This window comes from Eptesicus fuscus, chromosome 20 (genome assembly GCF_027574615.1).
Source record: "Eptesicus fuscus isolate TK198812 chromosome 20, DD_ASM_mEF_20220401, whole genome shotgun sequence".
Classification (NCBI taxonomy): Eukaryota; Metazoa; Chordata; class Mammalia; order Chiroptera; family Vespertilionidae; genus Eptesicus; species Eptesicus fuscus.
In genome coordinates, this window is record NC_072492.1 from 18,092,510 (window position 1) to 18,334,452 (window position 241,943).

General features: G+C 40.3%; 1 protein-coding gene and 1 non-coding gene across 4 annotated transcripts; both read left to right on the forward strand.

The window, feature by feature from the left end:
• The first annotated feature begins 13,275 nt into the window (after positions 1-13,275).
• On the forward strand, positions 13,276-234,904 carry SSH2 (slingshot protein phosphatase 2). Of its 3 annotated transcripts, XM_008147847.2 has the most exons (16): positions 13,276-13,608; positions 63,002-63,082; positions 108,601-108,644; positions 176,284-176,387; positions 179,748-179,812; positions 188,469-188,590; positions 193,537-193,605; positions 194,362-194,427; positions 198,106-198,300; positions 201,889-201,982; positions 202,115-202,243; positions 208,883-208,929; positions 213,371-213,517; positions 218,735-218,935; positions 228,599-229,433; positions 231,593-234,904. In XM_008147847.2, exons 1-16 carry the CDS (start codon positions 13,546-13,548, stop codon positions 233,675-233,677), a joined length of 4,347 nt encoding a protein of 1,448 aa, XP_008146069.2. In that variant the 5' UTR covers positions 13,276-13,545; the 3' UTR covers positions 233,678-234,904. The 3 variants fall into 3 exon arrangements, with proteins under 3 accessions (XP_008146069.2, XP_008146071.2, XP_054564934.1); XM_008147849.2 differs by lacking the exon at positions 63,002-63,082; XM_054708959.1 differs by lacking the exons at positions 13,276-13,608; positions 63,002-63,082; positions 108,601-108,644 and adding an exon at positions 133,532-133,863.
• Positions 183,248-183,324, forward strand: LOC114233884 (small nucleolar RNA U2-19). Its single transcript, XR_003620073.2, has one exon. It is a non-coding gene; the product is annotated as a small nucleolar RNA U2-19 (small nucleolar RNA).
• Positions 234,905-241,943: the final 7,039 nt, after the last annotated feature.

Here is a 241,943-nt window from a genome sequence, read left to right on the forward strand (position 1 = left end):
TAGGGTAATAGTTCTGATTTTAGAAAGCAATCTTTATTTATGTACAATTCATAATAGCTCTTCACAAATAATTTATCTATGGAAGCATCCTGCAACTGATTCAAAGGAGTCAGCTTAATTTTACATTTGCCATTTTATTTATCTGTTTATATACCCACATCTTTTCTTTTCCTTCTTTTGTAAGAAAATTAATTTGTCCAAGTTACTCTCCAGCATTAATATCTGACTTTTTAAAAATATATATATATTTTTTATTGATTTTTTTTTTTTTTTTTTTTACAGAGAGGAAGGGAGAGGGATAGAGAGTTAGAAACATCGATGATAGAGAAACATCTATTAGCCGCCTCCTGCACACCCCCTACTGGGGATGTGCCCGCAACCAAGGTACATGCCCTTGACCAGAATCGAACCCAGGACCCCTCAGTCTGCAGGCAGACACTCTATCCACTGAGCCAAACCGGTTAGGGCTAATATCTGACTTTTTATGAAAATTCTACCTCAGTAGGCTCATTCGTGTTAGTTGCTTCCTGTTTCCTTTCTTTGTTTTCTTCTCCATTTTCCTAAAATGGAAACAGTGTTAATAAGTGTTATCCAGAAGGAACTGTAGATAAACTAATACTTTATACTCTAGTATAGCAAGCTTTTTATGTTAAAAATTTTCACATAATAAGTAAACATCATATCAAATAAAATCACACCAAGGTAGTGTATTAACAAATCCAAACAGTAACAGGCTCATTAATATACTAGAGGCCCAGTGCACAAAATTCGTGCATAGGTAGGGTCCCCAGCCCCGGCCAGCGATCAGGGCCGATCGGGGCTTTCTGGCTGCTGGCCGGGGCCTTCCCTCCCCAAGCTGCCGGCTGCGGGCCAGAGCCTTTCTTCCCCAGCTGCCAGCTGCTGGGGCCTCTCTTCATTCTGCGCCACCCCCTGCTGATCAGCACATGTCATAGCTAGCAGTCGAACTCCCAAGGGGGCAATTTGCATATTAGCCTTTTATTATATAGATAAGGTATCTCAACCAACTAGAAGCAGGCCACTGCTTTTTAGTTGATCCCTTTTTTGCATTTTTGTCAAAATCTGATGCAGAATACTTCAACTAAAAAGAATTAATTAAATGATAGAGTATGATATTTCATCTCAATTCTCCCAAGAAAACTGAGTCTCAAATCCTCTCATGGTTAAATGGTTAGGCATCTGTTTAGGCCAGGTACCTGAGCAGGTTTGGGTTCCTCTTGAGATGGTGACTCACTCATCTGGACCAGTAAAAAATATCACCAAATGGTAGGGGAAAGTATTACCAGACAATTATTAATAACAAAAAGAGAGAAAGACAATATTAATAAACAACAAAAGGTACTCTGAAAAATCAAAATCCCCCCTGACCCCCACCACATCCCACCATTCTATTGAATGGTAATGAGTTCTCAACTGTTAAATTTTTCAAACTGTAATACTGTTATTTCTGTTATTACTGACCAAAGCTAGATTAATGCTAGGCTAGTGCTCAGGGAGACAGGAAAACTCACCCCAGTAATCATCACTATTATCATTAAGAAAAAACACCAGCAACAGTAATGCAATTGAATTTTTAAAAACATTGTCACCCTCATTAATTTTTGAAATAACAAACAAGATGAGGTAAAGTAAAACTTTGATGGCTACCTAATTCATGTGAGAAAGGCTGACAGACATTAGAATAATAATCTCACTAAAAAGCATTTTTTTTGGAAGGGGAATTCTGAGAGGAATGTGATTTATCTGTTTTATTTATTCATATTAAGGAATTAAATTGGATAATTACCAATGAAGTCCCCACTTCATTGCAAATGACTATAGATTCAACCACAGATTATCAAAATCACTTCTGTGCCAAAATTCATTTAAGAGTTTATGTATGTTTAGTCTAGTTTGTGCTATGTAAAAAGTAAATGTTATATTCATGGCCTCTGTCTCTAGGGCAGTTACAATCTAGGGACTCTTTAATCTGAAATATTATGCTTATAATGTACTAGAGTATTCACCTTTTTATCAACATAACACATGTTCTAGTTGAATAAACCAAAAGTACTGCCTTTGGAAACAACAGATTCCAACACTTAAAAATAGTTGCCTTGAAGCCTTTTTGAAGCAGTTCATATATAAACTAAATTTATTTGATAGGTCCCAATTGTACATTCTCACAGACTGCTTTCTTTGCTTATAGTTTCCCATCTCCTGAAATTGCTAAGAAGCATCCTTCCATTTCTGTAAAAATCAGTTTTGTTTGGAAACACCCAGATAAATTCAACTCAAGAAACCTTATTTGGGTGCTTTCTATATGCAGGTAGACACTGGGGTTAAAAATCTGAATCAGGCCTGCCTTTAAGGAGTTCCCAGGTTAGTGAGGGAAAAAATGAATAAACAGATACAACTCAATTTGCAAAGTGCAAAAGTACAGGTACATACAAAATGTTCAGGAACACGGAGGAATAAGTAATATATTTTTCCAGAGAGATCAGGGAATTTTTCACAGAAAAATAGATTTTCAAGCTGTATTCAGGGACTAGTAAGACCTTTTTGTATAAAGGTGTGGGAAAGATTATTTGAGGCAGAAGGAACAATACACACACAAGAGGATATGAAAGTTCAAAAAGTGTTTGAAGCATTCATGTAATAGAGCATCTATATATATAAAAGCCTAAGCGACCATTTGACCATTCAACCATTCGACTGGTAGCTATGACACACATTGACCACCAGGGGACAGATGCTCAGTGCACAGGCATGGAAACATGGAACAGGCTGATGAATCTCAGAAGAAAGGGGGGAGGGGGGAGGGCAGGAAGAGATTAACCAAAGATCTTATATGCATTCTAGAGGCTCCCAGTGCATGGATTCATACACCAGTGGGGTCCCTCAGCCTGGCCTGTGGGGATCGGGCTGAAACTGGCAGTCCAACATTCCCTGAGGGGTCCTGGATTGTGAGAGGGTGCAGGCCAGAGTGAGGGACCCCACTCTAGTCCTATATAATCCTATATAATAAAAGCCTAATATGCTAAGTGTCCAGTCTGCCAGTTGGCTATTCAACCAATCAAAACATAATGTGCTAATGACTAGAGGCCCAGTGCATGAAATTTGGGCACTGGGGGGGTTGGAGGTGTCCTTCAGCCCAGCCTGCACCCTCTCCAATCTGGGACCCCTATGGGATTGGGCCTAAACTGGCAGTTGGACATCCCTCTCACAATCTAGGACTGCTGGCTCCCAACCACTCTCCTGCCTGCCTACCTGATTGCCCCTAACTGCTTCTTCCTGCCAGCTTGATCACTCCCTAACCACTTCCCTGCCAGCCTGATCGACACCTGACTGCTCCCCTGCCAGCCCGATCACCCCCAACTGCCCTCCCCTGCAGGCCCAGTCGCCCCCAACTGCCCTCCCCTGCCAGCCCAGTTGCCCCTAACTGCCCTCCCCTCCAGTCCTGGTCCCCCCCAACTGCCCTCACTTCTCTGCAGGCCCAGTCACCCCTAACTGCCCTCCCCTGCCAGCCTGGTCACCCCTAACTGCCCTCCCCTGCAGGCCTGGTCTCCCCCAACTGCCCTCACTTCTCTGCAGGCCCAGTCACCCCCAACTGCCCTCCCCTGCTGGCCTGGTCACCCCTAACTGCCTTCCCCTGCTGGCCTGATCACCCACAACTGCACTCCCCTGCTGGCCATCTTGTGGCAGCCATCTTGTGACCACATGGGGGTGGCCATCTTGTGTGAGGGTGTGATGGTCACTTTGCATATTACCTCTTTATTATATTGGATTATATAGGATATGCTAAGGCTGCTCAACTGCTTGCTATGACATGCACTGACCACCCAGGGGCAGACAGTTGACCAGTCGCTATGACATGCACTGACCACCAGGAGGCAGATACTCCAGGTTAGCTTGCTGCTGGGGTCCGGCTAATTGGGACTGAGCAAGATGGGCCAGACACACCCTGGAGCCCTTCTGTGGTCCCTCCCCAGCTGGCCAACCTCCTGCGTCCCTCCCTGGCCCTGATCATGCATAAATTCATGCACCGGGCCTCTAGTAGTTATATAAAAGAAAGTGGCAGAAAATGAAAGTAAAAAATGTCAATCAATAGTCGTTGGTGCCAATTCAGTGCCAACAGGAAGCTTTAATTTGGGGTGCATTAAAAAAGGAAACTTTATTCAGTGCAAAACAGCTCAATTGTGATACAGTACAGCTGTGAAAACAGCACTGACAAACAGCTCAATAGTGTTATAGCTCAAGTATGAAGCAGCACAGTTGTGAAACAACATGGCTAAGAAGAGGCCCTGGACAAGGGCGACCTGGGGCAAGGCAGCTCTGCTCTGCTCAGGTCAGCTCCATCTGCACTGGTCCACACTGCTCGGCCTTGCTCTGCTCCAGTCTGTTCTGCTCCCGCAGGATGTCTTCCATGTTTTAGCACAAGAAGGGGAAATAGTCTTCAGTCTTTGGTGAAAAGGGAAAGTGCCCCCAGAGCCAGAGGGGAGCTAATTTATATAGAAGGTCCCTGATTGGTCTGTCTGCATGCAAATGAGGACTCCAAATCTTCACAGTTTGATTGGTCCAAAAAACATTGTCCTGGTTGGTCAGAATGAAGCTGATCTGATTCAGTGGTGAAGATGTTGATGGGGATATAGCTGCACAACCAACTGAGGGGGGAGGAAGAGGAAGCCTCAGTTCCCTTGGTTGAAATAGGATTTCAGAAAATCCTCTATCAGGGCTGGTTCAGATGGCAGAAACACAGTGCAGGAAGGCAGTTTAGTGCAGGCTGCAGGCAACTTAGTGCAGGCTTCTCCCTAAAGTGCAGTTTGCATGAGAGGCCTCTGGTTAGAAATGGCTGCTAGGCTCCGTATTTTTGCGTTTTGTTTTTTGGTGTGTGTGTGTGTGTGTGTGTGTGTGTGTGTGTGTGTGTGTGTTTGGTTTTTTTTAAAGCCCAGTTAAGCCACTAGGAGCCCTTCTTAGTAGGTATCTCTTTCTCAGGGTCCACAAAAGGTAAATTTTCAATCTGCAAAGAGTTACTCATGCTAAAGCAAGGAGTTTAGACTTTATTCTGTGTGTTTTTTAAACAGTACAGTTGTGATCAAGTTGATGGTTCCAGCGAAGACTGGAAGTGTGAGGAAATGGGGTGGGGAAAAGAGAATCAAGGTAAATTTTGCACCTTAAATGTTGCACCTGAGATGAATGCCTCACTGCCCCTCACTCTACTCTAGTTTAGGCTCTGCCAGACATTGTCAGTGCCCTAACCATGTTCCTTCAGCTTCACCTTTACAGAACATGCAGATGGCTTCTGGTGACAAGCATCTGCAATTCTCTCAGAGGACTTCCTGACAGTCTAAATGTGGGACAGGCCAGAAGAACTTGGAAGTTAATATCTGATAGGAGAAGCCCTCAGCCATTGAGGAATAGGAAGTTCCATAGTCTCACAGGTGGAGCATTTCTGAGGCATGTTCTATTCTGACTCCCAGAGTTACCCAATGGCATTGAACTTCAGTTGCCTAATATTGCATTTGATACTCAATAATACAGGCTTCCTTCATTTCCTATATTTCTTCCCTACACCCTTACCGTTGTTTTTTGGAACCACCTCCCAATGAACTTGTACTCAACATTTTAGATCAGGGTCTGTTCTGAGAGAACCCAAACAAAAACAGCTACAATGATCAGGACTGGGGCATAATTGGATCTAAGGAGTGAAAGAAGAGGTTAGTTAAGGCTCACTGAGTGTTTTCTTTTTTCCATGTTTAGAAAGGTGAATGGATGGTGATGCCATTTGTTGAAATAAGGGAAGGAAAGAATAACAGGTTTGAGGAATGACACAAATTTAAGTTTGGAGGCATTACATTTAAGCTACCTGCTTGATAGCCTGACAGAAGTGTCCAGTAAGAATCTGAATGCCACTGAAATATATTATGATGCATTTGTAGGAAGTTATGCAGAATCAAGTCCACTGGAAAATGATGGAAGCATTGTCCAGTCTAAACAGCATTACTTTGCACTTGAATTACTCAAAGTGTATAGCATTCTGCACACCTCACACTCCCACCCATAAGATTCTAGAGTCACTCCACTTAGGTTGTTGGCTGTGAGCTAGCTTTTGTAAATTTAGTTTAGGACTCTCCACACACACTCCCAATAGATTTGCAAATTGGTGAATTGCAGCATTTGGCATCTTGGTTGGCAAGACTGTCAGTCATATATGAAAGAGCAGCCAATTATCCTTGAGGAAGGCGTTTCCCAGTATAAACAAGAAATCATACATTATTCTGATTACTCAGACACTAAAAGATATATGATTTAATTAGATTTGTTATGAATCTTGATCCTCTGGGTATTGATAGAAAATGTCTTTGTAGGAGGTTGCTAGTGTAGCTCACCCAGGAACAATAGCTAGAGAAGAAGAAAAAAGGCTGAACGTAAACCTTTCTTTATGAACACTTAAAAGTAAAGCTAAGACCCTAACCGATTTAGCTCACTGGATAAAGCATTAGCCAATGGACTGAAGGGTCTCAGGTTTGATTCTGGTCAAGGGCATGTATCTCAGTTGCAGGCTTGATCACTAGTCCTGGTTGGGGCATGTGCGGGAGGCAAGCAACTAATATGTCTACCTCACATCATGTTTCTCTCTCTGTCTCTCCTCCTCCTCCCTTCCACTTTGTCTAAAAAAATCAATGGAAAAATATCCTCTGATAAGGATTAACAACAACAACAAAATAGCCACTATAATTTGCTAATATATATGCAATATAAAAAGAAGTAAATTGTGGCAGCAAAAATATAAAATATGTGTGTATGGAGGGGAGTAAAAGGGTAGAGTTTTTGTGTGTGATTGAAGTTATCAGCTTAAAATAAATTTTGCATCTATTAGATGTTTAATGTTTCATGTTAACCACAAAGCAAAAATCCATAGGAGATACACAAAAAATAAAGAGAAGGGAATCAAAACATACCACTATGGAAAATTATCTGTTCACAAAGGAAGGCAAAAAGAGAAGGAGAAAGGAACTATAAAACATTCAGAAAACAGTAAGATGACATTAGTAAGTCCTTACCTATTAACAAATACTCTAAATGTAAAGGAATTAAATTCTCCATCAAAATGCATAGAGTTGCTCAGTGGATTACACAAACAAGACCCAATTATCACATATGACCTTCACATCTGCTACCTCAAGTACATCTCCCTAGAGGACTTTGGGGACATTACTAAGGCACTGAAAAATACATTAGAGAGTGGGAGTGCTTGCATCCCTGGAAAGCTCTGTGGTGGCTTTCATCTGTAGGCTAGGCATGATGGGATGATCCATTTCAAAGTATCAGAGGTCAATCAATGTCAGTGTTTAACCACCAAAGACAAGGTGGGTACATTTACCATAAAGAGAAGTATAGATATAGTGGTAATCAGGTATTTTGATCCTTAGTGATCTTTATGGCTAAATGATTATGGTGGTCTTAGGAATAAAATAGATGGCCAGTTTACTAAAATGTTGATCATCTACACATAATATTAAAAATCCACATATGGTGGAAAAAATATTACTTCAGTCACCACAGTGGAAAATTCAGACCTTTTACCCAGTTTCCAAACCTAAGCCTCTTAATTGAAAGGAAGGCTGGATCCCCTTAAAGGAGAATTCTGCAGCACTGCCATTAAATACACTGAAAATCTTCCTCCATGTTTTCTCTACAGGGACGTCTGGCCATTTTGTAAAATGATTGTGTGCTAGGGAATATGAAATATCCAGGTTTTTAGAGATTTCTAAAAATTGGAACTAAATTGATGTTAATTCCTGGGGCCCAACATACCACTGCAGTCTACCAGTTTAAGTGGGGGCTTGTGGTGGACAGGTGAGAGACAGAGTCTTTTTTAAAAAAATCTTTATTGTTGAAAGTATTACATATGTCCCTCTTATTCCCCCATCGACCCCTGAGAGATAGAGTCTTAATTCAAGTTTGAATCACAGGGGGCTGAGTGGGTCCATAGAACCACTATGTAGTGATTTAATCAGTTCCTGGATGTATAATTAAAATAGATACCTGATAACTGGCAGCATTTCCATATTGGCTCTCTGATCCTGGAATAAGGGCCATTATAGTCTAAAGGGTCAAGTTAAAGACTTTAGAAATCCCCCTCCCCCACATACACACATACCAGGAGAGTAAACAAAAATTATTGCTTTCTTGGGAGAGCAGAATGTGGGATTGTAGAGATTAATGACACCAATAAAGATCTGAAAGAAACAGAGGTGATGAAACCTATCTCATGCCAATTTAACTTTCCTGTTTGGCCTGTGAAGAAGGTGGAAGGATCTTGGAGAATGACTGTAAATTATTATAAATTTAATCAGGTGATGCCTTCGGTAAGAGCGGCTCTTCTATAGGTAGTATCTTTACTGGAATAAATCAACATAGCCCCTACCATTTGGTATGCAGTGATTGAACTGGAAAATGCTTACTTCTCCATACAATTGGCAAGGAACACCAGAAGCAATTTGCTTTTACTAGGCATGGCTGACAATATAACTTCACAGTGTTGCCCTACAATTACATCAGTTCTCCTACTCTCTGCCATATTATAGCCCAGAAAGATATTGAGCATCTCAGCCTTCCAATCAGCATTGAATTGCTCCAGTACATTGAAGACATTATACTAATTGGAAAAAAGAACTAACAGAGTCAAATATAATTTATACCTGTAAATTTTGAATCATTGTGAAAGTGTTTTAAATTTCTCAGCTATTTATATAAAATAAATGCTCATCAATAATGACTACCTGTATCTCAATTGATGTTTCAATCTCTCACTCCCTCTCCCTTCCTCTCTCTCTCTAAAATAAATAAATAAATAAAATATCAATAAAAACATAAAATAATAATAATGACTACCAAGTGGTCATTGTTAAACTCTCTTTTTGAGGAATTACATAGTTATTTCAATCACAAAACCTTATATTAAAAAGTTATGTTTATAGCCCTTGCCGGTTTGGCTCAGTGGATAGAGTGTCAGCCTGCGGATTAAAGGGTCCTAGGTTTGATTCTGGTAGAGGACATATGCCCAGGTTGTGGGCTTAATCCCCAGTCGGGGGCATGCAGAAGGCAACCAATCAGTGGTTCTTTCTCATCATTGATGTTTCTGTTTCTATCTCCCTCTCCCTTCTTCTCTGAAATCAATAAAAAAATTTTTTTGAAGTTATGTTTACAGATATAATCTCAGGTTTTTTATTAATTTTTTAGAATACTTTATTTAGAAGCATATATAAAATTAATATTTATCATCCTTAATATGTTTATCTTATTTTTTCTCATTATATAATATAAAGAAAACAACTTTTTCCATCCAGCCCATACAGTTGCCTTCAAATCCCCTTTAATTTACCCCAGTGTGCTACACATCATTTCTATGGATGCTAGGATATGAAAAAAGATTGAGAAGCACTTCTTTAACTTCAGATCAGGATTCTTAACCTCAATTAATTTTAGCGAATGTATGAAATATGGAAGTGTATCTTTCTGGAAAGATGATTAATAGTTTTCATCAGGTTTCAAAGCTTAAGAACCAGCTGGTCTCAGGAATTTCAGAACTTCCCCTATAATTTCACCCCCAAAGAAGAAATGATACAAATTAAGGATTAATTGAACTCCAACAGCAGAAACAGGTCATTATCACGGGTGAGAAGAATAAAGGTGCTATTAATGGAAGTAGGAGGACTTTTATCTTTTTGGCACACTCTTGTGGGAATATTGCTCTTGGTCTCTCTTCTCGAATTCAACCAGTATAGTAAGAGGATTCTAGGATTTTCTCTCTATTTGAAGTAGAGATCTTCTCTCTCAGATTACCTGAAGACCAAGTAGGAACCAGGGTGGAACCCAAGGAAAAGTAGGTATAAATGGGGCAGAGAGCATAGATTTCAAATGCTCACATGTGATCCAGCTCAGTTCACAAAGCAACTATATTGGGATCTGCAGCCAAAGCTTTAAATCCAATATCATAAAGCCCACATTTGCCTAGACCTTCTCCTCTGCGTATCTAAAACACTTTGTACATATCTACATTTCATACACACACACACATATATATACACATACACACACACACACACTAGAGGCCCGGTGCATGAAAATTCATGCACTGGAGGGGGTCCCTCAGCCTGGCCTGCCCCCTCTCACAGTTCAGGAGCCCTCAGGGGCAGGAAGCGACCCCGGTGATCAGGGGAAGGCAATGCCCCATCACACCTCTGCTGCTGCCACTGCCGGCAGCACAAGCCTTGGCCAGCCCTGGTTACCTGAGCCTCAGGCAGCCCTGGGCGGCTGGGCAGCCACTATCCGAGGCTTGCCTGCACCTTGGGCTGGCCCTGGGCAGCTGGGGGGCTGAGGGGACCCGGGGACTCCGGAGGCAGGTGCACGGAGTGGCCAGGACCACCTTGGGGCAGGCCCGGCCTTGCTGTGCCTGCCGCCCCAGTGGGGCTGAGGGGACTGGGCGCCACCATCTTGTGGCTGTGGGTGCCACCATCTTTGAGAGCGGGGCAGACAATTAGCATATTCCCTCCTTATTGGCTGTGGGTGCCACCATCTTTGAGGGTGGGACAGTCAATTAGCATATTCCCTCTTTGTTAGATAGGATATCTCCCTTGGGGACTAGCAGTGGGGACAAGCTATACCACCACTAAACCCTACTTTCATTATTTGATGTGGTTTCCCCAGCTAACAGGCTATAAGGTTGTTAAGAGAGGTAGATAGACTCTTATTTTGTTCTTAAAAGTGTCTACATATAATACACATTCAATAATTTCTCAATTAAAGGTGAATAAATGCCCTGACTGGTTTGGCTCAGTGGATAGAGCGTCGGCCTACAGACTTAAAGGTCCCAGGTTCGATTCCAGTCAAGGGCATGTACCTTGGTTGGGGGCACATCCCCAGTAGGGGGTGTGCAGGAGGCAGCTGATCGATGTTTCTCTCTCATTGATGTTTCTAATTATCCCTCTTCCTTTCTCTCTGTAAAAAAATCAGTAAAATATATATTTTTTTAATTAAGGTGAATAAGCTAAAGAATATGCACCAATAATTTTTACATCTTCGTTTTCTTAAAAACTCATATACCAGGAAGAGATACTTCCCCTGTAAATTAACAAATTAAGTGTCTGATACAAACTTAATGTGAATTTATAATCCCAATTTTGACCAGGGTTGTATCACCTCAGATATGTTGTATAAAAATATTCTATGCCTACCTACAGATGAGACATCTTAACCACGAATCTACTTCTCCTACTATTAAGGCATGAATCATCTTTACAGTTATTTTTGTTCCCTTTTTGCTAGATGCTATTTTCTACACGAAGGGTACACTCAGCAAAAGCTAACTGAACTTGGAACAAACTTTAGAGACTAATGATCTTAATTACATACAAGGCTTTGCAGTTTATACTGCACTTTACCATACACCATTCTCACTTGATCACAAGAATCCTGTGAGTTAGAGCTTTACTGTAGAGATGAAGAAACGAAAGCTCAAAAAGTTTAAGCCATTTGCTTAAGGTTTTAGAGCTGGGATTAGAAGCCTATGGCAGTGAGTGCTCTTTCCCACTGTAAGATTAATGAAATTGTCTCTCTCGTCTTGCAAAAGAATCCCTTAAGATTATATTGCTACACAAAAGTAGTGTTGCTGTCTCTGAGTCAGTAAGAAAGTCAACATATAAGTACATTTCTAAGAACTATTGATTTGAATAACTTTTTCTAGAATGATTCTTTGGTTTATAAGCCACATGTGTTTCATTTCAGTTCATTCAGCTTCCAGCTATGTATATCTCTTGGCTCCGCATACAGCTAGCTGCCTGTTTGGTCTTCTAAGCACTGATTCAGAGTTCTTACTTCTGAACTTTTATCTACTCTTTTCCTGTCTACCAGGTAGCTCTGGGAAAAACACAGTCAAGGTGGTGTAATCTGTGAATCATACATCTTTAATTTTGTCTCGCAGGCATTCTTGACCACCACCAGGGGGCAAAAGCCGACCAGCTGGCCTCTCTGTGATACGCTTCCTCTCCGTAGGACAGTACAGTACGGGGACCCTCGGTGTCTGATTCTCCATGGAACCGCCCTGCTAATTATGTCAAGCCCAGGGCCCCCGGGAGAGAACAAAGGCTCGGCGCAGAGGGCTCCAGTGGCACTTCCCCTACAGAAGCCAGAAAGCGCTCAGCAGCCCCGTCAGTGTAAACGCAGCACCGGGATCCCAGAGTTTGGGTGACAAACAGGAGGCGGTGGGCTTCAGGAACTGCAAACTCCGGAGTGTGTTTTCTGCAGCTTGGCTCTGTATGCTGGTATTTACCAGAGCGTCCATTCAAACCGAGAAATAGCCTTGTCCGTGCTCTCTGTGTAACCCACGGTATTTGCGCGGTGCCTTCTTTTTCATCTTGATGCCCCATGATCTCCTTGGCTTCATGTGCTGCGGCCGGCTTGTCTTTTAGAAACGGGCTCCTTTAAAATAGTTCATCTGCATTTCACACGTGTCTACGAAATAATGAAATCTAGAAACAGGGTGAAGAAACCTCTAGAAGCAAACCCTGTTTAGTGCCTTCCCAGGAGGAAGCAAGAGGCAGGCACGTGGCAGGTTGGACCCTCAGCACTCTGAGCCCAGCCTTCCGGGCCTCGCCGGCTCCCCCAGCCTCTCTCCACCTCGGGAATAATGAATGAGTCCTTAGACAGGGGCCAGGGGAATAGAGGACACGGGGGGGCGGGGGGGGTGTCCCGTGAAGCGTCCCAGGGAATACAATGAAAAATCTTTCAAAAAAGACTCGTCATAAAACATGCATGGGCTCTGAGACCGCAGGGTGGGAAAGATGAGAAAAAGCCCGCGAGTCCGGGTCAAAGGAAGATGACAAACTCGAGTCCTGCTCACGCCAGGTGGCCTTCTAGCTCGTAGGTCCCACCCCCGCCCAGAAAGGGGGTCCGGATCCCGCGGAGCCCTTTCCCACCAGAAAACGCGTTGGCGTCAGGTTTTCACGTCAGTCTCTCGGCCCTGAGGTTGGTTAAGCTGTGCGCCCACCTCATAAGATGGTTATCTGTGGGGAGCCGGGGCTCCAGCGGCCCCCGCCCCGGCCCGGTCACCCCCACCCGACTCCATCACCCGCCGCGGACTGACGACGCGAGCCCCAGCGCCGGGGAGGAAACCGGGAGGGGGCGGCGGCCGGCGGCGCACACTCCCGGCGGCTTCCGGCAACTCAAGGGTTAGCGCGCGGCAGCGGCGCGCGCCGAGGGGAGAGGCGGTTGCTGACAGGTGGCGCCTGCGCACTGGGAACGCTCATTGTGCCCCGCAGCTGCCGAACCGCCCGGCAGTCCGCCCGCCAGCCACCCGTTCGGTGCGTGGGTCTGCGAGAGGCCGGTGGTGGGTGCGGAGCCTGCGGCCGTTCCCGCGGCCTCCTCCTCCTCCCCGTTCCCTTCTCCCCGACCCCGCACTCCTTTCCCCGTTCCGGCTCCGTCACCCTCCCGCCCCTCACTCCCAGGACGAGAATGCCCTGCCCGGAACAACCCAGCAGCGCCTAGATGGCTTTGGTCACGGTCCAGCGATCGCCGACCCCCAGCACCACCTCCAGCCCCTGCGCCTCGGTGAGTCTCTCCCCGCGGCTGCTCCGCTCGCTTCTGTCACTGCGGCTCCGCTTTGCCTCAACGGGTCCCGCCGAGCGCCACTGCGCACGCGCCGCGCCGCTTCCCAGGCCTTGGCACTCGGCTGCCGCGAACCCCCCACACCCACCCCATCTTAAAGACGAGCTGCAGGAACGACGGAACGTTGATTTTATGGCCCCATCGCTCTGGGCACCGAGCTCTAACAGCCCTCGCCCGAACCCCCCTGTGGCATGCTTTCCTATGGCTTGAGCACTTCCTTTTGGGAATGAGTCATTCTGGTTCTTCACCCTCCCCCTTCCTTTTCCCTCTGTTGCTTTGCTGCAGGGAGAGGACCACGGGACTCCGGCGTTGCCCCTTACATCCATCCACGTCCGCTTACCCACACCCATCCCATGGACCCCTATGCGAGCCCTGCACACCCTTCTTCGGGCTCGCTCTCTGCCTTCCCCGAGTCCCTTGCTGTCTTTCCTGTGTTCTGTACTGTTCGGGCTTCCCTGGACTGCTGAACGGTAGTTACTCCTTGGTCTTTTCCCTCCTTCCCTCCCCCAAAGTGTGGCTGTGGTCTCTGCTTCTTGAACTTATCTTTTCCTCTGTGGAGATTCCCCAAAGCATCTGGTGCTGCAAGATGACCAATGCCAGTTCATTTACATCTTACAGACACGTATGTCTTACACTGACTGCTCATGATCGTTCTTATTCTTGGGTCACGTTTGTATGGCTCGTTAGTTCAGATGCCTATGCCAGTGAGGCATGCTTCCAGCAGGAGCATACCCAGTAGCCAGCCTTTTCCTGCTGGGCCCTTCTTTGCCTTCTTTCCTCATCCCACCCCCACTCTTGTACACACTATTCTTTTAGGCTCTATTTTTGAAAATACTCATTTTTCAAAATAAAATATTGCACCAGCCGGGCGAAATGGGATCTTTCATTGAAAAGTAATCCAGATGTTTTAGAGGGAAGCCGACTGAATGAAACTATGGGCAATTGGGAAAACCGTCTTGAACTTCCTACTGAACTGTAATTTTTAAAACTGTGCTGGTGGATTTAGTAGTTTCAAGTTGCAAAAAGATATTCAATAAACACTGTGCCACCTTCCACTGTAAAAAAAATCGGCTTACTCTTCTGTTTATATGTTAACTGGCTTGTAATTTTAACAGTTTCCTGAATTGCAAAATTTTGTATACAGTGGTGGTTTCTTTCTTTCCCCCCTTAAGCTTTCTTTTGCATTTTGTGTTATCAAATTGACAAATATATCCTAATTCTAGAAGTGATTATATTTCCTAGGTTAATTTACCTTGTGTTATTCCAGAGAGCAGAACTAGGATCCTTGGGTAGAAGTTCAGGGAGGCAGATTTCCAATGATTGTAAGCAAGAATTTTGTAACAATGGAGTGGAGTGCCTTGCAAAATAGTGAGTGCCCATTGCTGAAAGTATTCAAGCAAAGTCTGGAGGCCTTTTGCCTAGGAGGTAATAGAAAGTATTCCTGAAATGGGGAGACTTCTAAGGCTTTTTCAAAGCTTCTGTGATTTGAAAATAATTGCCCTTCAAAGGTAGAAAACAGTTTAAGGTCCTCTGGAGACAAGTATCATAGGGATAGAAATTTAATATACAATACTTCATTCTTATATGTAGTACTTTATGCCAGTTTTTGGAAAGTCACTAACATACTATCAGACCATCTTAATTTACTCCACTAGTGAACTCTTTGAGGATAGTGGTTGCCAGGATTGATTTTGTTTAAAAAGCAACTGAAGATTAGTAGAATCATGCAAATAAACTAGAACCCAGTATTATAGTGACATAATTTTTCTTGGTCACTGTTGAAAACATGTATGCTGTCATAATATATGAACATCAAGTTATCATACTATTTTTCTTGAGGTGATGATTAGTATACATTAAGACCACATCTATGATTAAATTCATGCCACTTGATATGACTTAATTAGCCAAACTTGGGTTATTTTAGAGTCTTTAGGTATGTTAATAGTCACTTTTGACATCAGTAATTAAATTAGTCATGTGGTTAGCTCAGTTGCTGAGCTAAATGACTGATATTTCTACATCTACTTGCTATACTAGCCTGGTTATTTCAGTTGTTTATATGTGGCCCAGGGTGTAAAGGAATCCTGGGATTGATGTGTGTGTGTGTGAAACTAAACATTAATAACATGACTGATGAGCCAATTACCTTTCCCTTTAAATTGTCTTCCCATTTCAGTTCATCCAAAGCTGTGTTCAGCTGAGTCGGCTCCTGGTCCTTGTAGTCCAGCCTGTGTTTCAGGATGCTGTCTGAATTGCATATATTTGCTGTTGCATCTTTTGCTGTATGAATAGGTTGAGTTGTTGATTTTTAATTTATTTTTATTTTTAAAATATATTTTATTGATTTTTTTACAGAGAGGAAGGGAGAGGGATAGAGAGTTAGAAACATCAATCAGCTGCCTCCTGCACACCCCCTACTGGGGATGTACCCGCAATCAAAGTATATGCCCTTGACCGGAATCGAACCTGGGACCCTTCAGTCCGCAGGCTGATGCTCTATCCACTGAGCCAAACTGGTTAGGGTGAGTTGTTGATTTTTTAAAAATGAGCAAAAAGAATCTAGAGGGTCATGAAAGGAGAAACTTAATTTTATAAGGCTGGAAATTTATATTTTTAATTAATCATAGTAAGCATTTTATTATATGTTTTTAGTATAGAAATTTTAAAATTTTAGTAGTGTCAGTTTTTCAGTATTCTTTCATTAGGGATTAAACAAATCTATTGATCATCTACTGGATGTGAATGATTATTATAGATACTAATATGTATAAGAGATATACTCTATCAGGATCATGTAATCAGGGATAGGATGAAGAAAAAATATGAGGGGAGAGGATAGAGAAGGAGAGTGAGGGAAATGATACTGTATGTACATGAATAGTTTGTAATGATAAGTATTGTCTGAATTCAGATTAAGATAAATTCACTAATGGCAAAAGTAATATCAATCTCTAAATCTCTTGGGTCTTTCTCTATGCCAGACATCATTCTAAGTGCTTGACATGGATTGAGTGACTCATTTACTCCTCACAATATGCCCAAGGGAAATTGCTGTTATCCCCATCTTACAGATGGAAGAAACTAAGGCAAAGAGCAAATAAAGAATATGCTCAGTGACACTCAACGGCTGAAGCTGTAGTTTAAACCCAGATGTGTCTAACTAGAATCTGCCATCTTTTTCCTTTCTGGTAATCAAAGGGAGGTATACAAAATATGTGGCTCTTGAACTAGTCCTTGAAGGATGGGCTGAATTTCTATAGGTTGAGCTGGAAGCTGGAAAGTAGAGAATATTCTAGGTGGAGGAAAGCTCTATACACCAAGACTTAGAGGCAGAAAAGTACAAGGCATATCTGAAGGACTTAGGCCAATTTGAGGAAGAATTTGGAAAGAATAATAGGCAATAAAGGTGAAGAGGCAGCTAGAGCTGACAGGGACTGCTGGGCTTAGGAGTGTGAAGTTGATAGAGAAGATAATGCAACGTCCTCAGAGGTTTTTGAACAGATGTGATCACTGGTGTTTTAAGAAAATTAATCTGGAAGCTGTGGGCTAGAAGGATTTGACAGAGGGAGAAGCCATGAGTGGATCCAGTTAGAGGATGTTACAGTAGCCCAGGTGTGAGATAATAAAGGCTTGAATTGGGAATGTGAGTGATAATGGAAAGAAAGGGGTGATTTGAGGGATTGTGAAGAAGACACAAAGGACTTGGGGTATAGGGAAGGAGGAGTCAGAGATGCCAGCCCTAGGAATATATTGTTATTCCTAGATAATACGTGTGTCCTAATTAATTGGCAATTTAAGAATTATCTTTTTCCCTCTGTTCTTTCTGCTATGAATTTTCAGAATGGATACCCATATTGATCCAGGGTCATACAGGACAGTGAACTGCTACAAAAATATTTTAGTCTTCTATATTTCTCAGAATGTTTTTGTGATCTTGACCTAAAACTTTCTAGAGTAGCTTTGTAAGTTATGCAAGACAGGTTACCGAGGTTAAAAGACTTGCTGAGGGTTATAAAACTGGTTGGTGTAAGAACCTGAACTAGCTCTTGGTTACATCTCTTTCCATGGTGTGATAAGAGAAACAGCATTAGTTTCTGATCCCGAGAATTTGACTGCCAGTATAGTAAAGAAACCAAGACTTGAGATACAATCAGGAACTCACACTCTCTTTGGAGTTCATTTATATTGTAATCTTGAATACCTAGAACAGAATTATCCAACTCCGTGCAGATCATGTTTAGGTAATATCCTTATTTAAAGCCTTGGGCATTTAATTTCCTTACTCTCAGAAGATTATAAAATAGGAATGAAAAGTGGCACTGCTGCTAAAGACAGGCTCCTTATAGTTCTGGGAAATGATAACTGTGATGGTTTTACAGCAAGGGAGGAGGAAGAAAACCTGTAGATGGCTGTCCTAAGGAAAAACATAGCACTACGGACTACTTAATGTAAGAACAAATACCCACCTAAGATTCAGTACTCCCTCAGAGCTAATATTATATGATCATATTGATGATCCTGAATATCATAAAAAGGCTTAATCTTGTTTTGTCTTGATTTAAGCAGTCAGGATTGAGTAAAGTATATTTTTAGATAGATGTTCATCCAAGTTTCACCAAAATTTTGATGTTTAAAATACACATTTTAATTAATTGGGAAATTTATTTACATATATATCTTATTTCCTGATAATGATGGATAAGTAAGATATTGTTGAATTATATATATTCAAATATGACCCACATCTCTCTCCCTAAGCAGAGGAAATAAAATCATAGCAAATATGAAATCCTCCTATATAATAAAAGGCTAATATGCAAATTGACCAAACAGCAGAATGACTGGTTGCTGTGATGCGTACTGACCACCAGGGGGCAGACACTCAATGCAGGAGCTGCCCCCTGGTGGTCAGTGCGCTCCCACAGGGGGAGTGCCGCTCAGCCAGAAGCCAGGCTCACAGCTGGCGAGCGCAGCAGCGGTGGCAGGAGCCTCTCCAGCCTCCGCAGCAGCGCTAAGGGCCCCTTGGGGGATGTCCGACTGTCGGGGAAGCGGGCCTAAGCCAGCAGGCGGAAATCCCCTGAGGGGTCCTGGACTGTGAGAGGGTGCAGGCTGGGCTGAGGGACCGCCCCCCCAAAGTGAAAAAATGCCGTGCACTGGGCCTCTAGTTGATTTATATGAAGCATAAATACTTAAAAGTGATGCTTTTTAATTTTTTGAAGACAGCTTTAGATACTCAAACTGTAAAAATAATACATGGCCATTATAGAAATTTGGAAAATACAGAAAAGCACAATAAAGAGAATAAAATATATGTGCCATAAAGCTGTGTTATATATTTTACATATTTGAAATGCTGATGTATATATAATTTTACATTTTTAAGTCTGATATATATCATAGATGTATTGCCATATCACCTAAATGGCTGCATTGAGTTATAACTCGTTCTAACCATTCCATTATTGATGAACATCTTGGTGTTTCCAACTTTTTTGTTTTACCATTGTAAATTCAATTACATGAATATCATTGGGCATAAATATTCAACTGCATTTTAGAACTTTTTTCTTTTTTTAAATTTAAATTCTTTCTTTTAAAGTATTACATATAGTATTACATATGTCTCCTTTTTCCCCCCCATTGGCCACCCCCACCCCCCCCCCCATGCACTCCCCCCCCCCCCCCCCCGTCTGTGTCCATTGGCTATGCTCATATGCATGCATACAAGTCCTTTGGTAGATCTCTTACCCCCTTACCCTCTGCCTTCCCTCATAGGTTGGACAGTCTGTTCGATCCTTCTGTGACTCTGGTTCTATTTTTGTTCATCAGTTTATGTTGTTCATTATATTCCACAAATGAGTGAGATCATGTGATATTTATCTTTCTCTTCTCTGACTAGCTTATTTCACTTAGCATATTGCTCTCCAGTTCCATCCATGCTGTTGCATATGGTAAGAATTCCTTTTTTTTTTTTTTTTTTTTACAGCAGCATAGTATTGCATTGTGTAGATGTACCACAGTTTCCTAATCCATTCATCTGCTGATGGGCACTTAGGCTGTTTCCAAATCTTAGCTATTGTAAATTGTGCCACTGTGAACATAGGGGTGCATATATCCTTTCTGACTGGTGTTTCTGTTTTTTTTCGGATATATTCCTAGAAGTGGGATTACTGGGTCAAATGGAAGTTCTATTTTTAATTTTTTGAGGAAACGCCATACTGTTTTCCACAGTGGCTGCACCAGTCTGCATTCCCACCAGCAGTGCAAGAGGGTCCCTTTTTCTCCACATCCTCTCCAGCACTTGTCATGTGTTGATTTGTTGATGATAGCCATTCTGACAAGTGTGAGATGGTACCTCATTGTTGTTTTGATTTGCATCTCCCGGATGATTAGTGACTTTGAGCATGTTTTCATATGTCTCTTTGCCTTCTGTATGCCTTCTTTCAAAAAGTGTCTATTTAGGTCCTTTGCCCATTTTTTTATTGGATTGTTTATCTTCCTTTTGTTAAGTTGTATGAGTTCCCTATAAATTTTGGAGATTAAACCCTTATCGGGGATAACATTGGCAAATATGTTCTCCCATGCAGTGGGCTTTCTTGTTGTTTTGTTGATGGTTTCTTTTGCTGTGCAGAAGCTTTTTACTTTGATGTAGTCCCATTTGTTTATTTTCTCCTTAATTTTCATTGCCCTAGGACAGTGGTCGGCAAACTGCGGCTCGCGAGCCACATGCGGCTCTTTGGCCCCTTGAGTGTGGCTCTTCCACAAAATACCACGTGCGGGTGCGCACGTACAGTGCGATTGAAACTTCGTGGCCGATGCGCAGAAGTCGGTCTTCAGCCTCGGTGAATCTATTTTGAAGAAGTGGCGTTAGAACACTCAAGGGGCCAAAGAGCCGCATGTGGCTCGCGAGCCGCGGTTTGCCGACCACTGCCCTAGGAAATGTATCGGTAAATATACTGCTACAACTAATGTCTGCTATTTTGCTGCCTATGGCTTCTTCTAGGATTTTTATGGTTTCCCATCTTAACGTCTAAATCCTTTATCCATTTTGAGTTTATTTTTGTGTGTGGTGTAAAAGTTGGTCGTGTAGTTTCATTTTTTTTGCATGTATCTGTCCAATTTTCCTAACACCATTTATTGAAGAGACTGTCTTAACTCTGATGTATGCTCTTGCCTCCTTTGTCAAATATTAATTGAGCATAATGGCTTGGGTCGATCTCTGGGTTCTCTGTTCTGTTCCATTGGTCTATATGTCTGTTCTTGTGCCAGTACCAGGCAGTTTTGAGAACAGTGGCTTTGTAGTATAGCTTGATATCTGATATTGTGATCCCTCCAACTTTATTCTTCTTTCTCAAGTTTGCTGCAGCTCTTCGGGGTCTTTTTTTTACTCCAGATGAATTTTTGGGGAGTTTGTAGAACTTTTTTCTTTCAATCCTCACCTGAGGACATGCTTAGTTGGGGGTGGGGGGAGGGGAGAGAGATCAATTGGTTGCCTTCCATAGGCTCCAAGACTGGGAATCAAACCCGCAACCCAGGTATGTGCCCTGACTGAGAATCAAACCCGCAACCTTTCAGTGCACTGGACAATGCTCAACCAACTGAGCCATTCCGGTTCAGTGCATTTTGGAGCATTTATTAAGATTCCAAGAAATAAAATTACTGGATCACAGAGTACAAACAATTTAAACACTTCTATTACATATTTATATCTTACAGAAAGGCTGTTCCAATTAACATTTATTCTAACCAGCATAGTATAAAAATGTTCATTTCTCCTAGCCATATTAACACTGGATATTCTCATTTCGTTTTTAATCATTAGTAATTTTTGAGGATAAAGATAGTTGGTTTGATGTATTTTATTATAGATGGAGTGTTTTTCAGATGTTTATTAGCCATTTCTATTAAAAATTTTAGAAGATAGTTTTATTGAATATAACCTACAAACCCTAAAAAAACTGCTTTAATGTATACAATTCAGGTGATTTTTAGTAAATTTACAGAGTTTACTAAACTTAGAGTTTACAGACTGCAATCTTCACTGCAATCCTGTATTTCCGTTTTATGCATTTATTCTTTTCAATCTACATACCCTCTTTTCTTTTTTTAAGAGAAAGGGAGAGGGAGAGAGAGAAAAATTGATGAGAGAGAAATATCCACATCAATTGGCTGCCTCCTATACGCCCCCCACTGGGGATTGAGCTGGAAACCTAGTGTGCACTGACCTGGAATGAAACTGGTGACCTCTTGGTGCATGGGTCTATGCTCAACCACTGAGCTACACATACGCCGGGCGTAATCTATATACCCTCTTGATATATTATGAATATTAGTCTTTTATTGTATTTGCTAAAACTATTTGCTTTTTAATTGTTTGTATTACCCTTACACTAAAGTCTATGCTACAGAGTTTTGCTAGCAAAACTTTTAATGAGCCAACCTTACTTATCTCTTTAGCCTTGTCTCTTCCCAAGTCCCTGCCTTGCACACTGCTTAGTCAAGCTGACATGCCATGCTCCCCTTTATCTCTAGGCTTTGTACACGCTGTTTCCTTTACCTGGAACACTTTTTCCTCTTCTCTTTACATGACTAATTCCTACTCATCCTTCAGGTCCCAGCTTAAATGTCACTTCTTCTGGGAAGCTTCCCTGACTCCACTCCCAGACCATGGTAGGTGCTCCTTCTATGCACACCATAGCACCCTTACTTACCCATTGTGCCTCCTACCTCTTTATTGTACTTGGTTGTGTGACTGCTTATCGCCCCAGCCAACCTTTAAGCCAGGGACTTGGTTTATTGATGCATATTTTTGTAACACCTGGGTCAAAAGTATTGGACACATGGATCAATGGATGGATATAGCCATATTTAGCAATCTTTTCCATTTTGAGTTCTTCCATTGCCTTTAAGCATTGTTCTGTTTCCAGAAGCCCAAAAATATGACCACCTTTAAGACTTTAAAATTTATTTGAGAGAGAGAGAGAGGAAGGGGGGAAGATGAGAGAGAGAGAGAGAGAGAGAGAGAGAGAGAGAGAGAGAGAGAATTTGAACCATCAATTTGTATTCCACCTATTTGGGCATTCATTAGTTCATGCTTATATGTGCCCTGACCAAGGATTGGACCCGCAACCTTGGCATATTGGGAGGATGATCTAACCAACTGAGTTGCCTGGCCAGGGCCCCTTTAAGACTTTTGATACATATTGCTAAATTGTTCTCCAGAAAAGTTGAATCAATTTTTGTTGACAAGCTATATATAAAAATGTCTGCTTCACTGTACCCTCACCAGCCATGAGTATCATCATCATCATCACCCACTTTCTTTCTCATAAGAGCCATTGTTTATTGAACATTTACTGTGCACCAGACACTGTGCTGAGTACCTTACATGCATTATATTAATTTTTACATCACTCCTATGATGTAGATATTATTATTATCTCTATTTTACAAAGAAAATTGAGACTCAGAGAAGTAAAATTAATTGCCTAAGATTATAGGAATAGTATCTGACCCTAGAATCCTTTCTTTTAACCACTAGTATTTTTTTTTTAATATTTGATAAGAGTAGATTTTTTTAAAATATATTTTTATTGATTTTTTTACAGAGAGGAAGGAAGAGGGATAGATAGCTAGAAACATAGATGAGAGAGAAACATCGATCAGCTGCCTCCTGCACACCCCCTGCTGGGGATGCGCCCGCAACCAAGGTACATGCCCTTGACCAGAATCGAACCTGGGACCCTTCAGTCCGTAGGCCGACGCTCTATCCACTGAGCCAAACCGGCTTCGGCTAACCACTAGTATTTTTAAAAAACATATATATATATATATATATATATATATACATAATTGATTTTTCACAGAGAGGAAGGGAGAGGGACAGGGAACCAGAAACATCGATGAGAGAGAAACATCTATCAGCTGCCTCCTGCACACCCCTCAACTGGGGATGTGCCCGCAACCAAGGTACATGCTCCCGACTGGAATCGAACCCGGGACCCTCCAGTCCGCAGGCTGACGCTCTATCCATTGAGCCAAACCAGTCAGGGCTACCACTAGTATTTTATTGCTGTTTTAATTTATATTTTTTAAATCAGAGGTTAAACATTTTCCAAATATTTATTATATATGTTTTATATTTCCTGTTTTGTAAGTCGTTGATGTGAGTAGCCCAACTTTCTCCATGGATAGTTATTTTTGCCATATTGACTTGTAAATATTCCTTTTTTAAAATATATTTTTATTTATTTCAGCGAGAAGGAAGAGGGAGAGAGAGATAGAAACATCCATGATGAGAGAGAATCATGGATCGGCTGCCTCCTGCAAGTTCTCCACTGGGGATCGAGCCCACAACCCGGGCATGTGCCCTTGACTGGAATTGAACCTGGGACCTTTCAGTTTGTAGGCCGATGCTCTATCCACTGAGCCAAACCAGCTAGGGCTATAAATATTCTTTATATACTAAGAATATTAACCTTTTTCTGTTTTGTTGCACGTTTTGCCTCAGTTTTTCATTTGCCATTTTTGTTTGCTTTTGTCATATTTATTTTGATGTACAGATATTTAAAAAAATTTAATGCCATCACTCCAAAGTCTTTTTTGTGTGTTTGATTTTCACATTGTTTTCTTAGTTCAATTTTCCATCAATAGGGTAGAGAAATATTCACCTGTATTTTCTGAAGTTGTCTTATAGTTTATTTTTATATTTAACTTTAATCACCCAAAATTAATTTTACTACATGGTATGAGGTAAATATTAAATTAATTTCGTTCTAAATAGTTAACCACTTGCCCCAGTTCATTTTATGAAATAGTCACTCCTTTTTCTAATGGTGTACAATTCCACCTCTGGGAAATACTAAATTGCGGTATAAGCCAGAGTGTGTTCTATTTGAGTTCCATTACTATTTCCACAGGAGTTTAGTTAGTTTAGCAGGTATTACTTAGTATTAATTAAGTGACATGGACAGAAAATATACCTAAACTAGCTTAGATGTTAAAATATGACTCAAGTGCCTGGGAAGTACAGAGGAAGAGCAGGCCTTTGGTGTTCAAAAGATATCTTCAGGTCTCTCCTCCTTTCTATTTGGCTTTCAGTGAAAGGGAGCAGATTCTAGATTATGCCCAGTCTGAAAAAAGGCACTGTGCAGAGCCCATACTTCCTAACTATTATAGCACCATAAAATATTATTCCTGGTTCCAGCAGCTTAGGGCTTTACTGTTTTTCTATTAAATGCCTGCTGGCATTGGCTACACAGGTCCATGTTTCTTCTTTATTTATTTATTCATTCATTCAAGAAACCTAGCTGTGGTAGGGAAAGTATTTTATTTTTTTTTTTAGGACAAAACCAAACAAAATGATTATTGACAAAACTCTTTACCTAATTCGAAATATGCCAGAAGCCGGGTACACATGGGAGAGATCTAAGCATTCTTGTTAATCTTTAATGAGTGCTATTTTGTGCAGTAATCTCATCCATTCTCTTCCTCTGGTTCTCAGCACTGAGTCCTTTTCAAATACTTTAACAAACTGCCCTGCATTTTCTTGCCCAGCTGAGCAACACAGCTGCTGTTCACGGTGCCCCTTATTTTCCTGTTTGTCCAGAGAATGTCTGATGAGGTGATCTTGGCTCTGAAATCTATTGAAAGGTCTCCTGGTTCCCTAGATTTCCTGAGAGACGGGAAATATTTCACTTACTGAGTGGGAGAGGCTATGCTTAGAAATAATTGGTGATAAGTAGTGTACTGTGTTCTAGCCTAGATTTTATGGAGCTGTGTGATTCAATTAGAAAAATAAAAATTTAGTATCTTTTTGTATCCCATGCTATACTTGACTCTGAAGATATTTATTTATTTAATTCATACCAGGATTGATGATCAAGCAGTCAGTTAGACCCTGGTTTCAGAAAGCTTAGCATATAAGAAGAAAGATTAGTATTAAATAAGTAGTTAGAATACACTGTAGTAATCACAAATTATATAAGCCTTGTGGAAGAGAAAGAAGGTCAACAAGGATTTCTGAGTTGAGCCTTAAAGATTGAGTGGTATTGGTTTGAAAATAGAGCAGCCTGAAGCATGAGCTTAAGGCACAGGGCTACACATGATGTATGCTGGGAGCCACAAACAGTACAGTGCTGATGCCATGTAAAGTGCAGAAAAGGGGGCTGGAGAAATAAAAATATTTTTTCCTGAATTGTAAAACTAAGTACTTCTTTTACCTTAAATACAGTATATGTGTTCTCTTGGCTTTCCTTTAAAGTGAATTTGTTAAAATTTGTGATTATGGGCATGTATAACTGTCCTAGTAGCTACAATGTTTCGCATGTTTGCTATGCTGTAGACACTGGGTTTGGCGTTAAACAGGCATCACTACTATTTGAAGGAGTACTATTATTGTTCCCATTTTACAGATGAAGAAATTGATTTTCACAGAGGCATTTAGACTCCCCCAGCTAGGAGTATCAGAGCTGGGATTTAAGCTTTGGTTGCCACACCCAAGGACTAAATTACCTTCCAGCTTAGAATTAGTCTCTATGTCTAGGTGCTGTTTGAGTTGCTTCCATTTCTTTTAACCATGTTGCTTCATGTTTGTCCTGCTTTAGTTTGAAATTACTGCAATTTGAGTCATGTTGCTGCTTTTGTCTTAGTGCTTGATAAACTCAGTTCAACGGAAGCTTGTTGAGAGCCTCTCCAGCACTGTGGGATTATATAAAGCATTATCTTTGCCTTGGAATTTACAGGCCTAGTGCGGGAAGGCAGCCATAAACTAAGTATGTATATTCAAAAAACCTAAAATGTGAGTGCAATAGAGAATAACGGACAGGGAATGTGGAACAGACTAATTGGGAAAGATGGAGAAGCAAAAGATCTTACTTCTAAATAGTAATCCCTTTCATTTTCATTTACAGTCAGAAGCCAACTCTATCTATGGTGTGATTGTTGTAAGATAGTGTTGTCTAAGGTATGGTAGCCAGATACTGAAGCTTCTATCTTTGGAAAGTGTGTGTTTGTAGGTATTACCTTGCCCCTCACCTCTTCCACCTCCGTACCTTTCTCTGCTTAAAGGGAAAAAAAACACAAACAAAAACGCCCAACAACCTCATTTTTACTGATTCAGACAGATAGGGGAATGCATGAAATTATGTTTCTAGAAGTTTAAGGGAAGACATCTCTGTGCAACTTCCTCACTGGAGTAGTGATTCTCTACTTGTTGCTTCAGACACTTTTATAGAAACAACAACAATTTGAGAGAGCCTTTTCTTCACAATTACAGTATTTAGCATGTCTCAGACAAGAATTAAACCACATGTTAGCTTCTCATAACATATTATCTTAATCTGTTAAGGAAGCTCATTTATTCTTTAGAGGTTGAGAAAGCAATTGTGGTTTAGAATAAAAATAGTATTCGCCAATGATTTTAATATAGTCCACATGAGGGTTGAAGCCCTGAAAGTATTTTCATTTCTTTCTTCTTAGGCCTTCAAAAATACCTATAGCAACGTGAAGCAGTCTAACATAGTGGTGGTTTGGGAACTCTGGCCTGAATCTGAATACTGCCTTTACAATTTACTAGACTCAGACAACTCAATTACTCCATGCTTCAGTTTGCCCATCTGTGAAATAGAAGTAATAAATAGTACTTTTTTAGAAGTGAGCATTAAATGAGAGAGTGCCTTAATACCATGCCTGACACTAAATAAACATGCACTTATGAGGTATTAATCATTTTCATAATGATGGTTATTTAGGGTTTCTATTTGGTTATTAAGCAATTTTTCATTATAATACAAATTTGGTGAGGAAGATGCTTGCTTTATGACAATATAATTCAAATGAATAGCTTATTTCGGGGCTTTCAGGTTTTTTTTTTAATTTTGTACTCAATAATACCTTCATTTTTTAAAATTAGAGACTTTCTGCTCTAGTTGTTAATCTCTATGCCAAGTATGTTTGTTGTGTATAATTTTGTAATGACCCTGGAGCACTATACAGAATGATTAATGCAACTGTAATCTTTAAAAATCCCCTTTCCTTGAGAGCTTATCAATTTACTAGGTCATGCTTAGCAGCATATTAATCTATTGGATGTTTTGCTATGGTAGGCCAGATCATTGCAAGTGGTCACCTTAGTTTTTTAGTCAAATCAGACTGAATATGTTGACATTTTTAATGAGCAAGACTATAAATCATGTGGCAAAATAGAAATCGACAGATATTTTTTAAAGAGAGAATCTGAGGACACTGAGTGTATTCATGGGTTTAAATATATCTTTGTACAAAGAAACAATAGGTGAGAAGAATGATTTGTGTAATCCAGCTATACCAAGCATTTGGAAATTGAAATTGAATGCAGCTTTGAAAAGATGCATTTCCAAAGATACTGAATGAACTCACATGTAACAAGAGGCCTTTGGTTCAGACTTTGGTTGCATTTTGATTACAGTTTTTACTATTGAATGCTGTCATAAAATAGAGACAACCCATTTCTTTTTAAAGAGAGTACTGAAAAAAATACACCAAGCTTTCTATGAGTACAATATTTTAATTCATCTTCTAGATCTGTTTTATACAAGCTGCAACTTTCTCAACTCTGAGCATTTTAATGTTGATTCTGTAGTTTTCAATTAAACTTCAAAGGAACTGCAGACTATAAAGGAAGTCTGGTTAGGCAAGGTGTGGCTGAAAAATCCAGGAATTCCTCCACTTGCCTACAAAACATGCTTGCAGGATATGGCATCTTGATAATTAAACACAGGGCTTTTAGTAGAAAGAAAATAGTCTTTGGAAATTTCCACTTAAGCACCATTTTGTAGGATTTTAATCTATAAGACTTTTAAAAATTAGAGAATTTTATTAAACAAACTAATAATGAAAAGTCTTACGTTCTTGAAATTGTCTTATAGAAGATTATAGTGTGTTGTAAAATGAAAAATTTTAAAGACACAAGGATGATCTGGACCTCTGTGTTGCATGAGCCTGCTCAGAGCCAGCCTGTTGGAAGTTAGAAATAGAGATGTTGCTCACTGTTTGTTTCCATCGGTTCTTTCAGGTGATTCAAGACACCTAGAGGAAGACTGTGTTTTAACAGGTCCAGGGCTTATACTTGCTTTTTTCATAGATTCTCCCCCAATCTCCTATCCCCACCTCTACTTAATTGGATTGCATTCATTTTGCAAACATTTATTAAATCCCTACTCTGCACAAGACTTTATATCATTTAAGCTGCTAGTACAGTCTACTCTTTTTAAAACAAGTTGCCTTATCTGAGCACGTGATTTAGAAAACTGAATGATTGAGGTTCGGTGTTTTATTCTTTCTTCATTCTAAAGTAACCATAATAGTGATTCTTAGGAAAAAACTTTTCTGTAATAGTTGTGTGAACTCCAAAATGGAACCTTATAGTATAGGATTAGATCATATATGGTCCTAAATTCAATGATGAAAGAAAAAATGTTGAAATGGACATTTGTCTTTGGAAAAACTTCAATGCACAAAAATGTATTTTGAAAATGTATGGGTCAGTAGTTGAGAAAATGCCTTATCAGATTTATTTTCATTGATGAGAGAGAGAGAGAGAGAGAGAGAGAGAACCTTCCATTTGTTGTTACACTTATGTATGCATTCATTGGTTGATTCTTGTATGTGCCCCTGACTGGGGATTGAACCTACAACCTTGGTGTACTGGGGCAATGCTCTAACCAACTGAGCTACCCAGCCAGGGCCTCAGATAGTTATTTCTTAACCCCCCCTTAAATTAGAAAGTTATTTTTCCTCATTTTACTTTTTGCCTACTTCACTTGATTTATTACTGACTTTCCAAAATACCATTTTGGAAGTTGAAAGCACAATTTCTTTAAGATCAGCAAGCAATGTGACAGTGATATTGAAATAATGAATTTTTCATTATTTAAAATCCTAAGCCTTACATTCGTCTAGAGAAAAAGTATTTTCTACACGGCCTTAGTGTACTTTTCTCCCTTGCCAAATCCAGACCCAAAAGGACAGTTTCCCTCTCTGGATAATTTAATAATGACTTTATGACTTAAGTACTTGTTGTCAAGAAAATAGGCTACATCATAGCATAGTGGTTAAATTGACTTTAGGCTCTGGAGCTAGATTCTGGAGTTAAAATCCCAGCTCTGCCACTTACTAGGTGTAGATTTTGGGAAATCACCTATCTAAGCTTCATTTTTCTTATCTCACAGTATTATTGTTAGCTTTTTTCATGAAATAATTAAATGAATGCTTAATATAGTGTCTAGCACTCTAGCATAGTGAGTGTTCCTTCATTATCTGCTAATAATTACTAATGTTAAGTGGATTTAATTCTTTGATTCTTGCACAGTATTATATACTTAATTTTAAAAAATTATGACAATTGGCTTCCAAAGCATATTTATTATAGGTGACATATTGAGTCTTTACTGAATTGTATCAATATGTATCATGCTTAGCTGTGTTATTTATGAGTAGTTGTACACCCTGGATTGAAATGGGCATAACCATCTTTGAATGGTAATGAAATAATGTGAGATGAAGTGCATTTGAAGATAGTGAAAACTGTAGTTTGTGGTTATCTACAGGGCCGTTAAAGCTATTAAAGTTTTTTTTAGGTAAAGATGCAGTGAACTTTAGCATTGAGCATATGACTCTAAATTTAATGCTCAGTGGGCACAAATGAGTGATATTTTAAATAATTTAGTTCTTCATTAGTTGTTATGATAGACAAAGGTTGATAACAGTCATTCCAAACATCGTTTTTGCTATTGCCACTCAGTGATTAAGATGGAAAGTCATATACTTGCTTTCCCAGGCTCTCTTGCACCTACCAGAGGTAACCATGTAACCTAGTTCTGGCCAGAGACCCATAAAGAACAATATGCATGGTTGTGGGCATACAGCTCTGTAACTGAGACTGAAGCAAGCATGTCAAACTCAAAGGCTAACACAGGCCAACTAAACAAGGTTTACGTTTATGTGGGCCGCAGAAAAAACAAAAGTTTCAATTTTCATAGGCTTATTTTGATAGAGACATGCTGAATACAAAGGGCAGAAATAAATGAGTAACCGTTAACATAAAATAGAATATTTTAATAAAAATTAATATTTTTTCTTGAACATTTAACTTACCAGACACCGAATAACTGCACAAATTAATAAGAGTAATGCAAATCTATTTTTCTTGTTCTCTGAAAGCAAAATATTTCCTGTTGTGCACACCAAACAAGTCAGTATAAGACTAATGACGTGGCGATCGGCTGATAAAATACTCGCTGCTAGTATTAGTAGAGAGAAATGGTGCGCCTGCAGGTAAGGTGCGTAAGGGAAATGAATGCAACACGATTATAGTAATCAGTCATTAGTGAACATTGTAGTTAGTTATTAATAATCCTATATAATAAAACTCTAATATGCAAATTGACCGAACAGTGGAACGACCAGTCATTATGATGCAAACTGACCACCAGGGGGTAGACACTTCCTGAGAAGAAGGCTACTGGTGGCGGTGATCAGGGATGGGGGGGAGACCAGCTGGCAAGTGCCCTGCCGGTCACCTCCCGCAAACCGACAGTCGGACATCCCCCGAGGGATGAGACAGCCGGGCTGAGACACCCCCCTCCCCAATGCACGAATTCCATGCACCAGGCCTCTAGTTATGTATAACAGGATATTGTAAAAATTAAGTAACAACATTTTTATTAAAACATTTCTTACCGTTATATTGGCTGGGCCACAAAAATATTCATTGTGGGCTGCATGCGGCTGCCGCGAGTTTGACATGCTTGGTCTGAAGGGACATAGTTTCTCCCATCTCATGCTCACTTTGTTGCATGCACTTGTTGCATGTAATGGTATGTAAAATCATGTTCACTATAACATAACTTACATTTCCATTCATATTTACTTATTGTCTTCAGAGCAAATATTATCAAATTAATGCAAGTTAAATGCACGTTAGATGCAACTCCAGAGTTATTATTTATGAGATGCTTAGCATAGAACCTGGCCTTCAGAAAATGGTAGCAGTTGTTACTGTAAGTACAGCATATAATGTTTGAGGATGAAGAAATGGAGATTGTCCAGGGTTCATCTTGGCTTCTGAGTGCAACATAGAACAATGATGGGGATTTTTCCCTGCCACACCAGCCAAAATTTGTAACAGATGAATGTGGCCAAGGGAATAATGTCACTATTTTAAGGATTAGGTTAGATTATCAATTGTATTTCAAGAGAAAAACTCCAACATAACTGCCTCACAATTATAGGCCAAAATGAACATGACTCCCCGCCCCCCCCCCAAATAATACACTAATTAAATTTTTTATTGTTTGAATGGTAAAGTACTTTATTTACACAAGGAGTATTTTGATTATTTTTAATGCAAACATTTTTTGCTTTCTTTCAAATGTATGACGTAAAGGTTTTCAAAGGACAAAGTGATATTAAATGGAATGCAAAATGTCAGAAAACCCTAATGATAAAATTCATCTGGGAGTCATTCATCAAGGATGTTAACCATTTTCAACTAAAGTCAACCTGAGCCAGAAATAGTTACAGGTGATCTGTTTTACAGTGTTGACACATATGTCTAACAAGATCTTATACCACTGACAAAAAGTACTATGACAAATACAGTAATATGATAATCTTTGTACACTTACTCTGTAAATAACATGCATTTGTAGCTCAAAATACTTTGATACTTTAGTTGCTCCAGTCAGATTGTGGTGCTCAAATATAATGAGTCATACATAAGAAGAGTATGACATAAATATAGCGTAAGAAATTACCCATAGAGGAAGACATAGTGACCCCCTTTTCTTAGAGGAAGTATTTATTTTTCAGATTACAGTGGGCAGGGATATACCTCTGAAAGTTTCCTGAGGATTCAAAATTTAAAAGTAAGAATAACAGTGATAGACAGTAAAACTCTAAGAGCAGTAATATACTTTTGTTCAAGTGCTGTCATGTATTTTCTACTGAAAGCAAAGTTGTCTAAACTTGTACCTTATCACTTGTTGCTTGGTATAGGATTGTCTTGTTTTTAAACCAGGAGGAAAATCTTGTTTTAAGGTGACTCATAGTGACGTAATATATTAGTAACGGGGTGGTGCTCAATATGAGCACTGGTAATAACAGATACTGGCGATTTTCCCATAAAATTTAACTCATCTTGGGAATTCTTAGGAATCTGTGTTTAGAGGTACCTGGTTGCTAGAAGTCTTAATAGTAAAAATGGTTAAATAACACTGCTATATGGCCATGAGAATTTAAAGTGTGGCACTTAGATGAGTTATAATTAGCTTATACTTCGTGTGTGTGTGTGTGTGTGTTGTTTTATTTTATTTTATTGCTTATACTTCTAAGACTTTAAACATCTAGCAGTCTCTCTTATCTGTTATTGTTTTTCTCTTCCTGTCTTTCGAGACCCATTTATCTATGATTGGATGATTTATCCATTTAAAGTTAATTAAATTCAGCTACTGAACCCTATTTCATTTTGTTTGGTTTTTAAAATTTTACTGTGGTTATGGAACTAGGTCTAATGGTAAATTGATTTTGGTATCATTATAGCTATACAAATATTGCCATGACACCTGGGAATATGGTTTGCTAGTAAAAAGAGGACAGGTATGAATAACTAGAAAGATACATCGACATTTATTCTCCTAATTAGAGATTTTTATAATTTCCTATAAAAAAAGGTTCTATCAAAACTTCAACTTAAGCCCTTTTTACAGTAAGAAAGATTACCATCTATATATATATAAAAGCCTAAGCAATCATTATGACTGGTCAACTGAACACTCAATGCAGGAGCTGCTCCCTGGTGGTCAGTGTGCTCTCACAGCCAACCTCCCACGGTCCTTCCCCCACACCAGCCCCAATTGGCCCCAATTGGGACTGGGCAAAACTGCCCCAATTGGCCCAATCACCAGCCAGGCTGAGGGACCCCACCTGTGCACCAGGTCTCTAGTTTTTAATAATAAATCTTCTAAAGCTAAAAGAGGTTTGGAAAAACTGTTAATGAAAAACTTAGGGAAAATTACATGATTGATTGGCAGTCTTGGAGAGGATTAGAGTTTTTTAAAGTAAGAAAATGTGTAAGATGTTGATGAAGAGTAGTCTATTTGGTTCTAGTTCTTAGTTTTTTTGTTTGTTTGTTTTTAATTTGGAAGATTTCAGTTAGTTAAGGAGTTCCAGGATATAGGGTAATAAGAATAGTTCTTGTCTTACCTAATAATAGACAAACATGTAAATTGACCGTACCTCCGCTACGCCCACAGCCAATCAGAGTGAGTATGCAAATTAGAAGGCCAAAGATGGCGGCTGCCCAGCTGCTCCAGGCACAGAGTGGCCAGGTGGGGCAGGATGCCTGCTATGAGAAGGAGGGTGGGGGGCGAAGGGATCTACAGGAGTGGAGTGCCACAGCGAAGACAAGACTGGAGACTCCGGAGTCTGCAGCAAAGACGAAGATGGCAGACTCCGGCCAGAGTGAAGTCCTGAGTCCCAGGTGCCGGAGGAAAACCGGTGCTGGAAGCCAAGGGAAGGAAGGCCTATTGCACAAATCTCTTCATGCAACGGGCCTCTAGTAATAAATATAAAAGAGCTTACTGGTATATATTTGAAAGACTATTGGCTAGTTCCTAAGGAAAGTAGACAGTGAGTGTACTTGTGCAAATGATGCAACATTAACTTAGTATCTTTGGAGCTCCTTTTTGACATTGCCTTCAGTTCTTTTAAATATCTCCAATTCTTCCTTTGAAGGTGAATTTGTTTTTTGGAAAAGCCAAGAATAATTTGCATCCATATCTGATGAAAATTAAACAATCCAAAACATCTTGTCTTTTAATAATCAGTCCCCACCCTCAAAGCTGCGGGACAGTGGTTGGTGCATAACCATGGAGCAGATGGTACATCAGAATACTGTCTTAGGGATTTGGCAGGGAGATGCAGAACAGGGAAGGGAGCTCTAAGCCATGGAGCCGTAGTCACAAAATTAATAACTTTAGTGAAAGAAATAAAGAAAGGGAAAATATGCTTGTCTATAAATTAGTGAGATAAATGTTTGTGTGTCATGAAATATCCAAGCAGATAGTCCAAAAATGTTTCAAGTAGTTGGATATTATAGAACCTCTCAAAATGATTATTTGAGGAGAATACTCATTTCATTTTTATTTTTATTTTTTAAAGATAACATTCATTTAAAAATAAATATCTATTGTGTTGGCTAGATAAAGAAATTCATTAGTTTACTATTTTATAGGCTTAAATTGAATTCTTTATTTTTACTTTGAGAGATATTCTCAAAAAAGTATTCACCATGTAAAATTAACATAGATTTTGTCTATTGTTTCCTACCTTTCCTAGATGCCTCTACCACTTTTTTTTTTTTTAAATTTAGAGGCTGAAGAAGACAGTCTCCTTTCACAGCAAATATGAGGGGAGAGAGGGAAAGAAAGATAGTAAAACTGAAGAATATTTTGAGTTGATCCATCTCAAAGACAGAGTAGTTAAAATTAGATACTTTAGCCCTGGCCGGTTTGGCTCAGTGGATAGAGTGTCGGCCTGTGAACTGAAAGGTCCCAGGTTCGATTCCGGTCAAGGGCACATGCCTGGGTTGTGGGCTCGATCCCCAGTGGGGGACTTGCAGGAGGCAGCCAATCTATGATTCTCTCTCATCATGAATATTTCTCTCTCTCTCTCCCTCTTTCTTCCTCTCTGAAATCAATAAAAATATATTAAAAAACACACAAATGTACTTAAAAAATTAGACACTTTACCACCTGAAGATATTAAATGATGGGAAAAAAACACTTCAGATGAAATGAATAAATTATTGAGATTGTTTTTAGTGGAACAGATTGTTTTTAGTGGGTGATAAATAAGGTGTCCTTATAATTTATTATCCAAACCAGGATAATAATGAGAATGAAAGGGAATGCTAGTAATTCTTTCACTTGCAACAGTTGTTAACTAGGGTGTACAAACCTGGGATATGTGGCTATCCTAGTAATAGAACTCAAATTTATCTTGATATTTATTAGAGAAGTTTTGATTGAGGGAGAAAAAATTTTATTTGGAATTTTTTATTGTAATATTTGTTTGAAACCACCTTACATAAGTTAGTTATTTCTTCCTTTGTCTTCTCAGAAATTTTATACATATACATATCTTTATAATATTATATTGGAGTTACCTGTTTAAGGGTAAGACTCCCCCATTAGACTGAGGTCAGAAACTTTTCTTGTTCACTATTTGTAACCTCCTTAGTGTCCAGAATATAATAAATATAGGGTGTCCCCAAAAATTGTATATATTTTAACAGCTGATAACTCACTTAATTTTTACTCCTTTTCAGGTTTAACTGATTTGAAATAATGGGTGAAGCCAGACTAAACTTTGAACAAAGAAAATGTATCCTAAAGTGCCACTAGATTTTTTATGGGGATACATAAAAGATAAAGTTTATGGTACAAAACTGGCAACAGTAGATGAATTGAAGGTGCACAAATACTGAAGGAAATGATTCTTGATGTTTTCTATTCCATTGCTCCACGTTATCAGCAGTGCCTGGACCAGAATGGTCATCAGTTTGAAAACAGGCATTGACAAAAAAAAAAAAAAAAAAAAAGTTCATTTCTACAGATGTTTTTAAAAATTTGAAAATGTATTTTATTAATTATATGTTAATAATTATTAAATTTATAGTCACTCAAAGTGTGTAGACATTTTGGGGGGATACCCTGTATATGTTGATGAAGGAATGTTAATCTCATATAATTATTATCTTCCTCATTACTAAAATAAGACAATTCTGGTGCTGACAATTTTACCTAAGTATACTGGATATTTGCTTGTATTTTATAGTATTAAATAGATTGAGAATGAATAGTTAAATTTATAGGCTGTGTTACACATTTGTTAAAGTTAAAATTTAAAGAATAGGAATGAAACAACATATAATTAAATTCATGAAAAGGACCATTTGAAATTAACCAGAAATAAAGTGGGTGGGAGTGGGGTTGAATTGACTTTATGGACAGAAGAATAGAATGTGTAAAGTCGTGACAATGTGTAGACATACACATGATTTGATTTGACTGGAGTGGACAGTGTAAGGGCATGGAGGGAAATGACACTTAAGAGGCCAGATCATAAGGAGCCGTATATGATACATTAGGAGGTTGAATTTTATCCTGAAAACTATGAGGAAATGAAGAATTTTAAGCAGAAGAGTGATGTGATCAGATTTTGTACTTCAGAAAGATATCCATCTGAAAATGCACTGGAGAAAAGCCAGATACACTTGGTTACTAAGTTGGTGAACAGAGGGAAGGACAGTAATTGAAAAAGAAGAGTCTAGAGTATGGCTTCGTTGTTTCAGGCTTGGGCGAAGAGTACATACTGAGCTAGAGTGTGCAGGGGTCAGGTGGTAGAGTGGGAAGTGAGCATCTTGAGTTTGAGGTATATTTGCAACAACCAAGGGGAAGTCCCAAGTTAGATCAATACATTTTTACTGCTCAGCAAGGAGATCTAGGCTTGAGACAGAGTAAATGATTGTAACTATTTATTAAGCTTTTGCTTAAATGTGTAAATATGTTGTATTTATACTTTTATATACATCACATATTTTAGTCCTTATGAATTTGTTATTATTGTTCCTAATTTACAGTGTCAGTCAGTCAGAGTCACTCTAAAGCTGGGTTGAAACCATGAAAATATGAATGAGATCACTTACGATGAATGCATATGGTGAGACCTGCGAGGAGTGAAATTCTAAAGTGGACTTTTGGGGAACTTAGACATTTGAGAGGCTAGAGGAGGAAGAAGATTCTGCAGATAAGGCTGAAAGAGAACATCAAAACTGATGTTACCCAAAATATGTTCCTCAATTAATTTATCATATAAGATAGTTCTTTATAAGGGGGAGAAAGGTTCTAGAGCCAGGCAAGTTTGGGAAACACTGCAGAACTCCATCCTGTAGATTCACAATGCACATCAGTATTTATGTGAGAAATTTGAGAAATCCCTAGTAAAGAAACCCATTTAACTTTAATAGAATATTTCCCAAACCTATTTGATCATGAACCCTCCTCCCCTTTTTTTTGCATACATTTCATTGACATCCCAGGACTGAAGAAGCAAAGTGAGTGTGGCACCAAAGACTAAACAAAGAGGGAGTTTTCAAGAGGAAGTTGGATCAAGTTGTCTTGGAGAGGTCAACAGAGGTAAGAGTAGAAAGTCAGTAGATGGGCAGTTGTGAGGGCAATAGTGACTTACGTGAGAGCAGCTACAGTGGAGTGGGTGGTTAGAAGACCATTGTGTTGCAGTAGCTTAGAAGATAAATGAGTGGTGAGGAAGGGGAGCTAGCAGGTAGATACTATTTCCAAAACCTTGTCTCTGAAAGAAAGGAGAAGAAAGTAACTAGAGGAGAGTGTTGGTGTGAAAGAAGGCCTCTTTTTGTGTTACTTGTAAGAGATTTGAGAATTTTTTCTGAAGGGAAGGAGTCCATAGGCAAGAAAAGGGTCAAGATATGGCAGAGAAGAGAGGATGATTCATGGAGCAAGATTCTGAGGAAATGGGAGGAGAGATGTTACAGAGGACAGTTGAAGAGATTAGATGTGGAGGGGTGTGAAGTATTACACTGAAATCAATACAGTGATGCCCTTAGGAGCTTCTTTTCCAAGTAAGAGTGTGCTTTTGGTGCTTGTGTTTGGGCTACCGGGTATAGATTTATGTACTGAATCTTCCTCCTCATTGTCACTTCCTACTGTCATTGTATCTTGCTCTAGTAGCTCTTTACTTCTGCTGCTATGCTGCTTCATATTTGCTTCTAACTAGAAAACCAGGAAACCGAGCTTTTCAGAGTTTAATAGAAAGTAAGAGTAAATAACCTGAAGGTCTAAAAGACACTGGTCCCTTGCCCCCAAGGGATGGGAAATTTCTTTTTTTTTAGGTGAGGTGGGAAAGGAGTTGCTTTGGAATTTCTACATTTTCCCAATAGATAAAAATACCACTAAAGGAATATAGAATTTTTAAAATTTATATATGTACCATTGAAAATATCTACTATTTTATTTCTTTACTTTAAAAAATACTAAATGCAATTTTCATCATTAGAAAACCTTCCTTGGTGATAGATATCTTCACACTGTGTAGTGTTCATATAAAATTTCAGTTTAAAGGTGGTATTTAACAAGAATCTAGTCAAGTAATGAGATGGACAGGAGATAAGATTCTGAATTATAACTATTACAATGTGCAAGGGTAAATATTCTGTAATTGGTAGTACCAGGCATTTGTGGTGTGGTCTATACTAAAGGCTTTTGATTTAAGTGAGTCACTATATAATGATACAGTACTGCTCTGTGTTTTGTTGTTGTTGTTTTTAAAATCTTTATTGTTGAAAGTATTGCATTGTTTGCAATTGTTTTTCCTCCCAGGCAGTTGCTCTGTCTTACCTTTGTTGTCAGCTCAATAAAGTTAGCTGACAGCCCTGGCTGGTGTGGCTCAGTTGGTTGGGCATCTTCCCATGCTCTGAAAGGTTTCTGGTTGATTACCAGTCAGGGCACAGGCGTAATCCCTTGTAGAGGGTGTGCAGGAGGCAGCTAATTGATGATTCTCTCTCTCCCTCTCCCATCTTTCTCTCTCAAAATCAATGGAAAATTAAAAAAAAAAAAAAAAGATTAGGCCCTAACCAGTTTGGCTCAGTGGATAGAGCATCGGCCTGTGGACTGAAGGGTCCCAGGTTCAGTTTCGGTCAGTGGTTCAATTTGGTTGTGGGCACATCCCCAGTGTAGGGTGTGCAGGAGGCAGCCAATTCTCTCTCATCATTGATGTTTCTATATCTCCCTCCCTCTCCCTTCCTCTCTGAAATCAATAAAAAAAAGAAAGAAAGAAAAAGAGAGAGAGAGAGAGAGAGAGAGAGAGAGAGAGAAAGAAAGAAAGAAAGAAAGAAAGAAAGAAAGAAAGAAAGAAAGAAAGAAAGAAAGAAAGGGAGAATTCTCCATCTCCATGTTCTCTTTTCTCACCCCCATAAAGGCAATAAATAAAACAAACCCAACTGTTAATTTTTTTTAAATTTAAAAGTGTTAATCTGAAAACCGCTTTTAATTAAATATCTTTTTTCTTAGTATATTCATAAACTTTCCTGGAAATCTGCCATTATTTTGAACGCTTATATTTTAAGGGAGTGCAGATGTAGAAAGGAGAAGAAACTGGGCCAAATATAAAATCTCTGATGAACTTTTCCTAGAGGATTGTTTATAAATCAGTCAATTTGTGTTGTTGTCAATAATCTCTCTAAAAACAATGTAAAGGGTAGGGGTGGAAGAGAACCTTCCCTTGGATTAGAATTTACAATTTTTTTAAATTTTCTGTATTCAGGTCACATGTCCTATACTAATAGAAGTTGATTGATGTTTGACTTGGTATGTAATGATGATAAAGTTCAACTTTTCTTCTAGATATGTGGCCTTTGTTTTGTTTTTATATTTCTTGTGTTCATGTGTTTGTTTCACATGTTTCTTTAGAGGTTTTTTAGCCAGTTATACATTTTAAAGCCTCTTTATTATAAAAATTACTAGAGGCCCGGTGCATGAAATTCGTGCACAGGTAGGGTCCCTAGGCTTGGCCAGTGATCAGGGCTGATCTGTGGGGTGACCAGTGGGGCAATTTGGGAGCCCCACTGGCACCACCTTGGCTGGTCTGATGCCACCCGCTCCCCAGCCCCACCCCCCACTGTTGCTGCTGATTGCCTCCCTCTGGAGGCAATTGGGGGGGCCCCCTGCTGGCATCCGCCTTGGCTGATCTGGGGCCTGTGGGCTGGAGGCAGCTCCTGCATTGAGCATCTGCCCCCTGGTGGTCAGTGTGCATCATAGCGACCAGTCGTTCTGCCGTTCAGTCAATTTGCATATCAGGCTTTTATTATATAGGATTATCTATAATAATAAAAGCATAATATGCTAATTAGACCGGACAGCCGAATGTCCTTCCAGACAAAGCCATGATGGCTGCAAGGGCCGAGGGCAGGCAGCCGCAGCAGCCGGCAGTGGCAGCAGCAGTGGGGTGATGGAGGCGGCACCTTCCCCTGATCGGTGGGTTGCCTCCCACAGAGGGAGGCCAGACTGCAGTTTAGGCCCGCTTCCTGCAGGGAGCGGGCCTAAGCTATCAGTAGGATATCCCCTGAGGGCTCACGGACTATGAGAGGGAGCAGGCCAGGCTGAGGGACCCCTCCCCTCCAGTGCACAAATTTGACCCATCCAATGCATGAATTTTTGGGCCTCTAGTATAGGATATTAAAAGCCATTCTATCCAATTCTACTTTTCTTGTGGTTTGTTTTAGGTAACCCAATAGTAAATACGGATATTTTGTTTTGCTTGCATGTTGTTTTGCTTACTTGTTTTTAATCCTGAAGCTCTAAAACTCATTATTTAAATTATTCCTTCAAACATGGAGTATTTCAGAATCTTACTACTTGTACCTTAGTATGCCAAAAGTTACCTTTTAGGCTAGCAAAAGTTTTCATCTACCACTATAAGCTCTCTGTGCTCCATATCACCATGTTAAGGGAGCACTATCCCCTCTACCTTCATTAGTTGTTCCTGTACCCACCTAACCTTATGTAACTATCATTAAACTTTTTTGGGAGATGGGCGTGGATTGTCCTGTCTTTTTTTTTTTTTCTCCAATTTTTTTTTTTTTTATATTGAGGGAGAGAGGGAAGGAGGAAGGGAGATAGAGATAGAGATGAGAGAGAGAGAGAGAGAGAGAGAGAGAGAGAGAGAGAGAGAGAGAGAGAAACATTGACGTAAGAATGATAAATTAATTCACTGCCTCCTGCATGTCCCTACTGGGGATTGAGCCAGAAACCTGGGCACGTGCCCAGATCAGGAATCAAACCGGCAACCTTTCAGTGCATGGGACAACATCCAACCAACTGAGCCACACTGGCCTGGGCTTGTCCTTTCTTTTTTAATGTAGGCTCTAGGCATAGGAGTACACACTAATTTTTATTGTTGCTATTGTATTGTTTCTTGGATAGGAGTGAAGATTTCATGCTAATGTTGTACTGTGCAGTTATCCAGTGTGTTCTAATAGTCACCAATTCCTATTATGAGATACTAAAGCAAACTTAAAGCTGTAAGCTCTCAGTTTCCAAGACTGAGAGCTAGAATTTGCCTAAAACCAGCATGTACATAATTAAAAAGAAATCATTTTACCCTTCATAAGTTTGAAAACCAAAAAGCAAGCATATTTAACACTGTTTTTCTGTTTTTAAAAATTAATCAGGATTATTGAAGAACTTAGCTAAAATAAATGTTCCCCTGTTTTACTAAGATACTCATCTCAATGTGCTATAATTTACCTATTGTTGAACATTTGGGTTGCAATATAAATTCTATAGGGAATTTTTGTACATACATCTTTATATACATCTCTGATTATTTTTTAAAATAAATTGTGGAATTTACTGAGCCCAAGATGTGAACATTTTCATAGTTTTTGATACAATGTTATATTACTATTCAGGAAATTTTCATAATTTTACACTCCCAGCCATTGGTGTGTGAGAGTTCCTCTTTCTCCTTTCCTTAGAAGCTTTGGAAGCATTTATAGTCTCTTATCTTCGCTATTCTGAAGGATAAAAATTGTATCTTATTTTATTTTTCAGTTTCAATTAAATAATTAAGTAGGACATGTTTATTTTCTGATTTCTTTTTAAAAACTAGTCAGAAAACACTAATCCTATATAATAAAAGGCTAATATGCAAATCAACCAAACAGTGGAACAACCAGTCGCTATGATGCACACTGATCACCAGGGGCAGACGCTCAATGCAAGAGCTGCCTCCTGGTGGTCAGTGAGCTCCCACAGGGGGAGTGCTGCTCAGCCAGAATCCCTGAGCTGGGCTCATGGCTGGCAAGCGCAGCAGCAGTGGCGGGAGCCTCTCCCGCCTCCGTAGCAGAGCCAAGGATATCTGACTGCTGGCTTAGGCTTGCTCCCCCGAGGACATCCCCCGAGGGCTCTCGGACTGTGAGAGGGCATAGGCCAGGGTGAGGGACCCCAGCCATATGCACCAGGCTGGCAGGGGAGGGCCTTAGGGGCGACCAGGCAGGCAGGCAGAGGTGGTTAGGGGCGATCAGGCAGGCAGGGGAGCAGTTAGGGGCATTAGGCAGGCAGGCAGGTGAGTGGTTAGGAGCCAGTGGTCCTGGATTGCGAGAGGGATGTCCAACTGCCGGTTTAGGACATCCCCTGAGGGGTCCCGTATTGGAGAGGGTGCAGGCCGGGCTGAGGGATCCCCCCCGCCCTGTGCACAAACTTTGTGCACCGGGCCTTTAGTGTAAATAGAATAATGTATCTCTATTCCACACTGACATGAAAAGGATTTGCTTACTGCAAGAGAGTATATTTTCAATTTTTGAGAGACTAGAGGTAAATTTTCAGTTGCTCTAGGAATATCTCAAGCTTTAACCAGTGTTTAGTAGGATAGTAACATTCTGAATCCAGTGCTCCAGAAGATAAATTTGCCAGTTCTCTAAAAACACTAGATAAATGGAAAATTCAACAGCCCTACTTCAGTGACTTGCTTATGATCCACCAAAGGGCAAAATGCAAGAAAGACTGCCAGCTGCTCTGAATCTGCAAGCATTTGTGCAGAACTAATTTTAATAGCAGATGTTGGAATTTTTTTTTTTAACGCAGCCTTCCCTTTGAGAGACCTATCCCGTGACTTCTAGATGCCCCATAACCCTGTTAGCCAGAGTTTCATTCCTAAAATTCCATATTTTACTTCTCTTCCTTGTCATGTGGGAAGTTTCAGAAATGCCTAAGGGATCTCACAATTTCAGAAAGCCTTGATACTACAGAAGAAAACTGTTATTTTTGTTGATCAAATGAATAATGAAAGCCTGGGAATTCTACTGGGAATTTGCTGAATCAATGTCTAAATGATGACACATACAGATTTTGGGTTAATGATATCAATACTTCAGGTCTCCAAAGGAGCTCACACAGGCCCAGATAGGTGCCTCTGTGACAGCTGTCATTATTGTCACTCACATGTCAGAGTTTAATCCAATATGGTTTTTTCCCCCTCTGGGGCTTGCCTACTGCTAAAAGGCTAAGTAAATTCTTTCATTGTTATTATTAGTTTTTAAGTTTGTTTTTTAACTTCATAAAATTCAAAATTCAAAACGTTATATTAAAGGGTGTACATATAGTGAAAGGTCTTCTTACTTCTGTCCCCTGGACACCCAGTTTTTCTCTTCACATACCACTAATGTTATTATTTTTCTGTGTCTGTTTCTGGAAGTGCTCTATGCATAGACAAGCAAGTGTGTGTGTGTGTGTGTGTGTGTGTGTGTGTGTGTGTGTGTGTGTGTTTATATTTCTTTTCCCTCTTTTACACTAATGGCATCACAATATACACAACATTCTGTACCTTGCCTTTTTTTTCCACTTAGTCAAACTTAGAAATATTTCATATTAGTACATAAAAAGCTCCCTAGATAAGATTCCATTGCATAGATGTGTGCCATAATTAATTAACTAACCAAATCCAGGCATTTGTTATTATAATAAATACTGCAATGAATAACAGAAAAATGTCATTTTATAAAATTACAATGTTTTTAGAAATAGAGTTGCTGGGCCAAAGGAAAGGTATAGTTTTATTTTTAATAGACATAAAGGTTTCAACCTTAAAAACTAAACCTGGGAAGAAATAGGGGTCATAATTAGCTGACCAGAGATTCTAATCTATGTCACTAAATGAGATATTTTTCTTTATGTAAGTAAATATGGCAATGAAAATGCTAAATTATTACTTTTAGTAATAGTTACTTTTCAATGATCACTAATCACTCTTACTTAGCAATTTAAATTATTTTCTTATTGCCATAGGCCAGTGATTTTCAACCTTTCTTATCTCATGGCACTCATAAACTAATTACTAAAATTCTGCGGCACATCAAAAATACATTTTTTGCCAACTTGACCAAAATATAGGTATAATTTTGATTATACCTATATTATTATTGTTATATTTTTTATTTGACAGTCAAGGGAAAAGAGGTCAATGTCCCTGACTAAATTAGTTAGGTATTGTATGTTTTAAAAATTCTTGTGGCATACCAGTTGAAAAATGCTGCTATAGATAGTTCAAATCATTTACGTAATTCTAAGGAAGTTCATTTATTCAACTTGCTATCATCCTAAATACTGCTCTGCAGTTGTAAAAAAAATTAGTTAAATAGCATCATGATTTTAAACTCATTTGCAATGAACTAGGTTTAAACATTTATTAGGTTCCTCTTATATGAAGTTATTGTACTTTCCCTTAAAGAGTTCGCTATATTAGTAATTTACAATCTGGGCAAAAACCCAGAAAGTATTCTTTTCATCTTTTAGTGTCATATTATGATCTGTACTTTATCCATTTTTTTAATCTTCCCATCAATAAATGGTACCTGGCTAGCATCCTTTCATGTGCTTATTTGCTCTGTCTTTTCTTGGTGAAGGGTCTGTTGAAATCTTTTGTCTATTTTTTATTAAGATGCTTATCTTATTTAGTTGTAAGAATTCTTTATATATTCTGTATACAAGTACTTTGTCAGGTATATTTTGCAATATTTCTCCTAGTCTGTAGCTTACTTTTTGTTTTCTTAAGTGTGTCTTTCAAAGAGCAAAAGTTGTTTCTTTTTATTTGAAGATTTTTCATTGATTTTTTTTTTCAGAGAGAGAGGAAGGGAGAGGCAGAGAGAGAAACATTGATGTGAGAGTGAAACATCTATCAGCAGCCACCTGCACATCTGCTACTTTGGGCCCGAAACCCTGGCATGTGCCCTGACCGAACCTGCAAACTTTTGGTGCATGGGACGATGCCCCAACCCATTGAGCCACACCAGCCAGGGCTCAAAGTGCAAACGTTTTTTAATTTTGTTGAAATCCATTTTATAAATTTTTTTTATGGTTTGTGTTTTTGTGTCATTAAGAACCCTTTGCCTAACCCAGTGCCACAAAGATTTTCTCCTATATTTTATTCTAGAAGTACACCTATTTTATTTGGTTTGGTAATCATTTATATGTTTGTCACAACTGGTCTTCCCAATTGAGGAAATAGACTCGGAGAGGTTAAAGCAATTTGCCAGTATCGTTTAGCCATTGGTTGTTACTATGTTTTCTGATCCCCAATTCTGTGTTTTTCCTACTGTACAAGTTTGTGCATATTAGATCAGATTATGTACATAGTAAGATCATATCAGATATCCTGGGGGTGATCATTTAGTTTTTCAGTTCCCAAGGCTTTGCCTTCTGTCATTTCCTGCTAGGATCTGCCATTTGTTTAAACACATCAGAGGGCAAGCAAGGGAGGAATCGTTAAACTTACTGAGAGTACTTTTCAGTATTCTCATAAAATATATTTTGTAAGTACTTGGATTCAATCTAAATTTTGATTTATGGAGCATAGTATTAATAATATAAGAATGCATAGTGGGTAACTAACAAATATTTATTGAGTGCCTGTTCTAATTGCTAGGTACTGTGTTTAGTTGCTGGGTATATACAGTAATGAGTGAGTTAGGTATACTTGATCTCTTTCCTCATGAAACTTGTAGTCTAGAGCAGTGGTCGGCAAACTCATTAGTCAACAGAGCCAAATATCAACAGTACAACGATTGAAATTTCTTTTGAAAGCCAAATTTTTTAAACTTAAACTTCTTCTAATGCCACTTTTTCAAAATAGACTCGCCCAGGCAGTGGTATTTTGTGGAAGAGCCACACTCAAGGGACCAAAGAGCCGCATGTGGCTCGCGAGCCGCAGTTTGCCGACCACGGGTCTAGAGGAGTAGCCTCCAAATTCTTGTGACTGAGATCCACAATAAGATGTACATTTTACATTATGACCTGATATGCTTGAGTATGCATATACCTACATGTCAAAAACAGAAGTTTCATGAAATAATTCTTCCTTTTCCTTCATGCAGTGTACTCTAATATTTCCTATTTGGTTAAAAAAAAAAAAAAACACGCCATGTTGCTGCAAGCCACTAACTTGATTTCACAAGCAATCATTAATGGTTCTCAGCCTGAAGTTTGAAAAAAAATTAGTAGAAGCTGGTTGATTACTGAATTTTGGGGGGACTTTTAAAAATTGGTTTGCTGAGCCCGGCCAGCATGACTCAGTGGTTGAGCATCGACAGTTCAATTTACAGTCAGGGCACATGCCCAGGTTGTGGGCTCAATCCCCAGTGTGGGGCATGCAGGAGGCAGCCGATGGATGATTCTCTCTCTTCATTGATGTTTCTATATCTCTCTTTCCCTCTCCCTTCCTCTCTGAAATCAATAAACATATATTAAATAAATAAATAAGGTTTGCTGGGAGAGCATGAATACGTTGTCTACCTCTTGAGATTCCCATCTGCCCACTGATCAAGTAGGATGAAGAGTCTAACTACATGTTCCCCCCAAACATACCACAACTTTCAAAATTTCAAAGGAAGTGATAACTTCCTTTGTAAGATTCTGTAGTGCTGGAAATGACAATGCTTCTTTTCTTGTTCTCAAAATTACCAGACTCATTATAGACTTAGGAGTACGTAGGAAATAACTATTTAAGAAAATTTGTCTCTCAAACATGAATGTTAAAATATACACAAAAACCTGAAAAACTGTTATGAAGATTAAAAAGTATCTTCATTTGATTGTTTGGAATTGAGGAAACGGGGGGTATTGCTTAGCTAGATGTAAATTATGAACAGTCCTTGGAGAAGGGAGTTTTATAAATCCTAACCACAAGTGACCTTTTTGTCAAAATATGAAACTGTTTCTTATGCTTTAAGCAGACAACTCAGAACTTCAAACCACAAGAGGGATTTATCCACTCATCTCAGTTTGCAGTTATTTGAGGATTAGAGAAGGAAGGACATTGCTTCACAAATTTGAAATTAGAGACTTTTAATCAGAGGAAGCTTTATTCTGTGACACTGTGTAGTCTAATTCCTACCCAAATTGGACCTAAAAATTGGGGTTTGATAGTGAAGGTTTTTGATTTTTAATTTCCAATGAGAGTGTAACTACTCTAGTACGGTGATTTTCACTTTGAACCTTTCTAACCACCTTCCTTTGACAAATCCACATAACCTAATAACATTGAGCTGAGGATTTAGAGAAAATATGGTCCAGAGTTAAAGTTTCTGGAGGGTATAGGGTTCCACTGCATTGCCAGATGGGCTGGTTTTCTTTCTAATAGAATTATTTTATTGTGGCAAAGGTTGAGAGTAAATTATGGTATTTTAAACAATAATTTTCTAAGATTCACATGGTTTAGTTATCAACCAAGAATACCAATATTGTTCTCATACTAGTATTTGTTCTCCATCGAAATCAGTGGTTCTCAACCTTTCTAATGCCGTGACCCTTTAATACAGTTCCTCATGTTGTGGTGACCGCCAACCATAAAATTATTTTCGTTGCTACTTCATAATTGTAATTTTCCTACTGTTATGAATCGTAATGTAAATATCTGTATTTTCCGATGGTCTTAGGCGACCCACAGTTTGAGAACCGCTGCTGTAGAGCCTAAGACCAGCATCGCGGCATTAGAAAGGTTGAGAACCACTGATCTAGAGAGTGGGGATAGTGAAAATAGCAAAATGGGCTTAGGATAACTCCCACGTCACAGGCTTCTCTGGTTCGTTGTTGTTATTTCCCCAGTTAGAAAATAATATGTTTGGAAATAACTTCCTTGGTTATGAAAAACAGAGATCCTCCCTTTTAGAGGATATGTTAACATCAGAACTAAGATTTTTCTGTTCATGGAATGAACATTTTCTTTTAGAGAAATTATCTTCCTGGGAGGGGATTTTCTGCTGGAATATCCTGGTTTCTGGCAATCCTGATCAGGCTCAGACAGTTCTGGCTCTCAGAACCTGACCGATGTCTATACAACATTGCACTTGTCACTTTGCTTTACTTAGGGGTGCTGCCTGGTCCTGGAGTTCTTCCTTGTGCCGAGTAATGTCCCATGCAAGAAGTCTATGCATCAACTCCAGGATTTTCTCTAGAATCAGGACAATCACTATCATAACTTTTATGCTTAGTATGTATCCCTGCTGCTCATGAAAAGAGCTCTGGTTTTACTAGGCCTAGCTCTGTGCAGAGGCTAATCTGGACTTTGATTTCTGCAAGGGACCCTCATGCACTAAGTCTCTGTTCTTAAGAAACAGCCACTGTCAAAGGCTACTCATTCTTTTCTATAAGTTGCTTTTCAGATGAACTCCTTTCTATGACAGTAATCAGAGGGTATTGTTCACAAGGGTCTCTGCGAAGCCCTTGGCCTGGGCAGGGTGATCTTCCCTTCCGAGTTCCCTGATCCTGCATCCCTCCTTGTCACTCTCCTCTTTCGGATCTCTGGTCTAGTATCTTTGCTCTTGTCAGTTGGGGCTAAATCCTTGTTCTGGCTCTTTCCTTTGGCCTGAAGCGTAGGGACCCAAGGTGTTTCCTGTTGGCCTCCATAGGACCCACAGTCCCTGGAAAGCTGCCATAGATCTAGTGAAAAAAACTCTGGAGCTGTGACTATGAGACCTTATAAGCCAACCTGAGTCAAGGAGCATTGCAAGGAGACACACTTGTGGCTGGCCCTGGAGCCTGACCTCAAATTTGACTCCCAGCAAGCTCATCTTTAAGGCATGGTTGGCTTGGATTTGGGGCAACCAACATTTTCTTGGTTGTAGGAGGCATTTCTTTGTCACTAGAACCACTACACTACTTCTTAGCTTTTGGGAGTTTCTCACCACAATGGTTTTTATGATACTTTCCAATTGTGGTTTAAGACGTAAGAGCCCCCTTGGTATTGACCATCTCCTTGGAATCTCTGACCCTTGAAGCAATTTCTGAACCCATCTCCAAAATCTTTTTCCTAAAATGGATACTAAACTTAGAGAAATGCCCCCTTTCTTTGATCAGTTCTTCTCTTTAGACTCTTGCTCCTCTGTTCTCTGGCTCTGGGGCATTGCTATTTTATGACTGGAATCTCTTCAGACACTTTCACTCTCATCCTTTTGCTCATTTCCTTACATTGCTCAACGTATAGTCAGCTTTAAAGTCCCACTTTTCTAGGTTATTTTCTCTGATACTAGATGAGAGGAGCTGAAAAGTCTGTCTGTTTCTTCTCCTTGAGAGGAGTGGGAAGGACTCCACAGGCCCATGACTAATATTTGTTAGGGACCCTTTGTAGAATGCTTTAGTGGAAACTGAATTTTATGGGATCACTTTGTCTCCTATCTGCACGAGGGTTTCCCCCAAGGAGTTTGGCTGTCTCACTATGGTATCGTCCCTGAAATGTGTGTGATTAGGGAGACAAAGGCAAAGGGCTGATTTTGTAATAGGGCTTCTCTCACTTTCAACAGTTTTATGAATGCAAGGACCCTGAGGGAAGGCCCTACCTCTATCACACCCAAAACTGATTGAGATTTTTAGCACATGCTGAGAGTGGATCAGGGAAGGAGAGCTCTAGAGAGATATTCAGGTGCTGTTTCCTCAGGTAGTTTTAATGATTGATGTAACTGTTTCTTCAGAGAATAGGGAGTGAATTTCTTTGAAAGATTATACCTGAGGTTTACAACCTTTTAGTTCCTTCTGGGCAGCTTCTTTCATCATAGTCCAGTTAATAAGTAAAATACAAAAATGATCTTTCTGCATTGTGAGATCTTGTGGTCAGAATGCTATGTTAGTCTTTAATTTTAAGTATCGCTTGCCTTCCTTGTTAACCTAGATTCCTCCTCTCATACTAGAGGTAAATCTTTCAGTTCTTAATATATTGAAGAAGGAATCGAGCTCTTTATATGCTGGGAAATAGGACTAATCCTTGGTTCTAAGAAAAACTGTTCTTTTCACAATCATCTGAAACCTGACTTGGTAACGTCTCAGGATTCTATCTCAGTTACAGCAATCTTGTGCACTTGTCTTTCTTTCCTGGCACACATCCCCAGACAGTTGTCCAGGACAGGCTTTTCTCTTTCTTGCTCAGTGTCTTCTTGTCTTCAAATTCCTCTTGTTTTCTGAATTCCCCTAGTTTCTCTAAAATAGCCTTCTTTTTGCTCTTCAAACATGCATTCCCCAAAGGATTAACAGAGCCTCATCTCTCTGCACACTGTACAGAAGCATACAGTGGTCATATTACATGGTATACACATTAGCATCTGAAAAACCCAATTCACTTTTTTCCTTCCCAATTCACTTTCATAGCCTAGGTTCCAAATCTAGCTACACGAAAAATTTTCAAAGGTGTTTCTGTGGCAGGGGTTGGGGATAATTGATGGTTGTGTTTAAACCACATACAGCTCTCATACATCGGTCTGAGCAGGGAAATAATTAGAATTCTAAGGTTTTAAAGACCATGAAGATAATATGTAGGATGACTTACCAAATAAATGGGGGTCAACAAGAATTGTATGCTTTCAAAATACATGGAATTAAGCTTTCTGCACTTTCTTGTTTGGCTAACCTGCTGTCATTCATGAAGTTAACAGAACTAATTTTTTTTAAAAAAACTCCTACACAGAACAGGAGGAAAGGTAAGCAGCTGATTCATTAATAGCAGAGGCCTAACCAAAAAATGGAAAATAATATGAGTATTTGGTGTGCCTAAATTGAGACAAACTAGTTTCTTTATGGATTGTATATCAACTTTGAGCCACTTAATTAACAGCTAGAGACATAAATCCAAAGATTTCTTTTGTATCTTGTGATTCCAGATCTAGAAGTTCTGAGTTGCTGCTATTTTATTCTTATTCTTTTTGTGCGCTTTCAGTGAGGGCTGACCATCCACCATCGGCTTCTTTGCCTTTCCATGTGTTTACTGTATAAACTTGTTCATTACTTGTTTATCAATTTGTTCTTCTGTGGATGATTACTTTTTAGAATCCTGTATAAGCATTTATTAAATGCATAAATGTCAATTTATGTATATTGAATAGCCTGTGCATATGGATGACCACTTTTACTAGTACATTTCATTGACAATGTACCAATTTCCTATTGTTAGTTTTGCTATCAAGAACTAGTGTTAGCCTGGCTGGTGTGGCTCAGGATGGTTGAGCATCAACCCAGGAACAAAGAGGTTGCCGGTTCGATTCCCAGTCAAGGCACATGCCTGGGTTGTGGGCTCGATCCCCGGTGGGTGCTGTGCAGGAGGCAGCCAATCGATGACTTCCTCTCTCTCGATGTTTCTATCTCCCTATCCCCCTCCCTTCCTCTCTCTCTAAAAATCAATAAAAATATATATTTTTAAAAAGAACTACTTTTAGAATGATTCCATCATTTTGGTTCTAAAGCAATGATTTAAGTGCTATCTACAGATGCAAATAGCTCTCAAACTTGAATATCTATCAGAATTCCCTGAGGACTTGTTAGAGGCACATTTCTAGGCCCTATCCCCAGATTTTCTGATATGGGAGATACAAAGGTAGAGCCTAAGAATTTGCATTTGTGACATATTGCCAGGTGATGCTGCTGGTGATCTGAAGAATCTCACACTTGAGAATCACTGCTTAGGGATTTTTCTCCTATTTCAGAAATATGCCCTTCAAGGACAGATGTTTATATCAGAAAAAGAGAAGGGGGTAGAAAAGAAACTTCAAGGAGATGGCAGGGTTTGGTGAACTTTTAAATATATATATATATATATATATATATATATATATATATTTAAATTATCTCTGTGTGAGGGTGTGAATTTGTTATTACAAGTAATGTAGCTTTTGTAGAGGACCTGATACTATCATAAGTGAACATTCAAAGAATTAAAAGCAGAACCTCTAACTCCACAAAATATTCATATATTAAATCATTATGTTGTATACTTTAAACAAATACAAATATGTCAATTATACCTCAATAAAATGGGGCAGGGAAACCCTCTAAACCTTCTCTCTGTTAACTATAATTAAAAACTTAGAAGAGGAGGGATAGGCATAGTGGAAGAGTGTGAATGTTGTTATCTAAGAGACTTAAAAATTCTTGCTCTATCACATTTAATGAATAATTTTGGAGTGTGTAACTTCACTGAGTTTTTTTTTTTTTATTAATAAGGTAACAAATGTTAAATGCTCTGATTATGGTAACTGTCCATTTGTTATTTTCATAAAAGCTGACCTCCTCAGTTGCTTTTGTACACTCAGGAATCTTTTCAGACTCAATGGGTGATAAGTTTTATCCAGAGTCATTACTCAAACATTAATCAGATCTTATCATTTGCAGCCCTGCTCTCCATGTACATAAAATCTGCTTAGGGAGTTAGATACCAAAATACCATATTAGAAGTAGGGTGAACTAAAAAAAAGGCGGGGGGGGGGTAGGGTAAACTGTGACATTTCTAACATAAGAAGCCCAGAGGAAAGGCTGTGCCTCAATAGTTCTGGATTCTTTCATCTTTTCTGCATTGTCATCCTTAGCATGTTGCCTTGTATCCTTGGGCCTCTCCTTTCAAGGTTACAAAATGGCTGTCACAGCTGTAGACAGCTCTTTGCACCACTGCATCCAAAGCTAGAGAAAGAGCAGTTTTTCTCAATTCTCTTTTATCAAGGTGGAAAATATTTCCCACTAGCCCCTGGTATACTTGCCCTCTAGTTTTGTTGACCAGGATTAGGATATATAACTTCATTGGCCTTCACGGAGGCTGAAAAGACAGGTATATGACATTTTTCAGCTTCATTGGTAGAACTGGTAGGTGAGAGAGGTGAGAAATGACTGTTGATAAACAACAGAGAGAATCTACTATAGGGAGATAGACTATAATCTATACAAAAATTAGAGATAGTTCTAAGCAATTTATCATTAATCTGTATAAACTATCTAGGCCAGGGATCAGCAAACTTTTTCTGCTAAAGCCTGACAGTAAATATTTTAGGTGTTGAGGCCACAAATGGACTCTGTTGCATATTCTTTGTCTTTTTTGTTTTTTTCTTCTAACAACCCTTTAAAAAATGTGAAAACCGCCCTGGTCAGTGTGAACATTGTCCCATACACTGAAAGGTTGCAGGTTGATTCCAGGTCAGGACACATGCCTGGGTTGCGGGCTCAATCCCTGGTAGGGGGCGTGCAGAAGGGACCCAGTTGATGTTTCTTTCTCTCATCTATGTTTCTCTTTCTCCCTCTCTCTTCCTCTCTCTCTAAAATCAATAAAAACATTTTTTGAAAGTGAAAACCATTTTTAGCTTACTAGCCATATAAAAACAGGCTGTCGTTTGCCAACCCCTACCCTGAAGGCTCAAGGAGAGGGAAATTGGTGAGACTGAAGTTATCATTTTGAAGCTTTCTGAAATTCTGGGATTTGATTGGTGCTTTCAAGGATGGATAAGATTTATATTTAAAAGGACACTTAGGTTATTTTCATATCTTGGCTATTGTGAATAATGCTGTAGTGAACATAGAGGTATATATATCTTTATGAATAAGTGTTTTCAAATTTTGGAAATTTGAAAAAGAATTACTGGGTTATATGTTAGCTCAACTCCTAATTTTGGGGGGGAATGTCTGTAATGTTTTCCATAGAGGCTGCACCAACTTACATTTCCACCAGCAGTGTACAGGGTTTTCTTTTCTACACACCCTCTCAATAACCTAGACTTGTTATTTTTTGTCTTATTGATAGTAGCCATATAGTAGAATAATAATCAACCATAAAAATGATGAAATATTGCCATTTGTGACAACATGGATGGATCTTGAGAATATCACGCTAACTGAAATAAGTCAGATGGAAAAGGACAAGAATCATATTATTTCACTCTTATATGAAATATAAAACAGAAAGCAACAAATGAACAAACAAATTCATAGACACAGAGAACAGTATGGTGGTTATCAGAGGGGAAGGAAGTGGAGGGGAGCATGAAGGGGGTCAAATATATGGTATTGGAAGAAGACTAAACTTTGGGTGGTGAGCTCATAATGTAATATACAGATGATGTATTATGGACTTGTATACCTGAAACTTATATAATGTTATTAACCAATGTAAACCCAATCAATTTAATTTTAAAAAATGATTTAGATTGAGAGATTATGTTATTTCTGAAGGGAGTAATGAGTAGAGAAACAAACCTGTGATACCATAAAAAGAGCTGCGTGTTACATGCAAAGAGTGGAGAGCAGCAATACTTTAGCAAATAAAATGGGATAATTGCACGTCAGAGTTAAGGAGTTCTGTGGCATGAATACCTACACTGCCTCAGCCACTGACAAGCCGACTTGCTAAGTAGATCTAAGAAATAAAGATGCTCTTTTGGCATATAGCCTCCACGGTGACTGGGGCCCAAGGAAGGCAGTGTCTCATGTAACAATTGGCTCTTCAGGAGCTGTTGCTACTATGACTAATTAAAGGACAAACATCATGTGTTTAGGATAATGAAGACTGTTGGTCTCTTAACCATACCTATTCACAAAGATAATAACTTATCTTCAATATGCGTTATTGTTATTGGCAACGAGGAAGAATTGAAACAACTAATGCTAAGTCACTTACTCATTGAACATTTGTTGGATGTATTCTGTGTGCCAGGCCCTAGAGATACAGTTGAAAAGCTCACATTCTAGAGGGAGAGAAACAATATATAGAGACATAATTACAACAAAGTGAGATAAGGGTTAGAAAATATGTGCAAGGAACTGTGGATGCCCAGAAGAAGGGATCACCAATTCGTTTTGCTTTAAACTTTCAAGTTGACTCAGTCTAATTATTGCTGTCCTTCAGTGCCATAGATTATATTCTTAATACTAGCCAATGATCTTACATATCTGTGCCATTGATTACAAAGAGGCTTGTGTGAAATACTGTAGTTGGATCCAATCCAATTCCTCAGTCTCTCCAGAAAAAGCAATTTCAAACATTCTGCTGCTACTACTAAGTTTTTAGGATCCTCTTTATGTGCAAGTACATGGGTATAGTATTGTTTTAGTATTAATTTTGAGCTTCCCACTCGGCTGGTGTGAATATTGGGTTCTAAAAAACAATCGTTTTCCTCAGTAAAAGTTACAGAAAAGAAGATTCTATGGTAGGCAGAATAATGGTCCCCCAAAAGAGACCTTATCTTAGTCCCCTATGAACCTGTGAATATATTGTTACATTATGTAAAGGGCGAGGGGAGATTAAAGTTGCAGATGGAATTAAGGTAGCTAATCAGATGACTTTAAAATAGGAAGATTAGCCGAAACCGGTTTGGCTCAGTGGATAGAGCGTCGGCCTTCGGACTGAAAGGTCCCAGGTTCGATTCCGGTCAAGGGCATGTACCTTGGTTGCGGGCACATCCCCAGTAGGGGGTGTGCAAGAGGCAGCTGATCGATGTTTCTCTCTCATTGATGTTTCTAACTCTCTATCCCTCTCTCTTCCTCTCTGTAAAAAATCAATAAAATATATTTTAAAAAATAAAAAATAAATAAATAAAGTAGGAAAATTATCCTGTATTATCCCAGTAGGGCCAGTGTAATCACAAGTACCTTTAAACGTGGAAGAGGGAGACAGCGAGGAGGTTGGATTGATATGATATGAGAAAGACTCAACCCATTTTTGCTGACTTTAAAGATGGAGGAAGGGAGCCACAAGCCAAGAACACAGGTAGCCTCTACATTCTGGAAAAGGCAAGGAAATTATTCTCCCTGTTTTAGTTTGTTAGGGTTACCATAACAAGTACCATAGACTGGGGCTTAAATCACAGAAATTTATTTTCTTATATTCTGGAGGCTAGAAGTCAGAGGACAAGGTGTTCGCAGGGTTGATTTTTTTTTTTCCTCAGGCCTCTCTCCTTGACTTGTACATGTCTGTCTTCTCCCTCTGTCTTTACATTGTCTTTCCTCTGCATGTGTGTGTCCTGTTCTCTTCCTCTTATAAGGGCACCAGTCATATTGGATTAGGGCCCACCCTAATAACCTCATTTTAACCTAACGACCTCTTTAAATACCGTATCTCCAGGTACAGCCACATTATGTAGTACTAGGAATTAGAACTTCAACATAAAATTTTGGCTGGAGGGACATATTTCAGCCCATAATACTCCCCTGAAGCTTCCAGAAGAAACATGGGTCTGCCACCACTTTGATATTAGGACTCCTGACTTCAGAACTACAATAAATTTGTGTTGTTTAAGCCATCAAGTTTGTGGTAATTAGTTATACAGCCAATTATAAAACAAATACAATTACAAGTAACTTAATGAAGGACTGATTAACTGAATTGTGGAACTTATATAAAATAGAATATTATGCAGTTTCATAGCCTAAGGATGACCTACCTGATCAAAAATAGTGAAATAAATGTCCATTGACTGGTAAATAGATGAACAAAATATAATACTAGTATATACATACAGTGGGATACTATTCAGTCTTAAAAGGGAAGGAAATTTTGACACATGCTACAACAGGGATGAACCTTGAGGACATTATGTAAAGTGAAAAAAGCCAGTCACAAAAATACAAATACTATGTGATTCCACTTATGAGGTACCTAGAGTAATCAAACCCATAGAAACATAAAGTAGAATAATGGTGCCCAGGACTGTGGGAGAAGGAAACAAGGAGATTTTTTATTTTTTTTGTTTTTAATGGGTTTTATATTTTTAGTTTTGCAAAATGAAAAAGTTCTGGAGATTGGTTGAACAACTATGAATATAACACTAATAAACACTACACTTGAAAATGATAAAGATGGTACATTTTATGTTATGTTATTTTACCACAGTTTTAAAATTTTTAAATAGTTAAACAAAGATATTGTTAAAAGGCAATGACAGAAAAATAGGTATAGTGTGAAGTGCTTCCATTATATATTTTAGAGAAAGGATATACTAGTATACATATGCAATGCTTTATGCACACAGAATATTTCTGAAAAGGTATTCAAGAAACTGACAGAGTGATTACTTCTGGGAATGGGGTTGTAGAGAACTAGGAAGTAGGGAACAGGGTTGGGAAGAAAAATTAAATACTTTTTGACACCTTCTGAATCTTATTTACCGTGTGCATATATTACATATTGAAATAATGTTTTTTACTAAGCTCATAGACACAGAGACAGATTAATGGTTGTCTGGGTGAAAGGAGTTAAAAGGTATAAACTTTGAGTTATAAAAATTATGTTATGGGGACGTAATAATTTTAAAGATAAATTTTTTTTTTAAATGTGTCACTTGGAGTTAGGGACTGCAGAGAGATTTTTCTCAGGTAGGTCATCCTTAGGCTATGAAATTGCTTTGTCAATCCAGTTACACTTAAGTGTCAGAATAAATAAGACCTACTTCTTGTCTTTGCCTTGAAGGGTTAAAAGATCTTAGTCCCACAGTGGTGATCAGGCTTTAGGGTACACATGCATTTATTGTTTGAGGTCTGTCAGTACATTTTCAAAATCGCTTGTTTCTTTCAGAACAACTACAAGGTACTCAGTTAGAACTTCCCAAAAAAGGTTGTAGACAGAAAAGAAGGAGGAAAAAGGAAAGACAAAAGAAATGCAACACTCAATGTTTTCTGTTTCTTAAAAGCACATAACCTAAAACAAGAATATAATAAGAGAGACTTAACAGTTACAACAGGTTTTGACTCTTGTGGGATTATTTCTTAAGACTTCTGCTTGCAAGTTGTTAGGTAACTGCACAAGTTAGATTTTAACACTTTTCAAAACATCCTTCTTAGTACATGAGTCCTTGCACCATATATTCCATATAAAGATTGCAATGTTTTATTACTGTAATTCTTGTTTAGAAGCTGTTCTTGGAACTTCTTGTTATACATGGATGTTTTTCTTACCAACAACCTTAGCCTATATTTTTCTCCAAACAATACTTGGCCAAAGGGGTATACTAGTACTTGGCCACAGAGCCATATCCTTATATTTGTGGGTTTTGGATATCCATAAAAAGCAAAAACAAAACACTATTTTTGGAATCTGTTTAGTTATCTTTCCCTTTGGTTTGGTGTTTTACTGTAACTAATTCAGCACCCAGAAAAGTGCTTAGTACATAGTGGGGGTACAATAAATGCTAATGAATGAGTCCCTGTGAGCTCAATACTCCAGGGTTATATAGGGAATACAAATTAATTTTTATTTGGAAGTGAAAAACTTATAATTTTATAGAAGCAAAATTTTCCTAGATGGCAAATGTTACTTTGAAAGAGAATGTAATCCAAGTGTGTAATTCTTTTACATGTAGGAAGGAGATTATTATTACTATAATAATATTTATTGTTGTTATTAGGAACAACAGTAGTAGTAGTTAAGTCATGCTAAGTGCTTTTCTTTCTTGCCTTTTTTATTTATTTTTTTATTGGCAACTACAAAAACTCACGGGAACTAAGGGCTTTTCTTACATTATCATTCATACAGTCTTCCCAACGACTCTATTGGATAGATGTTATTGTTGTGCCCATTTTCATAGATGAGGAAATTGAGCTCAGAGAGATTAGGTAATAGGTTCAAAATCACATGGCTAGTAAGTGGCAGGGCCAGAATATGAACTCAATTTAGTTTAATTAAGATTTGGACTTGGTACTTCCAATACAAGAATATGAGTTTAACTTAATTCTCTTCAAAATTTCTACTTCAGTGGCTGAAGGGACATGATAAAAGAAAGGGAGGGAGGGTAGGAAAGAAGGGAGAGAAAGAAAAGGAAATTGATATCTGTCCTGCAAACTGGGTATGATCACCATCATCATGCTAGAACAAACATTGGAGGAGTTTCCACAATATGAATTTCAATGTTGAGGTAAGGGTCCACCAACCTGAGAAGTACTGTATATATTCTTAGCTTACTAAAAATGTTTGAAACCAAAAATTGACTGTTTATTTTTATCTGTTGACCATAAAACAAAGTCAAGTAGGTGTTCCTTCACCAAAAGGTGTTTTTTTTCAGGAGTAAAAGAAAGGATTGCATTCCTGTAGGTGCAGACATGGCAAGTCCTGTGCACACACTCCACAAGAAGTGGGGAAAAACCCTTTACAAAGGGGAAAGGGAGGTTAAGGAGAGGGGCTGTTATAGCCATAGAGCTCTGTTGTAAACATAGAGTTCTTTCTGTAGGGTTTACTGAGGGCATGGGGTTTGAGAGCTCCTCCCACAGGTCTTCCTGATTCCTGTCTAGGTAAAATCTTTGTCATAAATTTTGACATATCAAATACCTTTTAGCATCTATTTAGATAATCATGATTTTTTTCAAGAATATGCTGACTTGATAATATGCTAAATTATATTAATAATATAATTCCTAAATATTAATTCTTGGAATAAGCCCATTATAGTCATAAGCAAGACAGTTTATTCTGTAGAACCCAGGAACAATTCAGGAATTGGAATTACCCAGGACCTCAGAAGGCATAGGAAAGATCTTGAAATATCATTTGTCTTCCATTAGGATGTTTAGAATTTAATTTAGAACGAAATATTAGTTGCAAGTAAATACTTGTCCCCTGAAGCAATTATTTTGATCATTTTATTTTTAAATTTTTAAAAAATTTCTAGAGTCCTCTGAACATTAACATCAAATGATCCAGTTAAGTGAGACCAGCTATAACTCTTAAACAGCATGGATCAGAAAGAATACAGCAACTAGTGTAGGTAAAACCAACAAATGGCAGATGGTGGCCAGAGGAGCAATTATATTTAATGCAACCAGCACACTTAACTTGATATCTTGTATATTAATTAATTGAATTGCAATTAATAAGTATGCAGTAAAGTCTTAAAATAACTGTAAGAATGCAAGTGTCATTACAGGACCTCTTTCTTGAAAGATCATTTTCAAAAAGCTAGTGTAAATATGAAATATTTATAAGAACAAAAACTTTAAAATCTTAACTAGAGTAATTTGGATTAATTACCTTGTATTTTTCTCTCTTTTCAGTTTGTATATGCTGTGGCAGTGACATTTCACTTTTGATCTGCTTAGTATTATCTGTTATCTTTTGTTATATAAGAATTTGGGAGAATTGAAAGCAGCTTTGATTTCTACCTTATAATTCCTTTGAATATTTTATTTGTTATTTATTGAGCCTTTAGCTTTTATAATGTGACTTTTAGAAGTCTTCAAGTATTTTTTAGACTGACTAAAAGTAAAAGGACAAATGAGTGTAAAATTTTTCCCCTCCAAAATGCAAGGGAGTAAGGAATAAAGAGACAATGCATTTGCAGGATTTAGAAAGTGATTTTAAATGCTTGTGTTTTGTTTGTTTTTTCTAAAAGAGGAAGAGGGGAGGGGTAATGAAAGATGAGGTGTGGTTGTAAGAAGAAAAAACAAAGATAGGCAAAGAATAGCAGTCGGAAAAAAGTAAGAAGGAAATAAACCAATAGAAGGCAATTCCCAGGAATAGTAATTCTGAGCTTTACTTTCTTTCATTTAAGTTTATTTGCACTCTCAAACTCTGAACATCTACAGGTGTTCTGCAGGTTGAAACAGCCCCAGCTTTGAAAAATCAAAGTAGGAGTCAACTAGCATAGCCATAGAGTAGTTATAGATGATTCAGTTTCCGCCACTGTTAGTGAAGTTTTTGTTTTAACAGCTTATTGAGATATAAATGATATACAAAAAAACTGCACATGGTTAATGTATTTAATTTGATAAATTTGGACATATGCATACACCTGTGAAGCCATCACTATAATCGAGGTAACAACATTTTATCACTTCCAAAAGTTTCCTTGTGCCCTTTAGGGTTTGTTTTTGTTGATTTGTGGTAAGAATATTTAACATGAGATCTATCTTCTTAACAAAAATTTTTCATGTACAATAGAGTATTGTAGGGACTAAGCTGTACAACAGATCTCTAGAACTTACTCATTTTGCATAACTGAAACTTTATTCCCATTAAACAACAACCCCCATTTCCTCCTCTCCCTCAACCCCTGCAACCACCATTCTAGTCTGCTACTATGAGTTTGATTATTTTGAATACCTTAAAGCAGTGATGGCGAACCTATGACACGCGTGTCAGCACTGACACGCGTAGCCATTTCTGATGACACGCGGCCGCATGCCGAGGATGAAACATTTGCTGCTCCTGAGGATGAAACATTTGCGACTAGAGTCTTGGAGTTAGTGTTTTCCTCAAAGTGACACACTACCCGAGTTATGCTCAGTTTTTTGGCGAAGTTTGACACACCAAGCTCAAAAGGTTGCCCATCACTGCCTTAAAGAATAGAATCATGCAGTATTTGTCCTGTGGCTTACTTAATAATTTTACTTAGTATAATTTCCTCCAGGATCATCCATGTTCTCATATATGGCAGGATTTCCTTCTTCTTCTTCTTCTTTTTTTTTTTTTAGGCTGAATAATATTTCATGGTATGCAGATACCACATTTTATTTATCCATTTGTCTGTCAATAGGCATTTGGGTTGTTTCCATATCTTGGCATTTGTGAAAAATGCTGCAATGAATATGGGAGGGCAGATATCTCTTTGAGATCCTGATTTCAATGCTTTTGGATTTATACCCAGAAGTGGGATTACTAGATCATGTGGTAGTGAGAAATTTTGATGACATAAGCATATATATCTCCATGTAGGGATAGCTGGGTTTCTAGCAGCTGTTTCCTAAACAGCAAGCATTTGAATAGAACTTATTGGGTCACAGTTGGAGCTTTTTCTCTTTCTTTGTGTTTGTGTGTGTGTGTGTGTGTGTTGTGTGTGTGTGTGTGTGTGTGTGGTATTACTAGTCATAAGGGGAAAATACTCTTGTGTTACCAGCTAATTGTTTCACTGTATTGTTCTGCTTTCCTTATCACTCTTCCAGATAGATTTTGAAAAAGAGATTGGAGAGTGGAAGAAAGGTTTTAAATTGTTTTGTTTTTTTTAATCTGTCAGAGAGACTTGAATAGGGCATGTCTTTTGGCTCATCTTATAAACACTTGCTAGCAGAGGGCTAATGAAGCTAGTGGTTAGATCATGTACTATGTTATATTTTAAAGCCTGTCTCTAAATAGTCATATCAAATATGTACCTTTGAATATGAGGATAAATGAACACAATCCTACCATTCTGAGAAGAGTCCAGAGTACACTCTACGAAGAATTAGTAGCATCATCTTTACAGAAGAACATCCCATTGCCTATAAATTGGAAACCACAGAAATGCTTCAGCCAGCTAATCAAACATAATCAACTTTTCAATCACCTAAACAATCACCTGTTGGCTTTTTCTTTCCAAAAAAGTGATTGCTAATCAGAATTGCAGCTTCTCACCTATGAGCTAACACTGAATCAGTGATTTCTGCTGGCTTTTTCCATCATGCTTGTTGCCCCATTCGTCTGGATCTCTGAAACAGTCTTATTTGTATTACAGAGCTCTCATTTGGAAGACAGTGAATCAGCAGCATTACTTTGCTGTGAATGTGAAGAATCAGAAATCTTTAGTGATTCCAATGTACGTAGGTATATGATTTTATACAGTCTTTGGTGATTAAGTAAAAGCTTTTTGGCTTTTAAAAGCAACTGGGATAGTGCCTATTATTTCATCTATTTGGCCTCACTCAGCAAAATATCTGGGAAGGCAAATAAGTGACTTAGAATGAATGTATATACAATAGTATGGTATATTTGAATGCATAAGAATCTCCCCTCAAAGCATATCTATAAAAAAATAGAAAAGTGCTGTATCCTGGAAGCTTGAGTAAGCCTCCCTCAAAAGAGAATATGATTGTTTTTGCCAGGGATAGGAATGGGAATTCTTTTTCTTCTTCTGGCCAGTAGTATCCTTTTTCCTGTGACAACTGCTTAGCATTGGCCCTGCTACTGTACCTTTATTCCCCCATATACATAGACCTAATACGTACTAGCTGTTGATAATGTTAAGCCAAATAGTATAATTACTTGGCTGGAGAATCAGCTAGATCATCTTAACTACATTTCATGAGATGTTAATAATTTTATTTATCTCATCTGACCTCCAGCATAGTTGCCGAATTATTGCAAATTACCCATGGAATCAGGCTAAAGTTGCAGAATGACTTAAATTTACTTTTTAAAAAATTAAATATATCTTCCATAAGAATAACTGCCTTTGCTAGCTATGGCTAACCTAGGTTCTGCAAACCTTGATGAGAAAATCTTGTTTCTGTCAACTTCAGGATGTTGACTGCATAATAGGCACTCCATAAATTTTGTTGAAGTTTCACCAATGGAAGCTCTCTCTTCAAGTAACCTGTGCCTCTCAATTATATATCACCATAGCTCCTTAACTGTCTTCTTTACTTTGCTTTCATGGTACAAGGAGGGTGATCACTATTTTAGAATCTCATTTGACTATTATATTAATTTATCTAGTTGCACTTCATTCAGCATTGATGAGAAGTCTGGAATGGCATGAAGTCATTATTGTGACTCACTAATAGCTGAAGTGGTGCTCATTGCTCTAGTTCTTGAAAACATTAACTGATGAATTCACATGAACACTCATTTATTGTCAACATTTGCAGATGACAGACTTAGGGTAGAAAGGTTATATTCTCTGTCTAGTGTGTGATAAGCAGGGGCAGCACTGACATCAGATCTCAGCTGACAATCATCAGTGAGCTCATTATCAGCAGGCAGCATCATCATTGACAGAATATGTGCCAGCTCCTTGGATAGTATTCTACAAGATTTTGTTCAGTCAGCGGTGCAGTCCTCTGGACTTGGACGGACTTATTGTTTTGACTGATTTTGTCTTAAAGAGACCAGTGAGTGGCAATCCACATGAAGAATATCTTTATGAAGTTGAACACGTGGTGAAATGTGATTCTAATTTTAATGGTTTTCTTTCTTAGAAACAATTCGTTGGGTATATGTATTTGCAGATTACCTGGATTGCTTTTTATTGCCAGAGCTTTCATTCATTTAAGTCAGATTTGTTTTGCTTTTTCTCTTCAAGAGGCAAAAGTAGTTATATATACTTGGCTGGTTTTTTAAAGGTATTAGATCCTCCTCCCGTTTTGTTTGTTCAGGGAGTATTTCCCACACTTTTTTCTCTTTTCTCATCTCCCCATTCTCACCCTCAAATCAAAGGAGATTGAAGAGCTCCTTCCCAATTTGAAGGCTTAAACTTGAGAAAGAAATTATTTGTAGAGCAAACAAATTGAAATCCCCACTTTGACTTTTCTTCAAAGGAAGTGGTATGGCATCTGGACAACTGTTTGAAATAGAAGTTAACCTGATGTAAAGAAGAGTAGAAGATAAAGTCAATCACTGAAGAACTTTCTCTTTAATCTTGGGATAACAGAAATATGAAATTTGGTTAGCTATATTCACTCATTCCTTTATGTATGCATTCATTCATTCACCAAGCATTGATTGACTGTCATGTACAAATCATCGGGCCCAGGGCTATGGGGGTTAGGCATAAAATATAGATTCTACTCTAAGAACAAACATTCAGCAATAAAAAATACTGTCTGATGATCTAATGTAAAATATGGTGACGATAGTTGATAAACTATCCTATATAATAAAAGCCTAATATGCTAAGTGCCCAGTCGTCCGGTCATCCGTTCAACTAATCAAAGCATAGTATGCTAATGATATGCTAAGGCCACTCAACCACTCGCTATGATGTGCACTGACCACCAGGGGGAAGACAGTTGACTGGTTGACCAGTCACTATGACGTGCACTGACCACTAGAGGACAGACACTCCAACCGGTAGGTTAGCTTGCTGCTGGGGTCCGGCTGATCAGGACTGAGCGAAATGGGCTGGACATGCCCTAGAGCTCTCCCGCGGTCCCTCCCCAGCTGGCCAATCTCCTGCATCCCTCCCTGGCCCTGATTGTGCACTGGTGGGGTCCCTCGGCCTGGCCTGTGCCCTCTCTCAATCCGGGACCCCTCAGGGGATGTTGGAGAGCCAGTTTCAGCCCAATCCTGCAGGTCAGGCCGAGGGACCCCACTGGTGCACAAATTTGTGCACCGGGCCTCTAGTGTGTTGTATAATTGCTAAAAGAGCAAATCTTAAATGTTCTCATCAGAAAAAAAAAAAAAAAAAGAATAAATATGTGAAGTGATGGATTAATTAACCAGATGGGGAGAATCTTTTTACAATGTATATGTATATCACATCACCACAATGGTGCACTTTAAATATTTTACACTTTTGTCAATTATACCTCAGTAAAGCTGAAATTTTTTTTAAAAAATCTATCCTAGGAGAATTATAATCTATTTTTCAACAAATTAGTTTTATGGGTATTCATGGGAAGCCATGAAATGGAGAAAATCATTCATATGCAGTACATGGGGAGAAGAGCAGAAGTCTGTGAATAAATGGAAGGAAGTTTGGCTGGAGGCAAAGGGATGGCTCTCTCTGGAAGAGGGTTGGCTGCTTTCGATCTTCTGGGGCTTTTCCAGAAGAGAGGAGAGGAGTGTATCGAGGTCACTGTTCCCACTCAGCCTCTAGGGAACCATATGAAGGATAGAAGCAGCTACTTGTTCCTTCTGCTGTACGCATGGTGGTTGGAGGCCCCAGAGCAGGATGATGGTGTGACTGGAAAAGATCACAGAGGAGGAAGATACTAGCCCTAGCTTCAGGAATTTCACTTTGGCTCTAGATAAGAAAGAATATAGACAGTGACTAGGGCAAGTTGGAATACTAGTGGTTGTAGCAACCACTGAGACTCCTGAGTGTCCTCTCCACTCCCCACCCCCATAACTACTGCTATCCTGCCTTAAAGGAGAAAAAAAGCTCTGCATGAGCTGAGATTCCAATTATTGTGCTTGCGAGGGTTCAGCTAGAAACAAATGAATTCATCACTGTTGTAGGGTTGTTTCTTTTCCAGTGTGGAGATCAGGAAAATGCTTGTTATATTAGTTTATTTCCTAAGAATACAACTAATTTTTTTGTCTCCTTTCCATGCTCTTCTGACCCCACTCTCACCTTCTACAGAAAGAGGGACGAATATAGGTGATTATGCATTTTTTATGGTCTATTCAATTCTTTGCTTGGATATTATATCCTTGTAGGGAATGCACTTTTCCTCTGTGCAATTAAAACAGCTTTTATGTTTAAACTAGAGGCCTGGTGCCTGAAATTCGTGCACTCGGGGGGATCCCTCAGCCTGGCCTGCATCCTCTTGCAGTCTGGGACCCTCGGGGGATGTCCGACTGGACAGCTTAGGCCAATGGTCGGCAAACTCATTAGTCAACAGAGCAGCAAACCGCGGCTCGCGAGCCTCAGTTTGCTGACCACTGGCTTAGGCAGTCGGACATCCTTAGCACTGTAGCGGAGGCGGGAGAGGCTCCTGCCACCACCGTTGTGTTTGCCAGCCATGAGCCCAGCTTCTGGCTGAGTGGCGCTTCCCCTGTGGGAGCACACTGACCACCAGGGGGAAGCTCCTGCATTGAGCGCCTGCCCCCTGGTGGTCCGTGCGCATCATAGCGACCGGTCGTTCCGCCATTTGGTTGATTTGAATATTAGCCTTTTATTATATAAGATAGTGCAGTGAAAGGCAGAGGTATTAGCCTTTTGTTGTTAAAGAAAGAAAAAGCCACCTTCTAGAATCAAATGTGGAGGCAGACAAAAAGAAAATCTAAAATGTAAGAATTACTTAGTTTAGAATACTTTTTGAAACTGTAGATTTGCATTCTCCTCTAGTGCAGGACAAATATCTCAGAATACAACAGTATCCTTCTAGATGGCATCTGCTATGGATGTTTTCATTTGTATCATTTTGTGGAGTGGGAGAATGGCTTTGGAGAGAGAGAATATTTAACCTAATACTAAATTCAAGATGAAAGATTTAAAAAAGTTTTAAAGTTATTAGCTTTGGAGAAACCTACCTATATGGGTTGAAAATAAAAGGGACTTGAATCTTCAGGATTCTTCTAAAGCATCCTGTTCTTCTTGTATATTTTAAGTTTTGGAATAAGTTGTATGGGGATGATAAAAACAATGAATGATTTGTTAGCTCAGAAGTAAAACTATATTTAAGAGGGGGAAAACTGGCCCTGGCTGGTTTGGCTCAGTGGATAGAGCATTAGCCTGAGGACTGAAGGGTCCTGAGTTTGATTCTGGTTAAGCGCACATACCCAGGTTGCAGGCTTGACTCCCGGTAGGGGGCGTGCAGGAGTCAGCCGATCAGTGATTCTCTCTCATTGATGTTTCTTTCTCTTTTCCTCTCCCTTCCTCTCTGAAATCAATAAAAAATAAAAAAAATAAAAATAAGAGGGGGAAACTGCTATCATCATTAAATCTACTTTAGTAAGTCTCTCAAGATTGTGAGCACAAACAAAGTGCTTGTGGATAAACCTGAAGATACAGTGATAAGCTGGCTGGCTGGAAGGTGGTGATGTAGGCCAACAGCATGTACATGTGGTCATTTTTGATGATTTATGTTTACCCTCTTCCTTCCAGCTCTCTGTACTGTGTGTATTTTTAATTTCTTTTTTAGACTCCATTTGCAGAGACACCATTGCAGTAACGAACACACACAAATATAAAAAGAACAACAACAAAAAAGAAAAATTATTACTGGGGAGATGTGAATTTTATTATGAGTTTCAAGTGGCCAGTTACTCAACAGCAAACAGTTGTCACCACCAGGATTCAGGATTATTTGAATTGTTTTTGCATTATCTCTGCTGCATAGTACTAGAGAGATTGCTGATAAGGGCACCTGTTCAGGAAAGGAGATAAAAGTGTTGCTGGTGTTGTATGCATGCATATAAGCATAACCAATGGACAGAGACAGCAGGGGGGTGAGGGCATGTACGGGAGTGGGGTGGGGGGGCAATAGGGGATATGCACACTTATGTAATACCTTAATCAATAAAAAAATCAATTTTAAAAAAGTGTTGCTGGTGGCAAAAATATGTTTCACCATGAACAGTATTTCTATTTTTTTTCCTTTGAGAGGGGGTCCGATCCAAATGATTACACTAGTAGAAATCTTCTGTGATGTTAAACTTATTTTTTTTTTGTTCCAGAGTAAGATAAAAGAAAGAATAGCTTGACTGTTTTACCCTAGAATAACAAATGAGAAATAATTTTCAACTTCTTTTAAAATCTTAATTTATTGGATGATTTGAGAAATGAGACTTGTAGTAATCTTGAGTATAAAGGGTATTTAAGGGGGAAACCAAGATGGCGGCATAGGTGAAACACCTAACCTGCAGCCGGGCACAACAATTTCAAAGGCACAACTAGAGGCCAGAACGGACATCGTCCAGAACCACAGGAGAGCTGGCGGACTGAAACGCCCACAGCTGGGGGGAAGGAGAGGGCCACGGGGACAATCGGGGGAGCCGTAAAAGCCTGAGGTATGGAGAAACTGGCGGAGACACGAGCGCGCGCGCCTGCGGGGAAGATGGAGCCGGAGAGGAGGGGGCGGCTGACGGCCTGGCCGGCGTTCACTGGCAGGAAGGAGATAAAGGCTCCGGAGTGCGCTAAGCGCCGGCTCCGACTGCACTGAGCGCCAGTTCCGGGCGAAACCCTGGGAAGCCAGGCGCAGGCTGGGGGAATGAATCTGGGCTGTGGGGCGCAGGCACAGAGGAGCGGGGGAAGGCAGAGCTCCAGAGGCGCGCACGGGAAGGGGCGCAAAGGACGGACTGTTGCCTGCGCCACTGAACTGCCCTAGCGGGAAGGAGACATAAGCTCAGGACCGTGCTGAACCCCAGTTCCGACTGCACTGAACCCCAGTTCCAGGCGAAACCCTGGGAAGCCAGGCGCACGCTGGGGGAATGAATTTGGGCTGTGGTGGCGGAGGCACAGAGAAGCGGCGGCTCCAGACGCGCGCACTGGAAGGTGAGCATAGGACGGACTTTTGCCTGCGCCACTGGGTGGCCCTGCTGGGAAGGAGACAGGGACGCCAGACTGCGCTGAGACCCAGTTCCAACTACACTGAAACCCAGTTCCAGGCGAGAATCTGGGAGTCCAGATTCATTAGGGGAGGGACTGGACTGTTTGGCAGTGGGCGAAACTCCAGGGCGCGTTTCTCTCAGAGGTGTTTGCAAGGAATACAGAGGGACACAGACGCAGGAGCCTCATAGGGCGGGGCTGACAGGAAGCCAAGGTTGTAGGCTCCACCCTGTAGCTCCGCCCCAGCCAAGCTGAGCAGAAGCTTTTTCCTGCTGAGTGCCTCAGGTAGTGGCTGACCCACACTGCATTGGAGACCAAGAAATGAGGGCATCTAGTGGTTGGTGGGAGATGACACCAGATTTCAATCACTTGCATAAGGGAGGCATTCTAGAGGCAGACTCAGTGAGCGCCAAGGCATTGCTGCATCAAGACCCGGCCCACAAACATGTCTCCTGCACAGCAACTCTTCCTATATGGACAAAGAGGGTCCTCACGGCCAATTGGCCTGGACGACAATTCCTCCCAGTGACACCAACAACAATCAAGACTTAACTGTACAAAGGAGGACCAAGATGGAGACATAGGGCGGCAGCCTGATCGTTGCCTACCACAACAATATTGAGACTACGACGGGAGAGCAGAGCAGACACCAGCCAGAAAGACCGGGGGGCTGGCTGAGCAGATGCTCTACAACTAGAATAAAAGAGAGGGGTACGCAGGATGATGCTGATGCCGGTGACCCAAAGTCCACACTTTAAGAACTATGGCTCAGGCGACACAATGGTGGCCTGGAACGTGCTCGGCGCAGTTCCCCCGGCGGTCTCCGGCTGAGGGGACGGCTCCACTCGCTGCCGAGCACGGACAGACGAGCCCCTGGGAGACATGGGGTGGGAGACTCTGTGCTTGCTGACCTCCGAGTCCTTCAAGAATCTCAATGCCCCGAAGTGGCCAGGTGCGCACGCTCAGCGACTGGCCACCGTTGCAGACCCAAGGGCCGACGCAGCGACACCGGACCAGCCCACCGCCGGGCACCGGGCACACCGGAGCCTTGCCGAGCCCGCTGCCCAACGAGTTCTGCGGCAGCCGCCCTGGAGCTCTGAGAAAATGACCGAAGGAATTGCTGAGAGGGAATTGACCAACAGGAATTGGGATCAAGAAGACGAAACCCCGCTGAGACCCAAGTCCAGGCGAGCCTGCGAGCCTCTGGGCTCAGATGTGGTCACACGCCTCTGGGTCTAGGTGAGGCCTCACGCCCCTGGGTTTGGGTGAGGCCACACGCCCCTGGGTCCAGGTGAAGCTGGATTCCGGGTTCGGGTGAGGCCATGTGCCCCTGGGTCCGGACGAATCTGAACCCTGGGTCCAGGTGAGGCCGTGGGCCCCTGGATCCGGGTAAGGCTGGGTCCCGAGTACGGGTGAGGCCGTGAGCCCCTGGATCCGGGTGAGACCACGCGACCAGGGGTCTGAGAGAGGTAACGCGCCCCTGGGTCCGGGTGGCTTCGTGCACCTAGGTCCAGGTGAGGCCATGTGCCCCTGGGTCTGAGAGAGGCCACGCACCCCTAGGTCCAGGCGAGACCATGTGTCCCTGGATCCGGGTGGGGCCTCGTGCACCTAGGCCCGGGTGGGGTCGCGTGCCCCAGGGTCTGGGGGAGGCCAGGCGTCCCTGGGTCCGGGTGAGACCGTGTGTCCCTGGATCCGGGTGAGACCTCGTGCACCTAGGCATGGGTGGGGTCACGTGCCCCGGGGTCTGAGAGGCCAAGCATCCCTGGGTCCGGGTGAGACCATGTGTCCCTGGATCCGGGTGAGGCCGCGTGCACCTAGACCCGGGTGAGCCCAAGTGGCCCTGGGTCTGGGAGAGGCCAAGCGTCCCTGGGTCCGGGTGCGACCATGTGTCCCTGGAGCCGGATGAGGCCTCGTGCACCTAGGCCCGGGTGAGCCCAAGTGGCCCTGGGTCTGGGAGAGGCCAAGCGTCCCTGGGTCTGGGTGAGACCATGTGTCCCTGGATCCGGGTGAGGCCTCGTGCACCTAGGCCCAGGTGAGCCCAAGTGGCCCTGGGTCTGGGAGAGGCCAAGCGTCCCTCGGTCCGGGTGAGACCATGTGTCCCTGGATCCGGATGAGGCCTCGTGCACCTAGGCCCGGGTGAGCCCAAGTGGCCCTGGGTCTGGGAGAGGCCAAGCGTCCCTGGGTCCGGGTGAGACCATGTGTCCCTGGATCCGGGTGAGGCCTCGTGCACCTAGGCCCAGGTGAGCCCAAGTGGCCCTGGGTCTGGGAGAGGCCAAGCGTCCCTGGGTCCGGGTGAGACCATGTGTCCCTGGATCCGGATGAGGCCTCGTGCACCTAGGCCCGGGTGAGCCCAAATGGCCCTGGGTCTGGGAGAGGCCAAGCGTCCCTGGGTCCAGGTGAGACCATGTGTCCCTGGATCCGGGTGAGGCCGCGTGCACCTAGGCCCGGGTGAGCCCAAGTGGCCCTGGGTCTGGGAGAGGCCAAGTGTCCCTGGGTCCGGGTGAGACCATGTGTCCCTGGATCCGGGTGAGGCCTCGTGCACCTAGGCCCGGGTGAGCCCAAGTGGCCCTGGGTCTGGGAGAGGCCAAGCGTCCCTGGGTCCGGGTGAGACCATGTGTCCCTGGATCCGGGTGAGGCCGCGTGCACCTAGGCCCGGGTGAGCCCAAGTGGCCCTGGGTCTGGGAGAGGCCAAGCGTCCCTGGGTCCGGGTGCGACCATGTGTCCCTGGATCCGGGTGAGGCCTCGTGCACCTAGGCCCGGGTGAGCCCAAGTGGCCCTGGGTCTGGGAGAGGCCAAGCATCCCTGGGTCCGGGTGAGACCATGTGTCCCTGGATCCGGGTGAGGCCTCGTGCACCTAGGCCCGGGTGAGCCCAAGTGGCCCTGGGTCTGGGAGAGGCCAAGCGTCCCTGGGTCCGGGTGAGACCATGTGTCCCTGGATCCGGGTGAGGCCGCGTGCACCTAGGCCCGGGTGAGCCCAAGTGGCCCTGGGTCTGGGAGAGGCCAAGCGTCCCTGGGTCCGGGTGAGACCATGTGTCCCTGGATCCGGGTGAGGCCTCGTGCACCTAGGCCCAGGTGAGCCCAAGTGGCCCTGGGTCTGGGAGAGGCCAAGCGTCCCTCGGTCCGGGTGAGACCATGTGTCCCTGGATCCGGATGAGGCCTCGTGCACCTAGGCCCGGGTGAGCCCAAGTGGCCCTGGGTCTGGGAGAGGCCAAGCGTCCCTGGGTCCGGGTGAGACCATGTGTCCCTGGATCCGGGTGAGGCCTCGTGCACCTAGGCCCAGGTGAGCCCAAGTGGCCCTGGGTCTGGGAGAGGCCAAGCGTCCCTGGGTCCGGGTGAGACCATGTGTCCCTGGATCCGGGTGAGGCCACGTGCACCTAGGCCCGGGTGAGCCCAAGTGGCCCTGGGTATGGGAGAGGCCAAGCGTCCCTGGGTCCGGGTGCAACCATGTGTCCCTGGATCCGGATGAGGCCTCGTGCACCTAGGCCCGGGTGAGCCCAAATGGCCCTGGGTCTGGGAGAGGCCAAGCGTCCCTGGGTCCGGGTGTGACCATGTGTCCCTGGATCCGGGTGAGGCCGCGTGCACCTAGGCCCGGGTGAGCCCAAGTGGCCCTGGGTCTGGGAGAGGCCAAGCGTCCCTGGGTCCGGGTGAGACCATGTGTCCCTGGATCCGGGTGAGGCCGCGTGCACCTAGGCCCGGGTGAGCCCAAGTGGCCCTGGGTCTGGGAGAGGCCAAGCATCCCTGGGTCCGGGTGCGACCATGTGTCCCTGGATCCGGGTGAGGCCTCGTGCACCTAGGCCCGGGTGAGCCCAAGTGGCCCTGGGTCTGGGAGAGGCCAAGCGTCCCTCGGTCCGGGTGAGACCATGTGTCCCTGGATCCGGGTGAGGCCTCGTGCACCTAGGCCCGGGTGAGCCCAAGTGGCCCTGGGTCTGGGAGAGACCAAGCGTCCCTGGGTACGGGTGAAGCCAGATCCTGGGTCCGGGTGAGGCCGTGCGCCCCTGGATCCATCCGGGTGAGGCTGGGTCCCAGGCCCGGGTGAGACCACGCGCCTCTTGGGTATGGGTGAGGCCACGTGCTCCTTAGTCCGGGTGACGCCGTGCCCCTGGGTTCGGCCGAGACCACACCAGAGGGAGTCGGACCTCCATTACCACCATTTGTCCACCATCCAGAGCTGAGGGGTCAGTGCTGACATGTACACATAAGGAACTACTGGACAGTGAAATTGGGTCTCAAAAGAACTGTTGGTCCAGGGGGAAGCTCGCTACAGACTGATTCATTTGCCTGTCAGCATAACTATTATTGCTCGTCTCACATTCAGTTCTTATTAGTATATATCTAGTGACATATGATCTCGCTCATCTAGGGGAAATGATGAACAACATAGACTGAGGAACAAGAACAGAACCAGAAGCAAGGAGGCATCGATCGGACTATCGGGCCTCAGAGGGAGGATAGGGGAGGGTAGGGGGAGGGTGGGGGGGAGGGGGAGAGTTCAACCAAAGGACCTGTATGCATGCATATAAGCCTATCCAACGGTTAAGTTCAACAGGGGATTGGGGCATGCGTGGGGAGAGGGGTGGGATGGGAATGGGGGGATGAGGACAAATATGTGACACGTTAATCAATAAAGAAATTTAAAAAAAAAAAAAAAAAAAAAAAAAAAAATAAAGGGTATTTAAAAATTTTGCTTTGTCATTAACTAAGTGGTTCTCATCATGGCTACACATTAGAGTCACTTGGTGACCTTTTTAAAATAATTTAATAACAGAGTCTCACCCCAGTCCAGTTAAATCAGGATCTATGTGAGTGGGACCCAGGTATTGGTATTTTTAAAATGCTCCCAGGATTGTTCTAATGAGAACAAGGGTTAAGGACCATTGTTTTAACTCTAGCTATGCTAATTTTTGCACCTCCAAATCAGAGCTTCAATCTCTAATATTTATTTCCTTGAAGAGCTGATAAAATGTGATATTGACTAGAATCATAAAAGTTGACTGATGGTATGTATGCATTTGATAATTCAGGTACAATACAATTAACTTATTTTCAGTGAAATTCCTTGGGTAGGCTTTTGATAAAAGAGGAGCAAGACCTTAGCCAGGTAGTTCAGATGGTTAGAACATCATCCTGATACACCAAGGTTGCGGGTTTGATCCCAAGTCAGGGCACATACAAGAATCAACCAATGAGTGCATAAATAAGTAGAACAACAAATCAACGTTTCTTTCTCTCTCTCCCACTCCCTTTCTCTCTCATCCATAAATTTAAAAAAAAAAATTAAAGAAAGGATAAGATACTGAAATTGAGTGATCCAAATCCTTAGTAATTCTATGACAATGAAGGGTAAAGTTTTCCAAGAGGTTATTACTCTTCCCGTGTCAGCGCTACTAGAAGCTAGCAAAAAGACTAAGAATTAAAGAGCACTATTGTACTTTGTATATTATACTCTTATTGAAATAAAATATACAGCCCTAGCCAGCTTGGCTCAGTGGATAGAGTGTCAGCCTGCAGACTGAAGGGCCCAGGTTCGATTCCGGCCAAGGGCACATGCCTGGGCACGAGCTTGGTCCCCAGTAGGGGGCATGCAAGAGGCTGCCGATCAATGATTCTCTCATCATTGATGTTTCTATCTCTCTCTCCTTCTCCCTTCCTCTCTGAAATCAATAAAGAAATTTAAAAAAAGAAATAAAATATACATATATAAAGTGTACTTATTTTGCACTTTTATGTATATCTTGATGAGTTTTCACAAACACACATCAAGAAATTGTGTAATCTTTACCTAGATCACGAAATGGAGTATTATCATTCCCCATTCACCAATCTCCTCTTCTACCAGCTCCCCAACTCTGGCCCCCTTCCAGTCACTACTCATCCTCCCAGCCATCACCCCTAGAAATAGCCAGTATCCTGACTTCTTGACCATGTGATTTTGATGTGGGCATCAGGCTCTGTGCGTTAGAGGACCCTCTCTGACCTCCAGAATCAGGGCTTAGCATCATGTATGTAATAGTTAAAGAGCTCAGACTCAAGGGTCAAAGTCCTACCACATATTGGCTTTGTCACTCCACTTCTCTAAGCCTCACTTCCCTCTTTTGTCAAATGGAGAGATAATAATAGTACTTGTCCATAGAGTTGTTATAATAAAATGAGGTAATTTATGTAAAGTATTTAGAGGGCCTGGCACATTATCTGTGCTGAGGGCAGGGGCAGATATAGGATTCCATGGTGTCACCATCTCTTCAACAGAGTCAGAACAATCCAATTGTTGTCTTTGAGAATAATTAAGCTCATAGTCCAGCTCTGGAGGGAAGGAGGAGGGGAAAGTGGGCATCCTAATCATCTTTCCTTTTTTTACCATTCTTTTTTTAAAATTTATCTCTATTGTTAAAAGTATTATAGATGTCCCCTCCCCTCTCCCATTGACCTCCTCCACCCTGCTCCTGCCCCTTCCCAGGCCTTCAGCACACTATTGTCTGTGTCCATGGGTTATATATATCCTCCTATCTAATAAAAGAGTAATATGCAAATTGACCATCACTCCAACACACAAGATGGCCGCCCCCATGTGGTCAAAGATGGCTGCCCCCATGTGGACACAAGATGGCCACCACAAGATGGCCGGCAGGGGAGGGCAGTTGGGGGAAACCAGGCCAGCAGGGGAGGGCAGTTAGGGGTGACCAGGCCTGCAGGGGAGGGCAGTTGGGGGGGACCAGGCCTGCAGATGAGGGCAGTTGGGGGCAACCAGGCCTGCAGGGGAGGGTAGTTAGGGGCAATCAGGCTGTCAGGGGAGCAGTTAGGTGTTGATCAGGCTGGCAAGGGAGTGGTTAGGGGGTGATCAGGCTGGCAGGCAGAAGTGGTTAGGGGCAATCAGGCAGGCAGGCAGGCAAGCGGTTGAGAGCCAGCAGTCCTGGATTGTGAGAAGGATGTCCGACTGCCCGTTTAGTGGGATCGGGCCTAAACGGGCAGTTGGACATCCCTCAAGGGGTCCCAGATTGGAGAGGGTGCAGGTTGGGCTGAGACACACACACACACACACACACACACACACACACACACACACACACACACACCATGCACAAATTTCGTGCACCGAGCCTCTAGTATGCATATAAATTCTTTGTTTAATCTCCCCGCCTCCCATTCTTGATTTGACTTGTGTCATGTCTAAGTTGTGGCAACTTCTAAAATACATTTAAGTTTATAAAATGGCCATTGATAGGCTAGAAACTTTCTCTTACACATCTTTATATTTGCCACAGTGCCGAGCACAGTAACTTGCAAAATGTACATAGTTAATGCCTTGGCTAAAGGAATCTAAATATGATGCTCAGGTATACTGTACTTTCGTGTGCTAGATTTGTATTGATCTGACTTCTAGTCCTTCTTTTGATCAGAGACATCTTTTTGAGATACCTGGTATTAAGAGAATACAAAATATAGCAGTGAAATAATTGCAGGCAGAAACCAGGAGCTTGACCTGATTTTTAAAAATCAACCAAATAAAAGCTCCAACTAGCCGAGTTAGCTTTCTTCCATAATCTGAGGTGGGTCTGTTCCGGTGTACTTACCCCTTATATTAGTTTATGAGAGCGGTGAAAACAGGAAATGGCAGGGCTTGTAGGTTTTTTTATTAATAAAATTGTATAGACTTCTTTTTTATAGATTACAGTTTGGAAATAATTTACCGTTTGTTGGTTAAGCAAGACAATTTATTGAGCACTTACTATTTACCAGACATGCTAAATGATTTTCATTTCAATTTAGTGTTGAATCCAAGTTTTCTAGGTTAAGTGCTTTTAGTATCTCTTGTTTAAAGCTGAAGAAACAGGCTTACACTTGCCTAAAGTATGGGACAATGCTGATAAGGACAGCCAAGTCTTCCTGACACTTCCTGCTTGAGCTCTCAACCGGATTGCCTTTGCCTTTGAATGGATATTGTCATTATGGTGCTAGGAAGTAAGAGGCGAATGGAATAGTGGTTCTCAACTCTGGTTTGCACCAAAATAATCTGTGGACACTTTTAAAAACAGATACTCAAGTCTCACTTTTGGAAGTTGCTCATTCAGTGGGTCTTGGATGAGACTCAACATCGTTATCATTTATAGGTGTTTCTTCATGCAGTCAGAGTTCAGAATTGTTGTTCTTAGAAATTCCTTAGAGTGGAATTATAAAATTACAGATTTGGGGGCATCTGAAGACCAAATTTGGAATATTGTAAAGACACATTGTTGTTAGAAGTGTAGGGAAGGAGGAGGTCGCTGAAAAACAACCAGGTTTCATGTTTCAGGTAGTGATTAAGATAGTATTTATCACTGGAAATTGGATATATCACTGTAGCCAGATTAATTCTCCATTCTTTCTAGGAATTTCTCGAGTGCTCCCACTATAGTACTCAAGCAGTCTTTCTCAAGCCTTGTTTGCTCTCCCAGATATCTGGGTTCTCAGTGCTTGGGGTGAAGTCCTGATTAAGACAAATGTCACAGGAGAGTTGTAAATTTAACAAATTCTTAATATCAGTGGAAACTTATCTTCTGAGTTCCTCCTAATTCCTTTTGTTTAATAGTAGTAGTAGTAGTAGTAGTAGTAGTAGTAGTAGTAGTTAGTAGTTAGTAGTAGCAGCAGCAGCAGTAGTAGTAATCTCACAGTGTGCTTTGGCAGTAGGGAAGAGGTAGTAATTCTTTTCACTTTACAATTAGGAAAGTTGAATTACAAAGGCCATGACTTGCTGAGAACTATAATTTAAATAATGGCTAACATTTGTTGACCACTAAAACATATGACTAACTGTATACTAAATGTTTTTTACATGTATTATCCCGTATTATATCTCTGAGGAGTGTCATTATCCCTATTTTTGAAGAAAACTGAGCTCAGTTAGTCTACAATTATTTGTGTATCCATTGGTGAACAAATCAAACTCTGCCCTATGGGATTTACAGTCCATTGGGGAAGATACATAATAAAAAAAATGTAAGCATTCAATTATAAAATGGAATAGTGCTATGAAAAATACAAATGGGGAAATAACAATAAAGAATAGCAAGGCAGAATGGCCATTGAGATAAAGAATTGTCAAGAAGGGCCTTTCTAACATGGCGATATTTTAGTCCAAAATAGTTAAGAGATTTGCTTACTGTCACATATCCAGTGAATGGTGAAATTCGAGTCTGATTCCCAAGGTTATGCTTCATGCTGTACTGCCTGTTGGAGATGTGCTTAGAATAGACTCCAGGCTTGTGACTTTCCTCTCTGGTCTGAGCAACATTCATACCATGACATTGTACCAAATTTCCAGAAGGGGCATTATAAAATTTATAAATTATAAATTATAATCTATATATATAAAAGGCTAAGTGTCTGTCTGACCAGTAGCTATGATATGCACTGAACATCAGAGGGCAGACACTCAACGCAGGAGCTCCCATGACAAGCACTGGGCATTTAAAAATAAATCGCACCGCGGACCTGGTGCTAACAAACCAACACTCGGCTTCCCCTAGTGGAACACAAGCCCTGCCACCACCCCAGAGTGACACCCCACCAAATCACAGCCAACGCTGCCAAGACCCCATGGCGCAAAATGTGGCCCACAGCCCAGCCCAGCCTGGAAACAGTCGCTGTGGGCGCCGGGTAATGACATCACATAGCAACGCCCAGCTTCCTCTCCCTAGCGACTAACCTCCTTGGCATTTCTTCATCCCAGGAACCCAACTTGCTTTATAGCCAGGTGCAAACATTTTACAGTTTAACCAAAGATGAAGTGTTTTCACGTGCCTCATCTCATTTGATTCTCACAGAAGTCCTGAGTAGGTAGATAGGAGACTTGGTAGAATCCTGTTTTCTTTTCATTAGCTGGAAAACGGAGATTTAGAAAGTTTAGAAACTTGACCCGACTGAAAAGAAGTGAGAAATGGTGGAACTTGAAAATGACTTCAGGTTTTCTCACTGTGCAGAATATAGTCAAACACTCCTACAGTTAAATATTTTACCCTTTTCTCTCCCTGCATGATCTACATTAATCTGCTTTGTGTTGATTATAAATATTGCTATACTGCTAACAATTACCTCAAAGAGAAATTAGGGTGTTTCACTGGGCTGGAAAAAGTTTAGCTAAATCAGAAATCGGGTCTAATTAAGCAAGTTTATTCTATCCTATATAATAAAAGAGTAATATGCAAATTGACTATACCTCCACTACACCCACAAGCCACGCCCACCAGCCAATCAGGAGCGAGTATGCAAATTAGCCCAACCAAGATGGCTGTGGCCACGGAGCAAGCAGGAGGCTTGGGTTTCCCTGGCAATGGAGGAAGCCAAGCTTTCCACATACCCTGGCGGGCCCAGGCCTCCACTCAAGGCTACAAAGTTTCAATTATAGAAGATAAATAAATCCCAACAAAAATGGTGGCAGCCACAGAGCTGGAGAGAGCAGGAGGCTTGAGTTGCCCCCGGCGATGGAGGAAGTCAAGCCCCCGCAGCCCTGGCCTGCCTTGGCCTCCACTACAAGGGGTCCCAGATTGGAGAGGGTGCAGGCTGGGCTGAGGGACACACACCCCATGCATGAATTTTGTGCACCGGGCCTCTAGTATATATATATATATATAAAAGGCCAAGTTGACTCACGTGTGCACAATACATGTAAAACTCTCGCTGGTGCCAGTTTCATGTGTGTGTTTTGATCTGTCATTGTCAATCGTGAATTTGGTTGACACTTCTATTATAGAGAAAGGGCGAATAGCGATATTAAAATATTTCTTCTAATTAATTTTTTTCAATGTGCACGAATCCGTACACCGGGACACTAGTAGTAAGATAATTCTTTCAAAAGAAATCTGCCTCCTAAAATACTTCATGAAAGAGAGCCCTAGGAGGTGGTAAGAAGATGGGGGAGCAAAAGGGTTCCAAGTAGTATATGATTCGGCAAATGATAGAGAGACACAGATCCAAAGAAGCAGAGAGTCTCTGCTATATCCACATTAGGCTGCGGATGGATGTTCAGTATTCTACTCTGGATCGATATCTTATTTCCTGACCTTAACTTGACTTAAAGAACTTGAAGGATCTGATCCAGCAGCCAAGTGGAAGACTGCTCATGGAAGAAACTGAAAAAGAATTATTAGATGGTAGCTAGATCTTCAAGGTACTTAGAAAGAAAGTGGGAGGAAGGGAAACTCTGATATTGGGAAGGGACAGGAGAGAGGTGAACAGTGAAATACAGCCTTGAATTTAAATGCTACAGTCTTCTTCTGATTCTACTGCAATGCTTGATTTGCTAAGTTACTTTTTTAGGATTTTCCAACAGAAAATTGCCCTTTGCTACAGAAGAATTTGTCTACTTACTCTTTTTTTTTTTTAATTGATTTTTTACAGAGAGGAGGGAGAGGGACAGAGAGTTAGAAACATCGATGAGAGATAAACATCGATCAGCCGCCTCCTGCACACGTCCTACTGGGGATGTGCCCACAACTGTGGTACATGCCCATGACCGGAATCGAACCTGGGACCTTTCAGTCCACAGGCCGACGCTCTATCCACTGAGCCAAACCAGTTAGGGCTGTCCACTTACTCTTTTTCCTCCCAGGAAATAAGAGCAACTCTTAGAGTGATCAGATTCTGTTGCAGTGTGATGTAAGTTTTTGTCTCTGGATTACGAGCCAACTGTTTATATTTGAATAGTGTCTAGTGTAAATTTCTTTTTGGAAAATATTTGTGTATATTCATATATACGTGTTACTTGATGATTGTATTGGTGAAGATTATAAATTGGTTAGATCATAGCAATCTGACATTTAGTCAAAAGTTATAATAATGTTCAAACTCTTTGACCCAGAAATATAATTCTTAAAAATTTCTTCTAAAGAAATTATTTAAAAAGAAAAAGATATGTAACTAAAATCTTAATGAATATGTTTAGTAATAGGAGACAAGTAATACTTAAGTAAACTATGGTAATGTTAATTCAATGATACCATTAAAATGAAAACTGTATAGTTCTATGAGAAATTGTATATGAAATGTGAAGGAAAAAGTAAATAAATGGAAAAATAAAGTTTACATTTAATTATCAGATGGATCAGAGATTTAATGTGAAAATGTTGACATTATAAGGAAGAGCATATAGGAGAAACTTTTTTATAATCTTGGAGTAGGGAAGACTTTTTAAGTATGTGACATAGCTCTGGCCAATGCGTACTCAGTGGTTAGAGGATTGACCTGCACACCAACACGTCTCGGGTTTGATTCTCACTCAAGGGCATGTGCCTGAGTTGCAGGTTAGTTCCCCCGCCATAGTCAGGGCATGTGTGAAAGTCAACCAATCTTTCGTGTCTCTCTCACATCAATGTTCTCTCTCTCTTTCCCCCCTCCCTTCCACTCTATCTAAAAATCAATGGAAAAAATATCCTCAGGTGAGGATTAATAACAAAAACAAAATACATGACACAAAACCCAGGAACCATAAAAGAAAACATTGATGAATTCAAATACATAAAGTCAAAAATTTTATATTAAAAGACCCTATAAACAAAGTCAAAAGACAGTACATTGTGAAAAATATTTTTTAACATATGACAAAGAGATAATTTCTAAATACATTATGTGTTCTACACTTTTTAAAAAAATACATTTTATTGATTTTTTACAGAGAGGAAGGGAGAGGGATAGAGAGTTAGAAACATCTATGAGAGAGAAACATCAATCAGATACCTCCTGCACACCTCCTGCTGGGGATGTGCCTGCAACCAAGGTACATGCCCTTGACCAGAATTGAACCTGGGACCTTTCAGTTCACAGGCCAACACTCTATCCACTGAGCCAAACCGGTTAGGGCTCTACACTTTTTTTAAAGATCAGAAACATAATAGAACAATATGCAAAAGAAATTAACAAACTTTCACAGAAAAAGATACAAAACTGACTTCAATATATGAAAAAATAAACATGAAAATAGTCCTCATAACCAATACCTATTTTTACCTCTTAAATTGGCAAAGATCAAAAAGTTTGCTATTGCCCTAGCCAGTTTGGCTCAGTGGATAAGAGTATCGTCGGCCTGTAGACTAAAGGATTGCGGGCTCGATCCCCAGTAGGGGGGCATGCAGGAGGCAGCTGATCAATGATTCTCTCTGATCATTGATGTTTCTATCTCTCTCTCCCTCTCCCTTCCTCTCTGAAATCAATAAAGATATATTAAAAATGAATTAATTAAATTTTTAAAAGTTTGCTATTGCATTGTGTTGGTAGGAGCATAGGGAAAGCGGCATTGCTATATGTATATTGTTGGGAGAGTATAAATTAGAATAACCTCCATAGAGGACAATTTGGAAATATCTATCAAAATTCTGAAAGTCCATAGCATTTGCTCCAGAAATTTCATTGTAGAAATTTATCCTCCAGAAATATTCCTATATTTGTGAAATTTCACATATTCAAGGATAATCACTGTAATATTGTTTGTAATAACAAAAAAATTAAAAGTATCCTACATGTCCATCAAGGTGTTTCCATATCAACTAATATGGACTATCTCCTACTGCTAAAGAAAATATCAGGGTGCAAAGCATTTGTGCAAAACAAAATTAGAAACAACCCTAGCTAATTTGGGTCAGTGGATAGAGCATCAGCCTGCGGACTGAAGGGTCCCGGGTTCAATTCCAGTCAAGAGTATATGCCCGGGTTGCGGGCTTGATCCCCAGTAGGGGGCGTGCAGGAGGCAGCCAATCGGTGATTCTCTCTCATCATTGATGTTTCTATCTCTCTCTCTCTCCCTCTCCCTTCCTCTCTAAAATCAATAAAATATATATATTTTAAAAGAAAAAATATTTTTTTCCTCAAATGCCCATAGCCTAGAAAGAGAGACATATAACAGATATATAAATAAGATTACTGAAATATAGTGTGGCAAGTGCAATATTAGAGATGTGTATACTAGATACAACTGTGACATAAGAAGAGAGTAATTCATTATTTGCTTGATATGTCAAGTTTAAAAATAAATAAAATTTACATATATACTCTGATTACAACTACATAAAATCTATGAGGGTCAACAAAAGTAGGATTATAGTTGTGTGTATGTGAAACACATAATTTATTCTTTCATTATTATTTATTGACTATAGGCCCAGTGCACGAAAATTCGTGCATGGGGGGGGGGGGGGGGCGTTCCCTCAGTCCAGCCTGCACCTTCTCCAATCTGGGACCCCTCGGGGGATGTCTGACCACCAGTTTAGGCCCTAAACCGGCAGTCGGACATCCCTCTTACAATCCTGGACTGCTGGCTCCTAATCGCTCACCTGCCTGCCTGCCTGATCGCCCCTAACTGCCCGTCTGCCGACCTGGTCACCCCTAACTGCCCCCCGCTGCCAGCCAGGTCACCCCCAACTGCCCGCTCCCTGCCGGCCTGGTCGCTCCTAACTGCCCCCCCCCTGCTGTCCTAGTCACCCCTCACTGCCCACCCCCGCCAGCCTAATTGCCCCCAACTGCACCCCCCCGCCCCCGCCGGCCTGGTCGCCCCTAACTGCCCCCCCGCTGTCCTGGTCGCCCCCAACTGTCCCCCTGCTGGCCTGTTGCCCCTCACGCCCCGCCCCTGCTGGCCTGGTTGCCCCATGCAGCCTGCTTGTTCAGTCGTTTGGTCATCCTTCACTATCCCCCCTGCCAGCCTGCTCGTAGGCAGCCATCTTGTGAGGGCATGAGGGTTAATTTGCATATTACCTCTTTATTATATAGGATTATTATATTATTTATTTGTATTACTGTAAACCTACTTTTGCCCACCCTGTATATAAGTAAATTACTGAAACTCACAGAAGCTGACTTAAATAAGAGTATCTAGATGGTGAGGATATAAAGGGCTTTTAGAATATCAAAGTTGTCTTATTTATATTTTAGATTCAAGTTCTTTTTCATTTTCTTTAGATTTTTAAAAATAAAGTAATCCAGGATTCTGCAGGGTCTTAGTTCTAGATTAGCGTCTCCTACTTGTAGTCTTAAAGATGAGAGTATAGGAAATACTGTATTTGCCCTATCTAATGATAAAGAGACGCCATCGCACACCTCTTAGCCTAAATCTCTCCATGCTACTATGAAGAGCCTTGAAACTGATTCCTGTGCAGGTTATATCTGTAGAAGTGTCCAGTGATCTTCAAAGGGGATTTCCTTTTAAATATTTTGGTATGTAAATGATTTTTTTCTTCTTCAAGAGGCTTTTATAACACTAGCAGACCCTCACTGGGGCCAATTTTAGATACCGTAAAGGCGAGCTGCAGAGTAGCAAGTACTATATATATTAAGCAATTCTGACACTTAGAAATTATGGCCCTTCCTATTATGAGCTACATAAAACAAGTAAATACCAATTAAAATCCACTGGAACATTAATCAAATGTGATGTTGCTGTGTCATAATACTTTAAATTCTACATGCGAAGTTAGATCCAGGTCTGAGGATCAGCTTTCTCATTAATTCACATTTTAACGCATTACTTCATTTCCTTCTTCATTCGTGTATTCCAATGGTCTGGATTTATGACTCTGTCTTAAACTTTTTAAACTGGGTCAGTCTGGAGCAGCAGCACCAGGCACAATACCCAAAGTGGAGCAAAACTGATACTTCCTTCATTGGCTTTAGTCACACTTCCTTGCCTGATACCTATTCCTTAAGGGCATGACCTTAGTTTCCATTTCTTGTGTTTATGGTTACCTTTCACTCAGTTATTCACTCAACAAATATGTACAGAATACCTCCTATGTGCTAGATAGATACTGTGCTGGTTGCTGGGGATAGAGTGGTACATATGACAAACATGGTTCCTCCCTGATGTTCTAGTAAAGAAAGGTGGCATTAAACATCTAATTCTGTGATGAAATTTTAAATTTTGATTCTGAAAAGAGGAAAGAATACCATACTATGAGAAAGTACACTGGACCTGACCTGCTTAAGGGTTAGTAGTCAAGGGAGGGCTTCCTTGGAGACCTGGTGTTTTTGAGTTGTGCCCTGAAAGGTGAGTCAAAGTCAACCAGAGAAAAGTTGAGTGGAGAGAGTGAGAAAAGAAACACAGGTCAGAAAAGGTATGGCATATTCAAGAAACCGAAAGAATGCCCATGAGGTTGGAACATAGAAAATAAGGGAGGAAGCCCGGCCGGTTTGGCTCAGTGGTTGAGCATCAATCTATGAACCAGAAGGTCACAACTCTATTCCCAGTCTCAGTGGTTGAGCATCAATCTATGAACCAGAAGGTCACAACTCTATTCCCAGGTTGCGGGCTTGATCCCTAGTGTGGGGCATGCAGGAAGCAGCTGATCAATGATTCTCTCTCATCATTGATGTCTCTCTCTCTCTTTTTCTCTCTCCCTTCCTCTCTGAAATCAATAAAAATATTTTTTAAAAAAAATAAAGGAGGAAATAAGTCAAGGTGATGTTGGCAAGATCAACAAAGGCCAGATGGTGCAGTCTTATAAGATGAATTAAGGATCTTGGACTTTATTCCTCAGATAATAAGAAGATATTGAAGATTTTTCAGTTGGGGAGTGAACATGTTAACGTTTTTTAAAGATCTATCTCGCTTTACTATGGAGAATGGACTTCCATTATATATGTTTATTTATATTAGCCAAAGGTAGTTGGGACTTCATTTTTCTGTGATTTGATTTGGTTAACTCATTTGTTGGGGGAGGAGCTCTTTGGAAGGAGGTTGATGAAAAGGCTGTATGGTATGGTAGTGAAGAGTGTGTGACCCTTAATAAGTTACTTTCCTTTTCTAAGTCTCAATTTCCTTAGCCAAAGAATGGATATAATAAATAGCATACCTGCTTTGTGGGGTTATTGTGAAGATTAAATAAGATAATGTCTGCAAAACACTTAGATGAAGACTTGGGACATTGTAAATGTCCCATGGAGTAGTTTTCCATCCATAGGTCACTACCACTGGACTGGAGGAATCTAGCCTAGTCAACTGATAGAGAAACATCATGCATAAGGTTTAATTTTACAAATGTCATTTGGAGATGGAAATGGAAGCTGAGGAATGGTTGCTTACTTTAACCCTAGCTTTGGTTTTGCTTTGAAGCTGGCTTTTCACAAATACCAGTGAGATGGTTCTTGACACTTGCAGGAAACTCAACAGAATGCAGTTAGTTGCTTGGAAACGTCTGTACCTCTTTGTTTCCCACAATACTAGGTAACTGATGTATGTAATTATACTGCTGAGCAAGGCTTCAGGTTGATCAAGGTTTAATTGTTGACAGTATTTGAAATGTTAATAATGTCTCCCCATAGACATTTTCCAAAATAGATTGTCCCAGCTTTTCAAAAGATTTAAATGCCGTTGATTCTTCATTCAGTGAGGTGTAATTCTAGAGCTAGAGACTGGGCTCTTCCAGTTTTAATATTTTCTAAGAAATTAGTACGCACACAGAAAATGCGTTTTCTCTTCTGCTTTAAAATGTACCACATTACATGCTTAAAGAAATTCTCACCACCTGGCTTTTGTTATCTTTAGCCTGGTCTCTAAAATTATACATTTCTGCTTTTGATTCATTTTGTGGAATGAGGGAGAGGGGCTAACGCATGCTATCTTTATGTAAAAGTCCTGGGGAGTTTTGGGCAGGTGGGAATCTATTCTAAAGGTTTACAGTGGATTCAGAACCTGCCAGGAAGTCTTTGTTTTGTGTTTAAATGTGTCTTCTATGTTGAGAACATGAGAAAGCGAGATTTTAAAAGGGTTTTTGCTACCAAGTGCTACAAAGGGAATAATTTCTTATATAGAGTTCACTGCAATCAAGTTTTCTTATTGAATTCGTCAGACTTCCTGTGGTAAGATGGTTCACTGATGGTGAATAATTCCATTTTAAAAATAAAAGTGGGCTTTGTGTGTTGTTTTTTTCTCTTGTTCAACATGAAGGCTCCACCTGCATAATTAAGCTGTTTTTTCTGTTACTCAGTGCTCTAAGGGAAGACCCAAAAGCATCAGCTAAATTGTTCTGGCAAAGAAAGGGGTGTTGGGTAGGAAAGGAACTGGCCAAAAATAGGGCTTTACCCAGCTGTTGCAGGAAGGAAAACAGAGGTTTTACAACAAGTAACTAACTACCTTCCTCCTCCTCCTCCTCCTCCTCCTCCTCCTCCTCCTCCTCCTCCTCCTCCTCCTCCTCCTCCTCCTCCTCCTCCTCCTCCTCTTCTTCTTATCTTCACCTGAGGATATGTTGAGAGAGAGAGAAACATCGATCGATTGCCACCCATACATCCCCTGACCGGGATCCATCCCACAGCCCTTTGGTGCACGGGAGGATGCTCCAAATAACGGAACCATCGGCCAGAGCACTAACTTCTTTCTTTAAAATGTTTAAGTAATGCATTACATAGCATTACTACTAAAATTTAAGTGGTGTATGGCCTATGTTGATCTAAAAAAAATGTTCACATATAGATGCTGTAGCTATGTTGGTTTTTAAATGTACTCCATTTAGTTTTTGGGTTTTTTTTTTTTTCATTGTTTTGTGTTTGCCCTGCCCAGCTGCAAGAAGCCATAATGAGGAAGGTACCAAGTCACAATGTATGTTAACCTGGAAACTGAGCAGTTTATTACTGTAGGTATTTGTTTACCCAAATTTTAGAAGAATGGCAACATGGGCAAAGCAAGTTATTTATTGCTGTTGACTATTAACTTAAAATAGGAAAAGGAACTTAATCCTTGCACATCTTTTTGTTGTTGTTGTTGTTGTTAATCCTCACCCAAGGATATTTTTCCATTGATTTTTTTAGAAAGTGGAAGGGAGGGGAGAGAGACAGAAAGAGAGAAACATCAAGGTGAGAAAGACACATTGACTGGTTGCCTCCCTGCCAGGGATCAAGCCTACAACCAAGGTACATGCTCTTGACCAGATTGAAACCCAGAACCTTCAATTTGTAGGCCAGTGCTCTATCCACTGAACCAAACCGATTAGGACAATCCTTGCACTCCTTCATCCACCTCTTAGTACGTGCCACATACTGTTCTAGTTGCTTGAGATGCATCTGTGAACAAAACCAAAACCAAAAAGCACTGACCTATAAAGCTTATAGTTTAATGCTTGTTACCATTTCACCTTCTGCCTTTCAAGGGAAGTGCTAGGTTCAAATCCTAGCACAACTATCTGTTGTCTGTGACCACAAGAAGTCATTTCCCTCTCTTTAACCCTCGTACTTATAAGTGTAAGCCTAGAAATCATGTTGTCATGTTATAATTCATTTGGGTATCTCAAAAATCATCCATTGCATTGATTCTGTAAGAGGAAATTTCCTTGTTAATTGCTTGGATTTATACTCAGAGGAGCGTTTGCAAAATAACTTAAAGAAATTTTGTCCCAGGATTTACCCATATATGTTCCCTGGTGTGTTTTTACAACTGATCTGGCTTAATATCAGCAACAATCCTTATCTAATAAAGAGTGAATATGCTAATTGACTGTCGTGCCCTCACAAAGATGGCGGCACCCACAGTCAATAAGGAGGGAATATGCTAATTGACTGCCACACCCTCAAAGATGGCAGTGCCCACAGCCACAAGATGGCGGCGCTCAGTCCCCTCAGCCCCGCTGGGGTGGCAGGCACGCAGCATGGCCAGGCCCACCCCCAGGCGGGTCCGGCCGCTCTGTGCGCCTACCTCTGTAGCTGCCCGGGGCTGACCCAAGGCACAGGCAAGCCTCAGATGGCGACTGCCCAGCCACCCAGGGCCACCTGAGGTTCAGATAACTAGGGCCGGCTGAGGCTTGCGCTGTTGGCAGTGGCAACAGCAGAGGTATTATGGGGGTGTCGCCTTCCCCTGATCGCCAGGTCACCTCCCACCTCTAAGGGCTCCCAGACTGTGAGAGGGGGTAGGCCAGGCTGAGGGATTCCCCCCTCCAGTACATGAATTTTCATGCACTGGGCCTCTAATTTGTAATATGAAAGCCAAGACCATGTGAGTTTATGTAGCTGCTATTTTTCTGGTATGGTCTGCTTCTTTTGGGGAGCTTATCTGCTCTACTCCATGTGATTCTGGTGGAGCTGACAATCACTTGGCCCTGCTTTTCTACCACTGGGATGGTCATATGTTCATAGATCCATGTCTGTGCTTATTGCATCCCATCTGATTGATACATGTGTGAAATACATTTTTCTATATTAAAATAGTCTAAATATTTCAGGTGAAAAATATTTTAGTATAACATCTAAAAACCCTAATTTCCACAGTATGAGAATATTAAATATTTTATATATGTGATTGTTCTAGTTCAGTATTAAGCTATAGGCTGGAAGTAAACAGCAGTGTTTCCTGGTTCCATGCTTTTAGGGCTATAATCTCTGACCAAATGATAGTTGCCTTGTTTCATATTATGTGGCAGGACAAAGTCTATAATGACAGGTGTTTATAACTCAGACACGATGTAAGCACTCTAGCCTTGCCCATGACAATTTCTCTTATGTGGCCAGAACAATAATGACATCTCCCTAACCAGGTCTTGCTATCTGAAAATAGAGAAACCTGACCGGTAGGAGGAAATGGTTCAAGAACAAAAGTCTGATTTACAGCCATGTAGTGTCAGTATGGAGGCCTTGAAATTATAGTTTTGGGGAGATAACCATTAAGGAAGGTGCCTGTAGTCTGCAAAGTGAGTGTATAATATAGGCAGCAGTGAGCTCTGTGGCCATGAACACACCCTTTGAGCTATGCCTATTGGAGGCAATGCCGTTTGTTTATGCCACTCTTCTCCTTCCCTCAAACTCCATTCTCTACTTCAAAGGCAGATTTATAAAATTTCTTCACTGAAATTTTAGGGAACATTTTACTTTAAAAAACAAAAACAAAACTATATAAGGCCCTGACCGGGTGGCTCAGGTGGTTAGAGCATTGTCCTGATACACCAAGGTTGAGGGTTCGATCCCTGGTCAGGGCACATAAAAGAAGCAACCAATGAATGCATAAATAAGTGGAACAACAAATTGGATATTTTTCTCTCTTTCTCTAAAATCAATGATTTTTTAAACTATATATATGTATGAGAGAGAGAGAGAGAGAGAGAGAGAGAGATCTTTAATATCTGTGTTGTATTCTCCAGCTTGTGTGAGGTGCAACATGGGCAGAGCACATTTTGGTACTTTAACATTTCTACCTATAAAATGGAATTTCTACCTATTTTTCTGTCTCACCTCTGATTGTGTGCACATTCATTTGAGGATAATAGAAACTGGCTTAAATAAGAAAATAAAGGTTATTTGTTGTTGAAAATAAAGGTTATTTGTTGTTTCATGTAACATCCGATCAGAGCCTGCCACTCCATTGCCAGCAGTTGGCTTAAGTATGAGCATGTGATCCAGTTTAGAACAGTGAAATGAGAAGGAGGCTGGGGTCTGGGATGCAGGAGGTTTCTGGGACATTTTTCATTTTACTTAAGAGACATATGGAAGAACTGTTTACTTCACCTGGACTGTTGTTGGATATATATGTAAAGGACCTTGAATGTGGCTGTCATCTTGGGACCATATTAAGCCTAAGAGCAATGCTGACACAATTAGGATGGCAGAGCAAAAAGATGGGGGAAATGGCATTCTTGGTAAAGTTCAGCTACTGAATTAATCAAAATGATACTTTTCCTTATTTAAGCCATTTAAAGAATTTTTAAAAATTTGAGAGAGAGAAAAACATTGATTTATTGTTCCACTTATTTATGCATTCATTGGTTGCTTCCTGTGTGTGCCCTGACCAGGGATCGAACCTGTAATCTTGGTGTATCAAGACGACACTCTAACCAACTGAGCTACCCAGCCAGGGCCTTAAGCCATTTTTTGGTGGATTATTGTTACTGCTTGAGACTGAAAAACATCCTGAATAATATGTAGAGATATTCTGGGTTCCTCAGACAGGAAAGAAGCTCTTGGAGAGCTGCATAGTTCCACTGGACATGGTTGAAGCTTGGTAAATATTTGTTAGATAAATGTGGTTGTCTTTATTTGTATTTATAATTGAAGCATTAAAAAATAAAACACCTTTCTTTCCCTTCTTTAACAATTCAATACAAAAGTCATTAGATGGGACTGAGCATGATAGGTGTCTTTGGGTGGGAACCAAGGCCCAGTGTGGGTGGGATTTTGGAGCCCAAGCAGGATAAGGAGGTCATATACATGGGAGAGATGCCTGGAAGCCAATTGTTGGAACCTGAGTAGTATGAGGAGGGAGTCTCTGTGGGAAATAAGGATTGAGAGGCGGCCCAGTATGGAGTGTTAGAACCTGAGGAAGGTAAAGAAGGTGCGTTGACCTGTGAACCAGGAGGTCCTGGTTCAATTCCCATTCAGGGCAAATGTCGCAGTTCCAGACTCAATCCCTAGTAGGTGGCGTGCAGAAGGCAGCCGATTGATGATTCTTTCTCATCATTGATGTTTCTATTTCTCTCTCTCCCTTCCTCTCTGAAATAAAACTATTTTTTTTAAAAAAAGAGATATTTCTCTAATAAATGGCCATGTCAGTCTGAAGGACCATGTCCCATCTTTCTGTGGTGGATTCATTTTGAAGAAATCTAAGAGTGCTGAGTAATAGAGAAACAGATTTTATATTTACAACATGTATATACTCTTTAGTTTACACTTATTTTGCCTTACATTATTCACATCACTATTATTGTCATTGGTCTTTATTAACCAATATGAAGGCAATAACTATGTCTTTTGAATTAGTTTGCTCATACCTCCAGTATGAAAATATGATGAGACCTAGTTCATGTAAAGTAGAATGGTTGAAAAAGTGGGTTTACTTTACTTCACCACAAAATTTTTCTAATATTTCATAGATTTTACTTATGTGAAACTGTTTTTAAACTCTTCACTTATATAGGCCAAGGAAAAAGTGTTTTTGATCTCAGCATTGATTATTAAGTTATCCATGCAATGCAGTTGCTCTAAAGGCTGAGGATTAGATCTGGATATATTACATAGCTTTCATAATTGTCCCAGATAGCTATCTTGCTTACTATCCATTTGGATTGTACATACTGAGTATTCAATTCTGTGACTTCTCAAAGGTATGGAAATTATCACTTTATAAAAACTCAGTCCCATGACACAAGTCTCTGTGGAAGCACTTACCTGAGATTGATAGTGACTATGCACATGTGTTCACATAATACACATAGATATAACTAAAGCCACTATGATTTTCTTCAAAGCTTAATTTTTAAAATTGTTGTCCTCTTAGATCTTGTAGAAAATATAGCATGAAAGCATTTTGTGTGTCATCTCAATTTGTTTTGATAGTTTGAAAGATTTTTTTAAATCTACAGTATACTTTATCGCTACTATTTTACTCCAGTTTCAGTTGACTTTGTTTAAGTTATATGAAATAGTACTGTGTAATGTTTCATTTTACCAACATTGAGTAGTAGTCTTGGTTATTCTTTTCATGAGATATTAAAGGCATTGTTTATCAGGAAAGTTATGTAGGAAATGAGGCAAGTAATAAATATTTCCTGGTAGTTGCTCAAAAGTGTTTGCTGAGCAGGATGTTGTTTGGGGAATTCCTTTTTATATCTACTTTTGCTTCTGGAAATTGCATTTTTATGGAATTGATGGTGCCTTTTATTGGTTCTTTGAATTTATGCAAATAATTCATATTGGGATTATACTAGTTCCTCAAGCAGAAATATTTAAATGACAACGAGGATGGATGTTTTTAAAGTTAAGCTCGCTTATATTAGAATCTGTAAATCAGGTATACCCATCTTGGCTTTTATTATTTACCTTTTTTCTCCCTTTTCCTCTCTAGTTCTATTCAGTTTGGGGTGGGGGAAAATCTAGATCAAACAATATATTATTAATAGATAATATAGGATAGGTAGGTAGCAAAATAATCTGACTATGTTATCATAGGCTTTCTGTAATTTGTCTTGATTGTCAGAATTCTAATGAGTGTAAGCATCAATGATGAAGTATATTCTGAACTCCCTTAGGGTGGCTGAAGAAAAGGATTGCATTGAAATGTTGGTTATAACAATTTCTTCTGTCCTAGACTGTTAATTGGTGAGGGAGGGAGGGATGCGTCAATATTTTTTCAGAGTTTAGAACATAAATATTTTCTAAAGTTATCTCAAGATATAAAATTTCAAAGAAGACCAAGGAGAAAATGCCTTAAGGTTTGTGCAAAATGGAAGGGAAAGGTAGGTAGGAGCCATATTGAAGTAAAAGTGAGACTGGAGGAAAATATGAGGAGACATTATTGTTTTCAGTTAATGAAAAACAATGGATACTTAAAAGACTGAGTAGCTGAAGAGTTCCTGAGGTGGATTCGATAGTCTAAAAATTGACAATACATGATACTGATTTTCAACAAATTGGAGGAGAAATTCAGATGATTGAGTGCTTCTTTCTCATAAGATTTTACCTTTCTCAAACAACATTTTATATTCATGCAGTTCTCATTAGATTTATATTAGTGGGGGAGATGCTGTCTTGTTCTATTAGAGTTTGTGTGTTTTCAAGGTTAAAAGGTATTGTGAGTGTAATTAAAGTTTTCCTACCTTAAGTTGCCAAATTTTTTAATCTATTATTTATATAAGCAAAGAGTGTTTTAACTGTGGAAGACTATTAATAATTGGTCTCCTTATGATGTTCAGTGAGTTAGCAGGGATCACTAGCTAGGCGTAACTTACATTAGAATTAGATCAAATTCTGATTTATAACTTCATATTTTTTTCCTTCATTATCTATGTTTCACTTCAAGTAAGCTTGGAGGCTTTGTGTTTGTTTCTTTATTAGTTTGAAGTACTGAATCAACTTTTTCAGCACTTGTTTTTCAGTGTTTTTTTTTTTTATGGAAGCCAAATTAAGTTAAATGACATGTCTATATTTTTACAGGTAGGTCAAGAAATTAGACCATCATAAGCATTTGGTCTTCTTTGCATACATGTTAACCCATCATACCCTCCAGAATTTAACTTGTATTTTAATTGTTCAATATTAAGCATAGGCTTAACTTTATTTGCTTTCTGTAGATTTTAAAAAAATCTTTATTGTTGAAAGTATTACATATATCCCTTTTCCCCCCCATTGACCCCTTCTAGCCTGCCCCCACCACCTCCAAACACCCACCTCCCCCCGCCTCGCCCCAGGCCTTCACCACCCTATTATCTGTGTCCACAGTTTATGCATATATGCATCCAACTTCTTTGGTTGATCTCTTCCCACCCTTTCCTCTGAGATTCTACAGTCTGTTCCATGCTTCTGTGTCTCTGGATCTATTTTGTACATTGATTTATTTTGTTCATTAGATTCCACATATGGCTGAGATCATGTGATACTTATCTTTCTCTGACTGGCTTATTTCAATTAGAAAGTTACATACAGCAGCCCTCTATAGGGCTCTTCAAGTCTTTCCACCAAAAGTTTCTCTAACAGCAGAGGAGAGTAATTAGGGAACCCCTGACAGTCTGGGCATATAGAGTTTAAAGGAGCCTATTACAAGGCTGAAACTTGTTTGAGTTCTTATGGTTTACTTTAAATTTCATGCAAATGTTTATGTATCTGTACCCCTGTTACTATAAAAATATTACTTGCCATCAGGTAAAATTGATGCTCTGGGAATACGCTTTATATTCATCCTCTGGTTTCAAAAATTCTTACCACACTGAGGCATGACCTTGGGTTACTTGCATCCCAGTTTAAAAAGCACTGCTCTAGAGAAAAAGAACACTGAATAGGATAGAAAAAGTTGTGAGCTTGAACTGAGTTCACATGGCTATAGCAGGAGTTTAGGAGCTGCTGTTCAAAGAGGGAGGAAAGAGAGTATGTCATTTATTCAGGTAGCCACCTGCAAGTAGAAGCTTTTATGTCTCCTTTAAAACACTGGTCAGATGATATGTATAATCTTCTACTTAATGTCTCAGAAGACATCTAATTAAGAAAAGAAAAAGTATAGGAATTTGTATATTTCTCCTATGTCTCTACTTCATATTTATAAATGTTTTTTTTTCTGATTATAATACACTAGAGGCCCGTTGCACAAAGATTCGTGCAATAGACCTTCCTTCACCTGGCTGCCGGTACCAGTTTTCCTCCGGCACTGGGGACCCAGGCCTTGGCTCTGGCCACTGCCTTCCGCCTTCTTTCAGGGTCGGGGCTTGGACCCCGGCAGCAGCAGCGCGGGGGTGGGCGCTGCCCGGCCCTGCGCCGCCATCTGTGATCGGGGCGCCACCGCCGCCTGGGTCCCTCAGCGATCCGGGCACAGCCGCCACCCAGGTCCCTCAGCGATCGGAGCAGCGGCGTCACAGGGCGGGCGCTGTCCCGCCCCGCGCCTCCGCCCAGGTCCCTCAGTGATTGGGGCGCCGCCGCTGCCCGGGTCCCTCAGCGATGGGGGGCAGGGCAGTGCATGGAGGCTGCCATCTTTGCTGGGTTAATTTGCATAGCACCCCTGATTGGCTGTGGGTGTAGCAAAGGTACGGTCAATTAGCATATTACTCTTTTATTAGGTAGGATGATCATTGTAATCATTATATTCTGATCATGTTCTTATTTTAAATAGACAATATAAACTAATGGCTTAATAAAATTTTCTTATGAGCAGTTTTTCATTTACTCAGCTTTTCCTGTTTTTTACATTAAGATAGCTAAAAAATCGTTTGCTAAATAATTGTCTGCGTTCAGTATCCTTGTACATAAATCCTTGGTGAAATCTTCTATCATCTTGTACTAGAATGTATTTCTAGACATAAAATTATAAAGTCAAAAATATGACCCAATTCTGCCCTGGCTGGTGTGGCTCAATTGGTTGGAGTGTCGTCTGTACACCAAGAGGTTGCAGGTTCCATCCCCGGTTGGAATGGAACCGATCAGTGTTTTTACATCTTATGTTTCTCTCCTTTCCTCTTTCTAAAATAAAAATACATATATATAACCCAATTCTAAAGCCCTTGATACAGATTACCAAAAATTGTCCATTTTTTGATCCATTGGCAGTCAGTATTGCACATTATTATGTTTTACTTTAAATAATTTCATAGGAAGATATAGTACAGCATCTTTATTTGAATTTTGTTTTTTATTTCAAGCAAAACCATACTTTTACTTCCTTTTCAGCCCATTTCTCTCTCTTTTGTGAATATCAGCTCCTAGTTTTTGCCCATTTTTCTGTTGGGGTATTTGCCTTTTTCTTATTGATTCATTGGAATGCTTTATTTATTGAGACATTCCATTGTTTTATATATGGTAAAAATATTTTTCTCGGTTTATCATTGGACTTTAACTTTTTAACATTTCCCTCCCTCTCTGCGTATACACTTTTATTTTTAATATATGTCATGGTTTTAAAATGTATGGTTACATAAAAAACATATACTCAACCATGTGAAGATATTAAAAAGTAAATAGGTGAATTTATAGAAAATGAAACACCTTGGTTAGGATCTGTCCCACTATATTGACCTCTCTTTTATGTCAGTCATTCATTCAACAAATATTTATTGAGCATTGTTGAATGCTGGGATGTTGTGGTGATTAAGATACAGTTCCTGCCTTCTAGGAGACCAACAAGTAAACAGGCAGTGTGAAAATTTTTCCAGTAGACAACTGTATGGTTGCTCTTGAAAAGAGCACAGAACTCACAAAGGAGACCTCTGGAGAAAGGGACATCCTAAGCTACAATCTGAAGGATGAGTAGAAGTAGACACACAAAGAAGGGAATAAAGTTTATTCTAGACAGAGAACAACAGAGCAAAGTCTAAGAGACAAGATGGCCTGGCTTGTTGGAAATAGTACAAGCATTTCAGTATAACAAAATTCACCTGCAGTTGAAGTACTTAATATCTGAAACTAAATGTTGTCATTTTCCAAGGAGAAAGAAAATGCCTATGATACTAGCATTGGTCAAGAGTGGAAGAAAACTACTTTCAGCTAATGACAGAAAGTCAACCTACTAGATAGGGATGCCCTTGCACCTTTAATGACATTTTTCAAGAGATCAAAACAAAAAAGTATTTATGGTGCTTTGCAAAATCTAGCCTTAGTATCTAAAAAATCTGGTGGAATTCTCAACCCTTTTATTTCGATGTTAATATTTATGCTGTGTCCTAGTTATTGAGATCTGAGGACTGCCACCAACACCCTCATCTGACAGCTCCTTGGCCTGCTGAGGAAACTGCACAAATAAGAACCTCTCTACCTAGTAGCCTCATCTCACTCTGACATTAAAGAGATATGAGTCCTTAAAACCAAGCCCTTCCCCAGTTGACCAAAAGGAGAACTTAGATTGAAATTATGGTTTAGATAGTATACACATTGTGAGCTGTTACCTTGTGTGTGATTATAATGTGCCTGAGATGGGTGGGGAAGATTGAGGTAAGGTAACCAGTGATGATTGCTGCTGTTGGCATTCCAGGTATGCTTGTCATGTAAAAGCACTGTGCCAGTCAGCTAAGCCGGATTCCTAAAGTGTAACTTTTCCACTGCTCCATTTTGCAATTAAGAAACATTTTGTACCACATAAATCTATTCTATGAAATATTTACCTCCTAGCTTAAGGATCTGCTCAAAGTTAAAGGCACTGAAAATGCTCTTTAAACAACATGTGAAGTTTTCTCTTGTATGTTTAATTTCATCTATGGATGCAGTTTCTCCATTTCAACCGAAGTGTAAACTTTGACTTGTCTGCCCTCTAGTGGATATCTGTGATTAACCAGTGTCTACTGGCTTTAGAAAAAGTAACTAATTTTTCTTGATTGGCTTTCCAAGTTTAAGCCGCTGTTTCCTTAAAGAGTGTGTTATTGCTACCAAAGCAACAATTTATAGTTTTATTCCATTTTCTAAGATGCCAATAAATACCTTCCCTTGCTTCCCCACGGGATCAGGCGTAGACAGCCTGTCTGCAGCAACTTACCTTTGCAGTGCACAGCCACCCCAATGTATCAAACATATTCCTGTTGTTCTTTCCTCTTGCTTATATCTCAAATGCCTGTCAGTCTCTGTGCCTCTTCAGACCTTTTTCTTCCTTCAAGATCAGACTCAAAGCTGATTTGTTCCTGTGAACACTGTAAAGGTTCCCCCTGAAGTGAGTGGGATCTCAACATCACATTGGGTTCCCCAGCCCAGAGCACCACTGAGTGAACTCAGGGTATCAGATACTGAGTTGTGTGGCTCTGTGTCAGATACTGAGTTCTCCCTCCTCCTCATGTATTTGACTGACAGCTCCCCACCTATGGGAGATCCAGTGTCGCCATCCTCCCAATTCCCAGTGGCCCTGACCTGCTGAGCTCATGCCCTGCAGAGGAGTCAGCTGACTATGGCCAGCTTGGGCCCACAGTGCCACTCTTTTAGTAGGCTCTCAAGGAGGGAGAGACTGAATTGTTGGCTCTAGGGCAGGGGTCATTTTTCCTTTGCATGCCCAACCAGCAACATCCATTCACATGTGATGTTGAGATCCCACTCACTTCAGGGGGAACCTTTCCAGCTGAGATATCCCCCTGGATTCTCAACCGCTACACATGGGTATAAGGCCAGCCCTTTTCACATCTCCACCCTTCCTATCAGTCAAGAGCAGCTTGGCCCTTCCCTCACATACCCAGCAGAGGTAGCCACAAACTGTGGATTACTTTATAGCTCCAAACAGGTAGCCCAGGGCTGGTCACAGAAGTGCTTTACATTGATCTGCATTGGAATCCCTCCCAAGAGGCCCCAAATCAACACACCCAATGGCAGGATTCAGACCACATCAGAGCATGACCCAATTAGATCAAAAGTGGCACACCCAAAGGGAGATTTCTGCAGGCACCAGACCCTGCTGGGGCAAATTCCTCTGCATGGGTTTGATCCTCATGGTTAGTCAGACCAAGTCAATCTTACCCACAGATGTGCCAACAGCAATCAAGATTCAACTACAACAGGAAGGTTCACATAACCCACACAAGGGACATTCCTGGAGCACCTAGCTCAGATGATCAGGGAGACTGTGCCATTGAGCCCCACAAGACATCCATATAAGGCCATGATACCAAGACCGGGAGGCATCGCAGATGTACCTAATACACAGAAACAATTACAGAGAGGCAGACAAAATGGAGAGACAAAGAAACATGCCCCAAATGAAGGAACAGGAGAAATTCGTAGAAAAAGACGTAATTGAAATGAAGGCAAGCAATCTCCCAAATACAGAGTTCAAAACAATGTTTAAAAGGATGTTCAAAGAACCTGCAAAGTTTCTGTTGAGAAATCAGCTGATAGTCATATGAGTACTCCTTGTAGGTAACTAACTGCTTTTCTCCTGCTGCTTTTAAGAATCTCTCTTTGTCTTTAACCCTTGCCATTTTAATTATGATGTGTCTTGGTGTGGGCCTCTTTGGGATCCTCTTGTTTGGTATTCTCTGCGCTTCCTGGACTTGCAAGTCTATTTCTTTCACCAGGTAGGGGACGTTTGCTATCATTATTTCTTCAAATAGGTTTTCAATATCTTGCTCTCTCTCTTCTCCTTTTAGCACCCCATTATGTTAATGTCGGTACACTTGAAGTTGTCCCAGAAGCTCCTTATACTCTCTAAATATTTTTGGATTCTTTTCTTTTTACTCTTCTAAATTGGTGTATTTTTGCTTCTTCATATTCCAAATCATTGATTTGATTCTCAGAAACCTCTACTCTGTTGTTGAATCCCTGTAAATTATTATTTGTTTCAGTTAGTGTATGCTTAATTTCTGACTGGTCCTTTTTCATGTCTTTGAAATTCTCACTGAGATCCTTGAAATTCTCACTAAGTCCCTTGAAGCTCTCATTAAGATCCTTGAACATTCTTATAACCATTGTTTTGAACTCTGTATCTTGTAGTTTATTTGCTTCCATTTCATTTAGTCTTTTTCTGGAGATTTCTTCTGTTCTTTCATTTGTGACATGTTTCTTTGTCTTCCCATTTTGGCTGCTTCCCTGTGTTTGTTTCTATGTATTAGGTAGAGCTGCTATGTCTCCTGGAATTTGTAGAGTGCCCTTGTATAGTAGGTGTCCTGTAGGGCCCAGTGGCTCAGCCTCCCCAGTCACCTGAGCTGGGCACCTAGGTGTGCCACTGTGTGGGCTGTGTCCACAGTCTTGTAGTTGAGCCTTGATTGCTGTTGGCATCAATGGGAGGAATTGACCTCCAGACCAATTGGCTATGAGGATCAGCTGCAACTACAGTGGAAGAGTAGCTGTGCAGGAGACACCCCTATGGAGCAGGACTTGCTTCAGTAGGGCTTTGGTGCTTACTGAGTCTGCCCCACGAGTATGTTGCTCATGAATGTGTAGAATTGTAATCTGGTATTGTCTAAAACTGTCCACCAGGTGCTTTGGCTCTAGGGCCTCCCAGGAAGTGCTAAGTCAGCCACTGCCTGGGGCCTCCCGGCAGGAGCTACAAAGTGATCTGCAGGTGGCTGCTACTTGTGTTGGGCTTGGAAGAGCCCACATGAGGCCAAGCTGTGAAGCTAGGCAGACTGCTTCTAGTGCCAGGTCTTGGGCCTCTTATTGATAGGTACAGAGTATGTGGACAGCAGCTGCTGCTTGTTTGAGAGATTTTAGGAAAGTCTGAAGCCTAAGCCAAGACAGGCCATTCATATGGAAAAGCTTCTGCAAACAGCTTGGGGTGGGGCTTTAATTGTATGGGGCAGGGTCTCAAGGAATCACCAGGGCAGAGCAAACAGTGTGAGCCAGGCAATGGAAACTCAGATATGGCTGCCAATTAGCTCTGCAAGAGGGGGAAGTCGCAACATAGGAACAATGACCCCTACAAGTACTCCTGTCAGGGTGAAAGCCGCCCTCAAGTTCTTGCTCTGATGCCAGACAATCCAGTTCCTCCCTGTATGTCCCTGGATCCCCCTAGCCACTGCCCCAGTGCTGGAGCTCAAAGGTTAGTGAGTTTGTATAAGTTCATGTGCCAGCCCTTTAAGAGGAAGTGCCTGTGTCTCCAGCAGCCTCCATGTCACTCAGCCACAATCCTTGCTGGTTTTTACAGCCCAGAGTTACAGGGACTTCTCTTCCCAGCACTATAACCCTGGGCTGAGGGTCTAGTGTGGGGCTGGGACCCCTTGCTCCTCACAGAAGGCTCTGCAACTGAGATATCCTTCCCGATTAAAAAACGCCACATGTGGGTGTCAGACCAGCCCATTTCACACCTCCACACCTCCTACCAATCTCAATGTGCTTTTTTCTTTACTTCTCTAATTATAGGACTTCCATTCAGCCAGATTTCAGATGGTTTTGAATGATGGTTGTTCTGTATTTTAGTTGAATTTTGAAGTGGTTGTGGGAGGCAGCAAGTACCAGCCTCTATCTTGGTTCTCTCTCTTGCTTTCTTCTTTAGTTCCCTCCCTACCCACTATCTTGGGATATAAGTACCAAAGTCAGATTCTTAGTTTAGAGGCAATTGGTTATAGCAGAAATATAGACCTGAGTTCAAATTCTGCTATACCAAAAATTGGCTTTGTGACCTTGAGCAAGTCCTATAGGGTTTTGGTACATGTTAAATAAAATAACATAAAGTTACTTAAAGCCCATAGTGATGCTCAATAAATGTTATTCATCTTTGTACATGCAACTGGTTTTGGCCCCTTGTGCCCTCTAAGGAAGTATCAAGGGTGTTTTTGCTTTTTACTTTTCTACATGCTCTCATCACAATTCTCATTGGTAGAAAAATTCACCAAAGAGCTGAAAATAATTTGAATTATCCCCCTTTTGATCTGCTCATTTTTAAAGTATCCCCTTTTTTATCTGCTCACTTATATATGAGGGGAAGGATATGAAGCTAACAATGGCCCATAAACATGTAAGAGGGTGTTCAACCTTATTAGTAATGAGGGCAAGGCAAATTAAGACAATAATGAGATAAACACTATACAAGCAAAAATGAAAACATCTGATGATTCCAAGTGTTGGCTAGGGTTTAGATTAATTAACTCTCACTTCTTCCTGGGGGGAATATAAATCAGCACAGCCACTTTGGAAAATAATTTGGCACTATCTTATAAATTTGAACCTTTATTGACTCTACAACCTTCTAATTCCACTCCTAGGTATATATCCTGTTGGCATTCTTGTGCATGCAGACCAAAGGACATGTACAAGAATGTGTATAACAGGCCTGGCCAGTATGGCTCGGTGGCTAGAGCATCAGCCTGTGTATCAGAGGGTCATGGCTTCAATTCCTGGTCAAGGGCAATTACCTCAGTTGGACATTCATTCCTGGCCCTGGTCGGGGTATATGTGGGAAGCAACCAATCTCTCTCTCTCTCTCTCTCTCTCTCTCTCTCTCTCTCTCTCTCTTCCTTCCTCCCTTCCTTCCTTCCTTCCTTCCTTCCTTCCTTCCTTCCTTCCTTCCTTCCTTCCTTCCATTCTCTCTTTTAAAAAAATCAGGAGGATTCCAAGATGGCGGCCAGCAGGACAATAGTGAGAGAGAGTGAATGAGTGAGGGAGTGAAAGGGGAGTGTGTGGATGTGTGGTGTGTGTGTTTGTGTGAGTGAGGGAGGGACAGCTAGATCTCGCAGAACCTTCGAGCAGACCTGGCTCACATAGCCAGGCAGCCTCTGCTACTGCTGTAATCTCTCCCAGAGTGTGCCATCTTGAAGGGGAGAGCTGCTGTGACTGGGAGTCCAGCCTCACCTCCACCCAGGGTGCTCTCAGACACCACCCAGAATACTACAGCCACTCCTGCTGCCTCGGCTGCCGACCCATGGATGCCGGGACTACAGCCTCCCAAGCTGAGGGCTCCTGTGAATTCTAGAGGGCACTTCCCTGCCTCCAGCCAGATGCCTTAGACCCAGGCACTGAGACCACGCATATGAGCAGCTGAGCCTTACGCGTCAGCCCCAGGCTCAGCAACCACGTGCGTGAACAGCCAAGCCTTACATAGCAGCCCCAGGCACCGAGACCACTCCAGCAGCTGCGTGAGCAGCCACCGCCCGCAACCACTGGAGGAGCAGCCACCACCTGCAACCGCATGAGGAACAGCCTCCCTGTGACCACCCACCGAGGAGCAGCCACTGCCCACAACCATGCGAGGAGCAGCTGCCCCACAATCAGCTGCCGCCCATGACCCCCCAAGGAGTAGTCACCGCCCGTGACCACACAAGGAGCAGCTGCCCCGCAACCACGCAAGGAGCGGCCACTGCCCATGACCACACAACCTACCACCAAGTCCACTGCTGCAGCTACAAGCCCCGAGTGACTCGACACCTAGATCCTTTGGTGAGAGCAAAAATGGGGAGATAGAAGAACAACCTGCAAAGGAAAGAAAAGGAGGAATTGCCAGAAAAGGAACTAAATGAAATGGAGACATGCAATATGTCAAAAAGAATTCAGAATAAGGGTCATACAGTTCATAAACTGGATGGATGAGAAAATCAACAGCCTATGTAAGAATGAAGAGGAAATAAAAAGTGATACAGCTACAATAAAAAACAATATGGAAGCTTTCAACAGTAGACTAGGAGAAGCAGAGGACAGAATTAGCGAATTAGAAGACAGGGAAGCAAAACACACCCAATCTGAACTACAATTGGAGAAAAAAAATCAAAAGACAGGAGGAGAGCCTGAGGGAGCTATGGGACAACATGAAATGAAGCAACATACATATAATAGGGGTGCCAGAATGACAAGAAGAGGAGCAAGGGTTAGAAAACCTATTTGAAGAAATAATGTCAGAAAACGTTCCTGATTTGGGGAAGAAAAAGTCACACAAGCACAGAGTCCCAAACAAGATGAATCCCAAAAGACCAACACCAAGATATGTCATAATTACAATGGCAAACATTAACTACAAAGAGAGAATCTTAAAGGCTGCAAGAGAGAGACAGAAAGTTACCTACAAGGGAGCTCCCATTAGATTATCAAATGATTTTTCAACAGAAACACATCAGGCCAGAAAGGAATGGAAGGAAGTATACAAAGTGATGCAAAGCAAGGGACTGAATCCAAGAATACTCTGTCCAGCAAGGCTATCATTCAAAATTGAAGGGGAAATCAGAAGCTTACACAGACAAAGAAAAGATAAACAATCCAAACAAAAAATGGGTAAAGGACCTAAATAGACACTTGTCAAAAGAAGATATACAGAAGGCCAAGAGACATATGAAAAAATGCTCAGGCACTAATCATCCGAGAGATGGAAATCAAAACAATAATGAGGTACCATCTCAAACCTGTCAGAATGGCTATCATCAACAAATCAACACACGACAAGTGCTGGAGAGGATGTGGAGAAAAAGGGACCCTCTTGCACTGCTGGTGGGAATGCAGACTGGTTCAGCCACTGTGGAAAACAGTATGGCGTTTCCTCAAAAAATTAAAAATGGAACTTCCATTTGATCCAGTAATCCCACTTCTAGGAATAGATCCGAAGAAAACAGAAACACCAATCAGAAAGAATATATGCATCCCTATGTTCACAGCGGCACAATTTACAATAGCTAAGATTTGGAAAGAGCCTAAGTGCCCATCAGCAGATGAGTGGATTAGAAAACTGTGGTACAGCTACACAATGGAATACTACACTGCTGTAAAAAAGAAGGAATTCTTACCATTTGCAACAGCATGGATGGAACTGGAGAGCATTATGCTAAGCGAAATAAGCCAGTCAGAGAAAGATAAATATCACATGATCTCACTCATTTGTGAAATATAATGAACAACATAAACTGATGAACAGAAATAGAACCAGAGTCATAGAAGCATTGAACAGACTGTCCAACCTATGAGGGAAGGTGGGGGTGAGGGGGTAAGAGATCAACCAAAGGACTTGTATGCATGCATATGAGCATAACCAATGGACACAGATGGGGGGTAGAGGTGAGGGCATGTGCTGTGGGGTGGGAGCAGCCAGGGAGTGGTCAATGGGGGAAAAAGGAGACTTATGTAATACTTTAAACAATAAAGAATTTAAATTTTAAAAAATCAATGGAAAAAATATCCTCAGGTCATTATTAACAACAAAAAAAGAACAAATTAAAAAATAAGGTATTAAAAAAGAAAAGAATATGTGTAACAGCATGGCTGATGTCATCAAAAATTAGAAACAATCCCATCTATCTATGTAGAATGGATAAACTTTGATATAGTCATATAATGCAATCTTTTACCCCAGTAAAAATGAACAAACCATAGTTATATATAATAAGTGGGTGAATCTTATTAGTATAGTAGTTAGCATATTGAGAAGACTACATACAGTTTAATACAATTTTTAAATCCCCAAAACAATCAAAATTAAATAATATGTTGTTTACAAATATAAACATATGTTTTTTAAAAACAGTGGAATAAAAAATAATGTAAAGAGGTTGAACCAGTAGGTAAATTAAAATGAAATTCTAAAAAATATTCATTCCTGGCCAGTGTGGCTTAGTTGGTAGAGTATCATCCCATGCACCAAAAGGTTGCCAGTTTGACTGCCAGTCGGGGCACATACCCAGGTTCAATTCCAGGTCCAGGTGCATATAGGAGGCAACCAATTGATGTGTCTCTCTCACACGATGTTTCTCTCTCTCTCTCTCCCCTCTCTCTTCCTCTTTCTCTAACAAAATCAATAAAAACATATAAAAACAAAATAAAAATATTCAGATAATACAAAAGAAAGCAGAAATGGAGGAATAGAAGAGTAAACATATAGGGGATAAACAGACAATAAATAATAACATGGTAGACTCAAATCTATTTAATTACATTAAATGTTAATGGACCAAACACTATAATTAAAAGGCAGAGATTGTCAGAATGGATAAAATAAAGCAAGATCTAACTATGTTCTGTCTATAAAAGACATTCTTTAAAATATAAAGAGATTAAAAAATATACCTTGCAAACAGTGAGTAAAAGTCTGGAGTGGTTGTATTAATATCAGATAAAATAGATTTCAAGACAAATAGACTTACTGGAAAATAAAGCAATCTTGAAAAAGAAGAATCAAGTTAGATGATTTATATTTCCTTAAAAACGTACTAGAAACTACAGTAATCAAGATGGTATGGTATTGACATAAAGATTGACAAATAGGTCAATGGAAAAGAATAAAAAGCTAGAAATAGACCTCACTTATATTGTCATTTGATTTTTTACAAAAGAGACAAGTAATCCAATGGGGAAAGGGAAGTTTCAACAAATGATGCTTAAAAACTGGATCACCATATGTGAAAAAACAAAGAACCTCAACTCCTACCTCACACCATATACAAATAGGGCAAGGGTGACCAGAAACAAATATAAAATGTCAGAGAGAAAATGTAAGGAAAATTTTAGCACCACAGTATCATTAATTCTCTTAACTTTTTTCACTTTTCCTTCATATTAACATTATTTCTCCAAGAAAAGATCTGTGAAATACCTTAACACATAATAATTTCTAACCTAAGCTAAGGAGAGATAAATGATATGCTTTTCAATGTGTTAGAAGGCAATACTTTATCAGTTTTACTTCTAGCTTCACCATATGAGTTTCCTAGGGCAACTTATTTCTTTCCTCTTTGTGAAATTCAGTTTCTTTATCTGTAAGGTAGTCACACTGAAATTTAAATTGCCATAGGGTGAGAGCAGCCAGAGCACAGCAAGAACACAATTGCTCTGAGTCCGTATCTACTTCTGAATCCTGCTAACAACTACATCAAGTGTCAGGGCATGTTGCTTCTTGAACCCTGCTTGCCTCACTAACTGTTGGGTCTGAGCCCCTCTGCCAGGCGCTGGACCTTCTTGGGGCACTGGGTGGTAGATGGAGTTCTTCACTGCAAAGTCCCATACAGGTAGCCACACACCGGCTGATGAACAAATACGTCTTTCCTACAAAGAGGCAGGAGCCTCTATACCCACAGCTATTATCTGAGCAGCTGCACGCTACCTCTGGACCTTCTGCCTCACATAGCAGTGGCACCTAAGCTCTCCCTTAGAGCTATAGCCCCAGTAGCCTCTCCAGCCTCTTTCACCTCTCCCAGCCTTTTCCCCCTTCATATCGCAGCAGCACCAGCCTTATATCATAGCTGCATCCTCTGTGCCTGCCTTTTCTCCCCAGCACACTGGCTGGTCAGTAACCTACTTTAATACTATTTAGACAAAAGAGGCGTCTTGCCAATAGTTACATCAATCATTTTGGCTACAGAAAGGTACATGTGAGCATTGTACCGTGAGATTGCTGTCCTTGCACCTGTGTATGGCATCTTAGCCTTGAACATTCTAACTAAGATTCCCATGTTAGCCAAAACCGGTTTGGCTCAGTGGATAGAGAGCCTGCGGACTGAAAGGTCCCAGGATCGATTCCGGTCAAGGGCAGTACCTTGGTTGCGGGCACATCCCCAGTGGGGGGGGTGTGCAGGAGGCAGCTATCGATGTTTCTCTCTCAATGTTTCTAACTCTCTATCCCTTTCTCTTCCTCTCTGGAAAAATCAATAAAATATATTTAAAAAAAAAAAAAGATTCCCATGTTAGAGTGGTCTTGGCCATATTAACAAGGCCTTCACTCTAATTGGCCTTGAGTATCTGACGACTCTGGCATGGTTCCCACACATAGGTTATAACACACTCAATTATTTTATGTGCCACTAAGAAAAAATAAATATTGCAGGCAAACTATGATTCAGTAATTTTTTATCACATTGATTTATCCTAAGTTATATATGTTAGAATCAGTGAAAATATGGACCATCAACCTTTTGAGTTTATAAGAAATAAGTAGGACAAAGTGTTGAGGAAGATGCCTAACGGTTATAAATACTTAGTAAGTAGTAGCCATTATGTTGATGGTGATGGTGATTTGATAATGAGCACTTTGTGAAGTGGTGCTCATTGTTTAGGTTGTTCTTTGGGGGTCAGAATCATTAATAGGTCATTGTGAATTTGAAGTAGCATAAAAACATATGTAACAATAATATAACATCTTGAGTTGGTGTTTAGAGGTAATTCTTCAATGATTAGTACTTTGTTATCAATGAAATTTGTAGACTATTTTTGAAGTTGTCTTCAGGAATAACTTCTATTAATATATATCAACCTCCTGGGTTAAAGTCATTTTTTATAGAGAATTTAGTTCAAGTACACAGCATGAAAACGGTGTTCCTACATGTAAAGCTTAGTAAAATTTCATTGTTGATATTGTGATATGAGACCTCAGGTTGTAAATTGTTTTTCTCGTTTTCCTGTCTATACAGGAGGCAGACAGTGGAGAGGAGGAATGCCGGTCACAGCCCAGGAGGTATGTTTATTCACTATAACCTATAGCTTTTCTGTTTGTTGTTGTTTTTCTATTACAGTTTACATTTAATATTATCCTGTATTAGTTTTAAGTGTATAGCATAGTAGTTAGACAATCATGTTCTTTGCAGAGTGGTCCCCCCATATTTCAAGTACCTACCTGGCCCCATACATAGTTATTATTATACTGACTATATTCCCTATCCTGTAATTTACATCTCTGTGACTGTTCTGTACCGTAATTACCAATTTGTACTTCTTCATCTCTTCACCTTTTCACCCAGCCCCTCAACCCATCTCCCCTCTGTCAACTGTCAGTCTGTTCTCTGTATTTGTGAGTCTATTTCTATTTCATTTATTTTATCCTTTAGATTTCACTTATACGTGAAATCATATGGTATTTGTCTTTGCCTGATTTATTTCACATCTATGGCCATATCCTGTAGCATTTCTGTAATTAATGTTCTTTCTCTAATTTTTCTTCAGTCTTTTCATATTAGCTTATCCTGCTTTTCCAAAATGCTTAATTGGTCTCTCAAAATAGGATTGCTTTAAGAATTCAGTTACTGACTCAGATTTAAAATGGTAGATTGCATTATGTTGTACACTTGAGACTAATATAATTTTGTATGTTAATTATGCCTCAGTAAAAAAATAAAATGTTAGCTTGCTTTTTTAAAAATGCAGAAAGGCCATTGTTGGTCTAGTTTTGGCCCAAGTCTTCAGAAGTATCTTGAGTAAAAAAAAAGCTAACTTTCCTTACCTTTTAAGAAAATATCAACTGAAGAACATTTCAACCTTCAGCTTTTTACTTATGTTTGTCATTCATTTTGATATTTTTAATTTCCTACAGACTGGTTAATATTTTACTTTCTAAATACAAAGGTTATACTGAGTAACATCCCCAGTACTTTCAAATACAATGACACTCACTCACTCGGAATAGTGGGCATATTGTTATAAGGGTACCAGTAAAAGAAAAAAATTATACTGCCATTTAAAGAAAAAAATTATGAGACATCCAAGAAGTATGAGACATCCAACATTTATATTACCTCCTTTAAGTAGTTTTTAAAATCAACTCCCTCCCACAAGAAAGAGTCCTCGCAAATTCTACATGGTCATTTAAATGTTACCAAAGTTGTGTCCTCTGAACTCAATCACATGAGCCATTCTGGATGATACAGGGAAAGGGTACAATAAGCATGCTCATTGTGGAGAAGCTGGCTAAAGGAAATGCTTCCTTAAAGATAAACTACCAGGTGTTTGTTGATATATACCTCACTCTTATAAACTACAACCTAACATAAAAAGTTCCTTTTCCTCAGTAACTAAGGTTATTGGCAATATTTTTCCTGTCTTGGTTATCACAAAAATTTTGGTGCTTAGGGAATATCTGATAGTGAAGTGTCTTTTTTTTACATAGGGTTAAAAGATAGAAACCAGAAGAAATTTTAGCTGAATGCTTACCAGAGGCATCATAATCTTATTTCCATTAGAATGAAAAAGAATTCCAAAGGATTCTTAAACTTTCTAGTAGACCAAATTTAAAGGTCTCTGGGTTAATATTAAGCTTTATGTATTGGCTTGGCATCTATGAAGATAATTGTTGTTCCAAAAAATTACATAATGATGAAGCAGTGAAGTCTATTTTATTCACAGCACCTAATTGTCAAGCCATTTATAACCACAAAGACCCCTGTTTAAAAAATTGTTGCTAATAAATCATTAATATGACTAGCAGAGGGTATTTATAGGCTTCTTCTAGTCAAAAGAAAATGATTATGTGTAAAAATAAGAAATAAAGAAAAATGTAGTTGCACTCATTTTAAAAAATCAAAATTTACTTTCCTGTTGTAATTTCTTACACTGTGTGTTTCCCAGGCTATTTCTAACTCTAATTGCTTTAGTCTGACTTAAAGCAAAGAAACTTCTCATGAGTGTCAAATGAATGCCCCTTGTAGCTAGATGGTATGTAAGAGGTTGATTTTTGTATACTTGGCTACTACTCTGCCATTCTCCATCACTTACCACAGAATAAACAAGCATTGAGTTAGCATCTCTTGATTGAGCATGCCTAAACTCATCTTGTCAATTTGTGGGTTCAATTGTGGTTTGTAGTAGGGAATTGAAGAGTAAATAGCATATCATTAAACTAATGCCAGTTCCAGGTAATAAAGAAGATGTTGCATTTATGATCTCTTATTTTAACCAAATGCCATTTATTGGAAAAGTCATAAGTTAAAAGTACTTTTAATATAATTAGACCTAATCATGATGCCTTTAAAAAACAATGAAAAGACAACCCAGAAAATAGGAGAAAATACTTGAAAATCATATACAGGGCTAAAGTCCAGAATATATAAAGAACTCTTACAACTCAACAACAAAAGACCCAAACAACCTATCTTAGTCAGCTCGGGCTCTTATAATAAAACTAGAGGCCCGGTGCACAAAATTCATGCATGGAGGGGAGTTGTCCCTCAGCCCAGCCTACACCCTCTCTAATCTGGGGCCCCTTGGGGGATGTGCCACTGCCGGACATCCCTCTCACAATCCGGGACTGCTGGCTCCTAACCGCTCACCTGCCTGCCTGCCTGATTGCCCCTAACCACTTCTGCCTGCCAGCCTGATTGCTCCCTAACCACTTCCCTGCTGGCCTGATTAACACCTAACTGCTCCCCTGCCGGTCCAATTGCCCCCAACTGCCCTCCCCTGCTGACCCCATCGCCCCCAACTGCCCTCCCCTGTTCACTCCCAACTGCCCTCCCCTGCCAGCCTAATCACCCACAACTGCCCTCCCCTGCCAGCCATCTTGTGGAGGCCATCTTGTGATGACATGAGGGCAGCCATCTTAGGTGGCCCTCTTGAGATGATGTCACACGAGGGCATGACGCCACCTAGGTTTTTATTATATAGGACCTAGTGACTTAAACAGCAGGCATTTATTTTTCACTTTCTGGAGGCTGGAAAGTCTAAGATCATTGTGTAGGCAGATTTAGTTCCTGGTGAGAGCCCTCTTTCTGGCTTGTAGACAGCTGTCTTCTTGCTGTGTCCTCCCATGGCTGTGAGAGGGTGCTCTGGTCTCTTTCTCTTTTTATATGGCCACTAACCCTACTATGGGGGCCCTACTTTCATGGCATCATTTAACCTTAGTTACCTCTCAAAGGCCCCTATCTTTAAATACCATCACATTAGGGGTTAGGGCTTCAATGTATGGAATTGGGGGGACACAAACATTCAGCCCATAATATTCAACCCCTCCCCTCCCCCAATATATGTCCTTCTCACATACAAACTATATTGATTTCATCCCAACAGTCCCAAAAGTCTTAACTCATTCTAGCATCACTCTACATCTCAAAGTCCAAAGTCTCATCAGATATGGGTGAGACTTGGGGAAGAATCCTTTTCCAACTATGAACCTGTGAATCCAGGTAAATTATGTACTTCAAAATACAATGGTAGGACAGTCATAGAATACACATTACCATTCCAAAAGGGAGAAATAGGTAAAAAGAAGAGGTAACAGGCCCCAAGTAAGTCCAAAATTTAGCGAGGCAAATTTCGTTAGATCTTAAGGCTCAAGAATAATCCTCTTCGGTTTGGTACTTTGCCTTCTGGACCTACGGGGGCAGTGATTTTTTTCAGGAGTTACTGGGGTGGTGGTATCATCCCCATGGGGCAACCCTGCACCTTTGGCTCCCTTGAAGTGCTACCCGTGCTATGTTCTATAATTGCTGACCTACATGACATTCTTCTGGGTGGTGGTACTGCCCTTTGAACCAAGGTAGAGGCAACCTTGTCCCTTGAACTCCAGTCCTGTGGTGGGAGTAGCAGCCCTAATGATCTCTGAAATTGCCTTTGGGGTCCTTCTTCCTTTTTCTTGAAGAGTAATGCATGTTCATACTTGCTTCATTTTGAATCATTTTCTTTATTTTCTTCAGTCTCAGGTGGCAGTATTTCTGCTGATAATCCCAATCCTGGCTTCTGTTTAGATGGCCGATTGGTTCACAAATTAATCTCCTTACAAATAGTTGGCCACCATACACTTCGTATTCACTTAGGAACATGCTCTATTGTTTTGCAATATGGACAAGCTGAAAATTTTCCAAATCCTTAAGTTCTTTTTTGCTTCACAATTCCTTCTTCAATTCATTTCTCTCTTCTTGTATTTTACTGTAAGGAGGAAGAAGGAACTAGGCTGCTCCTTCAACACTTTGCTTAGAAATTTCCTGTACTGAATATCCAGTTTCATCTCTTACAAACTATACTTTCCTCAAAATATTAGAACACAAACACCATTCAGCCAAGTCCTTTGCTGCTTTATAACAAGGGTTGCCTTTCCTCCATGCCTGTACCATACTCCTCATTTCTGTATGAGACCTCATCAGAATGACTTTCACTGCCCATATTTCTGCCAACATTCTATTCATGACTAGAGGCCCGGTGCATGAAATTCGTGCACGGAGGGGGGTTGTCCCTCAGCCCAGCCTGTACCCTCTCGGACATCCCTCTCACAATCCAGGACTGCTGGCTCCCAACTGCTTGCCTGCCTGCCTTCCTGATTGCCCCTAACCGCTTCTGCCTGCCAGCCTGATCACCCCCTAACCACTCTGCTGCCAGCCTGTTTGCCCCCAACTTCCCTCCTCTACCGGCCTGGTCACCCCTAACTGCCCTCTCCTGCAGGGTTGATCACCTCCAACTTCCCTCCCTTGCAGGCCTGGTCCTTCTCAACTGCCCTCCCTTGCAGGCCGGGTGCCTCCCAACTGCCCTCTCCTGCTGGCCATCTTGTGGTGGCCATCTTGTGTCCACATGGGGGCAGGATCTTTGACCACATGGGGGCAGCTATATTATGTGTTGCAGTGATGATCAATCTGCATAGTACTCTTTTATTAGATAGGATAGAGGCCTGGTACAGGGGTGGGGGCCAGCTGGTTTGCCCTGAAAGGTGTCCCTGATCAGGGTGGGGTTCCCTTGGGGCGTGGGGCAGCCTGAGCGAGTGGCCTGTGGTGGTTTGCAGGCGGGCCATGCCCCCTGGCAATGCAAGCAGAGGTCCTGGTATCTGGAATTTATTTTCCTTCTACAATTGAAACTTTGTAGCCTGGAGCAGAGCCAAGCCTGGGGCTCCCTCCGAGGCCCGCAGCCATTTGTGTTGAGGTTATAATTGAAACTTTGTAGCCTTAAGCGGAGGCCTGGGCCCAGCCAGGGTGGGTGGAAAGCTTTGCTTCCCCTGTTGCCAGCGGCAACCCTGGCCTGCTCTCTCAAGCTCCATTCTGCCGCCATTTGTTTGAATTTGTTTACCTTCTATAATTGAAACTTTGTAGCTTGAGTGGAGGCTTAGGCCTGCAACGGCTGGCAGAAAGCTTGGCTTCCTCTGTTACCTAGGAAACCTTGCTCTCTGTGGCTATAGCCATCTTGGTTTGGGTTAATTTGCATACTCGCTCTGATTGGATGGTGGGTGTGGCTTGTGGGTATGTCGGAGGTATGGTCAATTTGCATATTTGTCTATTATTAGATAGGATTATTATGTACTCTAAGAACTTTGAGGGCTTTTTCTCCAGCTCTCCTCTTTTCTTTCTGAGTTCTCACCAGAATTGCCTTTTAACACTCCCTTCATGGCAATCTTAGCTTTTTCTAGCACACATTTCAAAATTTTTCCAGCCTCTACCCCATTATCCAGTTCCAAAGCCCCTTCCACATTCTTCGGTATTCATTATAGTAGCACCCTACTTCTCAGTACCAAAATCTATATTAGTCAGGGTATCCCAGAGAAACAGAATCAATAGGAAATATATAGATAGATTTGTTTTAAGGAATTAGCTCACACATTATGGAAGCTGAGAAGTCTCAAGGTTTGCCGGTCGGAGACCCTGGAGAGCTGATGGTGAAACTTCCAGTCTAAGTCTGAAGTCAGGAGAAGACAAATGCCTTAGCTCAAAGATAGTCAGACAGAGAGAGTGAATTCTTTCTTACCTACCCACATTGGAGAGGGCAATCTGTTTTACTCAATCTACTGTTTCAAATATTAATCTTATCCAGAATCCCCCTCAGAGACATAATGTTTAACCATATACCTGGTCATCCTTAAGCCTAGTCAACCATAAAATTAACCATAACACAAACTCAATTTAAAAATGGGCAAAGAGCCCACCCGATGTAGCTCAGGGTTGAGCGTATACCTATGAACCAGGAGGTCACAATTGGATTCCCAGGCAGGGCACATACCCAGGTTTCAGGCTTGATCTCCAGTAGGGGACGTGCAGGAGGCAACTGATCAATGATTCTCATCTGTCTCTCCTTCTCCCTTCCTCTCTAAAATCCATAAAAATATATATTTCTAAAAATCGGCAAAGAACTTGAATAGACATTGCTTCAAAAAAAGTAAACAAATGGCCAATAAACGTATGAAAAGTTATTCAACATCACTAATCATTAGGGAAATGCAAATCAAAACTACATGATACCAACTCACATCATTAGGATGTCCACTACTGAAAAAAACAAAATAATAAGTGTTGTTGAGGATGCGAAGAATTTAAACCCTTGTGCACTATTGATAGGAATGTTAAATGATTAAAGAATGGTGAGTCTTCAGAAAATTAACAATAGAATTACCATGTGATCCAGCAATTCCACTTCTCGGTATTTACAAAAAGGAATTAAAAGCCGGGTCTTGAGAAATTTGTACACTCATGTTCATTGCTGCACTATTCACGACAGCCAAGTTCTTCATCTTTCAAAATATGAGGACAGTAACTGTGTCTTTTATCTCAGTATCCACAGCAATTAGCATGTAGTTAGCACTCAGTAAATGTTTGTGGAATGAATAAATGATAATAAAATAATGTTGACATATCTACTAGAAATGATAGTTTTATTAGAAATGAATCAGGGCATGTCTTTGTGTAATATATAGTTTCACCATAGTATTGTGTTACTAATTCATTCAATTTGTGGGAAAATCTTTCCTCCAAATCTGTCTCTGATACCTCATCAAGTTTTCTTTATCTTTGTTTATTTTTCCTTTTGAGATATGATTTCATTTAATTCCAGCCTATTTGATGAAATAATTTGTTCATGGATTTAAATATAATGACAATAAATGCACTGTATTGTCCATCTTTTGTCTGTGAAAAGAAGACAAATGTGCTTCTCCCTCAGTACATGTTCTAGTTAAAGAATATATTAACCTAGAGAATATTTTACTTCTAAAACTGAAACTCTATACCCATTAAATAATCATTCCTGAACCTCTCCTTAACCCAGCTCCTGGCAACCAACATTCTATTTTCATCTCTGAGAATTTGATTACTATAGGTACCTCATATAAGTGGATTCATACAATGTTTGTCCGTTTGTGACTGGCTTATTTGACTTAGCATAAGGTTCATTCATGTTGCTGCATATGTCAGAATTTTTTCCTTTTTAAGGCTGAATAATATTCTATTGTAAGCATATGCCACATTTTGTTTATCCATTCTTCTGTTAATGGACATATGTGTTGCTGCTACCTTTTGGCTATTATGGATAATGTTGCTATGAACATGGTTGTACCAATTTCTTGTAACCTTGATTTTAATTGGGTATATACCCAGAATTATGGGTCATATGGTAATTTATTTATTTTTTTATTTTTTAGTTATTTGAGTACCCACCATACTGGACCATTTTACACTACCACCAATAGTGCACAAGGGTTTCAATTTCTTCATTTCCTCAACAGCACTTGTTATTTTCTGTTTTTTGGATAGTGGACATACTAATCAATGTGTGGTGGTATTTCATTGTACTTTAATATTTTTAGAAAGTGGAAAAGAAGAAAAGTCCATTGTAAATATATATATATAGATAGATAGATAGATAGATAGATAGATAGATATATATATATGACATATGTTTGATTTACAAAACTAGAGTTTTCCATGTATTAAAAACTGGTCCTAATGATCACACCGAACTGAACATCTTTTGCTATTGGCCCTTCTGAAATCTAAATCTCCACTTCCATCCAAAAACTTTCAAGCTGTTTACAAACATTTGGGTGTGGCCACAAGGGGGTGTAGTGAGCTGTCCTCTCGTTCTAGACTTCTGCCACTGTATGGAGTAACCCCTTTAAATTGATAAGTGCACACTTATAAAAGCTCTTTTCCTAGCCACGTGACAGGAATAAGAATTTTCATTTCACTGAAGTACTCTTTGTTTCTGAAGAATGTGTTTACAGATTCTCTTATATTTATCTGGCATGTTTGGCTTCTAGTAGCATAAAAAGCATTCTTAAATCTGATTTGAAAAGTAAATTTAATTGTTGCAGCCCTGATGAAATTAGGTATATCTTTTATAGCTAGGTAAATAATTTTATGTTTTTCCTCCAGATGTTGTTGTCATGGTATAAACAAACAAAAAGTAAAATACATTTCCCTTCAATTCTTGACTTTGCCAAACGAAGTTTTGGAAAAGTTGTTTTCATATATTATAAAAGCCTAAATATTAATAAAGTAACAAATATCTATCACTGCTGGCAGAGGATTCTGAGAAGATGGTGTGATAGGAAGCATCAAGAATCTGTCTTCCTATTTAGAGAATAATTGTACTGGCAGAATCTGTCTGATGAACTATTTTGGAACTCTTGAGTCTGTTGAGGGCTTTCAATTTCCAGGGGAAGGCTTGGAAGGTAAATTGTAGTCAATTTCAGCCCTTAGCAGATACCCATACTCCATCCTCAGCTTAGCACCTTGCACACAGCTTGTGGAAGACAGAGAGAGTAAAAAGGACCCTGTCTTCTATATACCAGGGATCTGTACTCTGATAGCTGATTGCTGCTGCTTCTGATCACAGAGGTGCCAACAAAGAGGCAGGCAGCCTTTGTTGCAACTCCCCCAGTGTTGCAAAATCCTCTTTCTCTAGCTAAAGTGACATTAGCAATTTAAAGCACCATCGCTTTTTTCCTTCATTTTTTGCTTTTTTCCCCTTTCAGGAGCCAGACATTAAAGATTAGGACATTCAAAATCAACTGCATCTGAGGGGATAATTAGAAAGTGACCATGCATGTCCAGGGAAAGTTTCAGAAACTACCTGAGAAGACACATAAGTTTATACCTTAGTCTGACCATGGCACAGAGACAGCCTATAACAATTAAAAATAAACAAACATAAACCAATAACAAAAACAAAAAAGTAGTAAACCCTGGAAAAGATGGCGAATCTGATTTCCAGTTATCACATTATTAGATTCAAATGTCCAAAGTTCAACAAAAATATCACAAGTCATGCAAAAAACAATCATGAAAGTATGACACATTCAAAGGAAAAAAAATAAATCAACAGTTTTCCCTGAAAAATACCTAATGAGAGATATACTATATAAAGACTTTAAAAACAATTGTTTAAGTATGTTCAAAAACTAAAGGAAGATATGGAGGAAGTCAAGAAAATGATGTGTGAACAAAATGGTAATATTACTAAAGAGAAAACCTAAAAAGAAACCAAGGAGAACTTCTAGAGCTGAAAAGTACAATAACTGAAATTAAAATTTGCCTAGATGGATTCAAAGGCAGATTTGAGCAGACAGGAGAATGGATCATCAAACTCAAAGGTAGGACAGTGGAAATGATCAAGTCTGAAGAACAGAAAGGAAAAAAAGACTGGAGAAAAGCAAACAGAGCCTGAAGGACCTGTGGAACACCATTAAGAGGATCAACATACACATTATAGGGGTCCCAGAAGAAGGAGAGAGAAAGGGAGAAAGAGACCGAAGAAATAATGACTAAAAACTTTCCAAATTTGCTGAAAGACATGAATATAAATATCCAAGAAGTTTAGTGATTCCAAGTAAGATGAACTCGAGGAGTCCCACACTGCAACACATTATAATCAAACTTTAAAAAGACAAAGAATTTTTTAAATTTGTCTTTATTGTTGAAATTAAGAATCTTAAAAGCAGCAAGAAAAAAGCAAATTGTCATACACAAGGGATCCTCAATAGGACTATGACCAGATTTCGCATCAGAAATTTTGGAATCTAGAAGACAGTGGGACAATATATTCAAAGTGCTAAAAGAAAAGAACCTGCCAACCAAGAATTAATATCTGGCAAACCTGCCCTCTAAAAATGAGAGAACATCTTGGCTGGTATGACTCGGTTGGAACATTGTCCCACGCACCAAAGGTTGTGGGTTCGATTCCCAGTCAGGGCACATACCCAGCTTGCAGGTTCAATCCCCAGTTGGGGCATGTACAGGAGACAGCCAATTAATGTATCTCTCTTACATCAATGTTTCTCTCAATTAAATAAAAGTTGTAGCCCAGCGGCATGGCTCAGTGGTTGAGCATCAACCTATGAACCAAGAGATCACTGTTTGATTCCGCGTCATGGCACATGCCTGGGTTGCAGGCTCAACCCCCAGTGTGGGGCATGCAGGAGGCAGCCGATCAGTGATTCTCATCATTGATGTTTCTATCTCTCTTTCCCTCTCCCTTCCTCTCAGATATCAATAAAAATATATTTTAAAAAATAAAAGGCATAATTAACTTCATTTTTAAAAAACAAAAACAAATAAGAACCAAAGATTTGCCCATTCTTCTCCATTTCTTAACCCTCCCATTCCAACCCCCAAAATTAGAATCTCACCTTCCCTCAGGAAATATTCAGGGAACTTTAAAAATTAATAAAGTTAATATACTTTCCTTTTTGTTATAACTTATTTGTTTTGGATGAAAGGATAACAGGAAAGGTTTTTCTGAACACTTAATAAAAGGAAAGGTTTTTCTGAACACTTAATTCAAAATTGCTGAGTTCATTAAAAGGTCAAGGTTATTGTTTTTTTCTTATATTCTTATGCTTGTGAGTTTAAACAGTATAAACTAGACTTTTTTTACCCTGAAACATATATACATGTACATGCATGTGTTTTTGTATACAGGGTATACACACACAAGCATATATTTCAGGGTAAGAAAAATTATGTGTATACATATCCTATATAATAAAGAGATAATATGCTTATTAGACTGAACAGCAGAACAACCATCCGGACGACCTTACAGCTGCTCAGGCCCGCTAGGGCAGGTGGGGCTGTGAGGGCCGAGCCCTTTGCACAAGTTTCGTGCATCAGGCCTCTAGTGTATATATGCATATATACATATATATGTATATATACACTAGAGGGACACACACACACACCCATGCACGAATTTTGTGCACCGGGCCTCTAACACACACACACACACACACACACACACACACACACACACACACTGAGTGGCCAGATTATTATGATCTGTGAACGCATAATAATCTGGCCACTCAGTATATATCCTATATAATAAAAGGCATATATGTATATATGCATATATACACTGAGTGGCCAGATTATTATGATCTCTGAACGCATAATAATCTTGCCACTCAGTATATATATATTAGAGGAGGCCTGGTGCATAAATTCGTGCATGGGTGGGGTCGAGCTATCCTGGCCAGGAAGAGGAGACATGGGCAGTTGGCCAGCCTGCCTGCTGGTCAAACTCCTGGTTGAGGGGACAATTTGCATATTAGCCTTTTATTATATAGGATATATACTGAGTGGCCAGATTATTATGCGTTCACAGATCATAATAATCTGGCCACTCAGTGTGTGTGTGTGTGTGTGTGTGTGTGTGTGTGTGTGTGTGTGTGTGTTAGAGGCCCGGTGCACAAAATTCGTGCATGGGTGTGTGTGTGTGTCCCTCAGCCCAGCCTGGACCCTCTCCAACCTGGGGCCCCTCGAGGGCATTCAGACATCCCTCTCACAATCCAAGACTACTGGCTCCCAACCACTCGCCTGCCTGCCTGCCCTAACCGCTTCTGCCTGCCAGCCTGATCACCCCCTAACCACTCCCCTTCCAGCCTGATCGACACCTAACTGCTCCCCTTCCAGCCTGATTGCCCTTAACTGCCCTCTCCTGCCAGCCTGATCACCCCTAACTGCCCTCCCCTGCCAGCCTGGTCGCCCCTAACTGTCCTCCCCTGCCAGCCCAATTGCCCCTAACTGTCCTCCCCTGCCAGCCCAATTGCCCCTAACTGCCCTCCCCTGCTGGCCTGGTCACCCCTAATTGCCCTCCCCTGCTGGCCTGGTTGCCCCTAACTGTCCTCCCCTGGAGGCCTGGTTGCCCCCAACTGCCCTCCTTGCAGGCCTGGTTCCCCCCAACTGCCCTCCCCTGCAGGCCTGGTTCCCTCTAACTGCCCTCCCTGCAGGCCTTGCTGCTCCCAACTGCCCTCCCCTGCAGACCTGGTCCCCCCAACTGCCCTCCCCTGCTGGCCTGGTCGCTCCCAACTGCCCTCCCCTGCTGGCCTGGTCAACCCTAACTGCTCTCCCCTGCAGGCCTGGTCCCCCCCAACTGCCCTCCCCTGCTGGCCTGGTCACCCCTAACTGCTTTCCCCTGCAGGCCTTGTCCCTCCCAGCTACCCTCCCCTGCAGGCCTTGTCCCTCCCAACTGCCCTCCCCTGCAGGCCTGGTCCCCCCAACTGCCCTCCGCTGCCGGCCTTCTTGTGGTGGCCATCTTATATGTTTCACTTGTGTATGTTTATGTTTTAAATATATTTTAAATATTTTTAAAATTGATTTTTAAAGAGAGAAAGGGAGAGAGAAACATCAATCAGCTGCTTTTTGCAGGCCCCCTACCAGGAATCAAACCTGCATATGTCTGACCAGGAATCCAACTGACAACCCTTCGGTACACAGGATGATGCTCAACCAACTGAGCCACACCAGCCAGGGATGTTTTAAATATATTTTAAAGGAAATAGATACTACCAAAAGATTTCCTATTATAACCCAAAAGAACTCTCAATAACCACCATCATCAGATTCCATATCACTTCAACCTTCATATTTAATTATCTCAAAAGATGATGAGTAAACCATCTATCTAATGGGGAATTATTACAAAGTGAAATTACAGAGCATTTAATAGAACTAATATGTTGAATATTAGTATTATTTGTAGAATATTATTCTTCAGAAAAGAAAGTTCAAAATGTTTGTTATATTTTCACAAGTTGCTTAGAGATCAAAATTTCTGAAAAATAAGATTTCCCAGGTAAAAGTGAAAATTTATCCCAGAGCATCATCTGTTCTTCAAATTATGATTAAGCAGGAAATGTATATAAATTATAGGCATATAAATATTTTCAATTATACCTGTGTAATGGCAGGGAATTGGACTATATTGTTGTTGTTTTTTCTATCTTTATTGTAATATATTCCTATGGATAAAAATTCAGTTCTGTTTTAGCTAGTTAGTGTTGATTTTCTTTTTATATATTCAAAGGGGTCAGCAAGAGAAGTGTGGACAACCAGCAGTGTAATAGAAGGAAATACCAATGAACTAAGAGCAAGAAGACCTGATTTTAGTTTTGTCTCACCTCTTACTATGCTAAACTTCAGTTTCCTCATTTGTAAAATGAGAACATCTGCCCATCTATCCATAGGATTGTTAAAAAAGCAAATAAAGTAGCTTATAGGGAGCACCAAATATGTAAAGATATAAAGTGATGTTAGTATTTGTCTAAATTCTTTCCCATTTTATTTTACAAACTCACAGCCTGATTTCTCTAACTCTCTGCTATGACTGACACCCTTTATATCATATAGAATTAAGATAATTTACTGAGGAAAAACAAGGAGAGAAATTGGCAGACTTTAGCTACCAATAAAGTTCTTGTTTAGTACAAATCTAATATTAGAAATAGGAGCTTCCCATCTCTGGGTCAGTAGGTCAAATCTGATTCAACCTAAAGTCACAGCCACTGGGTGCCATTTAGAAAATCCTGTTTAAAGGCACTGATCATCTTGTTTCGTCCATTCAATGAATATTTATTAAGCAAAAACTCATATACTTGCTTCTCTGACTCACTACTATTCCACCATCCTGAGGTAGAAATAATGTATTAATAAACATAACTAGCAGACTATTCTGGTGTTAATTATTCACTGGGAATTTCCCCAAGCTAAGCAGCCATTTGGCGAGAGAAGAAAGAACCTGTTATCAATGACGTAACCCAGCCCTAAAACAGCTGTTCTGCTGAAACACCAAACAAAAGTTCAGGAAATTTAGAAGCTGTTTAAAACACATAATTGGTTATGAGCCACCTTTGCTTACAACAATCCTTATGTTCTGTGTAAAAATTCTCACCTCATGTTCTAACAGAACTCTCAGCTTTCCTTTTACAGTACATCCAACACTACTGTTACACAGTATTTGTTGTCTATGCTTGCCAGTTACAACTGAGGGAGGGCAGGGACAATCTCTATTATTATTATATCCTTGAATTCTTGCACATAGAAGGTACTCAGTAACTTTCTGTAGAAGGCATGAATAAAGAACCATAATTTTCATCTATTTTCAGGCATTGGGGAAGGATCTTTAGCTTCTTTGTGCCCATTCCCTCAACTCTGTAATATAAACAATATTTTATAATTTTTCATAAGAATGTGAAATATGAAGGTTAAGTGCCTATCACATAGTAATAGGCACTCAACAAGCAGTAACTATTATTAGTATTTTTACTATTACTCCCTTTTATCCATATAAACTGAATTCTTCTCAAAATAGGATTGTAATTTTATGTCCATAATAAACAAATAAATCTTTACAGTACGTATTTTAGAAACTTTCAAAACCACTACAGCCTAGTTCTGCATCTAACAAAAAGCAGTCGACATTAAGTTTAAAGCCCTTTTTAAATAAGCTAAAATATGCTGGGCAGGCCAATTTGGTTTTTTGTTTGTTTGTTTGTTTTGCTTTGCTTATCTATCCTTCTTAAGAGCTGGAACGTGAAATTAATGAAATCACTTTTAATACGTAACTGAGTTAAATGTTGATTGTCTTAGGTAGGTTGGTGTGTGAATTCTACAGAATACCAAGTGACTTTTTTTTAAGTCCTTTGTTGATTTCCATTCACTCTTCAACCCATGACATCTGACTTTTGTTACCTCCACCACTCAAACTGTTGCTCTTATTAAGATTGCTAGTGAATATTTTTGGTCACCATCTTAAATGACACTATTGACCATTCCTTTCTGCAGTTCTCACCTCCTTTGGCTTTCTTATCATCATTCTTTGCTGGTTCTTCTTATACACTCTACCCATAGCCGCCCAGTTGGTTTTACCAGCAATTCTTCCCTTGTCCATTTCTTAAAGGCTAATTTCTCCCAGGAAACCATCATTGCCTCTCTTTTACTTTATAGTATAGAGGGAATTTTTCAACTTTTGCCAGGTGGGGGGCGGGGGGGGGGGGGGGGGGACGTGGAGTCATTATAAAATGTCACTAAAACAAAAAAAGACTTCTGGACCATTGTTCTTAGTTATGTAGAAAGAACACTGGTACTAGAGTTAGGAGACCTGTGTTTGTATTGGTTGCATGACCTTTAAAAGTGCATTCATTCTCTTTTTTATCTGACTTATTTCACTTAGCATAATACCCTCTAGGTCCATCCACGTTGTTGCAAATGGTAAGACTCCATCCTTTTTATGGGTATTATTTCATTGTATAAAAGTACCACATCTTAATTCACTCATCTATGGATGGATACTTAGGTTGCTTCTATATCTTGGCTCTTGTAAATAATGCTGCAAAGAACATAGGGGTGTATATGTCTTTTTTAATTAGAATTTTGGATTTATTTGGATAAATACCTAGAAGTGGAATCACTGAGTCATATGGTAGTTCTATTTTTAATATTTTTAGAACCTCCATACTGTTTTCCATAGTGGCAGCTCCAGTTGTGTGGCTCACTTGGTCGGAGTGATGTCCATGCACTGAAGGGCCGTGGGTTTAATTCCTGGCAAGGGCACATACCCAGGTTACAGGTTTGATTCCCGGTTGGGAGGTGTATGGGAGGCAACTGATGGATATTTCTCTCTCTATTCCCTTCCTTCTTCTCTCTCTAAAATCAATCTTTTAAACATTTTAAAGGCAGGGGGATTAAGATGTACAAATTGCCAGATATAAAAACAGCCATGGGGATATAAAGTATAGCATAGGGAATAAAGTCAATAATCTATATAATAAAAGCCTAAGCGACCATTATGGTGGAATGACCAGAACGACTGGTTGCTATGAAACGCACTGACCACCAGGGGTAGACACTCAACACAAGAGCTGCCCCCCTGGTGGTCAGTGTGCTCCCACAGGGGGAGCGCTGCTCAGCCAGAAGCCAAGCTCATGGCTGGCAAGCGCAGTGGTGGTCGCGGGAACCTCTCCCACCTCCATAGCAGTGCTAAGGAGCAGCAAGCTGAACGGTAAGGAGCGAGGGGTCCCAGACTGCGAGAGGGATGTCTGCCTGCTGACTTAGCCCTGCTCCCCACAAGAGAGAACAGGCCAGGTTGAGGGGACCCCCACCCCCTGCTCAGTGCATGAATTTCATGCACCAGGCCTCTAGTATTGTAATAACTGTATGGTGTCAAATAGGTACTGGTCTTGTTGAGCTGACCACTTTGTAGGTTATGTGGATGTCTAATCACTGTGTTGTCCACCTGAAACTAGCATGGTGTTGTGTGTAAACTATAATTGAAATTATTTTTTTATTTTTAAAGTACATTCATTCTTTGAGACTCACTTTACTCTTAAAAAAAACTAAATGCGTATTGTGAGGCATAAATAATATATACATCTGAAAATACCTCAAATTTGTAGGCAAAGTACTATTGCATAATATTATATCACAGTGATACTTTATCAATAGTGAATGTCTTTTTAGTTCTTCTCATATCAGCTTGTAGCAGAACATTTTCCTGAGATAAGGGAATTCAGAAGTTTTGTGAGAGGGAATAGAAACGTCTTTTAAAAATTTTTAAATGTATTTCTCTTCTAATTATTTAATGTACTCATTTTATTAGTGATGCTTATCAACCATAAATAGTTTTCCAGCTTTGGGCTTAAATAATGGTGAGAAGGGGAATTATAAACAAACCATTTTATGAACTCTCTAGGAAAGGATGGAAAAGTCAAAGCTGAAATAACTGCTTTAGAGGAAGTGACTACGTAAGAATAAATCTTAGAGGAACTGATCTTTTCTCTTTTTATCTGTTAGACATCATAAAGCAAGAGCTTAAACAGTAATTAGACTATCAAGCCTAATTATTATTTTCTGTAAGCATACTAGGTCCTTAAATATCTGAAACCAATTGATAGCCCTACTGAGATTTTTAGACAAAATATGAACTAGAGGTTTTTGCTTTGGGTTTTTTCCCCAAAGTTTTATTATAAAAGAAGTAAACATGCAGATAAGTTAAGGATTGTACAGTACACATCCCTCTTGGGTTTACAGTTAACATTTTGCTATACTGTATTGGCTTTATCAGATATCTACTCATTTATCCATCCCTGGGCTAGAAGTTTTTAAGCAGGAAAAAATGTTTTATTTAAATGTTTTATTTTTCATATATCTCATTTAGCAATCTTAAGAATTAAAAAAAGTTCAATGCTTTACAAGCTATATTTTAACATTTTAAATAAATTTAACATTAAATAAAAATATACCATATGTATAATATAAAAATATGAATGGAAAGATAATTGTCAAATTCAGGAGAATAGTTATATGTACAGAGGGTGGGAAAGGGCTCATAGAGAAGTTCACAGTGGTCTTCAACTCTAATGTGTGTGTTTTTATTGATTTTAGGGAGAGGAAGAAAGAGAGAGAGAGAGAGAGAAACATCCATTTGTTCCAATTATTTGTGCATTCATTGGTTGATTCTTGTATGTGCCCTGACCAGGGATTGAACTCACAACCTTGGCATATCGGGACAACACTCTAACTTACTGAGCTACCTGGCCAGGGCCTTCAATTGTAATGTTTTATTAAATTCTGAAGAGTAAAACATTAGTACATAATATTGCATCTATTGAGTTATTTGGCTGTTTGTTATCCTGTCTGTTCTTTGCTATATGTTTAAAATATTCCACAATTAAAAATTAAAAGAAAGATTTACTACTTAGTTGTCTTTTCCCCTGGCAAAGTGCTTTTCACTTCACTTAAGATCCTTTGTTCAGTCAGCCTTCCAACTGAGGTGGATTGAATAGAATCTGACAGCACCTTATCTTTTCTCAGTTAGTTTGATGTACTAACTAAAAGAATGATACAGAGTGCATCCTTTCTACCAAGGATTGAGGAGTATAACTTTTGCTCACTTCTTGGTTTTGCCTAACTCAGAGAGAGAGAGAGAGAGAAAAAAAAACACTTCCTGTATTATATTTAAGTTCCTTGAAGCTATTTTACATGGTTGTAGAAAAGTGTATAATTGTGTAAGTATGTAATTTTGCATGTTCACCTGACTTCAGAGAATAAAGACATGGACAGTGAAATATGGCCAGGGAAGCTGATACATGAAAACTTGGAGAGATAATGATGCTGCTCGGCCAGAGCCTGGAAACTTGACCAGTCTAAACAAACTACATAGTACTAAATTGCTTGTGAAAGAGCTGAATCAGACCTGCTGCGATTTGAACTTTTGGCTCCTGAAAGTCTAGGGCAAGCTTGAAAATAAAAATAAAGCCCTTACCTACAGGGTTGTGTTCCAGGCCCTTTACTGGATTCTCTGTATGAAGGAGACATCTACCCAAAAAGCAAGAGGCAGCAGGAGAAATCTGAGGCAGTGAAAAAGAATCTTAGGGGTTTCTCCCTGTTCCAGGTGAGGGGTGAGTTTGCAGGGGGAGAGAACCTCCATCATTAATTAATGTGTTGATTCCTTCAGGAAATATTTATCTAAAGCCCAAAGAAAAAATAGAGTGGGGTGTGATATAAAGGATCAACCAACCAGAATATATTTAGTGCTTATGACTTGCCAAGCATTTAAATGCCTCCTTCATGAAGTAAGATGCTATGTAAAAAACAAAAGTCTAGGAGAACCAAAAAATTTCTATATATAAAAGCCTAAGAGACCAATGACTGGTTGACTGGTCGCTATGACATGCACTGACACCAGGGGGGCAAATACTCAACACAGGAGCTGCCCCCTGGTGGTCAGTGCGCTCCCACAGCGGGAGCACCACTAAGCTGACCAATGGGCGCCAGACGCTGCCCAGCTCATGGCTGGTGAGCGCAGCTGTAGTGGCAGGAGCCTCTCCTGCCTCCAGCAGCGCTACTGAGCGGAGCAGTGGGCCGGGATGAGCGGGAGCAGGCAGAGCCCCACCGGGCTAGAGCTCTTCCCCGGCCGCCTGCTGCTTTGTGCACTACTATGGGGATCGGGCCAAAACTGGCAGTCTGACATCCCCCCAGGGGCCCTTGATTGGGAGAGGGCACAGGCCAGGATGAGGGACCTCACTGGTGCACGAATCCGTGCACTGGGCCTCTAGTCTATAGATATAAGTGCTTTGAAAAGTATTTGTAGTGGATATTAGTTTGAAATGCAGAGTTCTGAGGGATCTGCTAGCAAGAGGATGGCATACAACAGCCAAAAAATCATCTTACTGCTATAATACTGGGTTAGGTCCCTGTTATTGCCAGGGCCTGCTAGGCATAGCTAGGATGAAGTAGAGGAGAAACCAACAGGTGCAGTGAGGTGGGCATTTAAGATTTCCAGGAGTTCTTCCTTTTGGCAGCAGACCTCTCCAGATTTAACCTGTTCTGTAATGAACCTCCATCATCATAGAGACAGTATAGAACACTGGTTAAGAAAACAGGTTCTGGAGCCAGAATAACTGGCTGGATTTGAAATAGTGCTGTATAACCTTAGTCAAGTTACTTAACCTCTCTGAGCTTTATAAAGATAATAATAGAATCATAAGGTTGTGAGAATTGGATACTACATATAAACTCTTAATGAAGTATATAAAAGATGGGGTGTACTGGACAATGCTCCAACCAGCTGAGCCACCCAGTTGGGGCTCATGTGTATTTCTTAAAGGGCAGCTATTATATTAATGTATGCATATGAAAAGAAAATTTCTGAAAATATTAAAAATTATCCCTGTGAGTAGGATGATGGAAAGAAGAGTGACTTTTTATTTTATCTTTCTGAATACTGGCGGGGGGGGGGGGGGGAGGGAGGGAGGGGTAATCATTCCCCATGTGTTACTTATGTTACTTACACTTTTTTTAAAAAACTAGTTTTAAAATAATGTTTAGAGTGGGGACTAAATGGTTAAATGTTTTATAAGGTGTGTTGGATGTGAAAAGTGATCTATAAATGCCTATTATTTTTACTAAACAATAGAGCATACGGCTTTTGTAACCTGAAGAAAGCAGCATTTCAGCGTCTCTTCCTACTGGAGCATATGGTGGTTAAGACCATGTGGGAAGGATGAATGCCTTAGAGACTGCTTCTCGTGGAGTTGATATGCAATCTTTTTAGTATTCCCCATTGCTCTTATGGTGGAAAGTTCCATGGAAGGGAGTGGAAGGGCTCAGTGACATTGTTCCATCCAGTGTTTAAAACTATTGTCAGGTATTCTTTTAAATAAAACTATTAGCCACATGGTGATTGCAAAACATGATTGCTTCTAAGAGCCTTTGTTTACAGAGTTTGGTTTATTGTATTGTATGAAGAGTGCCTTTGACTAAGCGTAGTGAGATACCTCTTGGTGCTGTCTGGACAAGTTTAAAAATTAGGGGTGTTATCTTGAGAGTTTTATCCTAGTGTTTTACAGACTAACAGGAGATAGAATGTTTTGCTACTCCAGGTAACAGGCTTTTTGTTTTGTAATTCTTTAAAGTGTTTTTTTCCCTTTTGACACTCGGGGGATTAATTTACTATTTATTTCTCTAGTCACACCCTTAGAAAAAAACATAAAAATACAAATAAATCGCCCTGGCGGGTTTGCCTCTGTGGTTAGAGTGTTGGTCTGCAGTCTGAAGGGTTGTGGGTTCGACTCCTGGTCAAGGATACATACCTCCTCGGTTGCAGGTTCGATCTCTGGCCCTGGTCAGGGTGCAAGCAGGAGGCAACCAATCAATGTCTCAACTTTCACATCAATGTTTCTCTCTCTCTCTCTCTCTCTCTCTCTCTCTCTCTCTCTCTCTCTCTATCAGAGGCTCCCTCCCTTCTCTACTCTCTCTAAAAAACATATCCTCACTCCTCAGGTGAGGATTAAAAAAAAAAAAAAAATAGCCCAGTCAGCATGGCTCAGTGGTTGAGCATCGACCTATGAACCAGGAGTTCAAGGTTCAATTCCCCGTCAGGGCACATGCCTGGGTTTCGGGCTCGATCCCCAGTGTGGGGTGTGCAGGAGGCAGAAAATCAATGATTCTCTCATCATTGATGTTTCTATCTCTCCCTCTCCTTTTCTCTCTGAAATCAATAAAAAGATATATTTTTAAAAAATAGATCTTCTGATTGTTATAATAATTTTTCCTAATAACTAGGTATGTGTATTTTTTAAGCCTCACCCAAGGATATGTTTTGTTTGTTTGTTGTGGGTTTTTTTTAAAGATTTTTAGAGAGAGAGGAAGGAAGAGAGAGAAAAATTGATGTGAGAGAGAAATATACATTGGTTGCCTCTTGAACACACCCCAACTGGGGATCAAACCACCAACGTGGGTGTGTGCTGTGACTGGGAATCCAAACCATGACCCTTTGGTGTACCAGATAGCCAAGGCTTAGGTGGGTGCCCTCCCATGCACCGAAGGGTTGCTGGCTCCGTTCCAGTGTGGGCTCAATCCCCGTTGGGCGGGGGAGGGTAGTGTAAGAGGCAGCCGATGAATGTTTCATTCTGTCATCAATGTTTCTCTCTCTCTCTAAAAAATCAATTTTTAAAATATTTAAAAATATTTTTAAATTTTAAAAAATTTTACTTGGTCATAGCTAATGCTGTCAAGAGCCAAATTAACACTTTAGAATATTCGTATTTCTGAGCCTTAAAATGGTCAGCAAATGATATGACAAAATTAATTTCAAATCTAACTCAAGCAACATTGTAAAGAAATGCAGCAATTTTTCTTCAGGAAACTGTGCAAATTTCTTTTAGAGAAAGCTCCTTCTGACTTCATGGGGAGTAGAAAACTAGCTTAGTTTATGTCATGCTGCTCAATCTAATTTGGAATCATTTTTGAAGTCCTAGATGCTTGGTACAGAGAGCTTGCTCCCTAGAGCCTTGTTTCCTGACAGTGGAGAGTAAAGAATTAAATTGAGCTGAAACTAAATTGATTGACATTTTGACATTGTAAAGAGTGTGAAAATAAAGGAAATTTTTTCAACTTTTGAAACAGGCAGTAGTAGAAAGAACTATTTCCTTAAAGGTATCTCAGTTTGCAAAGATGATTTCATTATTTTCTTTAAAAACTGAGAGGCATATTCTAGCACTTTCCCAATTTCTTATATTACAGTTCAAAGCAAGAATTTAACTTGAAAAGCTTTTGAAAAAGCCTGGATGAGGGTGTTAAAATAGTCTCCTTAGCTGAACAGGCACTGACAGAGGTCTTTTGAGGGAAAACAAAGGACTATGCACTTCTGGGATGTCACTATAGGAATCTATTTATAAAAGACAAGTATACATATTTATGAAATCTTTATCTCTACCGTTTTTAAATGTGAGAGAGATTAAGTGTGAATTGAGTAAGATACATTTCCTGCTGATGTTCTTTTTAATATGTTTTTATCGATTTTGGAGAGAGAGAAACAACGGGAGAAGCATCCATGAGAGATCTATCAGTTAGTTGGGCATGCTCCTGTGTAGTGAAGGGTTGCTGGTTCGATTCCACTGTGCCCTGACCAGGAATCAATAGGGTGTCAATGCTTAACCACTGAGCAACACTGACCGGCGGGCCTCCTGACTTCTGTTTAAGACAGATTCAGATGATTACCATGCCATCCTCTTTCCTAAAAGACATCATTTAATGTTGCTTCAATAAAATCTCATCTCTGCTGTGTCATGAAAGGAACTGGACCCATCACCTTAACAGTGCTGTTTACTAGTAAACAGCCTGCTGCCTATTTTTTTTTTTTTTAAATCACTGCAGGAGGTTGTAATAAATTACAGCCTGGAAGAAGTTTTTAAACTGGCAACTTTGCCAGATATTTAAAGCAATTTATTTTGGGGTGTATCAGCAGATTTTTTTTTTCTTACCCTGCATTTGAGTGCCTGCTGACGCAGCCAGAACAAATCTTTCAAACATTTTCCTTCCTAGAGATGGATGAAGATAATGATGCACTGGACTCCAAGATCCAGACCTTTCACTAACTCTTCACTGGCCAATTGGTTCCTTCCTATGACCGGATCTGTAGGAACCTTAGATATCTATTTCCAGTATCTATTTTCAGTATGAGTTTGCCATATTTCTAGTCCCTCAGTGCCTTGGTAACAAGTTTTATGGAAGGATCAACTAACAGAAGAATAATTCTGGTTTTAGACACTGAATTTATAGTTTAGATTATTTCATTACTAGCATATTGAAAATTGCCAAACTTCCCAATAGGAAAAGATATCTGAAAGTTTATATTTAAAAAGACATATTTCTTCTTGATTTTAGCATATGTTGAGTCTTATGGTGACTTTTTTTCTAATTTTAGTCTCTTTTCTCTTATAATTGGATAGTGAAATTGGTTTTTTTTTTAATTATCATTAATTTTTGGCTCTGGAATCACTAAGGCAGCTTTAATGATATACATTTTAATCAAGTATTCAGAAAAGCTAAACATACTGGTGCCTAAAAATATTTGTCCTGATGAGATTAGAAGGAGAAGAGATAAGGGAGCTAGGTTTTATTGAGTGCCTCCATGGGGCCAGCCTCTTTTGTAAGCCACTACATAACATGTAGGAGAGAGAGAAGAGATTCTCATTTTACAAAGAGCTGGTCCGTAGTCAGGTGAAAGGCACTGCTCAGTGAGTTGTTAGGAACACGATAAAGGCTTAAAGGCTTAAACTCATGAAGGCCTCACAGATTGGTGGGAAAGGCCCTAGATCAGGAGTCATAAAACTGGAGTTCCTATCAAAGTGACATCAAACAAGGTCAACTGGCTTGACTTGGAATTCTTACACATCTGTAAGTAAGAGGATATAATCTCTAGCCTGTCTTCCTTTCGAGATTGTTTGGCACAATGCTAGTATAATTCCCAAGCATGGCTGCACATTGGAATCACCTGGGGAGCTTTGAAAAAGGCTGACATCTAGATTCCAACCTCAAGAGATTATTACGACTTGATTGGTCTTGGGTGTAGTGATTATTGGGCGTTCTTAAATCTCCACAGGTGATTCTCGAGTGCAGCTAAGGTTGTGAATCTTTGGAGGATGGTTAGGAAAGCGTTTTGTAAATCTATTTACAAAGGTTAGCAGACTGTGTCGATAATTTGTTTTTTCCATCATAATTTCAACTGTTTTGCTTTAAAAAAAAAATCCAGCTAGGGGTTTAGAGAGCAACCAAAGGACTTATATGCATGCATATTAGCATAACCAATGGACACAGACCCTGGGGCGGTGGGGGCTTGCCCGGGCTGGGAAGGGATGAGAGAGGGGGTCAATTGGGGGAAAAGGAGACATAGTAAAATTTTAGACAATAAAAAAAAAATTAAATTTAATTTTAAAAATCCAGCTAATCTCTGGATTTCCCCAGCCTTTAGCACATAGGTTGATAAATTGTTACATTTGTTAACGAAGAGCCTTTTAAAGTTTTAAAGTCATCTGAAAAATGGGGTTTGTTTGAGATTCGATGTGTAGAGCCTGTTAAAAGGACCTTTCTGTTGAAACATTCCCAAAAAATGTGAGAGCCTTTCTTGCCCACCCCCGACTCGCTTCACTACTTCGCCCAAGTCGCGGCCTTTTGGGGGATGACCCTTGTCCCCCCAAGCCCGACGCACGCAGCGGGATCCGGTGAGTGCCACGAACTCCGGGGCGGGGCGCAGCGGCGGGATGGACCCGGCAGGCGCGGAGGGTCGGCCCAGCCGGCGCCCCGCCCCGGACGCGGGTTGGGGCGGGCTGCTGGCTGCGCCCTGCCGCCAGGATTCCACTGCCGAGCCCCAGGGCTGCGGTGGCTGCCTCCGCGCGACCCGGCGGTCCCAGTTCGGCCGCCGGGAGCCCGCGCTGTCCGCGCCTCCGGCCGGGCAGATCCCAACGCGATCGCCTCGTGCCCGAGCCGGGCCGGGGCCAGGATGCGGACCTGAAAGCCTTGAGCCGGCCTCATGACCCTGAGCACGTTGACTCGCGAAAGGAAGGCGCCTCCCGCCTGCACCTGCAGCCTCAGTGGCCCCGACATGATCCCCTACTTCTCTGCCAACGCGGTCATCTCGCAAAACGCCATCAACCAGCTGTGAGTACACCGCGCGCCCTCCTGCCCTCTGCTAACGCTCGGAAAGTTTGCGTTTTAGCAGTCGCTTTCCCCAACATCCTGGGGAGCAAGCAAGCAAGCAAGCGAGGGCGAAATTGCACCCTGCGTTCTTGGCGGTCCCGGGGCGTCCAGGGAGGATGGTGGGGTGGAGGGTGGGTAATTCTTGGAGACAGAAAGTGTCCAGGAGTGGGGGTGGGTGAACGGACAGAAGAATCCTTTGCGATAATTTCTGGTAAACTTTGAGGGTATCTGAAAGTGGGGTCTTCTCAGGGAAGTTGTTTGGTGACCGATTGACAGCCGAGCCATATGGCACTCCGGAGACTGAAGGTGAAGGGCGGTGTGGATCTTCCGAACAGCCAGCCGGAAATGCTAGGGCTCCCTTGCGGGTCCTGCTGGTGATCAAGCGCCCGTGTTTGTTGTTTTGGTTTTTGTTTCAAATAAGTTTTCGTCTGACTATAGGTCTCTGTTGCAAGTCGTTCACACAAAGAAAGGCAGTTGATTCTTCGCTCCCGCTGGTTGTAGTCTGGAATTATTTCAAAAACTGGGTTTCAGTAGTTGGGCTGTTTTTTTGTCTTCCCCTGTAGTAGTACGTGCTCACAACCCTAGCCTGCATGCAAAGCTTCATTCACTAAAGAGCAAGATTCAGGCGCATCTTTGTGACTGTTTTTGAAGTCTCTAGAGTTTTCCTTCCTTGAAATTTGTGGTTTAGCCAGTTTTGAGGACTGTGGGCTGAAGCTGAATCTCACCTCGCAGTTATAAAGCGCAAAGCAAAGGAACTCCATCTATTCAAGTCGCATCCTCAAACCAGTGGAGTGGTTTACTGTAGCAGGAGTTTGGTCTTAGTAGTGTATTTGCACTCACTCTAGAGTGGCTTCAGGAAAGTCACCTACTGAGGGTTCCCGACTCCTGGAACTTAAGTAAGGATTGTGTCTTCCTCCCAGGTCACCCTTGAGGGACTCTTTGATTGAATGTCCAACAACAGAAACTTTCCATTATTTCTTATTAAAGGTCCCAACAATGACATGTAAAGTGATTTGTAAATAATCTTAAATCTATTTTATTATTTTAATTAATGGTTTGTCCTTCTACCAAATCAAATTAAACTCATTTGAGTTTCAGCTTTTTCCCTTTGTGTAGATTCATGGTGGAGCTCCTAAAAAATAGCCCCCACCAAAAACAACAACAACAACACAGTTCTTTTACTGCTCTGTACTGTAAAGTCCACAGAATTAAATCAACTGTTTACTTGTGTTTTCCTTTTAAAAACAAAAAGGATACGTATGGAAGACAAAGAAGAAAAGGAGTAAATAATCTGAAACTGGACAACCAATCTCATAATAGTGTCAACAATATTTTAAAAATGAAAACAGTAGTGGGAGCAACTCACATGCCCATCAATGGATGAATGGATAAAATATGTATATAATACAACTAAGTATCTCTTACTTAGCCTTTAAAAGGAAGGAAATTCTGACAAATGCTATAGCATGGATAAACTTTAAAGACATTATTCCAAGTGGGGAAAAAAAGCCATAACAAAGGGAAAATGCCATATGATTGATTCCACATATATGAGGTACCTGGAGTAGTCTAATTGCCAGGGCTTGCGGGAGGAGGAATGGAGGAAGGCTTGTGTTAAATAGGTACAAAGTTTCATTTGAGGAAGAAGAAAAAGTTTTGGGGATGACTGCATGACAATGTGAATTATTTAATGCTGCTGAACTATACACTTAAAAATGGTTAAAAGGGCAAATTTTGTTATGTATGCACAACTACAGTTTTAATGAAGATCAAACAGGCCACACTCTCTCTAGAGCAGGGGTGGGCCATAAAGATCCTAGAAATCATTTGATCTAGCCCTGCCAAGGTGTTAGGGGTGAGTTAGTTAAATGTTTGACCAAATGTAGCAAGCTAATTTTGAGCATACTAGTGCCTTCTCCTTTTCTTCCCTCCAGGCGCATTCCTTTGCTTTCTCCTAAACTCTAAGGGCCCTTCTTTTGCCACTGTAACTTGTTTCCTGAGCCCACGCAGACCAGCTGGCACATTTCTTCCACGGCTCACTTCTACTTCTGTGACTTTCTAAGTAAACTTTTGCTTGTATTTGAGTCTTGGCTATGGATTCTTTCTTAGCCAGAACTCAAGTACCAAGATTGCTGAACGAAGGTCTAACATCTGGTGCCCTTTTGCCACTAACACATCCAGGCTCCACTCACCTCCAACTTGTTGTATGCCCTGGAAGCCTTACCAGACTGCATTGCCTGGACATGCTGTTAGCTGCCTTTCAACTGTATTCACCCAGTGGGAAGTAAGAAAGAAAAAGAAAAAAGATTAAGCAAAATTTAAAAAGCAGAGCTTATAAGCTTTTAGCAGGGGCAGGGAGTGGGGGGAGTTTTTAATCTTGCTTCCTAGTATAATCAAATAAGTCCAGATTTCTTTGGGTAAGTCATTTGACTTCAGTTTCTTCCACTGTAAAATGAGAATACAGTGATTCCTACCCCCAAAAGATTATAAGACTATAACACTTTGAAAACTACAAATTCCTGCACACAAAAAATGAGTTAATTGAAATTAAACAATACCTAATAGCTGCCATTTATTGATTGCTTGTTACTGTGCTACTAGTTTAATGTATATTATCTTGTTTAATCATCACAGCAATCATGTGAACTTTTTTGTTCTATTTACAGATAATGAAGCTAAGGGTTAGAGAAGTTAAGCTATTGTTCAAGGCCATAAAGCAAGTAAATGACAAAACTTGCTTTAGAATCCTGATCTGTTTCTTGGTCAGGTGCTGTTAACCACTATAAAAATGATATTCTGTCATTGTAGTTGCAAGATAACTTACACTTTTAGGAATTATCTTTAACTGGTGACATCTTCAACTTAATAGTGAAAAATATATTTGCTATCCTAAGACTTTTGATGCTAAGGTAGACAGTCTTTTAAAGAATTTGCAAAATATTTCTCTTTTATTTTTGTCTCTTGCCACTGTTTTTTTTTTTTTTTCTTAAAAGAGACTAATATCCTAATATTCACTTATTCTAAAATGTATTTATTAGTGTTGCTTTAGTCATCATTTTTATTGCCTCCTTCATCATTATTTAAAAATCTCTAGGGATCATTCTGAATACTATCCCAAATTTTGTTAACTTAAACATTTTTGGCACCTAATGCAGAAGTTCTTAATTTGGGGTCCATGGTCACCTAGAATTCTATGAACTGGCTTCAGAAACTCCTTAAGATTATATGAAAATATTGGGTAGATAAATACATGTTAAAAATCAGATTCTCAAAGTAATGTGATCTCATAAAACATTAAGAATCTCTTTCCTAAAGGGAAGTGCTGTTTCTAAGGCCTGATATCATAACACTCAACTGGTGTGAGCATTTTTCTGTGGTACCAGATATATAAATAGCAAAGACTAGTGGGAGCAACTAAAAGATTAAGATTTAGAGTTCTAAGAGAAGACTGACTCAAAAAGTTTTAAGTGTATATGTGGGGAAGGGGGTACTTGGACACATGAATACTATTAGCCCAGTGGTTTCTTTTCATTGCTGAGGACCCCTCCTAAGAGATTTTTTTCCTTCTCTCGTTTGCAACCTCAGATTTGCTGTGGGTTTAAAAGCCATGTAACAAATCCCATGAGAATTGTGTCAGAGTAAAAAGGTCAGAATGAGATCCTAGAGACTCTGCTATGGAGAAAGCTCATGACCTTTAGAGTATGGCCTTTGGATACTTACTTTGGTGATTTCACAGGCTCTTTCTAGTTCCTTGACTTTTAACTGTTAGGTACCGTATAGTTGAAAATAGAGAATAGCTGAGGTTTTACTGTATCTTATTGGAAATACATTATCATTATTAGATTAAGATGTCCCCTTGCCATTGTATACAACTCACCAAATATGTGTAATTTTTTATGTATTATTGAAGATATTAAGTGATTGGATTCACTTCAAAAACAAAGTATAGTTACTGTCATGAGTGTTAATTCTACTAGAAAAAAAAAATATGAGCAACCCAGAGCATCATCTAATCAAGACTCAAAAGTCTTGAATCATAGCCCTCAAATGATCGTGAAAAGTTTCATTTCCTTTAAGTCTATACATACTTTTTAATAAAAACAAAATTCTGAATTTCTGAAAAATATAGAAGCCTATGTTATTTTTAGAGAGCCAACACCAATCCCTTAGAAATGGTCACTAAGCAAGAGGCCAAGGCTTTTGTAGTGTTGTTATATGCTAAACAAATAGCTGATCGAAAGATAGGTAGCTATTTTTGTGTCCTAAAAAGTTCAGTGAAGGATCAAGAATTATTAGGTAAAATACTGGCAAAACCTAACATTAAAAGTGTTCCCATTATGAAAACCTGTTCAAAAGTGTTGAGACTTGCCCTAGCCGGTTTGGCTCAGTGGATAGAGCGGCAGCCTGAGGACTGAAAGGTCCTGGGTTTGATTCCTGTCAAGGGCACATGCTGCAGGAGGCAGCTGATCAATGATTCTCCCTCATCGTTGATATTTCTATCTTTCTCTCCCTCTCCCTTCCTCTCTGAAATCAATAAAAATATATATTTTTTAAAAGTGTTGAAACTTAAGTGATTAAGACATTGCTTGATTTTTTAACGAGGTTATCTTGAGCTTTTTGTCCTTGACCTAAAATGTTTATTTTCTTGTTTCATATATGAGTTTGACTTCCTAGCTTGAAGTTTGACTTCAAACTCAGCAAAAGAGGAGTATATCGATATGATTATCCAAAAATGTATCTTTTAATGAAATTGAAAGGTGGGAACAGTTTTATTTTTGTTGAATTAGTAATGGTACTAGTGCTCTATAGTTATCCAAGTGAATTCAGTTTTGCTCTATATTTATCCAAGTGATTTCACATGTGCTCATCTCTGAATTTAAGCTTGCATCTGAATCACCTAGTTGACTTATGAAAACATAAATTCCTGCCACACACCCCCAGAGTTTCTGATTCTCTAGGTCTGGGGTGAGGCTGGAGAAGATGCTGCTGCTGCTGATGATGATGATTGTCCAGAGACCACATCCCTAAAGTATTCCTCTAAGGCACATTGGACAAGTTGTCATCACGTTTTACAGAGTAAAAAACTAAAAAATATTAAAATAGTCAAGTTAATATTTTGATGGTTGTTTTTTGCACAGGGGTTACATGATTTGTTGTTGTTGGTAGAACTAAACTAGAACCAGCATTTCCTGTCTCCCAATTCAGAGCTCTTACAGTCTGCACTTGAAGTTCTGATACATGTATCTTTATATACATACTAGAGGCCCAGTGCACGGATTCGTGCACCAGTGGGGTCCCTCTGCCTGGCCTGCGGGGATCAGGCCAAAACTGGCTCTCCGACATCCCCCGAGGGGTCCTGGATTACGAGAGGGCACAGGCCAGGCCAAGGGACCCCACCTGTGCACAAATCCATGCACCAGGCCTCTAGTATGCATATAAGATCTTTGGTTAATCTCTTCCTGCCCTCCCCCCAACCCCTTCCTTCTGAAATTCATCAGTCTGTTCCATGTTTTCATGCCTATGGTTTCCACTCTGCATTGAGCGTCTGCCCCTGGTGGTCAGCATGAGTCATAACTACCGGTCAGACAATTGAACAGTCGTTCAGTCAGCCGGTTGCTTAGGCTTTTATATATATAGATAGGAACATTTCTTTAGGTAAATTTCTAGCAGTGGAATTTCTGGGTCTAATGGTATGTATAGGTTATATATTTGATACATACTGCCAAATTGCCTTCAGAAAAGGCTTTGCCAATTTGCTGTTACCAGTTGTAAGAGTATATCTTTCCCTGTATCTTCACCAACCCTGGTAATACTAATAATGACATTAAATAGCAGTTATTTTTTTACTGTGTGCCAGGCATTGTTTTATTATCTCATTCTCTCTTAACAACCTTATGAGTTAGATATTATTCTCCATTAGAGATGAGAGACACAGAGATGTTGAGTAACTTGTCTAAAATTATAGTCAGGATGGAAACACAAACACAGTCTGACTCCAGGATCCCTACTATTAAATACTTCTCTATTCGCAAATCCCGTATTACTATAGAAGTTTAGCATCCTTTCATGTTTGTATTGGTCTTTTTCATTTTTTTGCTATGATTTGCATGTTTGTACTTAATAACCATTTTTCTAATGGTATTTGTTTTTTTTTATTGTTGATGTATTTTGCATTTTCTGAATATGTGGAAAAAATCATTTTTACAAGCTTATTGCATGTCTTTTAACTTTGCATCTTGTTATAAAGTTTTTTAATTTTTATGCAGTAAAATGTGTTAACATTTATGATTTCAGAATTTTGTATCTTGCTTTAAAAAACCCTTCCCACCCACTCCAAGGATTATAAAAGTTTTCTTTCACATTTTTTCCTAATGTATCTATACTTTTAAAATATTTCACTCTTTAAAACATCTGAACTTTTCTTTATAGTGTGAAGTATAAATCTAACTTCCTTTCTTCAAAATGCATAATCAGTTATTTAATACAATTTATTTAGTCCATTCTCACTTCACTGATTGGAAATGCTACAAATATTGTATATTAGCCCTGACCGGTTTGGCTCAGTGGATAGAGAGTCGGCCTGTGGACTGAAGGGTCCCGGGTTCGATTCTGGTCAAGGGCATGTATCTTGGTTGCGGGCACATCCCCAGTATGGGGTGTTCAGGAGGCAGCTGATCGATGTTTCTCTCTCATCCATGTTTCTAACTCTCTATCCCTCTCCCTTCCTCTCTGTAAAAAGTCAATAAAATACATACTTTTTTAAAATTAAAAAAATATATATTGTATATTAAACTCTAACAGATATTTGGGGTCTTCATCTATACTATTAAGTCTTGTTAATACGTTTTCTGTCCATATACTAATACCATACTGTTTTACTTAACATAGATTTAGTGGTTATTTTGATATCTTGTATGTCAAGGCCTACCTCATTTTTTTTTTATGTGCTAGTTATTCTTATTTTATTTTCCAGCTAAGTCTTAGAAACAGCTTGTCAGTTTTCACTTTTGAAAATCCTCTAGGGGCCCTGGCTGGTATGGCTCAGTTGGTTGGGCATCATCCCATGCACCAGGAGGTTGCTGGTTCAATTCCCCATCTGGGCTTGATCCCCAGTAGGGGGCATGAAGGAGGCAGCCAATCAATTGATCGATGTTACCCTCTCACATTGATATTTCTCTCTCCTCCCTTCCTCTCTCTCTAAAAAAAATCAATAAGCTATTCTTTTTAAAATATACATATTTTTATTGATTTCAGAGAGGAAAGGAGAGGGAGAGAGAGAGAGAAACATCAATGATGAGAGAGAATCATTGACCAGCTGCCTCCTGCACACCCCCAACTGGGGATCGTGCCCCCAACCCGGGCATGTGCCCTGACTGGAGATGGGACTACAACCTTGGCATATCAGGACGATGCTCAAAGGTTTCCTTAAATCAGTGGTCGCCAATCTTTCGGACCTCACAGACCACCAGTCTAACCAACTGTACTACCCGGCCAGAGTGTGGAATATATATTTTAAAGGGTGATCAAATAAGTTTACAACTAGTGAATTTTCTAGGTGTTATATAGCCTTCAGATATCAAGGGAAGGTTAATGATCCTTTGTCAGGGAATAAAGATGCATTTGTGCTTTCACTAGCGGTGGTGATAACTGTGTGTGGCTGTGTCCACACTTGTGCTTGTTTGAAGTCAGTGCAGCAGTAATTGGCTTGGGACTGAAGGGTGGAGGGGAAAAGCTCTCAACTTTGGCCTTATTGGAACCACCTTTAACCAAGTTAACTGAAGAGTAAATCTGCACAATGACGATGAACAAGAATGGGGAGGTTGTGATGTGCTCAAGTCAGATTTTCTTTGTGATAAATCTAGAGTGGATTTTTTAAAAAGCGTTGCTCTTTGACTTGTTTGTTCACCTGTAAGCACTCCTGAAATTGGGCAATTTCTTTAGACTTATTCGGAGAAACCACTGCCCAAAGCCAAATAACAGGATGCTATCCTTCATTCTTTGTTTCTAACAGCTATAGGCCTTGGAGTAATAGAGAGGCTCAAACTTCTACAGATTATCTTGCTCATATTTCTTCTTAGGTCTCTCCAGTAAATGTGAGTCCTCTTGATTATCATACGTTAAACTACTTTAGGTCTAAAGGACAGTGATGTACATGCAATCACATTAATGTTTCTGAATTTCTAAGGTGACAGAAAAAAGAATTATCCTAACTACTTTAAGATAGGGTTAGTTTTGCATTGTTGAATGACACAGGATGTTGCTGCCCTAACATAATTAGGGTTTAACTTGAAGAAATGTGCTAAGAACATGTTTAGGTGTTCCTGTGATTTGGAAGGGATGTAGCAAATGATATATAAAGAGATTGCTAGTATTGCACACCAAAGGGCAAGTTTGGGCTCACTTCCTCTTTGCAGGTTGTGCAAGTTGAGTGACTTTTGTTTTCCGCAATTATCTGTTTCTAGAGGGTGTGACCCTTCTTTTAGTAATCTAAGGGATTTAGCATTAGTTATGTATATAAAGCAACAGAATCCAAAGGCTTGAATTACTCAAAGAAAAACCTCAATGTAAACCTATTCTAGAGTGCTTTTTTAAAAGTTGTAACAATTTCGTTTAACAGATGTAGAAGATGTAGAATTATTTTATTTTTTGGCGACCAGCTAGATGGTTCAAATTATTACTTATGTTTGGGAATAATATCTGCCTCATTTCAGAGAATTGTGGAGATCAAATGAGATTAGTTTAAAAAAAAAAACAATAAAAGTTTCCGATGTGATTGTTACTTTTACCATCTATACTTAACGTTCGTTGATAAAGAGCCATACACATATTTATGATCCATAACGGGACATTTCAAGCCCTGAGAATTTTAATTGTGGACTTTATATTGCTTGTCTTCTCTGGTGTCTGTATTCTTAAAAGTTCATGCTAGAAACTCTTCTGTTTGCAACCCAAGGAACACTTTAGCAATCTTCAACACCTCAGCAAAAGGCTGATCAGGTTTATGAGCTCAGCTTTTGTCCGTCTCATCTCTGCTGTTCTCTGAATTTTGTGTAATAAAACCCAGTTGACCACCATGAGGGATTAATTAGATGAGAATGTTTCTGATTTTTCGTAACTGATTTAAAATAAGTATCACATAAGCAAAAAAAATCATTTTTTTAAGCAAAGAGTTCTTAGAGAGATGCCATTTCTTTGGGACTCTCCTCTGTCCCAGGTACCTTAAATTATTGTTTCCCCAAAGTTAATATTCTCAGTCCAAAAAATTTTAACTTCCTATTATTTTAATCACCTTTATCTTTGTGAGGAGCTTTAGTTTGAGAAGTTGGGGCATCAATGGAGGATGTAAATTATCAGTGAATTTCACTTCCTAGGAGATGAATGTAATAGATTCAAACAATGTATGAAACTGTACTTCGTTAACATCCCTTTCACCAGTTTGGTATAGAACATTCTATCAACTCCACCTCTGTGATGTTCATCTTCCCCAATAAAATATTATACTCAGTTCCTTAAATATCCCATTTCTTAAGTACTAATCTCTTTAAAAATACTTCAAAGGTCTCTTGGGTCACATATTCAGAATCTTACTTGTCATTTGTTCTTGTAGCTAATAGTCATAGTCTGATGTTTAGAATGAAACAGACTTGAGTTCCAATCAGAGTTTCACCACCTATATATAGACTGTACAACCTTGAATATGTTACACTAGAGGCCTGGTGCATGATATTTGTGCACTGGGGGAGGGATCCCCTCAGCCCAGCCTGCACCCTCTTGCAGTCCGGGAGCCCTCAGAGGATGTCCGACTGAGTGGAATCGAGCCAAAACTGGCTCTCCTACATCCCCCGAGGGGTCCCAGATTGTGAGAGGGCACAGGCCAGGCCGAGGGACCCCACCAGTGCATGACTGGGGTGTGGAGGGATGCGGGAGGTTGGCCAGCCGGGGGAGGGACCGAGGGAGAGCTCCAGGGCATGTCCTGCCTGTCTAGCTCAGTCCCAGCCAGATCTCAGCAGCAAGCTAACCTACCGGTTGGAGCATCTGCCCCCTGGTGGTCAGTGCATGTCATAGCGAGCGGTTGAGCGGCCTTAGCAGATCATGAGCATATTATGCGTTGATTGGTTGAACGGACGACCGGACACTTAGCATATTAAGCTTTTATTATATGTAACTATCATAAGCCTTTCTTGTCAATAAAATGGAGCCAATAATACCTGTGAGGATTAAATGTAATGTTTGTGAAGACTAACAGTATATACTCAAAAAAGTTTAGTTAATATTTTTGCTCTTTTGACATGAGCCAAAGTATAGTAGAAAAAATTAGAATACAGAGTGGTATGCCAATCTGATGCTAAAAATTCTATCATTTGCATCATTGTCATAATTTCACCTATTCTGGGCAAAAGGTGGGAGATACAAAGGAATACAAGATGGTTCCTGCAGTCGGGATGCTCAGTCTGTTGAGGATATAAGACAAGGTCAATAAAAGGATAAATGTGAACATAATTTAGCACATGCTAAGTGCCAGAGGAAAGGTGCAGTTGGTGCTTTAGGTATTCAGAGGACAGAAAGGTCTTGAAATGAGCCAATTACTGAAGGCTTTATTAGGAGTAGGATTTGAGCTGGGACTCTGATCTTTATTTCTGGCCCTCTTAAATGTCTTGATTTGTATAAACACAGGTAAAGAGTACTTCAGTGGTGAGAGAAAAGGAAGAACTAATATGGCAGATGTTAAGACCATATTACAAATAATTAGTTTTTGATGAATGACTTCTATTAATCATTTGTGGTAAGAAGGGAATCTTTTACACACCAGTGATGTTCTTTAGGAAATTGCTATGAGCATATTTTTGATATATTATATGGGCAGAATTTTTATCAAATTTTTATTGAGTTACTCTCTGAGTACACAGCACAGTAAGCAGCATTTGCAGACTTTACATAGCTTATTTAGGAAGGCTGCCAGTTTTACAAGGCTGTTGTTATTAAATCAGTACCAGTGGCTGGGAGCACAATGTGAAATCCCCACAGGCAGTATAAGAACAGAAATAATTAAACTATCTGCTAGTGGCTTTATGGTTCATAAAAGAAGGAAAGAAAGCACAATCAAGTAATCCAAAGCAAAACTTCTTTCTGTGCTTCCTCCAGGTGCTTAGCTCTAGATAGTATTACATCAGCATCATGTGGTAGGCAAGGTGGTTCCCATGGTACAGAGGGCTTGTAATATTTACAGTGGAGTGAGCTATAAGGGGAGGTGTGTGCCAATTGCTATTTTTCCTTGTTCGTATTGACTTGGCTACCAGTTTAGTGGCCCAGTTGCCAATTAATGGCTCAACTTATTTAGTGTTCTCTAAGTAATGTGCAACTCCTTAGTTTATAAGTCAAATAAATATACATGGAAGCCATCCTAGTGGACATGAGGAACTTTCACACACATAAGTTAATAAAGATCAAGAACTATATAAGTTCAGGTTACATTAAGCCCAAACAATAGTTTAATGATATTGATTCAAAGAAGAGTTCCTACAACTACTGAAAATTTAGCCGATTGTGATTTATTATACTTTCCTGCACTGAGAGAAATCGCAAATTGAGACTACGTAAGAGAAACCTAGAAACCTAAGTATTTCTGTTTAGTGAGTCTAACTAAGTAAATTTAAACACAGTATAATACTTTTCAAAATTAAAAACTGAAGATTGTAGACTGGCTAGTTTTATCTGTAATTTAAAGATTAAAAGCCATTGTTGTTTTAATCATACTTTTTTCTTAACCTACTGGGAAGTTCTTGAGTGTATCTGTTAAGAACCCACTATAGTCCTGGCTGTTAATGAGTTGGGGCTTGTTCACTTCTGTTGCTCTTCTGTGGTCAGTCTCAGTTATCATGGAGGTTCACTATACCCATGCTACTGGAATTCTCTTTGTTGTTGTTTTTTGCCATTTTAGATGCTTGGAGAAATTCTCAGCAAGATCGTATGCCCCGTTTGTCAGAAAATGAGAATGTGTATTAAGCTTTTTAATAAATAACCTCTAGTCTCTTTCTCAGTTGAAATAAAAATCAACAAATAAATATTGAATACCAATGCACTTCTTTATGGCAATCTTACAAACCACCTTGGGGGAATTTCCAAATAGAGAATCCCTTTTGCTTTAAAAAGCTGTCTACCTTATACACAGTAAAGTTGATAATATCTTATTCTTTACCACCCACTCAGCTTAAAAGTGAACTTGTCCTGGGTGATGTTTTTTTATGGAACTGGTCTTATTGGTAATTAAAAATCAGCAAAGCAAAAAGTATTGATTATTTTTTTATTATTTATAGATAATGCATGTTTATTATAGAAAAACCAGAAAACATTGTTGCATTCCTTCTCCCCACAAAAGACATTACTCTTATTCTTGTCTCTCAAAGATATTTACTGTTAACACCATCCAGAATTTTTATATGTATGTATATACCTTTAAAAATGGGATTGTCCTCTATCTACTACTTTGTAATCAAATTTTTTTTACTTGGCATATTGGGAGCATCCTGCCATTGTCCTCAAATGCATTTATTTATATATTTTTTAAAGAGTTGTTTGTTTTTCACAGAACTGATTCAAATTCTGCCCTATTGCTGTATATTTAAATTATGTCTAGTTTTCTGCAGTTGTAAACAGAGCCCTACTGAAATGAATGACTGTCCTTGTACCTAAATCTTTGCACATGTCCCTATAAGAGAAATATCCCAAAGCTCAATTCTGGGATTGCTAGACAAAGGGTATACATATTCCTAGTTTTTGATTCAGATTGCTAGTTGGCTCACCAGAAATATTGTACCAGTCTACATTCCCGCCAGCAATTTTAGTAAATCAATTTCATAATGCTCCTGAAATGATAAAAGTAAAATCAAGGTAAATATGATTTTATCCTTCAATTCATATAGACTACTTGGAGACTTAGAAAAGTTGTTCCTCATTTGTCTTTCCTATGAGGAACCTATTTCATACCTAAACACTGATGGAAAATACTTTAATTTGTAAGCTATTTTGAATAGAACTAGTAGAAAGATGAAATAATAGTATATTGATAAGATGAAGAAACTAATTATCCAGAGGTGTTGTTGACTATATATGTAGTGCTTATGAATTTAGCTTTGCTCCCCATGTTTTCATTTTATTCTAAAATCATCCCCATTTTTTACTTAGAGAATTTTAGGCCCAAAAGATAAGCAAACAGACTTAATCTAGGGTCCTGCAGCAAATTAATTTAGACCTTGGACAACATTTCATTGTTTTCTATTTAGGAAGTGTTAAGCATCATTGAGATTTCTCGTAGGGCCATCTTACTAAGCATACTGAAATTTAAAAAGATAAATACATTAATTTGTTAATGCTTGTGACTATACTTGTGAGATTAGCATTTCCTGATCCTATTTATAGGAAGTAGTGGGTATATTTCTCAAAGTTGAGGAGATTAATACTTTAGGGAACAAGCTGTTTCAATTCTTGAAACAAAAGTTTTCATCTTTGAGGCCGAGTGAATATTGTATATAAGAGAAAGAAGAGTATGTTTCTTAAAGCTGTTAAGGAATCTTACTTTGAATGTCACCAGCAGATCTAAACAGTAGCCAGAGGGGCTCTGGTGGACTTAAATTTTAAAAGGACAAAGAAAAAAAAAGATGGGAAGGAGTGTTAGAGTGCAGGCCACAGTTCAATGATTTGTTGTCTTCCTTTATCTGAAACTGAGCTGCTTCCTTAATGAAGGTGTGTGTTTAAATCAGGGGCAGAGAAAGTGTTTTCGGGTGAAGTTTCACCTTTTGTGGTGGCAGCAGTCCTAGACATGCTGCTGGAACACAGAGGATGAGTTGAGCACCTTCTCATCAGATGGTATCTCTGTTCACTGCTCATCTCTTTTACATAGCAAGCCTTTGTTCACTGGAGAGCAGACCTCTCTGGGTTGGCCTGTCCAGCTACTGACAGAGACTGAAGGTGACTGATAAGGAGTCCAAAGGTCAAAATGGACTAGCGTGGGTTAGTCTGACTTTAAGTGGAAAAGGCATCTTTTTGGCCTGCAGACCTCAAAAACTGAATTGCTGCCTAGGAAATGTTCAATTCAAATCCACCAGCTGTCTCTGCAGTCAGCAGGAGCAGAAAAGAAACAACACATTCCTTAACTGGTGTGATTTAATTGAATTGGGTTGTTAGAGATTTCACTCCAGAGATGATTTCTGTGGCAATGTCATTTGCTTAGTGTGAGATAGCATATATCAAATAAAAAAACACAAAGATAATCCATAATCACTGGGGTATTTTGTTGGGTTTCAGAATGGAAAGTCAATTAGATTTGATTCAGGTATTTCATTTACTAACTGGCCTGTTATTAGGATGTGATGGAGCACAAAATAGGAAAAGGCAAATAACATTTGCATTTCTAATTTGAGCTACTGCTTTTTAATTAAATTAGCTTTACTAAGGCCCAACTGGTGTGGCTCAATGATTAAGCATCGATCTATGATCCAGGAGGTCACGGTTCAATTTCTGGTCAGGGTACATGCCTGGGTTACGGGCTTTCTCTCATCATTGATGTTTCTATCTTTCTCTCCCTCTCCCTTCCTCTCTGAAATCAATAAAAATATATTTTTGTAAAAAAATAAAATATATAATGGCTTCACTAAGTATTTTGCTAATTTCAGAATTCAAGTACCACAAATATGTGATTATTAACCTGATTAAAAGTCTCCTTTTTAGTATCTGTCCTTTAAGTTAACAGTGGTCTTTACATACAGTTACTGAGACTATAAGCTATTGTCCTTGTCCAGTAGTGGAAAGATTGTGAGCTACATAATTTGCAGGGCCCAGTGCAAAATGAAAATGTGGAGCCCCTTGTTAAAAAAGATTTAAAAATTTCAAGACAGCAACAGCAGAGCCTTAAGCCAAGTGTGGGGCCCTTCCAGTCACTGATCCTGTGGGACTGCACAGATCACACACCCATGAAGCTGGCCCTGACTGTGGGGTGTGCAGTTAAATAGACCTGAAGTCTATCAGAGCTTTGCTGCTTATTCACTTGTGTCTTTGTGAATCTCTGTTTTCTCTTTCCATTCTGTATCTTCCTATTCTCTCTTTTCCTATTCTATTCTGCCCTCTCACTGAAGTTGGAGAATCTACAGCAAGAATGGGAGTATGTATACTTCTGCCCATAGTCCATTTGAGCACATTCTGGAATAATATTTCCTTCCACTTGGCCAGTGGAACAAACAGGATTAGGATTTATTTAAGGAAAGGTAATTAATTTACTTCACTAAAAATACAAATTATAGTTTAAAAAGTGCTTTCACAATTAATATGACATTTGGTGCAAACAATTAATTACACTTTTAAGGCAATATTGTCCCTCTCCTTTTATAGATAAGGAAATTAAGCCTCAGAGAGGTTAAGAAAATTTCTTAATGTCAACCAGCTAGTAATTGAAGTTTAAGCCTATCTCTCCTAATGCTATGCTTTCTCACTACTTATTCTGCCTCTCTATTCCTGCAAGAACAAGGATACAGTAACAGAATAACTTGCTTTCTCAAGATCTGTTTTACAGAATTTTCTGCCAATTTTCCAAGCATAACTGCTAGGACATAATCAATATTTGCAACAAGTTTTTACTTCTAGTATGTCCTATAACTTTTGTAATAACACTGTGTAGTAATATTTTAGCATTGTTTTAAAGGAAAAGAGATTGATGTTCAGAGATTAAATGACTTGTTCAAGGTTATTATTAAGTGCAAGAGCAATGACTGAAATCCAAATCCTCTTTATATTCCATGCTTTTATACTATGCTATGTTTACCTCTGATTTCATATCTCTACTTAGTAAATATCTATGCATTCATTTATTGATCACCAGTGTTCTAGGCACTGGGAATGAATAAGTGATCCAAAAAAAGCATTTCACCTCTTAGAACTTACATTTCAGAATGTAAATAGATTATTATAAATAACCAGCTGTTGATATGGCTATAAAGAAAAAATAAATTAGGACAAAAAGATGGGAAGTAAGCTGGGAGTGAGGGGTTACTATTATTACCAGAAAAGGGATCTGGCCCTAGTAGGTCTGCCTAGGGGCGGGTTCTTGACTTCATGCAGGAAAAATTTCACTACACAAGTCCAGGTTAATTTTAGAGGATGTTTATTAAAGCTGGTGACAGTGAAACAAGGAAGGGCCTAGGATGAGAGGAGAAGGTTTAGGTGGGGAAATGAGCCTAGGCTGGGCTGCTTTAAGGGGACATATGTAATAACTTTCAGCAATAAAGATTTAATTTAAAAAAGAAAAGAAAAGAAATGAGAGAAAAGGGAGCCTTGGGGACAGGTTTAGGGATTTGCTGGGGACAAACTGCTGCTGCCCATTGCTGCTCTGGTTGCAAGCTTCCTAGGTTCTTTAAAGTTTAGGAGATGCATGTTTGTGGGGGGAGGGGAGGAAAGGGGAAAGGGAAAGGTTCAGAGGTATTCCTGGGAGAGGGAGTTTGAGCTAGGACCTTTGTTTTGAGGGGTTTTAACTGCTGGGAGTTTAGAGGAGGTCTTAGGAGAGTATCTCAACAGAATATTCATTAGTTTTATGCTTATGTGCCAAAAGGAGATTTATTCCCTTAACTTCATCTGTCCTTGGGTATGGTTGGCAAATGGCATTAATTGGATTCCTGATATCTATCCTCCTGAGTAGGGTTATTTAAGCTATTTACCTTCTGGTTGAGGAGAAGAGCAAGCCATTTACTCTTAAGTGTCCTAGGGTTAGGGAAGATAGGATTTACTATGGCTGCAAACTGTGTTTAACTATATGTCTCAGTTTTCCTATTCTGCTTGTCCTGGCTTACTAGCCTTTCTCACTATGTTAGAGAAAATGGTCAGGAAACTGATAAATTATTATTTGAACCACAAACTGAAGTGTAGATACTTGGAGTAAATGTATAAATCAATGTTTAAGTATAACAAGTACAGTTGTTTAAGTAAACAATATGAGGCCATTGCATTTATGGACATAATGGCAATAATAGATGAGGATTGTTAACTGCTATAAACATTAAACTTTGTAATAACAGTTAAACATCGCATTTAATCTCTTTTCCCTTATAACGTGTTATAAAATCATCAGATCAGTAAAGCTTTATATTTAGTCATTTCCTTCTTCCTGAATCACTTACCACATAAAGTAATGTTTAATGTATTGGTGATCTTAGATTTGTTATACTCTTAGAAAATCAGTACTATAATGGCATCGTACAGGAAATGGCATGCTCTGGGTAGCTATTAAAATTTCTAGAGTATCCGACAAGTTTAGGAAATATAAAATCTCATTTGCTAGTCAGACTAATTTTAATGAATTTCAGAATCTTGTTCAAAATCCATTATTGTACTGATATTCTGTTATATCTAGTATTGTAGGGCTTTATAGTAAATGAACTTTCACCTAATGCTTAGAAATCCGTATAATATACACATGCTTATTGTAATGTGGAGAGAAAGATTGGCAGCATGATGGAACAGGTAGGTAGAAGATATTTTCATAAGATTTGCCTGTTGTGGGCTTTAGAATGGCAGAGGCCAAAATATTAGATCCTTACAAAGTCCTAACCCTTATCTAATTCATGTGTGTTTCCTCTGGTTTCAAAGTTAAATACAAGCATCCATCATTTGGTGGTGTTTACCTCTTGTTAAAGCTGCATTGTTATCTGCTAAAAGATGAGGGGGTAGTGTGGAGAGGCTGTTAATTCCCAGCTGCCACAATTTTTTGTAGGGCAATTACCTGGTTCCTTTAATCCACAGTTTTAGATTAAAGTTCATGAATACAATAATATCGTATGCAAAAGTGGGTTTATGTATGATTAGCACTTTTTTTTCTTTCTTTCTGGAGGAAAAGTCCATAACTTCCATCAAATTCTCAAAGGAATCTAATGACCTCTCCTCTTACCACCAAATTAAGAACCTGGAATAGTCTGTTTTAGGGATTTGACTTAGAAATTAGGTAAACTCTTTTTAAGTTTTTTGAGATTCATTTATCCATTTTTAAACAAGCATTCATGATTTCCCCATGTTGTAAGATTTTGAGCTAACATTTTTCTCTCTATCAAGAAGGATTATGCAGCCTTTTGAATTCTCTCTCTTGTAATAATCTTGGAGTTGATATTCTAAGAATGGTATTTGCATAAGAAAAACAAGAAATATTACTGTAAAGCTTGAATATTTGTGTACTCAGCAAATAGTTAGGACCTATGTGATGAGTGCAAAAAGAAGCAATATTGGGGGCAAAAAGAAGCAATATTTCTGGTGCTTTGAACCAGGAAGATGAAAATGGCTAAAAGTACTTTGAAGAAACAGTTGTGAGAGGAATTAGGAGAATTTTTTATTGCATTTGATCCAGATACTTACTAAATTAATTATAAAGAGCTTGTTGGAAGGTTTGAAGACCATTGCCCAGGGCTTAGACATTTAGTGGAATGAAGCTGCTATTTAAATCAGTTGTGCATTGAGGGTCAAGGATTCTTCAACTCTTTAAACTATTCTTTACTATTAAGATCAACTTCTGCAATTACCATGTATAGTTATGAATTTTCAGAAGTGTGAGCAGTCAAGTCATATGTGCCTTTTTGCTTTCTTGCCCTCTCATATTATATATATATATATTCTGAGTGGCCAGATTATTATGATCTCTGAATGCATAGTAATCTGGCCACTCAGTGTATATCCTATATAATAAAAGGCAAATTGTTCCCTCGACCAGGAGTTTGACCAGCAGGCAGGCCGGCCAACCGCCCATGTCCCCTCCCCCTGGCCAGGCTGGCAGGACCCCACCCATGCACGAATTCATGCACCAGGCCTTTAATACACACACACACACACACACACACACACACACACACACTGAGTGGCCAGATTATTATGCATTCAGAGATCATAATAATCTGGCCACTTAGTGTGTGTGTGTGTGTGTGTGTGTGTGTGTGTGTGTGTGTGTATGTGTGCGCGTGCGCGTGCGCGCCTTAATCCAACAACTGATTGCTCTGGGGGAAAAAAATCTGGGTTTTACTATAAAACTCAGACCAGTTTATCTCTCTTAGAAATAATTAAACACCCCCATTTAAAAAACAAACAAACAACAAAAAAGACACCTTATTTATCTTAGAATTTTTTTCTCCAAGAGGATTATTTCCATTTTTCAGTGTCAATTGAGAATATTTAGATGTAGGTAAATTTTGTTAAGTAGGTTTTTAATGCAGAGGAAACAGAAAATAGGGTTTTTCAAAAATTCACTCTTTTAAAAATATTGATTTATGTAGCTTTTAGTTTAGAAGTAAATATTGGAAAATGAATATATAAGTATAGTGTATAAACTGTATGTTTAGTTGTTTTCTCTCTGCTAATCATTTAAATGTCACTGTAGAAATGTTAAGATATATTATGAATGATGAGAAGAAACAACATTCAGAATGTTGCCTTTTTAGCATTAACTGTTAATCTGAAAAAAAAAAAATGTAAAGCAGATTCCATAAGCCTCTTCAGTGACATTAGAAAAACTTTGGGAAAGCATCCAACATCTGCTTATCTTTCCTGCTGTGGAAATGTTCATAGTTGCAATGTGCAGTTTCCTTTGAATGAAGATAAACAGATTTGTATTTGTTATACTGTGTTTCAGAAGTATGTTTACCACGTTCTTTAAATGTATTTAATTTTTTCTTCTCACAGTTGGAGAGGTACCAAAAACATCTGATTATTATTAGGGCTTTCTTAGCTTTCTCTCGAGGGCAACTACATTATTCTTTAAGACGATTTTGTTTCCAGATTTAAGGACCACTTAGGGCATGTGTTCACCCAAGAAAGTTCCCCCATTACCTGCACTACCATGTCCCTGATTCAGTTCAGGGCTATCTTTATTATAAAATTCATGTTCTATTAGCCTTTGCTGGATGCTGGGTCTGGACACTGCTTGAGGACTCTACCCAGACAGACCTTGATGCATTTGATATAGTGGTGATTCCTGGGTTGAAAATCTGTTTGTTCCAGTTCCCAGGAGACCAAACTGCTGAACATTTTACCCTGTTGACCCAGGCAGCCCTTTGTCTCTGGCTAAGTCATGGCAGGCCGCCCCGGCAAATGAGTTCCCTCAAAGATATTAACTGCTTTGCTTTAGTCATGACGATGCTGGAGTTATGTGTGGTAGAGATTGTTCTATGCATACTAGCAATTATACATCTATCCAGAATGAAATAAGTTGAGCATTGATTGTTCTATTGTTTGCCAAGGAGTGCATCAATACATGTATTGTTAGTCTCTTTCCCCCTCAGCTGAGGTAATAACCCCAGTGCTATGGTCCTAAATCTAGGACTGAGTCTCCTATCTTTAATGGAGTATGCATACTTGGTCTAAATATAGCAAGGTGTAGACTTGGCTAATATGGAGAAAGACAGTAGGATGACCTTAGCTGATCTTCATTACCAGTGTTCCAATTTTATTTAAAGAAATAGGGACACTATTCTAGTTTCACTTCCAGCTTGAGATACTCTTTCCAGCTGCTTAGCTTCCTTGGGTACAGAGTTTTCTGCAGTAAACCAAAAAACTGTTTTAAAAGCTAAAGCAAATCACGTCTGAAAGAAACCAGTAGTTCATTCCATATGAAAGCATGCCTAGAGGGTGGCTTATTTTTCTGTTTCATTGGCCAAAAGTTAGCATTTATTCAGTATGTAAAAGGTAAAGCCCAAGGTTCCTGTACTTTCAAATAATAACTTGCATTTGTATAATCCTTGCTACTTTTTAGAAAGCTTCCACAAACTTTGTCTACTGAGAAGAAGGGATATTTTATCCCTAAGCATGTGAGAAAGGTAGATATAACTAATCCTGTTTTACAGTTGAAGAAACTCACATAGAGAGAAGTAAAATGACTTTCTAAAGAGCCAAATGACTCAGTAATATGGCCAATGCAGGTGATTCCAGTACACCACCCTTTAGCTCAGGTAGCCATCTTTTACCCTCTTTTTTATGAATATAAAACTACCCAAAGCAGCCTTCCCATCTCTTTATTTTTCGATTGAACCGCACCAGAGTGGGGGACGGATAGGATTTTTTATTTTTTTGCCCTAGAAAAAGATTTTCCAGTGGCAGCAGGAATCCAGTGAACAAATTAACCATTTGGTTACCGAAATAAAACTATAGGGTTTAACAGTCACATTTGCAGAGCAGCCTGGCCCATTGTGATATAACTTTTAGAGGCCTTCTTTGAGAGTTATCTCTTCCGCTATGAAAAACCTAATTGGTATTTTTTTATAATACTGTAGAAATATGGTGATCTCATCTTGAATTTATGGAGTGCTTTTAAGGTTCTCGGTAATAATCTCCTTTACCAAGCTTAAGAATTTATAACATTATATGCAGAAATTGAGATCTGATTCATTAGTGGCAGAGTAAGAACTCCAGGTCATCTGACTGTCAGTTCCATGCTTTTTCCTCTCCATTTTTACATGTTTCCCTGCAGCAGGTGAGATACTAACCTCTTTTGTAAATAGAGAATCTGTCTAATGTGCTAAAACTGACTCAGAGTCACCCAGCCATAGGTCTAGTGGGATTAGAAAACCCTGGTCATTTGAGTCCCAGCCAAGTATGTATTTACTATTTACTGCCTCCCCCAAATCAATGAAAATGTGATCTGAGAACTGATAGTTTATTTGTGGAAAGGGTTGGTACAGCCACCTTATATTTTTCATCGTGTTTTACTCTAGCATCTTGTTTAGTATATCCCATTTGTAGAAGAGAAGTATGAAGTGTAGTTGCCTGTTATAACTTTACTGTGCTATATACAGTAAATATGTCTTATTCTCCAGAATTACTCCATTCCTCTCCTATATGGATAGCCTATGGTTTACCTTTACTATAAATTATTTTTAAATTATCCAGCAGCTGTTTTACACAACCACTGATTTTAGAGATGGGGAAATTATCTATGAGAATTGTCTTATAGATATCCTATATAATAAAAAGCTAATATACAAATCAACCGAACGGCAGAACAACCAGTCACTATGACGTCACTGACCACCAGGAGGCAGACGCTCAATGCAGGAGCTGCCCCCTGGTGGTCAGTGTGCTCCCACAGGGGGAGTGCCACTCAGCCAGAAGCTCTGAGCCAGGCTCACGGCTGGCGAGTGCAGTGGCCGTGGCGGGAGCCTCTCCTGCCTCTGCAGCAGCGCTAAGGATGTCCGACGGACGGCGTAGGCCCATGGGGAGTGGGCCTACGCCGTCAGTCGGACATCTCCTGAGGGCTCCCAGACTGTGAGAGGGCACAGGCCAGGCTGAGGGACATACCCCACCCCAAGTGCACAAATTCATGCACTGGGCCTCTAGTTCTTTAATAATAGGTATTAATTGATCTTAGAGAGAGGAAGGGAGTGGGGAGAGAAAGAGGAAGGGAGAGAAATATCCATCATTTGTTTGCTTTCTGCATGTAGCCCAACAGGGATTGAACCCATCACTCAGGTATGTGCCCTGACCAGGAATCGAACCTGCCACCTTTTGGTGTATGGATGACACTCGAGCCAACTGAGCCACACCAGCTAGGGTTGGGTAACTTAATTTGACTGAGCACTAGAGAGATTTAGCATTACCTGCTTAGCAATTCTTCACCAATGCTCTTTTGGTGAAGTTGGCCTCATGTTTCTAATTCATCTTTTACTAGTTACTATGTTCACACAATAAGTTTGTGTTCTTTATGACTGGTTTAAAATGGTGGTTTCAACACTTAGCTGCATTATCTTTTATTTAACTTGAGCCCTGGCTACATCATCAGTATATTGTCATATCCGTTGAATAGGGGGTAAGGAAGGAGGGAAGTCTTTTGTGTAAAAGCATTCTCTACAGCTGTTCTTCCTTGATGCTGGAAGTTCGGTGCCTGACAGGAAATGATATGGACATGTGTGATAACCAAGTGACATGAGGAAGGATTGCTGTAAGATTGCCTAGCTGGTCCAGGATGATTGGCTGTCTGCTGGCAGATAGGTTAAGGCAGATTTGATCTCCAAATCGAAGGGTTAGCAAAGTATAACTTAAACAATTATAGATGGTAGGGAGAAAAACAATTGTTTTGAGAAAAGTTTGGGCAAAAGCAGGTGGTATGAAAGTTAATAGCCATGTAAATAAATAGACTTCTTTTGACCCTCCTGCCTAAGAGTCTTGAAGCATTGGAATTTGGTGTGTGTTTTTTAAAGAGGTTGGGGCGGGGGGGCTGTCTGAAGAGTCAGGAGGTGCAAAGTGAAAGATATTCTTTGAGTGCAAAGAATTTGTACATAACAAGGCTTTTCTCACTCAGGTTTTTCTTACAATTAAAATTTCTTTATGGGAAAATTTCCATCTGTACCAGAAAGTAAACTAGACAAATATCCCCCAAGTATCTATCTTTTCTTTATTCCCATTAGCTCAGCTCAGACCACCCTATTCCCTTGCCTGGATTACTCAAGTAACATCTATCTCTCTATTTCTAAGTCTGAACCCCTTCCAATCCATTCTCCAAACTGTAGTTGAAGGAATCTTTCTGGAAATGCAAACTTTTGATCTCTGTTATCCTCAAGGTAAAGTCCAAATTCTCTAGCACATCATGTAAGACCCTTCAGATCTGTACCCTGCTTACCTCTCCTTATCTTTACTGTGTCCCTTCCTTCACTCTTTCCCCATGCAGTAAGATAATATTAGTTTGTGTAGCTTTGTCCTAACAAATTTTTGTAAACCTACAGATTATCAGCTCCATTGTCATGTTCGCAGTAAGGGGAGCTTATATAGGACCTAGAAGAGGCTACTATGTCTGAACAAGAGGTTTTTAGAATTTTTTGTAGTTGACTCACGCAGAAGGCAGATGTAGGACAGTAACACATACAACACACCCAACTTCTCAGAAAAAGGAAGTTCAAGACAGGACACCGGATAGAACTTGGTGAGAACTTTGCAAGTAAGTTGAAAGTTCTTTTTGCCAGTAGAAGCTCCCCCACTAGCATAAGGCGTGATTGAAGGCTGCAAACAAGAACAAGGAAGGCAGCCTCTGGCTGTGGTTTGTGTTGCAGACATATGGGCTTATACACCTGGCATGTGACCACCAGAGAATAGGTTTACAGTGACTTCCATACTTGAGTATCCTCTGAAGTGTGCTTGAGTCTTCAGCATCATCCCTATTTTCAGATCACACTTATTAAACACTCTATACATGGCATTAGACTGGGCACTCTATAAAGCACTGTGAATGTACTCTTTCTTCATTGCCTTACACGAAAAAGCAAATAATATAGACCTCGGAGTATTCAGAAATAAAGTTTAACATACACCAAAACAAGACAATAGAAAGATGAAAAGATGTGTATTATCTTCACTTTTACATGAAATTTTCTGTACATGATAAGCATTTTTATTTGGAATTGGAATAAGAAGGGAGGAGGAGGTCAGCTTGCTTCCCACTCAGATTTTTATACAGTAGGTTGTGCTCTATCTCATCTACCACAGAGATAAGCTGTCTCTGCAAAGAGCTGAGTGGCTCTGCTGACAAAGAACCTCAGTTACTTGAATGGAGATATGGGCAGCTTGTTTGAGTAGTAGACATTGTTGATGGCAAAGCATTTTGGGCAGAGGTGGCTCAGAAATGAGGAACTTAATCTAAGAAACTATGTGTTTCTCAGCCCTAAGCGTTCTAATTGTTGGTTTCTTCACAGCTCACTTTCTCTCAGGCTCCACCCCTCACTTTAGAGAACTTGTTGACGACAGCTTTACTTTTTCAAGTCTTGCACAAAGGCAGATGTCTCTGAAAATGCAGCTTACGCAAAACATCTGTGTGCTTGACTCTGTTCCCACGGTGTGTTTTCCTGTACTGCCTTATTTTTTAAAAAGTGCTTTTTAAAAATTGAAAACACAGTGTAACATCATGAAAATTTGCAAAAAGAGAAAAATATCACCCACAATGACACCTTCCTTACCAATAGCCATTTCCTCTCCTTTCCCATTCTTCACATGTATAGCTTTTTGCCTGGTTATGTCCCTTTTCTTAAGCAGAAGTTCAAATACTTTATCATGTACCGCTTCCCTGTTTTTTTTTTCCTGATTCTGGCATCCTTTTTTGGGTTTTGGTCTTGAATTACCGAAATGGCATTGCAGTTTATCAGCATTTTGTCACAGTCCTTGTTTTATTTTCCTTTCCTAGACCCAAGTATTCTAGTTTTTAGAGTATGGCTGAAATGCAATCTTTATTTTTAAAGGTAAGACCTGTATATATGTGTGTAGGATTTTAAATTTTCTTAACATTGAATTACATTGACTTTCAAAGCACATTACTACCACCACACCCAGCGTAGCCTCAGTTAGAAAAAAAACATGTCTACAAAGTAGAAATATTGGTTTGCTGCATGAAATATGCTTATTAAAATTTAAGGTAAGCATGTAAAATAGAAATAGAATATATATTCTTTACCTAATAGATGAAAAGAAAGGAAATACACGAGAAAAATAAAAACAAGGTAAATAGAAAACACAAATTAGTCCATACAATAGTATTTTGTGATAGTAAACATAAACAAATTTATTCATACAGCCAAAAAGAAGATGAAATATATGTACATTCTTTTTCCCTTTCTCTGTTGCAAGCCTCAACTCTCCCAATATCTGACATCAGTAGCGGTGCTTCAGTTGTAACTGGTTGTCTACTTATCAGAACTGTCTGTACCTCTCACATTTTGTCCTCTTCATAATGGTGAATAAGGCCACATCCCTGTCTCTTATTATTTTTCCTTGTTTTATAAAAAAAAAAAAAGAACTAAATGGACCATGTCTTCTTGTTTTGATAGAATGGTTAGATGTTGAATGTCTTTAGCCACCTTCCTTTTAGAACCCATGGTTCCTGTGGTTGGACATTTACAAGGTGGATCTCTGTGGTGTGTAGAGTTCCCTGAGGACTAAGTAAGTCTGTAAGATTTATGTACAGCCTCACCAGATGTCTATTGCCATGTGAGAGGATTGCAGCTTTCCTTCTAATCATTGTACAAAAATTTTGCCTTTGGCAGTTAAAATCATTTCCTTTTGTTCATGTTTTCCTGTGTCCCAAGTTGCCATTTGGGGTAGTTCATAGGACCTAGCTCAACCAGTGCCTTAAAACAATTGAGGCAGCAGGTATAGGATTAGACTGCATTGATTGTTCCTACACTGAAGCAAATATGTGATGTTTTAACTTTTTTCCTCCAACACATTTAAAACACATATGAAATTTAAATTTACTCTTGAATCGTTTTGATTTGAATATTTTCCTCTTTTTTTTCCAAATCGTAACTAAAATGTTTGGAATTCTCATTGCTTCACATTGTACTCTAGAATATTGTAAAATACGTGTGATCTCTTTGTTCCTAGCTGTCTGATTTTTTATAAATACTATCGGAAAAATAGAGGGAAAGTGCTATGGGTCAATTGCAGCTTCATACATTTATCTAAAAATGTGCACTTAGTGAATTTGAAAAATAAATTAACTCTTAAACATTAGATCTGGCATCAAGAAAGCTCAATAAGTTAAATTTTCAGTGAACCAATGGAGAAATTTTTCATCTGTATTCATATGCAATTCTGAAATGATTGTGTAAGGGGGGAGGGGAGCAGGCAGCAAGGAACTTTGGATGGTTCAAGAAGTGAGCCGATTAAGGCCTGCACCTGCCACTTGCTTTCTCTTTTCCCTTTTATTTGACAGTTCATTACATTGTCCTTTGAACGTTGCCTTTTGATAATTTTCTTTTCCATCTCATCCTCTTCCTCCTTCGTCATCATCAGCATCATTATTATTACTCTTTTACAGAAATGGACTGCTTTTGTGTCAGAACCTAAGCACTAGCGACAGTGTTTCCCCTGGATTCATTATGCATTAGTACAAGGCCCAGAAGATCTGTAATAGGCATTAAAACAGCTATGAAAATAAAGATTCAATATTCTTTGTCATTCCTTTCTCTATTTCCCTTGGTTTGATATTTGAGAATTAGTATCTTTGAGGGACTTTTAAGAGTGCCTGTTGGCAAGTTATTTCATTTTCTTAGCCTGATAAGGTAGAAAACAACTATAAAAAGAAATGGTTTAATGTGGAATATTGATAGACTAGTGTTTTACAGACTGTATTAAATTTTCGTGGCCAGTGATTTTGAGACTTACTTATAAGGTTGTGGTAAACTGACCCAATTTAAAAAACAAAGCAAACAAATAAGGAAGACCTTGGTTTTCTGTTATTTGAGAATTCACTTTGAATCCTATTGGTACCCTGGTGTGTAGGCTACAATAGGACTGTATTGTACAGAACAGACAAAGAACTCTGACTGCTAAAAAGCCATGGAGTAGAGTTAAAAAAAACAACAACCTTGAAAATAGGCCTAAAATTTTATCCCTGCTTTGTCTTACTGATGAGTAATTGGTAAGCTTAGGCAAATTACTCTCAAACCTTTGTTTCCTCATCTATGAAATGGGAGGAATGACTTCTATCATTCTACCTAATAAAAGAGTAATATGCAAATTAACCATCACTCCACTACACCCACCAGCCACGCCCACCAGCCAATCAGAGTAAGTATGCAAATAAACCCAACCAAGATGGCTACAGCCACAGAGAGCAGGAGGGAGGCTTGGGTTTCCCAGGCAATGGAGGAAGCCAAGCTTTCCACCTGCCCTTGCCGGCCTAAGCCTCCACTCAAGGCTACAAAGTTTCAATTATAGAAGGTAAACAAATCCAAACAGAAATGGTGGCAGCCACAGAGCTGGAAAGAGTGGGAGGCTAGGGTTGCCCCTGGCAATGGAGGAAGCAAAGCTTTCCGCACACCCTGGCCGGCCCAGGCCTCTACTCCAGGCTACAAAGTTTCAATTATAGAAGATACATAAATTCTAACAGAAATGGCTGCCCGCCATGGAGCGAGCAGGAGGCTTGGCTCCACTCCAGGATACAAAGTTTCAGTTGTAGAAGATAAATAAATTCCAGATACCAGGGCCTCCGCTTGGGTTGCCAGGGGGCGTGGCTGGCCTGCAAACCACCACAGGCCCCTCACCCAGGCCGCCCCATGCCCCAAGGGAACCCCCGCCCTGATCTGGGACACCCTTCAGGGCAAACCAGCTGGCCCCCACCCATGCACCAGGCCTCTATCCTATCTAATAAAAGAGTAATATGCAGATTGACCATCACTCCAACACACAATATGGCTGCCCCTATGTGGTCAAAGATCCTGCCCCTATGTGGACACAAGATGGCCAGCAGGGGAGGGCAGTTGGGAGGCACCCGGCCTGCAAGGGAGGGCAGTTGTGGGCGATCAGGCAAGCAGGGAAGGGCAGTTGGGAGGCACCAGGCCTGCAAGGGAGGGCAGTTGAGAGGGACCAGGCCTGCAGGGGAGGGCAGTTAGGGGTGACCAGGCCAGCAGAGGAGGGAAGTTGGGGGCAAACAGGCTGGCAGGGGAGCAGTTAGACATCAATCAGGCTAGCATGGGAGTGGTTAGGGGGTGATCAGGCTGGCAGGCAGAAGCAGTTAGGGGCAATCAGGAAGGCAGGCAGGCGAGCAGTTGGGAGCCAGCAGTCCTGGATTGTGAGAGGGCAGTCGGACATCCCTCGAGGGGTCCCAGATTGGTGAGGGTGCAGGTTGGGCTGAGGGACACCCCTCCCCCCCACACACACACCTGTGCACGAATTTTGTGCACCGGGCCTCTAGGAGAGTTCATAGAGTTGTTATGAGACAGTTATTGTAAAGCAGCAGGCTTTACATATGTAAAAGGTTGGCAAAGGAACAGGAGCTCACAAATGAGAATGTGAAGGAACAGTCAGAAATATAAAAGGAGTACTACGAAAGTAAAATACTAAGAAGGTAGAAGGTTGTCAACAATACCAAATGGTCAAGAAAGATTAGGATTGAAAAAATGTCCATTGGGTTTGACAACTAGAAGTAAATCCCAATTGCAGTGCATTGGAAGGTGAATTAGACCTATATCTCTTGTCCCTCCCTTTCTCTATGATCTCATTTTCTGCCACAACACGTTAGTGCCATTGACCTCCTTGCTGTTTCCCAAACCAGATAAGCACACGTCTACCTCAGAGCCTTTGCATTTGCTGCTCCGTCTGCCTTTAATGTTTTATCCCCCAAACAGCCTCATGGCTCCCTTTCTTACTTCCTAAGATATCTGCTCACATATCAACTAATCAGAGAGATTTTTCCCTGACCATACCCTATGACACAAATATACACAGCAGCATTCCCTATTACATGACTCTGTTTTTCTCCATAACACTTACCTCCAAGTGATATCTAAAAAGACAGCTACTTGCCCTAACCAGTTTGGCTCAGTGGATAGAGCGTCGGCCTGCAGACTGAAAGGTCCCAGATTCGATTCCGGTAAAGGGCATGTACCTTGGTTGCGGGCACATCCCCAGTAGGAGGTGTGCAGGAGGTGGCTGATCGATGTTTCTAACTCTCTAACCCTCTCCCTTCCTCTCTGTAAAAAATATAAAATATATAAAAAGATAAATAAAAAGACAGCTACTGCTCAACTCTGGCCAGCTTTTGCTAAGTATGAAGGTGGACGTGTGTGTTTACATTTTCTCATCTTTCAAGAGAAGGTGAAAATTCTGATTTTTTAATTAGTTGTGAGTTTCAAAGCACTATGAAGGCTAGATAATCTGTCCAGTTTAAGAGCAGTGAGTAGACCAGCCAGTGTTGCTCAGTGGTTGAGTGTCGACCTAAGAACCAGGAGGTCACAGTTCGATTCCCGGTCTGGGCACATGCCTGGGTTGCGGACTCAATCCCCAGTGTGGGGCGTGCAGGAGGTGCCGATCAGTGATTCTCTCTCATCATTGATGTTCCTGTCTCTCTCTCCCTCTTCCTTCCTCTCTGAAATCAATAGAAATGTGTGTGTGTGTGTTTTAAGAGCAGTAAGGTAGTATACAGTATCTGCCAAAGAATATCAAAATGGGATACTTAGACAGGTACTAGGTGGTCTCAGTGTCTTAGAAGTGACTTGCTAGTGCACATCAAGGGTCCAGGAGCTAAATGAAGAGCAGAAATTGGTATTAAGCTAAGACTGAAGGGTTTTTGTCTATTGGATCTATCATTTGGGAAATCATCAGCAAACAGGATGAGGAGGAGTTTTAGAGGAATGGATGGGACAGAAGCAAGATGGGAGTGGATAGAAAATGGCAAGGGACAAAAATGGGGATAGCAAGTATAGACTTCCTTTTAAGGAATTTCAGTAGTAAAGAAAGAGAATTTAAATATAGGGTCACATAAGGGTTTTGTTTTAAGGATGTGGGAGAACAGACTTGAGCATGTTTCTAGGCTGAGGAGAGCAGTCACTAAAACTGCTCTCCAGTGAATGGGGTCAAGGACACAAATGAAAGGGTTGACTTTTGACAGCTGGGTGCATCATCACTCACTCAGATTAGAAAAGGGAAATAAGTCTGCAGGTGCGGGAGAGTGATTGGGATAAACCACACCAGCTAGCCTCCATTATCTTGATGTTGTAGAACACCAGGTTGGCTGGAGAATTGAAGGAAGCAGGAGTTATAATGGGACTCAGGGAGAGTTTGGAATAGCAAGGGAAGTGAATGGGGGTGGGGACTGTCTGGAGGTGTTAAGTGCTCAGCTGAGTCAGCTCAGTGTCGTTGCTGTCATCTCTGGTAACTTTGTCCTGAGACCATGAAGGTGCTGTGGCATCCAGAGGCCTGGTTTTATAATCTCCTTCAGTATTGTGCTGCCTTTCTTTCATTTATTCAATACATATTTATTGGACATCCAGTTAGTGTCAGGCCCTGTGCTAGACATTAGAGAGATTACATTAGACATGGCAATTGTTCCTGCTCAACAAGCTCGCTGATCAGACAGATAATATTAACTTATTGCCCAGTGGCTCAGTGGTTGAGCATCGACCTATGAACCAGGAGGTCAGGGTTCGATTCCTGGTCGGGGCATATACCCGGGTTTCGGGCTGGATCCCCAGTGTAGGGCATGCAGGAGGCAGTCGATCAATGATTCTCTCTCATTATTGATGTTTTTATCTCTCTCCCTCTCCCTTCCTCTCTGAAATCAATAAAAATATATTTAAAATAAATAACTCATCAAATAATCTTATAATTTTAAGTTATAGTAAGTATTATGAAGGGAATTTAGAAACAAACAGAACATATTGTAGGGAAACTAGTTAGGAAATAGATCCTGGGACTAAGTTGGTTAGGGAAGGAAGAAAAACCAAAATGAGGTTGATGGCTTGGGAAAAAATTTGAAGAGAGTGAACACATGAGAGTCACAAAAGAGGAAGTTGTAGTCAGCAAGTGGGAATTTGGTTTCTGAAATAAATTCAATCAAGATCTGACACCTTCCAAAGGGACTCTGGGAATTAGAAATCTAAATGGAGTCTTAAGATTGTAGTAGGAATCAGAATGAAAGGAGAGAAGATTGAGCAAGAAAAGAGGTAAATAAAAGATAGTGACAGGGATGTCAGAAGATGACAGCAACAAAAAATAGAAGTTTGGCCTGAGTCTCACAAGTAGTTTTGCGTAAAGGTAAAAGAGAGAAATGGTTTGAAAGCAGGGTTTGACATTTTGGCCAAGTGCTTAAAAGCCTAACATGCATTCCTTCTGCAGGTGTGTTTCAAATACCTGGACAGACATTTGTTGAACCATGCAAATGAAATGACTTTTCAAATGCTGAGCAGTTTTTCTGAGTTAATCTGCTTTTGCTGTGTTAATTCCCACCAACTATTTTAAATTAGATGCCAAATCATGTTGGTCAGGTCTCTTGGTAATCAATGCATCCAGCATTTTAAATGCTCAGAAAGAACTGTTCAGGTCATTTATTTTTTGCTCAAGACAAATTTTAAGTTTTACCTTTTAGAAAGAGAAGTGTTTAAGTCTAGAGTTTAGGCCCGAAGGACTGAGAAGCTTTGTTAATTCAGCCTATAAATAAAACAAGTTCCTTTGGGCTGAGGCTGTTTCTCCTCTCCTTGGAGGGGGGCCTTCTGGAAAACAAGACTCCCACCGCTGTCATTCACCAGGAGGACTAGTGTCAGTTGTGTTGGGATGTTGCCTGAGACCAAGTCCATTCATGGGCACCTAGGTTTTTTGGGGGGTGGGAGGCTGTTTGTTTTTGTTTTTCTTGAGGGGGCTGAAGCGGGTATTTTGAGATGGCTGCTGGAGACAAGGCTGAGATTTGCTAGGGCAGCTGCAAAGGGGCAGAGACTAGAAGGTAGCAGTGGTGTCATGAGACGGTCTGGACTCTGAGCTTTACTCAAACTCAAAAACGTTTTGGGTCCAGGCTGCCCCAGTGCAAATCCAGGAGGATCAGGAAAGTGTGTGTGTGCTCTTCTCAAAGATATTCAGAAATGAAAATGATTTTATATCTGTGCTATTCTCTCGAAATGTGCTAAATTAGACCCATCTGCTACAGTTGGAGCCCTGGTCTAGAGCCTCTCTGAGGGCCCTCCAGTTCTGATCTTTGCTTACTTGGTAGTACTTTGAAAACCCAAACCAAAAGCTACAAACTTTAAATCTCTGAAAGAAAGTCAAGTGGATGTGTGACCAGGCAGCATCTAGAAGGAAAGTCTGTTGCTCAGAGAAGACTGAAGAGGAAGCAAGGACTGGGCAGGCATCCGCTTCTTTTTCCTCGTAGGCTTTCTTGCCCTGCTGCCTAGGCCCCATGGTCTTCCTAACTTTTTGTTTTTAGCATCTAGTTTTTGTTATTTTTTAAAAGCAGCGTTCAATATCCAACAAACATATTAAAGAAGCAACTTTAGGGAACAGCATGAGAGGATTTGCCTCATGGGAATATGTCTAACTCTTTCCCCCCTCAGACCTAAACTTCGTTTTCAGGATGCTGTGAAAAATAGAACAAACATCATACCAAGCTTCGCAGTGAAATCCTGCCTTTGTTCTCTCTAGATGAACTGACCAGATGTGCTTTTAACTCTTGGTTACTTCAAATTATTACATTAGCAATTATATGTTGTAGTAACAGCTAGCTCAGGATAAAGGTTTCAAGAACTGCCTTGGGTGTCAGATGACATGGAGCTGAGTTTAGACCCCACTACAAGCTGTGTGACTTGGGGCAAGGCATTAAATTCTCTGAACTTCAGTTGATATATCAGATTCACGGTTGCAAGCTCACAAGTGAATTTTAACTATCTTAAGCAAAATATTTGTTAGAAGGATGTCAGAATCACCTAATGGATGGGAGTCTAAAATTTAGAGAACAGCCAGGGACCAACGGCATTCAAGGAAAGCCAGGGAGCAGGGGCAGACTGGTCTATATCTTGCCACTTTCCCCAAAGTGAATGTGACCATCCCCTATTGTCCCTAATTCTTGGGTCACTTGCCTAAGATTCAGAGGAGAGTTTCCAACTGGCCTAAACCACATGCCAGCTTCCTGCAGGTCCCCTTGCAGTTCCAAAATTGGGAGCCATCAAAACCATGTACATTTGGGGGGAGTCCACCAAAAGGAGACTAGGATAAGATTAGGAAAGAGAGATCTATTGCAAAAAGCAGTAAATGTCGACTCAGATGTGTGTCCTAGTCTGTAGAAATTGGCAGGTTGAGTTATATGGCCAATGGTAAAAATTATTGATCCTAGATTATGCTTCTTTCTGAACATTTCTAATGAACACTCAAAACTAACAAAAACAGAATTTCAGGGGTTTTTTCACCTCCCATTATGGTTTATAAGGAAAAGACCAAGAGAGATTAGTCCTGATGGAATTTGTCCTTCAGCCTTGAGCAAACAACCCTTTTTTTCTTTCTTAGATTGTAGAGAAGTAAGAAAGGGGAAAAACAAATAGCTGCATCTGAGAGTAGTTGTGCTGGACATTGTGCAACAGTTTAAGTGGAAGATTAGCTGGAACTGAAATGGTCTGTGGTAATAGTTAATGAGTTAGAAAAGGAGTCCTAAGCTCCTCTCTACTTTGCCAATCATGGTCTACTAATGCACCCCCGCCTCTACTTGTCTGCTGGTGAAGAAACAAACAATTCTGCCTGGATTCATAGGCATGTCTGGGAGTTTATGCCCTGGGAGAGAGGGTTCCAGCTCTCAATTGCCATTTTTAACATTGTCACTTGAATGTATGGCCAGGTATCTTGGAGATGGGGGATTGTTTAATTACTGATAACAGTACCTACAACATTTGGGTTTGAATTGTCTCCCATTGTAATCTAAGTTTCTTTAGAATTACAGAATCAAACATTTCTTATTATCTAACTAGGAGCCAAGTGCGCGATTTGAAATTGCATGGCGCTGCCCACCCTCGAGTCACCGGTTCGGCCCTGCCTCCCTCCCCAGGCCCCACAGCAGCCGCTGCTCATCAGGCCCTCCCCCAGGGCAGGTGCACGGATGCCCCTGCCACCCCGCCCCCCGACGCTGCACGCACAACCTCCTCTGGTTGACCCCTTAGGGTGTCCTGGTTAATCAGCATATTTCTCTATTTTATATATATAGATCATGTACTTTTGACTTTTTGCAGCTATGTTTCATACATCAAGGCACAATGATTTTTTCCTTCCTGTTTTTTTGGATTTAGCCAAACTTTTTCAATAGGCACTAGTATTGATAGCTCTGTAGTCCTTTGGCCTCTGATCTGATATTTGAAGCTTTTTAGTATGAAATTCCTTTTTTATGTGTTATGGTCACACTAAGTAGGAACATGAACTCTTTAACACCTAATGGAATTGACAGAAGCTTCCCTAGTGCCTTTAATCTGAAAATTGAACAACTAAATAAGCAGAGAAAGTTTATCAGGAAAGGGAGAATGTTAGGAGGGTGAAATGAATTAGAAAGTTTCCCCTAGATAAATATTCCTCAAAACAAACTATAGCAGTGTTGATTGTGTGTATTTGAAATTTTCATAAATGCCAACCAATTTACCTTGTGCAATTCTATTTGGATGCAATCAGTATTACATAATAATTTACCTATAAATTTTGGCTTCAGGCAGAAATACCAAACAAACTCAAGAGTTTGACATTATAAACATAAAAATCTACTTTCTTCATTTTAATGTTGAAACAAAAGTATTACACCTACTTTCTGAAACTTGATTTTCCTCTAATAAGTAACCCATTTCCTCTTGTGTGTTGCATGTAAAACAAAAGAATGTCTATCTATCTAACATTTAGCAGTCTGGCCAGGTGTGTTGTTACTTTTGCTTCCTTGGCCTGCCTGGTCATGGCTGATCACCCTGGCCACATTCCTCAAAGATTATTCCAACCTCAGAATAGTTAAGTATTTTCTTCCCTTAATTGACCTTTTCCTCTACACTTGGCCTGAGAAGAAACTGCCAGTTAACAAATTTCATGCTTTAGGAAGTGATTCTGATCAGGAGGGATTGGCACAGCGTGCTTCCCTATATTTATTTAAAGCAGAGTACTGTTTCCTCCATTTTTTTAGACTAAAATGCTACTATCATTTCCAACAGAAATTACAGTTCTTTTCTCTACTGTCTAACCCATCTGCGTTTATCTCTCAGCCAGATGTTCTTCATTCCCCTCAATGTAGTCTTTCTGTTCATGGCCCTGTTAGAGGGAACAAAAAAAGGAATGAGACAAGAGCTGAGATTTGGATGGATTTCAGTTTTCTTCTCTCACTCCTTCCTGTACTCTACTTTTAAATTCTGTTGAAAAGCTCTGTAGGGAGACATTGTATTTTATCTTCCATAAAACTATATCAAGAAACTAGAATAGCATAGAAGAGAGTGATTAAGAGTGTGAATTTTCAAGTCAGACCTTGGTTTGAATCCTTGCTCTAAGGGTTACTAGCTATATGATCTTGGGCAAATAACTTATGATATCTGAGCCCCTCAATTTCTTCTATGTAAGTTTGGGATAAAAAAAAAATAGTACCTGCTTCAAAGGATTGTTGTGGAGATTAAATGAAATAATGTAAAGTGCTTATAGCTCAGTGCCTAGCATACAGTAGACATCTAGTCATGTTAGCTATTATTAACTTATTTCATATATCCAGATGAGTTTCTTGTTGAGCAAGTGATCTTATGGCAAGAGAGGAATAGATGTTCTTCAATTATATTCTGATAAAGATGAGAAATTATGACCCTGTGTCATTGTCTTATCAAGCAGCTAATTACTCTCCATCTTTACATTAGGAGAGAGTAGTGGTATTCGTTTTACCTTGTGTTTTCCTTAATATATGGATTTTAAGTCCTTTTGGGTTTTATCTAACTTAGACATCTGTAATCACATATGGATGGCTTCATATAATTTACAGGAGAATTCCTGTTTCTGGGCCAGACTCACTCTAGAGAACTGGTCAATTAAAAAAAATGTGTAAAAGTTTTCGCCTGCCTTTCTAAATTTTTAATTAGAGGCCAACTCTGTATGTTGATTGAATCTTCAGAGAGACTAATATTTACAAAAATTAATCTCTTGCTATTCTAGCAAGATATTCTAAGCTTTTACCTTACACTGAAATACATGTGATTGGATTTGCTTATAATTTTCTTCATATGCAAATAAAGCATTTATTTTTCTAGTTGAATTTGATCCACCTAAACTCTGGTGGTTGCAAATTTCATTTTTTTTACTTCCATCACATCTTTGATAGCATTTATAAAGCTTTAACTATTTTTCAGTGTTGATAAGGGATTTTTGTAATCAGCCACATTTTCATTCCTTGTGATCAACAATGTATGCCACTTGTGTGATAACTGGGGAGTCATAATATGGGGCTACAAAATAAAGAGCATTGATTGTACCATCTGTATCTGCCATGACTCTGGAAGCCTGTACTGCAGCTAGATCTACTGTGTATTTTGTTGTATCAGAAAAGCCTTTTATTGAGATGTGTGTAAATACAAAGTCATCTTTCCCTTATACCATATAGGAGTTTGACTTCTGGTCTTTCTCTGATAATCAGGAATTTTCCAAGTAGCATTGGAAACCCTCCCCTTATGAAAGCACTACATACATTTTAGAGAATACACTTAAAAATGTTTTAAAGCATAAGTAACAGATTTATCTAAGAACAGTATTACAGAACTCCAAAAACCAGGAAGTTAGTTCTTAAACTGTGTTTGTCAAAGGGAAACTATCTTTGTCTCACAAAACGAATGACTGAAGTATACTTGGTTGTTTTAAGCTCTCAACAAATCTACTTCTTTTGTAGATGTAGAGCCTACTTTGTTTACAGGAAACCAAAGTGCCCGCAGCTATAACTTTGCCTGGTGACTATTTAGTCTTTATTTTTAAAATATTTTCATTTAGTAAAGCAGACAGTTGCTGTGTTGGCAGAGTATGAATTTCATTTCCTGTCTGTGGTGTACCCCACTCATCCTGTCACTCAGACATTTTGTTTTAGGTTGTTCCCGTAATATGAGTGAAACAGTGACCCACAGCTTGGTAACATGTGCATACCAAGAATGTAACAAGAGACAAGACTTGTGCAATAGACCACAAGAGCACAGTGCTTTATTTAAAGATGAAAACAAAGCAAAATAAAGGCAGCCCCTCCCACCCAGCATGCAAATGTTAAAGACAGCCCCTCCCACCCAGCATGCAAACATAAGTGGACTCATGTTTGTTTTTAGAAGACATGTTCCAATCTATTTGGCAAGTTACCTCAAAGGTTTATCAGCTTCATGCCACTTGATCAAAGGATGAAATTCAGTCCACAACTAAAATTTTATAGGGTGATTTAATTTCATTTGCCAATTAATTTATTATCAAACACTTGTATTTTATAGTCCATTAATCTGCCATCTTTATTTAGTTCTATAGCAATTATTATTTTAAATTTATCTTTATTGTTGAAAGTATTACAGATGTCCCCTCTTTTCCCCCCATTGACTCCCTCCACCCCACTCCTACCCAGGCCTTCATCGCACTGTCTGTGTACATGGGTTATGCATATACTAGTATGCCTATAAGTTGTTTGGTTAATCTCTTCCTGCCCTCCCCGCCCCCCTTCCCTCTAATATGCCAATGTTGCATGCTTCAATGTCTCTGGATCTATTTTGTTTGTCAGTTTATTTTGTTCATTAGATCCACATATAAGTGAGATCATGTGATACTTGTTTTTAACTGACTTATTTCACTTAGCATAATACTCTCCAGGTCTCTCCATGATGTCTCAGAGGGTAAGAGATCCTTCTTTTTTACAGCTGCATAGTATTCCCATTGTGTAAATGTGCCACCGGTTTTTTATCCATTCATCTACTGATAAGCATTTGAGCTGTTTCCCCATCTTAGCTACTATAAATAACGCTGCTGTGAACATAGGGATAAATATATTCTTTCTGATTGGTGTTTCAGGCTTCTTAGGATATATTCCTAGAAGTGAGATCACTGGGTCAAATGGCACTTACATTTTTAATTTTTTCAGGAAACTCCACACTGTTTTCAATGATGGCTGCACCAGTCTGCATTCCCACCGGCAATGTACTAGGGTTCCTTTTTCTCGACATCCTCATCCTGTTGATTCTGGCAGGTGTGAGGTGGTACCTCATTGTCATTTTAATTTTTGCATCTCTGATAATTAGTGACATTGAGCATTTTTCATATGTCTCTTGGCCATTTGTATGTCCTATATGGAGAAGTGTCTATTCAGATCCTCTGCCCATTTTTTAATTGGGTTGTTTGTCTTCCTTTTGTTGAGTTGTATGAGTACTTTATATATTTTGGAAATTAACTCCTTATCAGATGTATCATTGGCAAATATGTTCTCCCATACAGTGGGTTCCCTTGTCATTTTGATGCTGGTTTCTTTTGCTGTGCAGAAGCTTTTTATTTTGATTTAGTCCCGTTTGTTTATTTTTTTCCTTTGTTTCTCTTACCCTAGCCTAGGCGATATATCTATGCAAATTCTGCTACATGAGATGTCTGAGATTTTGCTGCCTATGGTTTCTTTTATGATTTTTATTATTTCACGACTTACATTTAAGTCTTTTATCCATTTTGAGTTTATTCTTGTGTATGGTGTAAGTTGGTGGACTAGTTTCATTTTTTTTTTTTTTTTGCATGTACATGTCCTATTTCCCCAACACCATTTTTTGAAGAGACTGTCTTTACTCCATTGTATGCTCTTGCCTCCTTTGTCAAATATTAATTTAGCATAATGGCTTGAGTCAATTTCTGGTTTCTCTGTTCTATTACATTGATCTATATGTCTCTTCTTGTGCCTTTACCAGGCTGTTAATTAATAGAGGCTTTGTAGTATAACTTGATACCTGCTATTGTCATCCCACCAACTTTGTTCTTCTTTCTCAAGATTGCTGAGGCTATTCGGGGTCTTTTTGGTTCCATGTGAATTTTTGGAGTATTTGTTCTAGATCTGTGAAATATGCCATTGTGGTTTTTTTTTTAAATATACTTTTATTAATTTCAGAGAGAAAGGGAGAGGGAGAAGGAGATAGAAACATCAATGATAAGAGAGAATCATTGATTGGCTACCTCCTGCACGTCCCCTACTGGATATCAAGCCCCCAACCCGGGCATTGATGTTTCTATCTCCCCACCTCTCAACCTTCCTCTCTGAAATCAACAAAAAAAAATTTTTTTTAATGGGTATTGAATTTTGTTGAATGTTTTTTCTGCATCTATTGATATGATCATGTGATTTGTCTTTCAGTTTGTTTACGTGAGATTACAGAATTTGGTTTTTTTAAAACATATTTTATTGATTTTTTACAGAGAGGAGGGGAGAGGGATAGAGCGTTAGAAATATCAATGAGAGAGAAACATCGATCAGCTGCCTCCTGCACACCCCCTACTGGGGATGTGCCTGCAACCAAGGTATATGCCCTTGACTGGAATCGAACCTAGGACCCTTCAGTCCGCAGGCCAACACTCTATCCACTGAGATAAACTGGTTAGGGCCAGAATTTCTGTTTTTGTTTTAAATTACAGTTCCTGCTGCAGTGATGTAACAGACATAGCAGTGTGGGGAAAAACGTGGAGTTAATGAATTCATCCATCAAATACTGAGCACCTAATATGTGCTTGGCACTATTTCCAGTGTTGCAGACCAAAATAAAATCCTTGCTCTTTATGGAGCTTATATTCTGTTATAGGGAGATAACTGCAATCAAGTATACAAGTAAACAAATAGAGCCGAAACCGGTTTGGCTCAGTGGATAGAGCGTCGGCCTGTGGACTCAAGGGTCCTAGGTTCCATTCCGGTCAAGGGCATGTACCTTGGTTGCGGGCACATCCCCAGTAGGGGGTGTGCAAGAGGCAGCTGATCGATGTTTCTCTCTCATCGATGTTTCTAACTCTCTATCCCTCTCTCTTCCTCTCTGTAAAAAAATCAATAAAATATATTTTAAAAAAATAATAAAATAAACAAATATAATTTTAGTCCATGATAAATATTCTGAAGGAAACAAAACAGAAACAGGATAGAGTATGATTGAGATGGGGGTGGGGGAAAGATGATGATACTGGAGCTATGACTTAGTGACAGGCCAGTGAAAATGTGTTCCAAGTAGAAAACAAAAAGCACAAAGGACCTGAGAAGGAGGCTGAAATATAGAAGAAGCAGAAGGCAGTGCAACTAGATCATAGTAAACAAAAGGGGAGATGGAACAAGATCAGAGAAGTAACTTACCGGATGTTACACAGCCTTGAAGTCCAAGCTAAAGACTTTTGCTTTTATTTTAAGTACAAAGGGAAGCCATTGGAGGGTGTTTAGCAAGGACATGATATTATATAATATATATCTATAAATACAGATCTATATATTTTAAATCACTCTGGTTGCTCTTTGGTAAGTGGATAGTAACAGTGCAGAGGTGGTAGCGGACAGACCAGTTAAGAGGCTTTATGTTGATATAATGACTGGGATTAGTTTCACTTCAAGTACAAGGAGAATGATAAAATAAACAAGGTTAGCCCTGGCTGGGGCTTAGTGGTTAGAGCATCAGCCCACATCCTGAAGGGTCTTGGGTTTGATTCCTGGTCAAGAGCATGTTGCCTGGGTTGAAGGTTTGATTCCAAGCCCCCTGTTGGGGCACGTGTGGGAGGCAACCCATGAATGTGTCTCTCTCACATTGATGTTTCTCCTCCCCCAGTCCCCCTAAAAATCAATGGAAAAAATTTCCTCAGGTGATAATTAACCAAAAATAAAGAAAAAAGAAACAAGCTTTGCCATGAATTAAAGCTGAAATGTATGAGAATGTGGGTGTGTGTTTTTTTACAGCGGTCTAAGTGAAAAATGGTGGTGCCATGGACCTTTCATTGTTAGTGTTAGTGGAGTTAAGTGGACAGATTCAAGAATGATTTAAAAGTAAAGTTCATAGGTTTTTCTGATGGGTTACATATATATATATATATTATTGTAGGAAAAAAGAGAACCAGCAATAACTGTTATGTATTTGGCCCAGACAACTTGGGTGGATGAGGCTAGGGATCAGGTTCGCGAGGGCCTCAAGAGATTAGTTTTGGCGATGTAAGTTTGAGATGCCAGTTACTTTTCCAAGTGGAAATGTTGAGTAGGCAGTATCCTTTATAATAAAAGAGTAATATGCAAATTAACTGTCATTCCAACACACAAGGTGGCTGCCCCCATGTGGTCAAAGATGGCTGCCCCCATGCGGACACAAGATGGCTGCCACAAGATGGCCAGCAGGGGAGGGTAGTTGTGGGCAATCAAACCAGCAGGGGAGGGCAATTGGACGGACCCAGGCCTGCAGGGGAGGGCAGTTGGGGGGGACCAGACCTGCAGAGGAGGGCAGTTGGGCTGGCAGGGGAGGGAAGTTAGGGGCAATCGGGCCAGCAGGGACGCAGTTAGGCGTCGATCAGGCTGGCAGGGGAGTAGTTAGGGGCAATCAGGCAGGCAGGCAGGCAAGCGGTTGGGAGTCAGCAGTCCTGGATTGTGAGAGGGATGTCAGACATCCCTCAAGGGGTCCCAGATTGGAGAGGGTGCAGGCTGCGATGAGGGACACCCCCCCCCCACCCCCCGTGCACGAATTTCATGCACCGGGCCTCTAGTATGTCTAATAATAGTAACTAATCTTTACTAAAGGCACCACTCTTAAGGGGCTGTAGTCTTATTGACTCCTCACAACATCCTCATTTTATTTTCTGTTTTATGGATAATAGAATTTAGACCCCAAAAATTCACTCAGGTAAGAAGTAGCAGAACCAGGATTCAAATCTAGGTAGTCTGGTTCCAGAACCTTTACCCTTTTTGTGTTTCCAGGGTCTTCACTCTTAACTGCTACCACGTAATGTATATGGAATATATTAAGTCTGTTTCATAAAAATTGTCTAGACAGGACTGTATGAGTAACCATGGTCTCTTTTGATTTTATTTTTACTTCATACCATGAAGTTGGGACTTTGGAATAGGGAAGAGAAAATAATTCCAAAGTGGGTCTCCATCTTAGTCTTTGATTTTTTTTTTTTTTTTTTTATTTTTTGTAGCATCAGCGAGAGCTTTCTAACTGTCAAAGGTGCTGCCCTTTTTCTACCACGGGGAAATGGCTCATCCACACCAAGAATCAGCCACAGACGCAACAAGCATGCAGGTAAAGCTCAACATAATCCATTCCTTTCTTGGTTTCTTTGATTCTTTTGTTCTAAAAGGTTGGCTACCTCATCCCCATTTCTCCAACAGTTCTGTAGTAGTGAAAGAAAGCATTGCACTGTGCTATAATCACTTTTCTTTAACTCTCAGACCATTTTTCTGACACTTAGCAGAATGCCTTATACATTTCATAGATGTTCAATAAATATTTGTTGGAAAAATAATGAGGTACAAAAATACTCTAATAAAGTCTATGTGACTTCTCAATTAAGGTTTTGATAACTAAAAGATGTTCAGATGTTTCCTTGAATCCTATGCAAAATCATTTCAAATAACCAAAGATCACGTTTCTTTTTCCTGTCTACTCTCTATTGATGCTATATGGAAAATGATATGATTGATTCATTCATAGATAGATAGATAGATAGATAGATAGATAGATAGATAGATAGATAGATAGATAGATAGAAAGAATATATACTGAGATAAATAAGCTCAGTGTCACTGTTGTGATAACAAGTTAGTAAATCACATTGAAAACACCAGTTTAAGTACTAGAGTATACTTCTTGATTGTGTTTGCACTAAAAAGACTGGGAATTTAACTCAGAGGACTTTTATAGGAACAAGAAGTCATCAAATAAAGTTTACCTAGATATGGATATAAGAATCTGATTTGGAATAACCTGCTAATATTCTGCTTCCTATTCCAATTTGAGGTTTTTTCTTACACACATCCACACAATTCTAGGATATCAGAGGGGTGTTTTACAATTCAGCTGAATTCTGACACTGTCAGACAGCATCAGATCCCAGCCCAGTTGTCCAAAACTTCTTGCTCCCCATTTCAGATGTCAATTATAAGTCCAGGTTGTCTCTGGATTGGAGTTTCCAGTGACCCCTTCTTGGGTTCAGTTTTTTTTCCAGAGCAGCTCACATTACTCAGAGAAACTTATTATAAAAGGATATAACTCAGGAATAGCCAGATGGAAGAGGTGCATAGGGCAAGGTATGTGGGAGTGGGTACAGCGTTTCTAAGCCTTCTTTAAATGTGCCATTCACCCCAAATCTCCATGTGTTCACCAACATGGAAGCTCTCTGAACCCACTCCTTTGGGTTTTTATGGAGGCTTTATTACATAGACATAATTGATTTAAATTATTGTCCAATGGTGATCTAATCAACCTCCATCCCCTCCCCTTTCAAGCTTTTTCTCCCTTCCCTGTTCCCTAGCAACCAGCCTCCATCCTTAAATACGGTCCAAAAGTTGTGTCATTAACATAACAAAAGACACCATGATTGCTCTCCTCAACTTCAGAAATTCTAAGGGTTTTTGGAGCTCTGTGCCAGGAACAGGATGAAGACCAAATATATATTTTTTATAAATCACAATATCACACCTGCTAATAGTAGTTATATGCATTTATATTTCCATATGTTGGATTTCTCTAAAGTCAGGTGCAATTGTGCTGATAAAGGTAAGAAAGAATCAGAGAAAGTGCATCTAGGAAAAATGGTCTTTAGGTATAGAATATCTCTAGGTTTAGGAAGACAGCGTATGCCTCTCTTCTGACAGCAAGCCTTGTTTGTGTCATTTGGGGGGAAAATAAAAGTCAGCCTGAGGACAGTAATTGAAAAATCCTGATCAGTGCTATTCAAAGAGTGATCGCTTATTGTTATAAATGTGCCACTTTGATATGTTACCTCAAGGAGTGAAATATATTGGAATTACCAGGAAGAGAACAAAGAAGACTGTAAATCTTGAGTGTGTAGGTCAGAGGTGAAAGCCAGAAATACTGTATCCCATGAGCCAGTAGTTGAGTTTAGCTCCAGTCCAAATAATCTCAGCTATTTTAGTGGCTGTCCTACTTCTTATTTGAACCTTCATCTAGTTATAAATGTAGCAGCTCAGAATTATATTCATCTCATTGGATTATTCTCCTACCACAATTCTCCAGCATGGAAATTTTTTAAGAGTAAAGGAAAAAAACTCTTTTGAAAAATTAGCTTTGGATTACATTTTCTAAAACCTTCCTCTTCAGTGCCCACCACCAGAGGGGAGGGACACTTCCCCCCAAAACTAAATGCACAGAGGAAGTAGACCCAGCTAAGCTTTGTATTTCTGTTTGGTGTGGGTATTTATCACTTACATAAAGAGAAGACAAAATATTGGTTTAAATCCAGCTTGTTTGACGAAGATGTTAGGCAGATTGCTCTGTGGCATGTAATAATAAGTGGGGTTGCTGGCTTTCAAAGTTCCTGGCCCTGGTTTGCCTTTTTCTTTCGTCAAGCTTCCACACTCAACTGCCACCCAGGTTTCTACTTGACCTTGTTCACTTAGCTTTCCCCACACTAAAAAGAAAAGCAGATTGAACACACACTGAATGGGCTTGATTTGTAACCCAGACCAGAACAGATGAGGCAGTGTGGGTGCAAACACAGCTTACAAAACAAGACCTTCACATAAGCTAGCGCTGCCTTGGCTGACCTCACAGTGACTGAAAGATGATGGCAGAATTGAGAGCAGATCAAGGGCTTATTATGTCTAATTGGACTTTCTTATGCATCTTTCTTTCACTAGTTAGAATTTCTTATCTGGACTTCATTTAAAATATCCAAACGCTTTCTTGTCACGTTAGACTTAAAAAAGAGGTGGACCTGGATGGGCAGGAATGAAGGTTTTTCTTCTCTGATTGTATTCATTTATGATCGTACATTATCTGATTATCTCCTAATATCTAAAGCCTCAGATTTTGTAGTACAGAATAGACAATATGAGATAATCTATAATAGTTTAATACAAAAAAAATTTCAACTTTGTTTTATAGGATATATAAGAACAAATGAGGATTCAAATAATGGTTGGCCATTTTAAAATGCTTAATATGTTCAGTAGATATATATTCCTTGGGATCTGCTGTATTTAATAAGTACTTGTATTTTAATGTCAGCCACTAATGTGGAAATAATTTTAAACTGTTGACATTATTCTAGGGGGAAATCTGAACATCTTCTTAGGTTAAGTGCAACTGGAGATTATAGTTGAAGAAATAAGAATGGCAAGATTCCTTCACTGGTACCTTCTTGTGGGCCTGAAAGCACAGCCAGTGCTGCCTTTGCCCAGCAGATTTCACACCCCCACTCTCATCAACATCCTCCACAGTACAAAATGGAGATTGGTTTCAAGTGTCCCTTCCACAGGACAAACACAAACAAGTGTTACTCTAGTATAGGCTAAAGTCAATATAATTATAGTCCTTCAAATGAACCAAAGCTTTTACACGTCATTAGAGTAGAAGGAATCCTCTATGTTGACATTGCAATGGAGAATAATTATTTTTTTGTTTTATAAATTTCACCAGGTGATCTCCAACAGCATCTCCAGGCAATGTTCATATTACTCCGCCCAGAAGACAACATCAGGCTGGTAAGTTAGTGTATCCTTATAACTCTCTTCCTCAAAAGACTGTCCAATACATCGAACTTTATGCAGTCATTTTTATGTCCCAACACAGTACTGGGAATTCCATGGAGAGAAAAGAATGGCATGTCCCTATTATCAAAGAGCTTAGAATATAATTGAGGATATGAGCTAAAGTGAAATGATGTGAAATAATTTGATGATTCAAGACTGTTGGTGAATACCAGTTTGTACGTTATTGACCATAACAACAATTCAAGTTCTGAAAAGAGGGAACTTGGAGACTTGACCTCATTGAGGAAGGTTTATGTAGATAGTAGAGCTTGAGCTGCGTCTTGACTTAGATTGCAAGAAGAAAGGAGACCTTCATTCTAGATGAGGACACAGCTGAAGCAACAGCACACTTGAAAGAGACAAGATGAGAGTGAAATGGCCGAGGTTTTATGCTGGTCTCAGAGTTGGGAGACCTGGGCTTTAGTTTTTACTACTCATCTGATGATGGACAAGTTGCTTAGCCTGTCTGTGCCTGCTTTCCATCTTCTTTCACAGTGTAGAGAATCAAATGTGAAAGCATTACTGAGTATAAAATGCTACCTAAATATGGGGAATATCGTTACTATAGGGAAGATAAGATACCAGAAACGAGGCAGGCAGGTAGGGACTTCATGCTCCAAACTAAAGGTCTCAAACTCCCAGTCCATAGGCCAGAGATGTGTTTTGTTTGGACCGATTCCTTGTTTAGGGTTTGTTTGTTCAATCTCAGCCAGAATTTTAAAGTTGGGTGGTTTCACATAAAAATCCAGACTTGAGTCTTTTCTTCAATATTCTGGCAACACTGAAACCTTGTTGTCATATGCCAAACTTGACTAGACCTGGTGGAGGGGAGAGCATTGGTGTGGCCTGGGTTCTTAATCTACCATAATCTCCACATATACTGTTGTCTCCTGGTCAGTACAGCCATGTGTCACCCTTTGTCATCATTCCTTCACTGTTTTCTTATAGTAAAACATCTCATAGAAGTAGGAAAACAAAAATGGGATGAGTATGTTTCTTTGTGGAAAGTGAAAAGTTTCTCTACACACTTAATATTCATATGGCCTGCTTCACTCATTTATATCCCCTATCTAAACCTCTAGATTAATACTTGGAGGTGGTACCTCTACCTCTTCAGTAAGCAGTAGTAAAGCATTACAGGTTTCTGAGCCAAGGAATTACTGGGAGAGCTACAGTATTTAAGAACAATTCCTCAGAAGCAAATACAGAATAAAGGGGAAGAGGGGGACATTTTAAATTAGGGAGGCCTGCTGGGTAGTTATTGTAATAGCCCATGTGTGTGATGATGAACTCTTGCAGGTTAGGCGAGTAACTTGGAAATTGGGTTTCCACAGACATGTCAAGTTCAAGTACTTGATCTCTGTGAAGAGAAATAATGAGTAGAATACAAGAATGACTAGAGCCCTGGCTGGTTTGGTTCAGTGGATAGAGCGTCGGCCTGTGGACTGAAGGATCCCGGGTTCGATTCCAGTCAAGGACATGTACCTAGGTTGCGGGCACATCCCCTGTAGGGGGTGTGCAGGAGGCAGCTGATCGATGTTTCTAACAAGTGCATAAAAAAAATGAACAGGGTTTGCTTAAATAAAAGATAAAACTTTAAAAAAAAAGAATGACTAGAAAGTTGATGATCAGGCCTCTGAATTCTATGGTAATTACTGATTCTTTATTCACTTTATTATTATTTGTTTAAATTATGTCTTTTTTTCCCCTCTCAATTGCTGCCTCTATCACCTTGACATAGCCACTAATTTTTGCTGAAAAATTAACTTTGAAATCTAAAGGAATTGAAATAAGAAATCCTCTCGTAATTATTTTATATTCTAATCCTAAAGTAGCATTTATACACTTTTCTATATTGTAAATTTTTTCTATATTTCTTGACATATATTATCTTAAATAAATGAACAAAGTGGAATGCAGTTCTTACAGCGTTACTATTCCGAAATAGTGATACTCCAACTTTAGAGCACGGCAGAATCACCTGCAGAGCCTTGTGAAACTGCCACTTGCTGGACTCTACCTGCTGAGTTACCCATAATAATGGTTATTTGCATATATCATGTGTCCAATAGCTTTTGTTGATAGTTTCCAAAAATTGTGTGGTTTGGTAGAGCTAAATCTGACATCTGTTGCTCTTTTTCTCATTGATAACCTATGGAGTTTGGATTGCACCTCTACTAGTAAATGTCAAAATAATTTTAACCATAAGAGACATGGGAGAACATTAAGGGAGCAATTAGGAAGGTAGAATTAACAATTAAATTTTTTTTTATTTCCCTGCTAAAATATGCAGCTTCAGCTGCTTTGCATATTTAAAATGTAAATTCGGAAAATATAACTGATGCCTCTGAATTAATTCAGAGTTCAAATGACAAGCCTTTTTACAGTTGTTTGAATTGTTACAAACACATAGTCATTATGTTTCAGATTATTGTGTGAGTCATCTTCAAGAAAATGAGTGAATACATTGTGTGCTTTGGACAAATTAGCACTTTTCTAACTGAAAGGAGCGTTTGTAGACTCAAAGCAAAGCCTTTTGTTTTGAGTTAAATTTGGAATGCCAAAACTCTCATTCTGGGACTTGGGCATAAGGTTAAAAGTTTGATAGTCAACTGAAAGCCCTGCCTTTAATTTTTTAATAACTCAAAAACAAATAGAGTTACCAAATCCTACATTTTGCTTCAGCATTAAAAATAGGGCTAAATTTTTTCTCCAGAGAATCCTGCTTTCAAAATAGTTTCAAGCATTAACTTTAGTACTTAGGAAAACCATAGCTGGTACAATAAAGACAGTGGTTTTATAGTACTGTTGCACATTATCAAATACCCATTTATTTATTAAAAAATAGACTGGGAATTTAAGGACTTTTCTAACATTTGAAATAACATCAACTAATATTTTTAACTACAGCTGAAGTGTGCTAATAAGGTATGAGGAGGTGTTTTTGAGTACTTAGCAGGAGAGTTTAAGAAAATAAGTTTTTTGGGGGGTGGGATGGAAATGGGGGGACGAGGACAAATATGTGATACCTTAATCAATAAAGAAATTTAAAAAATAAATAAATAAAATAAAATAAAGAAAATAAGTATTTTTTTTTTCAAAAAGAAAATGGGCTTCTTTTTTTCTAAGTATAAATTTATTGGTTTTTGTTTCTCTTAATCAGACAATACAGAAAGGCATAAAGAACAAAGTAAAAATCGCTTTGTGTCCTACACTCTGAAAAAAAACATTTTTAGCTATTTGGATAAGTACCCTTCTAGTTGTGTGTGTGTGTGTGTGTGTGTGTGTGTGTGTGTGTGTGTGTGTGTCAGAGAGAGAGAGAGAGAGAGAGAGAGAGAGAGAGAGAGAGATATTGATTGAGATTCTGAGAATTGTTCTTACTGAGGTGGACAGTGATGAAAATAGCCAAATCTGAGCATCCGAAAACCTAGTCTGTATAAAGCATTATCTCTGTAATTCTAAGAAGCAAAAGTATAAAGTAATGTAAGATAATAAGGGCTCATGCCTGGGGGGAGTGAGTGGAGGGGTATGCACGTGTGGGTACGTGTGTGTGTTTATAAAGGTGACAGTGGTAACTGAGGACTTGTTAATGAATGAATGAGATTGGGGGATGTATGTAATAAAAGGCTTAGTAGTTCTAAGCAAAACTATGCCAGAGAGAGTTGTTGTTTTTTTACAAAAATAGATGAAAATGTAAGTGCTGTTTATAATCTTTCTTCATACTTGATCTGGATATTTTTCCATGTCAGTAAATAAAACTTTTTAAATAGCTGCACAGAATATGTCAGATTTTTTCTTCTTCAAGAATTTCATAAAGATAGATTTTAAAAAATAATATCCAGAGACTCCCTCAAGCTGTATTACTTTTGAATTCAGTGTTTTTTAGTTTACTAGTGTCACATAAAGTCTTCTTTAATTTTCGATATTGACTTTGTTTTGTTCTTTTGGCAAGAATTTAATATTTACATACTTTTGAAACCCTTCTCTAATGAATTGGGTGAGCTGCCTGTCTAGACGTTGGGACTTTCTTTATAACGAGGCTTCCCTGCAGGTAAACATTGCATGCAGGGACATGATGTTAGACTCTTGGTGGAAAAAAAATTAAAGGCAAAGGTACAGTGTAAGCTTAGGGAGGAGTATTTCCTGATGTTGGATGATGCTGAGGAGAGAAGTTATTGTGAACTGCTTGTAATCAGATACATTTAAATTTAGTTACTGAGGGAAGTTTTATAGATAAACTTTGAAAACAGGTTGGGTTCTTGCCTCAGAAATAAAGCAAAAGCAGATTACTTCTCAGACCTATCTCAGTCCTAGGATTGCTGGATCCAGTTCACCTGAAACTTGTAATAGGATTTCAAATGTAGTCAATAAATGGACTTTCTTGGAATAATTTTCTCAATTGCCATTGCTGCCAAGTTTAAAAATCTAAAATATTGTTTTTTGTGGACAATTAGAATAAACTGCAGTAATATCCTTTTCATTGAGAACTTTAATTAATCAGATGCATCTGAATTGTCTTATTCCAGTCATTTATTTCATGTAAGTTTTGGAGACTAGAAATGTTGGAATTGCTGCCAATTCTAATATTAGGTTATTATGTACAAACTACCACTTTAAATTACATTTCTCTGTTTGGCTTAGTAAATTAAATTAGATTATTATATTTTGTTAATCTTCTCCCCCAAAAAAGAAATATGAAATGAACCTCAAAACATGGTGGATATTTGATTTTCCTTAATGCTCTGGCTCTTAAAATTTTAATTCCTTAACCTAGAATCTTGAAGCTTAAGAAGAATTTTGGACATTGAAGAATTTTTTCTATAAAGAATTTTATTTCATTCTTCTAATTAGGATGTAGTTGAAGGAATGTCATGGCGCCTGACCCCCTGATTAAATAAGCTACACTTCCCATTAGTAAGAATTTAGCAATTCCTGTAGATACTATCTAGAGGTCCATCATCAAATCCCAGAACCTCTAAGTGCTATTCTTCCATCTAAGAGACTTAAAATTCAGTGAATCTGAGATATGCCAGTTATTTAGGCCCAAGTCAGAATGAGATGACTGGGGCCTTTCCCATTAGGATAGGGGTGTTCTGTTGACATGAGGGCCAAACTTTTGAAATGCTTTGTATATTATTGATAGATAGATAGATAGATAGATAGATAGATAGATAGATAGATAGGGAAGGGAAGGGAAGGGAAGGGAAGGGAAGGGAGAAGAAATATACCCAGCAAGTGTTGTTCAGTGGTTAGAATGTCGGCCGCACACCAAAGGGTCTCAGGTTTGATTCCCGATCAAGGGCACATACCTGGGTTGCAGGTTGGATCCCCAGCAACCAATCAATGTGTCCCTCACATAAATGTTTCTTTCTTCTCTCTCTCCCTCTCCCCTTTCCTCTCTTCCACTCTCTCTAAAAAGCAATGGAAAAAATATCCTTGGGTTAGGGTTTTAAAAAATAAAAGGAGACAACTAGTGTTTGCACTGAATATTACAAAGAAACTTGCTGCCCACCTGCTAAGTTGGCCCGATAACATGCATGATACTTAATACCTATGGAGGTTATTTTCTTTCCTTTTATCAGCTTCAATTTAGCTAATCAGTTGCCACTAGTTGGTATAGAAGCTGTCAGTAAATTGTCAGAACCGCAGTTCAGTTGTTCCCATGCCATTTGTATTTGAGCATTGCCAGAAATTCTCAGAGCCTTGACAGAGGATAAAAGCGCCTCTAACATATTCTGCAAAGTGAACATGTGGCTCAAAGCTTGCCAGGGCAAGCCCAAGTTTAGACATATAATAATATCTGAGATCTTGTTTATAAGAAACTCTAGTTTACCTGCACTGGATTACTGGTTAGTTTAATATTTTGTGAAGCATCTCTAGAATCAGAGTCAATGATGCCTCCAGTCCTCTTTGCATGTACTCCTATCCATAGCTCTATGTGTATGCTGCTCACTTGGTCCCAGCACACCAGGGCTAGACCTTCATCAACTTAAATATTAGTTCCTCTTAGCTTCTCACAAATGAATTTGCGTTGAAATGCTCTATTCATAGAACATAAAGCCAGCAGTGCAGCTCTCTACCTTGTGTACTTGGAATCAGAATGGTGAACATTACTTCCTGTATCGCTTCTTAGTAGAAACAAGCTTTAATGTAGCCACTTCTGCTGTTTGTGCTTCCCTGGCTTTTCTTAGGAATGTCAGAATAGAGACAAAAAGATATTTATAGAATCTCACCTCTGCCTTGATAAATGGGTCATTTGAGCTATGTAGCTATGTCTCTTTTTCCCTTTGCCTGGCCAGTGATGGAATTAGGGGAAGGAGACTCGAAGAACAGCACTGAAAGAATTCCAAAAAGAAATTTTCTGACAATTGTCTTGAGCCAATTAATGGTTTTGGAACTCTCTCTTCTGAGATAAGGAATGTGGGTGGGGTTAATTTATACAGAAGAAATTGTCTCTAGTATACATTTCCCTGGCTTTTTGTCATAGAGAAAAAGAATGGACTAAAGTGTACACTTCATGAGGGTAGGGACTATATTTCTCTTTCTTCTCCACCCTTGAATCTTCAGCACTTCTGCTCTGATTGTATAAACAATAGATATATAGTAAATATTTGAATGAATGTTGAGTGGAAGTGATTTTACTTTATTTTTAAGGTTTATAAAGTATCTCTTTGAGCTTCTTATTAATAAGATTCTCAAATATATAAAGCACAAAATATATCCTCATGAACCCATTACACAGCTTTAATAACCATCAACATTTTGCCAGATTTCTTTCATCTAGTTCCCCCTTTTTTTTCTCTTTTTGTTGGAGCATTTTTAAATCACTTTATTGAAGTATAATTGACATACAAAAAGTTGTACATATTTAATGTATACAAACTTGATAAGTTTGGAAATAAGTAAAGACCATGAAACCATCACCACTATCTATGCCATGAACATATCCCTAACCTGAAAACCTTTATTTTTTAGAGCAGTTTTAGGTTCACAGAAGATTTGAGCAGGAGGTACAGCAGGTCCTCAACTAATGTCATTTCATTCAACCTTGTTTTCTGTTACAACATTGATGAGATGCGCAGGAACATAACTTGCTTCCATCAATTAGCCCCTGGTAAAATTGGTTTTGTTATATGTTGTTTTGCTTAAAGTCGCAGAAGCTATCGGTGATATTAAGTGAGGACTTACTGTACAGAGATTTCCCATATACCCTCTGTCCCCATAGCCTCTCCCATTTTCTTCATTCCCCACCAGAGTTGTACATTCGTTACAATTTATAGACCTACATTGACACATCGTTATCAACTCCAAGTCCATAGTTTACATTAGGGTTTACTCTTGGTGTTGTACATTCTATGGGTTTTAATAATGATGTGTAGCCCTAGCTGGTTTGGCTCGGTGGATAGAGCGTTGGCGTGCAGATTCCAGTCAAGGGCACATGCCCGGATTGTGGGCTCGATCCCTAGTGGGGGGCGTACAGGAGGCAGCCAATCCATGATTCTCTCTCATCTTTGATGTTTCTATCTCTCCCTTCCTCTCTGAAATCAATAAAAATATTTTGTAAAAACAATAATAATGACATGTATCCACCACTTTAGTATTATGCAGAGTAGTTTCACTGCCCTAAAGATCCTCTATGCTCTCCTAACCCAGGGCAACAAATGGTCATTACTGACTTGAGAGTTTTGCATTTTCTAGAATGTCATATAGTTGGAATCATACAGTACCTACTCTCTTCAGATTGGCTTCTTTCCCTTAGTCGTATGCATTTACAATTTCTCCATGTCTTTTCATGGCTTGATAGTTCATTTCCTTTTAGTGCTGAATAATATTCCATTGTCTGGCTATACCACAGATTGTCCATTCAGCTACTGAAGAACATCTTAGTTGCTTCCCATTGTTGGAATATTTTAAAGTAAAACTTGAATACCATGTCATTTCATTTCAGATACTTAAGAAAAAGGCATTATCTCAATGTCATTATCACACTAACAAATCCTTAATATCATCTAAGACCATGTCCATATTCAAATTTTCTGAAGGCCCTTTTAAAATATCATAAATAAGCAATGAATAAAAACTTTATGATAAAAAATAATATAAGCTTCAATTGTTATTGAAACTAAAGAAATTTTATAGTATGTAATCTATAAGAATTCAATAGAGCAACTCCTCTTAGATATTAATAGTTTGCTTTGTATTATCATTGTTTATGGGACTTGGATCTCTGAGTCCAATGTTCCTATTCATACAACCTCACATTCCCCGATCTTTAGAACATGACCTGATAATTGTTGTTGTTATTATAAATTGTGCTAATTGCAAACATTTATTGAGCATTTGTTTACTGTATACCAAGCACTGTGCTGTACATGCATTATTTTATTATTCTTAAAGCCCAATAGGATAGGTATTATTATATCTCCCTCTAATAAATTTAGAAACATTTATAGGTTTTATAGTTAATACATGAGCTGGTATTTGAATGTGGGTCTCCTAACTACTGGTTTTGCTATCTCCCTAAGTATGCTTTAAGATGCTGATGTAAAAAGGGTTGAATGATCTAAAATTGACCTTCTAAATTTTTTTGTTGTCTGTTAACCTCCAGGCTGTAAGACTAGAAAGTACTTACCAGAATCGAACACGTTATATGGTAGTGGTTTCAACCAATGGTAGACAAGACACTGAAGAAAGCATCGTTCTAGGAATGGATTTCTCCTCTAATGACAGGTATGGTACCACAAAGGGAGGATGAGAAGACTCCTTTTAAATAACGTATTCAAATTGCCTTTTGAATTATCACAAAAACATCTTATGCAGTGCTACTCTTAAAGTTAAATGTCTAAAACTAGAGAACACAAAAATATCTTAGTCACACAATCTTGAGAGATGAAAATGTTTAATGAATGTATGTGGTAATGTGTTTCTAATTTACACTATTCCTTACCTTCCTCTTGTCTTTAGGTGATGATGGTTTAAACTTGTATCTCCAGGAAGGGTGAGGGGAGGAGCTATCCTTTCTTTGCAATCGTCTTTAAGCAGTAATGATTTACTTTAGTGATACTGTACCAATGAGTCTTAGGTTCAAAGAGAGCCCACTTTAACTCCATTCTCTTGTATTTATTCATAGCCTTACACCTTGCTTTTATCAAATGTTTTGCTTCCTTTTTCCTTAAACTCAAAACAGAAACTTTTATAATCATGCACCTTTGACTTTAGTGGCACTTTACATCCTATGATTAAAGATATAGACATCACACAAAACCTGGCTTTATTGTGTCTCTAAGGTTTGTTGCTTTTCTTTTTTCCCCACTCTTCTGGAGAAATCTTGGGAAGATTGTGGAATGCGACTGCTAAGCAGATCTTTTCGCTCTAGATAATAAGCCTCAGGAAATCCTGCCAGATGTCTCAAAGCATTGACTTCCTGGCTCAGGACTAGAATGGAACTGTGGAGTAGCTAGGGGTGTGACCCAGGCCTGGGAGAATTGAGCCACAAAGAGAAGAGGAGACTGGGAGTGATTCTACTTGTTTTAATGTGGGGGTGGGGGGGGGTTACATTGTCAGGATAAAGTTTCTCAAACTAGTGTTTACCTGAGCTTGTAGTGGCAGTCAACCTGAAAATGATCTGTGGGTTCACAAGATCAAAGGTGAAAGTTGTTACCTTGTGCACCACTGACAGCCTTTAATTGTGTGCTCTGAAATTACGGAAGTTTGTGAGCCACATTTAGGAAGCCGTTCCTCCTGCGTGGTTTTAACCTCTGGTGTTAGCTAAGCAACAGACATTTCAGTAAACATTTATCCTCTAAGATCACCAACCTTGCCTACATTCATTAGTATTTTAAGACCTATGATTTGGGTTTTTATATCTCTAGATCTGTATTGTCCAGTATGGTAGCTACTAACCAAACGTGACTATTTAAATAAATTAAAATTAAATACAATTAAAATGTCACTTTTCAGTTACAACTAGCCACATTTGAAGTACTCTAGCTATATGTGGCTACCATATTGGACAGGACATATATAGAACATTTCCATCATTGCAGAAAGTTCAGTTGGACAGCGCTGCTCCAGATCTTATTTCCTTTGCTTCTTTCATCCTGACTCCTCCTTTGGAACCCACATAAAACATGGAAACTTCACTTGGGTCTTCCCCTAGGGAGAGAAGGCAACAAATTCAGATTCTCCTGACTCAGAGTGTGAGAAATAAGATGTCTGTTATCTCTTTTACTTTGTCCTAAACATTCCCAAAAATCAAACACTGCTTATTAATATGGCTGCCCAGTATTTTGTCCTCAGTGAACTGCATCTATCTTTAATAATAAACCTGCCTGAATCAAACCTAGCAAAAGAAAATTTTAGTTTATGGAAAACAAAATATGATATGAAAAACGATAAAAATTGATTTTCATTGTGTTTGAAAACTTGGTGTTATGAATTCCCATATATCTTCTGAATGAGCTACTTGAACAGTAAGAGAAGTGCTGCCTACTTGAGAATAATAGTGCTCAGATAATCTAATATCATGTTTATCTAATTGCTGTTGAAGGAATGTGTATCATTTTGTATCTGACAATAGAAAAAGTTAATGTTTCAGAACAGTATTAAACCAAAGTAAAATGCAGATTGCTTATGACATCCTCTTCCCAAGTATTTCTCAAGATATATTACAGCACTTCTTTTAGCCTATTTACAAGTTCTTTGAATACTGTGTCATATTTAAGTAATAAATATTTTAATACACAGCATAATCTTTTTTTTCAAATTGCATTGGATATATTTCAAGATTATAAAATAACTAGAGGCCCGGTGCACAAAATTCGTGCACTGGAGCGGGGAGTCCCTCAGCCTGGCCTGTGCCCTCTTGCAGTCCGGGACCCCTCGCTCCTTACCGCTTGACTCGCTGCTACTTAGTGCTGCCTCGGAGGCAGGAGAGGCTCCCGCCACCGCCGCTGTGCTCGCTAGCCATGAGCCCTGTTTCTGGCTGAGCGTTGCTACCCCTGTGGAAGCGCACTGACCACCAGGGGGCAGCTCCTGCGTTGAGCATCTGCCCCATGGTGGTCAGTGTGCATCATAGCGACCAGTCGTTCTGGTTGTTCCACCCCAATGGTCGCTTAGGCTTTTATTATATATAGTTTTATTGTGTTGTTTTATTTTTTTGTACCCCCAACACCTTGAAATGTTTGGTACATGTAGACACTCAATAAATTGTTGGCCCTAACCAGTTTGGCTCAGTGGATAGAGTGTCGGCCTGAGGACTGAAGGGTCCCAGGTTCAATTCCAGTTAAGGGCATATATCTCAGTTGCAGGCTCCCCAGCCCTGGTTGGAGTGAGTGTGGAAGGCAACCAATTGATGTGTCTCTCTCACATCGATGTTTCTCTGTCTCTCTCCCCCTCCCTTCCACTCTCTCTTAAAATAAATGGAAAAATGTACTCGTGTGAGGATTAACAAATAAATAAATAATTGAATAAGTGTGTATCTAATAAAATAAGTAACTATAATGGAGAAAAATCTCATGATTCAAGGTAAACTGGATAAAAATATAGATGTGCCTAATTCAGGCCTCTCCTGTTGTATGAAAATGCTTTTTTACTATAAAAAAGCATTCTAACCTGAATACAAGCTGAAAACATGATGTTTGGTTTCTACATATCATGGTCATCTGTCCAAAATTTTAACTAGTGTCTGGTCACAAGCTCACCTTCTTTATCTTCTTCTGTAGTTGCTTAATTTCTAGATTGGTCAAATTATAGTTGTTGCTAGGAACTGGCTAAGTACTCACCAAAAATAAAGACAAGAAAACTAAAAATAATTGCACTCCACCTTGGGAAATGATTTTCTACACAAATTTTCCTTGCACTCATAAACTTAATAAAAAATAGTGGCGGAGCTGTCTTCCTCCCTCCCAAACTCTAGGATGATAACTGTGCATCTGGAGTTCGGGGCTAGGGTTTCAATGTAGATAAGCTGTTTCAGTCTTGATTTGAATCTTCTGAACTCTGGAATCACTGGTGGACTGTTGAGAACACAGGTCAGCAAGTGCAGTGGAAATCATTAGACACAGCTCAACTAGGGCATGGCCTTCGTTAGCACTGCAGTGACTCCAACAGTTAAAGCGTGGTATTCCTTGTGTTGTTTTTAATACGTTTTTATACTATTCCCCTCCCTCAAAAATCACTTTCAGTTGTAGTAGAGCACCCACTACAGATTCATAGTCAACATTTGTTTTACATATCAGTACATTAATATATATGTTTCACCTTAAATATTTTAGATTTTCATGATAACCCTGTGAGGCTGGGTCTTGTTACCTGCATACCAAGATGAAGAAATTAAGGCTGAGAAGAGATGTTAAATAACTTGTCAAAAGGAATTGAAGTACTGAAGGAGAGTAAATCCAGATCTTTCAGCATAGTATAATTGCTCAATAAGTAGTAGTTATTGCACATCTTTTAGTGTGTTACCTAATTTAATTTTCAAAACAGCCCAATGAAGATGGTATTTCTATCCCAGTTTTACAGATGAGGAAACCAGAGCACAAAGCAATTAAATTGTTTGCCTACGATTTTGTATACAGTTAGTGCAAGAACTCAGGTTCCAGGGCCCATCTGGCTCCAGAGCTTGTGCTCTTTTTTTTTAAATCTTCACCCAAGGATATGTTTCCATTGATTTTTAGAGAGAGAGGGTGAGTCAGAGAGAAACACCCATGTGAGAGAGACACATTAATTGGTTGCCTCCTGCATGCCCCAGACCAGGGCCAGGAGCCTGCAACCGAGATTCGTGCCCTTGACCGGAATCGAATCCAGGACCCTTCAGTCTGCAGGCTGATGCTCTATTCACTGAGCCAAACCGGCTAGGATGAGAGCTTGTGCTCTTAACCATACTTCGCTGTTTTACCTCCCACATCCAAGGTTCTTTCTCCTATACCTGCTACTTTTCTAGATATATTGGTGGGAAGAGGGTATAGGAGCCTTTGGGAGACTGGATAGAGGGGGGAAGTGGTTTATGGCAGGCTTAGGGAGGAAAAGTAGCGGAGATCTGGGGTAGATTACAGTTGTCCAGAGAAGTGGTATGATAGAGCACACAATTGGGAGTCTATGGCTTCCTGTCTCTACCTGTTAACTTTCCTCCTTATGTGATTTAAATAATATTGTAATACACCATTCCAGGGCTACCCTGTTGTTGGTTATTGACATTTCTATTCACTCTGCATTTCAGCAGTGCTAGTTCAGTGCATAGTCACAAAGCACTATTGCATTTATTTAAGTTGGGTCTCTTGTCCCTCTTAATGTCATCACAAGCCATTAACAGTTACTTTTTTGAATACTTTAATTCCCTTTTCCATTTAGACTATTTAGTGTATTCTGGGGTTCAATAAATGTATGTAAACCTCAGAATTAAAATTGAATGAATGACATAGTCAGAGGTCTTCAGCAGCCAGCAATGGTTTCTGTCATTAGAAATAATTCTTGAAGTTGAGTTGGGTTCTGTGACTTTGGGCTGAGACCTGCCATCACAAGTCCGCAGCAATCACCTGGAGTTTTTAGACAGTGGCCATTTGCAAGACAGTAATACAGGGAGCTCAGTCAATGTTTTCTTTGTTAAATATTTAAGGACTAAACAGAACGCTGCCTAGAATAACAGAGTGACTTATGGACTGCTTCTTGTCTTGCAGTAGCACTTGTACCATGGGCTTAGTCCTGCCTCTCTGGAGTGACACCCTAATTCATTTGGATGGTGATGGGTAAGAGCTTTCCCTTTTTATCTTCCTACAGAAAGCCAAGGGGTGGGGTTCCGTCTTATTACCCATTCATTCAGCTGAATGGGAGGCCCACTGTGCCCAACTGAATTGTCATGTCAGCAGCTCAATGAGTCCTTTTAAACTCCTGTTTTGTAAAGTGGAGTAAAAATGCAACTTGCCAAGGCCTCTCACTTCTGTTCTTCTAGGCTGACTATGGTAAGAATCCAAACAAAGAGGAACTAGTTGGTTGGCTCCCTCTTTAATCTGAGCATGTGGGACTGTTGCAATGTTCTCCCAGAGGATGATATGTTCTGTTTCAAATAACCTCTTGCTGCCTCTGCCAGCTGTCAGCCTACAGTATAACCCCCTTTTCTGTGCCAGTTCCTTCCAGTGACCTTCCACCCCTACCCCTGGTGTTTTTAGAATGTGTCCCCAAGAGACCAAGATGTTTGCTCCAGTTTATAAAACAGGGTCAGGTTTGCTACATACCCATAAGATTTCCAAATAGAAATATACAGCAGAACAGTTTGTCCTTAGCTACGGCAGGAAAACTATGTCATTCCCTAACTCCAACGTGGGAGTCCATTCATTCTGCTAAGTACATAAAAGTAGACAATTTGTTGAAGCTTTTCAGTCATGCCCTATACTCTAGTCTACATGAAGTGCCTGAGCCAGTAGCCTGGGAAGCAGCCTTGAAAACGCACAACTGAAATAACCCACTCTCATTTGTGGATTTTTGTCTTATTCTTTTTTCCTTAGAGGGTTCAGCGTATCAACAGATAACAGAATTCACATATTCAAACCTGTATCTGTGCAGGCAATGTGGTAAGAAGAATTTTAATATCTAAAAAACTTTAATATGTTAGTAGAGCAGTATGTTGTGAGAAGTATTTGAAATGATACAATTCTCTTTGAAAATGCCAATCTGTTTGTGTATATAGAATTTTGTGTGATCTGTTTGTGTGGCCATCATAGTTAAAGATGAATTAGAAGTTTAATTTTCAAATTATCACAGTGGAAGGCCTTGAACATTGGTGAACAAGTAATATTTAGAGGTGTTTTTAGACTCTGAAAGATACTTAATGAATCAGATAGTCAGTTGAAACTGAATTTTATAGGGACACATTGACTAAGTTAGTGGCAATCTAGTTCCAAGTCTAAATATCACACTACTACTGTGCATTAGCTTTCAATTTCTTAAGGTAATCAGGGATAGCATTGATGGAGTTACCTTATAGATAGAAAAGCTTCATTTAAATTGCTGGTAATTGTTTGTCAAACTATTTGCATAATGCAAATAAAGCCTAGGAAAAAAATTGTAGTTGATAATAACCATCAGGTGGTATATTGACCCTTTTAGCTTACTTACTGTATGTCAGGCATTGTGCCTAGTGCTTTACATGGATTACATATAATCATTACATAAGCTCCCCAAAAGAGTAGTATTAGCTCCTTGTTATGGATGAGAAAACAGGTTTTAGAGAGGTTGCATAACTGGTCTTCAAGTATCTCTTATATTTAAACAAAATAAACTCTTATTCTTTGTTTTTCTAGGTTATCCAGAAAAGTGATCTAATATAACTAAGGAATGATGTCTATCCCCCAGTCAGGAATTTGAATTTTAGGTCCTCATTCAGTTGCCTGTTGTGTAGTAGAAGTCCCCATGAGGAAGAGAATGGACAGAATGAAAGCCAAACAAGAAATAAAGGAGCCTGTAAAAGACTCCAGGGAGATCATTTACTCCTGAATAACATGATTGATAGGCTTGAGGTGGGCGGGGTCCTAAAACAGAGTCAGCTGAACAATTAACCGTCTTATCGTTTCATGGAGTAATTGAAGTAGGACAGAGTTTCAGTTCATTTGTTGAGACCAGATTTTTAGATTTAGGGCATATTTCACAAATAAATTTCTCATGGAAAACTTACAACTGCCTTTGACTCGGGCTCAGTTAAAGGCAACTCACCTATGTATTCCCAGGTACCAAGTAAAACCAAACAACAGAAGTCCATAAGTGGCAGTGTTTTCAGTTATATTTTGGGGAGAAGTACAAAGCAGTCTTAATTTTTAAAACAGTAGTTTCAGCAGTAACCTTAGTTCAAGCCTTGATGTTCTAAAGTAGACTGACTAGTCCTAGCTCTGTTAGCTTCCTGCAGAATTAAACTTTTTTTGGTATAACACATAGGGAGAAGTGAACTGAAAGTCATAGAAAAAAAGAGAGAGAGATGTATGTATCAAAGCAGCATTTAGACCAGGTGTTTCCTATACAGGAAGGTAGTTACTGCAGCCTCCCACTGCTGTAGGCAGCTGCAGTATCTGAGGTGGCTAAGCTTGGGTGTATTTTAGGGCACTTGCGCCAGGCGCTTGTGGCATATGCTTTGAAGCATGTGTTTTCCTGATGAAGAAAACATGCACTGAATATCCTGTGCTTTACACTAAGCTGGCTTTACCTTTGAATCTGTGTAATGAAACTGAAAATCACTGATAATTCTCTGAGTTTGACTTAATTCTCTGAGAATTTGGCTTACTTTGAATAATAGAAAAACATTTTTAAAGATTCCACAACCTTGTTTTTAAGGAAAAGTCTGTTTTTCTGATAAAAATAGACTGGTATTTTTTTTTCTTATCAAATTGGTAATGGTATTATTTTTAAATTAACATTATACAGGGTTGACAAGGACTCATGGAACAGATATTGTTATAGATTACTGATGGGAGAATAAACTGGAACAGCCTATTTGGAGAATGATTTGCCAGTATGCCTTATCATTTTGCATGCCCTTTGACCTAGTAATTCTATTTCTAAGAATGTATCCTAAGGTAATAATCAGGATGTATATAAAAATTTTAGCTATAAGAATGTTTGTCGGTGTTCTAATAGGAAAAAAATAGAAAACAATTTAAATATCTGAAAAATAGGAATCAGTTAAATTATGATATGTCCATGTTGCTAAGTATGAAACCATTAAAAAGTATCTAGTTGAAGAATATTTAATAACATAGAAAGATGTTGATGATGAAGTGTAAAATAAAAGAACAGGTTAAAATAGTATGCAGAATATGGTCATATATTTATTGTAGATCTATGCATAGACAAAAAGACTGGAAAAAGCTATACTAAAACCTTACCAGTAGTTATTTTTGGGCCATTAGATTACAGTGCCTAAAAGAATGCCTAGTTCATAATTGGAGCACAGTTAGTATTTGTTGAATGAAATGTTTTATTAGCTATAAATTTCTGCCTTTTACAAGATATTTCTACCTTTTACCTGAGGTTTCTAAATTTTCCCAAGTGAGCATGGATCACTTTTATTATGAGGGAAAAACAAATTAAAAGGCATTTTTAAGAAAAAGATGTACCCCTGGCTGGGTAGCTTAGTTGGTTAGAGCTTCGTCCCAATAAGCCAAGGTTGTGAGTTCCATCTCCAGTCAGGGCACATACAAGAAGCAACCAATTAATGCATAAATAAGTAGAACAACGAATAGATGTTTCCCTCTCCCTCTCCTCCCTCTCCCTCTCCTTCAGCCTCTCCCTCTCCCTCTCTGCCCTCCCCCCACCCTTTCTCTTCTAAAATCAGGTTTAAAAAAAAGAAAAAGATGTAAATGGATTGGTCACAAAATTCTCTCATACTGTTCTTTTCTCTTAGGAAAGACATTAGTTTATAGCTTAATAAGACATATTTCATTCAACAAATACTAACTGTGCTTCAACTATGAACTAGGCATTCTTTTAAACACTTGAGTTATGTCAGTAAACAAAACAGAAAGATCCCTGCTGTTGTGTAACTAACTTTCTAGAATTTCTGGCTTTAGTTTTTCAAAGCATATAACCAAAAAGGTACTTTTCAGTTTTGTTTACTCTTCTTGGGTTCCTGAGTTCAGAGTCAGAGATTTAATTAGTCTAAGAATAACCAGAGCTGTTCTTAGAAAGTAGCTCAAGTGTATGAATAAATGGTTTAAAGAAATTGGGAGACTAAGGCAGCAAGAATTTTAAACGTCATTAGATCAGTGCTGCCTGGACATTCAAGAACATATCCTAAAAGTTTAGGGACATCTATCTGTGATCTTTGTGGTGCTTCCAAGAATAATAGAGAATTATGCTGTAACATGATCCTGTGCCAAGGAAAACAAATCTTTCTTTAGCAAATGGTTGCCATCTTAGTTCTCTGGTGATATAGCATAGACACAGCATGACTGCAACTATGGGGTCATGAGTTTCATAGGTACCTGGACCTGTTTTTTACTGTTGGGTTGTCAGTTCTCCTGTTTCCTTTTACCCCCACCTTAATATCGCTCTGTATCTTTCAGCACGAATTGTCTAGTCAAGTGTTATGACCAGATAATTACTATAATCAGAATCAGAGAATCTTGAATTCCAGGGAGTAGAATCTCCAGACACCAAATTCTATAGGGTTTAAAAATTGGAAGAGATTGAAGTACACATGGATTATTGGCCTTTTGATACCCCATAATTCTACAGTGCTCATTTCCCTGCATGTCTTTCAGGTCTGCACTACAGAGTTTACACAAGGCTTGTGAAGTGGCCAGAATGCATAACTACTACCCAGGCAGCCTGTTTCTCACCTGGGTGAGTTATTATGAGAGCCATATCAACTCAGATCAATCATCAGTCAATGAATGGAATGCCATGCAAGATGTACAGTCCCACCGGCCTGACTCTCCAGCTCTCTTCACTGACATGTAAGTCAGTTTGCTAAGGATCATGGAAGTCCTCTCTGTTGTGTTCTAGGATGCCGCAAGCCACTGTTCCTTCCTAATCTCTCCTCTTGGGGAATTAATCTTACCCAGCAATATTAGTCATTGTCTACACTATACAACTGCCACATAAAGAACCCTGTTCTTTCTGTTGTCTGCAAAGGCCTGAGGAGTTTCACTCGTGGGCACAATGTAGTCTCCATAGAAAAGAACTCCAATATCATAAAATCCCATTAATTCAGATTCCACTAATGTGAAATTTGAGCTTAAAGGAGTTAAGCTAAAGTCTGCCTTTGCATTGTCTGTGAAAGAAATGTTTGGCAAATAAATTAATGACAAAGAGAAGCTTTTAAAAGGATGTTTCTAATACTTAAGTTGTTTCTATTCCCGCTGGAGTGGCTCAGTTGGTTGAGTGTCGTCCTACGCACTGAAAGGTTGCGGATTCAATCCCTGGTTGGGGCACATACGAAAGGCAACCAATCCATGTTTTTCTCTCACATCAATGTTTCTGTGTCTCTCTCACTCCCTTCCTCTCTCTAAGCATGTCCTTGGGTGAGGATTTTAAAAAAAGAAAGAAAAGAAAAGATGTTTCTAGTCAATTAAAAAGAATACATAGGTTTCATGATCATTCTAACCTGATACCTGTGCAGATTTTTTTTCCAATATTTTATAATTTGTGTTAAGACCTTTGCCTTGTTAACTCTGTCTCAGTAAGATTTTATTAAATCTTCCTGGTGTACTGTGAGTTAAGTAAAGGCCTAAGGTGGAGCTGATGTTTATTTCCTTTTTATGCCTGTGTGTTGAAACTTATGTGACTATTTTAGAAATTTTTTCACACTTAGTTCCTGCTTTGGAAATTAATCAGGATGTTTATTTTGCTCTGAGTTAATCTTTCTACATTTCCAAGGTATTCTATAGCTGGAAGAGAAGGATAGCTACTTATTACTTGACCTTCTAAACCTTCATCTACAGATTCCTAAAGTAATACCAAATTAGTTCATGATTTTTTTTAAAGGCTTAATTCAGATAATATAATAAACTAGAGGCCCAGTGCATGAATTTCTTGCACGGGTAGGGTCTGTAGAGGCTGCTGGCCGCCAGCCGCTGGCCAGAACCTCCCTTCCTGCGGTTGGCTGGCTGGCCCCGCCCCCTGGTCGAACTCCCAGTTGAGGGGACAATTTGCATATTAGGCTTTTATTATAGAGGATTATTTTTACTAGAAAAGGTGAAATTTCCAAGAATTGTGTGAACAGAACAGTCAGAAAAACAATGGAAGTTTTTGCAAAGGGTATTATCTGTAGTAGGACCTCTTTTTCATTAGCCTTCATCCTTTCAAGATCCCACGGTAACAAAAAAAGGTAAGGGTTAGTTTGGCTTTCAGAATCTTGGGAAATGTTACTAATTTCCGGCTTTACAGCTGGTTCATGGGTATCAGAGGAATGGATGTTGCATCTTGCTCAAAAATGGACATTCTGAACCAGACTTACATGAAAGAGAGAAAACCCTTCTTATTTTTCATGATTTTATTAGAGGAAATTTGGAAATTATAATACAAAAGAGGAAAATGAAATTGCCCATAATTTCTCTACATTCCCAAACAAACAGAATAATTTGAAATGTACTCCCTGGCACCTGGTAGAAGCTCATTTAAATATTAGTTCTTAGTATGTACAATATAGCCCCAGTTTTAAGATAATTTAATAAACAAATGTGTATCTGTTCATAGAAAAATATTGAAAACTGTCAGTCACTGTATTTTAATAACAATTGTCTCTGATAGAAGGATTTTCAGTGATTTTTATTTTCTTGCGTTTGTATGTATTTTCCGAATTTTTCTCCAGTGAGATTGAGAAAGTGTATTTGTCTTGTAATGCTTTTTCCATTTCCTCCCTAAATTGACCAGAAAAAAATATTTTTTTAAGTATGCTGAAAACACAGGGAGAATGTGTGCCAAATGAACTTAAATGCTCTGTGAATAAAGTTTATGTTTTAAAATTCAAGGAAGGGGAAGAAGGGAACATATCTGAATGGTGCCTCCAGTTTATGTCAAGTGCTATGCCAGGTACTTCATAAAAGTATCTCACTTAATCCTCATGAAGCAGATATTACTTTCCTTATTTTATATAAAAGGAAAGAGGCTCAGAGAAAGGAAGGAACTTGTTCAAGTTCACACCACTAGTAAGCAGCAGGACTAAAATTAAAACCTACATGTGTCTGCTCCCAAACCACTCTGCCTCAAGCAAAGTGTGAAGGAGTTGGATAAAGATTGCTAAACTAGGGAATCTAAACCATGCACAAAGATGCTAAACTTTGTTTTTTTACCAATATTTCTTTTTAATAGAAGACTGACGTGTGTAACTCTCCACCATTAGCTACATCTAGGAAAAATGGTAGGGAACATGATTAAGAATTTTAGTCCTAGTCAAGACAGGAAGACTGAGGGCTGACTGACAGTGTATAATTATTAGCTGTATTCTGCAGGGTTCATGACAAACTAAAAGCCCCAATGGTAGGGAGCCCCAAGGTTGTGGGGTCAGAACATCCATCTTTGGAGATTACTAAAGCTATTTTTGCAGCCAGTGATAAGGCTGTAGGCAGCAAGGGTAGGCAGGATGCCTAAAGGCTTAGTCCATTTCCATCTCCAAATAAGGAGGTACAGAGCAGATACCTTTCTTGAGTAGGTAGGAAGGGAAAGATGAGACAGAAAGTACTCTCTGTCAGCCTCACTCACATTCTGCATAATATGAAATAATGCATTTTGAGAGAAGCATCCAGTTACATTGAACCAATATCTGTCTAGTAATTGGAGAATCAGCTTCCTAATTTGATTTCATATTAAAGTTCCAAGAGTAATTTTATTTTTAAAAGAATCAGAAGACTAAGGGAAGCAACATAATCCTGCAGGTAAAGTGTTAAGCTGGGCTGACAGTTCTGGTTCTCTTGCCAGTGTATGTGATCATTGGCATGTCATTTAACCCTCCAGCTTTTTACTTTCTTTATCTGTAAAATGGAGATAACCATTTCACAGAGATATTGTGAGAGCTTTTGTGAAAAGGAAAGAATTTTGAATGGAAATATTCCAGGTAGTTAATCCTTGAAACCCATTTTGGAAGAGAATTTGCCTCATTGAAGAAGGCAGGAATCACTCTTGCCTCTTTCCTGTTTTCTAAAACCATAGCAATGAATGAATGATAAGCATTAGGTGGCATTTTATGCAACAGAAGACCCAATTCCATAGTGGGTCACATCACTGGCCTACCCAGCTCAGCAAGTGGTACTCAGTGGTACTTGAGAAAATATGGATTGTGGTCCTCCATCAAAGTTTACACTCAGTATAGCTTATTTGCCTTTATTTCTTCATGATCTATATATGTGAATATATTTAAGGGCTTTTAGATATGTACAACCTTCAAGTAATAATTTCTACATATTTACATTCTGAAAAGAAATTTTTAAAAATATTGTTCTATTTTGGCCATTAGAAACCTGTCAATTTGGAACCATAATCAAATAGCACATTCATTAACTTACTTAAATTCCTGCCTAAGAAAAATCAATATTTCTCTCTTTCAGACCAACTGAACGTGAGCGAACAGAAAGACTAATTAAAACCAAATTAAGGGAGATTATGATGCAGAAGGATTTGGAGAATATCACATCCAAAGAGGTAAGAGACCTTAAGTCCTCATTGTGTCAAGGCCAGGTAGGAGTGGGATAGGTATAGGGCTAAAAATGGTGAGTGATTGAAAATACAGAAGGACTTTACAGAAATTAGTATAATATGTCATCTTTGTTTCAGATCCGAACTGAGTTGGAAATGCAAATGGTTTGCAACCTGAGAGAATTCAAAGAATATATAGATAATGAAATGATAGTGATTCTTGGTCAGATGGACAGTCCTACACAGATATTTGAGCACGTGTTCTTGGTAAGTTTTGGGGCCCGTTTAAGTGGTGTGCCAAAGACAGTCCATACCAACCCATGGGGAAGGGGCAACTGTTAAATTTTATTATATTTAAATAAAATGTAACAACATTAAAAACAAAGGTAATAAATACTCAAACCTCATCAGTTTCTAATTTTTTTACTATTATCTGTGCTCTTACGTTTATTTATGTCTATTGTGTGGTGGAGATGTTATATAATGGTGAGTTTCTGCTCACCTGTTCCCAGTTTCTCATTCAGTGATTTCATAAGATTGACAATGGTGGGAAAATTTACACCAAGGAAACTGGCAAATGCTACAGATCAGGCCTTCTCCTCCCTCCACCCCCCGCCCCCCAATGGGTTATTAAATATCTCATCTGTTCTCTTCATAATCGTCAAAGTAAAAAACAGAAAAGTCTGTAATAGTTTTCTACAGTGTACCCAACTAGGATGATCCTTTAAGGTCACTCTTCCAAGTCTGCCAAATGTGTCTTAAGGTCGGATATATCTGAGCAGAGCAAGTGGGAACTACTTACAATGAGAGGCTATTGGACTTTTAAGCATTTTGAACCTTGTAGCTACATTTTGAGTTCCAAATACTTTTACGATTACTAAAAATGTGGTGATTTAAAATTGTTCTTCATAGTTCTTGAACATTCATTAACCTGTAATTAGCCCAAGAGGACCTCTCTGACAGATAAATTAGGAAAGCTTCTAAAATCCTAATTGTTAAAGAGTTCTAGTTTTCATCTGTACATAGTAGTGGGAATAAGGCTAACAAGGACAATTAAAATTGGGGGGGCGGGGAGACTGGGAAGATGCCAAAACCTCTGTGGGTTTTTTTGTTTGTTTTTATGCTCATCCTAGCATGTGTTTATTGATTTTTAAAGAGAAAGGAGAAGGGGAGAGAGAGAAAGCAAAACATCAATGAGAGAGAGAAACAACATCATTCAGTTGCCTCCCTTACATGTCCCGCCTACAGATCAAACCTGCAATCTAGCTATGTGCTCTGACTGGGAATCAAGCCTGAAATCTTTTTGGTATACAGGATGACACTCCAACCAACTGAGCCACCGGCCAGTGCAAAACTTTGTTTTTGTTTCCATTTCCCACACACTTTGACCAAAAATGCTAACCAGGAACTAAATTCGATTGGTTTGAATTTCACTTCTTTCTCTGATGAGGACAATTGTGAACTGTGAAATAATTAGAAGCTGGGAAACAGGAGAGAAGAATAAATGCACAGGAACTGACTAAACTGGATCATCTCACCCCGAATATTCAAGAGTTTATTTCACCCAGCAGTCAAGCTTTGTGTCATGGAAGGCTTGTGCCCTGAATTAACTTGTTGACACTCCAGAGCAAGCATGTCAAACTCGCAGCATGCCTCATTTATTTGGCCTGTGTTAGCCTTTGAGTTTGACATGCTTGCTCTAGAATATGAGTACTACGGAGTGATTCATAGTGGTATATAGCTATGAAATTACTCATGAAAAGCTGTGAGCTAGGAAGGGAGCTACTTTCTATTACTTTAACTTGACCATTGCTATTTCTGGACATGGATCATACAGCAAAGCTGTCATTGACCTTTTCATTTGTAAAGCATCTGTCTTTGTTGTCTTTTGTGTATACTTCCATGAGGATTCAGATATTCCCTGCTCTTGTATTGTTGGAAAGAATTTTTGTGTTATCTATAGAAAACTTCTGAGTCACTCATTCAAATGGACCCTGTCCCCAACTGTCATGTATCGTGACATTTTTATGAAGGGCAAGTGCTCATAGCCACAATAGCTCATGTTTGAAAGTGACCAGCACTATATTAAATTCTCCATTGAGCTTGGATTTTATACCTAAAAGGATATAGACATGAATATCAAATATAGTCCATATCTGACTGGTCACCTGTTTAATTTCAGTCATACTTCCCCATGTCTCTGATAACACCCCTTCAAGAACTACCTTCTTCTTACCCCCCTCTTCAAATGGTATATTTTAGGACATATAAACAAATTTTAATAGTACTTTAAGCAGAAAGAACAGTCCATTTTTAATATGTATCAATGTCCGTATTTTTGGAAAAAGGAAACTATTCTGCTGCAGATACAATTCTGTTTTCAAGAGAATGGACATGTTCTTTCTATTGTGAATATTTTTCTTATTTGAGAAAAAAAAATTCAAAGTAGAGAATCCTGAAATTTAACTCTTATCCAACAAAATAAGTAGATGAACAGATTGTCTAAACATCTTATTGTATTTTTTCCCTGATGGCTTTCTCCCTTTATTTGTACTACCATGTCCTGTGTCCAACCCCCTATATCTTCTCCAGTGAGTCTGTGCTCTGCTGGCTTCCCCAGCAATTAATACAGAAAAAGATGTCTTATCCAAGTTGCAAACGGTGGTGGTAATTTTCTGCAAAATCATTTTATCATGTGCATAGCTGCCATGCCTGGAGTGCAAGTAGTTGTGTGAAGGGAGGCAGCAGGATTTCTCCCCTCCCTTGGAAGAATGTTCAGCTCTGCAGTGCACTGCACAGAGATGTTTATTTGAAAAGGTGTCCAGCTGGTCTGAAGAAGAAACGTGTAGAGCATAGTTTAAAGAAAATCTGCAGCAAGAAGAGAGGATTCATTGGCTGGAAGCCAGACTATTTCCAGAAAAAGTTCTTCCACACCCTTAAGAGTGTACTATTTCTCTGAGCTGGAAGCTTTTGCCCAACCAAATCTCAACATCAACAGCTCTCCTGGAGGCTGGCCGATTTGGCTGAGAAAAAGCAAGATGTGAACAGAGACCCTTTGCAGAAAGGCAGGCAGATTTCTTAGTTCAACAAGGGAAACACAGGAGTATTGGACACACAACCAATAATTTTGTTCATGAAAAAAAAGTAGTCAGAATTTTACTGCTGGTATATTTTTCAAGATTTGACATTACAATATCCTTGTAGAATAGGGTTTATTTTTCAAAGAAAAATTAAGCCTCAAATTGGTGGTTACTTTTTTACATTAGGTGCAGAGAAATGGAGGATATATGAGTAAGTCTGAAAATAATCAAATTGACTATTTTTATCATATTCATGATTTTCATCCCTCTACTAGAGATGTATATGATAAAGTTAAAAGAGACCTTGTGCCTGGTTAACACAATAATGTAACTTACAGTGTTGAGGCTGTAGGTGTGATGAAAAAGATATAGCCTGGGATACCAGTCCTTAATTATGTCAAGTTGTATTGATTTGAGGAGAACCCCGGTACACTCTTTCTTATTTTCCATAAATGTGCTCTCCTATTCTATTTTGGTTGGAACATTTGGACCCCAACAGGGTTATTTCCTGAGGATAACAATTTGGGGGGGAAATCAGTCACTTGGGTCTTTGGGCCCAAGTACAGTGTAGGGGAACCCAGAGTAAAAAGATGGAAATGAACTTAGTTAAAAATGTATTACAGTCCCAAGATTTCATTTTACATTTCAGGAATATTAGAAAATGCTTTGCATAATTACATAGAACATAGTGAAAACCCCCTTGGAATTAAGTCATTGTAAGCCTGAGAAGCAGAGAAAAAGAGGTTGAATCTGTGGAAGACCCCAGGAGGCCAATATAAATGGCATTTGCATTGAGGGCAGAAAAGTAATTACACCACATTGACTCCAGTTCTTTCTTTCAGGTTGAACTTGAAGCAGCCATAACCACAGCCCAAGTCACATTGCACAGGCTTCACTGCGACAGTAGCCAGGGCTTTAGTTTATTTTGTTTCTGGATATGTGTCATTTCAGATTGTCAGGTTGAATTTTCTCAAACAGGTAGATAAAAACCATGGACTTTCCCCATCATGTCAGGGTTATTTCCATCTAGCTGGACAGAGTTCCTCTCAGAGGATTTAGATTTCTAAATTAAGGAGTTAGGGATCACATTTCCCTGGTTCCAGTTTAGCCACTCAACCCTTGAGTATTACTTGACTTCTTTCTCCTTGAAGTCCTTTGTAGTTCTTGCCTCTTTCTTTGGTGTGAGAGCTGGTTTCCTAAGGTTGAGCCTAAAGCCTTCAGAACCTTCCATATTTTTGGAAAGCAAGTCAGCTGAGCCCGACTCTGTAGAAAAGATCAGTTATTCATCACTTACTGGAACCTCGGTACAGTATCCTTGAGATCTTCCAGTTAAATGGCTAAATTACATTTCACTTGTAATATTGCGATAGTGCTTGCATAACACTTACCAATTTTCACAGTGCCTTATTTACTTGTTTCATTTAATCATTCAACAAACATTTGTTGATCCTCTTTATTGTGCCAGGCATGAGGGTAGATATTTGTGGAGTGTGATCTAATTCCATAAGGAAGGAGTGATGATCCATATCAGATAGATACTCACAGAAGACCAAAGGGATAAGGATACAAAAGTGACCCTGGGATTAGACAATTAGAAAACTCATTAGTAACATTAGCAAGAATGATGAGGGCAGAAGCCATAATGCTGTGGATTGAGACTCATGGGAAATGAGGAATTAGAGGAAGTGTTAGATTATGTTTCTGTGAAACTTGGCTATGAACGGAAGGGGGAAAGGACAGTGTGTAGAGGAGGATTCAGAATGAAGAGAAGGTTTTCCCATTTTAATATGCAAGAAACTGTTTGTTGGCTTATAAAAGGCAGAAATTTATTTCTCACAGTTCTAGAGGCTGAAAGTCTGGCATCAGGGTTCCTGCAGGTTGAGTGAGGGCCCTCTTCTGGGTTTCAGACTTCTCTTTGTATTCTCACATGGCAGAAGGAATTGAGAGAAACTATAATTTGTAATTTAAGGAGGAAGGTACTCACTAGATGTACAGAACTATGAGGGGGTTGGGGGGGGTAAGAGAGTTCCACTTTATAGATAAGGAAAATGAGGACAGGTTAAGTAGTTTGTCTAATGCCTCACAGTAGGAGGGGGATTTCAGACTTGAACCCAAGTCTTCTAATGCTAAATTCCATTTAACTCAAATAACTTTAAAGCATAACAGGATTATTATGAAATAATATTCACATGGCCTCAAAGATCGCTTACACCTAAAGATGACTAACTCTACAATAGAAGGATGTAGCAAACACAAAGATATTACTAAGAATTCAAAGTCAGCATGATAAATAATGGGACAAAGTGACAGAATGTGCCTCATGATTTGATGCAGTAGGAAGTACAAAACATCACCCTTGTAATATTCTTGCCAAGAATACTTGACCTGAATCTAGTTATCAGGAAACAATAAAAAAAAATCCAGATTGTGGGCAATTTTCCCAAGGTTACAGACCTGTAGTCTATTAAAATGTTAATGTCATGAAAGATAAAATAAAGATAAGGGTGGACTGTTCTAAATTAAAGGAGATAGAGATATGGCAACTAAATGCAAGGTATGATTCTTGATTGAGTGAATATAAAGTATATTTTTGTGTGTTTTTTAAAACTATATGTTTTTATTGATTTCAGAGAGGAAAGAAGAGGGAAAGAGAGATAGAAACATCAATGATAAGAGAGAATCATTGATCAGCTGCCTCCTGCACACACCCTATTGGGGATCAAGCCCACAACCCGGGCATGTGCCCTGACTGGGAATTGAACCATGACATCCTGGTTCATGGGTCTACACTCAACCTCTGAGCCACACCCCACAAGGCTAAAGTATATTTTTAAGGGCAATTTTTGAAATTCAGATATGTATTGATGTTATCTTTCTTGGTTGTAAAAATGGAATTACGTAAGAGAGTGTTTTTGTTCTTAAATGATACATGGTCAAGTATTGAAGTGAAGTAACGATGCTCAAATTACTTTTAAATGGTTCGGGCGGGGGAGGGAATAGGACATATATTGAAAGAAAGGAAAGAGGAGAGAGAAAGCAAATGTGTCAAAATATTAAAAATTGATGTATCTTCCAGATAATCTATAGAACCTCCTTAAATTTTGTTTATCCTGTTTCCCTCATTTTTTTTTACAAAAGCTGCTATTTCACTCCTCTCTCTCTCTCTCTCTCTCTCTCTCTCTCTCTCTCTCTCTCCCTCTCTCTCTCCCTCTCTCCCTTCCTCCCCCTCTCTCCCTCCCCACCCCAGCCCAACTCCCTACATGAAACATAATGCACTAGAAAGAGTGTGGGCTTTAGACTGAAATCTAGGTTTAATTCATAATAATGCCATTTTCTTCATTCAACAATGTTTATTGAATACCTGCCAGGTGTCAGGCAGTATACTGGCGTTTCCATAGGGAACAAGAGAAGCTTACATTACAGTGGAAGAGAGGTAGTAAATAAACACATAAATAAATACACAAACAACAATTGCAATACATGCTTTTGAAAAAGTCAGAGTACTGTAAACAAGAATAGCAGACATTTAACTTAGATTGCAGAATGGTCAGAGATCAGAGATATCTTTCCATCATTGTGATCTTGAACAGAAATTATTTTAATTCTCTGAGGGTTGGTTTTCTTATCTATAAAAATGAAGGTAACTTTATCATTTGTGGAAACTAAACATGATAACATACAAAGTGCCTGGCACACAGAGAGGAAATTCAGTGATGGTATTGGCATTCTTTTTAGAAACTGCTTCTTCCCTCACAGGACTCCTGTTTAAATATTGTATTTGGTTCATTTGCTGGTGCTCCCTAACCCTGTCATTTTGGTTCCACAGGGCTCCGAATGGAATGCCTCTAACTTAGAGGATTTACAGAACCGAGGGTAAGCATCACTGTTTTACCTTCACCGTCTCCAGTCAAAGAGGTGTCAGTGAGTTACTTTCCGCTCTTGAGTTGCTTCCTGTTGATTCTAATCAAGTTCAGTCTAATAAGAATTAAAACTGCTATTCTCCCACTGTTTCATCCTCCTACCTACTATGAAAGATCAACTGTTTCAGTGGTGAGGCTTTCAGAAACAAATGTGTAAGCCTTTCCTGCTGTTTAAAACCAAATGCAGTTATTAGTTCCTTTAAAAAAAATTTTTGTGTGCGTTTTTTTAGAGCAGTTTAAGGGTTCACAGCAGACGTTAAGGGAAGATACAGAGATTTGCCATATACCCCTGCCCCAACACATACATAGCCTCCCCCATTATCAGTGTCCCCCACCAGAGTGGTGCATTTGTTATAAATGAGGACCCTACATTGAGACATCATAATCACCCCAATCCATAGCTTATGATTCTCTCTTGGTTGTTGTACATTCTGTGGCTTTGGACAAATGTATAATGTGTCCATCATTATGGTATTACAAAGTGTTTTCACTGCCCTAAAAATCCCCTATGCTCCATCCATTTATCCTCCCCACTTCCAACCCCGGCAACCATTGATCTTTTTGCTGTCTCTATAGTTTTACCTTTGGTCCCTATTTTTACGTAAGAATATGCAGAACTGCGTGTGTCAGTTTCACGGCTGTCCGTTCAGTGTTTATTGAATATCTTCTGTAGGTCTCGCATAGTGCTAGGTGCTAGGGATCCAAAGATAAATAAGCCCTAGCCAGATGGCTCAGTTGGATGGAGCAAATGCACCAAAAAGGTTGTGGGTTCGATTCCTGTCAGGGCACATACCTAGGTTGCAGGTTCAATTCCCAGGTTAGGGGAGTGTACCAAAGTCAACCGATAGATGTTTCTCTCTCAGATCGATGCTTCTCTCTCTCTCTCTCTCTCTCTCTCTCTCTCTCTCTCTCTCTCTCTCTCTCTCCCCCCCCCCCACTATCCTCTCTCTAAAAATCACTAAAAGCACATCCTCAGGTGAGGATTTTTTTTAAGTGTACAAAGATAAATGAGACTCAGTAAGTTACTTGTAGACTAAGTAGGTTAAAAATGGATGAGCTTCTGAAATTGAACAAGAAGGACCTACCTTGTATGAAGAAATGTACTCCTAAACTGTATAGTTATTTAATTTTATTGTAGCAATTGAGACCACAGTGAACATTCAGCAAGTAAAAAGCTATTGCCATTATTTCCTTTTTACTTCTTAGCTAATGCCTACGTTTTTTATTGAACTTGGCCTTAGCAGGTCAGATCATCCCAACAAGAGAAGAGAAAATCGTGTCTGGCAATTGGCCATGCTAACTCTTCATTGTAGACAGAGATAAGACCCACTGAGACTCACAGAGAGCGATGGCTGCCTGGCTGGTTATGGGCTGCCTGTTTTCTCAGCTCCAAGTCAGCCTTCTGGTTATCTTTAGCATGATTAAATGCATACTCCCTACTTTTCCCCCAGAAGAAAGGTATGTCATAATTGCTAAAATGAACTTGGAGCAAGACTTAAGCCAAATAATTATAAAAAGAGTTCCATGGGAGGAAATCTGGTTACTTAATTTAAGATATGGAAATAAGTAGAGCTTAGAAAGTTTAAATTGATAAGAATTAAGTCTAGAGTTCTTAAAAGCAGAGACTCTATCTTAGTTTTGTGTAAAACATACATCTCCCTAGCTCAGAGCTTTATAGGATACTCAGTAAATGTGAAGGAATGATAGAAAAATTAGGCTGGCTTATAGGAAACTAGCACCTAGATACAGTGTTTAATATGAAATCTGAGATTTGATATAGCAGTGCTTGGAAATGCATTGGAATCACATAACACATACATACACTTTGACTTTTGACTTACAACCCCCGCTTGGAGATGAGACCTATTCATCTCATTTACTACTGATAAGGCTAAATTATAAAATGCAGGTTTTAAAAGACAGTATGGTTGGATATTTGGATATTAACTTAGATCTTCTTAAATCTATTAAACTTTAATGGGTGAAGAATTACAGTTCAGGGATCTATATCCCAAAACATGTGCCTGTGGATGACTTAAGGGATTTTCAAGTGTAATTTTTACAATAAAGCTATTTTCACTAATCTACTGACTTTAGGGCCCCAAGTAAAGTGCTACTCCATATAGAGATGGCAAAGAAATTTCAAGGAGTGTCAATTCCAATTGGAAGTAGCTGCCTAAAGCTCTATAATAAAAAGGATCGGGAAGTCCCATTTTACCATAATCCATTACTGAAGTTTGGAATTAGAGGTGGAAGGTTGTTAATTTTTTTTAAGTTTTTTAAAAATATGTTTTTGAGAGAGAGGAAGGCAGATGGATAGAGAGATAGAAACATAGATGAGAAAGAAACATCAATTGACTGCCTCCTGCACTCTCCCTACTGGGGATCGAGCCCACAACCCGGGTATTTGCCCCAACCAGGAATTGAACCAGGGACCTCTTGGTCCATGGGTTGTCACTCAACCACTGGGCCACACTGGCCAGGCATGCATTTTTATTTTAAATAAAATAAGTGTGCTTGCTCATTTTTTTTCTGACAGTTTTTTAAACTATGTTTTTATTGATTTTAGAAAGAAAGGAAGGAAGAGGGAGAGATAGAAACATCAGTGATGAGAGAGAATCATTGATCAGCTGCCTCCTGCACGCCCCCTATTGGGGATTGAGCCTGCAACCTAGGCATGTGCCCTGACCAGTAATCGAACTGTGACCTCCTGGTTCATGGGTTGTTGCTCCACCACTGAACCATACTGGCTGCGCTTTTTCTGACAGTTTTATTGAGAGATAATACATATACCATACAGTTCACCCACTGAAAATGTATACTTCAGTAGTTTTTAGTACATTCACAGTTGTGCAACAAGAAATTTAAAACATTTTCAACCCAAAAAGAAAGCCTATACTCTTTAGCTGCCTCTATTCCTTTCTTTCCCTTAGCCTCTAGAAACTGCTAATCTACTGTCTCCATAGATTCACCTGTTCTGAACGTTTCATATACTGTAAATGGAATCATACAGTATGTGGTCTTTTAAGAATTTTTTAACTTAACATTATATTTCAACATTTATTAATGTTATAGCATGTATTATTAGTACTTTATTCCTTTTTTCTTGCCAAATAATATTCCATAATATTCCACATTTAATTTACCCATTCATCAGTTGATGGACATTTAGGTTGTTTCTACTTTTTGGCTATTTTAAAAACTGAGATGAACAATCACGTACAAATTTTTAGGTGGACTTCTGTTTTCATATCTCTTGAGTTTCTGCCCAGGAGAGGCATTGCTGGGTCATATGGTAACTCTATGTTTAACCTTTTGGGGAACTATTAGACTTTCCCAAGTTGCACGTGCTTTCTTTTTAAATTAAAAAGAAAAATCATTTCTAGTAATAAACTTTGATGCTAAGTTAACAGATTCAAATCATATCCCAGAACAATTTTTATCTCCTCACCTAACCACAGAACTGGTTAGCTACGGCTCTCCCTTCCTGTAGTCATTTCTCTGACTTCGGAAATGGGTTTGTAGAACCCTCCCTATGTGCGGTTCTGAGAAGGAAGCAGCTTCTGCAGAAAAATGAGGGAGGCTGTGCTGTGTTGTTAGAATAAACTCCAGTGATATCTAAGTTCACACAGCATTGAGAAAAGATAACCCTTTGGCAAACTAAACCCAAGCATTTATTGAGATTGTGCAGGGAGACAGATAGCAGAAAAATTTCTTGATACAGAAACCCTTTCCTGCAGCCTCTCAGTATAGGAGAACTCTCAGACACATCTGCTGCCATAGCAGCCAGGAATGCAGCCTAGAGAGCTCAGAGAGTTTCAAGTCCAACTTTCCTCTGACCCTCCCAGCTCTGGCCTCATTTGCATTTCATAGTTAGATAGAGTAGGAGAGCAAAATCTGACAATCTGGCAGTTAGGAAAATAGGAGGAAATTTCTCCTTCTTCTATTTTTTGTTTGTTTGTTTCTTGAGATACATAATTTAATACAAGTGACTTCCAAAGAATAAATTATATTGCTGGTCATTTTAATGACTAAAGAGGAATTGTTTCTCATGAGCCTCAGGCTGATTCTTTTGAGTAAAATACAAGACATGTTTTCAAAAGACTGTCCAAGATGAGATTGTGTAACTATGTAAACTGAAATGGAATTTAGATGTTCAACTTGGTAGACAAGTTTCCTCCTAGTAACTCCCTGGTGCCCCGGTGTGCCCAGGGCCCTGTTCTACAGTTTCTGTACTAAATAAGTACAGCCTCTTAGTTTTTTAGATTTCTTCAATATTTTGGTATTTAATTTCAGCATAGGGAGTAAAAAAGTTGTAAATAAGAAAAGCAGTGCTGGAAATTGGATTTAGCCTGAGTAGTAGAGCCAATTTCTCCCTTGGTTTTTTTTTGCAGGGTGCGGTATATTTTGAATGTCACTCGAGAGATAGATAACTTCTTCCCAGGAGTCTTCGAATATCATAACATTCGGGTATATGATGAAGAGGCAACGGATCTCCTGGCTTACTGGAATGACACTTACAAATTCATCTCTAAAGCAAAGTAAGTAATAGGTCTCCAACACATTCTTACCCTTGTTCCGTGTGCACCACACATGGCTGGGGCCTGAAAGCTATAGATAACTTACTGAGAGTACTCCGAAAAAAGGAAGTAAAGGGAAAAAAAAGCCCTGGCTGATGTGGCTCAGCTGGTTGGGTGTTGTCCCGTGCACCAAAAGGTAGCAGGTTTGATTCCCGGTCAGGGCACATACCCAAGTTACAGGTTGATCCCTGCTCAGGGTGCAAAAGAGAGGCAACCGATCAATGTTTCTGTCTCACATCAATGTTTCTCTCCTTTCCTCTCTGTAAAATCAATTTTTAAAAAGAAGAGTGAGCCCTGGCTGGTTTGGTTCAGTGGATAGAGCGTCAGCCTGCAGACTGAAGGGTCCCAGGTTCGATTCCGGTCAAGGGCATGTACCTTGGTTGTGGCCACATTCTCAGTGGGGGGTGTGCAGGAGGCAGCTGATCGATGTTTCTCTCTCTTCGATGTTTCTCTCTATTCCTCTCCCTTCCTCTCTGAAAAAAGTTAATAATTTTTTTTAAAAAAGAAGACTGAGATTTCTTAATCCTCAGGGAAAGATGACTAGTGACTTAATACTTTTCCTGTAAGTAGATGAAGTCCCTGAAAGATGATCTCATGTTGGCTAGTTCCATTGGGCACAGAATTAGAGTATGTAAACTTAAGCTGCAGCTAAAGAAATAGAAGTGAGAGAAGGGAGAAATTCTGAATGAAATGCTTAAGTTGCCAAGGGAGACATTTTAAAGTTGTATAATTGACAATATTCCACACAGATAGAATACAGGGTCCTCCTCTCTATAAACAAGATCTTTGGAAATCTTTTCTCATTTTGTTTTTTTTTTACTTTTATGATACTCTAAATAGTGAAATTTTTCTCTGGCCTTTCCATTGATGTCTTCGTTAAATTTAAATTTTTAATTGCTCCTTTTAGTGAAGCTATTTGATTATTTTAATTTAGTGTTTAGTATTAATAGGTCAATGCTCATTTTTTACATGTCTTACTGATTTTAGAGAGAAGGGAAGGGAGAGAGAGAGAGAAAACATTGATGTGTGAGAGAAATGTCGATTGGTTGCCTCCCTTATATGCCCTGACCGGGGATCAAAGCCACAACCTAGGTATGTGCCCTGACCGGGAATCGAACCCACAGCTTTTTGGTGTATGGGATGACCAACTGAGCCACCTGGCCAGGGCTCAACACTCATTTGTTTTTTAAGTCCCTGGGGATTTCCTTGCTAATCCTATTTATGCCTTCAATAGAGGGAGCGTAGCATGTTGGCCACGCTCCTTTAGGTGGAATCACATTCAAATCATCCCTGGCAGGTGACAGGCACTTCTGTTTATAAAGTCCTCCTTTAAGAATGATTCCATACTTCTCTTAAGGACTTTCATGATGAGGAGATTCTTCCTTTTAGGTACCTAAATTCCCATACCCTATCTTTGAGCTCATTCTCTTAGTCTCTAGCCAGCACCTAAAAGAGCACTTTATATTCTTGAAGAACATTTTATATTCTATTACTAAATTACTAGAGGCCCGGTGCACGGATCCATGCACATTGAAAGGAAATTAATTAGAAGGTGGCCGGTGGGGCAGGACTGGGTGAGACGGGCCGGACACACCCTGGAGCCAACCTCCCGCGGTTCCTACCCGGCCACACCTGGGGTAGCGCTGGGGCTCAAAGGGTGTCTGCGGAGTGAGCAGGGTCCCTCCGGCAGGTGGGGTCCCTTGGGCTGGCCTGCAGGGATTGGGCCAAAACCAGCAGTCCGACATCCCCCAGGGGGGTCCCAGAGTGTGAGAGGGCACTCTGCAAGGTTGCTACCGCTTGGCAGCTCCTACGTTGAACATCTGCCCCCTGGAGGTCATTGCACATCATAGCTGTCGACTGGTCAGCTGGTCACTTAGGCTTTTATATGTATAGATAGAGCTAGGCCTGGCCGGCGATCGAAGTGCGAGCGTCTGGTGTGGAAGGGCAGGTCTCAGCTGACCTCTGGGCCCTGGGCAGCACCTGGGCCCCCAGACACCCACGCTCCCCACTCCGCCTGAGTCACAGCGCCCCGAGTCCCCATGTGGAGATGCAGTGAACATGGCCGGACACCGCAGGCCAGGGCGTAGCGTGGAAGCCAGGCAGGCAGCACCCTCTCTCCCAGCCAGCCTCACAGACCAACTCCTGTGCGAAGCCACGGGGAGCCTGACTGGCCCCTGCAGTCCCGGCGGCTGCAGCCCAGCTCACCTGGAAGAGGCCACATGGGTGTGGGGCAAGCTCCTTGTGGGCGCCCAGCACCTGAGCACGGGGTCTTCCCTGGCACGAGTCCTGGCGTCCCGGGGGAGGTTAGCAGGAGGAGTGAGAACAAGCTTAGCGGACACCCCACATTCTCACCACACATCTATCCCCGTCACCCCGGCCCCCAGGTAGCCGGCAAGAGGTCGCAGCCCCCCACCCGGGCACCACGGGAGGTTGGTCACTGCCACCCATCCCCAGTTCTCCGTCCCACCCCGGGGCCCAGCCCCGATTGGACAATCAGGGCCTGCGGGCCGCTGGTCACCATCTACGGGGCAGTCAGTCAGGGCCAGGCAGCCTGGCTCCCTCAGCGCCTGGGAGCTGGGTGGCAGCCCCACCCCCCACCACTGCCGCTGGTTGCCATCTGCAGGGGTGATCGGCGGGGCTATCAGGCTCCCGCTCACATCCACCTTGGCCTGGCGCCGCCCACTCACCTGCTCCACAATCCTGCTGTGGTCCCGCTCTTGTTGGGGCCTATCAGGGCCAGCAGTACCTCCACTGCCACCTGTTGCCTGTGCCGCCTCACCAATGCCCACCATGTTCCGCGCCACCCCTGGTGGTCAGAGCACGTCATAGCAAGCGGTCAAACTCCCTGTCGAACAATTTGCATATTAGACTTTTATTATATAGGATTCCCAATAATAATGCCACCCATGGCATGCTTACTATGTGCCAGGTACTTTACGTGTATTCTCTCATGTAATATTTCTAAAACGCAGGGAGGCAGATATTGTCATCCTTCTGTATAGATGTGGACAGACTATAGAGACAAGGTTCAGAGAGGTTTAAGAAACAAATGGTAAGGATAGTACTTAAACCCAAGATCATATAGGAATAGTCTAGTCCCGTAAGGAAAAGACTAGGCAAGTTGTCAGGGTCACAGCTGAAGAGGCTAGAGTTCAAGGTGAGGCCCCAGTCCCAGTGAAAAGAAAGGGTGATTTCAGCAGGGCTGGGATTAGAATGGGATGGCATGAGGTGCCCAGGTTACATTTAAGCAGGCACTTACTCTCAGGTTCCTGCATCTGAGAGTGAGTGCCTCCTGAGTGGCCCACTGGGCACTTCATGTGTTTTACCTAATCAGGGCCCTAAATTCCAGAATCTGTATATGGGTGAGTTTAGGGTTACTAATGTAATGCCAGGCTTAATCTGGACAATCCAGCAATCCAGCACTGGGCGCCGGGGAGGTTAGAGGAGGACTTAAATTGAGTTAGTTGAAAACTGACATCAGATCCTTCGTTACATGAGTTAGAAGCCATCCACTTTTTGAAAAAGCCTAGTTCAATATGAATAAATGTTTTCATGGAAGTGGATTTTATAATTGCATTTTTCTTAAGATTGTCCAAGTTTGAACACTTTCCATGCCTGCAGGTATAAACCTGAAATTTTATGCATTAAAGTTGTCAGAGCTTGATGGGAATATATTTCAACACATGTCTGAACTTCCACCTGAGTCACTGCGCATTGGCTTCCCAACTGTAGTGTAAAGGAAACCCTATGGCGCCATAAACGAAACAAGTATTTCCTAGTCCTTCGGGATAATCTAAGCACACAAAGACACCACACCAGCCTTAGGACACCAACATTTTGCATCTAATTGACAGATAGGAGGTTAATCGTACCTTCCTTTTGAGCTGTTCCAGTTACTCCAGACTGTTCTCTGCATTCCTATAGCTTATTTGGCTCACTCATTTGGCACCTAAACTTGTGCCTCCTTGCATTGGTACTGAACTCTTTCACGTGTCTCCTTCTCCAGCAGGAGAGTTATAAGCCTCCACGAGGAAGCTTATCTACTATAATACAGTGAGCAAGTGGATGAATAGATTTCCCCTTTTAGGCTGACACGTGCATTTTTAAATTTATTGGAATAGCTACTTGGGAAGAATTCCAGCCCATGACACTAGTGATAAGAGTAATCATTCTTTCCCAGATTTAAAAACGTTGTTCCTACTTATAGCTGACAGATCTAATCAGCAGATCCATAAGTTTGTTCACACATTTAGCAAACATCAGAAGGCTTATTCTGTGCCAGACATTGTGTTATTAGCAGAATTAGCATAACCAGTAATGCTCATATTCAAGATAAATAAACTCTGGCATGTTAAGACTGAGAGGTTTAGTTTTGTTTGTTTTTTAGTATCACCTTATGGTAACTTGGTTTTCTTGTTTTTCCACCCCATTAAAAAAAAGGGGGGGTAGTTATGTATTCCACCCTCCTTACTGAAAAAGCCACATGATGCATTTATCTCATGGTCCATCCAGCTCCACGGGTTGTACAGCCAGTCCCTAGACAGAACATGGGTTGTGGTGTTGTGAAAAGTAATATCCAGGGCTACATCTGAGTGCAGAGGAGGATTAGTTTCACTTGGTTTGTGCTCTCCTCCAGGGTCAGAACCCTTACTGGAACTTGAACTGGAAGCAATTGAGAACATTTGGGTAAATTAGGTGAATCACTGCCACGCCTGTAACTCAAGAGTGTGCCAGCCATGAAGCATGCCCCTGGGGCCATGAAGGGACTGGCCTTCAGCCACAGGGGTCCAGTCTCTAAATTGAAAATTCTCCCCCAGCATTCTGTGACCAGCTGTCATTTCAATTACCATTTTGAACTTTGCTGCTTCCACTGAATTCTACCTTTTAGGGAAAAAATGTTACTTTGCCTCATGGTACCTTGTGCATTGTCTTATACATGGTAAATGTTTGCCGAATGAATTAAAGAGGCTTACTGTTAACAATGAATATTGTTTGAGTACACTGGGATTGCCCCCCTCCCTGCACATTGATGATAGATGTATACAAGTTCACAAGGTGGGGTGGGTTGCACAGCAAGAAAATGGAAGGGCAGGACAGGAAACTTGGAAACATTTCGAACCCAGCTTTTTAAGTGTACTCACCATTGTGCTTTCCTCTTTCCTCAACCCCCCAAACTAGGAAACATGGATCTAAATGCCTTGTGCACTGCAAAATGGGGGTGAGTCGCTCAGCCTCCACTGTGATTGCCTATGCAATGAAGGAATACGGCTGGAATCTGGACCGAGCCTATGACTATGTGAAGGAAAGACGAACAGTGACTAAGCCCAACCCCAGCTTCATGAGACAACTGGAAGAGTACCAGGGCATCTTGCTGGCAAGGTGGGTCCTTGAGTGTGACTGTCTCAGCTTTTCCATCCTTACGCTCCCTAGGGAAAGGTGAGATGGCCTTCTCTGCAGCTAGTTCTCGGCCTAACATGGACGTGTCACGTGTTCAAAAATTGTATCCCTAGCCAGTTGTTTACAAAATAAATATAAGCATTTGAGATTAGCATGGAAGATTAGGCATTTAATCAAAACTAACATTATTTTTCGCCCTGTAATTTATTTTTTTTAATTTCTTTATTGATTAAGGTATCACATATTTGTCCTCATCCCCCCATTCCCATCCCACACCCCTCCCCATCGCCCTGTAATTTAAACTAAAGAGTAGAAAATACTATTCCCTTATTTCAGTTCTCACCTGGGTGTAGATTCTAACAAACACTGCTCAATATCTTTTTTTCCCTCTTTTTATTGAATTTATTGGGGCTGACACTAACAAAATCACATAGGTTTCAGTGCACAATTCCATAACACATCATCTGTGTATTGTAGTGTGTGTTCACCACCCTACGTGTCTCCTTCCATCACCATTTATCTGCCTATATCCTCCTCCACCTCCCACTTCTCAACAACTTCTAATGCCAGATATGCTGTCTTATCAAAATGGATACTGATTGCTCCCAAGGTAATTCTAGGCATAGCTGAAATTCTTAGAAATTGTTTGGCCCATTTGTTAAAAAAAAGAAAAAAAAAGAAAGAAAAGAAAAGTGCCTGCTGCTACTTTGAACTTTTTTTTTTTTTTTTCAGTGCTTGGTTTCACTGAGCCCACTCCAGTAATTTTGGTCATGTGACAAAATCAGCAGAATTGGGATAAATATATATTGGGGTGAAAAGATGCATCCCAGAAATAGTTCTCTTGGTTTTATATATAAATACATATTTTTTAATTGATTTCAGAGAGGAAGAAGAGAGAGAGAGAGAGAGAGAGAGAGAGAGAGAGAGAGAGAGACCATCAGTGATGAGAATCATTGATCGGCTGCCTCCTTCATGCCCCCTACTGAGGATGGAGCCTGCCACCGGAGCATGTGCCCGACGTGGAATCGAACCATGACCTCCTGGTTCCTAGGTTGATGCCCAACCACTGAGCCACTCCGGCAGGACCTATTGGTGTGTTTTCTTAATCATCACCTGAGGATGTGCTTTTCATTGATTCTAGAGATAGAGGAAGGGAGAGTGAGAGAGAGATTATTAATCACTGTATTATTTTCCATACAAATAACTGTAAGTCTATGTATGCCCCATCCTGTATATGCTTTGTAAAAATGCAAAAAAAAATTACAAAGGGAAAATTATTTATAAACTCAATACCTACAGAGACAGTTGACATTATCTTACCTTTCGACTGTAACAACATATACTGAGCACTTACACTGCACTTAACCATCACTTGTTCCTTTTTCCCCCAGGTTTATCTTCTGTAATAATAAAAGCACAATATGCTAATTAGACTGGATGTCCTTCTGGACAGAGCCGGGGCTGCAAATCGTCCAGGGCTGCGAGGGCCGAGCCCCTTGCACAAATTTCATGCACCGGGCCTCTAGTTGAGATATAATTGACATATAGTATTATGTAAATTTAGGCTGTACAATGTGTTGATTTGATATATTTATACATTGCAAACAGCTTACCACCATAGCATTAGCTAACATCTCCATCCCTTTACACATTTCTTTTTTGTGGTAAAAATATTTAAGATCTCTCTTAGCAACATTCAAGTATATAATGAAGTATTAGCTGTTATCACCATGCTGTATATTAGATTCCCCAGAACTTGGCAATCTTATAACTGGAAGTTTGTACCCTTTGGCCAGTATCTACCCATGTCTCCCAACCCCTACACCTGGTAGCCAGCACTCTACTGTCTGTTTCTCTGAGTTCAGCTTTTTTAGATTCCACAAATAGGTGACACCATACAGTATTTGTCTTTCTCTGTCCCCAGTACTAGGTCTTGAACATCTTCTTGTATCAATCAGAACTAGCTGTTCCATCAGTAAGTTGGTCATTGGTTATAAAATGAGTAATTTGTTTCACTGCATTATTTATTACCCCTTTGGTGATGAAAGCCACCTTCAGCTGCTCTTGGGGAAATGATTCAGGTATTAAGCTGGATTTAATGATCAGCTTCCAGAGATGCCACATGTTGAAGTTCTGTGGAGTGCTAGATTTTGCTTCGTTGTTTCCACGTAGGCGTGTTCTCGGTGGTTTTGTTAGGGTGCAGGCACAGCTGCCTAGGAGCATTGGGGGCTAGTGCCAGAGTTTAACTCCAGTAAGTCTCATGACTCGGTCTTGACTCTTGAATCTGGGCTCTGTTTCCCCTGAACAAAATATTAAATAGCCTTCCAGCCTATCCAGGCAGAGGGACCACCCTCCCACCCCCAGACTATTGTGAAAGTGTGGTCACAGCACAGCATTATGGTTTCCACTAAAAACCCCTCCCATTTACTCAGTACTTGGCATGATTTCATCTGAGCTATTCTCTTAGGAGGCTGGGAGGCTATGAAAGTCTCCTCCACTTACAAAGAATTTATAGGTCTTTGGGGCCAGATATTGATGACATTTTTAGATTAGATCAGAAGGTAGAACACAGCAGTTCTTTTTGGCACAAGAAAGAGGCATCTGAGGGTTGGTTGAGATATAAATATTATATATTCCCAGACACATGACGGATGTTAGGCAGTGTCCTCACGTGACCCACTGAGAGGAAGGATACTATGTGTCCTGCCAATTTCAGTATTTATTCTGGAATCCCAGGCTACTGCAAGCTGTTAGGTTGGTGTGTGTGTTTTTAGCATATGTGGTTTTCTTAGGTGTTAAAGAAATTTCAAGAAAATCTTAAATGAGGGTAAGAAGGGCAGCATAGCCATAGCCAGTTTGGCTCAGTGGATAGAGCATCATCGGCCTGCAGACTGAACGGTTTCAGGTTCAAATTTGGTCAAGAGCACATGCTCAGGTTGTGGGCTCGATCCCCAGTAGGAGGCGTGCAGGAAGCAGCTGAACAATGATTCTCTCTCATCATGGATGTTTCTATCTCTCTTTCTCCCTTTCTTTCTGAAATCAATAAAAATATTAAAAAAAAAAAAAAAACAGCGTAAACCACCACACGAATCACCCTGCCTCTTTCCTTTCGGACCCCTACCTTCCTGGGCTTGATTGATGGAGGGAAGGGCAAACCCTGGGAATGAGAAAAGCACAGAATTTGATCAGTTTTCTTGTTTTAAATATTTTTTGATAATTTTGAGAGAGAGAGATAGAAATATTGATGCGAGAGAAACGTGGATACTCTGCCTCCTGCATGCCCCCTACAGGGGATTGAGTGAGCAGCCACACCTGCTGAGTAGTATATCTGATTTTCATTTCTGGTTTGCCCCTTTGCTGTCCCTCTGAGAAGTTACTACACAGTTCTGATCCTCACCTGACCCCATCTGTAAAATAAAAATCAAGAGACCTTTCTCACAGGGTTATTGTAAATTAAAATATGTATAAATGTACATTATGTACTTTTAAGGGTTATTCAGATGTGATTCTCCTCATCTCCTTCCTCTGAAAAACACATATATGCATATGCCATTTATTTCTCCTTCTTTGACGTGAATATATGCCATTTATTACCTCTTTGCTCCAACCACTGCCTCCCACCACCCACAGACAGACCAACTCCATTAGAAACAGAAATGGGAAGTGGTACTGGAATTTCCTGTCCTGTGATGTCTCCTGGATTTTAATAACTAGAATCCAGTGCAGGAGAGAGCACTCAGGCTGCCTTCAGCTGCAAGTAATAGAACACATCCATCAATCGAGATCTCAACAAGAAATGCATACTCAGATTAAGATTTTTTGATGAGGGTTTTATAGAGGGACTATAGACAAAGATGTGGAATCAAGCATAGCTGTTTGGTAATAGCTCTGAGGTCCAAAGAGGAAGGGAGCAGTTACTAGAACCTAGAAGGAGACTTCTACAGAGTAAGGCACCTCAGAGAAGAGCAATCACCTTCAATTAAGAATATAGCCAACCTCTGCCCTAACCGTTTGGCTCAGTAGATAGAGTGTCGGCCTGCGGACTCAAGGGTCCCAGGTTCGATTCTGGTCAAGGGCATGTACCTTGGTTGCGGGCACATCCCCAGTAGGGGGTGTGCAGGAGGCAGCTGATCGGTATTTCTCTCTCATTGATGTTTCTAACTCTCTGTTCCTCTCCCTTCCTCTCTGTAAAAAATCAATAAAATATATTTAAAAAAATAAAAAAGAATATAGCCAACCTCCCTGGCTGGTTTGGCTCAGTGGATAGAGGGTTGGCCTGTGGACCAAAGGGACTCGGGTTCAATTCTGGTCGGGGACCTTTGCCCAGGTTGTGGGCTCAGTCCCCAGTGGAGGGTGTGCAGGAGGCAGCCAATCGGTGATTCTCTCTCATCATTGATGTTTCTATCTCTCTCCCTTCCTCTCTGAAATCAATGAAAATATATTTTTAAAAGAAAAAAAAAGGAAAAGCAATTCAATGTTACAAAAGAATATTACCTTTAAAAGAAAAAAAGAATATAGCCAACCTGGAGTAACCCTGCAGAAGGAAACTAGGGAAATAAATGGTCTGCCTTCACTCTCCTGCCTCCAGTCTCCTGCTGAGTGTGTCCATTAGCCCCACCCTGTGGAAGTCAGAAGGCAAAGGGGCCTGTTGATGTAGTCCAAAGATCCTCCTTGGGGGCAGAGTAGGGTGGAAAAGCTGAAGAGTGAATCTGCAGGAGCAAACAAAAGATATTTGGCCCAACACCAAGCTATAGGTATTTTTAAAAGTTGGACCATGTGCCATCACTTGTAACAAGAAGCACGGAACTAGACTGTGTAATGGCTCAGTGATGTCATCAGGGACTTGGGTACTCTTCATCTTTCTTCTCTGCCTTCCTTGGTTAATGGTTTGGTCCTTGAACTTGTCTCCTCAGGATTGCCATATGTCTGCCACATTTCTAGGCATCTACATGTAAATTCCACAGCATCTGGTTGAATGGGCATTTCAATTTTGGGGGGAGACCTTTCCCAGAACCTCCCCAATAGACTTCTCCACAGGACTGATTGGCCAGGACTGGGTCATATGGTTAAAACTAACCACTGGCCAGGAAAATAGAATGTCCTTGGCTGGCTAAAACAAATTCACATTCATGCTCTGGTGCTAGGGAAGTGCTGCATTCCCTGAACCCAGGGGGCATTGAATACCCCAACCAAATCAGGCTTCTACCAGTGCGGGGAAAAGAGTGGGAGTGCCTGCTGGGTGAGCAGCCATTAGGGTCTGCAATCTATGACATATCGTCAGAAATGGCACTTGCAGGCTACCTCCTAAGCTAACTGCCAAGTGAATTGGGCCCAGCAGATTCTTGCCCAACCCTGAAGTGCTGCTCCAGGAACTGCTTGCTTAGAAAAGCGAAGAAGCCCCAGACTCCTGTGATTGTCTGGAGCTCTGACTAGCTTTGCAGCTTAGGTAACCAGGAGAGGACAATCCTTAGAAAAATCCCACTCATTCTGTTTGCAAAGAAATTCCATTTCCTACCCAGCGACTTAAGTCTTGTGTTCGTATCTTCTCCCAGAAAGCATGTGGTGGTTTCCCAGAGAGACAGAGCCTTGACCCTCGCATTCTCTAGCCACGTGGTTGTCCAGGGTGGCACTGGGTACTTAATTTGAGGTGGCAGACTCTTTATGAGTCTTTTAGCTTGGTACTTTTACCTCTTGGTTGGTAGAAGAGAAGTTTAGCAAAGTGATTTATGAATTGGTTGCAGTCTCTTAATCAGAATGTGAGACTGTGGGCCAAACAGTAATAGCCCCTCTGAAATACAAGGGATTTTTTGCCTATTTCAGTGTGTCTTTAAGAGTCTGGAGAAGGCTAACATTTAATATTCTCCCTTAGACCTAAGGGATATCATAAAGGCACTGATATTATTCATATCTAATTTCATTTTTTATAGTCGGGGAATGAGGCAGGAGGAGGGTGTGTGTGTGTGTGTGTGTGTGTGTGTGTGTGTGTGTGTGTGTGGAAATCCTCCATTGAACAGCCAGCAGCCCTGTTTGTTATTCTCGACTCTGATCATGCAGGTATCTGGCAGATTTATGTTCCATTAGACAAGTTCGGATTTCAGGCTTTTGCAAGCTGACCATGTGTCTGTGATATTAGGTTCCAGTGTATAAGGCAAGGAAGAAAAACTGGGTGGTGGCCAGGGAGAGTTTGTGCCACATGTCCTCATAGATGTCAGTTTTGATTCTTTGAACACCGCTGTCTCCAGGGCCAGAGGCGGTAGAGTTGTCTGTTACCCTGGCTTTGCTGGTGGAGACTTTGAAGTCTAGTTAGCTGGTGCACAGTGGTGAGCCAGCAGGAGGGAACCCGAGAATAAGAGGATGTGGTCCTGGTCAGGTGACAGCCAATCACAATCAGCGTTTAAAGGATTTTCTTTTTCTTTTTACAGATTTTCTTAATAGCGTTTCAGAAAAATAATCTTAAAGCACAGCACACAGAAAATGCTCAATTGAAGCTTTTTCTTTCTTCTCCTTTCTACAGGCTGCCTAATGCCCTAAGAAGTAACCATAAATGGTCTGATTTTACTATAACTGATATTCTATTTTTAGCAATATTTTCCTCTATATAACTTTCTCCAATAGAATTAGTGCTTTTCCAAACATATAACAATATGGAAGAAAGCAAGTCAAGACAAGAAAATGGGATATGATGTGCATCCTGTCATTTAGATTTCCTTCTTATCCATTTACTAAAAGGCCAAATTCTTACCCAGGTCAGAGGCCACTCAAGGTGGAAGAGAACTGGAGTTGGTTGCATCATCCAGACCACAAACCAGCTCTGAAGTTCTTTTTTGGCAACTTGTTTACTTGCTACCTACCTGGAATCAGGTGGGGATGTCAGCTGAATTTAAATATTAACAGCTTAAAATAATAAATATGATCTAATGCCTTCCATCTATTCCAACTAGTGAAAGAGCATTAAAATAAACTGGCTTGGGGAAAAGCTTCACTGGAAAACAGTTTGGTGTTTCTAAGTAAAACCTGATTTATACATGCCCTGAGACCCACCTTTTTGCTCCTATATATAAAACACCTTTGAGAAACCAAAGTGTGCGCCAGGCACAGGAATGGCCATGGCAAAATTGTTTGTAATAGCCAGAACTGCTCATCAACAGGATGGGTAAATAAATTTCACTCTGAAATTACAGTTACACACATCAATGACTCTTAAAAACAGAGAGTTAGGCAACAAAACACTTGTAGAATACATACAGTATTTCCTTTATATAAACTTCAAAACATGCCAACCTGAGCAGTATATTATTAAGAACAAAACGTGGTGACTCTAAAAGAAAAGTGAAAGGCAATGATAAACACAAAATTCAGGATGGAGGTTAATAACCCCTGAGGGGGTGGGGATGGAGGGAAGGGATCAGGAAGGGCCCATGGAGCAGCAGTGCTTCAAAGGCCCTGGCAGTGAGTATCTTGACCGTATCAGAGAGCTGCCTACCACTCTCCATGCAGGTCCTATTGCAAAAATGAAAAAGGCGGCAGAATCAGACCTATCTTCAGATTTGTTTGTTTTCTTTCTCCTTTACAAGTAGGTGTCAGTGTAATTCCAGAGCCCTGACCCAATATTTTCTGGTGATTATCCCCTCCAGGAAGAGAAAGAAATCCTGCTGGGCCAATGATGCCAGCCAGTTCCTCTGCCACATGCACTGTGTGTGCCTATTAGCGTAACTTCAGTATCTCACTCCCTCCTGATGGTTCAGGATTTGCAGGCAGCTTTAAAAATCATACTTCGAGGGTTCTTGGGGTCATGAAAACATCCCATTTGCCTGTTGACTGACAGGATGTTCTTTTACATTATAGAAGGGTGAGGGAAGCACATTGGCATTGGTTGATCACAGTGTTTAGGCCTCACCTATCCAACCAGTCAGCTTGCCCCTCCACATAGCCACTCACTCGTTTGGGATGTGTGATATGTTGTCTCCTCCTAGGGGTGGCTGAGTGCTTGCAACTTGAAAAGAGTGAAAACCCTACCTTAGACCCAACTAGTTGATTATAGCTCGCCTTCATAAACAGATTGACCTACTCAGAAAAGCATCCTTTTGCTGTGCAGGCCTGAGTCAGAAAGATCCCCACCCAAGCAGCAGACAGGCACGGGGAGCGGAGAGCAGGTGCAGACTTGAGAACAAACAGGGGTTCACATTAGTGCAGGCACATGACTCAGCAGAGATTTACAGGCCTCTGAGGCAGGCGTGGCCCTGAGCCCAGGATAAGTTGTTTTGGGCCGTTGCCCATTTTACCCTGTGGTTAGGTCACTCTTCATCAACTTGTAAGTCATGGAAACCATCCCTCATAAACCGTTTAGTGACCTATTCCCTGGGCAGGCGATCCTGACCAGCCACGGGGCCACCTTTCTCTTTTTGGCTAGAGCTTTGAGAACTGTGCTTCTTTGTTCAAGAGTGTGGTTTGGAATGAAATATCTTTCCCACGTCAGTCCTTCCCTCCATAAAACACACCAAAGGATGGATGGATGTGTGTGGTCTTCCTTTGGCCCATCTGCTTTTCCAGGTGTCGCCTTAGCCTGATGGTTTTTATCCAAAGATCCTAATGAAAGGGGCTGTGCTTTCTGCTAATTCTCTTCCATTCTGTTACCAACCTTTTTTGCCAGGTTTACTAGCCTCATCTTTGTTTTCTAATTCAAGAAAGATTGCCACCCTCCTCACACTTTCATGTCAGTGATTAATCCTGTATCAGCTCTTCACCCCAGTTATGAGGATTTGTAATGAGCTTCCATAAACTGTTTCACCTTGTATTACTCAAGTGCTGTTTTGTTTTAGATTTGTGGTTTTTTCTGGTCATTAATGAATGTTAAACATGCTCATTATTTTAGAATTTCAAAAATTATAGAAATACAGAGTATAGAAAGCAAAGCCCTCCCCAAAAGTATTTTTGCCTTCCCTTGAAAGAACTGTAACCAGTTTGGAGATATTCCTCCAGATATTTTCCTATACTGATTTTAACATGGGAACTGACCATTACAACTGTGTTCAGCACGCTTTTTCGCTTAATAGTATACTTTGGACATCATTTCACTAAAATACCTGACTTTTTTTTTTACCAGCCTCATAGCATAGAGGTATATGGACTGTAATTTAAATAAATCTTTTTTTTCTTTTAGGAGTCTAATGTTTTAGTACCACATTGTTACAGTGAGCATCCTTTTAATATATCTCTATGCACTTATAGTAGTAATACTCCAAGAAAAATTCTTGAAGGAAAAATTGCTGGTTAAAGAGTTAAGTTTTGAGAGCTATTACCAGAGTTCACTCTTCAAAATTCACATTCCTCCCAATAGTAGTATATGAGAGGGCTTGCTTGGCCATACTATCAATAACACTAGCTGCTAGCAATCATGTTAGCTCTTGTCAGTCTAATAGGTTAAAAAATCAGATCTCATATTTATTTGTTTTTGTTGTTTTTGCTTTGCTTTTGTTTTTTGCTGTTAGTTAAATTGAGCAAATGTTTATTGCCTACTTCCATTGGGCATTAACAAAGCATTTTGCAGGTTACGATGTAAGTTCATCTGGGAGCGGTTTCCTGGGAGGTTGCTGATGGTTTTCACAGACCAGACTAAAGTGTTTCTTATGTGTGTGTCCTCCACAGCAAACAGCGGCATAACAAGCTCTGGAGATCTCATTCCGATAGCGACCTCTCAGACCACCACGAACCCATCTGCAAGCCAGGGCTAGAACTCAACAAGAAGGAGATCACCACCTCAGCAGACCAGATTGCCGAAGTGAAGACCACGGAAGGTCACCCATCCATACCTCCTGTCTTTGTGGAACATGTTGTCCCACAAGATGAAACTCAGAAAGGCCTGTGTACCAAAGAGAGAGTGATCTGCTTGGAGTTTACTTCTAGGGAATTTCATGCCGGACAGATTGAAGATGAATTAAACCTAAATGACATCAATGGATGTACGTCAGGGTGTTGTCTCAATGAATCAAAATTCCCTCTTGACAACTGCCATGCATCCAAAGCCTTAATCCAACCTGGACAGGCCCCAGAAATGCCCAACAAGTTCTCAGACTTCACAGTGGAAGATTTGGAGACAGATGCACTGAAAGCAGACATGAACGTCCACTTACTGCCAATGGAAGAATTGACATCTCGCCTGAAGGACCTCCCCATGTCCCCTGATCCTGAGTCACCAAGCCCCCAACCCAGTTGCCAGGCTGAAGTCTCAGATTTCAGTACAGATCGCATTGATTTTTTTAGTGCCCTGGAGAAGTTTGTAGAGCTTTCTCAAGAAACGCGGTCACGATCTTTTTCCCACTCAAGGATGGAGGAACTGGGTGGAGGAAGGAGTGAAAGCTGTCGACTGTCAGTGGTAGAAGTAGCCCCTTCTGAAGTGACAGCTGAGGACCAGAGAAGCAGCTCCTTGAGTAACACTCCCCATGCATCCGAAGAATCTTCAATAGATGAGGAACAGTCAAAGGTAAAAGCTCTTTATAGTTCTCCACCTAAGACATTCTCTTCTAAGACAAAACATCTGAGACTCTGCTATGTTCACTTTCTTTTTAATGTGGCTAGATTTAGGAAGGCAGTATGGGAAAGTCTGGCTGAGACTTTCCTTAAAATCAGGGTTTAAATTTTTTTTTTTAATCAGTTGCTTTTTGAAGAATTTATCTTTTCAGGTTTTTGGTGTCATTGGAAGTCATTTCTGAGAGGGGATGAGGGAAGAAGGGATTAACAAAATAAAAAATTTCTTGGCTGAACAAAGAGCGGTCCCCTCCCTGGACCTCTGCAAGTTCAGATCAAATCTTGCCAGTAATGAAGTGCCAGGGACTCATATGCTGCCTGAGTGAGACTTGTGTCTCTCTGAAAAGATGGGTTTGTTTGGAAAAAATTCTTTCTGTCTCAGAAAATTCTAAGACTAGACATGTGTAAATAGTTGTTGGAGTAGCACCTAAATCCCATGCTGAGTTCTTGCTATTAATAATGTTTCTGAATTGTTCCTCGACTCAGACCCTGTGGTATTCAGGAGTTGAGGATGGTTTGTGGAAGTGATTTGAGAGCAGACAGAATTCCAAGATTCTTCTCAGTGGCATATGAGCTCTTGGGAACCATTGCAGACCAGGGAAAGAATTACTGTATGTCACTCTTTGTAAGGCTCACACTTATTCTCATTTTGACACTTCTGAAATTGGGGTGCATTTTAATCAATACAATACAGTAGATGGAAAATAAATGGTGACAAATTTACTCTGACATACCAAACCTCACTTAATGAATTCAGTGGAGCTGACATCTCCTGATGTTTATCTACTTATGGTTACCACCTTGTCCATTATTCAGCTGTTCTCTCTCTTTTTAACCACACGAGGGTAGTTTTTGTCTTCTCCTCTTCCCAAAGGCTGTCCCTCTGTTTTGAGTCTACTAGGAAATCTGAATGCTTGCACTCTCCTTTGGACCAATGGGTGTAGCAGCTCTGACAGAAATAGCTTTTTTGTAAAGTCCCTGGTCATATGAGCATTCCCTCCACAGCCCATGTACACACCGGCCCGCTGTGGCTTCTCTCCCGGGCTTGGCAAGTTTGCCTCCGCCTGATGTCCCAGCAGATTTCTCCCAAAGGCATAACTGACCTTGTTAGTTTGTACTAGCTCTGACTCTCTTTTGAAGGGGAAAGACCAGAACAGTTGCTAGGGAAATATTGTACTTTGAAGGCTTATAAAAATGTTAAAGTAGATTGATGGTAATAATGATGTCACTTTAAGAAGTATCCAGGGACCATTTCCAGATTTTTTAATTTTTTTTTTTTTTTTTTTTTTTTTTTTTTACAAAAGGACTTGATTTTGCATTGGCCAGTTTTCTTTGGCCTTGTTCTAAATGCAACTGGAAATTCATAACTGGTAGAACAATAAAATGTCAGCGAGTCACGGTTTCTAAGTTTTCTCAGGCATGTGGCTGCATAAGCCAAGTAAACATTTCCCGGGAGGAGCCATGTGAAACTTAGGAATTGTGTGATCAGATACATAGTGCCCTCCTGCGCTGGGCTGCTGCTGCTAGAAGTGGGAGGACGTGGATGAAAACTGGCAACGCAGAAGAGAGAAGAGCAGTGAGTCTCCAAATCAGACATCAGATGATAGCCTCAACCTTGCCTTGTCTAACACTGGGCATATTTAAGGTGGGCACTGAGCCCTTGAATGGAACTCTTCCCCTCGAACTAGGTTAGGCTCTGACCGGAAGCTGATATAGGCCAGAGAGGAAAGATTTCATTTCCCCAGCCTGACCTAAGTTCTGAAGGCTCGTGGTCTTAGGAAAATTAGAAGCCTCCAACACTCTTTGCTGTTCATTTTTGGAGCAAGATATTAGATTGGCATCCTGTTTGAGCAAACAGAACAGAAAGTTCGGTAGACAGTGATACAACCTGTAACTAATTTGGTATCTCTGCCTTTGATTAATCTGTTTTTCTCTTGTACAACGAAACAGATGGTCAGAGTACAGTTCTCGGCAGAGGACAGTCCCAGGCACTCCACAATTTGTGTCCTCATAGCCAGAAGGTTCTCCTGGATCCAAGGATTAGTAATCAGAAAATCTGGCATTTTCCATTAGACTACAATTCGCCATAACCATCTCACTATGTTTTCTTCTTAGGCAATTTCAGAACTGGTCAGCCCAGACATTTTCATGCAATCTCACTCAGAAAACGCAATTTCAGTCAAAGAAATTGTAACTGAGATTGAATCTATCAGTCAAGGAATTGGACAGATTCAACTAAAAGGAGACATTTTATCCAACCCATGCCATACACCAAAGAAGAACACCATCCATGAGATGCCCCTTGAGAGGGCCCAGGCCCCGGAGAACAAACCTGGAAATCTGGAGCCGAATGAGGGTTCCTGCTCAGCCCAGCCTGAACTAGCCAAAGACTCAGGGAAGTGGGACCCCGAAGGCTGCCTAACTCTACCCTCATCCACCACAGACTTGGAAGAAGAGGAACCAGCTGAGGGGGAACAAGAGCTCAGGGGCCCAGGCATACACCCAGGTGCCAAGTGGTACCCTGGGTCTGTAAGACGAGCCACCTTGGAATTTGAGGAGCGCTTGCGGCAGGAGCAAGAGCACCATGGTGCTACTCCTGCTTGTACCTCATTGTCCACTCGCAAGAACTCCAAGAATGATTCCTCTGTGGCAGACCTCGCACCGAAAGGGAGGAGTGATGAAGCCAGCCTAGAACATCCGTTTGTCCCCAGGGAACCAGAGATGAGCAAGAGCAAAGGGAAATCCAGTGGGTCTGAGGCCGCCTCCCTACTGCATTGTGAGCAAGAAGTCATTGTTCCAGCACCCAGGCCGCTGGATTTCCGCCCCTTGCAGGCTCCTCAGGAGTGCCCGGAGTCAGAGACTAGAACAGAACAGCAAAGAGTCCTGAAGGAGCAGAGGACTGTGGTTTCATGCCAGGAATCTGAAACACAGGCAGTCCCTTTTCCCAAGAAGATAGAAATCATTGAGTATACCCACGCAGTTACATCCCCCAATCTCACTGGGCCAGGGGGTGAGGTAGCCACCAGTGAAAGGAGTGGGGAGCAAGGACTGAGGAAAATGAAAGTGGAGAAGTCCATCACTGTGCTCTGTGCACTAGATGAAAATCTGAACAGGACGCTGGGCCCCGACCAGGTTTCCCTCTACCCCAAAGTGCTACCTCTGCCGCCCCCTTCCTCTCCTGAGCACAGCAGGCCCACCGACCCGACCTCCACCCTGAGCAGCCCTGAAGACGGGGGCAGCAGCCCGGCCACAGCCCTGGACACAGCAGCCCCTTTTGTCAGTCACACCACCCACTTACCATCTGCCAGCTTGGATTATCTGCATCCCCAGACCATGGTTCACCTGGAAGGCTTCACAGAGCAAAGCAGCACCACAGACAGTGAGCTCTGTGCAGAGCCGGGGCGCTGGGAAGGAAGTCAGGAGGGCCCCCTGTCCAGCGGCAATGAAGTGTCATCTAAGGGCTCCCAGTTAACGAGTGAAGACTTAAGTTTAATTCGCAAATTTAGTGACAGCATTGGGAAGTTACAAGAAAAACTGGACCCATCACCTGTAGCCTGTAGACTCCCTCATAGCTCTAGTAGTGACAATATAAAGGATCTTAGCCACAGCTCCCGTGTGGTGAAGGCGCACGCTAAAGAAATGGAGTCCCAAGCGATTTGCCAGATAGGGCTCACCAAACCATCCCACATGAGGCGTTCAGCTTCCCTCACCAAGTTAGGTTACCTGGACCTGTGTAAAGACTGCTTACTGGAGAGGGAGCCCGTCTCCTCTGAGTCCCTTCATCTCAAACTTCTTCAGCCCTTCATCAGAACAGACTCAGGCATGCATGCCATGGAGGCCCAGGAGCCCCCCGGAAACTCAGATGCCCCCCAGAACCCGGAGCCCACCAAGTATTTTATAGAGCAACTTAAAACAGCAGAGTGTATCGCGCAGAGCAGGCCGGTGGAGAGGCCCCTGGTGCAGTATGCCAAAGAGTTCGGTTGCAGTCAGCAGTGTTTGCTCCCCAAGGCAGGCCCTGAATTGACTAGTTCTGAAGGAGGCCTGCCTTTGCTGCAGACCCAGGGGCTGCCGCGTGCAGGCCCCGCTCCAGGGCTGGCTTTGGCTCCCCGTCAGCAGCACCACAGAACTCACCCCCTTAGGAGACTGAAAAAAGCAAGTGATAAAAAACGGACAACCAACCCTTTCTATAATACCATGTGATTCTGAGCCGCCACACGTGACTTTCTAAAAGCAATGTTTGTAAAAGGGGCAGGTGTAATATGTAAGGAACATGCACTTTATTGGTTAATTTTATAACATTTTGGTCATTTTACTGTTCCTGGCACATGCAGAGTGTGGGGTGCTCTCCCTCTGTGTATGTGTGAGAGAGAGATGGATTTGGACGGCGAGACCATTTTATCATTTTTATTTTTAGAAAATTCAAACCTCAAAATATACTCATTTTCAAAGAACACCTTTATCAAAGGCAAATTGCTGTTTTTCAATCAACTGCCACCTTCTCCTCATTTTGCCCTCTGAGAAAAGGCATGCATGCTTGATTGAGGATGGAAGCAGATGGGGAGGGTGGGGGTGAAGCCGGAAATTGAAAATGCTGCCCCTGGGCCAGTGTGACGAGGGTTTGTTCTCCAGGCCTGATGCTTCAGGGGGGCTGAAGGGCAGCGGAACGTCAGGGGACATCAGCATGCTCTCTCAGCCGGGTGCCCGGCCCCAGCCCTTTGGCGTTTCTGAAGTGGGCAGGTTCTGCGGTTTTCCAAGGCGGTCTTGCAGAACCCATTCTTCTGGTGTTCCAGAGTGGATCGTTACAGAAAGGCATCATCATGGCTGGCTTTATAAACTTGTTAGTAAATCAGTTTTTTTATTAAATTAAAAGTCAACCCCAAATGAAATCCAAGAGGTCCTCTGTTGAGAAAAGCATAAGAAGGAGGTGAAATGGGAAACAGACACAATAGGGACAAGTTTGAAAAATAGCAATTGAAAGTCAACGTGTTCTTGTAAAATGAATACATATATAGGGTTTTAACCCTTCCATTACTTGAATAATTCTGTGGGCCTCTGCGTTTAATGGCCATATTTTTTCCAGTTTATTTTCCTCCCTCATGCTGTTTCTCCCCGTGCTGCCTGTTGTTGTTGTTTTATTATTTCATAGATGACATTTGAATTGTTACATTACTTTTGTATAACCTCAATTGAATGCAAAGTTTTCTTTTTGATATTATCGCTGTTAACACTTGACATAAGTTTTCCCCCCCTTTTCCTGGAAGATTTGTCATTTCTCTAGTTTTTACACAGTATTTATGTACATAATGTCACATTCTTACAGTGTTTTATTGTTGATGTCAGAGGGTCTTTTTGATTTATTTTTTTTTAAGGAGTTATACTGCAACTGGAAAAAGACAACAGAAATAAAACTGATGGGTGTTGTAGGAATCTGTAGAGTATATTGACAGTTGTTTTATTGTTTAAATGGAGACTCGGAATTGCCAGCTCCTGCCAAATTATGCATTAGTAACTTCCTCCTCAGAGAAACCCCTAAAGGTTCCCTTTAGATCACAGTTTGACTGATGGCTGCGTCCTCAACTGAAATCCCAGAAAGCTGTTTGCCTTCACTGACCCACAGCCAGGGAGTGTATGGGAGTGCTAACTGCTTCCCAAGGTGGAAGCTCCTCATGGATCAGGCTGAGAGAGGCTGCAGGGTGGCGTCAGCCAAGGGCAGGCGTCCTTACAGATTCCATTTAGGATGCTTTTGCTTTGCTGCTACTGTGTGATCCTTAAGACAGCAGCACCTGCCATAAACAAGCCTATTTCAGCTTCTTACAGAAAACATATGTAGACTGGAATGAAGGACCCTCATCAAAACTGAAGAGGTTTGCAAATTTGATTCCTGTTTGCTTTGGTTGATGTCCACATTGTTGAGAGATTGACCAAGTACAGGCTTGAGTTTTAGGTTTTTGGTTCATCACAGCACTGAGAGGAAAAGGCAGATGCACAGACTGTAAAAGTGATGTCAGAGGCCAGTGATTGGTGGGGTGGGTAGTGGGGTGACTCAAAGGAGAGAAAAGTGGACTGAGGCCACTCATAAGTGCACGAGAAGCTGTGAATTCAGTTGCCATGTGGAAGCTGTAGTTGCATCTGACATCACTGCCAGGAGGCATGTTGGACAGAAATCTGTATGTGTAGAAACCTGCTTTATGGTGTAGTAATTATATATACCTGTGCTTTCCCTAAATAGTTTCCTTAAATGTCAAATGTATCATTCACACGGCTTTGTGGTTCCTGGATATGGAATGTGCTGTAAAGTGTTTTGTTGGCTGGTATATACCAGTGTGAGGAGCTCATCCATCTAAACTGCCCTGTCTTATTGAGGCAACTCCACCTCCACTCTGACGGGGAAAGGACAGGACATTTTGGCCGGGCTGGGAAGAGGAGGATTGGCCTGGAGGTTAAGGGAGTGGAGTCCATTCATGTTAATCCCTTGAGATGGTGACATCCCTTGTGTTAAGAAGTACAAGCAGGATAGACAACTGTACTGTTCTCTCTTCTCCCCTCCTGTGTTTGATGCTCAATCTCACTGCATTAAATAACAACAAAGATGGGAGTGAACCTTCTAATGCTGTGAAGAAAAACAGAAACTTTTTTTAAAGAATAGAGCAGCAATTTTGAACCTTTTTCATCTCATGGCACACATAAGCGAATTACTAAAATTCTGCAGCACACCAAAAACATATTTTTTGCCAATCTGACAAAAAATAGATATAATTTTGATTGATTTTTAAAAATAGTAATTACCTATCCTTTTTGCTCCTAAGTGACTTTTAAAAATCAGGTGCCTATACTTGTATATAAGGATTTCTGGTACCAAGAATTAACACAATCTTATTATGCGACGTGACCAATAAGAAGCAACTAAGTCTTTTACATGACCTGTATATTTATGGTTCAAGACCAGCATTCATACCCCACAGCTATTGTTGTGTTGGCTGTTGTCGTTTTTTTGACAATCCAAGGGAAAAGAGGTCAGTGCCCCTGACTAAATAGTCAGGTATTACAGGTTTTAAAAATTCTTGCCACACACTGGTTGAAGATCACTGGATTAAAGGAAACATTCCTCCTCGCCTTCCATTTTTAAAAATATTTTTCATCATTCAGTTTACCTGCCTACATAAACGTCTTCTACACAGGGTCTGCAATTCGGCCAATGCCAAGGGGTTTTGCAAGTCCTCTCAGACTCTGACACAGCTGAGTGTTCTTATGTTATTTACATGACTGAGCGATGTCCAGGGAAAGAACATGATGAGCTATCAAGGACTTTTCAGACTCTCTTCTCTTCAAACTTTTGATAATCTCGGGTGGCCTATTTCTATTTCCTGTTCATGGAAAACCCAGCCCTGGGACAGCAGGTCTGGTAGATTGACAGAGATGAGTAGGAAAGGCCTTGACCTCTTACTCAGTGCCTCTCTTTGTGTGTGTGCATACGTGCTTGTGTGTGTGTGTGTGTGTGTGTGTGTGTGTGTGTGTGTGTGTGTGTAAAAAGTAACATTTTGGTGCATGGAGTAAAAGCCCCAGGAGCACACAGGTTTTGAGCTGTAATCTGGATGGTTACCTGGTCAGTAGGAAGGAGAGAAACCCCTACCCTTTTATAATTTTAGAAACACTTAGGAGTAGTGTATATATAGTAGACATGTAGCACTGTAGTATAGTAATATTCATCTCTCCTCATTTTGGTTGCCTTTCAGATTCTGAATGTTTGGGATCATTCCTAGCATCTCAGCCTCTTCCAACTCTTTATCTAGCGTTATCCTGGTTCTGTACCTTTATCCCTACCGTATCTCCTCTCTCTCATCTTGGGAATTACCAAGAGCTCCAAGGACAGCCTGAGGAGGACAGCCTAGGTTCTGAGGTCCCCTCCTGATAAAGGGCCGCAGACAGATGCTGTTGGATAGACCTGAAGCTTCTGAGACGTGGCAGCTCACAGAAATCTTCACCTGTTCCTTCTGAGGATTCAGTTCTGAAGTGATCTAGGCATGTTTGGTAAAGATGTTTTTGTGGGAGTGGTTTGTGTTTTTTTTAAGAAAGCATTATGCAAAATGGTTCACTTTTAGGGCATTTTTAAATAAAGCCATTCTTTGGCTTTTTTTTTTTTTTTACAACTATTTGTGGATACTTTGTTTACATTGTGTGAGTATTAAAACGTGCATCATCTTGATGGCAGCTCAGTCTCCTCCTCCAGGGACCCAAACCTGGCTGTCCTGTGCGCCCTCGCACAGAGCGCGGCTATAATGGTGAGCCCGCGTTGGTCAGCGGGGAAAACCTGGAGCTGACTTCCATTGTGTCCTGCACTCCCACCCAGCACCCTGTACGGGAATAGTCATTTCCTCAGTGATGGTGTGTCTTACAGTGATGGTTGTACTGGTGAATGGCTAGTGTCATTTTTGTTTAATTTTGTTTTGCTTTTTGATGGTAGATGAGATGAAATTTTAGCTCTTTCATCACCAATCCAACTTAAAAGGATCTTGGACTTTGTTTTCCCCTTCAACCTAAAAGAACAAGGCATGTATTAGACAAATGTATTTGGTGTCTCAACTCATCCGGTCCCCATATTAGGAAAAAGCCTGCTGCCAAAGCAGGCAGCTGCACACTCCTAACCCTTCTCCCCGGGCTTGGGGTCCCTGGATGCCATGGAGAGCTCTCGCAAGGTGCTTCTATACTCTTCCAGCCTGGAATGGAGGGTGACTCAGCCTGACTCCTGCTATGGAAAGAGAACCAGCCTCGTTTTCTCAGTGCCCCAGAGCGCTAGGACAGGATTTCTAAACTGGAATCATCCCCCGGGGGCTTGAACAGGCCCCAAGGGGTCTATGACTATCTGTGTCCTCACCACGGCACTGGCGGCAGCATCCTGTGTGCACATGCAGAGCTAATGCCCAGGGCTTTACTCGAGCTGATGACCCAACCTGAAAACTGGATAATGCCCTGAAATGTTTCCCAGTCAATAAGGCCACAGGGAGTTGGTTTTTATGTTTTATTGGACTTGGTTTGCTTGGTATAGCTTAAGGTGCCTTTTCTTTCTTTTCTTTTTCTTTTTTCTTTCTCTCTACATTATTTTGTAGGGCTTGTTATAAATGTGGAAAACTAGTCCAATAGACTTGTTACCTTTGCCCAGGCCACCCGAAACTTTTATGCTCACACTTTTATTAAATAAAGCAGGTGCTCCCTGGAATCTCTGGGACCTTTTTGAGGCATTTGAAGCAGAATATAAAGAGTGGTCTCATCTCCTTCCTTAATCTTCATAGTGATTGGGATGTTCCACTTGTATCATAGATTTTTTTATTATGATGTGCTCCGCTGTTTTTAAATGTGAACTTGTGCGCAAATGTGCAGATTCAATGTTCTTGTTACAGACTGAATAAATTTTTATTTTGAAGATGAAATGCGTGTACTTAATCAAGCTCACAAATAGGGTGGGTGGAAGAAGGCACAGGGATTGGAAGAGAATACTGATGATAAACATGAAGCAATGCTCATTGATCGATCTCCATCAAGCACACCCTTAAGCTGACCTCTGGGGGAAAAAAAAACTTTCTACCTCCCACAGAATAAAGAGTGCATGGGAAATAGGATCGCTAAAGAGTATTTCAGATATTGTGGCTCCAATCAAGTGACTAAGCTGGGAACTTGCCTGGTCAAAGAGGCTCTTGCCAAAGCCACCACCTGAGTGTTAGGAGAATGAATAAGCAAAGGGACCAAAACTGCTTCGCCATCTGTGGTGCAGAGTGACTGCCCGGGGACAGCTGCCCTGACCTGCCCCAGCGGGCACTGGACCTCTTGGGTGGGTGACCTCTCTAGCGCCCACCCAAGCTTTCAGCACAATCCCCCTGCTTACTGAAAGGTTTCTAGAAATGGGGCATGACTCTCCAAAGAAGTAAAAGCTAACCCTCTGCCGCCGTTAGAAGAGAAGCATTTGATGTCGATGGTAGAGGGCACAAGGGCAGTTGTCTAAAACGGGGGGGGGGGGGGGGGGGCGGGCGAGGAGAGGGGGGGGAGACTCCCACTGCCCCCAGCCCTCCACAGGCCTTGGTACTGCTCATCGCGTACAGGGCAGCACTACTACATAGGGAAGCTCCGTTCCCAAATTGCTAACAGAATGGAATGAAATTTCCAGAGGAAACGCTGCCTTGGACCAACATTGTCAGCTTGCTTCATTCTGATTTGTCCATATCGAGTGAGAGGGGCATACCACTGGTGCCGAGTCCCAGCCAGTCTACGTAAGTTCATAAGTTGGGGCTGGGCTTTCTAGCCCAGGGAAATGGACCAAATCATGTCTCAAGTTGCCAGGACACCTCTTCCAGAAAACGGCTTTGTGAAAGGTGAAATCCATGCTTGTTTTCCACAGAGAGAGTTCAGAGCCCAGCTGATAGTTTGAATAACAAGAAGGGAAAGCACCAGCCCCCAGTGGCTTCTTCACCTGCTTGGCACTTTGTGCCGTGGCTCCGCCCACCCACAACTGCGCCAGGGCTTGGCGGCCAAAAGAAGGCTAGAGGGCAGGTCTGAGTCACGCCAGCCAAGCAATACCTGTGACTCCTGGCTCCTGTAACTGGTGAGCACCCCACGCTCCCCTCCCCCCCTTTCCCAGATGATGGAACTGAAGGCAGGTTGAATTTGAAGGATTCCTGCTTCCTAGTCCCAGACCTTCCCTCTAGAATGGAGCGCCTTCAGTGGTCGGCAAACTGCGGCTCGCGAGCCACATGCGGCTCTTTGGCCCCTTGAGTGTGGCTCGCCCACGGCCTGGGCGAGTCTATTTTGAAGAAGTGGCGTTAGAAGAAGTTTAAGTTTAAATATGTTGGCTCTCAAAAGAAATTTCAATCGTTGTGCTGTTGATATTTGGCTCTGTTGACTAATGAGTTTGCCGACCACTGGCCTAGCTATTTAAAAAGGAGGAAAGGCCAGGGGAAAGAAAAGACGCCCTTTTAGAGTAAGAGGCAACATGTCAAACTCCTTCTCTGCCAACAGGTGGTGCAGGGCTAGAAAGAACCGGACCTAGCCCTCTTCATTTCACAGCCCAGAAAGCTGCAAAAAACAGGGTGACAGCCAGGGCTGGAACTCCAGTTTTCTAATTAGTCCTGATGTCCTTTCCTCTCTGCCCACAAAGCAGTAACTGTCAGCATCAGCATTTGTGAGAGAAAGTGGCACTGTCCTTCAAGGAGAGGCAGAAATGCGTGGTCTGGAAAACATGGACCTAGGCACCAGACCACTTGGGTAAGAACCTCAGCATCATCAACGACCAGCTGAGTGATGGGTAAGCTACTTAACTCCTGTGCCTCGGTTTTCTCATTTGTAAAGTAGGGATATTAATACCATCTCAGAAGATGTTAGAATGGAATTAATATGTGTAAATCCCTTAGCGCAGTGTCTAGCATGTAAGTGTGAGCTGTTGTTACTAGGGAGCAACTGGGTCATTAAGGTCCTTTCTTCCTAATTTTGTGCCTGGAATCTTTAGGTACATGGGAGACTCCTCATCTACCCTTACGATTCCCCATAACATGAATTATTTCTGGAGCATTTGTAACAGTTTGATTCTGTTCCCCTACAAGTACTTGAACTCGCCTGAGAAAGGAGCCTGTGAGGGCCTCCCAGGTTCCCACCATCTTCTCTCCCCTTTACCAATGCTGCCCTCTGCCCTCTGCCCTCTGGAAAACTGTTCCATTGATTCCCAGCTGTGCCCGGAGAGTGGGAATAACTGGCCCCATGCCGCTGCCCTCCGGGGCTTTATGATCCAAAGAAACAGATCCAGCCCTAGCTGGTTTGGCTCAGTGGACAGAGCATCAGCCTGTGGACTGAAGGGTCCCAGGTTCGATTCTGATCAAGGGCACATGCCCGGGTTGCGGACTCAATCCCCAGTGTGGGGCATGCAGGAGGCAGCTGATCAATGATTCTCTCTCATCATTGATGTTTCTGTCTCTCTCTCCCTCTCCCTTCCTCTCTGAATAAATAAAAATATTTTTAAAAATAAAAAGAAAGAAACAGATCCAGGCAGGGGGCGGGCGCTGGGTAGACTGCAGCTACAGGGACCAATTGTTATTCACTGACTATTTTGACCAGATTTCTTTTTATCTCCTTTTTACCTTGGTCAGTACTCAGATCTCTGGGTCCTGAGAGGGTTGGGAAGAGGTGGGGTCTTTCCTGGAACGGAGGCGGGCACCAATTCCAATGCGGCCCAGAAGACTTTAGAAGTCAGGCTGAGCGTCTAAAATTGGCCAAAGCGGATTAGCGGCTGCCGTCAAGGGCACCCTCGGTTGCAGGCTCCATCCCCCGCCTGGTCGACTGGTCAATGTGTCTCTCTCACATGGATGTTTCTTCTCTCTGTGTGTCTCTCCCCCTCCCTTCTATTCGCTCTAAAAAATCAATGGAAAAATATCCTCGGATGAGGATTAAAAATAAATACATACATACATAAGTAACTAAATAAATAATT

Coding starts and splice junctions, on each gene's coding strand:
- SSH2 (XM_008147847.2), top strand. CDS start 13,546: ATGGCTTTGGTCACGGTCCAGCGATCGCCGACCCCCAGCACCACCTCC. Junction 193,606..194,361: donor ATTCATTTGGATGGTGATGG/GTAAGAGCTTTC, acceptor TTTTTTCCTTAG/AGGGTTCAGCGTATCAACAG. Junction 194,428..198,105: donor GTATCTGTGCAGGCAATGTG/GTAAGAAGAATT, acceptor CATGTCTTTCAG/GTCTGCACTACAGAGTTTAC.